Source organism: Copadichromis virginalis, linkage group LG7 (genome assembly GCF_057382275.1).
Source record: "Copadichromis virginalis isolate Kocher_CV1m ecotype Utaka linkage group LG7, C_Virginalis_male_GT1.1, whole genome shotgun sequence".
In the NCBI taxonomy this organism is placed as follows: domain Eukaryota; kingdom Metazoa; phylum Chordata; class Actinopteri; order Cichliformes; family Cichlidae; genus Copadichromis; species Copadichromis virginalis.
In genome coordinates, this window is record NC_140624.1 from 50,097,962 (window position 1) to 50,319,318 (window position 221,357).

A 221,357-nucleotide genomic window follows, 5' to 3' on the forward strand; every position below is an offset into this window, starting at 1 on the left:
AGATTGTAAAGTAGGTGCCACCGGCCACATTAAAATACAAGTTAAACATCTTGTGGATATCGCAGTTTTTAAGGTGTTGCAGAACTTGATCCAACATTTCCTGTAACTACCTGCTGCAGTTTGCTTTATTTAAAAACTTGACGTACAGGTTGCGTAGAAACCAGAGCTTTTATATGCTCCACAAAGAGATGATCTGCTCTATGTAGGAGAATTCTGTAGTGAATTAGGTAACGTCTGAATTAATGAGCGCATTCTGACATATTGTGCAAATTAAGGGATGACCAACTGTTCCACTCATGCTGTTTCCAAAAGGTGTTTTCTCTAATTATGCGAACCGTGGTTCGCTCTCCTAGAATTAGGTCTCTATCCAGAATAAATCTCAAGGATTGCAGGTAAAGATGGGATGAGGAATAGACAAGAAAGAAGATGGACCAAAGAAAGGATGTGAGTCTGAGTTCTGGAATTACATTGCAGTGGGAAAATAATAGAATAAAGTGCAGAAATAATTTTTGTGAAGGATTGTAAAGACTGGAGGCTGTAGCCAGTAGATGGAGCAATACAGAAACTACAGAAGCAGCCAACCAATTAAAAGGAATTCTGATCAGCTAATCGTACTCTAATCGGAATTAGGTTTTGTTTGTTTGTTTGTTTGTTTGTTTGTTTTTACATCCAAATTTATGATACATTTCTTTAGTATTTGCAAAGCAAGCTATCAAGTTTGGAAAATGTTCATGTTTTGTCACTTTTTCTGACATTGTTAAGACCGAATCATTAAATAATTGATCAAAAGAATATTTGGGTTATTCATTAATAAAAGGAAATAGTGAGTAGTTGTGGTTTTATAGGTTGCTCGCTTGGGAGTGTGGATGAAGAGAAGCAGAAAGAGTGAGAGAGCACAGGGAGTGGCTTCCCCCTTAATGGCATAATTGCAGGTCAGCCTGTCACACAAACCATCTGCCATGGAAACGCTATTTAGACATTACTGCTAAGAGTCAGGATATTTTGTGAAGGATGAAATTTTGCCTTATGCATGGGAAAATCTAGTGCTGTGATTTTCATGTCAGACTCACAGCATGAAATGAGATTTTCTTAATTTCCACACTATCAATAGGTCTAAGAATGAGAGATATTTCAGAATAAACACACACATACAGATGGGCAAACAAATACATCCATTTATTTTCATATTTATACTCAGGTACTGTGTACATATGTGTATGTGTGTGTGTGTCCATTTATGTACATTTTTGACCGGGTGCAGAACTGTTAGGAAAAAAAGGTACTCCTGTAAGTATAAGAATGACTGGTTATGAGACACTGGCCATTATACACTGGTCATGCTATAAATGCATTAAAGCTATTTTCACATGGCTCCAGTCCCCAATTGCATTGTTCACTATACCAGGATCATTAATTACCATGAACATAATATAAAACAGGCTTCTGATGGTATTAACTGGTAATACAGTTTTATTAGATTCATGAGAAATCATGGTTTAGGTTAAAGTTACTAAACTGCTACTGTTACTGTTCAGAAATGGTCACATTAGAAGGTTATCAAGGCAGCGTGCCTCTGTGTTGCATTCAGTGTACGTTCTCTTGTCTTTCTATTTTTTGGGGGATGTTTTTTGTTGGTATTTTCTGTTTTACTTTGAAATTTGTCTCCAGTATCTAACTTAAATATTGTTTGTTTGTTTTTTGGGGGGGTTTTTTGGCCTGTACCTGTGTCTCATATCCCCAAGTTGTCTCCACTTCCGTGATTATCCTGTGTGTACGAATAGTCCTTTCCATCTGTTTTAATCTCCTTGTGTTCTTTACTTTCTCTGATTCGCTTTTCGGCTTTTGATTTGTTCTTCCTACTCGGGATTCTCTCTTGGACTTGGCTTTAGATATAGTTTTCAACCTGCTGCTGCTCAGTCCTGCACTTGAGCATGTTAACCCAGTAGCCTAAACAAAGCCCCTGTTGACTACCCAAAAGAATATAAATCAATTAAAGTACCTCTAACTTTAAAAAACAAACTAGAAAAACTGGACTTATACATGAAGGTGCTTATATTAATAACCCAAAATACACACAGTGAGCACCTGTTCTCTGGGCAAACATGTCTTGTTGGAGCCAGAGGTCAGAGGAGAATGGTTGATTCAAGTCAATAAACAGGAAGGAGGAAGTCCGAGCTGCAGCCTGTCAGCATCAACGGGGAGTGCGTGGAAAGGGTCTCCAGTTTCAAGTTTCTGGGTGTGCACATAGACACAGACCTCCAATGGAGCTCTAACACCTCTGCGGTCTTAAAGAAGGCCCAACAGCGTCTCCACTTTCTGAGAATCCTCAGAAAAATGGACCTGAAGAAGGAGCTGCTGACCGTCTTCTACCGCTGCTCCATTGAAAGTGTGCTGACATATTGCATCGGTGTGTGGTTCTCCAGCTGCACCACAGCACACAGAAAGGCACTCCAGAGGGTCATCAACATGGCCCAAAAAATCATTGGACATCCTCTTCCCTCCCTGAAGGACCTGTACAGCACTCGCTGTCTCAAGAGGGCACGCAGCATCCTACGGGACTGCACACACCCAGGACACCAGGTGTTTAAGCTGCTGCCGTCTGGCAGGAGGTTCAGGCTGCTGAGGTCCCGAACAAATAGACTCAAGGACAGCTTTTACAACAGGGCAATAGCCCTGATCAATGCAAATAGCTGACCTGACTGGATACCTCCCTGGACTTTTTAGGGGGAGGTAACAATGTTTAAAACGATAACAATAATATTTATATTTATAACAAGGTGCAATAATAATTAATGTGCAATAATAACAGTGTGCAATACACATACACTTATTCTTCTTTTTTATACTAAGTTAATATACTGTGTTGTGTTGTTTGTTACGTTGTGATGTGTCATATCGTGTCGTGTTGTGTTATATGTAGTGCCGACGTAGGACAGTTTTTCCAATTTCATTGTACTACTGTACTATGTATGACTGTGCAATGACAATAAAGAGTTATCTTATCTTATCTTATCTTAGGAAGAGCAGCTCTCTAAGAACAACACATCAAATCTTGAAGCAGGTGGGCTACAGCAGCAGAACACCACTAAAGGGTCACCAATTCATACAAAAGAAGTTTGGAAAAATGTTACTTGATTTAAGCAGTCTAAATTTCTAATGACATTCAGATGGTAGAGTCAGAATTTGGTGTAAACAACATGAATCCGTGGATCCATCCAGGTTCAGGGTGCTCAAATTATGGTGCAGGCTATATTTTCTTGGCACTTTTTGGGTACCTTACCAAATGAGCATTCTTAAAACTCCTTTAGCCTACCTGAGTATTGTTGCTGACCATGTCCATCTCTTTATGAACACTGTGTACCCATCCTCTGTTACTTTTGATTTGATTGGGTGTAATTAAGATTTTGAATGCAAACATTTTCTGAACAGAATATACTCTAATGAAAAAATGTTTGTTTTGCTGAAGGAAAAATACATTTTTAACCTTTTTTTTAATTCTAAATAAACTTGCTTGATATTTTTAAAGAATTTATTGGACAGTTACTTAGATAGCACTCTAACTACGCTTTCTACAGGCACACAATACTTTGTGCTATGAGCCATTTTGGCACATAGACTAGAGGAGCCAGGGCTTGAACCAACAACCCTCCAAGTGACAGACCTCTTGCTCTACTGCCTGAGCCACTGCTGTCCAATTAAGCGTGGTTGTCAGAAGCATTTCGTATCACCTGAAACTGTACTTTTTTACACAACGTGGCATTGTATACCCAAGCTGAACCCACGCAGCCAGTCCTTTCCTGTCAATACAAAAAAACAAAACACTAAATCTCACAGCTGGCTGTGTATATCACTAGAGGACAATAGCTCAGATATTTTGCATGTTTGGTAGTGGATTATTATGCAATGATCCAAATGTTATCATAATTGAAACAGACATCCCTTAATTTTTTGTTCATTTTCTCTCTCAGCTGGGTTAGTGTTGGATTGGATTAGCTGGCATGCCAACTGTTTCTACTACACAACGCTTGTGTAACTACACAGTTAATGGGACAGGGAGGGGTACTGCTAGAGAAAAATGTTGCATAAGATTTATGGCTTAAAGTAATACTGATATTGAACAAGTGGAAATCACAGATGGCACATTCACATGTCAGAGAATAAATACAACACAAATAACTTTAGCGGGTGGAGACTGTGGATCATGGAGGAACACATTCATCTGGGAGTAAACCTTTGTTTGGGTTTGTCCAAACCTCATGATTAATTCACGGCATCATCCTGCCTCCAAATCTGTCCGATAATTCAGCCAGAGGAGAATTGGTGAGCGGGGTAAAAACGAATTATTCTGAGATTTTATTTGACTCTTCTTTACACATCTAATCATGTTTAGGTAAAAAAAAAAAAAAGTCACACATATTGAATATGAACAGATCAATAGTAAGATTTCCAGCCTCGTATGGAAATTTGTTTTAAACACTTTAACATACAGTATGTTGCAGTTTAAGCTGCGAGTTTAATCTGATCCTAGTGGGATCTAATCCAGCTTTATAATATTATGATGAATACCCAGAGAATTGTGTACTTAATATCCCACTTCCTACATTGTAAAATGTGTTTGTGATTCTTCTGATTGTCTCAGTGGCCTTTTTGAAATTGCATTGTGTGTCTAAGATTACATCCAGTTTTACACTGATAGATATGAAACCTTACATACCCCTGCACTGTCAGTCATTGCTTTTGCCAACAACAGCATCACCCCTCTGCAGGATAGTGAAACTGTGTTCCTCCTTGGACCTGTATTATATGTAAAACCAGATTTCCTACAAACAGGAATTGTTTCTGCTCAAATCATTTTGTTTTAAGGTTTAGCAGACACCTGTCACATAGGAATACATGAACTCTAGTCTTACCATTTCCATTGTATTCAAATTCTTGTCCACTGAATAATAACCTGTGGATGTAAATGCTGTAAATCACCTATTGTAGTCTCACTGAAACATCTGAGAGACCAAGCTTAATAACTAACACAAATTAAAAAAAACACAAATCTTCCACCTCTTGGGCCAGACGTGAGTACTAATTCACTTGTCCTCGTTGGACGCTTGTCCCATGGCTGACTACTTTAATTAAACCGTGATTGGGGCTGGGAAGATGGTAGTGTTGTAATAAGATTGAAAGCTTTGGTCTGTCTCCAGCTGAGACTATCAGGGTATCATGGACCTCCGGGATGAGACTGAGGCATTGGAAAGGGACCAGCCGAGGCCAAGGTTGACTTAATCAGCGAACTGACTTGTACAAACAAATGAGAGCATTAGGAAGCTCAATCAGCAAGATGAATGTGATAAAAAAAAAAGATCGGTTATTGGTTTACAATCATCAGAATGAGCTGGCCAATTTGTGGAATGTCAAAAAGCAATGGACAATTCTAATGTCCAAAAGAAGCTACACTTACTTACTTTTTAATTGTGAGCTATAAACCAACATGTCAACCACCATTTTTAAAATATTCTTACTATGAAAAAAATCTATAAATAATAAAATTGTAGAAAAGAATTAAAATTGAAATAATTGCAGGATCATTATTATCATTATGCATTAGCTTGATGTAGTGCAGCAGTATGCCATAGGTGGGGTGTGACTTCATCTTTCATAGTGGGATAAATGCTGTAATGCTGAAATGTCTGTTACTGCAGCTTAGTTACATTTACATCACTGAGCTCTTGACAATATGCAACCTTTAAACATACAACATGAATTAATAATCATTTAGTGCATATAAATGCAACAAAATTAGTTAATTATCAGCATTTTTACCTATTAATATTATTTTGTTATGTTTGCACCTTCTGCCACAATCACCTGTTGCAGTGAATATAATTTGTAAGTATGCAGGATTTCATTCAGAAACTGAATGCACAGTTATGTCTTTATAAGACATTCTTATTTCTATATATTTACTACTCTGGTCATTTCAGTTAATTACCTGAACTACTCTACCTTGGTTACTTGTTCCTACTCTCCTCATAAGGCCTACAGGTATGTGTACCAGCCATCCAGATCCACTCTGTGTCAGACTGCTGTAGTGCACTCAGCTCTAGCAATCCAGCATACTCAGATGGCTTCGATTTTATTTTTCCCTTTCTCTGTTATCTCTGCCTATACTTACAGTTTTAATTGCTTTGTGCATTTGGTCCAGTATGTTTTTACTTGTGATGCCTCTGTAGCATGAATATAATATATATTTATAATTGAAACTATATTGCATATCATATCAAATAAATATCTGTATTAGTCTGATGTCGAATATCCAGCAGAATATGGAAATGACATGCTTTATGCAACACACACTACTGTTTATCTGGCATAACTTAAACATCAAGAAAGCAGCTCCACATGTTCTGAACTAAAAACTTTATATGTTATAAGAATATAAATCGATCATGCAAAATCACTATGATAATTTAAAAAAAAATAAAATAATAATAATTTATTTCTTAATTTCTTCAAGAAATTTCTGTTTTATTTGGCATTTCATTTGGTGAGTGTAGTTACACCGACACTCTCACTTAAAATGTACCTCGTAAAAACAAAAGAATAAAACAAGCTGAAGCTTTTCAAAGGAGCTTGCAAAGAAAAGCGTCTGGACTTCTTTAAGTTACTTGAAGACGTTTCACCTCTCATCCGAGAAGCTTCTTCAGTTCTAAGGTCAAATGGTGGAGAGTCCCAGATATAAACCTAGTGGGAGTGACCCCCCACAGAGGGACAAAAGGACCCCCTGATGATCCTCTAATCCCCTGAGCCAAGGTGTGAAACTGGGTGTGGGTCCCAATCAGCCAGAGTTTCGGGTGAGTTCATTGTGAAACCTGGCCCCACCTTATCCTGAGGTCAGATGGCCCAGGATGTGAGTGGGCGTTAAGGCGTCTGGGGAGGGATCTCAAAACTGGATTATAGATGGCAGAGAGTTGGTGTCGTAAACCACTGCCTCTGTTCTTAGATGGTCGCTCACAGTGGACATAGATGGCTTCTTTCACTCCTCTTTCAAACCATCTGTCCTCTCTGTCCAAAATGTGAACATTGGCATCCTCGAAAGAGTGTCCTTTATCCTTTATCCTTGGAGGGTTGTGTCCAAAGCAACTGTTCTTTTCTTGCCTTCTTCCCAGCTTCCCAACACTACCAAAAGGAAGCCAAACACTGTCACCCTTTACAACAAAACAAAGTGTGGCGTGGATGTGATGGACCAGATGGTTCGGGAGTACACTGTCTGCAGAGGAACACGGCGCTGGCCAGTTGCCGTGTTTTACAACATGATTGACATGGCAGCACTGAATGCACATGTGCTGTATCAAGCATGCACCGGGACGAAGGAAAGACACTTTTTATTATTATTTGTAAATATGTGTACAAATGGTTGGTTTTTTGTACTGTTTTTATCAATAAATCTCAGCAACAAAGGACATACACCCATGTGTGTTGATTTCTCCCTAAGATGGCAAACTGAAACACTCCAAGTTGGTGACTTTTGGAGATTTATTTCCCTGGATGATTGAAAATGCATCAAGACGAACACAAAAGGAAGTTCACAGCTTTTAGCAGCTCCCCCACCCCCTCATTCACACACCCCCACTCCCCTCCAAAATTCCCAGATAACAACCTAATTTACATATGAATGACTAGACAATTTAGCTTCCACTTGGCTGAAGCTAAAGCCTAGCTAAAAGCCTACCAGCCATTTGGCTGGAAGGCGGGTTTTAAAGGTAGAAAGGTAGAAGGCTGGGCACTGCTGCTCTCGGGGGACTCTAAGTGTTAAAGAAGTCCAGACACTTTTCTTTGCAAGCTCCTTTGACTACGATGACCTGGATGACTGAGAACCTTCACAGACAAGCTGAAGCTTTAGCCTGCAACTCTTTTGTCAATAATTTATTCTTTCTGCTTAATTCAAATGATTAATTATCATTATCACATGACCACATTATTAAGCACTAGAAATTTCTGCCTGCCATGGATTGATTGTAGGTTCAAGTGGTTTTATTGTTTTTTCGTTCTTTACAACATTCAACTTCTAAGCAGGTTGTGCGTTTTCAGTAAAATAGAAAATAGAATGAATTCACTTTGTCAAGTTTAAATGGTGTAATACTGCAGTCGATTGGTGGTCATAGTCAAATGTCCTTTTTCTCCACATTTATTTCTTATTCCAAAATAGCATGAACATTTACAGCACGTGCTATTAAATAAGCAAGCACAGAATTAAGACACAGCAGACAACAGGCCACCCTGAGCTCGCTGCCTAACGTGCTTATCCAAGCTCTTATAGAAACCCAAGCTGATCCTCATTTTTTATCTACCTTATTTCAGTGGGAAACAACGCTCCCAAGAACAACTCAAACAGTAGTGACAGTATTCTTTCTGTTGTATTTCTGTTGCATGCATTCCATTTTTACAAAGCTTTATTTTCATACATGCCTATTTTGTTCAGTCATACTGTATTTGTAGCACATAACTGCAAAAGTCTTTTTAAAGCACACTTTTTTTTTAAAATCACAGCTTTTAAGTGGCATTCCCACTAGTTTAATTCTTGCCAACCTTTTTCAAGAAAGTGGACAAAGTCCAGCGTACCATATGGTGCAGGTCAGTTGAAGTGACACACTTAACGACACCTTTGCCCCGGACACGCATATGCCTAGACAGTGGATCAGGTGTTGATGCACCATTGACAGCCTTTCTCTGCCTAATTCCAGATTTGTGGCATGCACAGTGTCCACTTGCTAAGCGTAGTAATCCCAAGGATTGGCAAGTATTTTTAGTAATGGATTTACTGACGTCCGTTGATCCCTTGATGGGTGGCGTCTTTCACAACAGTTATGAAGTGAGCCACCAAGCCTTGCTGAGTAAAGTGTTTAACATTAACCACATCTGTGTGTGCTGTGTGAGTGTGTGTGTGTGTTTGGACTTTTTGTACAGCCAGCCAAAGTGCTTGAACAAGTGAGAAATTGAATCATTTTTTCCCTGTGAATTATAGAAAGTGACAATTTTTTTCTCTCTGCTAGCTTAATGTGATCTGATAGATATCTCATCACACTAACCAGTTTATTCCTTCACAACAGAAGTTGGTAATTACTACACTATTACAACAGGTTTGTTACATTTAAAAAATAATCCTCGAAAAATGTATACATTGACCTTCACGTATACATTTCAAGACAAAAGTGTCTGCAAAGTGCTTCTGCTAAACACACGTTTCTGTTCCAAGAAATAAAACAGAACAACTCAGGGTCTTCATCCCTCTGAATCTTTGGAGACAACTTTGTCTTAGAGAACAAAAAAATAAAACAAAAACTTTTATGTTGGCAGCATTTCGGATTGAAAGTGTCTTTACTGCTGTTTTATATGTTAATATAAGAAGCATCTTATCACTGTCTCTCTGCCTGTCTGCCTCAGAGCTTTTATTATCTGCTCCATTAGTGAGGGTGAATATGTGTTCTATATGTGCCTCTCGTTTCTCTCTGCAGCACCTGTCGGATGCATTGAGTTTACCACGCAGAGCAAATTCTGGAAATATTCAACAGAATTTAAAGTGTCTATTCGATTTATTTTTTTTCCTAACTGTCTCTGTCATTAGCTTTGATTTCATGCATTTTTCTTGTGCACCATGTGTAGACACTTGAAGACAAACATCCTTAACAGTAACAGATGGACTGTATATTAATAGAATGTTCTTTTCAGATGAATAAATAATCTTCTCCAGTTTTAGAACCTCGTATCATCAGAAATGTGTGTACACGTGTCAGTTGTGCAGAAACCACAGAGTAAAACAATGGATGAGTGCTAGCTGCCTGAGTATGAGAGGAATCTAAATGTTAATTATGGCTCCAAAAAGTCAAATCGCCTAAATGTTGAAAGCCAGAGATTTTAGAGGCTGTTGGGAAAAGCTCATAGTAATCCATGATGATCTGAAGTGCTCCAGCTACCAGACAGCGCAGACCATAGCCAGCTGCAGACAGACAAATGTGCGTCTGTGTGTGTGCACGCTTGTGTGTCTGTCTGCATTTAGGGCAGGAACAAGAGGAGGGAATTACTTTAGATGAATTCAGAACGTTTTAGGGTAAGAGGATACGATGTATTCCTGGTCCCGGGCTCGGGAAATGAAGTGAAGGGTTACCCTGCAGAGCATAGCAATACGTAACCTGTGACGTCATTACTTCCCTCATCCATCCTTCACCTTATCCCTCATTTTTCCTGTTTAAACACTGCGCCTCCCCACCTCCCTACAAGTGACGATAGCCCTCACTTATTTCTGCATTTTTGATCCTCCTATTTCCTCTTTATCAGACCGCCCCAAACCCCTATATATCTCACTCAGTTCTCTCAGTTTTCCCATTCTGAAATGGTTATGAGGCTTCCTGGTGTTTTGGCGTGCTGCTTCAGCAGAACAGCAAGGTTAAATCTCCCAGAAGAAAGAGGGTCCCCGCGGCTCTGCTCGTTACCACATACAGTGCGCTCACCTTGAGAGTTGCTGGGTTCAGGGTTGATTAAATGGTTCACATACAAAAAGGGTAAACAAAAAGCAATATAGCAAATGTCTTTGTGTGGTCAGAATTTCAGTGTAAAATCAACACACGAATGTGTCAGGAGTGCAAAAGCCCCTCACACTTGCTAACATGAAAGTATCATTTTTAGCGTGGAGAATCTTGCTGCAGATGGACAAAAAGAGTTGAACTCGTGTCACAGAGGCAAAAATCTCTTAATCTCTGAAATTTGATAATCTCAACGTGTCCCCAGCAAACTGTAAAAATCAAATGATCACATATCCAAATAACATTTATGTTTATCTAAGGTGTACCACCACTGTGACAGTTCCTGATCACAGTTTTGAGATATGTCACCAGCCCTATCGTCAGAGATTCTAAGTCGTCCACTCTATCTTGTACCTCCAAGATCATCAGTGCCTTTTTTCAGCTATTTTTCTGACTGTGGCACATTACAAAACAGTGACGTCAAACTCTTGATGCTGTAGCTTTTCCACACATGAGTCAAGCCTTTTTCTTCTACTCTGCTTCTGTTCAGACTCAGAGATAACAAAACAGTTACAATGCTAACCTAAGAAGGCCAACTTTTCTAAAGACATATAAATGGTAAATGGTAAATGGCCTGTATTTATATAGCGCCTTACTAGTCCCTAAGGACCCCAAAGCGCTTTACATATCCAGTCATCCACCCATTCACACACATTCACACACTGGTGATGGCAAGCTACATTGTAGCCACAGCCACCCTGGGGCGCACTGACAGAGGCGAGGCTGCCGGACACTGGCGCCACCGGGCCCTCTGACCACCACCAGTATAAGCCCAATAGATAATAGGATTCTTATCAATTTCTATCCTGCTGTATTATTTTTAAAATGAAAACGTACACAGCGCTTATTTAAAAAATCTGCTGATAAATTGCTAAGGAGTCTGAACATTACTGGGCTTTGGAGCCGGCGTTCCTGTCCTGGACTTCATTTTTGTCATTTTTCCTGGCTTTAGTAATAAACCACATGCTTGGAGGTTTCCACATCTTGCACTCCCTGTTAGTATTGATGTCGGCGCTAGTCTTAAATGGTTATTTCCTGTTTTGCTTGTTTGTTTGTTGTCTTCTTTACTTTTATATCTTGTGTTAGTTTTTTTTCCTGCTTCCAGCTGATTGTCCTGACTGTCTTCTCCTGTGTGTGGTTGCTGTCTGTTATGTTCCTCATGTGCTACCTTTGTGGTTTTTGAGATTATTGTTTGTTTTACTTTACAACAAAGAGAGTTCAGAATACCCAGGGTATCTTTCCATTATCTGGATTCATTTATCCTAATATTGGCAACTGGAATAAATGGTCACACAGAACTGGTTATCAACCATCACCAATGGGCACATGAGTATCAAAACTAGACCATGGAGCAATGGAAGAAGGTGGTATGGTCTGAGGAATCAAGTTTTCTTTAACATCACATGGACGACCCGGTGCGTCACTTACCTGTGCAACACCTGGCATCACAACAGACTGTAGCAAGAAGGCAAGCCAGCGGAAGCAGTGTGATGCTTTGGACAATGTTATGCTGGGAAACTTTGGGTGCTGCCATCCATGTGAATGTTCTATTAAAAAAGGCTACCAAGCATTGTTGCACCCTTTCATTAAAAAAGTATTACTTGATTGCTGTGGTATCTTTCAGCAGGATAACTCACCATGTGACAAAGCAAAACTGGTTCAGAAATGGCATAATGACAAGTTCAAGGTCTTGATTTGACCTCCAGATTCTCCAGATCTTATTCCAATTGAGTATCTGTGCGATGTGCTAGACAAAGAAATCGGATCCCAGGAGGCCCAAACTTGCAACTTCCGGGACTTAAAGGATCTGTTGCTAACATTTTGGCACCTGGTACCACGTGGACTCTAGTGTAGTCCATGCTTCAGTGGTTCAAGGCTGTTTTGGCTGTAAGAGGCAGAACAACACAATATTTAGCAGGTGGCTGTAATGTTAAGCCTAATCAGTGTATATTTATTACTGGTGCTCCTCAGGGAAACACAAAGGAGGGTCCATAACTCTTTAGACCTTCTTCCCTCTGCAGAAGTTCAAGGGATCTTCCAGGAGTGGTGACACTATTATCCAGAGAATTGATTGGTCAGTGCCCACGGTCATTGATTGGTTAGCAGGCGGTGATTTCATACCTGCAAATCTCTAATCTGCAACTTAATCTACTCTGGAGCAGGGTAAGTTCACAGCACAAGTTACCATGGTGATATGTCCCGGCAAGACATGAATCACCTTCTTAGTAAAAAAAAAAAAAAGATGTATGGGGAGCTGTTATTTACAGAGGACGAAAAAAAATACAGAAAAATATCAAGTGTGTAAACGCAGCCTGAAAGCAGAACACAGTCGCTCCAAATAAATCCGTTATGTGGGATGAAAATCGCTGTGTGATAGTTGAATATCAACGGCAATGAATAAATGTATACGCACTTCAAGCACTTGGATATTCATCAAATTTAGCCTACTTCTTATTAAACATCAGGCATACACAAAGACTTCAGATTCTGTTAGAAAAATTTAGACCTTCCTTTTTGGAGACTTGATTACTCCTGGGTGATGATTTCATAGCTGATGATCTCATGCATGACCACATGCAAATTGGATGTATGCTAAGCTTGTAAAGCAAATAGGCAATCATTTTGACTGGTGTTATCATTTTCTAGTACTTTGTTAAATCAAGACTAAATAGCTGGAGGTATTCTTAAAGTGCAATGTTTCCAAGTTTTAACATGCTTCTCTAATCTTGTGGAAATCCTACAGTTTACGTGTTTGTTTCAGTTTGCTTTTAAAATGCTTATCAGATTTGGTTAAAACCCGAGTAAACATTAATAACATCAGTTACTGTGGCTGAGCCAGTTCCAAGGCAGTGCTGCCGTGTGTGCAGGGCGCATCAGTTTGGTCATTACTGTTACCTGTGCTTCTTCCTGCTCTGACACGTCAAAAGGGCCATTGTAAGAAAGGTCTATTAAACATGAGAACACGTGCAGTATTAAGAGGTACTGACAGAAACAGAGACGGGAAATCCTCAAAGATAATTAAAAGTCACTTCAGAATTTTCGTGCTGAATTATGAGAGGGAAAAATTGATTTGAGTGTCTCATGTGGCTAGCTGACTGTGTACAGCATAATTGATTTCCAATGCCTTTCCTGTATCAGCACGCTGGAGCAGGCTCACTGATATGTTGTATTAGCAACAAATCAATAGCGCATACACCAAAAAGAGGTCTAGGTCAAGGCTTTAAATCCAGATTTAAGCACAGTTTGAATAAATAATCAGTTTAAATAGTGATTCATCAGCATTCGTGTAGCAACAGAGAAATGTGTTTGGGGGCTTTTTGTTTTTTTTTAACAAATATGCATCAGTACTACTCAATATAAATCAATGAAAACATTCTCACCTTTACAGATTGGGCTATTTTACTTCCATGAAACCAGATGATACTAAAAAATACTGTAAAAATATCATTTTTGATGTTTGTGTTTTGCTACATTTTGTTGAGTTATCATTCACTTTACTTCATACTTATTCAAATTCTACAAGCATGTTAAATATAGTTTCACAAACCTTGTAATTCAAAACAAAAAATGTTCTCTGTCAGTTTAATGGTGGTGTCTGTTTTTTAACACAAAAATTCTCCAATCATAAGGAATTTTACAATTAAACAACTGTTTTTTTAATTTTGTTTTTTCCACTTTAGTGGCATTTATACCCATCACTTTCCAGTTTATTTTTATGCAAGTATTTTTTTACAGTGTTCTGTTAATATATTAAACATCATTCTTCTTTTTCTGGATCTGTATGTTCTGATTTATTATTTAAGCATATATTCCTAAAATGAGCTCTAATAGTTCAAGAAGATAAAATATTTAATTCATCTAGTGTTTATATTTCAGGTCTGACCAAGAATGCAGACTGATATATACACTGAAAAAAAGGGACTGGCCATCTCTTGGATTTATGTAAGCATCTTGCATGTATTTAACACAATTGCCTCATGTTTTAAAGATAAATGTAACTATATAGTGTAAAAACTACATGATATGCAGAAAGGGTGTATTAAATTGTTCATATCATGTTCAGGTGAAGTAAGTCAATAAGATAGCAACGTTAAATCTCGTGAAACCACGCGTGATTTCATCTCGCGGGCTTTGGATCGTGGTTTAAAAAATGCATCCATCTCAGTCAAGTCGAGCAGCCAACTCTACGTTTTTGGTATGTCTTGATTTTTTGAATTAATGTTTACCATATTTCAGCCAAATGTAGTTAAACGTCTAGAGTGTCGCCATGTAACATGCTAAAAAAGAGCCGTTAGCTTATTTGCTGTTTTATCTGTTGTCAAAGAATTGGCGCTTTTTCATTTGAATTTGTCTTTGGCACAAGAGCCGTAATATCACATTAAACCTAATTACGAGGCACTCATAACATAATTTGGTTTTCTGTGTGAATAGATTTGCCAACTGACTCTTCAGTTACATTGTGTATTTACTGCACCGTGGTGTTAGTGAGATTTTGGACATTGAACAGCTTTAGCTAATATCATCAGTGGCATTATGCTAGCTTACATCCCTACCCCTCCTGCCCTCACCTGCTGTCCTTTTGTTTTTGTTTTTTTTGCTGCACATTGAGAGATGACCTCTATTCTGCATTTCACCAGGAGTCAGCTGATGGATTGTGGGTTCAAGGTGTTATGGTAAGAAAGTATATACTATTTTCGCTTAAGGTTTCTGTAACTTAATTATAATAGGTTTTTTATAATTATTAGGTGCATGCATACTCACCCTATTAATACAACTGAGAAATCCAAAATCTGCCATAGGTTTAACCTGTATGTATTGTCAGAAAGGTGATTACTGGACTCGCATTAATGCACACTTGAACTGAAATGAGGTTGTAACTTGTGGGTTGTTGGGTTGCAAATCAGAAACAAACATCTTTGGATTTTTTTAATCCCATAAGATCTGGAAACACAGTTTTTATTCAACAAAACATTACTGATTATTAACCAAGCACAGTGCCTGCTGTTATTTCAAAATAATTTTGTGTCATTTTAGATGAAATGCAGCATTCCAGTGCATCCCAACCATGCCTTTACAGTCAAGGTTTCTGACGGAGCTGAGTTTCTCTCTGACAGTCTGCTGAAAGTGTTTGCAAAGTGATCGGGGGAACAGGGCACAAAGCTAAAGGATGTAGCTGCCATGATGACAGTAAGAACTTTAAAATTCTTTAACTACAAAGTGTATATGTATTGCATTAGGTCAGTAAAAGATTTTTATGCTGCATCCATTGAAACAGTCAACTATTACCCGTGAGTACTGATTCCACCGAAAGGATGCCATAATTTTCGTTATGCATTTACTGGCCCACTGAGAAAAATTTATCTTTTTAAAAAAATAAATGTTCTGGAAACTATATATCCATAAAGTTGATGTCAAACAGGAACTTTTGATATTTCTTTGTAGATGCTGGTGTTGCATGTTGACTGGTTTAAGTTTTTGTCTGGGATCATTTTCTTCTGTGCTACTGAAAAGTTCACAAATCTCTGTTTTCTTTGTTATAATACTTTAGGATGACATTAATGCTCGAAGGGAGTCTCATCAAAGTGCTCCGCATCTGTGTGAAAGACAATTGCAACATCTTAGTGCAGGAGTTCATGGTGTTTTATGAGTAGATTGTGGCTTTGCAACATTTAAAAATGCATTTAGTTATCCACTTGATCCTCATTGGACTGGTTAGGACCAGTAGTCCTCTTTAATAATTTGAAGTTCACATGAGGCCTAGTAGTGAACTCGGCCGCCCCCCCTTGAGGCCCCACCCCCCTATATTAGGGGTCACATCAGTGTGAAAAAACTTTAAATTTGTCATTCTAGTGAACAAAGGAAAATCCCACCAGTATTTACATTAGCTTTTGTTTGAAAAAAAAAAAAAAAAAGACCAACTGACCAACAGCTAACCAAATTGTGGGGAAAGTCTAAATTCTAACATCTTCTGAGTGACATAACCTGGATTTCTGATGGGCCGGTGTCTTTCTAACAAAAACTAATGTAAAGCATTTGAAATTATTATGTTTTTCCACTCTGTCTTAGAAACTCTGTTAGACCATGAATGGCAGCATGGCAGGCCACTCTTTGGCTATAGCTATTTACTATGTTGCTTGCATTGGTTTAAATTACTCTAACATTAGAACTGGTAGATTCAAAAGAGATGAGTTTAAAAGGGAATCTTAAAGAAATGTTTTGTGTTTAACCAGGACTTGACTGAGGCCACTGCACGGATTGAGAAAACCACAATGAACATCTGTCTCCAGAGGATGCACCAGGCAATGACTTTTCTGATGTTGGCATCATCATCGAGGGTATAGTAGTTCTTCAAGATCTGGATAACGTGACCTTTGCAGTAGCCATGCTGTTTGGACCTTTTTTATTCCTTCAAGATGAGTTACCCATCACAACTCTGCTACACTTTTGAGGTGATTCAAAGGGTGGTAATGGAGTTGGATGCAACTCAGCTCTCAAGAATAGCTCACAACTAAGACAAAACTGCTCCTGCAACGAAGCTCACTGTTATGCATGTGAGGTGACCAGCTCTAGGTGAGAAGACATTTAAATCTCACACTTGTTCTGCTGCATTTTTGAAGCTCAATTCCAGGAACAGATCGCAGGGTTCATTTTTATATACTCTGCAACTGCCATGAGGACGAGCCGTTTTGTTGTTGTTTGTTTTTCCTTTTGCTCTGTACAGCATTTTGGCAGCATTTTTAAATTTCTCTTTGTATTTTTTCTTTCTTTTACTAGTGAAGAGATGTAGCATGAACAGTTATACAGTCTAAATATCCCATATGGGCCGTGTGAAATGGTATTTTCAGTTTCATTCAGTTGAAGTAAAGAACGTTGAATATTTCTAAGTGTGCTGTTTTGAACCAAGATGTCACAGTATGATCAGTGCTGTAATTTTTGACAGTCACTGTATCAATGTTATTTTTGCATCTCTTGAATAAAGGTTTTGACCTGCAGGTGCTAATTTCTTTAGTTATTGGGGTAAAATGGGTAATGTTAATAGGAAGGTGTTTGCCAATTCAGTAACCTAATTTAATGTTAATGGAAACTAACATTACCTCAAATTGTTTAGTTATAATTGTTGTTTAACTGAATCTTGATGTCAGAGGCCTTAAATAGAATGTTTTGATTTGTTCTTTCCCAACATTTTTCAAAAGAAACAGTCTAATTTCTTTGCTGTGATTGATTCCAGAGAACACGGAAGAACTGACATTATTTAACTGTTGATTTATGTAGATTCAGTAGAGGAGTAATGTCAGTTTAATTCTTTACCTACTGTCAATGCAGTGAAATTAGACATGTTGTTTTTAAAGGTTACTGGTGGATGCCAGCAACCATCTTGGAAGAGAACAATACAATCTGTTATAAGGCCTCCATTTGAAAATTGTGTATTTGATGCTAGAATATAATAGCAAAATGTAATTTGAAGATAACATGTAGTATTTAAGTGACCAAGTAGTATTGGGTAAAAGTTATTGAATCGTGTTGGGATAAAGTGAGAAAATTGTGAAGGATTAAAATATTTCAAGAGCTCAAATTACTTCATCAAAACATGTTTAAGTCACATTTTATCAACACAAATTGCACAGGTTTATTGAACATGAATAAATTGTGTTAATTTAACTCAATTGTTTAAGTTGCTGCCAAAGCAAAACATCTGTGTGCAACAAATGTCCACCATTGAATTAAGTAAATCCAACAACATATTTTTTTCAGTGTACTTAAAAAACACCGCATTTGCATATTTGAATATAAAATTTTAGAAAGTTCTCATACAAATCAGAATGTTAGTAATTTACCACAAATCACAGGTTATTATAATGTACAGGATAAAAGTTATGTTTTATTGTCACTGATTGGCCATCCTGCACAAAATCGTCAGAGACTTCAATGAGGCGTGCAAACAGTTACTCTATCTCCAAGACAAATCAGTGTTAGGATGCCTGGGTCGTTGACCCAGGGTATTTGAGTTTATTATATTATTTATACTTTCTAGTCTTTGGTTTCTTTGAGTTCTGTCTTATGGTTTATGTCTCTGTCTTCTTTAGTTGCTCTGTCTCCCCTATCACCTGTATCCCCTTGTCTAGTTCGCGTCTCTGTGTATCCTTAGTTCCTATATCCCCGTGTTCAGTCAGTGTTTGTGTCTGCCCTGGTCCCACGTCTCTGTTCCCTCTGTAGTGCCTGCATGTGAGTATGTGTTATGTGTTTCCTGTTTTACTTTGAAGGTCTCTGTCTTATCTCAGTGTGTTCAGTTTACGCTTCCTTTTGTCTCGTCAGTTCTGATTTGCCCCAGCTGTGTTTCCCTCCTGTTATTCATTCCCTGATTGCTCCTGTGTATTTAAGCCCTGTGTTTCTCTGTGTCCGTGTCGCGATCTACCGGTTTCCTAGCTGTTAAAGCCTTTTTGAGTTCTGTCATTCCTCCAGTTTAAGTTTGTTTTGAGTTTTTTCAGTTATGTTATATTTTGAGTACCAAATTAAAGCCTTTTTGAGTTCACGACTGTCCCCGGAGTCTGCACCTTGGGTCCTATTCCTATCTGCACACAGCCACACCTAACAATCAGTGTCTTTAATCTCAATTTGTAAATTGATCACTGTGTGCACTTTCCACTAAAATATGGCCAATATTGTAGGTTCAGTGATTTGTGTGGACATGGATGATTGACACTTCACCATCACATAAATTTATCAGTACCACACTAAAAACTGTCTTAATGTAAGTAATCGACAGGGAATGTTTCACTGTAAGAACAGTTTGTGACATGTTTGTGTTATTCACCTTCAGTGTCCCATCCCATTAATACAGAGACCATACTTTGCAGTAATTGACCTATATTTAAAACTTTAATGGAAAGTAAATTACAGATTTGATCGAGTCCACTTCAACAATTTGCCAAAATGTCTTTCCTCACCTTCTATTTCTCAGGAACTCCACCAGTAACCAAACAAGCAACATCTGGAGCCCTGTGTTCAGTTTCTTCTTGACCCAGCCGTATAAAAACAATAATACTGAAGGCAAAATTTCCCTGCCACTCATTTTATTTGTGGATTTTGTTTGCTGGGGAAAATAGTAATATTTAGGTCTGCAGAAGCACAAATTGATCCAGTGTGATGTGTAGTTTTTAAAGTATGCTTATGTTTTACCTACCATGGTATAACGTGTAATGCTGGTGCATTTAAATGCCTTGAATTACCACAGCTATCGAAACCAGTTAATTATTTACTCTGTTGTCTGTCTACCAGAAAGTGAGATAAGAGCCTCCTGGCCACAGCCTAGTGTATTAAAGCCCTGATGTTTAATTGACCATCAGGAATCAGGTTTTTAAACTGCGTGTAGTCCCTGTTCAAACAGCCACCCTGATTAAACCTTTGTTTTCTTTGAGACTCTTTTATCTGAGTTTTTTTGTGATGATCAATTTTCTGTAGCGTGCTGATGAATGACCACAGGGCTGTGATTCTGATTTGTAGGAGCAGCAAGACAAAGATTTTCCTGCTTGAGTACCCACTGTCATCATGGAAGACACTCATACACTTAAGGTACGTCCACGTTACGGAAGAAGAGATAAAAACATTTATATGCAGTAAAAACAAGGAAGGAGAATAACACGCATATTAAATATGTTCTTTTTTGTAAAGGTGCATAACAGCTGTGTTCTGTTTTTTCATTTATCATTAGGATCATTGGGACGAAAAAAGAGGCCCAGGTCAGAGCTTTAAATCTATGTTTAAGTCCTTTGAGCTCATCCTTATGAATAATTAAAAAGCCCACAATGGCAAGGTGCCCCAATTCGATCCCAAGCTAATGAATCTATCACTAATGACTCACTTAGCTCCCCAGACTTGACATGAGCAGACCTGACATCTACCCAGCAACACTTTAGCACGACTCTGTTGGATTGAAGTGTTAGTTTTAGGTGTCAAAACTCCTTTTTTTCTTGTCTCGTCTACTGCGACTCGCATTTCTCCAGAGCATGTGACAGGCAAAGCACAGTTATTAGTCTGTTGTTGTAACTGCTTGTGTTATTCAAGGAACTGACTAATAGCAGACCTAGGGTTAGATTGATATGTTTTTACTGCATTTTAATCCCCGCTCTCTTTGGGTGGATTTAACTGATTGTTGTATTTCTCACTCTTAGAGGAGTGTAATTTGACTGGTGGTAATTGCCGGTCTTATTTTAGTGGCTTTTTGTCTGTGTTTTTAAAGTATTTCTTATCAGTGTCTTTGTTTTACCCAGCACGTAATTCATGTGAGTATTGTGAGTCACTGAAATTACTGAAGCAGCAAGTAAGTCTTTTACTTTAAAAATCCCAATAATTTCCAAATTTAAGTGCAGTGTTAGGACATATGGTTATCTTAGGAACAATAGGTAGTTATGGGAAATATGTCTATTTTTAATGAACAAAGATTAATTTGCTTTAAAATGTCAAAGGTGAGGGTGGCACTATAGGGGACCTCATGTCAGACATGGTGGTATTGGAGCTTCGGTAATTGGTCACGCCAGAAGACACTTCCTGTAGTGAAATACAGAGTGAGGTTTCGAGATGGTGTAAAGATGAGTCACACACATGGTTTTTACTTATGTCCAGAAGTGTTTGAGTTTATTCATGCTTGGGGGTTAAAGTGGATACTCCAGAACCTTCATCAAATATGCCTTTAAATCTGATCTGTGGACGATTACATGAAACTGTTGGATGAGTTCATTTTTCATGTGCTGTCACCTAGCGTTGCTTCCAGCTGACAGCATGGAGTAAAAAGGAAATAATGACATCCCACGGTTCTGCTTACACCCTCACCACATATTTCCTTCTTATCCCTGTGATGCACTCATGGTGTAAATAAAACTGTGGTCGTGGAAATTCAGCATCCCGCCAGCGCTTCACAAGAGTAATGAGCAGTTACTCACAAACATCTGCTCAGATCTTGTCAAATTGAGTCGGTGAAATCCACAAAGAGCAGTGAATCTCACAGCAGAAGAAGCACAGATCAACTGATCGCATCCTCACATGAAGAAACATCAAAAACTGGACCTCACAACACAAATTATTCTGACTTATTTCTATGTTTTTTCCCAAGCTGCATTGCAACACTTTATCTCAGGGTTCCCTGACCTGCTAAATCCCAATTTAACCCTAGCTGAAGAAAGACACATTGGCTTCCAAAGTTAGATAGGTTTCAAAGTTCAATCTGTAAACTTATTTTAAGAGTCTACAGAAATTAAAAAAACAAAAACAAAGTTAAAAATCTCAAAAAACCAAGGAAAAATGCAAGTTCAGTAAAACCAATGTGTTCACTCCACTCCACATTGAATCGACCACTCTTACTGAAAATGCCAAGTGTCAGAGGTGTAAGTACCACTAGAGTAAGCTTAAACCATGCACAGAAAAGGGGGCATTAATATAAAATCCATTACTATAACATCCTCCTGTCAGATCTGGGATACAATGTTTAAATCTAAATAAAAACTAGGGGTGCAACGATACACAAAATTCACGGTTCGGTTCGGTTCGATACTTTGGTGTCACGGTTCGATATTTTTTCGATACAAAAAAAATGTTCATGCATTTTTAATTTGTCATTTATTAAAATTATAAATATATATTTTAACTCAAAAGTACAGTTTTTAAATTTAACCCTAACCCTTGTGCGTGTTTTTTATTTTGACAGCGAATGCGCACCTGCGGACCACTTATGTGCAGCCCTGGTTATTTAGCTCATCATATCGCAGCCACAGAAATTATTTTGTCCATGAAACCATAAAGCTGCACTTTCTTTTTGCCTTATAGTCTGATTTGTCATAACTTTTCCGTTTTGTGGTAAGCTTTTCTTTGGCTGTCACTTCTTCACCCTGACCTGTCTTATTTGGCTCAGCAGAACTGAAATGCTTTTACACACGCACTCACATAAGCTCAGCGATTCTCTGCGCGATCAACCTCTCACATGTTTAAGCTTGCTGCGGGAGATTTCACTTGTCATGTTTGCATAGTAAGCTAACGATTAATAATACAATGTCAGAGGAATTGGTGCACAAATTATCATCACTCACCAATCAGTGCTGTGGCTCTCTATACACAGTTCGCGCGATTGCAAAGTGAAAGCAAAAAACAAGTGCAAATTCAAACGCGATTTCAATATGTCACATATTGACAGTGGCTCACCGATGCCAATGACATAATTACCCAGCTACATTTCCGAAAGAATGCAAAAGCATTGACATATATTTTTCCTTCCTACAATAGCCCGACGGGCAGGGAAGAGATAGATTTTGGTAGCCCGACTGGAAAAATCTCTAGCCCCAGGACGTCGGGCTAGCGATTTTGCAAGCCCTGTATCTGATTGAGGAATCACTCATCTTTGGAAAAGAGAGTTTATTACAGAGAAATGTCTCTTTCCAAAATAAAAGCTATACTATCCGCTTCTTCTGGGGTATATTCTCAGCAGCATATTAAACATATCAGGTCCCCATAAGGCGAATCCTGTGCTAACAGCTGTCTAAATGACTCGGCTAAAGTTAGTAGCATGCTTGTTGTTTTTGTCTTTGCACTAGGATGATGTCGGCGTAAATGTGCAGTCATATTCGTTGTGTTCCCACTAGTGCTTTCAGGTTAATCTTGTTAAAATGACCTTAACGCCACAACACGGCAAATCTCCGTTAACGAGCTACCCCTGATAGCCCCGTGCATGGGGCTAGACAGCCAACACATTAACGAGCTAACTGCGCTAACACGCTAGCTCCCACCCATGTAATTGAGCATTGCGTGGTACATCCAACATACTGTTTTACTTTAGTCCATGAGCGCTTACCTTCAGGGTCATACGTCACATGAAAACCAAAATACCGTATTTCCCGGACTACAAAGCGCACCTGAATATTAGCCGCACAAGCTAAAATCAGGGGAAAATCCTGTTTTGTACATACATTAGCCGCACCTGACCAAAAGCCGCAGGTGTTTCAATGTTGACTTATCATATGTAAGAGAATATGCAGAAAGCGAATTGTCAGGAAAGAGATGGCTGTTTGGAGACATCCCTTTTATTAATATTTTGAAAAACAAGTTATGGGTACATATATATGCACATGTGCTGTGCTTCATAAATGAGTAACAAATGTAGTACATAACAGTAACCTACAGCACACCAGAAAAATAGATTCAGACTACCTTTTAGGCTCAGGTGCAGTGACACGGCTTTAACAAGAAGAAAAGTCAGTCATTCACCACCATCTTCCTGCACACTAAAACCACCAAAGTCCTCTTCTCCAGTGTCGGAAACGAACAGGCTCAGGATGGCTTCGTCATCCACTCTCAGCTTCTTTCCTTCGTTGTCACTTTCAAAACCAAAGAAATCCTCATTGTCATTGTCAGTGTCAGAGTCGAACACCCTCTGAAGGGCCGTGGCGGTGTCCTCCTCTCCATCATGCAGCAGTCCAGCCCTTCGAAATCCGTTGGTGATCGTGGATGTTTTCACACTTTTCCACGCTGTCAGAATCCACCGGTGGAGTTGAGCACAACTTGCTTTTCGCAAGTTTATCGCCGCTCGTCATCCACGACTCCCGCTGAACGCGTAGCGCTACTTTGAAGTTTGTTTTTCGCGCTACTTGTACGGCACTATGTTGCCTGGCGGATGGACATGTGACCAACATACCACTCTTGAACCCCGATCCTTCCGCCAGGCAACGTAGTGCCGTACAACAGCGGAACAAACAAAACAAATCGTCTTACGATATGACAAAAATCATGGACAATCTATAGAAAAGCCGCACCTGACTAAAAGCCGCAGGGTTCAAAGTTGGTGCAAAAAGTAGCGGCTTATGGCCCGACAATTACGGTAATTCCAAACGCCAGATCTGAATGAGGGTGGGGGAGGTTTAATTTGCCATGTTGCAAGGAGAGCTTAACTTCTGTCTCGCTAGCTTGCCCTGCGCTCTTCCTTCTGACTATGCTGTCTGTGTGGAGCGCTCAGTGGATCTGCGCTCGACAGTGCAGCCTAGGCGGAGTAGTCGAACGCAGATTCACTGAGCGCTCCACACAGACAGCATCGTCAGAAGGAAAGTTGATAAAATAAATTACAAATGTTGTATTGTTCGATACATATGCGTACCGAACCGAAAGCACTGTATCGAACGGTTCAATATCGGTACGAATATCGTTGCACCCCTAATAAAAACTAGAGATGGACCGATCCGATATTACGTATCGGTATCGGTCCGATACTGACCTAAATTACTGGATCGGATATCGGAGAAAAATAAAAAATGTAATCCGATCCATTAAATATCACGAAAGCACCTCACAAAACTTGCAACACGCCGTAACTCACCTCAGAACGTTAGCACGTCGGAGCAGTATGCATCACGTGATAGAGAGGCTGTGGCATGCGGGACCTGTCCTGGATAGCTTGTGGAGTTTTGCTAGCAACCCGGCATTTCATCTCCGACAAAGTTATCCCCGAGAGAAGTAAAGCAAGTGTGTAAGCCCATCTCTGAATGTTTGTAAAGCATTCCTGCGTTAAGCTTAACGAGCGACTGCCTCTCGCTCTCCGGCTGCTACTTCAATCATGAAACTGCTTAACGATCAGCTGATCGGCTTTTCAAATTCAAATTCAAATTCAAATTCAAATTTTATTTGTCACGTACACAGTCATACACAGTACGATATGCAGTGAAATGCTTGGACAACTGCTCGTGACCTAAAGAGAACAAAAAAAGGAAAAGGCTATGAATAAGATAGGAAATAAATATGAAAAATTAAAAAGGGTAAATTTAACTAAGAAGGAATAAAATATAAATTAAGGTTAAAAATGAAATAACTGTACAACACAAATTAGAATGAAGGGTAAATTTAACTGGGAAGAATAAGATAAAGATAAATATATAAATTAAAGTTGAAAATAAAATAACTGTACAACAAAATACAAAATACACAATATAGAACTATATAAGAATGTATGAAGAAATATAAATGTAAATAAATATATACACAATAACAGCAGCTGTACAAGTATTAACCGGAAATGAAGAATATAGTGACCAGTGTTGTGCAAAACCAAAGTCCAGAAAGTCCAGTGTGTGTGTAAGAACCATATGTGTGGGTCAGTACTGTGTGGTGGTGTGATTGAGAGACCGTATCGCCTGCGGGAAGAAGCTCCTCCTCAGTCTCTCTGTGTTGGTCTTCAGGGAGCGGAATCGCTTTCCTGACCTCAGCAGAGAGAACAGTCTGTTGTTGGGATGGCTGAGGTCCTTCACGATCTTCCTGGCCTTGGTCCAGCACCGCCTGCTGTAGATTGAGTGCAGGTCAGGGAGCTCGGAGCGGATGGTGCGCTCAGCTGACCGCACAACCCTCTGTAGAGCTCGTCTGTCCTGCATGGTGCTGTTCCCGAACCAGGTTAAGATGTTTCCCGCCAGGATGCTCTCTATGGTGCACGAGTAAAAGTTCCTGAGCACCTTGGAGGGCAGTTGGAAGTCTCTCAAGCGTCTGAGGTGGTAGAGACGCTGTCGGGCCTTTTTCACCACGGTGTTGATGTGACAGGACCATGACAGGTCCTGCGTGATGTGAACTCCGAGGTATTTGAAGCTGTCCACTCTCTCCACTGGGCACTCGTTGATGACGGGGGTCTGGTAGTTCCTCTCCTGCTTAGTGCTGAAGTCCACTATCAGCTCCTTTGTCTTACTGACGTTTAGAAGGAGGTTGTTCCTCTGGCACCAGTTCTCCAGATTCCTAATCTCCTTCAGGTAGGCCGTCTCGTTGTTATCAGAGATCAGGCCCACCACGACGGTGTCGTCAGCAAACTTGATGATGGTGGTGGAGCTGGTAGTGGCCACACAGTCATATGTGTACAAAGAGTACAGCAGGGGGCTCAGAACACACCCCTGGGGGGCTCCAGTGCTGAGAGTGGTGGAGGCTTTTCTGTCGCGAGTCCGTGTCTCTTGTTTGCTTTTGGCCCACTTTGCACCAGAAAGAGGAAACCAGCAGCTGAACAACAGCAGCACGTTTAAGCTTGATCAGCTGTTGTTAGAATGTATTTAATATTACTTTCTACTCCAGGATCTTTTTCTACGTAGCTGACGCATGGATCACATTTATTACTTGATAAAAAAGGCGTCATTATCTCTTCCAACTTTAGAATGACCTGAGCCTCTGCGCAAGATGACGTGGAGCAAAATGACCAAGGCGACCATATCCTAATGCCTTCAGTCAGTAGCTTTTAACCCAATGGAACATCTATGGAGATAGTGCTCTCCACCATCAGCACCAAAACACCAAACTGGGAGGTGGTGGGCCAGTACCTTGGTACCTCGGTTACTTGGAGTTTCTCGTTCTGCTCTTCAATCAGACTGGTTATTATTTCATTTTCCTTTCTGTTGCACTAATAACCACTAAAATACTACTTTTAACAGAAGAACTTCAAGAATGATAATTTTATACATTTTCAGTAGTTGAACTTGAACTAATATCATTTTATGTGATTATGAAAATTGCATTTCATAGGACGTCGCCAGTAATAATGAAATCAGCTGTAAGTATACCGCAGTAATCCAGAAAACCACATTACTTCCTGCTTCAGGCCTACAGAGATTGATTACTATGTGTGACAATATTATCAATAATTAACAAAGGCAGAAACCAAATGATACTATTCTAGATCTAGAGACACTCCACCCAGCAAATAACAGTTCTTGTATAAATGTTGGTTTTTAACTGTGGCCTCGAACTCTAGGCCCTCAAGTACATTCAAGATGATTTTCCACTACCTGAGCATAAAGTCGGCATAAATAAATGCTGGGTACAGACATCAGAGTGCCGGATCAGGCAAAACACTCGGATGCTGTTTTTCAGGAGTTGCTCACAAAACCGGAACTACTTGGTCCACAAATACTGACATTGCATTTGAAAGAAGAGCTCCATCTCCACTCCTCATTTGAGGCTGCGCAGTTTAAGTTGTTTTGCTCCACCCGCATTTTCTAAGATAATCTGCCATGTAAACATTTCGACGAAGACAATTATATCAGTAATTTGCTTCTAAAGTCTGAAACAGCCCATGTAAGTACAGTTTACACACTTCACCATGTAGATAATTTTATATTCATGGCAATAAGACTCAGGATTTCAGTGTGTGTAACTGTAATTTATGTTACTACATTTATTTGGCATCTTTAGTCACTACTTATTCCTCCATATTATGACTTTGACATGCAAAATGTATTTGGGATATGATGCAATCCTTCTATATATAAAACATTTTTTTAGAGGAGTGAAACTGTAATGCTTGCAAAAATACCAACGTTATGTAATTTCATTTTGTTTCTTTTAGTATTTTTAATAATTTGTATGTTTGGCCTGTTTGAAAGTTTGTGAAACCATTTGTGCTTTTAATCAAGTCTTGTAAAATCCCATTTCCTGGACTATCTGTGAGCTGCAAAACAGTTACACAAAATGTTAAACAAGCTACTTAGCCAAGGACAGAACTGACCCATTAAGCTGAAGCATGATCTTCCTGAAAGCCCAGAAGGTCACCAGTTGCTTGACAGAGAAATAACCAATCACAGCAGAATAGGGCATCCCTGCAGCTGATCCAATCTAGCACCAACCCTGTAATAAGCTGCTTGGACAAATGACCTATGGGGTCATTCTTTAGCATGGCAACAAAGCTGTCAGTCTACGTTTGCAACACTGGGTGGGTTATGAAAATTGCTTTAATCTTTTCACTGGTATAAAACTATTGCCATTTTGATAATTAATCTCCCTGGCTTTAGAGGGAAAGTCTACGCCTAAACTCACTAATGAATATCTGTCTCTGTTGCCCTCGTTAGGGCTGATCATACACAAGCCTGCAGGGTTTGGACCAAACCTTTAGTAAATATAATTACCTACTCTACAAATATGCAGACACTTGCATCACTGGGAAACTATTGTGGCTTCTATTCTAAAGAATCTGACCATTTAGTTCTTGCACTATCAAAACAGAGCTTAGTTGTCACCCTTTTGTGGCTGGTGGATCGTACGTAGGGTAGCAGATGTTCTTTTTTTTTATATTATTATCCATTGCTTTCATTTACAAGCTTGTAATAAATCTGCTTTGCAGGGTCAGACTTCTAAGCCAGTCCACCCACTATACCACATAGCCATGCATCACATGTGAAAGAGCTTTGACAAAAAGCTATCAGTTACTACATAAAGGCTCCAGCTGAGAGGACACAAACTGTCACTGTATATTACAGTAAGCAGTTACAGGAAGCTGGCAGCACCCAGGCCATAAGGGAGCTTTCAAGAAAATGAGGCTTTACAGCTAGAGCATACAGTCACTGAGCTGATCTCAGTGTTTTCCCTTTTATGGACATCAAACCATAAGGTGAAATGCTGAAAATCTCCTTTTTTCGCCCTTGGTACTCTCAACGGTTTCTTAGAAGGTAATTCTAAAGTGTCACTAATCGACAAAGGTACAAGAGACACGTGCCTCAGACTGTTTTCTGTGTGCTTTTCCAGCCATACGAAAGGACCCCAAGCAGAAACGCTGCGATGATCAAATCCGCCGAGTGCAGCAGCAACAGCAGTGCGGAACATGTGACTAAGAGTCCACCACACAGAGAGCGAGCTATATGGTGATTGATCTGCCCAAACATCGCCTTAATTGAAAACGCTATTCCAGCTAGGCACATTGGCTTGACACAAACATACGCACATGCACAGACTCATATGAATAAAAATAAACACTATACGCGACAAGTCTTACATGCACACAATTTCTTTTGTAATTTCTTTGTTTGTTTCACTGTTGGTCTGCTGTTTTGTTCTTTGGTTGGTTTTTTACATGTTGCCTTTTGAAAAAATCCTTTCTACAGCAACACTAAAAGCCTATCTACAGCATAATCTGACTATCATATTAACAACATAGGCAGCATAACACGTGGCAAACAGCTGGTACTGCTCCCGGTCCACCCCCGTTCTCCTGGCACCATCCTTCCTCCAGGAGGTCATCCCTGTGCATTTCCCTCGATTCATCTCATTACGCAATTCTGTCTTTTTTATTATTTTTTTTCATTGCTATAAATATACTTTACAGTGATTCTGGGTTTTTACCCAACACAGATGTCACATCTGACGCTTCCGTTTTTTAATGTCTGCCATCAATGCAGCGGGTGCCAAAGAACAAATCTTCTTCAAAAGCCTCTCCATGGATTTTATATGAAGCTGGAATTATATATTAAAATACAAAGGGTTACATTTATTAGTTAAAGATAAAAATATAAACTGATAAACAGACATATATGATGGTTCATGTATGGTCAGAATTATGAATCAGAACATGCACTGCATTCACAAAGAATCAGAAATCATGTAGGCATTTCATCTTTTTTGGAACTTATTGCCTCAGATGTGCAGAACTGTAAATCACTTTAATGATGAATGAGAGATCCTTTGCTGCTACCTATGGGCTCAGCTGTGTCCTCCTTATATGTTAAGGATGTTAATACATGAGGAAACCACATCACTCTTTAAATCCGCATTTTTGCTTTGTTATAACAGTGCTAACCCATGTCCCGTCAAACCAGCAGAGTGCAGTCTGGGTGTGAAGCGGAGTTGTTCGTGATTCTTCTGGAAAGGTAGTCAGAAGCGCTCGAGTTTACCAGCAACACCTCTTTCTGTCTGCAAACCGGGATGTGTTTACAAGTGCACGCACCGGGCATCTGACACTTTGTGTGTAACACAAGAGCAGTGTGTACAACACTCGCACCAGCACTGTAGGATAAGATTTGATCACAGACACCTCAAGTGCAAAGAGAGGACAATCCACCTGAGCTGAGACTAAATCTCTGGGATTATTTCCACTAACAAACCAGTGCTTTATGCATCATACTTGCATGACTCCCTTATTCACACGTGATTGGTAATGTGCCTTGAAAAATTTGATTCTCGCACACAGCAAACTAATAAAATCAGTATTTGTTTGTTCTTTATCTCTCTTTATAAAGAAGAATATCTCTGGCACAGAGAGACTTAGTTGTATTTGCAGTTTGTTGCATGATTAATATTGCAGTTTAACCAAGTAGCTGGAGATAAATCACAGGCCCTGCTTAAAATATAATCTTCATGCCTTTGATGTCAGCACAAATGTATACAAAGACTTTTATGTAGGTCAGGTTCATAAACTGTAGCTTCATGAATATGTAACGTACAGTATAAGATCAGAGGAAGGTGGATGATACCTGGAGTGACAACACTGAATTATTTAGCAGCGACTTTTTAAAAAAAAAAAGCTGTCAGCAATCGATCGGAAGGCCACACATGGATGTCATCGGGTCCGTCTAGCAACATCTAGCAATATTCACTGGAGAGCAACAAGTCTCAGCAACCTTCCTCAGCTTGTCATCACGATTAGACTAATAGAGCTTACGCTGGACATTAAGTCACATACGGGACAGTTTTAAAGTTTTATTTAGCTGTTTTCTGGTTAAAGATAGCAGAGATTCATATTTTGGGTGAAATTGGACCTTGTACATCATTGCTTTAGTTACACTTGCATATAAAGGGACAGGACCAACATGTCAAATCAGTGTTTCGTGTGTGTTTTTTGGAGCAGGCAGCATGTTTACAGTGACTGAAGAAGGAAAGCATCTCTGGTGGTGCAGATTTTAAAGGACTATGAATCACAAGAAAGGCTGTCACACAGCTATTTTTGTCTGCGTGATTACCCTGCAGACACTGTCTGGTGGCTGGTGTAGGCTGCCACACAGCCCAGTATATACGCGCACGAATGCATGCCTGTTAGTGTGTGGCATGCTGGCTGTGGGTCTGTGATAAATGTGCATTATAGCAGGTGCCACGTTTACACTGTATGATACAGACCTACTTTCTTTGGTATTTTGAGCTCACGGGGAACGTAACTTGGTCCTTTTTGTCCTGTGTCATCATTTTTCTGTCCCAATTCTACAGCATGCAAACATTGTATATACTCCTGTGTGGTTGTGGTGGAGATTTAATGAGGTTATGTTGTCCCAGAAACACATATATATGTGTAATGCCTGGTTTAAAAAATTACAATTGATTTGCAATTAAAACTTCAATTTTGTTAAAGTATCCAGATAACTAAACAAAAGCACAAAAATGGATTACTTGTATTTCATCCCACCGCTTGTACATGTGGAAGTATGTTTACATAAACTTTACAAAAATAGCCCAGCTTAAAGCAGCCTGTACATTTGTATATCTCTTTTTTTTTGTCTAATAATCATGGTCAAGCCCTTCCGATAGCAACTTAGCCAGATGGCAAACACCAGATGTTCATGATTACTGAGAATACAAAATGATTCCCGATTTCAACATCATTAGCAAATAAAAGGGAGGGCGAGGGGTTGAAAGAAATTTCTGTTCCTGCAAAGGTCTCTTGCCCAGATGTTGTTGCGTAATAACTCATTGAAAATGAAAGCTCTGTTGTTTAGTATTGGCTTCCAACCTCTGGAAGCAGCCAGCCAGCTTTGGCTGTATGAAGCCAGGCTGATGCCCACAGGAGGTAAAGCCCCAGCCATCGTTGATGAACTGTCTGTGAGCCAAAGGATGGATGGACTCTCCGCTGCGCAATGTTTGTAAGCCAGAGATATTAGACAACTAGCTGCAGCTACACAGACATTTAGCAGAGCTGACGTATCATAACATGGATTTAAATGAAAGAGGATACACTGAGCCTCAGAGGGTATTTTGTGTCAGTTACATGCAGGATCTCCCTTTTGTGATAGGGATAAGGATGTCAAACTGCAGTCACAATGAAATGAGTAAGTTGTGTGGGGGGAGTTTTTTAGGCACCTTTGTGAAAATAAAAAGGTAAATAACTTGATTATTTACACTGCTTAATTCATATAATTCATAGCACTTTATTCAGAAAGACACAACAGGAGGCACTATTCACAGTTTTATATCCTCTATCCTTTAGTTCTACATCCATAATTGCTCATGTCCTGGTGGTGTTTGGCTTCAGGCAACGCTGTCCTCTAAAATGTTATTTCTATATGAGAAAACTCCATTTTCAATAGGAGGTAAAATTATATTTTAAAAAAGATCAAGTCACTTTTAAAAGCCTGGAGGTAATACTTAATGTATTTGAAATGAGATCTGCTGTCACTGCAGCTGTTGGCCAAAGTGGTGGGGCAGTCTCATTTTCAGATGAGATTATTTGTCTGATGACGCTCATGGGGAAATTAGATTGAAGCCAGCGTAGTGGTACTGAGAAATGTTGAGAGGCTCGCAGTGTAAGAGCAGACGCACTCAAGGTTATTAGGGGAAAAAAATCAAAGGACCGATGGTGGTGAAGATGTGGCGTGCCAGAATCATCGTCTTAGTCGACTATTTCCTCTGTGTCACTAAAGGACGAGATGCAGAAAAGGCTGAAAAAGCCTGAGAACATAAAGTTTCATTGAATTTGCTTTTCAGCATCTGTTAGGCAAGACCAAAGTGCTGGACTGATAGAATGATACTGCTATTCACACCAAACCAGCACTTTAAAAATAGCCATTTAAAATCTACTTAACCCAATGAATTAAACAGCTACACTTGATACCTGTTTTAGAGTCGTATTTTGGTTCATTCCAGAAAGGTTCAGTAGTACGAGGAGATTGTGTTGCCCCTTCAGACACTGTTGAATTATTAATCGGAGCAGTCTCACCAGGTTCCCACCTTGTGTCACTTAAATCCTCCTTAAGTTCCCTGACACACCTTGGCTTGTCACTCCGCAGGCCATTCGAGGGAAACTGCCATAAAAAGGGCGTTTTCATGAGAGCACCAACTCCTCAGTCGACAGCAGTAAATATTAGCTAGTTGATTAGCTGAATTAAGCTAGCAGCCTAGTTGATTCCTACCTGTTAGCCAAAGTGGCTACACCTCAAATAATGTTTCACTCTACTCCTCTATTCCTTAAATTTAAAAGGGTTTTCTATAAAACAAACCCACCACCCTGGATAAATTATCTCTCGAGACCACATATATTTTGCTATCAGACTGTAAAGACTCTAAACCTTTGGTCCACAGTAAATTTGGCAGTTTAGCATGGATGCTGCCTCAATTGGCTAAATAACTGCAGTTTTTGGGACACAACAAGTTTGGGAAACATTGTTGAGCATGTTATCGCATTTAATGCAAACTTCATAACGTGTCCAATATGTTTACAGACAAATGTTAAAGATGACAAGCTGCAAATTAACCCATGCCGATTCAACGAATGCTACAATTTATCAGGATAAGTGGGTGGGCCCTTAGATCTGGTCTTGTGTCTCCTGCAGGTTCTCAACGGCACTGGGCTTTTGATAAAAGGTCAGCACTTTGGACTGTGTCATGTTGTTGAGTTGTTCTGTTTCTATAACTCAGAGTGTGTATTTGACTGACTTTACATCCCCTAAACTATTTACACACAAGCGCATATCTTTCCATGCTTTTGGTGAAGTTTGTTTCCCATCTTTAGGCTAAACTACACCAGCTCATGCTGGCTGTAACTTTATGACAAAGGTCAGGAACAGCATTATTTGTCTAACTAAGAATGGTCCAGGTAATGGGTGTATTTGCAAAATACACAGCTACTGCACAGATGCAGTATTTATCAAATCATGGGTCTGAAATGACAGATAACACCTTTGTGCATGTGTTCAGTTCCTTCCTGTCACCTATTTGGCACATATCACAACATCCCGACTGTAATTTGGCAACCAGACAAGTACACACACATGACATCACTGATTGAAACCGTACCAGAGTCTTAAGTATCTCAGAGGGACACGGGTCACACCTTGTCTGTCCTGTCCTGTAATGAGAGAAGAGAGGGTGTCAGCCTGTACACTCAAACAAGCCCAGGCACACGTCACATCAGCACATTAACTCAGCGATTCATTGACCCGCACCCAAGTGCCCTTGTTTTCAAAGCAGCCCTCCATTCATTCACTACCGAGATGAAATGGGCTTCTCTGATTTTGGAGGGGAACAGGAGGGGGTGTTAGTGGGTGGAGGATCAGATGACCAGTCACTCCTGTTTTGCTTCAGTGAGACTATATAGGTCACACCAGCCTTTGACTAATTAAAAATTCAGGATGGGTACCTGCTCTGTTCTCCAGAGGCATGATTTTTTTTATTATAAATGAAAATAAAATCTATTAAACATCCTTTGCCACCTCAGTCTAACAGAGCAGAAAATATGATGTGTACACATAACTTGGTTAAGCTTCAAAATTACTGTTAACGTGTCTCACACACTTGCACTAAAAACACTGTGAAAAGACACATAAAAAGGTAATGATAAAGTTACCTCCCAGTTTTGGTGGTCCTCTGATGTCTTTTGTACATCAACTATTTTGTAAAAAAGAAAACAAAGAAAAATAATGATTTTAGTATATTAATTTTGTCTTAAGCCACCCACCATGAACGCTGCTAGCTTCCTTGTAATTCCTTTGAGTAGACTTCAATAATACTTCTCCAGGCTTCCTGGAGGACATTCAAAGCTCTTCTTTTGATGTTGGCTGCCTCTTGTTCATTCCCTGTAAATATGAACTGCTTCAGTAATGTTGAGGTGCAGACTCTGTCTATCCAAGGTGTGCACACTGGTGAAGTGTTTGGGATCGTGCTGAAAAATGTAGTTGCCAGTTGCCAATCGGGTGCTTTCCAGGTGTTTCACAATGTAATGGTGCTTTTTTGCATTCATAAAATCCACCATATCCCAAACACTACTAGCTAAAATGCAGTCCCAAACCGTGACACAGTCTCTACCGGGTTTTACAGTTGGTTGTAAACACTCACTGTTGTACCTCTCTCTAGATTAGACTGAGAGTGAGTGAAAAAGCAGCCAAAGTCCAAAGAAAAATTCAAAAAGATCTTCAGAAACCCAGGAGAACTATTACTCAAGAACACTTTAAAAATTACAAGGTCTGGTTCCTGGGAAGCAAACAGATAGAAAAACCTCAGCACAGTCTGTAAAATTGCTGAACTGTTTGTTTAAAGTAGTTTAAAGGGTCAAATATCCACACAACAGCTAATCTGTGGTGGTGCACTGGTTTAAGCAAATGGCTTCTATTTTTAAGGCATATGAAGTGCATGGTTGGCGGCAGTGACAGTAAAGGGAGAAATGCAAGACAAATCTCTCTGTTTCCAAATTGCTATTTTCATAATGCAGTTTTTTAAACTGTAGTTTTGCCTCTGTGCACCACCAGTGTGGATTTGAAATCAAACAATCGATTTGTGGATGACAGAGTTGGCAGAGTAAAAGAAAAATAAAAAACAGTCTTGGCTTCCCTTTTGTGATTTGCGATGGATGAAAAATGTGGCTAAATTGGGAGATATCCAAGGGTTCCTTTTGAAACTCGGCGTACATGTTTTGTTTGCACCTGGGCGGAAACAAATGTAGGTGACCTAATTAGAGCGGTGACATGCAAGCGGTTCTTTCTTTTTAAATAATTTCATGATGCAGACTAAATCCATCTGCACTTATGGCTAGTAGGGAAAAAAAAGGTTTGACCATAACTAGAAGTGCATGAATCCACAGAGCTCTGTGTGCTACTGTTGCTCAGGTTTGAAAAGGTCTGTCACTGGAGTCATTTTAGCTCATCCAGGTTGTCATCTATTTGTACTGATCAAATTAGCAGAAACACAGTGACAGATATTAGCTAACAGTGATAATGCATCATCAGCTATGCAGGATCTGTGTTAGTGTGTGTGTGTTAATGATCTCCCCTGATTCGAATTGATTTCTTGAACTTGGTAGATGCAGTGGGAAGTGCAACAATCAGACTGCCCTCCAGTGGTGATAGGCAGTACTGCATGTCTACAATGTTTGATTAAGAACATTTAGAAAAAACACGACAACCACTAAAACCACCTTTCCAATCTTGTGTTGCTCCACCTTATCATACCTAAAAGATATCAGAAGCAATTTATATGAAGTGGATGGGGGAACACTGTCCTGCATTTGCAAAGTTTAGCCGGGTTATCTAAGCAAGGAACCAGTTTCCAATTATGTCACATCACCTGCCAGTAGTTCTCATGTTTTAGCTTTTTGGTTTATAACATATAGTAAGATAAATTGTTTCTTTCGGCACAGAGTTCAGAGTACCTTTCATATCCAGATAATCCCCTTTTGGCTAAGATTACATTGTTCCAGCTTGTAATTCCAGACAGGATATGTTCATTTGTGATTACTTGTCTAATGTCCTTTTGGGTTTCCCTAAATGACCCCGGCCTCTACAACCATCTGCAAAGAGAATTAAATACAAAATACCTGAAATGACATCTACCTCCACACAGGAATATCCATTAGAGTACTACAACTGCAGCAAATCTGTGAAACAAGTCCTTGGTGCTTTTTTGGTTTTTGTTTTTTTCCTGCCCTGCCTTCTCAAATTTGCGGACCTGTTATGTTGATAGATGGCGCTTTTATTTATATCTGGCGAGGCTTCTCATGAGAAACGCTCCCCCTCTCAGCTGCAGGGCTGCTGACTTGAATTGTGCCTTATTGGCCACACAGCACACAGGGAAAACAGATGGGTAATAAGGTCAGAGCAGACGTACCTCACACCAGCACAGACAGATTGCAGACGCACCAGCTGTGCTGACTCAGGACAACATTAGACCCAAGGGAACCGGATTAAGATCTCTTTTTTTTGTACAATCGGGAAGCTGTTGCTTTCTCTGTTATTTTTTTTTCTCAAGTAGAGGTTAATGCAAATGAAAATGAAAGAAATGACCATATTTTTTCAATCTGTTTTTTATTCTCGTATGCAGTCCCACATTAACGCATTATTTTCTGCAAAGGTGGAAGAATTCAGATCACGCACATCTGTCAGCTATTTTCTGCTTTTTTACTTTTGAATTCTGAGAGTCATGAAGTCTGCTTCCCCTTGAGTTATTCATCCATCTCCAATCTGACCTATAGTGACTTGTCTCTGTTATGTCTTGCAGTCTAATATCTATCCTGTCTACATCAATCTAATACCTACCTGTCCAAATTTTGGACTTGTTTCAGGGCACTGTGGCCAGTTTGCTTGAAGAAGCAGACTGACTCAGCCTAGTAAACATGCAACAAACAATACCTGGACCTACCATACCTGGGCTGTGGTGTGCTTTGTCCATAAACCTTGCCAACACTTTTAAAAGGAACCATTACACTTTCATTCCCAGCTGTTTGTTTGTTTTTAATTCTTGGACTTTTTAATGAAGCAGCTTTGGTGATGCTGCTCAATCAACCAACTGTCTGTGTTCACAGCCAAGGCTGTGTGCCTGTGATGACCAAATTAGGGATATCTACTCTCACTGACATCATACGGACCAAACATTTAAAAATTGAAAAATAAAGAGGTTTGGGCATGTTGAGCTCAATTGTTTGAAACTGTGGGCGGGTTTAATATGACCATCCGCTAGCGCACCAGTAAATGTGAGAGCAATCAGTAATTTTGTGTTTCTTTTGAGTTACTTGTGTTTTAGCTTGCAATAGAAATGACTGCAGGAAATAGCACACATTTTAGTATTCTAGCTCCCCCATTGGCATTTATTGTTTACTTCACATCATCTTTATCCCAGAGATTATTCTGTCCTAAGAAAAACTGGTTCATCACGCAGACACAGATGCACCATCCTCTATAGTGGCACTGTTTTTCTCACTATTTATTACAAATGGCCAGAGATCAGCGTGCTTACAGTTAGTATTGTGAGAATCTAGCTGAAAACACAGTTTAAGTCACTAACTTGTCTGGACTCTTGTCTTGTTGTAATGACCGAACCAGTTTGATGCCATTGATATTTGGGCCTTACACAGAAAAATTTTTTTCTGTGTGATAAACAGTTAAAGAAGATTTTTATAAAAATATTTTTAGGTGCATCATTTTCAGCAGAAACCCTCACTGGAACTACTTTTTGTTTCTTATTGTACTTTTTTAATGCCCCATAATTCTTCACAGGATTTGTTTGTTTTAGAGAAAGTTGACTGACTACACTTGAAACTGTGTTTTCAGCTAGATTCTGTTACAAATGTGTAGCTTTATTCAGAGCTTTGGAGTTCTTCTTGTAACGGGCGGTGGAAATTGTTTCTCAATTCTGTTTAAAAAATGAAGTTTGTTATCCTAATCTAATAATCTAATCTGATTAAACACATCGGTCTCAGTGCAGTTTAGCAGAGCTGTCAGTCAGTTACCTTGGAATAGGTTACATAACTCACAATCACAATCATGCATGTATGTATTTGTATCCATTTATTTATTTGTACTTGATTTATATTGCATTGGCATATGTAGATATTTACTGCTACCAAAGAGGTTTGGTTTTTGGTGGCATTCGCGTGCATGCGTAACACTCTACTTGTAAACAGCTCCAAAGGTTTTGGATGAATTGTGATAAAACGTAAACCTGTAGGGATTTAAAGCTATTAAAATTCGACTTGCATCCACAAACGTTCAATGTCAGTTAAATTATTTATTGATTAAAAATTTACCCAAAAAAGCCTTATAACTTAAAGTTTGGTGGGTATTGTCAACATATAGAAAGTACTGTTTAAAGATTTAAAATATCATCTCACATTTGACCTCTGACCTTTTCTTCAACGTCAATAAATTGATCTGAAGCTCAAAGTGATAATATTCCCATATAGAGCTTTTTACAGGGAATATATGGGGATTCTAAATACCACTTTACTCTGGACCTCTGATTTTCTCTTAAAGATCAAGCTTTCAGAAAATGTCTTTTTATCTTTAAAACTATTTTTAAAATTCTATCGCAAATGGTATATGTCAATTCTACACATCACATTATATTTTGCATCTACATTTAACATTTGTACTGATCTCCAAACTTTTTAAAGTGCATTTAAAGACAACAAAGATAAACAAACATAAGACACTAAACCAAACCAGTGGTAACCAGTGTAAACCAGTTTGTTTTCACTTAATTAATACATCATATGTGCATTTCAAAATCTGAATCTGTACATTTGATCTTTTGTTTTTTATTCCTACATTACTTCAACTTGAAAATGTTATTTAGACAACATATTCCTTATTTAAACACTCTTTATTTTACAGTTTTACTGATTACAGTATGTTTCAGAGGTCAATAAATTATTACACATTTTCGAACAACAGGCACCTTAACTCCTTAACTGTGGCTTATTCACGTAGATTTTTAAAAAAAATCTTACTGTTTTCCCTGTAGTAGTTTTGATTCAGAATAAGCACTGCAATAATTACAACATCTGTCACAGCTGGAAAAGAAACTCAAATCTACGCATATCTTTAAATTAACCAACATATAAACATCACAACCGTATAAGTCTGGTGAATAAAAATCTGTGTTCAGTGCATAATGTGCATGGCATCGGAGAAAAACATTCACCACCCCGTTGGAGTCTGGAGCTTTCTGCTTCAGTCCTCGGTGTCAGAGCTGTCTGCTGGGTCGGTGTTGTGAGTCAGCATGTAGTTGTCCATGTCAATGGAGGGGCAGTTGTGAAGGGAGTAACGCAGGCGCTCGGCGAGGATGGCCTGGCTCGTGTAAGGGGGCAGGCGAAGAAGGAAGAAACAGGTCTGAGCGGTTGGAAGTCCGTTGATGGGCTAAATATGAGCAGCAGAGAGAAAAAAAAAAACAAACCTTAATAATCTTACTCTTGGTATTTGTTCATGTAACCAGCTTCGTCACCTGGTTGTGATCTCCTTACCCTGTCCACCTTGATGATCTGGAACTTCTGCGGGATATCAGTCAGGTTGGAGGGCAGCCTGGACCTGCCAGAGACGAAGCGTAGGAAAAGCACCCGCTCCTCATTCGTGAACTCCTCCAAGCTCTGCCAGAGCCAGCAAATGAGCTGGTGGCTCTCGGTGATATCGCGGTAACGCACCAGCTTCTTTAGCATCTCGACGGAGACTTCTGGCAGGCCGCAGACCAGCTGCTCGAGCTGCTGTGCCGTCAGCAGGGAGACGAGGGGCAACGGGATGATGGTAGACATGCCCTCTCTCACTGCTGCCACCTGGACATAACAGAACAAGCTCAGCTTTGATACTTCTGAGGGACGAGAACAACAAGAACAACAAACAGGGTGAGCAGCGAGCACTAATGGAAGCTGGCGGGCAGACCGGGGCACAAAAAATGAAGCAGAATTAAACTAAAATGAAACAAGCAAACACAAATAAACTGAACTGAAACAAAAATGTACTAAATAAATGAAATACAAAACTCTACTCAAAAGTTTTTGTAACATGAAACATTTACTCTTAACTATAGGCATAAAATAAGCGACCTGATCAGTATGATTGCAGGCTGCATGCTCAGATACATTTTTTTCATGTTAACACTTGACTACATTTTTGCCAGTCACAGCCAAATCATCCCACAACACTTCAAACCTGGGAATCCATCTCATGCAGTCTGTATTCCAGAGCTCTCTCCACATATTCAGTCCGGTTGCCAAAGGTCAGAGAGATGTTTTGACCTCCGGGAACTACAGGTACCAGCCTTCCATCTGCACTGTGGGCCATGAATGAATCCAGTGGGATCATCTTCAGAGGGAGATAACACAGAGGAATAATAATGGGAATAAGGTGAAGGGTTGAGAAATAAAGGACTTGGAAAAAAAACACAAAGCTCAGGAGGAAGGCGTAAAGGAAACATTAATATTAATTCATTCTGCAATAACCCAGTTCACACAATATCTTACCACATGGAAATTGTCCTCAGTGATTTCACTGTTTTCGAGGTGAAGGATGCCTTGGAGGTTGCGGTAGGTGAGCAGGTCCACCTCCTCCAAGTCAGCTCCCCCGAGTGGCATCGAGCAAAGCTGCTTCCACACCCAAGGAGCCAGATGAAGGTCCAGAGGTTTCTTAGTGCGCATGGCCACTGCCATCAAGATACCCAAGAAGCGAAACTGGACCATGTGATCATCCGAGTGCGCCGCTGGATTAAGCAGGAACCTGTGAAGATACTCAGTTAGTACAAGAGGCTGTGTGTTCTGTTACACTTCTAAAACACTCAGAAATGTTTTTATTTTTTTATTTTAAATGTGCACCTGTCAGTGTTACTGCCCACATCTGCAAAGCTATTGGGAGTATGAATCAGAAGATCCACCACACCAGACTCCAGCTCCTGGTGTAAACACATTACCATTTATCAGTTAAAGTAAAGAACGTTCCAGCCTGCATTATTAGCAATCGCTGATGTTAATGTGCGGCTTTCATCCCCACCTGGCACATCTCGGTGATGGTATCATCAAACACTCCGCCAGCATCGTCAGCTCCCTCTCCTACCAGCTTGACCTTCCAGGCTCGTGACGGCAGCCGCAGCTCCAGAGGATTCAGGCTCACCACTTGTTTTGCGATCTGCACGAAGATGGGTTTGCTCGAACGCCCTCTGCAGAGGAGTAAGAGTGAGGGAATATGACGTTTTAATGGGCACACAGAACAAGTAACAGGTCAAAACAACAAAGGTGCCAAACAAAAGCCCTGAAATTCCATTATTAATCCTGGCCGGCCAATTGGAAACACAGCAAGCTGTTCTGGCCAAGTCCTGTTTTTCCACCAGCTGGCTCCTGAAGACATTCACATGCTGCCAACACGCTGAATGTCATGGTCATTCTTACCTTGTGGAAAGCCGTTTTACAGTGATCTGAGGCCCATATGTTTTGCCCTGGGTCATTGTTCTGCCAATCGAGCGCACAAGAGGCAGAGTGTTGACCTTGGGTGATAGAAGGCCTCTGAGCTCCCCTCGTATAATGGCTGTTGTTCCTGAATTATAGCGCGAAGTGGACACCTGCATATAAGGATGGAAGGGACAATAAAAAGGAACAGATGCACAATTATTGCCAGGAAGTATTTATTACTCTTTTAACACATTAAAAAAGAGCAAAAAAGGGGATTACAGGTACCGGATTTTTGGTGTCCAGGTTGAGCAGCCTCCAGGATTTGTACATGAGATCAGAAAAGTGGTAGAGTACCCTGAGGCGCATGCTGAGAACATCAGGGCTACAGTCTTTCAGAGTGGTGTACTGGGGAGGGACTGACTGTGGAAAGCCTAACTGGAAATTTCCAGAGCCACCTGGAGATAAAAGTAAAACATGCAGTACCAGGTGTGTTTCCATTCATCCATCATAGTGTGTGCAATGTAACGCCGTATGTGTCTGTACCTGAGTTCTTCATCGAGGTAGAGGGGGTGGTCCACGCCGAACTGTGGCAGCGGCCAGCAGAGATCTGCCTGATGTTTTTACCCTGGAGGGCTGCGACAAGCGTGGGCTCTTTCACTGAGTTGGTGTGCCCGAGGCCAAGCTGGAACACACGCATTAAAACACAACATGGCAAGATGTTAAAATCTGCAATGTTAGCACAGCCTGTCATTTTCAGAGCACGCCAATTACCTGTCCATTGCTGTTGCAGCCCCAGGCATAGACGTCTCCAGTGGAGGACATGGCGAGCACATGGTCAGAGCCCACAGCAATGTCTTCTAGAAACAGTCCTTCCAGGGACGGCACCACCTGGGGGCAGGATTTGTTCTTCAGCATGGAGTCCGGCAGGCCAATCGCACGCTCTGAAAAAAGTAATGCAATTTTTTTTTGTAAGTTTTAGTTTCCTTGGTAGCAGGAAGTTTAAATTTTTTTTGATGTACGCTCAATCATTCAGGTAAGGAAGCATTTTCAGTCTCCCACTGAAAACATCCAGATGCACAGAATCAACTTTTGGGGATTTAGGGAAGCTTGCAAAGAATATTTCAACCAATAATGCAAACACTGTTGGGTTTACATAACATGTTTGAATTTGACAGTAAAATGTACCTTGACCAAATGTGTAGACATGTCCATCACAGGCCAAGGCCACAGAGAACTGAGTTCCACAACAGACCTTCTTAATTCTCTTATTGCAAAGTTGCTCAACTTTCTACAAACAGGAAAAAAAATAACACAAACATAAACTTTTTGTCCTTCCAGGATTCCTAAAAGTGAATCTTTGGTAGCGCTGACCTACCTGAGGGTAGTATTTTGCTGTGGAAGAACCAGTTCCCAATTTACCATGATCTCCATCTCCAAATGCCCACACAACCATGCCATCAAGAGACACCACCAAAGTGTGACTGAGACCACATGACACCTGAGAAACGTAACCAAAGTTTGATTTTTTTCAGTATAAAAATTGACATTTAAAGTCTTTTACATTCAAAGCCAATGCTGTCCATGATTTACCTGTCCAACATGATATCCCTCTAGTGCAGCCACCCTTTCAGGTAGCATTTTGTTAGATGTCGACCTTTGACCCAGACGGCCAGATTCACCACTACCGAAGGTGAACAACTTCCCATCTGCTGTAACCACAGCAGAATGCTTGAAGCCACAAGCGAGCTAACAAAGCAAAGCTGTGTTTAATTCATCTATGACAACAAATATTTGTGTTTAAATTCACTCAGTCAGTGAACTTTGAAAATATTCATTTTTTTAAAGCTACAAAGTAAGAAGCACTGCAATCAAACAGTGGCTGCATTTAATAAAATACAATAAACTCATGATTAGCTTTATTGAAAAAAACATTAAAATATCACATGACAAGTTTGGTGCAAAGACTTCCTCGATACCTGAACGACCTCTTCTCCTTGCAACGCCTCTATCTGTTTGGGTCTCCTCTGTCTTTCACTGCTGCCATGACCCAGTTTTCCAAAATCTCCGTCTCCCCAGCTGAATACCTCCCCAGTCTCAGTCAGGGCCATCGAGTGTCCGTCTGACCCACAAGATGTCGCCAGCTGTGTCACCACGTACCCTGCCCACAGACAAGTGTAAATTAGACTGATACAAATTAGAGGAAATTAACAGTTAAGCCTAATTACAAGCGAATACATCCAACTGCAGTACTACAAGGAAACTAGTTTTCCTTCCAATCTCTTGAGGACAAAAAACCCCGAACAAAAAACCAAAACACTGAGAGATTCAAAAGCAGACCAGCGCCGACTGGTTCTTACCCCCTTTGGGAATACTTTACCTTGAAAAACAGAGATAATAGTTGGAACATAGAGATCATCAGAATTCCCTTGGCCCAGTCTGCCATATTGTCCTTCTCCTACAGCCAGTACAGTCCCATTGGACTGGAGCAGAAAGGTACAGTTCTGACCACACACAACCTGAAAGACAGTTGAATCGCCCAAAAAAGTGAAGTAGCATTATAAAAGAGCAGCAATCAGGAACAAAGACTGCACCCTGAGTGAAACAGTACCTGCTGTGTCTGTAACAGAGAGGGTGCCAGTGTAGGCATCATAAGATTGGTTCCCATTCCAGCCAGCTGCCCGAAACGTCCATTGCCCCACAGATACACCTCAGTCTTTCCCCCATGTTGCCAATCCTTAGAGACACAGGAGGGCACACAGCACTTTCAGTCAATCGAACAGCCTAATGTTTGTCTTTTTCGTTTCCTTCACACCTGAATTGTTTTTAAGAATGGCACAACTATTACCTCCGGTCTACTGGTGGCCCACGACATCAGCTGCTCATCCATCCTGAAACTCCACTTGCTATTGTCCTAAAGGACAAAGGAGAGCATAAAGTTGCAAGAAGTCAATACAAGAGAGACTATAATATAATAGAGACAAAGCAACAGCATCAAACAGAATGTCCCTGCTCACCAGTGCCTTGGCAATTTTATTGTCCTGCACATCCTGAAATGCTGAAACAATGAAGGCTTCAGGGAAGGCAGTGCCACTGGCTATAGCCTCAGCGCTGCGCACTGTGGTGGCGTAAGTGACTAGCCAGGTCCACTCTGGAGGGCAGGAGTGAGCATCGGGGTAAGTGTGGTGTGGCGGGTGTGGGTAACAGCACAGGTGTTTCTCCAAGTACAACCCAACTGTCAAGGAGGCCAGGCTCTGCAAGAAGGCACTGTGGACGAGCTGGTCGCCAGCTCCCACATGGGTCTGCAGAGAAGACATTCGAAGTCATGTCTCAGTTGCAGAACATGAAACAGCTCCAATATAGCTTCAACATGCAGTTTAAATAAATTACCCGCTCATAGTTGTACTGCTGCTGCAGCAGCAGGGGCAGCCTCTCCAGGAAGACAGCCAAACAAGGTGCCCGATTTAGACCCGAAACGTTTTGGCTTCTGAGGACCATACGACAGGAAGCTAGCACGTGATTTTGGTTGATCCAGTCAGGGGTGCAGCAGATCAACAAAACATCCTGGGAAATGACAGAACAGATATTTTTACCCAAGCAGTACTGAGGGAATTAAAATGATTATAGATGTTAACGTTATTATAAATATAGAAATAAATGAGATATACTAGCCACACATTAGGGCTTTGAGGGATTCATATTACCTTTGACCTTCCAAAACAGGCAGCAACCCCCATGTTTGGTATCCACGTAGTGCTGACAGCTGAACCCAAACCGGTAACAGTTTGTAGCACCGAACCATCCTGTAACAAGCAGAAAGAAACACATGGATTACAATTTTGCAGTGAATCACGGCAAGCAGTTCCTTCGTTACCACACAAAGCAGATGGACTTAATAATTAGGGATGTTGGCACTAATTTAAGGGGCAAACAGAAATAATCTTTTTTTCTGACCTGTAAGGACCAGATGTTGAGTAGACCCCCTATCCCGCCAGACACTAGAGCTAATCCACTGGAACAAAATGAAAGGGACTTCACAGCCATAATGTGGCCATGAAGTACAAATGCACACTTTGCACTATCCTGCTGTAAAGAGAAGAAGAAAGATGATTTCATAAGATAAAATTGATTACACAAACAGGTGACTTTATGAAAGCAACGAAATAAAATTAACAGCACCAAAGAGCTTTAGCAGCAGATCCAAACTCACCTTGGTCTCAGTGTCTCTCTCCTGGCTGTTCAACATGCTGGGCAACGATACAACAGTGCCCCCCTGTGGTAGTGTCCAGACATACACAGAGCCATTCTGACAACCTCTGTCGAACCACACAGAAGGAAGACAGAAATCAATGATCAGCATGAAACCTACATGAATTTTTCTTCTTCTTCTTCTCTAAAATGTTACAAAACTGTATTAAACATACGCGGCCAGCATTAGTCTGGGATCAGGTGCTCTTCCAGGGAGTGGACACCATTCGGCAATGTTAACAGTACTGGTGTGGAAGAGATTGTGGAGGGTCACCCAGGAGCTCCCAGAGCGTCCCAGTACCTTTACTACCTCTGACCTCCCCAAACAGAGCAGCAAGTGTCCTGTGGGGTCCCACTTTAAGGAGCACACGCTGTCCTATATCGTAAAGAGCAGGGCAGATGAGCAGTCAGTAAGCATCTCATGTTAGGAAAGTGAAATCATGTGGCACAGCAAAAGAGAAAAAACATGACAGATTATTTTATATTTTTTTAAAAGAGAACCCCCCCCCCATAAAACTGCCACAATATCGAGACCAAATTTTCTGCAGTGCTCACTAATACATCGCAGTTAGAGTGAGTGTGGATGGCAAACCTGGAAGAGAGACAGCACTACAGGCTGCTCGTTCTCATAAGTTTCTGTTGTGGACAACAGGATCTTCCCACTGGGATAGCCCGCTGCAAACGCTTTGTCCTCACTGTGCCAGGCTACACACTGGGGAGCTAGAAGACATATGAGGTTATTGCACGTCTCTGCATGATGAGAGTTTACTAAGAATATTTGATAGATATCACTCTTAAGTCTGTAAGTCTTCATAATTTATATTTGTGAATTTAGAGCAAGCAGGCAGTTAGCATAGCATTAAAGCAGGAACAGTTTAGCTGTGTCTCAGATTCAACACCTGTTAATATATTGATTCAATTTTGGTCACCAGCTTTGTTTTTAAGCAGCAACAGTTGCGTGTAAGACTCTCCTTACCCTCGTTCCTGTGGCAGGCAGTGAGTTCAGTGCTCCTCACAAGCAGGTCTGTTTCCTGCATTGTGACCTGCAGCCAGCACAGTGAGCCATCCAGCCGTCCCACCAACAGGCTCTCAGCGGGTCTATTCTTACAGGCTGCAGACTGGTCAAGCACCCACAAACTGAAGGCCTGAGCCCAGCAAAGAGCAGTGACCCGAGAACCCTGGTTCTCCACGTGACAGAGCGATCCTAAAAAGCAGCAGAAACACAGTCACATGGGCTAAAGTCTGTGTTTTTGTTTGACAGGTCACAGAATAATGTACCTTGATATTGTCAGTCGTGTCATATTCATCTGCAGAAAGTGAGAATTTTCTCTACATTTTCTCTATTAATTTAATTCTTAATTTTTTTTATTATTATGATATAGTTATTTTATCCTTTTAATTTTAATATAAAATGCAGAGTACTGAAAGAAAGAGTTCTTCATTAATCTGACATTATTACAGAACATAAATATAAATTTTACGTTTTTATTATTAGCTGCAAGTAACTGTAAAATCTGAAAAACAAAAGACTTGTAGGAACTACCTCTAATGTTCATGATGTTGATGTGTTTGTTCTCGGGGGCAGCCAAAAAGTTCCCCCCTGTACTCCAGTACACAGGAGACATGAGATGACATCTGCCAGCCCTCTCACTGCTTGATCGGTCTGTCTTACTGCAAGTATCAACGGGAAAAAGGACACGTTACAGCAACACCAGTCCATTCAGTATAATTAAAACTTTATGAGCAAGTATATTAGACTTTGAAATGTAAATTAAGGCTTTGTTAGATTTGGTAGTTAAAATGAGAAATCTGTGTATAAAATGCAAAACTACAAAAAAGTATAACCTGGTAATACAGGAGAAGGTGGTCTGTAGCTCCACGGTGTTGTGGCTAATGCTCCATAGCTGTACCACTTTGTCCTGAGAACATGTAGCCAACAAACTCTGCTCACTGCTCCAGGAACAGCTGGCCACCTAAACAGAAGAGAAACAGTGTAAATGTACTTTTAATTTACATCCACTCATCCATCTATCTTCTTAACTGCTTATCTAATTCAGGGCCACAAGAGGATCGACTCTATCCCTGCTATCACAGGGCGAGAGGCAGGTTCATCACAGGGTTAACACACAGAGACAGAATTACTAATCAACCACTGAGCATGTCTTTGATGTGGGTACCTGGAAGTGAACCCACACAGGCAGAGGGAGAACATGCAAACTCATTTTACTATATACTTCACATTTACCTGGGAAATGCAAGATCCCAAGCAGTGTAAGGTATTATAAAGTCATAGTTACAGCTGTGAGTGTAATCATTTATATTCTAAGTGGTGGTTTTTTTTTTTTAGCAACAGGCCTATGGTAATAGAGAAGATTAAAACTCAATCTTTCCAGCAAAACAAACCACAAAACACATCTTACACAACACACAAAAAACAACAACAACAAAAAAAGGATGCACATATGACTCACCTTGTTATAATGTCCTTCCAGTCTCTTAAGGGGGCATTTCCGCAGGTCACCAGCCAAGTCGCTGTATGTTTGAGGTCGATGAGAACTGTCCCTTCCTGTGGCAGCCAAAGCCTGCACCAGCTGTTGTGCTGCCCACTGGCGGTGTTTACTGGTTAGCCGAGCAGAGAGGACACATGCTGCCAATGCATTTGCCAGCTCCAGAGGGCCAACTTTGGCACTGAGGTGTGGCAAAGAGGAGGGAGTCAAAGAGGAAGAGCCCCCCTGGTTTCCTGCATCTGAGCCAGAGGAGAGCTATTTTAGTAACAGTGCATTAAATCATTACACGCAGTGCATCCAGTACAACAAACAGGCTCTCTCTCACCATTAGTCTCGTGTTCAGCTTTGTCTGGGGTGTAACAGTGATGGCTCTTTTCAGTGAGCAGGGACACCAGACTTTGTGTGACCAGGAACGTTGGCGGCGTCTGGTCATGATAGTCCCTCTGCTGCTGGGCTCCCGGGTTTGCAGCTGTTAAGCTGGCATTCAGGCATGCTCTTTGCTGTGGGTCACTGATGGCTCCAATATTAACCCCTGTAGCTGCTGCCATCAGGTCCTAACAGAAATAACGTTAAACATACGTTCACGTTTTTAGAATTACTTGAAGTTCAGGCAAACCATATTAATAAACAAATATTGTTTTGATGTTTGTGTTCAGTCAAACAAGAGCAAAGTGTTGTAGTTATGAAATAAAAAAATAGGATTAAGTTTATTAGCATTTGTATTTGTTTTCCGTTTTTTGGTGACTCATGCAAAATACTGGGACACTAATTTTTTACTTTTCTCGTATAACTTGAGTTATCTTTATCTATAGACAACACTCAGCTAGATCATCAATAAAGATTTAAAGAGGACATCCTTTACTGGATGTCCATGGAGGCTATAATTACTTAAACCTTCTACACACCAAAATTGCACATAAGACTCAACTGAACCTGATTTTAAACAAGATCACATGACTTTATCAAGCTTTTAGAACTCAGAAACCTGAATTATCTATAATCAGCAGACTGACAGGAGAAAACTAACCTGAGTGCATATCTCCACCAGCTCTCTGTAAGCAGTAGGACTGTGGGACACCACGCTGCCAATGGCTGAGGTAAGAAAAGTGAGGCAGGTGGAGTTGCTGCCATCTGTCGCCAGCCCTCTCATACTGGACCGACCGTCCACCCAGGTGTGAGTCCTGCCACCTGCCGCTAAAGTCATCAAACGCACCAGAATACGGATGTCTGCCAGACCCAAGGACTCAAGTCCATTAGACTGGCTACTCACTGATGCACTGAAGATGACAATAGGAAAGGACTCTTGAAACTACTCAGCAAAAGAATAAATTTAAAAAAAGAATACAGAAAATGTTGTTGATTTTATAATCATACTAACCTTGAGGCAGTCTGGGACAGCGCTCTCATCACGATGCTGTAAGCAAGCAGAATCTGGGCTGTGGATGTGACTCTCCTTAATGCTTTCAGTCTATCATGAGAGTCCCTCAGTGATACTGCCTGCTGTCCGAGGCTCAAAGAGGTCTTCTGCTCGACAAGGGCATTCCCTATTGGGAAGAAATACGTAAAAACATTTTAATTAAAAGGAAAAACATGATTTTGAATGGAACGGTAAAACCTAAGAACACTTATGTAGTGTGGGTGTGCAAGATATTCACAATCCTAGATCCAAACAGACAGCTGGAAGTACTGTTTGTGTTTCAGATGTCGCGCTATGATAAGTGAGCGATGAATCACCACCCAGCAGTGAATAAAACTAGGTTTTGATCCTGGGGTCTTGCTGCCAACATGCACAGAAGGAATGTGGGCGTGTGTTACAAGTCGAAAAACTTAGCAAACCATTCACCAAAATATAAAAAACAGTGGACAGTAAGCTTCTGAGTCTTTATGGCTTGATTCTTTGTGAATGCCTGGCAGTTTATGTACAAGTCTGCAGACACGTTTTTGTTTTTTATCATTTTGTTTTTCAGTTCTGTACCTGTTAAAAGACATCATTTTATGCATCAAGGTTCTGTAATTCTGTTTTAACTTAAAAAACTACAGCACTTGGTTCTTTGTATAACAAAACAAAATGAAATAATACCTTTGGGAACAGGTGCTCTTGAAGGACAAGCTGAACTGTAAACTAGCGCTCCAAGTGGATCTGGCTCTGTAAAGGCAATGGGGTCTGGTACCAACTTCTTCTCAGTCAAACCGAGTGGTCTGAGCAGGAGCCCAAAATCTTCCAGTCCTGTCAGTTTCTCTGTGTCATACTCATCTTGGTGGCTCATCTCCCAGTCATCTACACAAGCAGAAGGACCATTCATATTGTATATTCATTATAAAGTCAAAGATAATTGTTCTGTTGTACCTCACGCTAGATAAAAAATACCTTCCATACCATCAGATGTGCTGTCCATCTGGCCAATTAAATCTGATGTCAGGCCTTTAACCCTAAAGCAAAAAGTAGGACACAACAATGATGAAAAGTGAGAAAAAGAGTAAATCCAAAATACATGTGGAGCATGTTCCATGAGTCTACCATTTCCCATCTGTACATTATCTCCTGTACCTTTCATATTTGGAGTTTGGATTGCTTGGATTTGCAGCCAGGTACTTTTCCCTGCAGGTGCTGCAGAGGAGGTAGAAGGGGAAGTTGGAGCCACATTCCCCTTTGAACCAAACATCCACGTAGGCCCCAGTGCTGTCATAGCCCTTACGTGCAGCACTCTGCCCACAGCCTGGGTGTCGTCGCTTTATGTGATTGTTAAACTGCAAGGTGAGGGTGTTGCACAGCTCACATTTAACCATTTGACTGTGTTCCTCTCCAGCCTAAAAGGGGCATAGTAAAATGCATGTAAGGACAGTAAGAGAAGAGCCTAAAAAGTTATGCATGTGGACTTGGACTGTCAAAAAGCATTAAAGTCAAATCTTTGTTTAACTGGACTAACTGCATATCAATTCAGTCACTTATATTTATTAAAGTCTTTAAAGAGACTGAGATAGATTAAAATGATATTTTTTCATGCACATTAAGTGCTTATGTGTCACCTCCACTATCTGCAGTGTGTCTCTCTCCAAGCTGAAGAATGAAGGGGTGAGGAGGTCCTCGTAACTTTCTTCATGGTATGGATCATCCATGTAGCCAAGCTCTGACTCTTCCTCAGCAGAGTAAGGGTGAAACTCTACCTGCTCCGGCCAATCACTGACAGCTGTGTGCTGTTGATACAACTGGGGCAGGGGGCTGGGTGATGGCAAGTCTGAAAATAAAAGGTTTTGTTAGAATTGAAAATACAATATATTAAAAGGAACTGTTGTCCGCAGCTGATCTTTGAACATAGTTTAAATGTTTTGCATTTCATTTTGATTTTCCTCTGTGTCTGACCTGCCCTTCGGAACGAGGTCCTCTGAGTGGGGCCTGAGCGTTGCCGCCGGGCCGGAGGAGGTCTGTTCCTAGTGAGGTGGACATCCAAGAAGTTCTCCCTTTCAATCCAGTCGAGCCCGGGCAACAGGCTGTAAATGAAATAACTGAGGCTGTCAGTGTACTCATTAAATGTACTGAATGTACTGAGTGTATGTTCATTGGATCCCTCACCTTTCAGTGGTGTGACTGGTGGGGCGCTCGGGGCACTGAACTGTCTCTGGCCCATCTGGGGACGGAGTCTCAGGAGCCCCCTCTGGTCTTGGTGACTCAGCTACTTGCTGCTCCTCAGTCAGAGGGTGCTCTAGCATCCAGCTGGCCAACACCTCAATGGTTTGTGAGTCCAAGTCACCTGCTACATCTGGGGGAACCACAGGGAAGTTGAACTGTCAGTTCAAAAGGAAAAGATGCATCGCAGAGTGCTGCATTGCTAATTCATGTCAGATATCACCATGCGACCACTACTGTTTATAGTCTGAGATCACCAGGCACATCTGACACACGCAAGTGTGACAAGAGAGTGAAATCTGTGATATAAAGGGTGAAGGTCTAAAATTTAGATGAAAAAAAAGGTGGTGCCAAAAATGTGACAATATTCGTATACTTTAAGTTGCTTACATGCTCATAATGTATGTGTACCATATGAGAACAATATATTGTGAATTGGTCCATTTTTATGAAAGCAAATCTTCTGTGAAGATGAGATTTTTATGAAATACTGCAAATTAAAGAAAGTGAACTGTGCAAAAACTTTTCCACAAGTGGTGAAGAGAATCTTAAACCGATCAGTAAATTGTAATGCTAAGGTGGGGAGCCACTGAGGTGTGGATTGTTCACAAAAACCCAGTTGAAAAACTGGAAAGTCTCAGTTGATGTCCACCAATGAACAGCAACACGAAAATCCCAAAACTAGAAAACTGAACTTCTTATCAAAGAAAAAAGAATTTTCTCAATCAAAACGACACTTATCCTATTTTAGATACTACAGGAAGGTTGAAACATGCAGTAAAAGGACAGCTATTAAGAAGATAAAGCACATGAAGCAAAAATGTTGTGGCATCAGACACACTACACAAAGCAGTACCTGCTGCCTCCATGGCCCAGTAGATATGTCTCATAGAGAATCCCATTTCTAGCAACCGACTGGTGACAAACATTTGTGTCCGTTCTGGTGATTGAGGAGATAAGAAAAAGTGCACAAAAGAACAGAAAACAAAAACAAGCCCACAGCTCCATTTCAGGAAGTATATGTGTAATTTAGCAATTGTTTTTATTTGTTTATGCTGCCTCTTACAAGTTTAGATTATGAAAGGCCTCCTCATCTTATGTAAAGAACTCCACTTTCTTGCAGGCTTGTAAAAATAAATGATTAAAGTTGCAAGTCAACTAGCCCTTTAATCCAACTCTATCCCATGATATGAAACACAGAGGAGACCTTTAGTCTAAAGGACCTAGCTCAGAATGCCACCAACATAAATGACAATGAAAAACAAAGGTGCCATTCAAGCATGTGAGTGCATGCATTTGATAGTATTAATATCTGACTAACAGCAGAGCAAAACACATGCTGTTTTGAGCAGCAAGTCTGCTGTGACCAAAGGCTAAACATTTATAACCATGCATAAGACAGACGATTCCAACTCAGTTACTACTGATCTACTGTGTTCCTTTGAATAAACCTCTGAGACACTAAGACATTTTCTTTTACACACTCCATTATTGATCAGAATCCTTAAAATGGGATCTTTTTCTTAAATTAGATGACTTTTTTTCTCGTGGGTTTTTGTCTCTGTGCTCATTCTTACCCAGGCTGCTTCTGGCCTGTGTGCTGCAGGGACCGGGTTCCATGAAGCTAGTCTGCTGTTCTGTGAAGGCATCACAAGAAGCAGAGCTGGCAAGGCTGAAGCAAGGGTGCAACACAGGGGGAGTGCTAACCAGTCCCGTAAGCGTAGGGAACCGAGTTAGCACCATGTGCCTAGAGGAAGTGAGGATACAGCATGTAGAGTAATGACAAAGCAGAAGCAGCGCTGCACCAGTAGGGTTACATTTTCAATAGACATTTAACATATTAAGTAAATGAAAGGATCAGTTGAGCTTTATTCATTCTGATTCACTGCTATATATATGAAAGTCACAGTAAAACTAATTATGTATTCATCTATATTAACCTATATCATTCTGAAGTCTTTGGTCAAAATCTTCTCCTTCTTCTTGTTAAAACAAGCAGAAGTGAGGGCTTTAAATGTTATCTGCAGTTTTAACACATGTGACTAGAGCTGTGTTTCTGTTTGCTTCTTGAAAGCAGACGTAACACTGACACTACGGTCAGCTGGTTGAGTTAGAAGAAGAACAAGCAGGCAGAGCTGCAGCCTTGGTTAAAGAGAGTGCAGGCAAAATCTCTCACTCAGTTTTCCATACACATCCTAACTCACCCATTCCCTGGACTTCAGAATAGCTGTTGCTGCCAAAAGACACAGGTCTGCAGCAATCAGCAACAACATGAGGACTGACAATAAGACTAATTATTGTGATATTTGTCAGAGAAGTTACCAGACCTGGTGTTTCATGTGGATTACACAATCACTTTAAATCAAGTTAAAATTAGGGATGGGTACCGGTATCCGGTGCCATTATGGCACCAGTTCTGACATAAACGATAGTAACCAGACCGAAAAGCAGTGCACATTTCGGTGCTTTATTTCGGTGCTTTTTTTCCTGAGATGTCACACACTTTGGATTCTAGCCAATCATTTTACCTTTGCAAGCATAGTAGGCGGGCCCAGGTACGCATGTTCTTTTAGAGCAGAGCTACAGATTAAAAATGCCCAAGGCGAAGCGGTCAAAAGTCTGGCTGTACTTCACAGCAAAAGATGCAAACTCAGCAGCCTGCAACAAGTGCTTTAAGGTGATACTGTGCAAAGGAGGTAACACCTCGAATCTGATGAAACACCTGGCGACGTATAGCATTTTGTTAAAAGCCGAGAAATGCACCGTATTTGATAGCTTGCTGCGAGACCTCACACCGTGCACTACTACTGTGGGTGTGGTGCCTGTTATCGGACCTGGAGCAACATCCCCCAAAAACACGAAGAGGAGAGTCCTGGCCCCTAGCCCTGCCAGTGCAGCAGAAATGATGACAGATGATGATGGCAGCAGCAGCCATTCTTCTCTGCGTGAGTAGCTTAATGTTGTTCGTGTGTAATTTACGTTGAGTAGGCTAACCACGTTATTACATTAATGCATGTAAGGTGAACTAGCAAACACCTTCGTAGTTACACGCGGCTGTCTTCTTGTTTGATGGCAGATACTCCCTTCACCCTGGCCAAAAAGGCTAAAATGAAAAAGTGGAAAACAGCTAAACATGAGAAGTTTTTGGATAAAGTTTGTGTTTTTTCCATTGTTTAAGCACTGCTTCCAGCCAAGAGTGATGCCATATATGCTCCATAGCTGCAGAAAAGGCTAACATTGTTATCTTTTTACAAAAATACAGCTGAACATGGTAGGTTTTTGGACAAAGTTTGTGTTCTCCATTCTTTAAGCACCGGCACCGTTTCAAAAGTACCGGTTTGGTACTGGTATCGGATAAAACCTAAACGATACCCATCCCTAGTTAAAATAACATATTTGTCACAATTTATACTCACTGGAGGAGGCTGATGGGAAGGAAAGGGTTAAAATTATCAAGGCTGTCAGCCTGAAGATTTATTGGAAGAGAGGATGCCAAATCTGTGTTAGAGGATGAGGCAGAGGCTCTGTTTGACTGGCCAAAGACAGCAGTGCCTTCGGAGCCCACGCTGTACAAGGACACAGAGCTCGAGGACTTGGAGATGGGCTGAGAAGACAAGTGGTGGCCTGATTCTGCAGGAAAAGAAACCGTGAAGGTTTTTATGACTCCAAGTTTCTTACTATACAAATGTTTCTATTTATTTATTTTTTCAAATTAGTGGTGACAAGCACGGGTAAACTTCAAGTCTAACAGTAGAACCGGGTCAAGTTCATCATAAGAAAAATTCAAAGTTAAGATACAAATATATATTAGGTCTGAACAGTGATCATTAACATACTACAATAGTTTTTTACCTTCTAGCTATAGTCTGTTTAACATAGTAACTATGGTCTTTTATTAAGGCTTAATGATTAAATATTTATAGCATGTAGGTTTTGCATTATATATTTTCTATGAAGTGTTTTCTGTCTGGTGAATATAAACATTGACATACCCTTGTTGTCTTTGTCCTCCTGCAGTCCTTTAACAGCTCCCTTGTATATCATGACTTGAACTCTCTCCAAATCAGCAAGAGACACAGTCTGTTTGATGGGGCAGTGTCTGACTGCCCACTTCACCATGCTCTGCACCACATACTGCAGCACCGATCTCAGCTCAGCACTTTCATCCCACTGTTTACTGCCGGCTTTAGCTTGGTCACAGTTTGGACTGGACAGGGAACTCCCCGAGGAGTTGGGGGGCTCATGTTTTGGCACTAGAAGCAGATCTGACAGTTTCTCACAGCTAAAAATGACAGTCAGGGATTTCAAACCTCCAGTGAGAAGGTATGACACTCTGAGTGCCCTAAGTTCAAGTGCAAAGGCATCCATTCTGGAAGTCTGGAATGTCTGCAGAGGCTGAGCTTGAGAGGTCAACTCCTGCAGGTCAGTGATCTTTGCTGCATCTTTGGTTGAGGATGGTGACGAGACACTCTCATCTTTTTGCTCCTTTTTCCTTTCATTTTCTGTCAGCCACGTGACATCATCTTGTATGTCTTTATCCAGGTATTCTTTGATGTTCTCCCCAGAGTACTTCCTTCTCGGGGGCACGTGAGCACCTAGCCAACCCTGTTCCTCCAGCAGCCCCATCAAATAAATCAGATCTAACAACACTGTTGGTTTGAGGCCTCCCAGGCGGGTGACATCACAGCAGGATATGTCACAGGGATCCAGTGAGATGATCGGCGTGTCGCTGGGTGACCAAGAATTCATGGAGCTTAGTTATTGGGAAGGATGGGAAGAACCCACAGATACAGCATGGAGTGATACCAGGACGGATTCAACAGGGATTAATGGATTTAAGAATGAAGAGGAAGAAGCAAGAAAAAAAAAGTAAGATCAGCAGGCTAAATGATGAAAATAAAGTAAAAATGTTAGACTGTAGAGAGAGTGAAAAACAAACTAACAGAAAGGGAAAGAGTAGAATCATACACATGCTGAAAGGACCAAGACAAGAAAATATAAGAATCATTTCATGGAGGTTAATGAGAATCGTCATTTACGAAAAAGAGAAATAAATTCATCAGAAGTAAGTGGGAATATGATCTCATTTTGTAATACCTGACAGAGAGGTCTGCTTCTTCCCACTGTAGCTTGGCGAGAGAGCTTCCTTCCTTTAGAATGCCGAGAAGAATAGCTCGACGCCCGCTGGGTTTGTGCAGGCAGAGGCCTCCAGCACGGAGACCGCCATCGACTCCTCCAATCAGAGCAAATACCGGCCACACTTCAGTGCAAAGAGCAGCCAGCTTGGCCTCAGACAGACACCGACAGTGTGACAGCACGTCCTTTGTGTGATCACCAGTCAGGTCCTTGTCGTTCTCTTCCTTCTCATTGTGTGACGCACTGAGGCCTGCAGAGGAACATAAGACACTGACAGTAAAACAAAGCGTAACATCCATTTGGCAAACAAGTGCCACACACTCCTGGTATCCCACTGCAAGTTGATCATGAATCCTTAAACCTAAATAAAATCCTAAACAAGTGAAATGGACTTCAAGTGAATATTGATAATAAGGACAAAAAAGTTACAAATAAAGCATAAATATAAGGGGTTAGTATTATTTTGAAATAAATAAATAGACCAGTGTGGGGAAAGCAGCTTGTTTAAAGATTAATTAATACTGCAGTTGGTGTACATCACTACATTTGTATACAGATTCAGTGGTCCCTTGCTATAATGCGGTTCACCTTTTGCGGCCTCGCTGTTTCTCGGATTTTTTTGTATGGACTTTTCCATGGTTATTTTTTATTTTTTGGGGTTTTTCCAGCGCACTGTGTTCTGCGTCTTGATTGATTGACAATGGTCTACAGCCAATCTCGTGCTGTGTCTCTTGTACAGTACAGAATGCGTTCAACTTGTCAAATTTACAATCTTCGATTGCTAGCAGTGTGACTCTGAAGTGCTGTACTGTATGTTTGTAAGTTTTCTACCCAACAAACACAACAATGTCCACGAAATGTTTTGTCCCTGCGGGTTCCTTTGGTTTCATTCTATAATACTGGACTTATTTTTCTACGGTTTGAACTTTGAGACTGTTTGAACAAGAGAGAAAAGTGTGAACATATTCATGCCTGTCTGAGAAAAGTGTATAAAGTGTGTAGTGAGGGGTTTTACAGCCTTAAAACATCTATAATAATTGTAAAAAAATAAAGTTGGCTACTTCGTGGATTTCACCTATCGCGCATTATTTTTGGAACGTTACTCCCGCGATAAGGGACCACTGTAATATCTGAATTAATGCCCATCAGTCTTTCTCCTTACAGATAAATACAGACAGATGAATAGAGTTTTCTATACTAGCAAAGTGTTACTTAACTTTTTAAAGAAAACCTAAGTTAGGTGTGTTTAAAAGCGAGCAAGTTAAACATGTGACCGCTGGGCACGCTGTCTTCTCCCCACTGTCCTATCATAATAAAAGATTAAAAACCTAAAAGAAAACAGAGGCAGAATCACTATTTAAGGGGGTAAATGACCTGTACTGAAGTTTCCTGAGTTATCCTCTCTCAACAGGGGACCAATGAGCTCCAGGTGGGTATGAATATACTGGTTTATGTGCGGGGACCACTGGTCACACTGGTGGAGCCGACGCAGCAGATGCACTGTTGACTCGAGTAGCACAGTAGCCCGGGGGCTGCAGAGAGGGTCTCCAGGAAGCAGACTGCTGGGCATGCCTCTCATCTGGAGATCACTCAGAGCCACCTGTGACGAGTACAGAATTTCACGTGTTTGGGGGGTTTTGCAGTACAAAATATTTTTGAAACATATTGTGCAGTATGTGAAACAACACAAGTTTTTTCCATGTATAGCCCAGTGCAGCAATTATCCAGTAATATGATGTTAGGGCAAAGCCTGTATGCGTAGCTGCTTGTGTTTCCAGATATTTAACGTTGCCCATGCTTATTATAAATCTGATTCAAATATCTAATAAATCTGTGCAGTACACCGAGTACCTTCTCTCCAGGGTTACTGCTGTAGAATAACACACAAGGATATAGTTCATTAGCGACCACACTTTCAAATGCCAACTTTGGCTCCTAAAAGAAAAAGAAAACAGGCAGACAAAGATTAAACAAGAGCACAGGACTCAATCTGAGGAATACTGACAGTAAATATTTGACCAAACCTTGTCATTCTTAGCAAATGATACAGTATGAGCCTCCATGTCCAGGATGCAGGTGATGGTGTCACCCTGTGTAAAGGAGGGAAGTGTGCGCACCAGTTCCCCTCCATGGTAAAGGTTGCCACTATAAGCACGATACAGCCACATATCTGTAGTTGTATGGTGGTTGTGATCTCTAACTGGCCAGCGAGAAACACCAACACACGTTCCCTCGTTGCCTCTATTCTCTTTGGTAATGTAGAACTGTGGAGAGAAGCGGCATAGTGTGGTAAATTCTAATTTATAAACTACAATTAATATAACAAACTTTGAACTGTGTAATTGTGGTCCATGTACAGAGTAAACTAGTACTCACCTTCCATATAAAACAGCCAGAGTTAATGGCAGTGGTTGCCAAACCGTAGCCTTTCCCTCCAGAACCATGTGAGAGGATGTTCCCGCTCTCCAGAGAACAGCACATTAGTTTGTGTGGGTCAAAGGAAAAATCTCCAATGGGAATACATTCATCATTGCTGCCAGGATTCTACGAAACAATGGATTTGATACATAATTAAACATTTGATAAAATATTAAACATGTATGTTATGTATTAAACACTTAATTTATATATTAATGTTGTTTTCTTTGTTCTTCTTAATTGCACTTACAGAAGTTTGTTGTGGAGTAAAAAAAAATCATTTTGGGATCAACTTGAAATACAGGCAGATGTGAAATGTAAAAGTAAGATCAGAGGTCAAATCTTTTTGTTGTGGTGCAAACTACAATGTGGTATTTGGAAACCACATACTCCAGTATCATTTCCTAAACATTGCCAGTACAAAGAGAGGCAGTAAAATCTGACGGATAGTCTTAAAGATCCACAGACTTTAAAGACAGACCTTGAAGAAGAGGTCAGAGGTCCAAATTAATGTTTATATATAACGTTACATAGCATTATTATAACTTTGACCTTCGGATTAAGCCACTGACCTCAACAAGGAGAGCGCAGAAGTCAAATGCGACATGATATTTTAAATCTTTAAACAGTACTTTCTGTATGTTGACAATACACATCACACTTGGAAGAATGGAAGTTTTAAGGCTTTTTAAAAAACGTTTCTACCAAGAGGTGAAGTTTCAATGGACTGTTAACATGACCCCTCTACACCCCTGCAGCTTTATCAGAATGAATTCCAAAGTTTTCGAGCTATTGTGTTCATAGAGTGACACGCACAGGCGCAAACTCTACTAAAAACATAACCTCCTCTGCAAAAGTAATCTTAAGCAAATATTGCAAAATAATGTGTGTCAATGAAAAGATGTTAACGATGAAGTGTTTCTGCATACAGAGGGTGGTAACTGCTGTGGACAACACACTAAGACAAATCAGAAATCTCACATTAATTCTAAAAAAATTTAATAAAATAGAATTTTGAAAAAAAAAATAGAAGTACATGACTGAAAGTTAAACTGAAAATAAACAAAGACAGGAAAATCCCATTTTCATGAAATAATAAATACAATAATAAAACATTATAGAGTTTAGTTTTATTTGAATTATTAAAATTCATTTCACAATCCTGATGTAATAATTTTGATAATTAATCCTACTTGTACATTTCTATCCTCTGACACTTTTCATCTCAGCCTACCACAGAGAACAGGCCCATCTGTTCCATCGAGTGGCCCCACTGTTTTCAGTTTCATTGCTGCCAGGAAAGCATTTCATTTTGCCGTAAACAGCATTTCCTCGTGGATTACTGCTATCCTTGGCTATTTTCAACAGAGAAAAAGTGAAGGCACTTTTTGACATTTTTATGTGGCTTTTGTTTGGCTGGATGAAAAATTTAATAGACTGCAAAAATACTCAAATGTGATCTAATGTTTTAAATACAAAGATGAGGATTGTTTATGCAACAGACATGATTTCTTTTCTGCAAATCAAGACAGTATAAAACACGAGCAAATAAAAACACACAAGTTTAAGGGTGTGTAGTATTATTTTGTGTAACCGTTTCTCTCAAAAGGTTATCAGTCTACAGTGCAGGGAAAGGACAGTTAAAAAAAACAAAAAATGACTCCTATCACTTCAGATCACAGTAAAAACATACAGAGAAGTGCACATGCTTAAGATGAGCCGATAAGAAGCTGCTGCTTTATTAATATGTAATGCAGTACATGGTGTTCATAATGTCTTACCCCTTTGTCTTTTTCAGGCATTTCTTCATGGTTGCTCTGACTTAGAGGCTCCTCCCACATATAAACAGACAAGAGCTGAAAGAGTTGTTTAACAATCTACAAGAAAACAGGGAAAAATACAAGTGGGTAATCCTGCATTCATCACCTTTAACATGTCATGCCAACTTGGTACTGTTCAGAACACTCAAGTATTCTTGACCTATTTTGTTCAATTGTTGCATTTACTATATTTACATGTTTACATCATACCTGTTCAATGTGAACGGGCTCAGAACAAGCAGGTAACAGTCGTTCTAAAACGTGGAAGGTCAGAAGCTTAGTGCGGAGGTTCTGGAAGCGTGGAGATCCTGAAGAGTAGAGTTTTGTGATATTAATTTTAAAAGCAAAGTGCAGTCTTAACAGTATTAACACAGATTTTTTTGTTTGTTTTTTTAAATATGCCTTACCTAAAGAGCACTTGTGTGAAATAATGGCCATGAGTGGATCGATCCATCTTATAAATGTAGAAAGTCTTTTCATTACTCTTAATGACAGTACACGCCTCAGAAACACCAAGAAATCTGCAAGCTGGGATTCAACTACTTTGCTGTTTTCTGCTCCTAAAACAACATAAAGAGAAGGAAGAACATGCTCAGAGGGGTGACTTGATTTAATGGTTTTACAAATGCCATATCCACCCTTTATTATTTCTAAATTTGCCCCACCGACTAGATTTGTGTAGGACTCCACATCGGTTTTCTCGGCTGTTCCCATCTCTGCTATCTGTTGCTGGTGGAAATTGTACAAGATGTTCTGGAGCTGCTCACACATCACCTCCATAAGGGCCTGGGATACATCGATAGGCAGCAAATCCTCACACGAGCTATAAGCACAGGTTAAATTTTTATGAAAATTTTAGACAAGGGTAAAGAAAAGAAAATAATTAGTAATTTATATATACTTTGTTTATTTATTTATTTATGTTTTTATAACCTCTTCATTCTCACCTTGCAGCTACAGTCAATATCTGAAGCAGGCGGGCACAAGCGAGCCTCACGGCTCCACCCAATAGCATAGATCCAGACGCTGTAGCTGCAAACCAGCCCTGGTTGATCAGCACACAGCTGTTGTTGGTCAGCGTGGAAAGAATTTCCAGGATGCCACATTTGATGACTAGCACCAGATCCACAGGCTGGTAACGGAAATTCAGTGCAAACATTGTGGCAAGAAGAAGGTGCTGGCAAGAACCTGAGTGTGACAGAGACAATATGTTAAATATAAATATCAAATATATATTAAAACCTAAACACTGCAACACTGTGTAAGAAAAAACCTACCTGGATGTTTTCTTTCAAACAGGACTCTCTGTTTAAGAACACGCACCACCTGCTGGTAGAAGGTGTGGGCTGCAGACTGTAAGTCTCTCTGTGTATCCAAAGAAGCTGAATGTGTGCCACACTGCATTGAGAAAAGAGGGGGGAAAAAGACAGCCAAATGAAGCATGGTTACAATTTTCAGTGTCTTTCTCTTCTCCATCCAGATTAGAAAGCATATTCATTACTTCTAAACGTCTTTCCATATAGCTATAAGATGTACCATGTAGTGCTGAGTCTCATAATTAGCAGAGTGGGAGCCAATGATTTGTGTTCCTAAGGCAAAGCATCCAGACAGGAACTGCAGCTGCACAGACTGCAGCAAAGCAGGAAACTGGTTGGATGCTGTGGATTCACAGCTCTTTTCTTCCATCTTAGACAGAAAGGCTGACATCTGACACAAGGCCTCCAGCCGCATCTGATCAAAACAGACAGAGTTTGTAGATCATAAGAGACTTTCAAGTTCCTTACACAACAAACAGCATCAATTAATAATTTGTCATATAAAAGAAAGATTTGAATTACCTCAGCCCGCTGTTGCTGCTGCATAATGGCAAAAGTAATAGACTTTGGATCTGCCTGACTACAACTCTGACCAGGGGAAAACACCGTTGAGGAGGGCGATAAATGGGGCAGGCTTCCATAGACAAAATGAAACATCTGGTTAAGAATAGGCAAAGTGTTGTTGCTGTAGTGGGACATGGTGCTGGATGGGCTGATGCACTGTCGCAGGCGATCCCAAGCATCTTTCATTATCCCCAAAGAACACAGAGGTAAACCTAGAGCAAAGAGAGGCTCTTGTATGAAGGACTATAAAACATCTCATTCATTCTCTTAACATCTTTTTCTGGATATTATCTTGACTTGACAGGCAACAAGCTATTAAATTATTCAATATTATTAGATTATGCAGAACAGTTAAAACAGTCAGGCTGTCATATTGATCAAAATGTTTTGCCTAATGTGATCAGTCTTTATTTATTCTGCCTGCTACAAATTCTTATGTTATTTTTAAAGAAAATGATAAAATACAAATCTCCAAGTCCCATTTTGTGCAAAAGAGCACTTGGGTCTTCTTTCCTAAGGGTTACCTGACAATAATTTACCTGACAAACCCAGACTTGAGCTGTCTGGGTTTGTGTTTTTAGTAGAACAATCAGTGTCTATACAATCTCTTAACGACAGCGTACAAAAGAACTGCCTGAAAATGTAGGTTATAACATAATCAGTAGATGATCTGAACTTTCCACCTACCCATTTTATTCCTTGCAGATCCAGAGGTGTTTTTGGACTGATCAGACTAAATGAGACATAAGAGCAGTACATTAATACTGATGAAGAGCTGTAAAGCCAAATTCTGTTAGAAGATTTTGATAGTACAATATTGACCTGTTTTCTTCCACTGACAGTGACTGTAAGGGATTCTGCTGACAATTTCCTGAAAGATGTTGTGGACAGTTAGTGCAAAAACTGCTAACACAGAACACAAATACACTAAAACAAACACACACAGCATACCACAGTCTTTACCTCCCTCCAGTGTTCACAGCCTGAACGTTCTCCCTTTCGCTGGGTTCCACCCAAGCAGGCCTGACCCCCAGCAGAAGGAAGAGGCATCGGGACACCACCAGATGGCAGACAGCAGGGAAAGACAAGCTTTCCTCAGATTCCCCATTCTTCTCCCACTGCTGCTTGGAATCAGGCTCTCCCTCAGGGCTGACTGGGCTCTCCACGCTGCTCTGAAGGGTGGAAGTGCCGAATGACTCGTAGACTGTCACATTCTGCTGCACTTGCATGGCTTCCCGAGTGGCCATGAATGATTCTAGGACTTCTGCAGGGACATCGAAAGATGTGTGAAAATAAGATGTGTCATATTTCTTTCTGTGTGTGTGGCTGTGCTGTTTATTAGAATAAGAACAAATACAGTTTGCATTTCTAACCTGACAGGTAAACACGACTGCCAAATCTGTCATCGTCTGCAACCTCTTCCTGGTTGTGGTTTGCTGCGGGTGACGGGGGCACCTGCACCTCCCGGCTACAGTGTCCTACTGATTGCTGCTCATTATCCTTCCCCACCTGCTCCACTGAGGTACATGGCTCTTGCCTTTCCACATCAGGACTTTGAGGAGACTGAGAGATCTGCAGTTTAAGTAAATGCTTTAAATACATATCTGTAATTTTACCTGATAAAAATGATCAGATTACTATAAGTTAAAAATCAATTAATGGACAGAAATGAAGCTAATCACAATCATGCAGCAGTATTTACAAAAACATACATTTTAGATAAAGTGTTTACAAATTTGTTAAATGAAATCAGGATTACATATATTTAATTATACTGTAATGGTACCTGTTTAGTAGATGCTTCTACTTGTGTCATCCTTGAACTGCTTTTGAGGGTCATCAGAGCACTTCTGATTTTATAAACTGTTTCATAGATATACAACAGCATCTCACAGGGCTCATGGCTGTCTCAGCAGAGTAGATAAACACAGTGGAACAGGTTATACAATAATATACACTGAGGCAGGAAGAAAAAGTTTGACATACTAGAAACTGCTTCAGTAAACTGACCTGTCCTGCCAACAGGCCTCACTCTGCAGGCCCGTGTGTTTCAGGAGAGCAGCCAGACAGCAGCGGCACACAATTTGCAGCAAACAATCACCTGAAGAGCCTCCATTCTCCCATTCTGCTATCAAAGCAATCAATACAGATCAATTTTAAAAAGACACAAAGAAAAACTTTCCACATTTAACCAAAATTTAAATACATCTTAAAAACAAGATTCTCAAAATAGGAAGTTAGTTCAATATAAGCTGTATTATTAACAATATACACTTTCAAAATTATAGACATAAACAAGCACCAGTACCTTTGCCGTGAGCATAATCCTCCATCTTCTGCCATATGCCACCTGCAAGTCCTCTGGATGAGCCCAGTGCCAGTTCCAGTAAAGTCCGGGTTTCTTCAGTCAAGCTCAGCTCAGTGAGTCTGGCATCAGTACTGCCCAGCAGCACTACCTCGGTCAGCCATGTCATGCTTGAGTCTACAGATTAAAGCAACATGTAGAATGTTAATGAAAACTGCTCAGGATTAACTCAGACTATTTTCTTTGTTCTTTAAGAATAACGATAATGATACCTTTCATTTAAAAAGGTCAGGCTTCTGTGTGGCACAGTATCTTAAATGTATATATTTTTATCGTGAATAAGGCTACGTTCACACTGCAGGCGGAAGCGCATCAAATCCGATTTTTTTGACCCTATGCGACCCATATCCGATCATGGTATGACAGTTTGAACGGCACAAATCCGATATTTTCAAATCCGATCTGGGTCACTTTCGTATGTGGTACTGAATCCGATACATATCCAATGTTTTAGAAAGCGACTGCTGTTTGAACGGTCATGTCGCATTAAATCCGTCTTTTACGTCACCGACACAAGACAGACGCCAATTATCAGCGCCCGAGAAGACATCACGAACGCTTCCTGGCCATCCAGTGTAGATGTTAGTGAAACTGTTGGGAAGACAACGTGAACATTTTATTTGTACTGTATAATCTGCAGATTCTGACAGAAATCTGCAGCTATCCTTTGAAGCACCGCTCCTCTAAAACAGCAATAAGGATCATTATTAGGTTATTTACATTATTATGTAAATAACAAAATAACTTAAAGCAAAAATTGGGAAACGTAAAATCCGAAGTCTTTATATTAAGGGCCGTCAGTCAAACAATATTGTTTGCTCTGGGTCTAAACAGAGCGCGTTGTGTGTGACGTCTTCTTTTGCGCATGCGGGCCGCTTTGAGCGTTCACACTAGAGCGCGTTCTGCTGTCGCATTTTAATTGTAGTGTGAACGAGCAGACAAAAAAATCGGATTTGATCAAAAAATCGGAATTGAGCATTAAGACCTGCAGTGTGAACGTAGCCTAAAACTAAAACAATTGCCGTGACTGTAATATCCTCTTGGCCTGGAGCTATTAAAAATAACTAATGCCATTTGGCACAGCTAAATGAAGGCTTTTATTATTACCAAACCGATCATGGTAATATGGTGCAAAATAAATCTTGCATTAAGGATTTACGAAGCATTTGCACATGTGAAAACCTGAAGAGCCAGCAGCATGTTTTCCTACCCAGCTGTTCAAAGTCCATCTCCAGGCCATTCCTGAAGAGGACATTTGATAGCCAGACCTCTGACACTTTCTCCTGGAGGGACAGCGGCGAGCCTTGCAGCATACCACCGAGGCAGCGGCCAACTGCCAGCGCTACAGACCTTTCCAGGTCCAACAGCCAGGCCCATCTGCACTCCTCCTCCTCCTGCGGCCCAATGCTTGTGTTTTCTTCACTTTTATCTATAAGAAATATCACTTGAGATTGTTAGATTGGTCTAGTGTAACAATGCAGCAAACAATGCTAAAGAAATAAATGTCCAGCATAAATCTAAGGGGCATTGAGCTTACCTGAGCAGGTTTTCTGATCTTTCACTCCTAGTTCTTGTTCCTCCAGCAAGACAGTCTCTGGCAGCAACCTGTTGAAGTCATTGAGCTGCTCCAGCAAGCCCAGTAGATGGCTCAGCAAAGGTTGAACTGTGCCCAGGGGCAGCAGGAGCAAGGAGTACATTACTTGGCACAGCAGGCTGCCAGACACTGAATTGTATAACACCACTGGGACAAGAGGTGAGAGGAGTAAAGGGATTAAACTAACTGAAGTGATGATAAATATAAACAATAAATATAGCAGCCAAGTAGAGATTAAAAATTACTTTTCAGATATATAAATGATTAGAAGGGAAGTGATTTTGTGTTTTTTGTAAATAAAAGAGCAGCAGAAAATCCCTTTTTAAGTGGTGTAGCTAGGTGAAAATAGCGCACACTTGCCAAACACTAAAGCCATTTTTCTTACCTTGCAGCTTTTTGATGATTTGTTTGTCTGGGGCAATCTCCTTTAACAATTTGGTTGATCTCCTGAGGGTCTCAGTAGCGCAGGGAAGCAGCAGGTAAAGATGCTCACGAAGCAGTGCTACACTGCTGTCATCCTACAGAGCCAAAAATGCAAACTTAAATGCAACTGCAATACTAAGGTTTGGTATGCCAGCACATTGTACCCTGAAACATTTAGAAATGTGTCATTCGCTTTCTATTGAAGTGCTCATTTCTGATGAGGTACCACTCATTTTCCTTCACATTTGGCAGAGTTCCTTGTTTACCTCGGGGCTGGAACTGATGTAGCAATGAGCAAGCAGGTGTTTGTGAAGTCCAGAAAGCAGCTGGTGAAAGTGAGAAGGAGGATCCATTTGTCCCTGACTATCGCCAACAAGCTGCTTGTCGCTGTTTTTTTCCAGTTCCCCAAATTGCTGCTCCTGTATGAAGATAAAGACCAACAGAAAGCATTAGGAAGAACGGGAACAAAGGATCAGTGTGTGAGATAGCTAAATACAAAAATAGATGATTTGAAATGAAATGTAAACATAGAAAAATATATATATGAGTCGGGCGGCGGCCAGGAGCGGAGGTCCTGGCGGACCGATTCCTGGCTACAACGACTGGCAATTGGGACATGGAATGTCACCTCTCTGGTGGGGAAGGAGCCTGAGCTAGTGTGTGAGGTTGAGAGGTACCGGCTAGATATAGTCGGGCTCACCTCAACGCATGGCCTGGGCTCTGGAACCAGTCTCCTGGAGAGGGGCTGGACTCTGTCTCAGTCTGGAGTTGCCCCCGTGAGATCTTCAACGCACACCTCTGGCAGAGCTTCAATAGCATTCCAAGAGAGACTGGGGACATTGAGTCCGAATGGACCATGTTCAGCACCTCCATTGCCGAAGCCGCTGCACTGAGCTGCGGCCGCAAGGTAGTTGGTGCCTGTCGTGGTGGTAATCCCCGAACCAAATTGTGGACACCAGAGGTGAGGGGAGCTACCAAGCTGAAGAAAGAGTCCTACCGGGCTTGGTTAGCCTGTGGGACTCCGGAGGCAGCTGATAGGTACCGACAGGCCAAGCGGTCCGCCCAGAGTTCCTGAAGGCTCTGGATGTTGTAGGGCTATCTGGGTTGACATGTCTCTGCAATGGTGCGTGGAGATCAGAGTATGGGAGTATGAGGTGACTGGCCCATTGCTACGGGCCATTCAGTCCTTATACAACCGTTGCAAGAGTTTGGTCTGCATAGCCGGCAATAAGTCGGACTTGTTCCTGGTGGGTGATGGGCTCCGCCAGGGCTGCCCTTTGTCACCGATTCTGTTCATAATTTTTATGGACAGAATTTCTAGGTGTGAAGTCGACTAGTCACGATTACGTCGACTATTAAAATCGTCAACGACTAATTTAATAGTCGGCGCGTCGTTTGAAGCTTTGTTAGATCCCAAAAGACGCAGGAATAAGTAGTAGGATTTAAGAGTGTAATAACGGACTGAAACAGAAGATGGCAGCACTGCATGTACAAGGATGCCAGCTGCCGTTAAACCCCGAAGAAGAAGAAGCTGTGTCCCAGAATTCATAGCGCAGCCCTGCTCAGTTTCCAACGGCAGCTACTTCGTTTTAATATTACTCTTATTATTCTTTCTGGGTCACAAAATAAACGTTTGACATATTTTCAGGTGAGAATGTAGCTGTGTAAACCTCAAATATCTGCTCAGTTTATCAAGACACCACATATTTTCAAAATCGCTCAGATGATTTCGGAGACGTCTGTTACCCACTAGCTCGATAGTTAGCCGGGGGCAAGGCTCACTGGAGCCCGTGAGAACACCGGACTCCCAGCAAATCGTTTTCAAACCCACCACCGTCTTTCGCTACTCAGGTTAAACATACATAAGTCACTTAGATAACTTAAAAATGATATTATTTGGCTTTTTTTTTGTATTTTATTTGTTCCTGAGTAAATTGGTTTGGCTGAGATCAAAGTTATAGTTTTTACACAGCTGAATAAACGTCAAGCAGACAACTGATTATCAGAAGTGTGAGATGCTCACAATATACTCCGGTGTCCTGTTATATTTTAGATAGCAAGGAGTTTATTAAACTTCACCGAAACAATCTGCAAATTTCATTAAAATTTAATAAACTATCATCTTGTCTTTATTTTTAGTTACCACATACCTTAAACACTTAAAGCTGTAAGCTAATGATAGTTATATAAGAGCAGATGTTGCTGGTGCAATAAGCTGTATGCTGTAAGTCCAATGGATGCATGATCTGATTAGTCGACTAATTGCAAAAATAATCAGTGACTAGTCGGCTATCAAAATAATCATTTGTGGCAGCCCTAGTGTGAAGCGGTGGGAATGAGAATCAGCACCTCCAAATCTGAGGCGATGGTCCTCAGCCGGAAAAGGGTGGAGTGCCTACTCCGAGTCAGGGATGAGACCCTGCCCCAAGTGGAGGAGTTTAAGTATCTCGGGGTCTTGTTCACAAGTGATGGGAGAAGGGAGCAGGAGATCGACAGACGGATTGGTGAAGAGAGAGCTGAGTATAAAAGCGAAGCTCTCAATCTACCGGTCGATCTACACCCCTACCCTCACCTATGGTCACGAGCTGTGGGTAGTGACCTAAAGAACGAGATCACGAATACAAGCGCCAGAAAATGGGGTTCCTCAGAAGGGTGGCTGGCGTCTCTTTTACAGATAGGGTGAGAAGTTTGGCCATTCGGAAGGGGCTTAGAGTAGAGCCGCTGCTCCTCCACATCGAAAGGAGCCAGTTGAGGTGGTTCGGGCATCTGACAAGGATGCCCCTGGGCGCCTCCTGGGCGAGGTTTTCCGGGCATGTCCCACCAGGAGGAGGCCCCGGGGCAGATCCAGGACACGCTGGAGAGATTATATCTGTCGGCTGGCCTGGGAACGTCTTGGTGTTCCCCCGGATAAGCTGGAGGAGGTGGCTGGGGAGAGGGAGGTCTGGGCTTCTCTGCTTGGGCTGCTGCCCCCTAAACCCAGCCCCGGAAAAGCGGAAGAAAATGGATGGATGGAACAGTCTGACTGAACAGTAAAAATGTGCACAATATTCAGAAAACCTGCTAAAACTTTAAACAAAACTACTTATCAAACCCCACTGACACACTATTGATTAAAGTCTTTATTTATTAAAACATCCATCCATAATCTGGGTCTACCCAGGGGTCTCTTCCTGATTGAGTGTGCCTGGAACACCTCCAAAGGGAGGCACCCAGGACTAATCCTAAACCTAAGATTCTTAAACCATCTGTGTCCTTTTGACATACGGGCGCAGGGGCAGTACTCCAAGATCTCTGTGGATGCTTCTTACAGTACCTTCCTCTCTATGGCTGAGCCCAGCCACCTTACAGAGGGCACTCATTTCAAACGCTTGTATTTGTGATCCTACTCTTTTGATCTTTACCAGGATTTCATGACCATAGGTGAGGGTTGGGATGTAGGTGGCCTAGTAAATTCAAAGCTTTCAGCTATGCTCCCTTTACCTCAACAGTTCAGTACAAACATCCGTAACAGAGTTAAAAAACATAAATACAAAATTTAGGAAAACAAAATTTGACATGGGAAAGAAAAGTTCAAAATTAACCCTGAAAGCACTAATTCAACTTAAAGTGAAATCTTTCCCCATTTAACTCACAGACAAGTCACACACACACAAATGCCTCTATTTCCTACCGTGTAAAATCCTATGCTAAGCAGCAGGGTTCTCAGCAGCACCTCTGCTAAGTGCAGAGGGTCACAGGCGTCAACAGAGCTGGATGAAGAGGGTTGTCGGACTGACAAAGGAGTCACTGGAGGCCCCAGGGCTGTCACTTCTCCAAAATTGCTGTAACCTAGAAGAGAGGCTACGTGGCTCTGGTCCTGAAGGCTGCTGAGGACCATGTCTAACTGAAGACGCTTTAAAAGACACAGAGTGAAGAAGAACAGATGGTCTAGCTCTTCATAATTTAAATGTGAATTTATCAGAAACATTGCTGCAGAGAAGTCTTAACAATTTCACTATCACTTGTTTTCACAGCGTTCCAGCAGTCTTCAACACATTGCCAAGCAACACTCCAACTAAGCACATCAATTTAGCAGACACTGTTATCTGGCTCCAAATATCCATCCATTTGTTAGCTATCCAGTTCACTGTCATTACTAAAACCAGGAAAAACTAGCAGTGATGGATGAATTCTTATTTAAAACAGTTTAAATACACAAAATAAACAGTGGTTAAAAATTCAAAGCAGACTATTTCTAATGAGCTAAGACACAAATGTGGAAAATACACATCCTGTCACTGCAGCGCTGCTAAAACAGAACCTTCATACCTGTCCTTTGGAAAGAACATTCAAACTCTGAGGGCCCTGAGGAAGGAGTGAGAGGAGCAGCTCCGTTCTCTCCCGAAGTGGAGGCAACAGCAGGGCCGCACCAATAGACAGCGTGTTCAAAACTGCCTGAGGATTGATAGGAAGGGTAACAATCATCATCATCATCAAAATACATGAGATCAACAGTTAGTGCTTCTTTCAATAAATAAACACGTTGGCCACATGTCTGATTACACAGAATGGAAGCTTGTAAAACTTTTTCTCCAATGAAGTTTATATACATGTATACTGGAATTTATATAGTGCCCTAACCACTGATGTCAATTTAACAGCCATATACAATCATCTGCAAACCTGCAATAACACATATAACACAGACACACAGAACAAGACAAAATATATAATAAGGTCCTTAATACCCCTTGAAGAGTTAGAAAAAAAATAATGGTAACAGAGTTTTCTCTCTATGTTTTAGGTCTTTACCTTACAATATAAAGCACTATGAATGGACTGTTGCTGTGATTTGGTGCTAGAGAAATAAAACTGAAATGAATTGTTTAGTAAAAGTACTTGACTGAATGGAAATATGTACCGGTGTGTTTCTTTTTTTAATGCAGGTTAACAAAAATAAAGTAAAATATATATAAGAACTGAATTACTTGAAAAAGGAACTGGTAAGAATATAAGCCTGGTCTTGGAGTGCAGCCCCTGCTCCTGGCACGGAATAAATATCCATGCCAAAATATTTCATGAAACGGACTTGTGGTTAAATTCAACCAGGAAGCTTGAAAATCTCAGATTAATAGGGTTCTTGGTGAGCTCCATAATGTTCTGGTTTATAAACCAGCACCAGCACAACCCTACTGCTGTATTAAACCTGCTGTCACTGTAGGAATACTTCAAAAAATAGTCCGCTTACTTGTTGTATGGAGTCTGGCATGTCAGTGTCTATTAGCCTGAAGAGTAGGTTTCTCAGGGGCCTGCCCTGAGCACCCAGAACCATAGCACCAGTGCCTCCAGCGTGGGCCAGGGACAAGTGGATGGACAGCAGCTTCATGCACAGCAAAATAAAATGATGGTGGTCCCTGAGGCACAGAGAAATTCATATAATTTTAGTTTGAATGAAATTTCCTTGAGGTAGATGAGTATGTTTTTGCCAACTGAATGTAAATATCACACCTTTTACAAACGAAGGGAGCTGGTGGGGTGTCGTTACTAATTCCATCACAATAGCTTTCCAGGAAGTTGCGTAAATAAGTGAACGTACTCTCCTCCAAGTCCACACAGAAGGGCCTGTGCCACGCCACAAGCTGCCTGAAAGCAGAAGCACAAATATTTAATAACTAATATGAAACACGGTTCTGTTTAAAAGTGTTGGTTCTCCACTAATTTCTTTACATTCTGCTTCAAACTGTATTAAAATCATACGGGTGGACAGCACAGAGCAACAGAGGTACACTGTACTTTGGTTTAATGATTAGCTAAGGGATTACCTGTCAGTTGGAACTGCGGTCCAAGCCAGACTGTGAGAAGTGCCAGCTGTAATTTGCTGTATCGAAATGCCCTCTAAACCAAGCACTTTCTTGGGTTTGGAAATAGGTGTAGAAGTGTGACCCTGCCCACACTGGCCCATGGTGTTATTTCCCCATGCATACACTTCGTTCTCTGATGAAAAGAAAACCAGGTACGTTGCAGCTGGAGCACATTTCTTTTATTGTAAGTGTAATAATCATCTGTTAAGGGAATGTGAGCTGCTGACGATGTCTTACCGTGGGACAGGGCCAAACAGTGGCTGTCTCCACATGAGATATCAATAATCTTGGTGATGCTCAGGTCTTCTATCAACCGGGGCCTCAGAGCTGTTGTTTCAGAGGACCCGCATCCTAAACATGAGCCACAGCCCCACGCAAACACCTAAAGAAAGAAAATGTTTTGTTTTTAAATCTATGAATTACTGACGGATTCATCTACAGAATATTTGTCTGTAGTAATTATGTGGTAAACACTAATGAATTAATGGTCAGAACTACAACTTTATACTAAAGAAGTGCTAATAGAGAATGAAAGCAACATTTGTTAATAAGACTTTGGTGTATCCCTTTAAAATAAAAGCCTTCACCAAATAGTTTTTTTCTTTTTTGTCTACAAATTAGTTTTAGATCATGTGTTTTTTCAAAGACTTCACACACAATAGGTGGTTTAATTAATTAAAATCTAACCAAAAACACTTCATCTCACCTGTCCTGCAGAGGTTAGGGCCAGAGATGACTGGCTACCAGCACACACTTTCCTGATGATGAATCCATGCAGGGATTCTACGACCTTGGGCCGATACACACGATTGGTGTCTCCGTGACCCAGTTTACCTGCAAGGATGAGTCATATCTGAGCATGATAGGGCACAACATATACTGCTGTGGCACTGTCACACACATGAAATCTTGCTTTGAAAGTACTTAAATTACACTAACTGTGTTAAAATCGAACAGTATACCATCCACTCACCGTTATCCCCTCCTCCAAAGGACCACACAGTACGCCCATCCTGAGCCACAGCGATGGTGTGGGAGCTGCCACAGGCCACCTGCCCGACACCACTGATATCCTTCACTAGTGTGGGCATGTTCCGACTTTGGCTGTCACTTTGACCTGGACACAGGACATCAGAGGTTGTTGCTATGCTACCAGAGGAATGACATCACTTTGAAGTGGCTGAGACAAGATCGAGCAATTTGAAAAATAAGCTGTGTACCAAGTCTGCCAAAGTCCCCTTCGCCCCATGTATAAAGCTCTCCATCATTAGTCACAGCAGCACTGTGTCTGTAGCCAGCAGACACACAAACAACAACCTGTGTAAAAAATAAAATAAAATAAAAACAACAACAACAACAAAAAACACCACTATTTATTTATAATTATGCTAAAATCAATTGGCTTATAACATTTTACCAACATTTTTTTTCCCTACAAGCTGCCATTTCCTGCTTACTTTGCCCAGCAGCGGTCCTTGTATGATTTTGGGATACTTTTGTGTAGCACTGTTGCCATGGCCCAGTTTCCCATATTCTCCATCACCCCAGCTGAAGACCTGAAAGAAATATTTGACAATTTACACCTTATTAATCGGTTTAATTAAAATGCAGTGGTAGTGGAAGACAGTGAATTACAACAAGTATAAATCATCACCCACACATGCGGATGTTTGAGTGGGTGTGAAATGTGTGAAGTTTAAAATATTACCAAACTGGCCTTTGAAAAGCGGGAAAGCTCCATCACTTTTTCACAATGTTATCAGGTATACCTGTTCAACTGCTCATTAATGCATGTGTGATGCTATGGTGGTAATATGGACAATATTTCTGATAAATATTTCCAGCACCTTGCTGAATCTGTGCCATGAAGAGTTAAAGCAAGTTTCTAGACAAAAGTCCAACCTGGTACCAGAAAGATGTACCTAATAAAATCTCCAGTGAGTGTATACATATTATATGGCAGTTGTAGTGTCACAAATCCCGCATGCAAACCTTTAAAATATTTACTAATAGTCATTCTAACTTCTTACCTCTCCCTCGACAGTGATGGCCAAAGTGTGACCATCGGAGCCCTTGGAGGAGGACACTTTCTTAATGTTCCTGTGTGGTTCAAGTACAAGCTTCTTGGGCATAGACTGGTTGTTGGAGTCCCCCAAGCCCAGACGGCCATAGCTGCCCTTCCCACATGCTTTCACTGAGCCATCCGCAGACACAGAGAAGGTGCAGTACTGGCCTGCTTCAATCTAACAGAAGATTAAAGTGGACAGCATAGGAAATGTAAACTGGCACGCTAAGATAATTCTAATGATTTATTAATGTAGTTCTGGTGTGCTTTCAATTTTATAAACTCACAACAACACATTCAATACAGCACTCAAATCAAAGACCGCATTTTCACCTGTTTTATTTGGAATTTTTGGTTTGTTAGCACAGTTGGGATTTTTAACATCTGTAACCATTTTTTAAAAAGACAAAACCCACCTCAAGTGTGAGGCATGTGGAAAATCTATTAATACCACCACAAAATTAGAGATTATCAAGTGTAAAAACTTCAATAAATAATAGGAACATTAATCATTTCATTGAATTAGTTTAAGCCCTACCCTTGTGGCTTGTCATACCATTTGGGCATCACTGAAGCCCTGTGTCAGTTTTGGCAGCAGGATTTTCTCCAGTGTCCCCTCTGCCAGCTGATGGCTGCTGTTGCTGCCCCACACATACACCATGACTGTATTGCTCTCAGTGCCGGGAGCAGCTGCATCCGTGCTACACGAGCACAGGCAGTAGGACGCTAGGTTACAAATCTGTCGGCGTAGAGAGAAGCCTTTCAGGTCAGTTACTGTAAACGGCCATGAATTCTTAATAGTGTCGATATGCATGTCAATAAGACTTCACTCACCTCTTCAAATAAGCAGAGAGCTGCCTGGGAGAGTCGACAATGTCCATCTGCATCCTTCTTAAGCACCTGAGTATTGACGGGATCGCCACGAAAACCCTAGAAATAAATAGTTGTTGTTGATCCTTCAGCATAGTACGTTTTCACTTTGACCTGACATTCAGTGTATGTAAATGTTGCATGCAGATTTGGATTTATAACAAAATGAACTTGTATTTGCAGTCTGTTGTTTTCGGTACCAAATATTTCAAAACCTGATGTATCAGAAGGAAAAACATTTCTCTCCTTAAGAACAGCGACATGCCACAGCATGATCAAACAGAGACAGAAGACAAGCAGGCAACAACATAGCTCTTTGTAGGCACACTAGTGAGTGGAGAAAGCAGCAGGCTGTATTCAACTTGTATTTGTCTCACTAGAAACAAATGAGCAATCTTCATCTTTTACACTCACCAGCCACTTTGTTAGATAAGGCCAATTAAATGTAATTCAGCCTAGCTGCACCAGCTATGACTCCAATACTTAGACTGAATTTGACCACCTCTACGTGATAAATAATGTGCAATATAATGAAGTCATTGGCAACGGCCATCTCTGGTTGCCATTTGTACAGAAATATTACAAAGCTGATTAACCTGCTAAAGGATGACTCAATGTGCATATCTATAGAGGACAGCAAGGCTGACTCAATCCTAATCCTTATCTGCACATTAACCCATCTACAAGCTTCAATGACACACTTCATTTCTGAAAAGGACAGCCTACAGAAGCATGAACGTGAAAAGCCATTTTCCTACTTTAGAGACAATGGGGCTTTTATCAGTATGTTCATGAAAGGCTGTGAAAGTTACCAAAAATAAACGCATGAAGCAACCGTGGCTCTAATTCAAATCACTCTGAAAGTGGAACAGAGCCACAGCATGTGAACTGATTGTACTTAAACTTCTGTAAACTAATATGTCCAATATATCACATGATTGCAGGACAAATCTATCTCAGGCAATTAAAGAAATACCATCAGTGACCGAGTGTAACATTAAAAAAGTACGATTACTCCAAAGACTGATATGAAAACAAGTCGCATACCGAATATTGCCTCATTTGGAGAAGAGTTTGATGGATGACATCAAAGCCCACACCGGCTGACTGCTGGGAGCTCAGTGAGGAGGAGGAGGAGGAAGAGGAAGACAGTGTAGGGGTGGAAGAGGACATGGAAGCAGCCAAGGCTACCTCCACCCACTCTAGCAGAAACTTCAGGGAGCCTCTCTGCATGGCCAGGCCGAGCAGCAGCTCCAGCGCCAGCCTCCGACCAATCGGGTCTGCGCCACCGTTCCCGCTGCTGACCGATGTCTTCTTCAGGAAGTCAGCCACCTGTGCCAGACAGTCCAGACCCACTGACGGGATCTTATTCTCATTAGCCAGAGAGAGTGGTGGCAGCGAAGTCAGGACAGAGGACGCTGTGTTGAGCACATCGTTGCAAAGCACAGACTCTGGATGAATAGAAGCTGCGTATCTCCAGTTCTGCTGCAGTAGCGAGAAGAGCAGACTCAAGCCAGTCCTGACACCCATTTCTATTAGAACATCTGTACCCGACTTGATTTTGGATGCTCCCCCTGGTAGGAAAGGCTCTGAGGCCGGCTCAATTTGCCCACATTCAGTTCCGCTGTCTTTGGAGTGGGAGGGCAGCTGCACACGGAATTTGTCATGGTATTTGCTGTGAAGTGCATAGTAGATCCTCTGTAGAACTACCAGCCTGTGGTGGAGATCCACGGTGTAGGAGGTTTGCGTCAGCACGCGGTGAGCCAGCCATCGCTGGCTACGAAGCAGGGAGGACAGGTACTCTTCCTTCTCCGCAGATGCACTGGACTCACATTCGAAGTCCGGAAGGCGTGGGCCTGCGAGTTCTTGAACAGGTTGGGCGAGGGTCACCACTTCCTTGTTGTGAAGGAGCTTATCGTAGAGCGCGGCAGCACCATGCCTCCTGGCTGTCTGCAGGCTGTCCTCCGCCGCCCAGGAGCTATTGAAGTGCTCCTGCCACTTCAGCAACACATGGGTCTGACAAGGCACCATGTCTGAGCATTATCTATACTCTGATGTATACCTAAAAAAAAAAACATATCAAAAGAGAGGATGAGGCTTAAAGAAAGTCTAATATAGAAAATTCACACATATCCACTCCAGTACAGATTAACACAAAGAATTGCACATCTCTCTTCATCACAAATTTACAGGCAACATTTGCTGCAGAAAGCCAGTGTTCTGATGCGTTTTCCTGCCAAGTGCATTCAGTGTGAAGGTGTCGGGTTTCTCCTTAGCGTCGGCACTTGTCCAACATACACTACATCCAGGATATTGCCATAGGCCCGGTGGGTATCACTGAAATAGGTCAGCGCACCCTATGATGGCAGCTAACTAGCACACCCACACTAATGAGGAGGGTGTGTTTGTCTTACAAGTTATTACGCCACAAAGCACAAAGGGATGCAATACAAAATAGCACATGTCAAATTTAAATTCATAATTCATTCATTTAAAGTTGGTTCCCTAACCCCACATCCTCACCTAGTGATCTGCTGCATTTTTGTTGGCTTTCCAACCAAAATAAGAGCGTGTCTGTTTCTGTCGCCTGGAAATGATGCATCTCCAGCCAAGCAGCTTTCCAGCTAGTGGGGAAAATAATGATTTTACTCATAATATTTTGCAGATAATCAGACACCAGCTGGTTAACTGCATCCACCCCCTTGAAAGTCATTACATTCATAACAGAAGCTAAGCCACAACAGTCCTTGTAACGGTCACAATACGAAGGTCATATTCATAGCACTAGTAGGCATGACATTCCCCTGAAACACTGCTTATGCACACTCATCTTAAATATTCTAAAGCAGGTTAACCAGTAGACCTGATACCCACTCGTACATTTACTGTATTATTTTTTAATCATTTTAAACATACATGAACTAATACTTCTAGTTAATGGTGAACAAAACAGTGATATTAGCCATCTTGATTACCATTATGTTGATTATCGGATGACCCTACAGGTTCTAACTGTACCAAACTAACGGTTGCTCAACATGTGAGCCCACAAATTTATCCATAGTCCTGTCACAGACTCTCATTTCTCTTGCTGTCCCTGAGGCCCATGGGGCTATATAGTTTCCACTTTGGCCAAAAATAACAGCAGGCATTGATATAGTAGTGAGCTCCATGGTCAGACGACAACAAGAAACTGCCAGCAGTGTAAGACGCAACCATCACACACTGCAGACCGTCTGGTATTTAAGGATATCAACATTCAGGACACGTTGTGAATTTAGTTCTCTGTTCTCATTTCAAGCAGCTCATTTCAGACTTCAGTCAGCAAATGTCAATCTACATTATCTAGAGTATCTAGAGTATACACACAAAACACTTCTTCCATTCCTGATTGTTTAGAACAGATACTAGTTTGGGCCAAAGGTCCCAACTGGTTAAAATGAAAACAAAGGCTCAATAAACCTACATAGTTTGTTGGCTTTGTTTTATATCAGTAACTCCCATGCATGGCAGTGATATTTTCCAAAAAAAACCAAAATCTTTGGACCAGGATGATAAAAATCTGACAATTTCAATTTCACTAAATGTGTTTTCTATGGAACAAACAAATGCTTTTCACATAAAACAATACAACTTTCCCGACATAAAAATCTTTTTTAATGTAATCTGTACATTTTTCTTAATTATTATTATTATTATTTTATTCTTTAATTTTTACTTTAAGACTACATTTTTGTGCACGGTAGCTGAGCATAAATCCACAAGAAAATAATCAAGACTTTAAACGCAACCTCCTTCATACTGACTGCTGGATGAGGTGAGCTGACACTAGGACGCCCTTTCGGCACGATGGGGTTTGGAAGTTTTCGAGAATGAGCTGGAGGAAGTTGCCGACCCAATTAAGGAACGTTTGGGCTGCTGTTGCCAGGACAACCCCATCACTAAAAGCATAATGAATACTTGAATGACAGTTAACCAAAACCAGGACTGGATAACAAAGAGAATTTGTTCACCATAATACAAGCTACCGGTTAAAAATACATTAAATTTATTAACAACAACAACAACAATAATAATAATAATAATAATAATAATAATAATGATGATGATGATGATGATGATGATGATGATGAAGAATACAATTTAATAATAATAATTCTAGCATAAATGACTTGGGCACCCACGCTTATGACAACCCGGTAGGACATTTAGTATTTAAATTAACAGCATGACACAGTCCTGGCTTCTCACTTTAAAGCTTATATCAACATTTAGTACCGTTACTGCTACGTGGCTCTCTGGTTTATTGTTACATAGTAGCTACCGACCTGCACCAATAAAAACACCGACAAACGTGAAGCGCAGATTCCGCCGTGTCATTCACAAACACCGGTAACATTATTCTGCGTCTGCGGTGACAGCTGAGCTAACGCTGGCTGCAGTGCAGTTGCTAGTCTGCTCCATGGCTGTCAAAACCCGACCAAGCCCCTCCACTTGGTGCCTGTCAGCTCCCGGTAAAATAAACCCCCGCGTGGGTCGCTAACGTCGTAAAGGTAATTTTAAAATGAAAAGACATATAAGACACATTGACAGTAAAAACACCGCCAGTGAATGTTTTGCGTTACCTGCTGTGTCCCAGTGAGGTCTCCCTTGGACGCAAATATCATCATCACCCTTCTCCTCGCTCCCCCTCTTCTTCTTCGGACGACTTTTAATCCCCGATGGCAGTCGGTGTTTGGTCGACGCGTTACCGCCACCGTGTGTCTCGGAGCGAAGCTCGTTAACGTCACTAACACCTTTGAGTTTTTGTTAAAAAAAAATAAAATAAAAAAATCTGCATGGCCAGAGAAAAAGTCAAAGTGAATAAACTGTAGCCACATTGAATTCCCTAAACCACAGTTGTAGAAAAAATGATTATACCCCATTAAACCGCTCTTAAAAAAATCTTATTATAAATTATAGAAGTTTTATAAAGATACAATACTGACGGGAAATATGCACTTAATAGTATTAATTAGGCAAAATGAAAATTAACAAGAAACACAGACGAATGATCCTCTGAAACTTTGTTGCATTATGGGAAATGTAGGATCTGTATAGACCCTGGGGCTAGGAACCAGGTTAATTCCTTCTCACGTTTCATTTCTGTTCTCCTGAGTCGCTTATGTCTAGTATCTTGTAATGATTGCTACTCTTGATGTCCAATAATAGTATTTTTCCAGCCTTACTTTTTAGGTTAAACGAAAATAGAAACGTAAGGAGCTCTTTTTAACTTAAAAAAATAACAAGGGAGCAAAGATTTGTCATCAGAATCGTTTCAATTTCCCCTTTTCTTACTATAAAACTCAACAATATTAATGCAGTAAATTTAACAAGGAGCTAAACATTATAGTAAATTTATATGAATTTATTTTTGAAAGCATTTCCTCTGTGATTTCAGGTGCACATAAAATTCATTGCAATCTGAATTCAAGGAACTAATTTGCGTGTGTTGTGGGGGCTAAAAAGACGTATCTCCAATTGTGTAACATGTTAACGAATGAGAGTTCTCACACAGCTACAGGCCCAGTAACTAGCACAAAACTAAAGTTGAATCAGTGGCGACAAACCTAATGCAATCGGACCTCTGGGGGTTCCCACTCAGACAAAAACAAACCAAACTAAACTTGTGACATCAGTTCACACGAATTTCAATTCCTGGATGGCGGTCCAGAGTTAATCCCACTTCCAAGCCGGATTTCTAAAAAAAGGGACTGACAAAACTGACTGACAAAAAAGGGGGGGACAACAACACCGGAATGAGGAAATTGACGAGAGCAAGCCATGTGCAAAACAAAGTTGTTCATTGCAGATAACCATGCAACCTGATGAACCACAGGTCACTCCGCTTAAGTCTCGCAGGGGTGCTCAGCTTCTCTAGTCTCACCAGGACACTCATCCAAAAGACAGCATCACCCCTTTCAAGCTTTCTGCTCATTCCGCTTCTTCCCGTGCAGTGATGTTTTTTCTGCTTATCACAGTGTCGTGTTCACTCGTGGTGCATGATGCTGAGGCATGGAGCGCCAGTGTGAAGTACGCGGTGAACTGCCCCGACAGATGCACGGCGGAGCGGTGTGGCGGGACGCAGCGGTGCTCTCGGACGGTCCTGGATGACTGCGGCTGTTGCCAGGTCTGTGCAGCCGGCAGAGGGGAGCACTGCTACCGCACAGTGTCGGGGATGCACGGAGTGAAGTGCGGACCGGGATTATTCTGCGAGTTCTACAAGGATGAAGACGACTATGGAGACGAATATGGAATTTGCAAAGGTATTTTCTCATTAAATAACCTTACAAAATCTGGGAGCTGTTTGTGCATGCTGCAGTTTGGTAACACTGATGTTACTGCACCAAACCCAGTATCCATTTATGTTATTACAGCCTTTACCCAAGGTTTTAGAAATTCTCCCAAATAACGGCACACATCTGTGAGCATGTGCAGATGCGGACATCCTTGCTGAATATTTAACTTGATGATCATACCTTGTATAATCGGAGACTTGCAGTTTATGATGTAGCAATATCCACTAAATAATAAATGTTTTCTTTCTTTACAGACTGTCTCTATGGAACCTATGGGGTTGAGTGCCGTAAGACCTGCAACTGCAAGGGAGGCATATGTGACAGAGAAACCGGAGCTTGTCTCACCCTCACCTTCTTTGCCAAAATCGCCCGCAAGCTTAAGAATGAACCACAAGCAGGTAAAGGAGAAATATTATTTTCATTTAAAGTTGAAGGTTTGAAGCCTTTGTGTAATTAGTAATAACTTCTCTATGGGCTAGTAGAAGCTGAATGTCTTGCCAAGTGGACTAAATTAAAATTCTGAATATGATGTATCATTTGCATGAACTGAAAGGCTAATGGTCTCCTTTACTTGTATTCTCAGGGACTGAGGTGGGCTCGGGAGAAGTGAACGCTGTGCAGAACACAGATCAGAACACAAACAGATCCACTGCTCCAAAGCGGCTCAACCCTCGCTGACAAGTGCTGACAAGACTGAATCTATTCAGTGTAAATGTAGCATTAACTTATAAATTAACTGAAAGATATATTTTATTAGAATACGCCAGATAACAAATTAAAAAAAAAAAAGAAAGAAAGAAAGAAAAAAACACTTTGTTACAGCTTTTGGAGTTTTTAGTTGGTTTGCTTGGTTTTTGTTTGACACCATTATCTTTTCTAATGAAATATGCAGACTATGTTATTCTTTCCAGATCTTTCTTTGTTCCTCAATAAATTAATGAAAATGACCCTGCAGTCTCTTCCCATTAGCTTCAGTGTCACTTAGAGTGCCTTTGTTTGTCAAAGTTGACCTGTACAATGATCCAAAATGGGCATTATCATATACAACACTGGGTGTGGTAGAGAATGCATTTGCAATTAAACCAAAGTTGTCACTTAAGGTTATCATTTAATTGCCTAATTTAGCAATACATATTTTGCCTTGGTTGTTAAATCGAGCCAGACATGAAACACTGAGTGGGTATGTTGTAAAAGCATTAATTATTGCATGGTAATTAACATATTGTGCAGTTGTAGATTAAACTAATTAAATATAAAGGACAAATAAGCCCATAAATAAGTGGAATCCATTCATGTTGTTAACTGTAAGTACATTGTGCAAGGCGACAGAGTTGTTTGGACACAGCAGATTAATCACTGTAAGCCAGGAGCCTCTCCAGGCTTTGCTTGGCTGTGTGCTTTATCGCCACATTACTGCAGCAGGGAGCTCTGCCATTTCTTCATATACCTCTGGGTTTTTCTCTTTTTGCAGTAGGCTGGGTTCCACCAGAAAAAAAAAACTCCACAAACCAAGACATCATTTTTTTTAATCTCAGATGAGCATTCTCCTTATTCCCAGAGTATGTTTGTGTGTAGAAAATTTACTGTCCAGATATGGTTGTAAATTTGGACCAAAGTGTCACACATATAGAAACCTTGGCATTTATTTAAGGGAGGGAAAGGGGTCTTGCAAACTATCAAGAAGTCTGATGAGAAGTGCATATTTTGAGCAGAAGTAATTCCTGCCAGTGTGGTTTCCCATGATGATGTGACATGATGTATCCAAACACAGGAGCAAAAATGGATTTTATTGCTGAGACTTTTTACAGACATCTTTGACTTCACATTTTTTGGGTGCCCTAGTTTCTTAGCTCTCAAAAATGGGAAAATATGCTTTTTTCCCATGCAGAACACAACTCTCAATCAGTGAAAAACGTTTTAATCCAAAAACGCAAAAGAAAAACTGGAGGAGGAAAGAGAGAGGATTCAAAGAAGGAAGGTTTCTCAGTCTATGTAATGAAGGACACAGACTTTTAGTTTTGTAACAAAAACAAGAAAAGCAAACATTATAATATTGTTTATTTACTGGATTTTCTTCTCCACTTCACCCATCGGTTTCTTTAAACACCAGAGAAGATAGACACAAATTTTAATTCAGCGAGCGTCATTAAGAATACACCCTTTTCAGAAAATGGTATCTAACTTTAGATTTAACAATTTTATTTAAATCCTAAAATTATACAGAAAAACAGTGGAACAAATTCTGTGCAGATTATACAAAGCACTTCAAACAGTGTTGTGTAAAAGTACTAGCCACCCCTCATTTCTTTATTTTTTGCTCCCAAGTGGAGACAGGCTGCTTTTATTAGCAGCCTATCACAAAACATTTCATTTGTTTCCATTTTTTAGCTGAATCCATAATGAATGTTAAAAATAACCCAATTTGACAGGCATAAAATAGTGATGTTTGCATAAATAATATGATTCCCACTGAGGTATTAGCAACAAACTTAGCATATGTCTCCAGTGTGGGCAGTCTGTCCTTAAAAAAAGAAAAGAAAAAAAGAAGAAAGAACCTGAGAGATGCATTTAGCCCTTTATTTGATCATCTACTGTTCATTAGAAATAGTCTCAGTGGAAGGGTGGATGTCAAGAAAACAAAGGAAAAAAGCTGTGGTATGCCAAATTATACTGACAAATCACTGGCAACAAGTCTGAAATTTTGAATTCAAATCATTATCATTATGTACAGAGGGGATCAGGACAGAGGGACAAAATTTGTGAAACCAACACGGTGGAGGCCTTGTCACGGTTTGGGGCTGTATTTCAGCCAGAGGTTTAGCGATCTCATCAGAATTCATGGAACTGAGAACAGAAAAATGGATTTTGATCCATCATACAATACCATCTGGAAAGCATCAGATTGGCAACATCTTCTTTTTCCACCACAATAATGTTTCCAAACACGCTGCCAGTGCAGTACAAACTTACCTGGATAGAAAAACATACAACTGAACACTATGAGGTGTGGATTGTCCTCCCCAGAGCCCCGACCTCAACATTACTGAAGCGGTGGTCATACCAAATATTGATTTTCAAGACTTGTTCAAACCCTGTTTTAGCCTTATATACTGTCTTCCTGTGCATGTTTACATGTGTTCTATTATATTGCTGCACCTTTGTCTATAGCAAAATATTTAGAAATGAGGGGTGGCTCAACATTTGTGTACATTTTTTAACTATATGAGTTCACGATAGCATTTGAAAACAATAATGTAATACTCGGAGATAAATGTCAAAGTAGTCATATATATATATATATATATATATATATATATATATATATATATATATATATATATATATATATATATATATATACATGTTTTTAATAACACTTATGACAGTTCAATGAAAATTTAAATTAATTCTCTTTAAAATCGTAAGGAATCCTCATGGCATTAATGATCATTCATTATATGTGGCACTTGATTAGATACTTATCATATGTAATCCTCCATAAAGCAGCATTAACTCTGCTGGAGATTTAAAAAAAATAACTACACGACATCCAGGACAATAAAAAGATTTCAAGAAAATACTGGCCGAGCTAAAAATAACTCTTATTAGCCTCACCTCTGACTCTTACTGGTACAAAAATGTTTTCCAGTATTCAGCTTGTTTATTTCCTGTGCTTCCTGACACCTGTGAAAATGGTCCTTCTTCCTGTTGTTGTTGTGTCTGCCCAAGACAGGAATTTAAAAGCATGGGGTTTTTCAAGTGACACTCCGCAAGCTCTGGAATTTATACGTGACACACAACTGCACATGCCCTGTCCTTGTTTTGGGAGCTAGTTAGAGAATGCTTCGTATCGTTTCAATCAACACTTCACCTCTAAACACTACGACAGAATTAAAATGTGGCCAGTCTGAATTTGTTTCTAAATCATAAATATGATGAACAGGGGTGTATCAGCATATCTGTATTATTATTATTTACAGGAACATTCATGATTTCCCAATCCTCACATTTCCTTGACCAATAGCCATATAAAGCAGAAAGGATGAAGTTTCCTGAAAAAGACACAAATTACACTGCATGTGTGTTGGTTGTCAGTCCAAGGACAAGGTGACACACACAAACACACACATACATATAGGTATGGGACAGTCTGTGTGTGAAGGCAGTGAGCATTCACACATTCAAGTGCTTAGGCTCAAATGTTCCTGTCATTCCCCTGAGAACCAACCGGCTGAGGTCCCGCAACCAAACAAAGGACCCTGGAAAATAACAGGAAAGAGTTGGTGAGAAATACCCTTTATCTGACTCCCTGAACACGTCACTGCCGCCTCTGCAGAAACAAAGGTGCGTGAATGGAGTAGTAAATAACACTGATTTACTGCAAATAGATGTTCTGGTATTTATACTTTGGCTCTGCCTCAACAGGTTGTTTATTGTAGCAGTGGACTGACAAACACTGCAAACAAGGAAATTAAGTGATGAGTTTGATTACACTGATTGCAGGTAATCAAAACTAAGCAACAACAAGCGCGTCGTGACCATCCTGGTCTGTTCAAATGACGTAAATTCGGTCGGATTAATCAACTCTTTTGGTTCTTTTAATCAATGGTTTCACTCGCTTTTTCTTTTTTTAACGGTTCTCAGAAACCTCACGTAGTAAACTGATAGCAGCAAAACAACAGGTCAGATCCTTGACCTTAGCGACCTGACAGATTTCTGACCCCTGGAGGGATTGTCTTTTCCATCATGACGTGACGTGAGGAGGAACATTCCCAAGCAGCGTTATCATCACACCTCCAGAATATGGAGACTTACTTTTAGTAGCCAACAAACAACACAAAGAAATAAATGACCTTTTTTTCATAATTGCTTGATATATTTATTCATGTAACTCTTTGCTTTAAGGACCTATTCTGTTACCTAAAGAATGGGGATACATTTTTTTTATTATTATTAATTTGGAAACAGTAAGGAATTTTCTGGCATTAGAAAAATGTTCTCCTGGCGAACGTCCTTTTTTTTTGCAGAAGTCAGAAATATTTACCATCAGTACATTTTGGTTCTTTTAATCAAAGTTTAATTCTATTGTATTCTATTGTATTCTATTCTATTTCCTTTACTCTCAGTTATGTGCACTAAACACTATCAGAACAAATGAGTCACAAATGTATCTTTCACAAGAAATGTTGACCACTAAAGTTGACAAGATACATTTTCCGTTAACTGGTTTTTAACAGCATGGCTGTAGATCGGGACCTCCCTCCTTGCATGTGCTTTTGTAAAGGATGTAGTGAGAGCAGCAGCAAGACACTGAGCAGAACACATATCAGGGACACTGATTAGGGTTAGGGGTTTGTAAACGTAAAAGGAAGTGGGTTGCTAAGCGGCTCGCAGATATTTAATGGTTGCAGGCAGAATAGAAGTTGAATTTGACTTAATCGCCTTTCTAATCTACTGCTAAGGTATTTACTCTATATCAAGGATTTTAAACTCATTTTACATTGTGGGCCACATGCAGTCCAGTTTGAGCTTAAGTGGACTGGACAAGTGAAACTCCCCTTTTTTCAGTGAAAATAAGTTGAATGACACATTTAATCCTTGACATACTGTAGCTTGATATAAGACAAAGAAGTGAAATTTCAACAGTACGCCTCAGTTGTTTTCTTCATAATGAAGAAATGTTGCTGTAGTAAATGAAAGAAATTTGTGAGCACCACTCTTTGGGCCGAAATTGTAAGGCTTAAATATGTTAAATCACAGACACAAGTTCTTGTAACTCATTGCCAAGACTGTCTTTTAATTATAAAACATAAGGTTTTTCTTAATTCAAAGCAAATATCCTATGTATTTATTTTTTACAGTGGATCCAAAAACAGACAAAGTTCACTTTGAGAGTTCACTTGTTCTCCCTGTTTTTATGTGGGTTCTCACCAGGTACTCCCACTTCCTCCCACAGTCCCCATTATGATAAAAAAATGTAATTACATTTTTTAAAAAGCTACAAATGAGAATTTTTTTAAATGCCCATTAAAAAGCTTTTAATTTTAGTGAACGTGAACAGAGTTTTGAAATACATAGATTCGTGATTATCCATTTTTGGAGAGACACATGGACCTCTGGTGGCTTCTTTTTGCACTGTCGGACCAAAATAAAAAGAGAAACATAAACACGCTTGCTGAAGTTCCTATTTCAAATGTTTTAGAGACCGCCAGCAGAGAGCACTATTGTATACAAAGAGAATGGTAACCTTACACCACTGATTTCGGATACATAATCATTACTTTTACCCAGGTGCTATTAGATATTTCAGGTACCTTAGCATATGTAGACATGTGCACTTCATGGAACTTAAGGTCAACTGGATTTTTGTAGTTCAAGAGAAAGAAGGAAAAGAAATGTTTCCTGTAGTTAGATAAATACGCTGCAAGAAGCGTGTGAGCAAACTCTTGCAGTGGAATGAACATGTCTTTTTGTGAGTGGGTGTGTTTGTGTGTCCATTTTTTTTTTAAACTTCCTTTCAAAACACCAGCACTCAGTATATTACAGAATGTGCCAAATGACTTTATAAGGAATGAATGCACCTCGAATTAAGGCTTCTGAATGGCACCACTTGTTTACTGTGCATGTTTAACTGGGGGGTTTAAATTAGCTGGCAATAGAGGAAGGTTGGAGGAAGATGAATTTTATCTTAACTGAAGGTGGTATCCGTATGAAGGTGATGTAAATTTAAAACACAAGTGTGTGGGGGGGAAAAATGAGTGAAAATGTCAAAATTCAGATCAAAATTTTCATACACATTTTAACATCTTATCTGTCCACCCATCTGCTTGTTAAGTTCAACGGACACATTTCTGACATCTCAATGACATCACTGAATAGTAGCATCACAATCTCACATATTCACAGTAAAATACACAAAATATGGACCAAAAACTGCTGAGTGAAGGAGATGAAGTGAAAGGAAGCAGCAGCAATCCCAAGCTTATGTCATAAATAACCAACAACACCCAAATAATCACTGGCACAAACATAAAAAATGCAGTTACCTAAATATTAGAATATTATTTCCAATACTTGAATTTAAACACTTTCACTTTATTTTTGTCCAAAGCTCAACCCTGCCAGCACAAGCATGTGTGCATTCTTTTGTAGCCAGTCATACCTGCGGGCTAAAATGTGTTTTTTGTTTTTGCAAAATTCATTGGTAAGTTTGTTGCACTCAGATCTTCACATCGTGTTCCATTTTCATTTTCTTCTATAAATATGTCTCCTTCTCAAATGTTTTTGTCCTTGATAGAGCTTTGTGCATTCAGCTCCCTGTCATCAGAGACAGTGCTCAGGCACAGCTGTGCAGATACAGCACGTAAACTAAGCTATTTTTTCTCATACATTTAAGTTAACTAGGCAAAAAACAAGGTAGTAAACTGAAAAAACAGTTAATTTGGCTTGTTTGAACATAACCTCAGCAATGGCATCAGTCAGATATGTAGCCATTAACCTGGTTTCACAAGGATGAATGAGTGACACAGATCAAACAGACTAACAGATGAGCAGATATAATTTATCATGTCATACTTTGGTTTCTATATGCCATACAAATACAAACAGGGAGGTAACTTTGCTATGGTTTAATACTATGCTGTACAGCTGTTCTGACAAAGACATCTCATTATAGTATTTTTCCCTTCTTGTTCTAATCGACACTGTCATTGATTGTGTGATTTTTGGATAGAAATCAAGCAATAACTGATCTTTACCATTGGGGGGCAGTGTGAACAAGCTGTAAACACAGACATCCTTCAAAAGTGGCTCAAAGAGTTTCACTCAGAGTCAAAAAAGCACCAACATTATTCAACACTTGCCATTTATTTAAGTCATTTTTGCATCTGCCTTGTGTATTTTTGTTTTTTCCTCTCTGTCAGGACCGTTTGCCAACCAGTTACAACCTCTGTGTGTCTGCTTTGTGGCTTTGTGGGGTACTGATTATAGCCACTGAAGCTATATGGAGCATCTTGCATCCTTAGTTAGTGAGCTGGCATTTATTTCTGTAAAATGAGACGGTTTACTGGCTGCTTATCTGCTTTTGAGTCTAACACGTAAGCCTTTCTACCTTTCTGTAGAGGCTCTCTAGATTTTGCCAAACTAAACCTCATTATGATGCTAAAAGGGAAGTGCTCCCAGACACCTGCCCACTGTGGTCATCTACCCACTTACTGTCGCGACACACTGACTGGCAGAAGTTGAAGATCACTCAGCTACTGCTTTCATTCTTTGGGAATTTACACAAGGGGACATAAGTGAATAAGAAACTTACAAATGGAGAAATGAAGCTGAAAAGCTGAAAAACAAATAACAAAAGCATTATTCCCATTCACAGCGAGTAGGTTCTTCTCAACAGAGATTCCTGCTGTCTGTCCAGAAGCCACCAGTCCAAAACCTCTGACTGCAAGGCCATGAGAACACACTGAGAAAAACTCATTCCCAGAGGCTTCCTCTGTGAAGATTCATCCATACTAATCTCATAAGTTGTCTATCAGATGAGGTCTCCCAGAATATCTCATGGGAGTAGATGCAGCTCCAGCTTGTTTACAGATGGCCACTTCCTACGTCACAAGGTCACACTGTTTCATGTTCAGCATTCCTCGTCCTGCAAATATAATTAAACACGCCGAGGGATGGCCGAGGACAGATGGCTCCGAGCCTGCTGTTGTTTGTTCCATTTTATTTAGTGAGATTTCTCATAAGGATGCTTAATTTTTGTAAAGTGATTAGATTTTATTACAAAGCAGGAATTCTGTTTATTTTTGATTGCCAGATATTAAAAAGCTTTGTTTTTTTATTATTACTGAATTAGATGGACAAGAGCTTTAAAAATAAAGCTAAATGATTGCTGTGCCAACAGTCTTTAGTCATCTGATTAGCAATTTGTGAGAAAATGCTTCTTAAAAATGGTGCTCTAGTGTCAACACTGATGTCAGCATTTTAACACGCTGCTGTTTATCAGTAAGAGTGGGTGCCCCCAACCTTGGTGTGTGCAGAAGCCCCACCCACCTGCTGTTCACACCTTGTGTTTTGTGAGGGATGGCCACTTCGAAGAAAGAGAGGGTGAGGGTAGTTAAAAGGGCTTCTTTCAGATAGCAACTGATAAATAAGACTTATTTTCACAACCGTGAGCCATGCAAAGCTACTCTAGCAGAATACAAAACTATAGATGTGAAGTTTAAAATGAGCAAAGTCGCCTTGACTTAGAAGTTTGACTAAAACCATCAGTAACAGTGATGATCACAACATGAACATCTGTAGAAAAAAATCACAGCGATGCAATTTACTTGACTTTAACTGGCTCTAAAAGTGTCAACTTCATTACAACCCAGAAAGGAAATATAAGTGAATTTCAACCTCTGGGGACTGAAATTTTATTACAAAGCATTTGCAGTTCTGTTGAGATATTTCACTCCAAAGTGAAGCAGAGGACAAGCTAATGTTCCCATAAGTGGAGCCTTGCGGCCCGGATGGCTAATGACCAGAGAATTATGATCACAATTTAATGATTGGTGCTAAACAGGTCGTGGATCTCTCTCTCTCTCTTGCCCACAGCCAGCTAATAGATAATAAAGAAAGGCCTGAGCCTTCACTTGACCCTCTACTATGTCAGGAACCCAGCTGGGACCTTGCTTGTTGATATTATCTCCTCCACAGTTGTCAGCACTTCATTTAAAGTTCTCCGTCACCTCACTCAACCAGCTCCTCCGCAGGACTGCACCACCACAACAGGTCAAATTTGCCCGCATCTTATTACCTGTGAGTTTGCAAACAAACTCATCATCATGCAGATGATTTGATTTTGAGGATGTAATTATTGTGGGCACACCAGCTACCTCCTACACAGACTGGAATTTGCGTCTCTCCGTTGGTAATGAGCACCTTTTGCAGGCTCAGGGGATAAATTGGGAATTCATAAATGCTGGTCCTGTGGTGATAACAAATAATGTAGTTTGCATGACCAGTTCTGTAAATTATGCATTTGAGCTTGAAATTTTTTTTTTCTTTCAAATGCAAAAAATTAATCTATTCCTTTACTGACATTGTGCTATTATGCTATGGGGTATGAAATAGCCAGTGCATATTTTTTTTTATCACCAATTTTAAATTAAATGTTTGATATTTATTGATTCATTCAGTCATCACATATTGCACAGACCATGCAAACAAATCATTTAAGTACGGAAGCTATTTTACAAATAGTGATACAAATGGTAAGCTCATTGAAGATAGCCTTCCCTCCAAGTAGAAAAAAGTAAATAACATAAACAAACAGATGAGCAGCAATATTTGTTCATGTAACCTAAAAAAGTGGCTTAGTGTGATCATAACCAGCCTTGTTAGCAAGCCGTGTTGCTCTTTATTGTAAAATATGCTGAATAAGAAGCATAATGATGGGAAATTACCACACAACTCAGACGTTCTGCCTGCAGGAGCACAGATACAGTGATTCAGACTGTGACAGCTCATGCGATCTCATCCCAGGCACTACTTTATTTGTAAATTACAGAATGAAAAACGCCTCCTCACCAGAATTAGCTAATGCAGCACTATGAATTTAGGAAAAAAAAAAACATCAACTTTTTGACCACCCCCCAAAAAAGCAACACTTTCCAGGGGCTATGTATACAGCTGGGCTGGGACCAAAGTGAGGACAGAGTGACTGAATAAATGTTTGCTGAGCTGCCTGCACGCAGTCGTTTGTACATGTCATGTTGAAGACCCCGTAAAACTCTGGGTGTGTATGCACGCTGGATTAGTCACAGATGGTGTGTGGAAAAGTCGAGATTTTTTCTGTTTATTCTGCATTATAAGCCTGCTGTGGGAAATTTCCTGGCTGTTGAAATTTTAAGATGAGCAGCACAAGTTTCAAAACTGCTGGTTACTTTGCTCTGTATGCTGAAATAAAAGAGAAAGTCAACTGAGGCACTGCTCAGTCGGAGCTCTCCCTCGTTCTTTGAGACTTCCTCAAACATGATTTCTCTCTCTGTATCACACACACACACACACACACACACACACACACACACACACACACACACACACACACACACACACACACACACACACACACACACACTCCTCCCCTCCCTGCCTCCTCCTCCTCCACCTCTCTGTACCAACACACACTGCTGTCTTACACCGAGCGTGAGCGCCTCAGCAGCCGGGATGACTGGAGGAGCTGGGACTGCAGATACTGCGGTGCTGAGAAAGACGGCGTGAGCGCGTTTGTGTGCGTGTGCACGTGCCTGGGCGGACTCCAGCTGTAATGGTGCCCCGTGTGTGTGTGACTGTGCTGACCGCAACAGTCATCCTGTCCAACAGCGGAGACTTTCTCAGCGTGCAGATGGTGTGAGCAGTCAGGGGAAAAGTTTCTAACAGCTCGACTGAGTCTCGGCTAACTCAATCCACACTGCACACACACTCATACATTGTGCCAGTCCAGGAGGGGAGCAACAACAACAGCAGCAGCAGCTGAGCATGAGGACAACTTGAGCTTGTGTGTGAGCGGGATTTGTCTTGTAGTTGATTGATTGACCTGTCGCTGAAGAGGATACGGTGTCTGGGCATCACCACACATCCGAGCTGTGAGATTCAACAGGGCTGCTCGTTTGAAAGGTGAGTCCGTTCAGTAAATCTGTTGACTCTTTGTTATGATTATGAAAATGCTGTAAGCAAAACGGACACTTTGTTACTATGTATTTATATTTCAGTCATAACAGGCATTCTTCACCTTAGACTACAGCACAGTAAATATGGCATGTGGTTTTGCTTTGGCACATTTTTAAAGCGGCATCGCTGGGTTAATGGCTCATTAAAGTGATTTATTGTGTGAAGTAGTTACACCTGCGGTGACTGCCATGTTGAGCAACGGAAACGTCAAATGCACGACTTCTGAGCTGCTGTGAATCTGTGCATTAACGCGCAAAACTGTCTTTAAGCTGTAGTCTTTTTCCATTAGCTCCGTTATTGTCTAAAAGCTACACATGTGTGGCTGAAATATGAAATTAGGAGCATGTGTGGCAATTGTTGTTGGAAGGCCGGGAAGCATTAAACTTTCGGGAAAAATTAGTAAGTGTCAGGTTTTGTTATGCCGTACAGTTAAACCAATAGAATAATCTTTAAAATGGTAAGACTGTTGCTTATGACCTCAGTTCTGAGTACTTTTGACTGTAGCACGTAGAAGTTTGTCTATCTGTGGATGGATTTGATTTATGGTAAAAACACATCTTACATGTTTGCCTGATTTCAAAGATTGATGTGGTTTTACATTATTGAGTGAAGTGTGCCAGGAGTACAGGGACAAAGGGGAGTAGGGTCTGCATTCCCATACACATTTTAAGCCCTTGTCCCACATTAGTTTTCATTTTTGTATAATTAACTTCTCATATGAAAATAACCAATTGTTATATTTCTTTTTATCCTAAATCCTATATTCTTTTCAAATATTCTGGACCAAGAACACCTTGGCATCTTGGCTGGTACGATTTGATCACAAGATAGTCAGTACTGTTTGGAAACATTTTTGAACTGGTGTGTGTGTGTGTGTGTGTGTGTGTGTGTGTGTGTGTGTGTGTGTGTGTGTGTGTGTGTGTGTGTGAGAGAGAGAGTGAGAGAGAATGTCACTCATTCCAGCTTACTAAAATGGAAAAAGTAGTCAACAAAGAGAGGAACGTGGTGGAGAAAAGAAAGAGTTAAAGGGATCATGGCAGAACATCGGTAAAACAGAAGTGTGAATGGAAAAGAAATACATGAGAGCAAACCAGTAGAAGGAAGGATGATGACTCCCGTGTGTCAGGAATGGCTACAGCTCACAAGCTGTGCTGCTGGAAAGCTCAGGGATCAGGTTCCCCGTGTCAGCTGCTGTGCGGGACTGTTCCCAGGTCTAGCCATGTAATGTCTGTTTACTGAAGAGGGTGTGGGGACCAGAAGGACTGAACTGCAGCAAATCTAGAGTTCAGATTGGAAGTCCTATAGCTAAAGGTGTTTTTTTGTTTGTTTGTTTTTGTTTAATTTTCTTCATGTTTTGGAAAAAAAAGATTAAATCAAGTAGACACGGCTAATCTTTATATTCAAACTGACAATTTGCTATTTTTGTTTTGTTGCCAGGCACAGCATCTTGTGTGACATTTATGGAGGTTATAATGCAGAGTCAGCATAAACTCCTTCCAGCAAACATCACTAGTGAAAATGACTGTGGTCACTGGGCGCTGTTTTCACTTTGCCCCTCTCACCTGGCAGCGTATGATCTTGCATGGCGTCCTTTTTTTCCCCATCAGGAAAATATCCTCTTCATATACTGTAGAGACAGCCAAATTAACAGTATTGTCATTCAGTTGTCACAGTGTCAAAAACGTGTGAGATGAGTCAGGGGTCAATGTGAAGTCTTCACCTTCATCTCTCCACATGGTTGCTGCTCTGTTCCCAGACATACTGTGACACATGGCATGGAGGGAAACGAGTGTGTGTGTATGTATGTGTGTGGGTGGGTGGGGGGTATGCTAATGAAATGAGTGTATCATACCACAAAGCCAGCATAGTGGAGAACGAGGGGCACACATCGTGTCTAAATTGTTGTGTAGACAAAACAGATGCTGACTCGTCACACTGATTCATAAAATAAAGCCAGTTTATTGGGAACTCCAAGAAATTCCTCTTCAAGAACTGACCCTTAGTGTTTGTGATATATTACACTGCTCACCTCGCCTCCTTGCTTCTCGTCTCGCTTCCTTCCATCCATCCATCTTTCTGCATGACTCACAATGACTTGTGTGGGTAGTAAGCAATCATTGATGTTTCTTACCCTATAATGAAAGACAGCTCCTCAGATCCTGAACTCCCTGTAACCCCGTCCCACGTTAAATCACCGTAGGCCTAAATTGTGTGAGTGTTGGATGGAGCAATTGATTATTATCCTTATTTATTTTTTTCACATGTGTGCGAGTACTTCCATCTGTGACTGCTCTGAAGCCCTTCCTCTTTCACATCCTTTCCGGTGATTAGCACAGCAACAGCGCAGCAAGCAGCATGCCGTCCTCTCACCTCTGTGACTTTATAACAGAAGTCTAATAGAAACAGACTGCTCTCGAGGTAGCAGCTTTGGCAGCCGAGGGTTATATTTGTCTTTAACACATGCTGGTCACAGAGGCCCTCTGCATTTCGAGAGAGGGGGTGAGGGTGGTTAGAGATATTTAAAGAGTTGATGGCACTGACTGGTAATGCAAGTTCATGTTTCATCTTGCGTGTTTTGTGGTCTTTTGTGCTGTTAGCACAGTTAGTACATATTCATGTGAACAAAAAAATCTAAATGTAGCTTCATGACACACAGTCTGTCAGTTCAGGGTGGAGTCGCTCACCTGTCAATCATGGTGAAGACAGAGAAAGGGAGATGAGCCATTGCTGCTTTATATTTTTGTTCTTGGACTACTGATTTACATGACCCAAGGAAAGTTGGCTCTGGTTTTACTGGCAAGCACCAGGTTCAAAGTAGGTTACAGCTGCTGAAAATGCAGAACTGAGGACTGGTGACAGACTGATGGTAATGGCAGTGCTTGCTGCAATGTGCAATGACACCAATGAAGAATTTATCTCTTCTGTTTATCAGTGAATCATTAATACTTCAAGCTGGGGAATATTTACTTAGCTGAGACTGTCAGTGACCTTTTATATCATAGGTGTCAAACTCTGGCCCGCGGGCCAAATTTGGCCCGCAGCGTAATTACATTTGGCCATACCAAATTACTATTAGAGCTGGCCTACTGGTATTATACAGCTAATATATATATTGTTTAGTATTAAGCTTTGCTTGTTCCATATTCAGTCCATAAGAAAAGATTCATTCTTATATCTGGAGGAAGGTTTTTTTTTCCAATAAATATCAATGTTAGCCCACGATTTTGTTCCAGTTTTCAATTTTGGCCCACTTTGTATTTGAGTCTGTTTTATATGAACAAATAAGTCACAACAGGTTTTGAAAGGTTTTGAAAAATGTGATTTTCTTAGAAACCTGAGGAGCTTATTATTTCTATTATTATTTGTCTTGTCATTTAATTCATAGAAAATGTCTTTTTTTTGTGAAATGTCTATAGGTGACAGTGAAAAACAGGACCCTTGATATGTTTGTACTAGTTTATCTTTTTCTTAATACTTTGTAGTATCAATGGCAGTGGGGGAAATCTTCATCAATAGTTCAGATCTATGCACATTTTCCAAAACCTTCCGGTGGACCGGTTTGTAGTCTGTGCTGGGCCGCTTCTGGGCCCTGGGCATTATGCTTGAGACGCCTATTTTAAAAACTAAGCACATGACGAGCACAAGTACAGAAGCAGGACGAGTTCTAGATGTAGGGTTAGCTGGGTTTGGATGCTTGACTACACAGGAACTGTCCCTTATGTGTCCTGCAACAACTAAAGCTTGACTGCAAAAGTACATGGTTGGTAATTTGCCTGATATCACTGCACAGATTTCAGTGTTAGTAGATGTGCTTAAACATTAACATTTCATCCTCATGCTTTGTGGCAGCCGCAGAGTGGGAAAGTCAGTAGTTCTAACTTTGTTGAATCCAATTACCTCTCAGCAGTGCTCTGGGCTGCTGTTGTGACCAGTCACTTCCTGTGGTGGCCCATGTGGCAGAATTTTCTGCCAAGACCAAAAAGTTCAACCATTTATGCAATTATCTCTATAGTTCCAATAAGCAGAGGGTGGAATATCCTTGTTTTCTACAGCCCAAATATATCTTTTTCTAGCTCTTTTGTAGTCTTTATCTGCAAGAAAAGCAGAACTTTAATTTCCCAAAGGAAGAGCCACACAGTGCAGCAAGGCCTCAATCTTCCTTTCTTCCAAACTAGTTCAGTTCAAATAAAGACATGTCAAACAGCAGCTAAGGCTTTTTTGTGTGCTCTTAGCTTCAGTAGTTTCCCATATGGGGAACAAACAGTGTGTGTAAGCAGTGAAAACTAGCAACCTCCTGATGCTGTGAGACCAGTCCTGTGTAGACAGGAAGGTCTCTGGTGTCACATTTCAGAGACTTTACAGCCTTGGTCACCTTCCTTTCGACCTCTTAGATATCTTTATTTCATAGCGCATGGCTATACTGTTATCCAACATATGGTACATATGACATCACTTAAAACTTGGCCAGCTAATGTGTAAAAGTTGCCATAACTTTATTTATGGCTGTATATGTTGAAGCCTTAGCGGCAAGCTAAACATAGAGCCCCTTTTTGTTTTTATCACATGGTTATGTACTATGAAACAATGCTTTATTGTACCACTTGGTACCTTTCTGCCTGCTTCAGAAAATAGCTGTCATCACTTATGATACATCTGCTGCCTGTATTTTTATTATTTCATTGACAGATGTATATTTTTAAATCAACAAAGTCCATGAAGCTGATGCAACCTGGCTCAGTTTCCCATGGACAAAGACTGCCTATTAATACGTCTGTGCTCAATAAGGGACCAGCACTGATGGTGTTTTGAAAGACTTCTTCTCACTTCAACACAGAGAAATCAGTCTCTGCTTTTTTTTCTGCTTGAGTTGTGTGCTCTCAGTTCATTCATTTTTATCGGACTGCCTGAGAACCACAGATATGTTGCACCCTGCTAAGAAATTATAGTGCATGCTGCACAACCTTAGAAGGACAGCACGAAGATATCTACAACTCAGCACTCTGAGTGTGCGGGTGTGTCTGTGTGTGTGTGTGCATGCGTGTGAAATATATACAAAGCTGATGTTTACAGTGAAGGTCAGGGTGTTTTTTCTTCATCATGGGCAAAGTTCTCAGGCATGTTATGAGAAAATTCTAGCATCGTGTTAAGTACAAGGCACCTTGAATGTTCCCTGTTGGATGAAACAGAAGTAATGTTAGCAATGAAATACAATCTAGTAGGCATGACAGATGGTAGTTTGGATTAAAGCCTCACTGATATATTGTTTGACCATAATTAGCTGTTGAAACTGAAAAATTGACATACATCTAGTAGATACTAGAATGAATATATATATATATATATACAGGGAGTGCAGAATTATTAGGCAAGTTGTATTTTTGAGGAATAATTTTAATATTGAACAACAACCATGTTCTCAATGAACCCAAAAAACTCATTAATATCAAAGCTGAATGTTTTTGGAAGTAGTTTTTAGTTTGTTTTTAGTTTTAGCTATTTTAGGGGGATATCTGTGTGTGCAGGTGACTATTACTGTGCATAATTATTAGGCAACTTAACAAAAAACAAATATATACCCATTTCAATTATTTATTTTTACCAGTGAAACCAATATAACATCTCCACATTCACAAATATACATTTCTGACATTCAAAAACAAAACAAAAACAAATCAGCGACCAATATAGCCACCTTTCTTTGCAAGGACACTCAAAAGCCTGCCATCCATGGATTCTGTCAGTGTTTTGATCTGTTCACCATCAACATTGCGTGCAGCAGCAACCACAGCCTCCCAGACACTGTTCAGAGAGGTGTACTGTTTTCCCTCCTTGTAAATCTCACATTTGATGATGGACCACAGGTTCTCAATGGGGTTCAGATCAGGTGAACAAGGAGGCCATGTCATTAGTTTTTCTTCTTTTATACCCTTTCTTGCCAGCCACGCTGTGGAGTACTTGGACACGTGTGATGGAGCATTGTTCTGCATGGAAATCATGTTTTTCTTGAAGGATGCAGACTTCTTCCTGTACCACTGCTTGAAGAAGGTGTCTTCCAGAAACTGGCAGTAGGACTGGGAGTTGAGCTTGACTCCATCCTCAACCCAAAAAGGCCCCACAAGCTCATCTTTGATGATACCAGCCCAAACCAGTACTCCACCTCCACCTTGCTGGCGTCTGAGTCAGACTGGAGCTCTCTGCCCTTTACCAATCCAGCCACGGGCCCATCCATCTGGCCCATCAAGACTCACTCTCATTTCATCAGTCCATAAAACCTTAGAAAAACCAGTCTTGAGATATTTCTTGGCCCAGTCTTGACGTTTCAGCTTGTGTGTCTTGTTCAGTGGTGGTCGTCTTTCAGCCTTTCTTACCTTGGCCATGTCTCTGAGTATTGCACACCTTGTGCTTTTGGGCACGCTTGATTGTTCGATGATCACGCTTCAGAAGCTTTGCAATTTTGAGACTGCTGCATCCCTCTGCAAGATATCTCACTATTTTTGACTTTTCTGAGCCTGTCAAGTCCTTCTTTTGACCCATTTTGCCAAAGGAAAGGACGTTGCCTAATAATTATGCACACCTGATATAGGGTGTTGATGTCATTAGACCACACCCCTTCTCATTACAGAGATGCACATCACCTATTATGCTTAATTGGTAGTAGGCTTTCGAGCCTATACAGCTTGGAGTAAGACAACATGCATGAAGAGGATGATGTGGACAAAATACTCATTTGCCTAATAATTCTGCACTCCCTATATATATATATATATATATATATATATATATACAGTGGGGCAAAAAAGTATTTAGTCAGCCACCGATTGTGCAAGTTCCCCCACCTAAAATGATGACAGAGGTCAGTAATTTGCACCAGAGGTACACTTCAACTGTGAGAGACAGAATGTGAAAAAAAAAAATCCATGAATCCACATGGTAGGATTTGTAAAGAATTTATTCGTAAATCAGGGTGGAAAATAAGTATTTGGTCAATAACAAAAATACAACTCAATACTTTGTAACATAACCTTTGTTTGCAATAACAGAGGTCAAACGTTTACTATAGGTCTTTACCAGGTTTGCACACACAGTAGCTGGTATTTTGGCCCATTCCTCCATGCAGATCTTCTCGAGAGCAGTGATGTTTTGGGGCTGTCGCCAAGCAACACGGACTTTCAACTCCCGCCACAGATTTTCTATGGGGTTGAGGTCTGGAGACTGGCTAGGCCACTCCAGGACTTTCAAATGCTTCTTACGGAGCCACTCCTTTGTTGCCTGGGCGGTGTGTTGTGGATCATTGTCATGTTGGAAGACCCAGCCTCGTTTCATCTTCAAAGTTCTCACTGATGGAAGGAGGTTTTGGCTCAAACTCTCACGATACATGGCCCCATTCATTCTGTCCTTAACACGGATCAGTCGTCCTGTCCCCTTGGCAGAAAAACAGCCCCATAGCATGATGTTCCCACCCCCATGCTTCACAGTAGGTATGGTGTTCTTGGGATGCAACTCAGTATTCTTCTTCCTCCAAACACCACGAGTTGAGTTTATACCAAAAAGTTCTACTTTGGTTTCATCTGACCACATGACATTCTCCCAATCCTCTGCTGTATCATCCATGTGCTCTCTGGCAAACTTCAGACGGGCCTGGACATGCACTGGCTTCAGCAGCGGAACACGTCTGGCACTGCGGGATTTGATTCCCTGCCGTTGTAGTGTGTTACTGATGGTGACCTTTGTTACTTTGGTCCCAGCTCTCTGCAGGTCATTCACCAGGTCCCCCCGTGTGGTTCTGGGATCTTTGCTCACCGTTCTCATGATCATTTTGACCCCACGGGATGAGATCTTGCGTGGAGCCCCAGATCGAGGGAGATTATCAGTGGTCTTGTACGTCTTCCATTTTCTGATGATTGCTCCCACAGTTGATTTTTTCACACCAAGCTGCTTGCCTATTGTAGATTCACTCTTCCCAGTCTGGTGCAGGTCTACAATACTTTTCCTGGTGTCCTTCGAAAGCTCTTTGGTCTTGGCCATGGCGGAGTTTGGAGTCTGACTGTTTGAGGCTGTGGACAGATGTCTTTTATACAGATGATGAGTTCAAACAGGTGCCATTCATACAGGTAACGAGTGGGGGACAGAAAAGCTTCTTACAGAAGACGTTACAGGTCTGTGAGAGCCAGAGATTTTCCTTGTTTGAGGTGACCAAATACTTATTTTCCACCCTATTTTACGAATAAATTCTTTACAAATCCTACCATGTGAATTCATGGATTTTTTTTTCACATTCTGTCTCTCACAGTTGAAGTGTACCTCTGGTGCAAATTACTGACCTCTGTCATCATTTTAAGTGGGGGAACTTGCACAATCGGTGGCTGACTAAATACTTTTTTGCCCCACTGTATATATATATATACACTGAACAAAAATATAAACGCAACACCTTTGTTACTGCTCCCATTCCCCATGGGATGGACGTAGAGACCTAAAATTCATTCCAGATACACAATATAACCATCCCTCCCAAACAGTGGTCACAAATCAGTCCAAATGTGTGGTAGTGGGCACATCTGCTATATTGAGATAATCCATCCCACCTCACAGGTGTGCCACATCAGGATGCTGATCTGACATCATGAGTAGTGCACAGGTGTACCTCAGACTGCCCACAACAAAAGGCCACCCTGGAATGTGCAGTTTTGTCTCACAGCAAAATGCCACAGATGCCACAAGCAATGAGGGAGCGTGCAATTGGCATGCTGACAGCAGGAATGTCAACCAGATCTGTCGCCCGTGCATTGAATGTTCATTTCTCAACCATAAGCCGTCTCCACAGGCGTTTCAGAGAATATGGCAGCACATCCAACCGGCCTCACAACCGCAGACCTCGTGTAACCACACCAGCCCAGGACCTCGACATCCAGGTTCACCTCCAAGATCGTCTGAGACCAGCCACCCAGACAGCTGCTGGAACAATTGGTTTGCACAACCAAACAATTTCCGCACAAACTGTCAGAAACCATCTCAGGGACGCTCAACTGCATGCCCGTCGTCCTCATCGGGGTCTTGACCTGACTCCAGCTCGTTGCCGTAACAGACTTGTGTGGGCAAATGCTCACATTCGATGGCGTCTGGCACGTTGGAGAGGTGTGCGCTTCACGGATGAATCATGGTTCACATTGTTCAGGGCAGATGGCAGCTGAGAATGTCCCAGTTCTTGCATGGCCAGCATACTCACCGGACATGTCACCCATTGAGCATGTTCGGGATGTGCTTGACCGGCGTATACGACAGCGTGTACCAGTTCCCACGAATATCCAACAACCTCGCACAGCCATTGAAGTGGAGTGGACCAACATTCCACAGGCCACAATTGACAATCTGATAGACTCCATGCAACGATGTGTTGCACTGCATGAGGCAAATGGTGGTCACACCAGATACTGACCGGTTCTGGGTCCCCAGACCCCCAATAGCGCAAAAACTGCACATTCCAGGGTGGCCTTTTGTTGTGGGCAGTCTGAGGTACACCTGTGCACTACTCATGATGTCAGATCAGCATCCTGATGTGGCACACCTGTGAGGTGGGATGGATTATCTCAATATGGCAGATGTCCCCACTACCATACATTTGGACTGATTTGTGACCACTGTTTGGGAGGGATGGTTATATTGTGTATCTGGAATGAATTTTAGGTCTCTATGTCCATCCCATGGGGAATGGGAGCAGTAACAAAGGTGTTGCGTTTATATTTTTGTTGAGTGTATGTATATATATATATATATATATATATATATATATATATATATATATATATATATATATAAAAACACCCAGCACGCCCCTGCGGGCGGTTTATCCTTCAAGCTCGGGTCCTCTACCAGAGGCCTGGGAGCTTGAGGGTCCTGCGCAGTATCTTAGCTGTTCCCAGGACTGCGCTCTTCTGGACAGAGATCTCCGATGTTGTTCCCGGGATCTGCTGGAGCCACTCGCCTAGCTTGGGAGTCACCGCACCTAGTGCTCCGATTACCACGGGGACCACCGTTACCTTCACTCTCCACATCCTCTCGAGCTCTTCTCTGAGCCCTTGGTATTTCTCCAGCTTCTCGTGTTCCTTCTTCCTGATATTGCTGTCATTCGGAACCGCTACATCGATCACTACGGCCGTCTTCTTCTGTTTGTCTACCACCACTATGTCCGGTTGGTTAGCCACCACCATTTTGTCCGTCTGTATCTGGAAGTCCCACAGGATCTTAGCTCGGTCATTCTCCACCACCCTTGGGGGCATCTCCCATTTTGACCTCGGGACTTCCAGGTTATACTCGGCACAGATGTTCCTGTACACTATGCCGGCCACTTGGTTATGGCGTTCCATGTATGCCTTGCCTGCTAGCATCTTGCACCCTGCTGTTATGTGCTGGATTGTCTCTGGGGCATCTTTACACAGCCTGCACCTGGGGTCTTGCCTGGTGTGATAGACCCCAGCCTCTATGGATCTTGTGCTCAGAGCTTGTTCTTGTGCTGCCATGATTAGTGCCTCTGTGCTGTCTTTCAGTCCAGCTTTGTCCAGCCACTGGTAGGATTTCTGGATATCAGCCACCTCCTCTATCTGCCGGTGGTACATACCGTGCAGGGGCCTGTCCTTCCATGATGGTTCCTCGTCTCCCTCCTCTTTCTTGGGTTTCTGCTGCCTGAGGTATTCACTGAGCACTCGGTCAGTTGGGGCCATCTTCCCAATGTATTCTTGGATGTTCCTTGTCTCATCCTGGACTGTGGTGCTGACACTCACCAGTCCCCGGCCCCCTTCCTTCCGCTTAGCGTACAGCCTCAGGGTGCTGGACTTGGGGTGAAACCCTCCATGCATGGTAAGGAGCTTTCTTGTCTTTATGTCAGTGGCTTCTATCTCCTCCTTTGGCCAGCCTATTACCCCAGCAGGGTACCTGATCACGGGCAGGGCGTACGTGTTGATGGCCCGGATCTTGTTCTTACCATTCAGCTGACTCCTCAGGACTTGCCTGACCCTCTGCAGGTACTTGGTGGTTGCAGCTTTTCTAGCGGCCTCTTCATGGTTCCCATTCGCCTGCGGGATCCCCAAGTACTTGTAACTGTTCTCTATGTCTGCAATGTTGCCTTCTGGTAGTTCAATCCCCTCAGTTCTGACTACCTTCCCTCTCTTTGTTACCATCCGACTACACTTCTCCAGTCCGAACGACATTCCAATGTCATTGCTGTATAGCCTGGTCTATATATATATATATATATATATTGTTATATATATAACAACTACCTTCATTCTTCATGCCGTAGCTCCAACTAGGTGCTGCAGCTGTTCCAGGTTTGTCAGCTGCACAGCCATGATGATCCACCACATCCCAAAGGTGCTCTGTTGGATTGAGATCTGGTGATTTGGAGGTCATTTGACTGCAGTAGACTTATTTTCATGTTCAAGAAACCTGTTTGTGATGTTTTGAGCTTTGTGGTGTGCTATCGTGCTGGAAGCAATCATCACTGTGGTCATAAAAGGGACCGATATAGTCAGCAACAATACCCAGCTAGACTGTGGCGGCTGGATATCGTCTCTTTTTCAGAACGTTCTCTGTAAACCTTAAAGATGGTTGTGTGGGAAAATCCCAGTAGATCAGCAGTTTCAGAAATACTCCCAGCCCATCTCACAACAACAACCGTGCAGCATTCATAAAATTGCCTTTCTCTCCCATATGAAAGTTTGAACTTCAGCTATTTTTGACCTTCAGCTGATTTGACCATATGTACATGCCTAAATGCATTGACTTACTGCCACGTGATTGGCTGATGAGATAATTACATTAATAAGCAGCTGAACAGGTGAATCTGAGAAAGCAGCCAGTGAGTGCATGTGGCTTCTTTGTATTGTTTAGAATGATCTCAGCTCAGTCTGCAGCACATGCATAAGAGCAGCATCACAGCCGAGCAGATGGTGGTACACAGTCAAGAATGTGTCTTTGCACAGTGTTGCCAACTAGATCAGAAATACACATTGCTGAAAAGCTCATAAACAATTGCTTTTTCTGGTTTTAAATGATAAATATTGCTTTGAAAATTAAATGCCAAATTCTATATCATGCTTGATCTGATCACCTTACTAAAAAACAAGGGTTCATGTCAACCTCTAACTTAAACAACATTGATTACATTACTGTCTTCATTTGAAATGTACTCTACCTGTACGGTTGTATGTAAAAGAAAGCACCTTAAAGTTTAAAGCAGACTGAATCTGAAAGCTTTCTTGTCTTCGTGTGTCACTAGTTTCCTCCCTTTCCTAACAGTGGGGTTATGCTGGGAGACCAAAAAGTCATTAATATTACTGTTCCAGTGTGCCGCTGTTTATTTTGAGACTGTGGCTCAAGGGACTGATACGCTGCTGCACACATGCATCTGTACACACAGGTGTTTTACTGGGACACAGTATACAGCTCTTGGAGGTGGTTTTCAAAATGCTGAATCGATATAACAGTGATGTGCTCTGAAGAGACTTTGCTGGTGCTTCATAAATATGCTTACAGCCACAACTATAAGCACGTACTGGGGAGGTGTCTTCCACAACGAATGGCTGGTTTGGAAAACGGGTCATTGAGCTTACCTTAGCACTTGTTTGGGTTGTTGTTGCTTGATGGCCACATAAACCATCCGCTGCTGTTATGATTTCTTATTTGTGATATGTATGCAAGCTTTTGAGGAAATGGTTGTCTGCTTCATTGGGTTTCTATCAATTAAAACTCAGGAATGTGATGTGCATAAGTGATAAAGCATCATGTGTTTCACTGCTTTTGAAAACTGCTAAATGAAGAACCTGATGATCATATACATATACTGTACTTTGTTCATCAGTTTATTGCTGTTCTTTTCTATTGAGTCTATTAGACTTGTTTATGTCACCCACAAATATGAATGTGCTTTTAGTGAGACCACAACAATTAAAATGAGTAACTTTGCAAAGGTCACCATTCATCATGCAGTTCCTGCATGGGCCGATAAAAACACTAACTTTTCTTCTGCTTCTATTCCATTTGTCAGGTAATTTATAGATTTAGTAATGGCTATGCATTTGTACGGCAATTTATTACCCCTGGACTGGGCCACAGTGTAATGTAAATCTAAATGGTATTTCTACTGTCAGCCAGATCCAAGATATTCACATTAAGAAAGGGCTGAGTTATTTACAGTTTCAATTCAAAGTTTTACCATTGGTTGGTCCCAGCAGTGCTGTTAGCTGTGCCCCATGCAGGAGGCATAAAAATGTGGGGCTATGGCTTCATACTCCTAATACAGCAGGTGACTCTATGAGCATATCAGTGAATCTGGAGTGACTTTTGATATTACTGGTTTTTCTGTTTATTTGTGTGCTTGCAGACTGGCCAACATGATGACGAATAAATGCATGCAGGGAAACAGAGATTATTCCCACCAATATTAGTGTTAGATGAGCCCACACCATCATTTTTCTCTGAATGAACTGATCTCTTTGTTGACAGAAAAGCCCTACTCATGCTTTCCATGTATTCATCTAGCATGAAAGTGGAACAAAGACGAACTTGAGATGGATAAAAGATAATAAGTAGGTTGTAGTCACCGCACTGCAATGGGAAAACAGCTATTTTCTTCGAGGAGTGCAAAGGCGCGAGTATGCTCGTGCATGAACGTGCACTGGTGACATTCTTACCTGGACCGAACCAGAGAGAGTTTTGAATTCGCCAGCAGCCTGGCTGCACTTGCTCCACTGCTGCCTGGAAAACTGCAGAGCTGCTTCTGGTCCACATCTGGTCCACATCTGGTCCATGTGGGATGGTTGGACATTCACCAAGCCAAGCACAACCAGAGCCACTGATAACATGGCAGTGCTTATAGCTGACAGCAGCAGTCTTAGCATATGTCAATGATGATGCAGGTGTGTATATTTATAGTAGTTATAGGGTACATTAATATGCAGACTGCACTGACCTGTATTACACAGATGTACAAATCAATATATTTTGATAAATAAAATTTGCTTCTGAGGACTTCAGGTGGGCTATTTATCTTTTTGTTTCCCAACTGATTGCAAACATGAAATCTGATTTAAGCTTGCACGTAACATTTTTGAGGTACACATCATTGATGTTTGACGTGAATGATGTGTATCTCAATATAATGTATCAACACTATGGCTAGAAGTTTCCAAAAATTGTTTTAATGTGTTTATTCTGGACAAAAACAAGAGAAGACGATCTCAGGATCTCTCCAAAGCATATTTCTGTCAATTTAGCTCAAAATAAATCCACAAACATGTTTGAGGCACTTGCTTTTGCGCATGCACTGCACACCCGTCTCTCTTTGCAAGAACAAACAGTAGCGGGTCATCATCCTCTGATTCAATTTTTCCTGGTGTCGGTTTTCCAATACTTTTATACCTTGGTGACATCACTCAGATTTGGTGGGAAAATGTCAAGATGAGAATGTAAAAAGTGCAATTTCAGTGACATTCTGGCACTCATTAGTTGATGTGCTTTCAGCATGTTATCCACAAGCTCAGCAAGATTCTCTGCTCTGATATTGCCAAGACAATTCTGTGCACAAATGTTTCCCATTGCTGCTGATTCAGATGGCTTTAGCATTAGTTCACAGATTTCAGGACCAACAAAAACACCTTCTTTCACTTTGGCTGCATTTTGTGGACAGTAAACTTATTTCTTAAAGGCTAAAATGCATCACTGTTTCTGCCCAGTCATTCTAGCCGTCCAATTCTGGGAAAATCATAACTTTTAAAAAAATGGGATGAAAGAGATGAAAATGGTTTGTTAACGCACAGGTGAAAGTATACCAGCAGCAAAATGCTTGTGACCAGTTTGATCTTTTAGGTACCGCTAACTACATTTTTTCATTTGCCTATCTTTTAACATATTGTAATCTTGTTGACTTGTTGTTGTCTAAATAAATCACAAAAATGAGAATTGTACACAAACCTTTGACTTTGTACAAAGTGATTTTAATTGCCTAGCTGCACCTTAATAAAAAGTCTAAAGCCATGTCAGCAGGTCTGTAAGCCTTCAGTTTTTGAACACCAACAGCGACATGCTAATGCGGTTATTATGACAAACCATTTACCGTTTTTTTTTTTTTTATCATCTTAGTTTAGCTTGCTACCAATGCTAGTCAATAAGCACTAAATGGCCGAAAGTATTCTCTATTTAAACCTACTTAAAGTGAAGTGCTTCACATTATAAATAAGGTTCAACAACTCAAATTGTACAAATGGATCAAACTAAAATAAAAGCAAGCCTCCACATGTAGGTCTGTGGTCAGGTCAGTTCACTGTTATAGAGAGGCATCTGGCTATGAAGACCTTTAAAAGGCATCAGCAAAATGGCAATGCATCTTGCCAATTGCAACTTCAAGAGATTGAGGCACTAAACGTAGGAGAGATAAAATATAAAACTGGGACAAGATCAGACCTAGCAGGCCAACATGTGTAGGTGGGTGACACACTGAATAAGATAAAAGAGATTTGAGGTTTGGTCTGTGGACACTCAACTCTGTCTGAGTGCCTTAAGCTTCACATCCAGCAATGCAGAGGCCTGTACGATAAGCTTATAGGTTAATATAAATCACAACACCCCCCCCCCCCCCCCCCCCCCGACAAAATATATTAAAACTTCCATATCCTTCTAATGATGATTGACATCTTGCAAAAATACTGGTGCTGTTTGGTTTGTGTCGAACTTGCAGCTTCTGTGAGTTTAATCAATCTGGAACTCTTTTGCTTGTTTGCAGGTTGGAGTAGCTGTGATGGATGACCAGTGTGTGTCTCATGGCAGTCCTCATCGCAGCGGAGGTCATGTCAGTACTGAGGGTCAAAAGTTGAATGTCATCAGGTGTGGGTGGCTCCGGAAGCAAGGAGGTTTTGTCAAAACGTGGCACAGTCGCTGGTTTGTGCTGAAAGGGGATCAGCTCTACTATTACAAAGATGAGGAGGAGACTAAAGCTCTGGTAAGACTGTGAATGTACTAGAAGATGAACTAACATAAAAATTGTGGCATGCACCCACACATATGCAGATGATAGTTCTCACTGTATGATGATTGAGTTTTTTTTTGGATCAGACAGCTCTTTGGCTTATGACCAGACTGTATGTAAAAGATGGGTGTAGCATCTGTGAAGTTTGTTTTATGGGCTCTGAAACCTTAACCTATGCACCTAGGGTCATAAGTCATTAGCTACTGTAAGCATGGTTTGTTAGCAAGGTGCGTTCCTACAGTCATATGAAAAATGTGAGTTTTTCACAAGACTCTATGCAGTCCTGTGAAAAACTAAAAAGTAATACTTTTCTATATGACTATCAGTCTCCCACATCATTGTGGAGGAATTTTCGCCCACTCTTATTTACTCTAATTTACAGCATCGCTTCAGTTCTTTGAAGTTTGCAGACATTTGTTTATACACAACACTCTTATGGTTCCACCACAGCATTTCAATCAGGTTGAGCTCTGGACTTTGACTGTGTCATTGCAGCACTTTAATTCTTTTATTTTTCAGCCATTCTATTGCAGACTTGATGCTGTGCTTGCATGTGCTCGATCCAGTTTTAGCAAAGCTTTAGCTATCAGACAGATGGCCTCACATGTGACTCTGGTACACAGAGGATGGTCAATTCAGTGACTGCAAGGTACCCAGGTCCTGTGGCTGCATGCCCAAATCATCACCAATCTACCGCCACGCTTGATAGTTAGTTGAGGTGTTTGTGCTAATATGCTGTTTGGTTTTCACTAAACGTGGCACTGAGTTATATGACCAGACATCTTTGGTTTGTTCCGTCCACAGAGGTTGTTGCAGAGGTTTTGTGATTTGTTCAGATCCAACTTTGCAAACATAAGCTACAGTATACTCCCATGTTCTTTTTACAGAAGAAAAAGCTTTCTCTTAGCAGCACTTCCAAACAAGGCCTACTTGGTCAGTTTTCTTCTAATTGTACTATTATGGTGTTTAACATTTAACACACTAACTGAGGCCTATAGTCTGAGATGTAGCTATTGGGTTTTCTCTCAGCTTTGCAAGGGTTTGACCTTGGAGTGAATGTTCAGGGACAATCCACATCCAAGATTGGCAGCTGTCTTGAATGTTTTCTACTTGTGATGAGTCTTTGGATGGACTTTAAATTATTTGGAAATGGTCGTATAGTCCTTCCCAGATTGATGGGCAGCAACAGTTGTTTCTCTAAGATTACTGCCGATGCCTTTTCTCCTTGCCACAACTTAAAGCTCCAGACCAGCAAACTGTCAAACATTCTGTTTTATAGCAGTGGTTACATTTCATGATCAAAAGATCAAGTGCATTTGATTAGCAGCACCTGGCTGTTACTTACCTTCTTGACACCAATAGAAGCAGTTTTGTTTTTTGTTTAACAGGACTGCATAAAGTCTTGTGAAAAAGGAAGCGTATGGGTGTTTCACACAGATGGATACATGCTGATAGTTCCTAAGTAAGATACAAATACAATAAAAGCATTTACTCAAAGCAGCTTGCAACTGCCACTAATGATAATTCTAAGCCTCGGTGAAATTGAAGCCAACCCTCTAGAGCCGTCACAAGTGGTGATATTACTTTTCTTACTCAATCTAATGGGCCAGCCTCAATATAAAATGATGGCTGGCATACAGTGCGTCGCTATGAAGTCAGCCATTCAACAGTGGGAAATGTGCTGGAGATGTTTTGCTCACTTTAACATTACGATCAGATATGAATCTAAATATGTACTCTAAGCCCTGCTGTGGTGAAGTGTCTGTTTGTGCTTTCTGTATTTGCTGTATTTACTCACAGCACCACCATATTTCTTGTAGATACATGCTACAGTATAGCCAGGTGGGATGATAACATCGAGCTATGGTTCAAATGAGGTTGTTTTGACTCTCAAACCAAACTGTTTTCAGTTTGTCTTTATGGAAACACACACACACACACACACACACACACACACACACACACACACACACACACACACACACACACACACACACACACACACACACACACACACAAATGGCTATCCTGAAATGAGAAGAGACAATGAGTAACACGAGTTTTATGGCTATCTCTAACATTACTGTAACAAGGAACTCCCTCTCACTTAGCATGTGCAGACTGGAAAAAGAAGCTGCCAAAATACAGTGAAAGAGAGCGAACATTGATTCCACAAGTTGAGTTCATTAAGAAACTTGTTTAATTTCTTGAATTTGATGAAAGAGTCAATAGTCTTTTCTTGGTTGTCAAATACAATGATGCTGGATAGCAACTTGTTATTAAATACTAGTTCATAAATACTCTAAGAGTGTGTTTTATGAGTAGCTTGTCACGTCATATTCCTATCATGCCTTTAATCTTTATATCAGTTAGCAGATGTTTCGTGTTTTGTTTTTTTCCTCTTTGCAGTTATTTTACACCAGAGCTTACTCCTATTTGGCAAATACACAAAAGACCACATCCTTTTGTAATATTTATTCCTACCAAACAATATCTCCTTTTTTTCCTGTGGAAACTTGATCACTTGTGCACAATTGAAATCTTTATTCTGCTCATCTACCCACACTTCTTTGCCTGGCCAATTTTCCAGGAAACTGAGCCTCAGCCAAACCCAAGAAACAGCAGCAGCAGAAGTCTCTAAAGGTTAAAGCTCCAGACCTGAAGGTGGGCCACAGGCCAGATACAGGGGGAGGAGAGATTTTCTTTCTTTTTTTCTGGGAAGGCCAGGTTTTGAAGCTGTGTCAAAAAAAAGAGAGAAAACAGTTTTCCTGAAACAACTTGATAATTATATTTATCATCATGTTCTCAGAGAACTTATTTGTAATGTCCCTACAACTCCATCTACCTGTGGAATACTCTTCTTTGGTTAGCAACTTTCCATTCTTGCCCTACTTCTAAAGCTGTAATAAATTTCAGCTACTTTTTTTTTTTTTTGCAGAGAATGGGAAATTTCTAGTGAAACTAGGTCAGGTACAGAGGAGTGTGCTCAAAGTCCTCAAATCTCCATGACCTCCAAAGCAGAGAAGCATGTAAGAGCACAAACAGAACACTCCAAAAAGACAGCGTACCGAACAGAATACAAGATAACCAGTGTAGCGTTTCCAACATCCCAAAAAGGAGGAATACCAGCGGGACAGAGAGGAGACAGAAAACTGTCAGAAACAGGTTTGGTTTTGCTTTTTGTGCCTCGAACGCTGATGTTTAAGATCAGGGCAAAAACACAAACACACAAGGTGCACTAAGATCCTCCACTTTACTTAGACTATATGTGGTGGAGTAATATCTACCCACGCTAACCTATTAGCCACATCCAACAGAGACGCAACTGATTAATTCTCTGACATGCTGTGATCTCTCCATTACCCATCACATTAGCCTAATTGCTGCTACCTCAGAGGACACATGAACATGTGCTACTTTCTGTTGGCTAACAATTTGTTGAACGATTAGACAGGAAAATATTACATACAAATTACATATTTAACTAGCTTCTCGCACAAACTGAATCTACATTTTATGAAAACAAAAAGCATTCATTATGCTATTCACATATAAATATAAAGTCTCACAATAAATGAATTTAAAGTACACACAGTTTAAAAAAAAGGCGGGGGGACAAGTTTGGAAAATAGCAGCATTTAGACACAATGGACTGACTGCTTTATCTTTACTTACAGTGGACACAATGCGCTAGCACTGCACTCTTAAGCAGTAAATATTAGTTGCTAATATTATGAAGAATTATGGGGAGGTTTTAACACGGAGACTTACCAGAAAAGTTGGCAAGTGATTGCTTGTAATTATGTAACTAATCACAGTATGACTTTTCTGTCTATCTTAGGCAGAGTGCTAGGTTTCAGTGTCTGTTTTTGATACTGAAAGCCTAACAGTATTTATGATTAGTGCCTCTAATCCTGTTGTTACTCTAACCAAACAGCTCGAGTTGTCATATCAGTCCTTAATCCTGCAAGAACATTGGGGGGGTTTGGCTCTTGGGACCACTAGAGTCAAGTTAGAACCATAATGCCACCAGTTAAACTAGCATTACCTGACTGGTTGTAAGTCGTAGCTGGCTGTTGCTGGCAGTAACCATGAAAATGACTGCTAAACTCCTAGTCACACTGTCGAGCGGTCAGTGACGCTGGGGGGAAAAAATGTGTAATACCCAACCGGTTGGCAAGCGGTTGCTGGAGGTTGTTTGCTGTTGCTACGTGAAACTGGTAGCAAAGAGGTAAACTATGCTGCACCAAAAACCTCCTTGAGATGGCTTTGGCGGCTAGCAGATTGCCATGGTAACCCTTACTTTGCTGACTTGTCTCCAAATACTCACTAGCTACTCACTAAGTGGTAGTGAAACTGTGAGAACAATTTGCCTTCAAAGTAAAAATCTGTACTCTTTGAAACAGGTTGGTTTCAGTGGTAAAGCACAACTTTTACTTTGGAAGTGAAGATTCCCCGATTCGGGTTTAAGTCGCTCTCTTCATAGCTTCTCTGCTGCTCTGCAAGCACCTGTCTTTGCAGCCAACTCGGTGTCCGCCATGCAACCTGTTTTTGCAGATCTCGATGGAGTAGTTGGGTCTTTTGAGATTCAATTCTGAAAGTCAAAGCTTAAATAGCTAAACTTGGAATAATCTTTTCAATTATGAAGTCAGAAAGCTGTAGAAAAAACATCAAGTAATAAATAAAAAAAACAAAAAAATGGGATTTCCTCAGAATGGCTGTAACATGTCGTCATGTGTGATGCACTAGGACTTTATACCTGACATACCATTGTTTTGTTTTCATGCAGTGAACATTTTATAACATTTGTTTGATTTCCAATACTGCAACTCATAAGAATTCTGATGTTTTTAGATACTGTAACATTATCTGAAAAATTACTGCTGATGTAGGCAAACATGTTGATGCTATACAGTTAGGCCGAACCTCTCTGAGTAACAGGAGGAATCCGAAGAATGGGTGTCAGATGGAGGTGAAGGGTCACGGAAAAGCATGGGTACAGGGTACAGCACGTGTAGGATTAGTGTCGATATGCCATCTGCCTGCACTTACTCGTCTATGAAGGAATACACACGCACAAGCCCGCATGTACACACTCGCATTCTTAGATGCACACATACATTACTCGGATTTCATCTGGCTGAGCCATAAACAAAGACGCTATTCATGCGGTGGGTGAGATTGTATGGTTATTGTAATTCAAACCACTCAGCCTTGTATCTATATGCCAGGGATGTAAGGAAAGTAGCATTGTGAATGAATGAGAGAATTGTGAATTAATACGTTGAAATGATTTAATGTTTTAAGAAATGAAAGACATTAAAATTTCATAAGTTTATTATGATTTTAGCTGCTGCACGTCTTACAAGTTAGTTAATATTCATAGCATGTAGGGGGCACTTCTGGAGGCAGACGAAATGAGAAGTAGCTGGATTTAATAAGAAATTGCATCATATCAATAATGCAGCAGTGCAGTTGTGTACTAAAAGTCCTTTTGTTTTCCCTGCTTAAGCTGAAAACCATTTGACCTTTGCATTTAACTGGAGTAAATAAAACGCCACTGCAGTTCAGTAATTTTTCATTCTGCAACACTGTGTTACTGCTGATTTGATGACAATAGTAACTCTGTAGCCCTCGTTTGACATTGACAAAGATGTTTTTGAGGCATCACAAAGTAATAAAAGCTTTTTATAGCAGGCAGGGTTCCAGCCAGTCACGTCAGAACCAGAGCAGATCTGATTTGCATTATATTTGAATGTATGAGGCATGTGAACCAAGAAGTGGACATTATCAAGACACCCTTGTGTGAACAAATTGAAAAGCATTGCTGACATCATCCTCTGGTAATAGACAAAAAATTTCCATTAAAGTGGTTCAATAAGTTTGCATGCATGGGCGTCTCTTTAAAATTACAGATGGGCAATAATATTAAGGCAAAGACATTTCCTTTAGCCTAAATATATTAAAGCATGAAAAAAGTTTATCATTAATAGAAGGCAGCCCCGTCCATTAGTATTCCTAGGCTGCATATACTGCATAGAAGTTATTTCCTTTAACTCCTGAAGGGTGACTGCATGTCTAATAAGCTCTGCAGTGATGGATGAAGAAGTCAATTAAGTCTCACTGGACTTGCAACAAGTTCCTGTAAGTTTTGTAGCCTAAGGACTTTTTCTATTTCTAATACCTGATGGTGCAAGAGGGTAAAACAGCGAATTTAAGGTGTGTGCAGATGTAGTGGTATTTGTATTGCTGGAGCAAAGCAGCTGTATGGAATATTTACTCACGTCGAATCCCAACTCACTAAAAAACTGAACTGCAGAGCTTCTTGTTCTGTCTGTCTTAGAATGCTTCACTTTTCATTGGTCATAACACAGTACAGTAAGCACTGGCTCACATCTGTTGACTCATTATATTTCATTTATAGCTGTATCTTAACAATGAATTTGTAGATAAAAGGTGTGATTCACATTGATACTCCTAGTGATACATTGTTATTTTGTCCAAAATAAGGAGTCGATGGTTTACATTCAGTTCTAGACTGCAGCAGTATTCTGTAGTTTGCATGATGACTTGTCTGCGAACATTTGCCGTTTTAATGAATGAGGTGCAGTGAAACTTGAGGAAGGTCAATGCAAACCACTAACGGAAAAATTGGTCTTCCAAATAAAAGTTGAGCATTAGCACCACAATCAATCAACATTTCAAAATGAGCAAACTACGAGCAACTGTAGCAACCTGCTAGCAATCAAAGTAACCACAAGGAAAGGGGAACTACTAGCAACCACCTGCCAACCAGCTGGGGAACACAAACTTTCCCTAATGGCTGGTGGTTTAGAAATGGATTTCATAACAACAGAAACTACTACTTGGGAAATAAGATTTGCCTGTGTGACTGAGACATAACTTAATGGGGCGAGATACACAAATATTCCCCCTCAGTAAATTATTAAAATAAATGTGCAAAAACTGATTTTATAAAGTTTTTAACTGTTTTAGCACCTGTTTACATTAATGAATGTTGATTAGCTGATGTTCTGTATAATTTAGAGAACTCTCATTGATCTGGTTTCCCATGAATGAATAATAATGAATGGGTAAGCAAACATGTGGACAAGCTAACACACATTTTACATATGCTAACCACACGCGCTTTGTGTGAAGGTCATTGTTCAGTCAGAGCAAGGACCTGCTGGACAAAAATCCATATCAACAATATCAGGTTATAACATATTCCTCCCACCTGTCTCCTCTAAGACCCCCAAAGGAGATTTGAGGGCAGAATCGGATATCAGATATACTGAAAACTAGTCTTCACCTGTGGATGGTTTAAAGACTTTCTTTCTGCCTTTCACCTTAATAGGTTTAATTGGTATTTGCTCATTTTAACTTTGCTTTGCTGGGAGATTTTAAATCAAAATACTTGTAACCAATATCGAAACTCTTGCTTCTTTCTGCTTCCTCTGCCGTTCTCCTTTATTAAGCAGAAATGCCATCCCATTTTCTCTGCATTCTTTTGCAATTTATACATCGAGTTCATCATCTTCACATCTGCCTAGTGAAGCTTGCAGTGTCAAATAAATCAAAACCATGCTTTGGTGGCTTTGGCCTAAAAACCGAATCAAGTTTCAGTCAGATAATTAATGCCATCAACTTTAGAGCTTAACAGTCAGCCGCTTGAATTGCTTTAACTTTAAATCTGACCTTGCTGACACAACTTTGAAGTCAAGCCGACTCCTGTCACGCATGTCACTTTTTCAGGGGCTGTTCTCTCTGCCTTCATTGTTACTTTCTTCTGTTTTTGAGAGCTGAAATATATGAAGTCACACTCATGAACATTTTACATACAGCTCAGCTCACAGCACTGCCAATCTGTATTACATTTGCATTGAGAAATAATACTAAAAAGTGCTAACTTCTTCTTTAAAAAAAAAAAAAATGAAGCTATCTCAGTGGTGTTTAAAATTATGCACAGCTATGTCATTTTTAGTCTTGAGCATGTTCGTACTTGTACATATATCATTCACATATCTCTGGAACCGTATGTTACTCTGTTTTCTCAGTATGCCATGTTATGTCTTTCAGTTGTCATAGTTTGACTTTTTTATCTATTGATCTGACAAATATGATCTGTATAGAGGATCAGTATGGGCAACGTGCCGCTGACCTCATTTCCATCTGCCTCATTCATTTCCTGTGGTACTCCAAACCACATATGTTATCAGTTTATCTTCTATGATACACTCTAAAGGCTTTATAGGTCCTTCATAGTATCCACTTATCTTCAAGTCCTGGGAAAGGCCATCTTGTAAGAATTCTGGTAGTCTGCTTTGAGCTGTCTGAAACCTTTACGCATCTGCTTGTCTCATTTGTTTAATAGAACAAAGCTGTGATAGTGAAGCTTGATTTGTGGGCTGTAGACAGCTTTTGATTTTCCTGCTGTCGGGGCATCCAGAGAAGGATATTGGTAACAGATCACACGTAGGAGACATCCAAACTGTAGTACAAGCATAGCTGATGAGCAGGGATATGTCTTCTCTGTGGTTGGTGCAGCTGTATTCTGTTTTTTTCTTTCTCTCTACTTAACAGTGGAATATATAATGCGCTGCAGTACAAGGACTATATTGAGGGCTATAGCTGCAAAGTAATTTCACAGGAAAATGGTTGAACAGGAAAATACCTTCTGCCTTTGTGGTTTGTAGACTTTGCAAGCCAAATATCTCCTGCACCTGTGTTCTAGTGTTAAAGGTATAGATACAGGATGTTAAGGCAGACCTGAATGGACTGAAATAGACTTCAGTGGCAACATGTAAATGAAATATAAGATACAATCTTTGTCCTATTATTCGCTGGTATTATTGTGCATTATCTCATTCTAATGCCTTGGCTTGTTTTAGCAACATGATGCAAAGACAGGTGTATGACTAATTACCTTAAATTAGACCCTGTAACTTAATACAAGGTAGCTGTCATAAATGTTGTTAATGCTTGCTCTTTTTGTATATGAACTGCAATTAACGATACAAAGAGGCTCCTTTGATAGAATCTCCTTTGCCAACTTCTTGTGATTTTTCTTCAGCTTATGAAGATGGAGGACAAGTTTGACTTCAGCAGCATGTTCTTGCAATGTGGGCGTATTTTTAGGTCTTTGCAAAAGATAAACGCATAAACTAATGCTGTTGTCTGACTTTAATAGGGTTACATAATGAAATTGCTGCTTTAATGAGGTTAAGTAATGTCACTGACAGACAGCCTACACTGTGGAGGAAAACAGTTGTTAGAGTTGTTTTGTGGATCCTGGAAATGATTTTGTGATGCAAATAGTTATTAGATATGATCTTGTGCAAAGAGAACTGTGTATGTAGCCTATAAAAAGTATTTTTTTACTTTACTTTATTTTACCATAGTTTTACCATAGTTGATGGAGTACACCCGTAAAATGTAACTTGTGTGTACTGTTTGCTTTTCAGTATTTCCTTATGTTCCCTGGAAGTGATGATAATGTAATTTGCAGTTACTGCTTTTCCTAAAAGTATTGTTACTTTAGGCAGAAAATACTTTACTCTATATAACTTTGGTTATGTGTTGTAAGCTCTATGGATATGATAAAAGGTATTCAGCAGCAACAGCAGTGACAGGTATTCTTAAAATTAAATGGCAGGGCGTAGTGTATGCCTTTGTGGGAATTTACTGTTAGTGGCATGACATGTTTTTAAATGGCCCTGAGCTTGTGGTAAGCAGACATGCTACTGTCCCTGCTCGTCCATATTTTCCACCCCTAACAAAAACTACAGTGTTTATACATTTTCAGACTAATTTTATACTATTATTAAAGATAATAGCTTAAAATCCGTAGGTAACTTTTCCAGCAATCGGATGCATTGCATCTAACATACGGTTGTTTTTTAACCATTAAATCGCCCTTGCTTTGTAATTCACCAATTTAGGTTCCTTGTGGTAATTTCAGTCTATCATTTATCCTGTCTAATTTCTCATATTACTCACCCAATGTTAATTTGACAAGTAAATAAAAATTAATGAAGAAGTTTCCCATTTCCCTCTAGTTAACTGGCATATTAATATTTATGAGGGTTATGCAGTCACAGTTGGTGGTTTTTATTATATAGTTGCTTTTGAATGTGGGACAGTGCAAGAAATACCTGTTGTGTAACAGTGGAATAGTGACATTTATTGCATTATTGAACCTTGCAGCAGGAAAAACATTAGTAACTCTTTGCCCCTTAAAAAAACTAGAACCAGAAATGGTGAAGAATAAATACATAAGGTCAAATTAATGGATACATATGGTACTCTAGAAAGGCAGACCCGTTGTAGGTCTCCAGCTAAGCTCCAGCTGAGTTTGATTTGCTGTAAAAGGTTAGCCAGGCTGGAGAACACTAATTATTGTCTACAAAGTCAGTTGAACAACAAGACAAATAATGAATTACCTGTTGCACCAAAAACAGATGGCAGCTTGACTTCACTCTTAAGCTTTTATCTGAAGCAGTTGATTCTTCTCACCAGCTTTGAATGATTCCTTCGTGTTATGCAGTGATTCTGAGAAAGTATTTCAATATTTTATTACCGTAGTAGTGGTATTGATATTATTATCAGTAGTAGTATTTAGATTTTAAATATTTTGTTTATATTAAGTTTGAAATATTATTTTTTTCCTATTTTATTTCATCCTCAAAGCTTTTATATCATACCCTCATCTGACACTTAATTATAACAAATTCAACTATGTCATTGCATTTAGCTATGTAGATGTGGTCAAGACGACCTGGTGAAGTTCAAACTGGGCATTAGGATGGGTAATTTAAGTGACTCTGAACATGGTGGTGTTGTTGGTGATGTGAGCAGGTTATATGTACAGAAGGCTCTGCATATTTCAGAAACTGGTGATCTACTGGGATTTTCCAGCACAACAATCTTTAGGATTTACAGAGAATGGTTCAAAACAGAGAAAATATCCAGTAAGCAGCAGTTCTCTGGGTGAAAATGCCTTGCTGGTGCTAGAGGTTGGAGGAGAATGGCCCGACTACTGAAGAGGTATGCAGGAGAGCATCTCTGAGAAGGCACTGAATCGGGAAGCAGAAGACCACATTGTTGCACCTTGTTGAATCCATGCCATTAAAAATTGAGACAATGTAGCTGTTTTCAGAAAAAGAAATCTCACTGCACCTTACCTAGTACGAATCCTAAAAGACTGGTACTATGATAGCACTTGTGTGGTGATTATTAGGCTGGTAAAGTCACAGATATTTGCTCGCTCCTTTTAATTTACTGAAGAAGCCAGAGGTAATTAATGAGACAGCCAATGGTAAGGGGCACAGAGAGGACATTCACCCTATAACCTCAATAAAAACAAACATGGCACATCAGCAGGAGTAAGCTGTTGGGTTTATGACCAACAAATCAATGTCACATGTGGAAGGTAATAGCTGCAGTTTTTACAGGCTGATCTGACCAGCAGGACCAACTGAAATTTCTGTACTCTCTTCCATTAAATGGAAAAAAGGCCGCAGTCAGTGTTCTTGTATTTGCTTGCAGTCTCAGAAAACACATGAAATTAGATTTCAGTTGGAGGACACTGTTGGACGCAGCCTCAGAAAAAGCCTGAGCTGCTGCTTACAAGCCTGAGCCTCCTGCTGTTGCTTTGCTCATATGGATTTCTCGGAGTCACTTTTGTCCCATATGTGTGTGCGTGGCTTTTTGTTTGGGAATAAAAGATAATTGGTTTTGTGTCATTGCACCGATTCCAAAAGTGACCTCATTCCACTTAACAACAATGTAAAAATGCACAAAACACCCCGAAATAGGTTGGGTTTTTGTCTCGCGCTGGGTTGGGCCTGGCAAACGTGCTCTTTGCTGGGTAAATATTACTCTGCCTGCGGTTGGGTTTGTCTGCAGCAAACAACAGGCCACCAGGGAGGATGCATGGAAAGTGTGGCTGCGGCTTAAAATGGAGGAGAGGAGTATGTGGTGTTGTGGTTTTACGTTATAGAAAGGCTTAACAGGCCCTTGTCTTTTTTTCTGGGTTTTTTAAAATGTGACACGCATTTTTTTTTAAAAATCTCTCCTCAAATGCACACTGTTTATCTAAATCGTCTCTCATTTCCCTCAAACTAAAACAATGTTTACGAAAGGAACCTCTTGAAAAACCTTTTAATCCTGATATATTGAAGCTAGTCATATTGTCTTGCTGACAGCCACATCAGTCGAGTCCATTCCTTTATTTCCCTCTCTTTTGAACATCTTTATAGCCTCCTTCAAAGCGCTTCATCTGGGGCCTCAGGTAGGGTTTCAACTTCCTGATTGTCACAGTTATGGCTCATTAAAAAGTCCCCTTTTCTCTCTGCGAGCAGGAAGGAAACTGACTCTCTCTCTGATCATGTTAATGTGCACAAGTCCTGAGTACTGACGTTGTCACTTCTGCACATCTTGTCTGCGTTAGCATTAACCCACAAAGGGGTCACTTTAATGACTGTCAGATGCTGCACTGTGCCATTGATGTCCAACTTGTTAATGAACACAAGAAGTCACTGAATCAGTTGGAAAGGACGAGGTAATCTGAAAAGAATATTCAACCACATAATAATTACTGGCACTAGTCTGTCATTCTGTAAGAAATACCTTATTTAAGCACCTGGATGCTAGTTGGTAAGTTTACTAAACTGCATGAATTTATGGTGCAGTATCATTTGTGAAGCCAGTGTCATGGTCCTGGGGCTTGGATCCAGAGTTTTGAGTTTTTGGATTTCTTTACTACTTAGTGTGTTCTGTTGGTTTTCATTGTTCTTAGGTTTTCTGATTGAGTTATATATTTATTTATTTGCCTCTTCTCAAGTCTCTTACTGCTGGTGTTTGTTATTTGTTGAGTTCTGATATAGTACTCTGCAAAGGTCTTGAGCCACGCCTTGTTTCTTTACATTTCGCTGCCAGGAAATCAGACTTTTTTTTCTTTTCTTTCTTTTTTTTAAGCGGTCTTGAGCAATAGTTCACCAAATGTTCTCTTGTTGAAATATTTAACACTGACCTATGAATCATACAAGCATAAAACTGCCACCTAATTCAAGAGATTCACCAGTGTTGTGTCTACACATAACAGTCAACGTGACAAAGAAGCAAAGTAAATTCTGCCTTCTGTTGCAAAAACACATACTTTGTTTCAATTTCTTTAGGTGAATCTACAAAAAAATGCCAAATATAACACAATTTGACAGGCATGAAACTGTTTATCTGCACCGAGAAAGTGATTTTTAAAACACTATTATCTGAAAACCTGTAATATATCAGCATGGTGTCATTATAAATTTTAGGAAATTGAACAAGTAGAGGAAAAACGAAGTGTTAGGCTTTAAAAACTATCTGCAGCAGATGAACAGTATCTGAAAGTCATGTCCTTAAGAAATAAGAAAGCAAAATCAGCAAAGACCTGACACAGGACCTGAGAGATGCATTATGTGTCTTGTTACACTGATCAGGCATACCATTCTGACAACTGACAGATGAATTGAAGAACACTGATTATCTCTTTGTCATAGGACATGTTAGCAGATGGTATATATTAAGGACCGAGTGAACATTTTGTCCTTAGAATTGATGTGTTAGAAGCAGGGAAAAGGGCAAGGATAAGGATTTGAGTGTCTGACAAGGGCCAAATCATGATAGCTAGAGAACTGGGTCAGAGCATCACCAAATCTGAGCTTTCGCAGGGTGTTCCCAATCTGTAGTGGATCAAAAGTTGTCCAAGGAAGGAACAGTCGCGAACCAGCGATACAGTCATAGGTGGTCAAGGCTCAGTGATCCACAGCGGGAGCAGAGGCTAGCATGTGTGGTCTGATCCAGAAGATGAGTTACTGTAGCTCAAATTGCTGAAACAGGTCGTGCTGGTTCTGATGGAAAGGCGTCAGAATACACAAAGCCAAAGACCTGTCAGGGTGCTCATGCTGACTTCTGTTTACTGCCATATGCACTAACAATGGGCACCAAAGAGCAATGGAAGAAGATGGCCTGGTCTGATGACTCACGTTTGTTTCACATCATGTGGACGGTCAGGTGCCTCTTTTAGCCGGGGAACACCTAGCACCAGGATGTGCTATGGGAAGAAAGCCGATGGAGGCAGTGTGATGCTTTGGGGACTGTTATGCTGGGATCCTGTCATCCATGTGGATGTCACTTTGACACGTACCACCTACCTAATCATGGTTTCACACCATGGGCACCATTTCATTGGAGACTGTATTCTTTGATGGCTGTGGCCTCTTTCAGCAGGATAGCGTGCCCTGCCAAAAAGTTAAAACTTGCAGGACAAAGGATCTGTCTGAAACATCGTGGTGCCAGATACTGGAGTTGATTCCTCGATGGGTCAGGGCTGTTTTGGCAGCAAAAGGGGGACCAACACATATTAGCCAGGTGGTGTAATTTAAGTTAGTTTACCCATGTTAGTATTTTCACATTCAGTTTCCTCTTTGCAGTTCAAGTCATGTTTCTTCCCTGTTTTATATTGATATACTTTTTCCCTTCTAGTCTTAGTTTTAATACTTCTGTCCCAATTTAGCTTCAACTTCCACTTTGTTAAAGCTATCTGTGCTAAGTTGCTTCAGTGTTTCCTTCTCAGTTCCTCCCTCTGGCTTGTTCGGAGTTTATGCCTTGTTCCGTTGTGTTTCCTAATTATGGTAAATGGAACAGTTCTTATAAAGTGTTTTTCTACTCCACTGAAACACTCATAGTGCTTTATACAACATTACTTTATTGCCTCACACATTCACACAAGTACTTTTTTTTTCTATGCTTAACATTCACACACAGAGCAACTTAGGGTTAGTATCTTCCCCAAGGATATTTGGCATGCAGAGTGTCAGGGATCAAACCATCAACCTTCCAATTAGCAGATGACCTGCTCTACCACTCCAAAGTTCTGTGTTGTCAGATGCAGATGATTGGGTTAGGATTAGTCTCCTTTTGTTACTTCCTGTTAGACTTTGAAGTCTGGTTTTCCATTATGGTTTGCGTTAGTTCTACCTTGTGATAGTCCTTGTTTTGTTTTTTTTAAGTGTGCTCACCTGTGTTCCTCTCTCCTGTTTCCCATCTGTAATCAGTCTATGATTAAACAGCTCAGTCTTCAGCTGTGCTCTGCCATGGTGTTTATGGTAAGCACTTTGTGTCTGCTTTCATGTCTCCGAGTAACCTTTTCTTATGGGAGCTTGCTTCCTGCCTCCGTCCATTTGGGCCGTCTCACAACATAACCTATGACACTAAAAATGAGAAGAAATGATATATAAATGGTAAAACTACAAGAGTCTAATAACCAAAGCCCTTTATAGTTTACAGTGGAAATCTGTTTTTTGCTGGTATTTTAATTGAATAATAAATGTATTATTAGTCATTTCTGCTAGTTCAGAAAAAAGTCAAGGAGCCCTTAAATGCCCAGCAGAGCTGAAGAGAACATTAAAACCTATCTGAAATGTGCTGTAGACATGAAATTGAATATTGTCAGATTGTTTACACTGAAGTTTAGATGATATTAAATGCAATTTTCATCTGCAAACTAAAATCTGTAACTCTGGAATAATTACTGTAAATGTGTTGGATTTTCACCTTTTCAATAAGTGAATGGGTATATTAAAGTACCACACAGGTACTTATATACTATAAAACATTACATTTGTAATCTGGTCAAATGAAATTTAATTGATTGGTATACATTTAGTTTACACCAAGCATATTTTATGATTAATTATTTGAGTGAATAAACTTGAAATTTTTCAGCGGCATTTTACTCAAAATGATTGTTTCATGTTTAGGAGGGCAAATAACCCTTTGTTGTTGTTGTTGTTGTTTTGGGGTTTTTTAGTGGGATAATTCAACTCATTCTCAAAGGAAGAAAGACACATACAGATCCTCTAATGGCCAGCCTGTGTGTCATAGTGACTACATCCATCCTTTATATACAGTCTATGACTAGAACAGCTGACTAATTTGTGTAGTCTGGGCAGGGAAGTGAACTGATATCATCATTAAGCACTAATACTGATCAACAGATTTCACAAAAAAAGCTTTGAGCATTCATCTGGACTGTGTCAAAAAACATTACCTGCTAAAAAATAACTAACATTTATAAACCAAAAGCAGTAAATGTTGTTTTGTGTGGTCTAAAAATTGCTTCTGTTCTTTATTTTCCACAGGGAGCCATTTTTTTACGTGGAAACAAAGTTACAGAGCATCCAAGCAGCGGCGACGAAGGGGGAAAATTTCTTTTCGAGGTCATTCCAGGTAGGATGAGATTACAGCAATTTAATCACTGCTGTTTTTACTGAGGACAGAATGGTGAAAGCAATCTTTACTTGGCAGCAGAAGGAACAAAACCATGAGGTTAACTGTTTGCTTGCCTTCTACTGGGGATTTGTTAAGGGATCACAGTGAGGTCTGTACCTCGTCTGTCTGTTTTTACATAACATTATGGGCTTTACTTCATGATCCGTTTTTACTGTTAAGCTTTTTTAATATACAGATTTCCATTTTATTTTTTTTCTTTATTTTGGCTTGAATGCAACAAAAGAGAGCATTTAAAAAAAAGGCAACAACCATGGATTATTAGACTGTTAATGCTGTATGTGCCGAGGATGCCCCGTAGAACAATAACAGGAATAAATGTGACGTTTTGTATGTTTTCCTATATAACTATTTTTTTTTCTTATCTAGATGACAGTCATTTACACATATCGTTACAATTCAAACTCGTACAACATGTGAAAACGTGGTTAAGCACAGCATGAAGGAAATGTGGGATATTTTCCCAGGCTGGAATGTGAGCTTATGGAATAGATATTTAAAAGGCACGTTCACAGGGGGAAAACAGACGCAGCTGTTAAAAGATACGCAGAGTGCATCAACAGCCCCAGTTGATCTTAAAAACCCAGTAGAAAACACCGGATGTATGCTATAAGCACTCATACTTTATTTGTGTTAGTCTTTTCCCTGGTGTGTATCCAGTTGAGTGTCCCTCAGAGGAAACCAAAGTATAATTGCCAAGACTTTTTTTCTCACTGAACACACACGCAAACCAAGCAGATAGTGGTACAAGTATTGGGGTAATAGGGGTCAATATGTGTGTGTTACAGGGTGTTTGAAAAAATCTCGATGGTGTTCTTGTCGTTTCATTGCTGGCTGTCTAACACTTTCAACGTCAGACGAGGATTAAGCGCTCCCTGCAGAGATCAGCTCATTTGCTACTCTTTCATTCAGTATTCACATTTCAGTTGGAGAAGTGAACTTTTGAATAATACTACTGCAACCGTGCAACAATTTCATTTGATTCTGCGTTTCACGTTGTATTTGCTGTTTCTTGAATAGTATGATGCAACAGGAGTGAAACAAAAAGGATTTCTCAATATAAAGCCACAGTGAGCATCTAAAAGTTTGCTCACAATGTAATTTGATGCTATTTGCATTCAGCGAGAACGCAGATATAAGCTGGGAGACTTGTTGAGGCACACTGAGAGTGGACTTAAGCCGGTAATTCACACAGCAGCTAGCGTGAGACTTTTCAAACTTCTGCAAAAGGCTAACTGAAACTGGGCTTGGAGGAGGGCACAGTGACTCAGTGAGACATGTAAGGGAAGTCTTACGAGAGGCAAACAAGCAGAGGTCGTCTTAAGTGTGGGTGACTTCAGCAGCATGGTGTCAAACAGATGAAGAACTGAAAGTGTGCATAAAGGGCTGGTGCAAGATTCATTTTCTTTTTTTCTTTTTTTTTGATAATGCTACAATTATCAAAAAAATTATTATCTTTCTTTTCTTCTGGACACACAAGTTCAAGTCTCTTAAAAACAGCTTTAGCATCGGCTTCAGTTAAAAACATAAACCTGTCTTTCTAAATCCGGGGTGCATTTCAGCTGTGAAAAAATGTGAAATGAAAGTTTTGTGTATCACACTTCACTATTGCTGGTTCGACACCGGTTTTCAGCATTAGACAAATTAGCTTATTGTCACTTCTAGCCGAGAACTGCTAAAAATCAGAAACCAATTCGATTGCTTCGACAACTTTTAAGTCCACGCGGGCCAAAGCTGCCGTATTTTATTGTTTTCATTTTAGGCACCGTTAAGAAGAAGAACAGTTACTGGTTATGCGTTTAAACATATAATTTTCTTTTTAGAAAATATGTGGTACATTTCTTCCAGTCTTTACCTCTACGGTTATTTTTTCCAATGGGAGTACACCTTAATACAATCTTTACAACTTCTGGAAGAAGGAAAAGGATTTTTTTTAATTCCAGTGTGTATTCTCTCTACTTGTACAGCTGCCATGTAATACTAAATCATCATAAGCGACATATCGTTTACTTCTGTTGGGAAGTGAGGCTTTTATAAAGCTGTTTGTTTCATTTGTGGTGCTAAGTGATGAGAAATGCGTTTCGATATCTTTCAGGGCTCGCCGAGTTTCAGTCTTGATACGATGTTGATTGTTTCAGTACTGCTGGAATGACTTAAAGACTGCAGGGAAAAGGTTCCAGTGTTTACAGTACGTATTAAAGGTTTTACAGCCAACTACATCAGTGAAAAGGTAGCAGTGAGCTCAAGTGTATTTGTGATAGATTAAAGTGTGAGAGGCAAGATAAACTTAAATTGTGTTCAACTGTAAATTCAGGGGTTGTTAATTTAAGTACTAACTTCATTGTGCTGTATCTCTAAAGTGTGCTGCCAGCACAAATACAAAAGTGGGAAGTGAAAAGACTAAGTAATGTCACCTAGTGGTGTGCAATACTGCAAATTTTGCTATTGATCTGATACCTAGTAAATACAGGGACAGTGTTGCTGAAATCTCTGACTATGACTTTCAACTTCTGTTTTTTAAATGTGCTCACCTCTCACTCACCTCTGTTACTCATACAGCAGTATCTCCTGTTGTAGCTAACATTTCCATCAGTAGCTAAAAAGCCTGCTAGGTTTTCTGGACAGCTGTGAAATTGAGATATTTATAGCAATGTATGTAGGAATTCAACCTTTTACAAAACAATGAACAACCCTTTTTCCAGGATAAGCTAAAGTAGCCACCATATAGATAAATAAGAGTCGCATAAATCTTTTTACCTAAATCTCCTCAACAAACAAGCATATTTCTCAAAATGTCAGACTCTTATTGTGAATTCTGTTCTTAATGTAATCTGTATAATTAGGCTTAAGCCTCCATCGCACAGGCCTGAGACCCACACTAGGAACCTTTGGTAGCTCGGGAAAAATGTGCATTTCCCAACCTGCTGGTTAGTCGCTGGATTTTACTGGCTGTTGTTGGGTCAAATAGTTGCAAGAGGTGAACGCTTTCAAAGACGCAACTTTTACTTTGATTGACCACAGAAATTTCCTAGCGATCAAAGCAATCACAGTTTTTCTGTTTGTTTGTTTTTTATTTGTTCTTTGACACCAATTTTACCCAGTGACTCCTGAAACCTACTGAAACCACTGTGTTTGACCACTGTTTGACCACTGTTGGTCAAACACATTCTTCCCCAGTGATTGGTGGTTAGCGCTGACCAGTCGCTTGGCCTGCATGACTGGGGCTTTAGCTGTCAATTTCATAGTGACTAATACAAATTTTGTCCCTAGCTGCTGTATTTGTCAGGTAGTTGCCAACTGGTCTCCAGGTCAGTGTGACTGGGGCCTCTGATTTATACATGGAGCCTTACTTCACTGCTGTGACATCAGTGTCCCTGTCGTCTTTAAACTATTAAAGTCAGATTTGCTGTGGACCAGCACCAGACCAGAACATGCGGATTAAATTGTGACTTTACTTGCTCACAATAAGGGTCTTTCAATTTGGATGCAACCGCCTGGCAGAGGGTTTTCGGCATTCTACTACAAAACAGTTTTTCCCATCCGGCGTCATCCACTGCAGCCTCGTACTGATGGAAAACAAGAACATGGCTTGTTATGAGGAAGCCAATAAAGAAGTCTCAGAGAAGCAGAAAGAGCAAATGAAAGGGGAAAAACAACACATTTATTCCACTGGTCTAAATGCGGCCCTGCAGTTTGAACACAGCATACAGACAGAATTTGGCAGACAGACAGGAAGTGATGAGAGGGGTGTATTCAAAATGAGGTGAAAGTCAGAGCTCTACAGAGATGCTTGTTGTCTGTAAGCGTGGTGATGAGGTTTAAATTTGAGCAGTGTGACAACAAGGGGCTTGAACAGAAGCATCCCACATCAATACAGGGAGGGGAGGCTCTCTGTATTTTTAGCTTTTCTGGAAAGTTTTACTTAGTTACTCTGTCTCGGAGGAACTGGGAAAAAAGTTGCAAAACAGTTCAGGAAAAAAAAATCTCAGACTTTTATTCACCTGTGCTGAGCACTCTGTGATGTTTTTCAGCTCTTAGCTTTCCCTCCACATCTGGCTGATGTGTGTGTGTGTGCTAAACTTGAAGAGGTGAGAAAGAAAGGAGAAGGGGAGGGGGCTTACGAGGTGAGTGCACCAAATTGAAAATAATATTTAGACTGTCTTCATTTTCAGCTGTTTGACAGGGAAACGCAGGTACAGACACAGCGGACCTTTTGTTTTCCAAACTTTAAACACCAGCCACGGCGCTGACACGTCACAACATGTGCAAACTCTCACGGGCCCAAGCTAGGGAGAAGAAGAGTAACAACAAAGTGAATGTGCTGGACACTTTTAAACTGTATGAATAATGTTGTGACAGATGTGTGCCTGTGGATCCTCCTCCCAACTGGAGCATCTTGGAGGTGCTATAGCTCTCATAGACAGAAAGTGTTGTCTAGATATGTAGGCCATACATCGGAAACGCATATCAGAACGTCCCGGTGACAAGGATCGCTCTGCAGTTCTATTTCCCGCAGTGCTCTTAAATCCTCTCAAGAATGTCAGATATCATCATCATAATATTTCTGCATGGCATGACAGAGCTCAGAACAATGCAGTGAGCAAGCAGAGCAGCAAATTACGACTATCTTAACAAAAAAGGCATCCGCTGCTCGTTCATTCTACACATCTAAGCTGCTGCTAAATGTCACTTCCCTGTCACCCAACTGTGATTAATTATCTGAGCAGGAAAGACTGCCTGCTGTGGTTTTGATGGAGAAAACGCATGCAGCTTCCAAAATGCACAAAGCTCCAGCAAGAGTTCAGAGTGTGTCACTTTGTCTGCGTTTGCCCCCAGGCTCAGTCTTCGGCTCTGTCACCGAGCAAACCGCTGCTTTTTAATTAAGGGAACAGTGCCCTGCTCGTTTACAGAGACTGCCACTCCTTCATTCATGAGAGAAACTCCTCACGTTGTTGTGGACAGCCTCGAGCTTAAATGCTACTGACTGAGTCAACTGAAAAGCTGACAAACTGTTGCATAAGTTAATAAGCAATTAATCTCTCAGCATTTTCTCACAGTGAATGTGTTTTAATGTTTTTCTGGGTTTGAGTCAATCTACAGCTTTGGGGCCTTTTTGTTTTTAAAGAAAGGGTATAGCGCCCTCGTGTGGTTTTCTTAGACATTGCAATGCCAGTAAAATGTCAAATGAACTTTTAAAATCTGTGAAACTATAAAAATTAGACTTTTTGGTTTCATTATAACACAGAAAATTTGCAAATATAAAAAAAAAAAAAAAAATCAGCTCCAGACGTTTTTAGCCTTTGTGCTGCGAGTTAAGATGACCGCTTGTCCTTTTCAAATATTGTTTGAAATAATGTGCAAGTTTAGTGCAAATATGACTTTTATTTAACCTTTGCCTTAGTTTTACATATCTTCTTTTAGTGGGAAGCATATTTTAATGTACTTTTTTCGTATAGTATTTGCCAACACTCTGCAACTAAAAGTAACTTGGTAGAGAAGAGCTTCTAAAAAAAAAGTCCAGATGCTTGCGTTAAATTATCCTCAGTGATAATTATTTAATATATTTCATGTAAATAATTAATTTTCATTTTAGAGCTAGTGGGGATTATAATTGAATCCTGCTCTTGTGATTGCTTCCCATCTGTGTCTGATCAACAGCTCTGGGGAGGGCACCTTGAAGACCCGTGGGTATCATCTGTCACTGAGGTGGACGCTTGCTCCGATAATCATGCTGATGTAATTGTATTCACATGCGTTAGGAAGCTAAGAGTCCCAGAGAGCTCGAAACTTGAAACTGAGACTATTCGTATCATTGTTTTTGTTTGAGTGAATGACGTGCAAACTGGCCATGCTGCATAATACTAAAGGAATCCCTAATACTTTGCGTCGGCCTTCTTATTAAATAACTTGAACTAGTAATGACTGAATGTCGGGCTAATAGTACTGATAACTATTGGAGGCTGAAGACAGACATGCAATTTCAAGACCATGGACCACTGTGCCGTCTTTCATGAGAAAGTGTGGGCTAAATTAAAAGCACTCAAAGCTGATGAGTGAGTGATGGATGGAAGTTTTCAAATAAAAAAACGTGGCTAAGAAATATGACAGAGTGATAATATAAGCCCACAGGCAGCAGTGTTTAAGGTTGAAGAAGCCCCTGTAGAGTCATTAAGAACACTTATGAATCTGCTGTGCTGACATTTCAGTGTCAGGACACACGGAGGTGGTTTTCATAAAGGCTCTCATGTCCTATTAGTCACAGATAGCTTCTTCTATACTGGCACAGACTGAAGGTAGTCGATGCAGCTTTAAACTTTAGCCCACTGTCTTTTTACTGTAGTTGTGATTATTTCACAGGGCTGACAGACCCAATCAGTTCCTCATGATATCATGTGCGTATGCATCCATCTGTAGTGCTACCGTGGCCTCGTGTTTATGAAGTCTCTAAATACCAGGTGCTATTTTAACCCCATAATATGGTCACGACTTCCATCCGCACTTCTATTTCAAGCCGCTATCCAAAGAGAAGCAAATGTTCCGAGCGCACATTTCCTCCTTATTCCTTTGCATTAATTTGCAATGCAAAAGGGAAAAAAACACACAATTTTATACCTTGTTGGTAATATTTTAAGCTTGTATGTATTTTTATTTTTGTTATTTAATCCCATGCCAAGCCTTAAACCTCTGCTACTCCAACATGCAATTTATTTCTATTTTTTTAGCTTTTGAAAGGGGGCAAATCAATAAATATCATAACTTACACACATCAAAAACTATTTGATTTTCCTAACCGTTACCTGAAGGTTCAGATTGAGAAAACTTTTGTTCATTTAAGTAAAATGCAACTATGTGGGACTCCTGGTCATAGCTTATTTACACACATTATCTCTTTTTAGGCTGTAAAAGGTAAAACAGAGGTGCTTGTCTGCATCTCCATTAATGTGCAGCAAACCCAGCTACCAAACAGCATACACAGTGAGGGAGCTCCCTGCTACATAAATGGAAAAAGCTTGTGAAAATCAAATAATTTCCCCACCTGACACCACCTCCTACACCCACTTCACTGAATATGAGTCAATCCGCACATACATTAGGTCAAATTAAACAGACAGAGATGAGCATGCTTTCTGTGTTTCAGACTCCATGTTCTGATATGATGATTTAATCGTCATTCGGACGCGTAGTGCCCACACAGCATCTAATGCTCCAGAAATCTAGGAGCAATGTGAGCAACTTTATCGGTACGTGCATTATAAGTGTAATGGATTTTATTGATATTTTTGTGGCAAAATGATGTTGCCTGTAGAACTAAGGGTTTGATTTTTGCATATGAAGCTGTCAACTATCCCTCACTGTACATCTCCCATTAGCTTGTCTTGTCAGAGCCTGTGGGATGTTTTTCAGTGCACTTTTTTTCCTCTTAAGAATTTGTTTCGATGACATTTTGAAAAAGGTCACAAACTGAACTCATTCCTCTTGCTCTTGTGCTTGTCTATCAGCGTGTTGGTGTGCATGTATCTACTGTATCTTCCCAGTGTGCACATGAATTCAATAACCTGGTGTCTGTTCCACACCAGCATATGGCCTTGGAGCTTCTGTGGGTCACATCTCTCGTTGTTGTTGCTCTCTTTACATCTTGAATTTATGCTCGCGATCACACCGAGACAGAAGGCCACCTTCAGACACACATCGTGGATCAATGCTCAGCTTTAAGTGGGTGTGTCTGATGATGATTTAATATTATTAAAAAAGTAATAGCCACTAGATTGGTTTGTTTTGTGTGTGTGTGTGTGTAAAAAACAAACGTGGCAATAGTCACGATGGCAGTTTCTTCCCATAACCTTTTTGTATTGACCTATTCATGGCATCTGTAAACTAAATGCTCCTTAATGTTCTAGATCCACAATTCAATTACGGAGTAGTTCCCTCTAATGTAACATCCAACATCAAGAATGGTGTTTTCCAAAACCCCACAGTGCCTCATTAGTGACATTTTTCCCCAGGAAGGACTTCGGGGGAGGATGTTTGTTTTTCAGACGGTGTTTAGAACTGAGCGCTGAGGCACAAAGTCTGAAAAGATGAAGCATCTGATATGAGGGTTATTGAAATAACAGACCAAATACATCGTATTAACACTGGGATGCTTTGTTTTTTCTTTTTATACAGTTATCCCAGTAGTTATCTGTTAGATCAGTCCGTCGTTTTGGCCTAATCTAAAATATCCAACACAAGCTGAAATGATTGCTATGAAATGCTATACAAAGTAAACTATAAAAAGCTACTGAAATTGGTGCTTGTTGTATTTTCTGCTCTGAACAATTTAAGTAAGTTTGATGGTGTTTTTAACTTTTCATTTTCAAGGAAACAGCTTTCTATACAGTTATGAGTAAGCATTTCTGTATGCAACACTTTTACATTTTTCTTCACAGTCACTTTATCACTTAGCCAAAATGTGTAATTTAAGGCTCAGTTGTTATAGACGACTAACCTGTCCAGATTGTGCCCTGCCTCTTTTTGACCACTTGAGGGCAGCAGAAATAAGTTGTGACAATGTTGACATTGGTCAGTAGGCCTAATCACCTCATAAATTATAGTTTATGCTTGCCTATTTAAATATCAAGAAGTAATAGTAATACAGCCACATTACCATTAATTTTGGGATCTGTCTGCCCAAAATATAAATATAAATCTGATATTATCTGGCCTTTTTTTTTGTTTTGTTTTGTTTTTACGATTTATTTAGCAGCTAAATGCTACCCTGTGTTCACCAGCTGTTTGAGTGCTTTAACCTGAAACAGCTGTCTGCTTTGGCAGAAACCAATGTTATGAGAGCACTGAGTGTGCCAAAGCAATAAGACTGCAGGCTGGACAACCATATAGTGCTAACTGGAAGTCATTAACTGAACGGCATTCCTAAACACAGGTCATTGCTCTGGTTTTGTCACTTCATCACTGCAATATTCAAATTCTTATTAAAATTTGATAATATATCATTAAAATATAGATAAATTAAATCAAATATACATTTAAAATATTGATAATAAAAGAATTAAGTGTATGAATTATTAACAAAATAACAGCATTGATATTTTTTGACATGCGTTTGTTAGCATACTGACGTTAGCATTTAGCTCAAGGTTCACTAGCACCATGACAAAGTCAAGCATTATCTTAAATTTTGCGTTAGAAGAGAACAAAGTTGTTATGGCAGTGGCCAGTAGAATAAATGCACATTTGTCCAAATCATTCATCTTTAACCAGAAGTGGGCGTCCAACTAAAATCTGTCTTCACTATCCTTCTTCTAGCTGTGGAAATGGCTAACTGAAGGCTGGCAATAGTAGGTAAAGTCTTGCTGCCAGTGAGAAAGTGTGTTTAGAGGAGGGGATCTAATTTATCCTATGTTTTTGGCTACTACTATATTATGTATGTATGTGGCACCATCGCATTAGCTCAAATCACGTTTTTAGTTCAAAAGATTTTCAACACCGTCTGTAAACTTCCTCTGCAGTTTGCTGAAATAGCTAGAAAACGCATTACTATCAGTGAAAAAAATGTTTGGATAACGTTGGCTTGCTGTGATTTAAAAGACTCTTCGGTGTCAGCCATGTTTAGGATCACTTCCCCTGTATGGGTGAATGGTGGTAGTATAGCATTATGAAGTCTGAAGGGTTTGTTCAAACCGATTACAGCTCCCTTTCCCTGAAAGCATCTGACAGGGTGCTGGAAAAGAAACTCTGACTGACTGGCAAATTGATTTGAAGAGTAGAAATTTTTGCTGGCTCTCAAAGCACAAGGATAATCTTTTTTTCCTCCTCAAAGGTAGCTGTAAGGGTAGCAGGAATTGCTCTTGATTTCATGTGGCTTTGTAGAAAAATGTCACTAAGTTCCCCCAAGGTGTCCCACACTCACAGGAGTTTGGGCTGTCGGAGCTGGAGCCCAAGCTGCTTAATCATCCATAGAATGAAAAAAGTGCTTGCCTGCTATTATTTGGTTTATTAAAGAGAAAAACTGAGCTACATGTCTCTTTGACAAGGATTAAGGAGGTATCTGAAATTTGTGAAATATATTCCTGTGCTAACAATGCAGATCCACTTTGCAGTGACATCTTTCTTAAGTGTGCCGTGGATGGATTTATTCAGAGCAGAGACAGAAGACTGCTATGTGACCTGTCTTCTTGTGCTAGCAAACAATGCTAAAAAAAAATAGCCAGAGCCAAAACTGCATCTGGCAACTGTAAAACCAGAGCATGTGCACTATTCTGGTTTTTTACCCCAAATGAAGGATACAGGAGTCATACGCCTGCCAAAAAAAGTAAATGATTGAGTTTTTTGTTGTTGTTGTCATTTTGTGCTGCAGTTTCACATAAATGACAGAGAGCTGCTTCTGTGACTCTTAGTGGACTGTGAAACACAAGAAGCTGCACATTTTGAAAGGAACTCAAACTACCAGCTGAAATGTGCGACTCATCCTCCTCCACATGACAGCGCACATCTGTCTGTCAACTATAATTCAGAGAGCAGAGAATCTCACACGCACACACGCACACACACATTGCACTCTTAGAGACTTGTTACTTTCACTAATGTTTTTCATTGTAATTGGAAAAAAAAGGGTATAAATTGTGTTGCAACCATTAAATTGGGAACTGTTCACAGCCTACAGACTGTCATTTTAACAATTATTGCAAACCAAACTGTGCAGATAAAACAAATCTGGGTATGACATAAAGTGTGATGTACCTAGACAGAGCGATGATGCCCATTCCTGATTGGTAGGCTTTTCTGTTTATTTCTATGCGCTTCTTCTTTGGCGTAATCTTGATTATAGCTCAAGGAAATTTTATACAAACGAGGCTTTGCAGACACAACTTTATTTTTTTTTTCGGTGTGGAATCCAAAACATTACATTTTGAATATTTTATCTCCAGCTATTGTGTGGGTTTATTCTGTTTTTTTGTTGTTGTTTTTTTCTTATCAGTCTACATTGATTTTCTCTCTGTTTTACCCTCCCGTCCACACTGAGACGGCGCTTTCCCCAAGGAAAAACGCAGCCTTTTGGAAACGCTCTCGAAAACGCATACATTTCAAAACAGAGCTGTCCCATCGCAGTGTGGACACTCGAAAACGCAGACTTTCTAAAACGATGACGCATTTTAGTCATGTGATGCAGTCATGTGCCCAATTAAACAAAGATAGCGGAGGGCATTATACAGCAGTTGTTTTGACTGCTCTCAATTTTGACAGCCCTAAAAAAGATTAATATTAGTTTGTACACGCTCCAGATAGCTTTTCTTTAAATTCTTTAATTCTCACTCGCTTTTGCGTATGCGCGGAACTGCAGCGTCAGCGTTTTCTGCCGTTTTAGTGTGGACACGCAACTCTTTGAAAACAACTGAAAGCGCCGTTTTCAAATCTATCCGGGCTAGTGTGGACGTAGTCTAACTAACTTCATTAGCTACCGGTAGTTGCAGGGGTTTAGGAGCTAATCTCTAGGCCTGTGTGACTGAGGCTTAACAAAATCCAACCAACAACAGCCATTTGAGCCTCTCACTGTAGAAATAAGAGCCTGATGTTTTGCCACACTTACTTCATTTTGGTCATCTTTGGTTTGGAAGAGTCTGTCATACACATTGTTTCCTTTGTTACGCTAGAGTATGCTAACTGACTGAGGATTGAAACTAATATCTAAGGAGCATAAAAATGATTTGATTCAACAAATTTAAGTTAAATGATTGTTAGGAGGGATTGTAATATCAACAGCAAACCACTGCACATTGAATTTGATGGTTTGACAGTTAACAAAATACTTTTTTTTCCCGCGCAGGAAGGCAACTTCCTACGCAAAACGCAACATAAATATAGTTTTTGGTTTTATATGTTAGCAGCAGTTTGATTAGTGGCTTCAGCCCACTTGCATTTCTCTATAACAACACAATGTGTAGTTTGTGTGTTTTAGTGGTGGAACTAAAACCCATGAGAATCCACATAATAGCTCAGACTGTACCCTGTGTTGACTAGGGCCATTTTTCATGAAGTCATGATTGATCAGCTGGTAAATGGGAAAAGGCATTTGCAAAAACAGCCCTAGAGGATAAAATACTGGATGAATGGATATGAAATGTCGCCTGCTACATTTTCATACTTTACAAAAGAGGCGTTTCACTTAATGATGTCCTCCATTAGCTGTCATTCAGTCAAAAGATGATAAATCACAAGCTTATGCAAGCAAACTACTTTGCATTCGATCTGTGAAGGACAATAAGTGGTACATGCGTTGTTTAGCATAAAGCTAAACACGCCATAATTGTAATGTTACATCTGGATCGAACAGACTTGACAAAAAGCAGGAAAAGGGAGGCCGGCATTTCCAGACAATATGCTGCATGCCTTTTGTATGTAGTAGATGTTTGAGATGTCCTCCTCACTCTCATTTAGGCTCCAGGATTCCAGACTTCCTCCTTTCTTGTATCCATGCATCACAACATCCCCGTTTGTGAGGATCCATGCCTCTCGATCCTCTCGAGAAAATGCAAAAAACAGTTTAAGCCAGAGAGAGAAGCAGGACAGGAAGCACAGATGCTTACATAACAGCCTTATTCTGGGAGGGGGGCTTGGTATTTGAAACTTGCATACCAATGTCCATTATCAGACTCCCACTCCAATGTCTTTCCACAACCCCTGCCCCCCACCGTGTATCTGATAGGCCAGGTTTCAGTGAGTACACATTTGGGCCTCCACTGAAGTAAGTTTCAGCTGGACTGTTATACTGTGTTTGTCTGTCGGGGCCAGTTCATATGAATGTCCAGACCAATGGTATGTAAACTGATTTTTCCTCTGGGTAAATATTTAGATCTCTTCCCACGTCTTTTTTTTTTTTCATGTTTTCCTGTGTTTGACTCCCAACAGGTAGTGTTGGTGTTAAATGTTAAATACCTTTTCTGCCAGCTTCTCTCCCACTTAAAGGAAGCAAGTAATGTGTAGTTCACCTACAAGTCTGGCTTGGACTGAAAAAGATAAGAGGGTTATTAAAGACCTTCCGTTCAGAGGGAGAAACCCCAGTGTCTCTGGGTTTCTTGGCCACCAGTAGCAACAGCCTTGCCGACCCTGTACAGCAGTATTTATAGAGCACTGTGGATGACTCATTCGGCTGAGTGCCCATTCTTCGTTCACCAGATTTACAGGTCCCACTCCAGGGAGGGACGCCTGATTTATGATGCAACCCACCTCCCTCCACCACTAGCTCCCACCCCACCCCACTCACTTCCTTCAGGGGCTCTTCAGAGAAGAGCAGACACACCATCTTGCCTCCGGTTTGCCGTTTCACTCATCGCTTTCTGTCCTGCAGTCGTTTCGCGTGTGTCTCAAAAATGTGCTTCCTCCGCTCTTTCAGCTCCTTTGACAGAAGTATACTGTATATTGAGAAAAAGGCTTCCTGAGAGGTATGCAGACACGCTAGCCTTGGCCTGACCTCGCCTAACTGCCACTGATCGATGTGTCACATTGACCTGCGTTTGACTTAGCAAAATGAAGTTGTAGAAGACTTATATGACGTGGAGGATAAGCAAAGAAAGGTGGGGGAGAATATGAAGTGCAGCGGACTGTGTTTCAGCAGAAAAATAGGGTGATAGAGCTGCTAGTGGTGCACAACAAGAACAGATGAAGAAGTGGCACGTGGGGGTCAGCAGTAAGCAGCAAGAGCGTGGCTTTCGCTACCTCAGCCTTCACCTGAGAGGGGGCACGTCTTCATCTGCATCCCATGGATCTAAACTATAACCCAGGTGTGTCTTTTTGCATACCAATAATGAAAACCAATATGTCTGTATTTGATTTGACAGTGTCATTATGAGATGCTTTTTGGACTTAATTCAAAGTGAAGGATCTGACGTCAGGCACAAAGCTGCTTGTAGTTCAGTTGCAAATTTCTGTTTTTCTGGGATATATATATATATATATATATATATATATATATATATATATATATATATATAGCAGAATGTGAGCAGATGGGTGTTTTATAAGTTCCACTTTATGGTTTACAGTTTTTGCAGCTGTGATTGATTTTGAGAAGAAAGAAGTTATTAATTTTCCTTCCATTGGTATCATTTTTGTAAATATGCTTTGTGATCATTGAACTATTTCTGACAAAATAATTAATAACATATATAGTAAACTAGGCATTAATATTTCATACAGAATGTGTTTGACCAGATGGAAACCTGTAAATATTCATGGCTAATGGTACACTAACTGTTAGGGATGTCATACAAACAATACTTCCAACACCATTTGATACCAGAATTCTTAAAACACATCAGTACTGGGGGGGCACTTAGGTACCATTGGCGGTATATGTACCAAGGCTGCAATTCTTTCAAAACTGATGGGGGCAGCATACGCCTACAGATGCTGTTTGTGTAATATATGTGCAGCGTTAGCTGCAACCTGACTTGTCAGGCAGTAAGACTTGAGGTTATCCCAAATTACCTTTTTCTTTGAGACAGTTGGTATAGCCTGTGGTGTTTCATAGGCTAAAATGTTTGCAGTAGCTAACATTATATGAACGCTGAAGCTAACATAAAGTAATATACGTTAGCTTTAGCTAACTAAAACATTATACCTTGTGTCCTTTTGACAAAATATTATGTTTTAAATAATTTAAAAGAAGCTTTTAATAATGGAGGTTGTGACTAAGTACATGAAATAACCTTTTTTTCTTTTCTTTTTTTGAGAATTATGTGCTTCTACTGGTGGTTTTACCAGCTACTCATTGTATTGTGTCGTCCCTGCTATAGGAGGACTACAACTGATAGCTCAAAACAAGTAACTGTGGCATATTTTTACAAAGTACAGCTAATTTCCGTGATTTTACTTAGTTTTCTCTAAGCCCTAGCCTTGTTTCCCTGTCTTTCTCTAGTTGAACCAAACAGCTCAACCTGTCCTCACACGATTTCAGTTAACTTGCCACCCATTTCTGATTGCTGCTCACATCAGGTGAGAATCTACAGTCTGATGCTCGTGGTTTTTGATGTCAGGGTTTGATGCCATTTTTCTTTTTCATTGAATTAGAAATATTTTAGGAGTCAAAACTAGCTTGTTTGGTCTTATTACATAGACTTTGAGCCACAAAAAAAAAGCTTGTTTGGGTTGATTTCACAATTAGAAATAACTTTGATCATCCAGAATATTTGAGTTCAGTTAATTTTTAAACTATTATTTCATCTTTGTCTAAGCTAGATCTTTGTAAGGCATTATTAGTGTGGGGGTTTCTTTCTTTGTTTTGTTTTTTATTTTTTACACCTACAGGAGCTGCTCAATCATGGATAACAGGCTGTGAAGCTTTAGTGCAGTTTATACTGATGTTAATGCCAGAGTAGGTTCGGAGGTCTGCAGTTATTAAGTCAGCATTTGGCAACCCTACTAGTGATGTGTCGGTCGTGAACGAATTGGCTCTTAGAGCCGGGTCTTTGACATGAAAGACGCGATCCGGCTCCTTATCGAAAGCTGTGGGGGTTTTTCCCCCCTTTCTCTCACCCTCTCTCTCACACTTTTTTTCCGCTTCACTCTGCATGCGAGCCTTGTGCTTTGCACTGGGAAGAGGGAGGAGGGGTGGTAGTTACACTTGCAGTTGCACAGGAAGAGAGAGAGAAAGAGAGCCAGGGACAACAACATCACATTAGAAAGGTATAGTACTCATCCACAACTATTTTCAGTTGCGGATGATAAAGGATTCAGAAAGTTTATTCATGCAGGCCCATATGACAGAGAATGTGCATCTTCTTTTTGTTTTCATATTTTAATTTATATTTAATTGTGTTGTGGTTTGCAGAGTTTTGTGTTGTTTCACTTAAAATTTGTTTAAAAGGAAAAAGCTGAAAATTTAAATAGTTAAAAGTTGAACTGTGACCAGTTGGTTTTTGTATTATATGATTTATTTATTACATTTTATGTGGAGTGAATAAATAAAAGTATATTTACGGTGGCCCCTACAGACAAAGCACGTGCAAACTCCAAAACACGTGCAAACTCCAAAACACGTAAAAACTCCAAAACACGTACAAAACACAACAGAAGTGCTCCAGGATGCTAGGGCACAGTGTTGAGCTTTTGTTACCTAGTGGCTACACAAGTTAGCAAGTACCAACGACCGGATTTGGTGTGTGGTAGTAACAGGTAAATGAACTTTTTTTTTTTAATTATTTGAATATATATGAGTGCTTGTGTATAAATACACAAATAATACACACATGCTTTCAATTGTGTTATTTAAGTGATCTAGGTAGCTCTGTTTTGGAAGTTCAGTTAACTCTAGGAATATGTTTTGGAGTTTGTACGTGCTTTGTCTCTAGGGGCCACCACATATATTTATATATAAACATATATAAATAAAACCACCTTTTTTTTTACATTAGTAGTTCATTTTGTGCATAATTTTATATTCTAGGTAATAATAAATTAATTAAAGCAACAAAACAACCTGAAGAGCCGGTTCGGAGCCGAAAGAGCCGGCTCTTTTTAGTGAGCCGAGCCGAAAGAGCCGGTTCTCTAAAAAGAGCCGGAAATCCCATCACTAAACCCTACTCTCTATCTTTACCATGTCATTTCAAAATTACAATTTAAAGTCTTTCAAAGGAATAACATCCATAAACCATACGCAATATATGTAAGTGTGACTCAATTTGGTTGCACTATGCATATATGTAGCTTTAAAATAAATCTTGCCAGAGGAAGAAAAATCATGCTTGGTGGAGAACATTCTCCTAGCCGGTTCAAATTTCACTTTGCTTGGCTGCTTGGGGGAGATAACAGAACAGAGTCCTGAACTCACAGCTCCCCGCCTGCTTGTAAATCCATCCTAGTTAAGACATTCTCATGTGAAAATCCAAGGCAACAAATGAGGAGAGAAACTAGACAAAAGAAATACTGTATTGTACATAATGTTTGGCTACACATGAGAAAAAGCTGAATGATGGCAGTGAGGAGAGCAAAGGTGGGAACAGTGAATTAAAGCAGTCTGGGAAGTTGTAATGAGTATTTCAATAAAAGTGATGTGTTAGAAGCCAAGAGTGCAAACTGACTCTCCTGACTTTAGCTGAGACATCCTGAAACCTGTCACATTTAAACCAAAAAGGTGAAAAGTGTTGAATGAAACCAACATGTCTCTTTGATTACTTAACTGGTGGGGAGGTGGCAAGTAATGATGCTAGACCAACTAATAATATCAGCTTTGTAGAGTCTGCATATTCTCCACAGGCGTGTGTGGGTTCTCTCCAGCTACGCTGGCTTCCTTCCACAGTACAAAGACGTCCGTGTTTTTAAATTAACTGGGGATTCTAAATTGGCGCGGAGTGTGGATAGCTGTCCATCTGCAACATTGCAACATATTGGCAACCTATCACTGCAGTCATAGCCTCTCACCTTATGATAAGTCTTTGCTGTACTAGTGGAAAAACCTCAGCAGAAGGTCAACACTGAGAGTCTTCATCATCATCTGCATTTCTTTGTCTCTCCAATGCATCACTTTCTAGCAGACAGTGCAGTGTTTTAGCCAACTTTGTCAGGGGGGAAAAAAATAGTGCTAGCAATGCTGCAGTGATCAATATGTAGACTCACTTGTTCGTCCATCTTACTGAAGCTCACACTAAGCACTGAATGTCCAGATTGCAGATATTTTCATACCTGAGTGTTTTATGGTGCACAAAGGGGTTTTTGAGAAAGATGACAATCAGTGTATTTGAGGAGGTCTTTGTGCAGCATGGGTAAGGGTTGCAGAGATCTCCACAAGCAATTTCAGCAACATCTTAAAAAATGAATACAAAGCCATCCTTCAGATGTGTGAATATAGAACTAAAACTCAATAAACTGGTAAAAAATCTCCTCAAAATTGTGAAACTTTGACCTTAGAGCCAGTATATTCACCCAGTCACCTGACCCTATTAAGCAGATTATTATAGAAGTGCACAGTGTAACTTGGAAACACATTTCCTAATAGTTATCCATATTCATGTTTCTTGTTTTATAGCCATAGCCACCAAGTAGAAAATGCATTGGTGGGAATCTCACGTCCAGCATGATAAATGATGACTGCCAGTGAGATTTATCTCTATCAAAATAACGTTGCCCCGACAAGCTCCTCAATCTCTCTACATCGCTACAGCAATCTAGGAAATGAAAATACTGATTTATACTTCTCATGGAAGTGTCCAAAACGACTTCATTTTACAAGGTGAATGAAATTAAAGGAAAAGATAATTTGTGTTTTCAGAATTTCTATTCTTCACAAGAGCTGAGCTAGGGAAAAGCTTGCATGCATATATATTTTTAAGTCTATGGGTTCTCGTGGGGAAAATAGATTCAACCGTCTATTCTGCCTCCATTATTCAAAATATACCAGAAGTCACGTCTCCACAGCCCTGTGTGAAAGGTTCAAAGGGCTTCCCAAAGGCCAGGCTGACTCAGACTACTTATTTTGACTGCAGGGACTGCAGGTGTGCATCTACCCTGAGGCCCTCATCAGTGCTGAAAGCTGATATTAGAAGGTATTACTGAGTGGGGCAACGGGTACTTTGTCAAGTCCACTCCTTGTTCTTTTCTCTGGTGAGGATAAAGGAAAAGCTCACTGCAATCTTCAAGCGCCAGGAAGTTTGTCTCCCAGTGGCTCCATCAACAATATTGTAATTGATTTTAGTAATCAAGTAGCAAACTGCATCATCTAAAAATATCCTTGTTAACAATGAGGATATTTGAGGCTGATGACATGTCTTTATTTTTCTTTTTCCTCTTTTTTTTGTTTTTGCTTTTTTACCACAAAAGTCCTTTGATGGGTGGAATCCGATATTACACTGTTTGTGTGGGAATTACCCCTGACAGCTTCCTGTATGTAAATGAAAAACGTTTTAGATGTCGGACAAACATTTTGGTAGTGCAGAGTTCACATCACTGAATTCTTTGGCAATGACTCCCACACAGATTTACAGTCTCCCAAGCCAGGGGTGCACGACACGTTTGTCAAATCGGTTATAGTGTGATCCAGTGTGTTTACATAACCGTGACAACGTATTCCTTCCACACAGACTGAATGCATTCACTTAAAAAATACAGTATACCACTCATCCTGTCAGATACAATCCAGCCCCACAGAGAGCTTAGCTGTTCAAAGTGTCTCTGGCTATACACAAAACAAATTCTCAGACAGTGTGGTGATGACGATACCAGACTAAAAGCACGCTGTATCTGTGGGAGGGTTGACTTCTGTGAGGCCATTTGAGGTTTTTCTCTTGGATCTGCGTGTTCTGCACCTTTCCAGAAGTTTCCCTCCAGCATCATTATGCCTGTATCGCTAATGTAATGTTTTAACCTCACAGCGTTGTGTGCAAGTGTTCAAGTGACAACAGCTGCTAGCCCTCACCAAAACTCAGTGCTCCCTAACATTTAAATGAGATATCAATCCAGCAGCTAGTAGCCACTAAAGCTGTCAGTGCTCCAAAAGGTTCACTCGTAACGATTTTGGTATTTTAACAAACTTAAATTGTTATCATGAACAACTTAAATGTGTTCGAAGTCTGCTTTATGCTGCCACGGCAATAAATAGGTTGAACAGAATGATTGTGGTTTCTTAACGACACCGGAGAACCTACATGAATATCATTTGGGAATGTTTACAGTTTTCTTTTGTGGCTTTGGACCCTTCTTTTAAAAAAACAAGTCGCATATTAAAGGATTCTTCTGGTCTTTTCCCATCCATTAGCACGTTCACTGCGTATCGCCTATGCTTTACACCCCTGCAGCAGCTTTTCAAAGCAAAACATAGCTTATTTTAGACTGTTTGATTCAAATTTCCCCACCCCGAGGGCAGCCAACAGTTTCCATTGGAGGAAGGCGTGGATATACCAGTGTTATCCTTTTGTTCTTTTTCTAGAAGAAGAATATTAATACATTCTTTGAAAAAAGCTTATATTACATTAAATCACACACTAATAATAAAACCTAAAAAAATAAAATGCTGGTATGTTTAAATCTGACTGTGTGACACCCCCCCCTTACTGCACCTCTGCTTTAGTGTCTAGCCTTTATGATTATCATGCCAGCTTACGTTACAAGCTCTGGGCTTCAAGGCCTGCTTGAGCCGCACTTCCTTCCTTCAGAAGTTGAAATTGATTCCCCTTACATAATGGTATATTTACAGCAGCCTTGGCAGAACACACAGACATAGCTCTTTATTTAGTTGGCATGAAATCAGAACAGAGACACTTGGCTCTTTGACAGTCCTGTGACCTCCCTGAACGGACTGACCCATTGCTTCCCTGCTTGTGCTCATGACAGCTCATTGAAACTCAACTCACTTTTTCTACCCAACAGCTGCAATTTCACTTGATTTCTTTTCATATCCTGTGACGACAGAGGTGAATGTGTATTCGCAGAATAACTTGATAATAACTTGTTTGATTTTTTTTTTTTTTTTTTTTAATGCAACTACACCTTAAAACATGACAACCTTGACTTCGACTATGCATATTCTTGTGGGTTCAACTAGACACGGTATCATGTTAGCCTTTGAAAAGTAAATAATACAGCGATTTTTGAGATGTGGCTGTTAGTCTCCTTTCTTTTTTCCTTCTTTTTGATGCCAGGGTTATCCACTTTCCTACAGGCGCCTGTAAAAGAGACAGTAGAGCCAAACAATCCTTGTCCCCTTTGACCTCCCCACTCCTATTCACTATGTTACTCATTCGGCATCAGATGGTAATGGATAGCCATAGAAACATCTATGGAGTCTGTGTTCTCTGCTAGACAAGGTCTTTAGGGATTCAGGCTAATGTTGTGATGTCTGTCTTCAGACTACATCTATTGACAGGCAAGGACCACCATGTCACCAGGGTGAGAATTAGCCGTCGATACCTTGCTGTGGTGGTGATGGGGGTGGGGGGTGGTGAAACGGGACACCCATTAGAAATACGTGGGAAGATATAACTGCAGAGAGGGGAGCTGTATCACCAGCAGCGTGGCAGACTTGTAATGAGAGTATAGCTGTTTTGAAAATACTTTGAAGGACGATTTAACATTTTAAAAACACAGACAGAAAATATATAACCTTATTATAATGTAAGTTTAGGAATTATTTTTGATTGTATAAAATGTCACAAGAAATGAAAAAGGTTAGCCTAAGCTCCTCAGGTGACCTTTTTGAGTCGATGATCTATATGTTCAGAAAAAAGTAGCAAATCCTCACATTTGAGAAGATTTAAGCATGCGCTGACCTTTGCCATTTTTGCTGATGATGACTCATTTTGCAAATACATTTATGTTGTTATCTTAAAAGAGGATGACTCTTAGTTTAAGCATAAAACCAAGATAGAGAGACAGCCAAAAGCTAGTGTATATTTTTTTCTCATTTAGTAAATCAGCCATGCAAACTAAGGCAAATTAAACAGCTTAATCTCCAGCATACTTTGTAGCCGAGTGTTCATTCAACCTTCTGCTGATGTTTTTCCACTAGTACACCAAAGATTTAAGGTTTTTAGTTTTGATAAATCAATTGCATCGACTGATATAAAGTGGAGTAAAAAAGCAGAAGTTTTAGTCTCGTACACAAACTCTAAATGTTGTTTATTTTGTCATTAATGCCTGATTGCACATTTGAAAGGTCAATATGATTACATCATTATAGTCTTAATGTTAAAAAAGCATTGTGGTGGGAATGGGAGATTCCATGTTTGCACATGGGGGTCATGCCCTCTGGAGAACCCTGGCCTCTGTTAAGCCTAAGCCTTCAGAGAGCTCTACCTATTGTTCCCATTACAGTGCTCTGCAGAAGTTTGTGGATGTGTGTGTGTGTGTGTGCTCACCAACCTCCCCCTGCTTTTCCAAATCCCCCCTTCCCACCCCCTCCCTCCCATTTCTCTTTCACACCCTCTCAGCTGTGCTCACTCACTCATTCTGAGCCGGGCCAAAAACTGGCAGAGCAGCTCCTCCAGTCAGAAACTCCCGTCCTCACATTGACTCAGACAGCCAGGACTTTGTAACTCATTCAGGACGCCTCTTTATTCCCCCCCTCCTCCAACCCTGGGTTTGCTGGAGATAACGAACGAGGGATGGAGGTGGTTCATCAGTCGATTCATAGCTTACCCCTGTATGGATTAACTAATTTATTGTCATCCCATCAAGGTAACAGTAATGAGTTTATTATTTGAGCCTTTTGAAAGCTTTTCTATGCACAGCCTCTGTCCTGCTACTGCTTAAGTATTTCCTTAACTTGTTTACTACAGACTTCTTTGTTACAGCTGCATGTTTAGACCATCTGGAGATGATATTACTCATGAGTGAAATGGACCCTGTAGATAAGGGTACCAACAGTCATAAACAAAAGATGAAAAAGAAAATGGGAGCAGTGGTTTTTTTTCTTTTTGTTTCCGCTCTTAATACTCATCATTCCGTATGAATGGACAATTCGCTTTGCCGTGTAGCGTAGCTCGCCAGCCAGTGACCGACTTCCTGTGATGTTAGAGTCATTTATGATGCGCGGACCTCGGAGAAGACTATCATTAGACCTATTATTGAATCTCAACTTGCCCCTGCTTGCACACAAACAAGACGACTGCAGAAGACAAAAGAGAGGAGACGCTGATGTGCTCCTTTTAATCTCAACATGGACACACACAGGCTGGGAGAACTATGACACATATTTTTGTCATTTATCACTAAACAAGGTAGTTACAGTGTCTGCATTGTTTTCTCTGCCAGCAGCAGCTGCTTCCTCCACTTGGCAAGATGTGCAGTCAGGGTCTGGAAGAGCTTAACATTTCACAACAAGTCTGCAGACAAAAATCTATCCCATGTTTGTGTGTACGGAATATTTAGCTCATTTTGGCCCCTTTTTTAACACCTACTGTGCTCCCTTTGCCTTAATTTTTTTTTTCTATGTGGTTATACCGCAGGACTGAGGTTTGCAATTATCAATTCAATGGACTAAAACTGCTTTGAAGATATGGAAATGTCATACTGTTAAGGTTTGCGTTCTATACTTTAGAACCACATTACATTAATATTTTAGCATTTTTAATAATAAGTATCTTATTTTTCGACATATGTGCAAGAAAACCGATATGCTGTTTTCAGATCTTTTCTCCACATGTGAGGCTACAACTGCTAGGTAGCTTTTTAGCTTTGCACAAAGCCTGGAGGCGGGGAAACAGATGGGCTGTCTGAAGGTATTTAGGGGGGAAAAAACTCATTTTGACAAATCTGCCTGCCAACAACTCAAAAGCATATAAACTTTAAATCAAGTTGTGTTTTTACATGAGTTTATGTGCCAGACAAAATCATTCTGCTAAGCTAGCGGTCATCATATTTGATGTAAAATATATTTATATGAGAAAGATGTCAATCTTATAGTAACTGGAACTTTCCGAAATATATAACTGAAGCCAAAAGACAGGCTCTTCACATCCACTTATATTATATGTTTACTATTCATGTAACCTATCATAATACTTGATGTAACTACAGGGTGTGAGTATCCTGGGCCATTCATGCCTGGTAACATATTACTGTTTATCGGCACAAAACATAACCATATATTGTATGGTCTTTATCCACACTGTGGCGCTCTACATAGATGCACTCCACTGTGGCTCCTAGAGGGCTCAGTGAAGACATGCAAGTCAAAGTGAAGTGCACGGGGGATCCAGGTATTTGTGAGCAATTACAGCACAGTGGGATCCTTTGTTGTCTCCCACCTGTTTTGAGCCATTAGTTAAAGACTATGTGCAGCTGGTTTGGCCACTTATTAAAGCCAGTGGTTACAGCTGGAATGAACAGTTGTTAGCCGTTTGCACTGAGCCCATCTAAGATGGCCTGCCATTCACATGTAAAGGTAACTGAACCTGATCCCAGGTTGTCAGTGAGAGGCTATAGTTTTGTTTGCAGATGTGCTCTCAAGTTGTTAATGTAGTTTATGCACAGCTGCAAGAAAAATTTGTGATCCGTTTGGATTTTTTTTGTCCAACTCATATGGACGAACAGTCTGACTGAACTGAAAATCCACTGAAAGTTGTCTATGTTATTGCAGAACAGTGTGTGAAGTTTAAAGGAGCTGCAGCGCTCCCTACCAGAGTTGTGTGCTGGAGCTGACTGTGTTATTATCCCATCTCTGTGACATTATACAGATCCTAGAGGAGGAAAAAAAACATCTGAAACTGAATGTTTAAAGTAGTCTGAAGCTTTACCATTGTCCTCACAGAGGGCACATGTATACAGTCTGCATATATTCTCACCAGTATTATAGGTCAAGATGTTGAACATGAAGACAAAACTTGCTCCACCAGGCTTTATATTTGAGGTTTTGGTGTGTGTGCAATACCATACTTATTTAAACACAGTGTTTCACATTCTGTCAGAAAGTTGAACATTTGCCTCATCTGTTCACAGAACGCTGTTCTCAAAAGAAAAGGAGTTTATTGCAAAGCTGTCTGGTTGCCAATTCTCCTTGCAGCTGCATGCAGTTCAGTTTAGCTGTGTCTTTCCTGTGTTTGTTGCTGTATCAGGTTTTGGGGTTGATTGTATTAATCCTCTGTCTGGTAATGCTGATCTTGAAGTAGCAGATGAAAGCCTAAACTAACTTTTGGTACGTGCTCCACTGCAGAGAATATCACCAGTAGAGTTACTGCTAAAACATGAAAAATATGGTGTTTTCCCTTCTCCTTAACGTTTCTTCTATGAAGTCTCAGTGTGAACAGGGAATCTTAATGTCTATGTCTCACTGAATGGAAGCTGCTTCTGAAGTAAAGGTCTGAAAGCTGAGGTTTTCTTTCTTTTTTCTTTTTTTTTGTAAAACTTTGGAGCAGTTTGCCAAAGCATGGCAAATCAGGCAAATTGTGAAAGCTGCCACGGTTGTCTCTTCAGGTAAAGTCGTGTTATACATGAAGACCGTCTCTGCATATGAACACCTACTGAGGTTGATCTCATTTATAAAGTCATAAAAGTGTTTCTGTTTTTTTAACATAGTATCAGCCCAAGAATTGTATGAGAGAAATACTTTGTCCGTAAAAGAATCAGTCAAAAATTATCTTAATTTATTATAGTCAGAATTTAACCGGTGGCTCATGATTTGTGAGCTAAATGTTAATTTCTTTCTGAAGTTAATATTATTAATTATTTACCACCATTTCCATGCCACTGAAAGTAGATAAGAATAGTTTTAGGGCATAAATCAGTGATTGACCTTTGCATGCTGGGAGACGATGGGATTATCTGAATGCTCTGTGCTTCTAAATAGTAAGATTCTCCAAACACTTACCACTTGAGCCCTAAATAGTTTATATTCTCCATGTGCTAAGTGAGTGTGACATCTCACCCAACCTTATAAACTGAGGCCAACTTAGGCCGCTATGGAAGAAAGCGGATCATCAACAGGAAATGACAGGAGGAAGAGCAGTGTGCTGTAATGCCCATGGTATGCGGTTTAATCCTGTTGCACGCTTGTTTAACGGCTTCACAACTGTTGTTTCCGAGAGGAAATGCTCTGTCTGTCCATGCAAGTAATGGAAGGCTGATTGATTTTAAATGTGGACAGAGGAACTCAAAGGGACACCAGGGAATTGCAGTTACTTTGCATGACAATTAACGCAAACAATGCTGGCAGGGTGGAGATGCCTCTGAGTCAGAAACCTTTCTGGCCAGTGGGAGTGATTGGTGTAACTGTGGGTAATGACTCAAAGCAGTGGTTAAGAATAATCACATGCTCAGGTTGAGAAATATGTCAGGTTGACCTTGTTGAGGCAGTTTGTATAAAGCGTTACGCATGCGTCATTTCCTTGATGCTACAGCCTAATTAATTATTGCTGTTACACTGGACCTGCTGCTGCATAGTAAACCGATTCATCATTTGTGCTTTAATGTGCATATATGGATTCATTTTAGTTTCTTAAGATTGGGTTCTCTTTTTGAAATATGCAGTGTAAACTTATACGAATCAAATCAGCTTGTAATACAAGGCAAAAAAACCCAACTTTTTTTTTCTTTGCCTTGTTCAAAGGTCGTGTACCACATGAAAAGACCAAAATTAAGAAGATTTAATTGTTAACTAGTATGCATTATAGGCAGCTTATAAAAGAAATACATCAGTGAACTACACTCATAGACTGGATGTCTAGTCATCTTAGGTATCACAAGCAAGGGGTTGAAGTGCCTGCTCATACAGTAGTCACTTCTTTAGTATTGATTTTACTCCATAGTGAACTAAATTTACAAAATGTACCTGATGCTAAACGCTAAAACTAGCGATTCAGATCAAAACTTCATCAGCTCATTACCAGTTGGGTGATTTTCTTATTCGCCTTTATATAATCCTACTTGTTTTTGGATCCATTGCCCCCTGCAGGCCATTAGAAAGAATGCATCTGTAGGCACTGTGGCTTAGTGTTTCACAAATAACTCTGCACAGTAAGTCGTCTTGATGCATGCTCAATCATACAGGTCTTCTGTTCATCTGGATGTAGCGTTTTCACTGGGAGAAATGTTTCGTCACTCATCCAAGTGACTTGTTCAGTCTCAGCTGACTGCAGGTTTCCCCAAACAGTACATTTGCACAGTGACTGAAACTAGCCCGCTGAATGAACACTGGGCTTTGAGGTGAGTTCCTTGATCATTAATATGCAAATTGTCATAACTATTGATCACCAACCACTGATCAAAGCCCATTGATCAATGGCCATGAGAACCATTCACAGAGAGTTGGGGAATGGCTGCAGTATTCGCATCTGTATTGTCTGCTTTAAGTTTAAAATGATATCATTCAAATCAAATCAATTCAATTCAATTTTATTTATACACTACCAATTCACAACAGTCGTCTCAAGGTGTTTGAGGTGACTGTGATACAAGAGTAAAAACGAATGTAAGGCTGTTACACAGTTACAAAATATCCCATTTGTTTCTTTAGTGTTATATTTGAGGGTATAATATATTAACAATGCTTTGACCTTGATATGTCACCACATAATTACACAAATAAAATGCATTCCATTTACAATGTTCTTCAATTTGCTGCTTAGGTCTGCTTTACATTTTAAATTATATCATATTAATGTCAAAATGTAACACTGATAGTCAACTGCAACAAAAATTTGAATAATGTGCATTTATTTCTAAAAATGTTTGATTTTATAGCATAATTTATTAACAATCCTTCAACTTTGATATGTTACCTCATAGTTGCAAAAATAAAATACATTATATTTGTGTTGTTGTTTAATTGGTTGCTTATGTCTGCTTTACATCTAATATTATACAAACTAGCCTCTGCCACTTTTTCAAATTCTTCATTTCATATTTACACGGTGACAAGATTCCACGGCATATACAGAAAACATTTGGTGAGCGTTAAGTTACTATGTTGAATGTGACACGTGAAATAAATGTAAATGGAGAATGTAACATTGGATATATGACGTTAAAAATGAATTGAAATTGTAGTGAGCCATTTGGAATGACCTATGCCTTCAGCAGGAACAAGTGAGTTCAGTACTGACAACAGGGGAAGTTGGACCTTAAGGAGTAAATCATTCGCCCTGGAACCCGAAACGGCTTTGCACGGCCCTGGTCGCCACAGTCTCACACGGTGTGTCGGAAACAGTAGGCACACTCAAACCCATCGATGTGGCGCTCTCACCCGCTCTTTGAATTAAAGCTAATATTTATCCCCCGCTTTCTCGAGTTTGCTACACGGAGGACTCCGTGCTGGATTAAAAGCGGAGGCGCGGTCTCGCAAGCGAGAAGTGTTTTGGAGCGACGGAGCTTTTACGCCGGTGGCCAAAGAAACACTCCCATGTGCGAGCACGAGTGAGCGCCTCGGTTACCGGTTAGTCACCGTTTTGGTTCTGTTTTCGTTGACAAACAGCCTCACTGAATGACTGACCGACTGCGTGTCGCAGGTCGAGGGAAGGTAAAATGACGCTGCGGTTGTGATTTGTGCGGTTGGGAGGTGAGCTAAAGCTGCCGCTTTGTTTTTGTTTTCCTCGTGAATGGCCACGTTCAAACATTTACTGGAACGACCGAATAAGTTTTCTGCACGCATAAACACAAACGTCAAGTGTCTTCAAAGGTAAATATGTGGGCGTGGCAAGGTTAATGAATCGTATCCGCTTCGCGCAAAGTGTAATTAATTAATGGGAACTCTGCGAACGATCAATAGCGGGTCGTGACTAATCACTGGATTAGGAAAGCGAGAGAGCGCATTAGACTACTGTGAGAATGACTCTTAGTTTCTGGATACCGATCGAAAAATGGATCAAAACTTAAACGACTTTAATGTGAGAGCCGAATTGCAAACCTTTGCAAGCATTGATCAGGAACTTTTACTCTAACGGTGATTAACGGATGCTTAGATTGATTATCAATAGGTTAAACAGCTACACGTACTGCTGTAATGATATTTAGGAACCATATGAACATTAGCAACCCGCCAGATCTTTTATTTTATTAATAAAATGGTTTAAAGAGTGGCTTCAAACATAACTACTTTTATGATTTTTATATAGAATCTAATAGTTGCTAACTAAAGGTAGCCCCCTATTGGATTAGTTTGTGTTTTATGGAACATGTAACCTTAATTGTCATCCTTGACTGTTAATGATGAGGTAAATTTAATTTAACTTAATGATTGAGGTGTCTTCAAAGTCTGAATACTGTCAAATTTGGCAAAATGTATTTGCTGTATTGTATTTTTTGCTTGTAAAACATTGCTGGGTATTTTAGTTAGATTTTTGTGTAATCTTTACTGTATAAAAAGGTCAAAATTGTAGCAACTTGGTGAAGTCTACCAGCCAAAACACATACGTTTCAAGTGTTCCTGGAGTTTGGGCCTCTTCCAATTTTTTTCCTCTTCTCCATGCAAATTGGAAGTGATGAAGTTGTGCCAGGAACCTCTACTCTGCTTATTTCAACTGTATCAAACTGATTAGCACAGTTGGGGAGTGCTGGTAATGTACCCGTAACCTTGAGGTCATGCAAAAGTACAGCAAATGTATTGTCCTTAGCTAGGAAGACAAATTTCCTTTTTTTTACCTATTCTTCAGGACACAGAGAACCCCACCCCACTAAATTGATACATGCTGACACATGCTGTGATGTCTGTGCTGTTAGTCATGGGATTTTGAGAAGCCTACAGGTAACAGAAGGCGCTTTTAAATTTACACACTTCGTAACGCGATACTAGCCTTGCATTTTTAACTATTGCACCAAACTGACAGCTCCGGTGTTGAAAGCACTATTTATGCAACATTCACATTAAACACATGCATGACTCTCTGTGTGAGCCAGCAAACAGTTTAGGCATCTCTTTTTATCTCTTTCTTTGTATCACTTCATTAGGAGTAAACCTTGCCCCCCCCCCCCCCCCCTGCTGACCTGTCATGTTGTGTTCTAGTCTATTAATAGTTTTCATATGCAACATGCAGATTTCATCCATCTGATGCGATCACTGTGGCAGGATCCCTGGTGGTCAGAGTCATAAATAATTAAACTGCTAGTCTGACGCCTCATTTGTCTTCTTAAGAGCTCGTCTCTTCTGCAGCAGGCCCGCTGCATCCCTGTGAAATGCAGCAAGTTGTTTTGTTTATCTCGATGAAGCTGATGTAAAGGCTCTGTTGTCATAGTGATCACTGCAGCCAGATTGGTTATGTGAAACAGGTACAGTCTCCACTTCAGTCTGTCTGGTATGACATGACAGGAGAGTGCTTGTGGCCATTATCCACAGGTTAAATCAAGATACAGAGCCTGCCTCTAATGGAACATGCTGAGAGACAAGCATTTGCCTTTGACTGTGTGGTGCGCGTGTTTCAGAAGACGTATAGTTGTGAAATGGAGTTCAAGTAATTTATGTCAAACAAAGACATTTAATGGCAACCTTGGTTACCAGAAGGTCTTATCTTGTCATTAGTCTCTGTCCGTTCAGAAATGTGTTTTGCAGCCAGCTGGTGATTTCTTGTCGTGCTGAAAAACGTTATTCTCGATTCATGTTATTTTAGTTCTTGCTGGAGAGCGTGCAGTTTTGGATCTTGCATCATTTAAATTTTTCCTCCCATTTATTTATACAGGTGGAGAAAGAGAGCGGATGACAGCCAACCATGAGACCTACCTTCTTATGGCCAGCACCCAGAATGACATGGAAGACTGGGTGAAGACAATCCGAAGAGTCATCTGGGCGCCTTTTGGTGGAGGTTAGTACATACTATTTTGGTTTCCAACAGTTGTGAAACGAAGACGTTGAAGATGTTTTGTCTCCAGTAAATCCAGCCCACATCTTCTCTTCACAGCATTGTGCTCTAGCCCCTACCTGAACGTATAAACTCACTCTGTGTTTGGTCAGCAAAACCCATTTTGGACAAGTAAAAGTCTTAATATATGAATATATTTATACAATGTGCATACCTGTGGAACGTGCATTCAAAGTTTACCTGCTTTATTGTCATTTGAATTATATCAGAAGTAACAAACGATTGTGATGCAAAAACACAGATGAATATATTTATACAATGTAGATATAGTTGAGATGACCTGCTGAATCTCGCACTGAAGATCAGAATGGAGGAGAAAAGAGATTTAAGTGACTTTGAAAGTGGAATGGTTATTAATGCCAGACAGACTGGTCTCAGTATTTCAGAAACCATTGATTTACTGGGATTTTCCCACATAGTTGTCTCTAGGGTTTACAGAGAATGGTCTGAAAAACTGAAACTACCCCAGATTCTCTGGGTAAAAATGAATTGTTGATACCGCAGAAGACAATACCAGACTACTTCAAGTTCATAGGAAAGCAAAGTAATTAAAATAACTACTAGTTGCATATTTTGGATATGCTCTTCTGCATGTCCAAGATATGTACATCTGAACACACAGCGTATTAGTGGTAACATTTATTTGAATTATTCTGTTTTTAACTGTTTGAATGTGTAGACATCAGCAAGACAACCTGCAGAAGTTCAAACACAGCTGTAGAAGGGGGACGAAAGGTGATTTAAGCGACGTTGAATGTGCCATGGTCAGTGTTGGTCAAGTTACTTGAAAAAAGTAATCAGTAACTAATTACTGATTACTTCCCCCCAAAAGTAATCCCGTTACTTTACTGATTACTTATTTTCAAAAGTAATTAATTAGTTACTTAGTTACTTTTTAAAAACACGATTTACAACCTGAAGAGGTGATAAAGCGATAGATCTTTCAGCCCAATTCTACTTTTTCTGCATAATCCATCATACAAAATGTAATCAAATGGAAAAGTCTCTTTTTTTTTAACTTGTTTTATCAGTTTTAATCTTTTAACTTTATGCATCAAGCAAAAAAATGTAATTATATGCAACATTCTCTGACTTGAATAAATTAGTTTAAGATTTAAACCTATTTTCTGCACATTCCAGCACATAAAATAAAATATTTTTAGTGTTTACACTCACTCTGTTTTACTTGCATCAAATAGATGCAAGTAAAACACAGCAGAAAATAAATAAAGTCAAAGACTAGCGGTCCTGTTGCTCTATTTTCACCGTAAAGCAGGACTGTGGGTAGGCGGAAGTTTACCCTGGTGCAGGTGTGCCGCGGTCAGTTGAAGAATCCACGAGTTTCTCTGTGAGTTTCCCATTATGTCGTTGCGCTCTCGGTGCTTGCTTGGAAGTTTAGGGATTTTTTTCGCTGTAAAAATAAGTTTTCTTCCCACGCACGATGGACGCTAATGTTTTTGTCACTTTTTACGGAATCAAACTCAAAGTAAGGTCAGTACTTCCACGCTTTAAACGCTGCACGCTCATACTCTCTCCCACAATCGATATGTGGTCCATTGTTGATCTGCACACAGCTGTTGTCACTAACGGCGCACTCGCTTACGTCACTGTCATGAGACATTCTCGCAAAAAATCACGGTTTTAGTAACGCAGTAACGCAGCGTTCCTACGGGAAAGTAACGGTAATCTAATTACCGTTTTTGCAATAGTAATCCCTTACTTTACTCGTTACTTGAAAAAAGTAATCAGATTGCAGTAACGCGCCCATCTCTGGCCATGGTTGTTGTCCAACACAACCGTCCTTATGGTTTACAGAGAAAAAGAGTAAACCTCAAGTGAGCGACAGTTCTCTGGCAGGAAGTGTCATGTTTGTTCTAGAGGTCAGAGGAGAACGACCAGTCTGCTGAACAGTGATGCAAAGGAGCATTTCTAAATGGACAACACATTGAACTTGAAGCACATGAACTGTAGCAGCAAAAGACCACACTGACTGCCACTCCTTCCAGCTGAGAACAGGAAACTGAGGCTGCAATTCACACCTACTCTTTAAAATAGGAAAACAGAAGATTTAAAAAAACAATAAAGCATTTCTTCATCAGATGAGTCTTGATTTCTGCAACATGCAGAATTTGGTGTAAACAGCATGAAAGCATAGATTACTTGTATCAAATGATCAGGCTGCTGGTGGTGATGCAATGGTGTCGGGTATTTTCTGGGACACTTGGACACCATGTCCATCCCTTCATCATCACTGTGTACCCTACTGATGGAAGCTTCCATTAGAAAGACATGCTATTTTACAAAGCTCAAATAATCTCAAAGTGGCTTCTTGAACTCGGAGTGAGTTCACTGTAACGAAATAGCCTCCACAGTCAGCAGATCTTAAATCCATCACCTCTGGCATGTGGTGGAACGGGACAAATCTGCAGCAACTGTGTAATGTGGATGTTTCAAGCAGCAGTCTATGGCACAAAGAGCTGGTAAAGTCCACTGAGTATAAAATAAGAGTGTGCTGGCATTTAAAACCTTTTTTTCCCCTTGTGGCATCATGGCATGTGTTCCGGGTGGCATTATCACAGTACTTGGCCATTACTTGACATAATAATGTTTTCAGTGTCTTTTGAAGTATCAAATCCAAGTCTGTGCTTCTTGAATCTCCACATAGCATTTTTGTTTTTCATTTCTACCCAGCCTGGTCATGTCATGTAATAAAGGAACACAAATGCATTCTATAGCGGTTACATGTGTCAAGTGAGCTGAAATCTAATCATAAAATAAGCTGTGAGTCATCGCTCAAGTGCATGATGCTGTAATTGTTCTCATGAAGTTGTTCCTGACTTTGGAATTAGCGTGCTGATTACCGAGCCTCCCGCTGCGCCGCCGTGGTTTCGTTATCCACCGCCTTGGCAGACACCGGCCTACTTTGTGTAAGAACAGGGCACAAGTGCAGCATTTGTAACTGGACAGCCAGTTCAGGCAGCTCTCAGTAACAAAATGAATAGAGGAGGCAGAGCTGGCCCCTCTGTTTTCAGTGCAGGCAGCTTGATGTCTATTGCAGCTGACTGCTCTTCAAAAGGATGAGCCATTCGTCAAAGATACCACACGAAAGGTGGCTCCATGCTGGACCAGAGCCAGGCTGTCTTTGTCTCTGTCATGCACACATATACAGAGCCCAGACACATGCGCGCACACACCACACACACATATTCCAGCTTTTCACATTTTGCAGTAGCAGCAGAAGCTAGCTGAGCACGGATTGGCTGACGAGTGATCCTGAAGTGTGGTGAAACTCTGTTCAGTAAGTGACAGGAAGGCGGCTGCCAGAATGAATGAGCCCCCCTTGAAACCTTTACCGTCATGCTGTGATGCCACTCGCTGCGATGTGGCATTAACCGCAACAAACACTTAAGCAGGAAAGAGTGTGAGATGTGCAGCTGCGGCTTTTCCGTCTGGATCTTTGGAGATCTGTGTCATGGTAAATGTCAGTTGTCTTTTCGTAGTTTGGGGAAGTGTTTGAATTTGAAAAGAGCTTCTTTTAATATTTTCAAAATGCCTCATTTCCAAGCCATGTTCCCTGTGGTAAATGTCAGCTATTCCAGACTGCTGTGCCATTTCTGTCCAGTTTTGTCTGATCCCTGTGCCGCACTGACTTTCAGTAATAGTGGTGGTCATAACAATTTTCATCTATTAATTCAGCTCCTCACCTCCTGCGCACTTGTGCACTTTCAGCTTCAATGTGGCTTCCAAAACTGTCATAACTTACAGTAAAAAAAATTGCTTTTAAATGTGACCCCACAGATAAGCAGCACACAGTTAAGTACATTTATCTGTCTTCTGGCTTTGGATTGCAGTGTCCTCTTCTAAACTTCCTTTGATCTCAACTCCATAAAAGCTGGAGAAAGTTTGTTTTTAAATGTCAGTCGGGATGTGAGATCAGCCATCATTTGCCTTTATATTATGCTTCTGAGCTTTAAGTAGTATTTATAGACTATCAGTAGGAGGGAACAAATGTTTTTAACCATATTGTGTCTAATTAAGTGGCAAATTTTAAATTATGTTCATTCTTCTAATCATAAATACAGATCACACTCCGAGAGTAGTTGTCCTAACTGTTAATTTCATCCATACCAAATCTCTGAATCATCGTTACGTTTTAAACCATCTTAATAACGAAAGCATTACCTAAGTCCTGCCACGGCACACCGAGCGATGGTAAAACAAACAGAGCTGCATCAGCATGTTTCTGTCTGGAGGCGTATTGTTGAATCTAAACTTTATTTCCTTAACGACAATCCAGACCGGCCTCGTCAGTTTTGTAAATTGGCAGTTCATTAAATGCAAATGTTTTACACGTTTGCATGTTTTACCTTTACACTAAAGGTCAGAGAAGCAATTCGAGGTTTTTTATGTGGATTATCATGAAATGTCTTATTGGTTTGTATTTGATAAAACAGGTTGTATGTTGTCCATGAACTAAAATCACTTTTATACTTGTGTGTGTGAGTGAGAGAGAGAGAGAGATTCTGTGCAACTGGCAGATACTAAGATTTTTTGCAGAGATGTCACTCATGTGCACGCTTTGGTCTTGTGGTTTGTCCCGTATCCAGCACTATTGGGAGCGCCAAATATTCATATAACACTTGCTCACACTCTGCATAAGCTGGTGCACACACACACACAAACACACACACACACACACACACACACACACATTTACATGTGACCCAGGAAAACATTCCTAGACTCATGACCAAAACGTCTGGAGGAATGACCTCATTTTCACTCATTTTTTTTCCCTTTCTTCTCTTTTCGATACACGCGGATATTAATCATTCTTTACTAAAGTGAAGCTGAGCTCTTCTGTATTTTACTCTGGTCTGTCTAATATTTGGAAAAGTGGACCCACAGCTTCAGATATTTCACTGTTTTGTCATATTGGGGTTGCTGTGAAGATCGAAGTGGCAAAATCCCAGAGCGACTCCAGACTTCTGAGGAGCTTCTTCTCATCAAGCAAAGACAGCTTTCTGAGAGATGGAAATGAGAACAGTTTGGCCGACCCGCTGTCAAACTGATGCATCCAGTCTATTCCACTGCTTTTGTTTTGTTCTCTGTCATTTCTGCAAAGATTAGGGCTGGTTTTGGGAAAATGCTTGTGTGCACGCACTTGAAAATTTGCACCTCTGGTATGTTTTCTTATCACAAATTTATTAATAGGCCTTTTTTCTGGAAACTTAAAAGTTGCGTCATTTTTAAGAGGGGTGAGTAATCACATTCGCTTCTAATGAGAAATGTTTTGAAGCCTTTGCAGCAGTTTGTGGGAAAAGTCTCAATACACCTGTTGAAAATCTTAAGCTTCTAGTTTTTTAGTGTCTATTTCAGACCCTGGCTATTTGAAGCCGTTTCTTGCTGTGTTAAGGAGGATGCTGGTAGGCTGAATCTGTTTCCGGCGTCTGATTGTACCATGTTGTACCACGTGTGTGTATGTGTGTGAGTAGCCTCTCTCTGTATCTGGAGACTGGAAAAGTATGCAGATCCAAATCTCTCAGGAAGGCAGCTTTAATCCCCTCTTGTGTTGCATCCACATGAGACGGCTGGTTTTTTTTCTACAGCGTCTGCCTCGGACAAAAGGCGAGAGGTGCTCAGGAAGTTAGAGATTTGATCATCAGACTAAGTGTGTGTGTGTGTGTGCGTGCGTGCGTGTGTGTGCGCGTGCGTGAGTGCGTGCGTGTGTGTGTGTGTGTGTGTGTGTGTGTGTGTGCAAGAGAGAATATTTTACATTTTATTTGCTTGGATTGTCAGGAAAACCTTATCATAAATTCCTTTCAATTGATTTAACTGCTCTCTTTGATGTTACTTGAGCTGTAGATGGTATGCTAATGGCCTCTGCAATTCTTTGAGAAATGTCAGGGAGTTCAACATATTAAACAGCATTGATTTCTCTAGATAAAAAAATATATATATATGAATAAATATCTTGTACACACTGTTAGGGCTGCTCGATTATGGCAAAAATGATAATCACGATTATTTTCACTGAAATTGAGATCACGATTATTTGACGATATTTATTTAACCCTTTAAGACCTACTATAGAACCAAGTCCACCAGAGCTTATATTATTTTTTTACATGCTGTAGTGCCATTTGTGGGAGCATTTCAAGTTGCTATACATCAATACAACTGTTATAGCCCATATTTTAATAATATGTATGCATTAAGTCCATAGTAATTACATAAATTGCAAAAAAGTGCAATAAACTACAAAAAAAATGGAAAATCGCTTTTGTTTTGTTTACATATATTTCTACTTGGAGAAATTTAAGAGGTTTATCCCTCAAAACTTTAAATACAATAAAGTTGCAAAAAATAGTTTACAACAACAGGAAATTTATTTTGAGTGTCTTCATAGTTTTATTTTGGAGATACAGCAATTTTTATATACTGCAGGAAAAACAAAAAACAATCCTATGATGCAAATTTGCAAAGAAAACAGCATGTGCATCATTTCACTGTGGGAAGTGTTACGAACAGCTGATAGGAACGGCAAAGCGTGTTTCTGGAATATTATGTTTTTGTTCCTGCAAGCGCTTTTTATGCAATTTTTGCAAAGCTATATGTGGAACGAAACCGTGACCGAGGACAAGCTGATGGCATCAGATGTAAGTACAACTCCTCCGGTTTCATATGCAAAACAAATTATTGCGCTAGCTTACACGGTTCAGGTTCTACAGGGATTTAAAAATAGTTACGCAAAACGGAGCTTACTGCTCTGACCGGCTTTAAAGGGTTAACAATGACTTTAAAAAAATAATATAAAATAGTGTGCAACACCACTGAAGTTTTTTTTTTTTTTTTTAACTCTCTTTTCAACCAACGGCAGTCACTCTCCAAATAACTTCTGCTTAGCTTTCCGAGCTTCCCTCGGGTCCTCTTAATCAGCGGTCTCCAACCTTTTTTGCGCCACGGACCGGTTTATGCCCGACAATATTTTCATGGACCGGCCTTTAAGGTGTCGCGGATAAATGAGGGAGGGGCTAATAATCGGCTCAGTCATTTTTAATGATCGTTGAAAGCCCAGATCGTAATCGTGATTAAAATTCGATTAATTGAGCAGCCCTACACACTGTATTAAATTATAAGCTTGGCTGCATAACAAAATGTAAACAGCATAAATAGAGTATAAGTGTATACTTCTGCCTACTCCTTTTCAAACAAAAAAATGGAATGATATTTTGTAATGATTGTGAATGTACATGTTTGAAATAAAAAGGAACTGAACTGAAGAGTTGACATTTATCACCTTTATAGCATTAGCAAACTTTTTGTGTGTGTCTGTTTCAGGGATCTTTGGTCAGAAGCTGGAAGAGACCGTGCGGTATGAACGCCGGTTTGGGAACAAGCTCGCCCCTATGCTGGTAGAGCAGTGCGTGGATTTCATTCGGCAGAGGGGTCTTCAGGAAGAGGGCCTTTTCAGGCTGCCAGGACAGGCCAACCTGGTCAAAGAGCTGCAGGATGCCTTTGACTGTGGAGAGAAGCCCTCTTTTGATTGGTAAGCAGAAATGTGCCCGTACAGGCTGGTTTAGATTTCCTCAGTGCGTTTTAATGTCGACTTGATACGTTCGGCTCGGGGAGTTGAAATGCAAAAAAAGTGGGCGGGTTAGTACAGGGTTCAGTTGTATCTGCTTAGAGAAACTTGAGTGATACAGCTGCTCGAAACCTGTATCAATTATGAAAGACATAATTATTTAATTTAGGAATATTTAATATGTATCTTAAGTCTAAGCAATGTGATAATTGAAGCTTGGCAAAAACATTATTGTTATGATTTATTAAACTGAGGATAAGTACCTGAATAAGTATCAAGCTGCTTGAACAGCGCTATCACAAAGACCGATGTGGTAAATCCATGATAGTTAAAATGTATGATAACTCCCCTCCATGCAGGGAGAGGTCATCCTCATATTTGCACACTATCTGTCCACTATCTGTTGCAGGCACCATATTCATACCTGACCTGGTGAGATGTCTCTTGCACACGATGATGTATCAGAACAAATTTCCTCAGCTCTTTTCATGTCTTATATTTAAAACACAGCCTCATTGTTCAACCATCTTTACTGTGGGAGTTCTGCAGGTCTCCCAAATTCTGTCATAATTCATATTAGCACTTGGCCTCCTTTGGCTGTCTTCTTCTGCATGGCTAATGTCCAATTTGTCAGTTTTATGGTTACCACTTGGAGGTCAGTCTCAGGTCATTCTGGTGGAATGTTAGCTTGTGAGATGACGCTGTCATCGTTATCAAACATGGGTGTTTAACTTGCCAGTTTTCATTTTGTCCCTCTGAACACAACAGCTTGAATATCGCCTCATTACATTAGAGAAAACACAACTCTGTTGTTGGTTATTTGTGTGTTGCATTTTGCCACACATTATTCGGATTTCAAATAATCAAAACTGAACCGGTTTTGCATTTTTGAGCACAACCACACAGATAATAAACAAATGCAGGCAGTTACCTTATTATATAATAAGTTTTAAGGACCCATATGCCCCTTGACCTCCTTAACAGGTATTTTCTGTTGCTGAATTAGACCTCTGGACTGAGTGGGTGTGTGGAGAGCACAGAAAGCGGCACAGCTCAGTTCATTGACGTGTCTGCTCAGAGGAACATTTTTGTGCACAAATGAGTTTTTCTGTGTCCCATCAGACCAAAGTCATCATCTTGATTGGAGCTTACTGAATTCCACCAAATTTCTGCTAAATCTAAATCAAAGACAAATTATTCTGTCCAGTATGATGAAAACAAGAATGCAACAGTTTGCTCCTAACCATCATTACGGAGCAATAATAGACAAAAATAAGAGTCTGAGCAGTACAGTGGTGATGACATTAGCACTGCCGCCTCACAGAAAAAAAGATTTCGACTCAACCCTGCCTCTCACCCAGTGACAGCTGGTACAGGTGCCAACCTCCCATTATCCTGCATTGGATAAGCACTTAACAGGACATATAGGTGGATGGAAACTTTCATGATATGTTAGTTTGTGAGATAGCACCACTTTGTCAGGGAAAAAAGGGGTGTGCCCTGGACAAGATTGACAGTCCAGCACAGTGTTAACACAGAAAGGCAGACAACCAGTCGCAATATTCATTCCCAGTTTACAATCACCAGTTAAAGGTTTGAGCCCCTTGAAAAATCCCAAGTAGGGCAGGAAAACTTAACATAGAAGTAGGGATGTCACAATATCAGAAATGTGTTTGCTAAAGAAGTGTTTGCAGAGTAGCCAAGTGACAGTACGAGGTATAATATGAGCTTATTTTAAAGCATTTCATGTTAACCGATGGAGTCATGAACGGATGGATGGAAGTTAGCCAATGCCGTCCATTTAGCGTATTGAAAATAGTTGATTGTACAACAGCAAAACTGTCTCCAACTTAATGGCAATCTGTATCTTAAACTTGTGTAAATGTAAACTGCCCCCATCTGGTTCCAGAGTAACAGCAGCCTCAGTACGTATGCTGCACAGGGTATCTAAAACAAAACAAGAACCGCCACTTTGTCCAAATTTTTGTATTTAAATGTAGATCGGTTCTACAGATCTCGGAAGGGCTCTAACCAGAAAAAAAAAGTGCTGTAGACACCAGTTTCACAACACAAGGTACAAATATCCAAGATAATCAACTTATTTCCTATTTGTACAACTGAAAGTATGTGTGGACTTGAACTCAGATTTTGGGAAGTTAAAACAATGTTGCAAAATGGACAAATGCGTGCTCTAACATTTGAGGATATATAAAAACAACAGAAATATGGAAGTTGGAATTGCAGGTTGTGTTTGTTATTGTAAAATGTTAAATATCAGTCTAAAAGTAATTAATTACTTGAAAAGTAACTATTGCGTTACTTTTTTTAAAAATGTAACCCTCTGGGGTCCAGGGTATAATTGGCCATTTTTCACTACTTTTGATTAAACCTCTACATTTCACCTTTAAAAACTATTTACTTTGCCTTGTTTGGTGTCATTCTTTTCAGCACAACCTCACGTGTCTGAATTTACAGTTATGTTTTCATTTTGACATACTGTATTAACACAATTGATCATAAATCAGACAAAAAACATAAATTCCAAGTAGAAAAGTTTTTTTACTGTAACATCCACAAACATGTTTAATGAATCATATTTCATAACTTTAAATGCAACTATAAATTGTCAATTTAAAATCCTATGCACAGGTTTTGCAAACAAAGTTGTTTGCAGTCATTTACCTTTTACCCTTTTTTAAATAACCATTTCAAACTATTTACATAACCATCAGCTGTTCTCCATTAAATAAGATGCCGCACAAACTATTTGTGCCACTCCAAAAAAATAATTTCTGTCCATTATAAAGGAGAACATCACAGCCTGATACCTGCAGGTCTGACAGCAGCAGGTGTATCACTCCTCCTGTTTTTTACCTGGAGACAGCAGTCGCCTCATTGTTCTGACACACAACACAAAACTATCCACAACACTACACACTAACTACACAAGACAACACATTAACTACACACTCCAAACACGCTAAACGTCACAAATCTCTCACATCTCAAAACTCGCTCTCTCTCTCGCTCTCTCTCTCTTGCCATCACTCCTAAAACGTCCCCCTCTTTCTAAACAACCAAATGTCTTGGTGCCATATCATTATTGATTGGTCGACATGGTGCATTTTTCCACCAACACGAAAGGGGTGGGGGGGGGTTTTGTCCTTTTTTTTTTTTTTTTTTTTTTTTTTTGCTCATAAGCAGAGGGTGCTTGCTAGCGCTGTCCTTAGACAACGTGACGAAAGTATTCAGGAAAAAACACGCATATATTGTTTATCATGACTCTGGTTTTACGTGGCCTATTAACACAATTTAAAAACTGGTATATATCACCTTGTTGCTGCTTGTTGCTTGTTGTTGTTGTCATGTGATTGGCTTACCACGACCACGGTACTTTATTCTTCCTCAGTCAAACAGCAGCACTCATGTGATTGTTTTACCCCCTTAGCAGCTTCAGGTGTTGTGCCAAAAAGTGTTCGTCTGCCAGAAAGCGATTGCCGTCCGCGGGAGTGCACAGTTGCTTAAAGCTGTAGCGACCAGATTACTTACAGCTACTTCCGTGCAACTGATATAAACTGGACACAGGTTCAACCATCTGTTTTTTGAAAAATAGTAACGGACCACATTTTCTTGTTAGTAACGGTAACGGCGTTGTAACGATAGAAATAGTAATTAGTTAGATTACTCGTTACTGAAAAAAGTAACGCCGTAAGTAACGCCGTTAGTCCCATCACTGGTTTGCTCTGGTCTTTTTCAAAAGCACTTGAAGCCCGTCCATCCATTTTCTTAACTACTTATCCACTTGATAAGCCTTGTAAGGCAGCCAAGCTCTCATTTTTATCCGTTATCTCCACAGGTAATATTTTAGACCAATAAAGATCAGTAAACTGTGAGAATCACCCTCTTCACGGTAAATTCAGCTCAGTGATGTCCAGGATTAATGGACTGGGAGAAAAAAAACCCTTATTTCGTGCTTTTCTTTCCTTTGGCAGGGACGTGGTAGCCAGCCACACAAACTTTCCGAGGCATCTCTTTGTTCAGTATTTTGCCAACAGTAAAAAGGAACAATCATACTTCCCAATTATACACCTGCTGTTATATTATGCTGTGTGTAGGTGGCTGTAGGAGACTAAGCACTGATTGTTTAATGCAGCAGCCTTCATCTAGAGCATACTTGAGTAATGAAACATACTGAGCCAAGCTATGGATCGCTTTTTTCACAGCATTGTGCCACTCCAACCAATAACATAAATAAAACCTGGATGAAACTGTCAGGATCGACTCTATAAATCAACATCTCACCACTTCCCGAAATTCAAATTCACACTGACGAGTGCGTCCATCACGTCCTCTGCACAGTAACACATTTCTGCCCTCCTGTTTGTGCTTTGCTGTGGTAGAAACTACAGCCTCCCGTGTACCTGCCTGTGTCTGATTTTGATGTCCCTCATCTTGCGAATTCCCTCATTAGTGACCTCCTGCCTTGCGACCTCCTGCCTGCCTCGCCAGCTGCTCCAGAGGCTGCAGTGGCCTCTTGGCAGACGTTTAGGCTGGTGCTGGCATATTAAATAAATCAGAAAGTGCCGATTGGAAACAGAGAAAATAAAAACTGGAAAATGATGGTACCACCTGCATTAGCAGTCAGTAGTTGGTCAGTAATGTCAGTTGTATGCATACACTACAGCTACACTATTACAGCTTGACATTTTTCTCCAACAGTGTGAAACCTAAAGTTGGAGTTGGCCTCATGGTGATTGCTGTTTGTCTCCATGCGGTTCAGGATAAATGATGGCCCTAACTTTTTACCGGTGTCTTGTCTCTCAACAGTAACACAGATGTGCACACAGTAGCTTCTCTGCTGAAACTGTATCTCAGAGAGCTGCCCGAGCCCGTCATCCCCTTCCAGAAGTACGATGAGTTCCTGTCCTGCGCCAAGCTCCTGGGCAAAGATGATGAAATGGTAAGAAACATGCGATGATTGCTTTCTTTGTAACCACATCTACTGGCAAATTAGCTTTCGCACACATACGGATTTTTTTTTTTTTAAAGTTTCAACCTTTATAACAATAAACGTTGGTACTGAAAAGCCCTCACAGAAGTCTTATTCTTTGGCTTTTAATCTGCTCTTTTGCCGCCCAGTCATCCACGCTCAGCCCTGTGTTTCACACACAATGACTTTGTTGAGTCCGTTTTGACTTTTAACATCTAAATAGGATTTCGCTCACACCATGAGGCACGGTCGGCAGCATGGCTGGGGTTAGCCTTTTGCTCCCTCAGTGTCTTTCCCCTCTTCAGCATTCCTGAACCTAAGTTTGTGGTTTTTGTGTGTGTGTGTGTGTGTGTGTGTGTATATGCTACAGATGGGTATGAGAAGACATATGGTAAAGTGTGGATGAGTTTCCTCACTTTTTAACCCTCCTGGGACTTTGAAGTTGAAAGGAGATGGATGGAAAAGAGTTCACTATTTTTTTTTTTTTTTTTTATGTGAAAAGGCCTCAGAGCGTTTCCACATATCCTTTATTCTCAGTAACCTAACTGAGACTACTTCTGATTCAGTGGCACATCCATATAGATAGTTTATAAATGGGTATAATGATAAATCCTCTTATATCTGGTTTGCTTTTTCTAGTCACAGTTTTGTATCGAGAGCAAAAAGGATTTTCATTAAATATAAAGCTGGAATACTTGGGTTTTTCTAAGGGTGATACAAAATGTGTCAAGAAAATATTCCCTATGCCATTAAACTACCAGCAGCAACATGAACAGCTGATACAAGGCAGCATGGATCCATGCTTTCATCCTGCCAAATTCAGACCTTTTCATGTGAGAGTTGCTGCAGAAAACAAGATTCAGCAAACTAGGCAAGATTTTTCCAATATCTTATTGTCTAATTTTGGCGAGTTCATGCAAATTGTAGCCCCAGTTTCCTTTTCTCAGTTAAGGAGGGGCACACAGTGACTTCTGCTGCTGTTGCCCATCTGCTTCAGCGTTCACTGTACTGTGCATTCAGAGATGCTCGTCTGCATTCCTCGTTTGTAAAAAGTTGTCATTTGAGTTACCGTTGCTTTCCCGTCAGCTCAAAACAGTCTTGACAGTATCTAAACACCTGAATGCTTCGAGTTTCTTCCCACAGAATTGATTGTTCAGATGTTTGTTAAATAAGTGTACCTAATGAAGTGACCAGTGAGCATATATTTACATAAACCCCCCTCTTTTCCACTGATTCATTTCCCACTGGATCCTGGGTGTGATTGTTTCATTATACACACTGTGATCAATCACGGGCTTTACAGACAATCTGTTGCAAAAGTTTCTATGAATGATTATTTTGCTGAGTTACTGTTACTTTAAAACTGTTTATTATCTGCAGGGTATGAAGGAATTGAGAAGGCTCGTGGAAAGTCTACCTCCAGTGAACTACAACCTCCTAAAATACATCTGCAGGTACTGATAATTAACTTTGGATACAGTTTTACATTGTTGAACCATGAGAAGCTGATATTTTCCATTTCCCTAGGTTTCTTGATGAAGTCCAGTCATATTCAGGGGTGAATAAAATGAGTGTCCAAAACTTGGCCACAGTCTTTGGGCCAAATATCTTGAGGCCAAAAATTGAGGATCCAGTAGCAATTATGGAAGGTGAGTGTTGAAGAATGTCAGGTATACGTGTCTTACTTTCTTAATATTTAGTTTTAAATCTTAAATAAGATGAATGTTGGTTTTAAAAGAAAGATGATGATGATGTTCGGTTTCTTTTTAGGTACTGTTCTGGTCCAGCAGCTCATGGCTGTTTTGATTGGTCACCACGACGTGCTTTTCCCCCGAGATGAAGACAGCCCTACTGCCCTCGAGCTCGTCAACAACAATATTGAACAGCCACGGCGACAAACCACTACATCTACCTCAGCCATCACTACAGTGTCTCAGAATGCTGAGAACAACAACACACATGTTGTGCGGCAGTGTGTTTGGGAAGCCAACGAGTCTCCTTCACACCGTCAGCACGCAGACAACAGTGGCTCCCCACGATCGGCAAGTCCCCGCAATGGAGTCATGGGACGCTTCGACGTCACCCGCAGTCCACCGCTGACCGTTAAAAAGAATCCAGCTTTTAGTAAAGGCAGTGGCATTGTTACCAATGGGTCCTTCAGCTCCTCACCCTCTTCAGATCCCACTGTGGAAAAGAGCCAGAGTGGAGGTGGCAGCTTACCGGTGCGTCGCAGTGGCACACTCAAAGGCTCGGGGACAAAAATGGGCACCAGCGGCGTCACGAGTGGAAACAGCGCTACAGGGAATGGGACTGGAGTTGTACGCATGGGCGTTCATGGGACTGACGCTGTCACAGGGAGTCCGAACAGCCGCAACAGCCTCTGGCAGCCGAATGGCTGTGTAATGTTACGGGAGAACAGCAAAGCTCGTGACTGCCACGGCGGAGATCAGACAACCAATCAGAATCGTCTGTCCACATACGATAACGTGCAGCTAAACCATCACAACCTGCAGCAGCAGAACCAGATCGCCAACACGTGTCTGAATACCAGCTGCGAGGACAAGCAGAGTGTGGACAGTGCCACCTGGTCCACTTCTTCCTGTGAAATCTCCCTCCCTGACAACTCCACTTCCTGTCGCTCCTCCACAACCACCTGCCCAGAGCAGGACTTCTATGGAGGGCACTACGAAGACTTGGATGGACCAGCACAAGACTGCGTGCATCCCCAGTCTGGCGAAGGAGGAGAGGGCAGAAATGGCGACAGAGAAGGAAGTGGAGAGGTTGGGAGGAGCAGTCGGGGCACGAGCAGCAGTGATAACAGCGACGGTTTTCCTGTTGGTAACGGACCCGGCAACCACAGCGCTCTGCACAGTCTAGTGGCCAGTCTTAAGCAGGAAATGCACAAGCAGAAGGCCGAGTATGAGGCCAGGATAAAAAGGTACGGCTCCATGTGTGAAGGGCTTGAATCAATACAAGCGCTTAATCTTTACTTTGGCCTTTTTTGCAAACTATCCATCTTTTTTCTCAGGTGATCAGGCATGTAAACCAGTGAGGTTTTCTTGTGTACCTTACTGTCATCTTCAAAGGTTTAGACCAGTAGAGATCAGTCACATCAAAAGAGAAAAAAGGAAATTTCAAATCTTAAAATGAGGTTAGGTGCAGGCTACCTCTCTTAATCTAGCACTTAAAAAAAACCAAGTCCCTATTTTGAATTTTTCCTTCCTGTGGATATGAAAAGCTGGCACACGTTAGTCAGATGCTACAGCTCTTCAAAGCCTTACTTTGTTCTGTATTATGCCAGCAGTGAACAGGAAAAAAATGTGTCCCAACTATAAACCTGCTGTAAAATGTTGTTTTGCATGGGTGGCTCTAAGAGACCACTGTTTTCTTTTAGTGCAGCAGGCTTCATGCGTTAGTCAGGTTGACAGAAACATACCGGTACATGAGTGATAAAACACAACATCCTCCACCCAGCTCTGTGTCTTCTTTCCTTTTTTACTACGTCCACCATTCCCTCCATTTCACAAGAAGCCAGTGAATAAACTTTTCTAGAGCATCAGGATCCACTCTATAAATCAACATCTCACCACTTCATTAAAACGCAGAGTTCAAGTTCACTGGCAGTGACTGCACCCTCCTCTGTGTCTGCCCACATCTTTTCTTTTTTTATGCCCCTCACCTGATTCCATCATTATCTCATTAGCCCTTGTAACCTCCTGCCAGCTTCACCAGCTGCCCTTTGTTGGCTCATTACTATCCAAAGGTCACCGTGGCCTTTTGGCAGATCATCTAAGTTGATGGCTGCAGATGAAATAAAACTGAAACCACCAATCAAAATCTTATTAATGGGCATTCCCATTAATGAGCAGGAGTGTACACAAGTCTGAACAGCTGCCTTAGTCTTTGGCAACCACATGGCTTTGTCGTATAATGGGAAAGCAACAAAACGGGCAAACTCTCCAGTGAGGATCAAATAGCCAATCAGAAGCTGTCTTTTTCACTCTGTTCCTTTAGCTACAAGCTTGTAAAGTTGTCAAGCATGAGGCTCGGGTTCCAGTGGGGGACAAGTGACTCCAATTCAGCCCACTGCATGGCTTTGGAAAATGTCAAAGTGGGCATAAATTGTGTTTTGTTAAGTTTTACAGCTTTTGCTACATTCATCCTGTACCAAAGTAATAAAAGAAAAAAGTAGTAAGTAGTTTTGTACAATTATTTCTTTCTACTTACGAGTCAAGCTGACAGATGTTTTTCATTTGCTGCTGCAAATGCAAAACAAAACTGAGACATATGGTTGAAACTACACCTCTTTTTTATGTAACAATGTAGCAGGCATTAAATGTGTAGTTGTTTATACTGACAAAAAGAAGAGTTTCACTGGTGGCACTTCACATAGGCGAAAGTTTGATATCTCCAATCTAACCTGAACACTGAACAGGACGAAAAGGTACCTAGAAGTCACTCAAAATAGCCCTTTCCTGAATAATCCGTAACTTATTTAAGCTTTCAGACTGTTTGAACATCAAGTTTGAGAAAAATGCCCCCATACAGCCGTCAAGGAAGAGGAAATTTGCCAAAGAATTATTTTGGGGTTTTTTTCTTTGAGCTATAGTTCATCTTAAAGTTGGCTATATTAACATGGAAAACTATGGAGCTGTATCAGTTTGCCATTTGCCTTTTTTATTTTATTTTTGGGCCTCTAAGACTTCCACAGCCCCAGAGATTGTGGTTGCATGTAATTCATTAGGTCATTAAGAAAATTAAAAAGATCTGCAGCTGCCCTTGTGCTCTGAGATGAGCAAATCCTCTGTTCACTACGGCACTGCTAATCTTTTCCTAATCCCGTGTATGCCTCATTTGCAGTTTGGAGCAGCGTAATTTGGAGCTGGAGACTGAAATGGTGAACCTACACGAGGAGCTGGACCAGGAGAGGAAGAAGTACACCATGGCGGAGATCAAGCTGCGCAACGCTGAGCGCGCCAAGGATGACGCCGAGCGGCGAAACCAGATGCTACAGAAAGAGATGGAACAGTTTTTCTCCACATTTAGTGACCTCACCGCAACTGGCAACGCCGCAGCCACCGATCCCCGCCGACCAGAGCGAAACAACACCATCTGGATACAGTGAAGGAAGGCTGAAAAAAGATGGCAGCCAAGACAGGAACTGGGTTATTATAATGACGTGAACTTTAGAGAGACTCTAAACAAGATTTGGCTGCTGATCGAAGGAGGGAAAACACACTGCAAAGGGTAACGGCACGTTTTAATTTAAGAAATAGGAGATATAGGGCTGATGTAAGCCGCCTTTATAAATGTAAACATCACCTGGAGTGATGCCAGAGTGACATTATCTGTATATAGCCTTATTTAAACAGACGCTCATGGACACACTCCAGTCTCCCAGAAGTGGTTGGGGTTTGTTCAGTTGTCTGGCTGGGAAATGGAGCAAAGGGACAGTACACAACAGCCTATGAGGACATATGGTACTACCATTTTATGTTAGCTCCGAGATAGAAGGGAAGACAAAATGTTAAAAAAAATTTAAAAAAAAAGAACAATACCAACACCAACCTTGGACCTGAAAATGCAGAAAAGACCACACCGAACTCCTCCTTTTTATTCATTTTTACCATCTAACCAAAACACACCTTAGTGTTCAATATATTTCTGCATCTGCTCATGTCAAAGATGTCATATGTTGTAAAGAGAAGTAAAACTGACACTTCATTGTTTTTGTGATATTTAAGCAAAGCTATAAACGTGTGCTATTTTCTATCAGTTTTTTTTTTCTTTTTCTTTTGCACTTAAATGTTTGTTTAGTCTCTGCAAGTTGGTACTGGATGTTCTGTCGGTCTATGTGTCGATGCGTGTGCCTGTGCTTCTGTGCTGTTATATTTACCCATGACCAAAAGAAAAAGAGCCTGTACTGTAAATATTGTATAGATAAATGCAGACGTGACTAGATTAGATAGTTTGCATTGTGGTTTACTGATATTCAGATGGATATGGCATGAATTGAGTTGATACTGAAGAATGATTTATAGTTTGTTAGAGTACAGTTCAAGGTGTTGCACAGTGGGTTATTGGCATAAATCTTTTAAGTCTTGAATTCAGAATTTCAGATAAGAAACTGTATGGCATGCCGCTTTTAAAGATACAATTTACTGATTTTTCGAGGCCAGCACACGTTTGTGGGTCATAACTGTGAAATAGTTGGGATTTTAAAGCCTCTAATTTGATGACATTATCAGCCTGGCAGCAAAATTCAGTAATAAGTGGTATGTGCATGATGGTTGCATGAGTCTACGAGGGTCGGCATACACTAACTGAATATTTGTAAAGTGACTGTATATGGATGAAGTGTATTTATGTAGCCCGAAACCAAATGTCTGCACATGATGTGGATTTGCGAATGATTACAAAACGGGACACCTCTGATAGATCAGACCAGGAATGGACCTGCGTCAGAGAGGAGTTGGTGCGTACACGTGTGCGCGGACCTGGTGCTCGGCTTCTTTTTAAACCTGCTGCTGGTCATTGCAGGACATCTGGAATGTGCATATGGAGTCAAAAAGAAGAAGAAAAAAGTGCCTGAACAAGTGAAGGAGGGAGAGGGGAGCCTGCGCTTCTCATTTCACAGCCTTCACCGGGAAATAATGGGCTTAAGCCAAGCTGACAGTGTCACCTCGTTCTGTGAATTCCACACAAAAGGGCGGATTATGGATGGAGGGCCAGACGGAGTGGACGGGGATAGTGGAATGTTTTCATGACAATACTTGATACACAAAGGAACTTTAAAAATGACTTAATATGAATAAAGATGGATTTTAATGCAAGTCTCTGTTGTCATTTTTCCTTTTCAAATGTCCAACTAATGTTTGAAGACGAGGCAGAACATCTGATTGGCCTCACGTTAACACAATTAGTGGGCGGACAGTCAGGGCTGTTTTTATTTGTTGTTATTTTTGTTTAGAGGGAAAAACATTTTTGAGTCATTTAACTTGGAGAAAAGTGGAAAATATTCACTTTTAAAAAACTAGAATTGTAAAGATTTATAAGACTTATTACTAAAATAAAAAAACCACATCCTCGAGGCCTCCTGTGCTGCTAATTTCAAGTGTCTGATCTCTTCTGCTGCTAACAAAGTACATGAGAAATCAGTATTAGTATTAGCTGATGCAAAAAATTAAATTGCCAAAAGTAGTCATGCCCAGCGATGCTGCCTACTGTCTTACCACAAAAGGCACGGCTAGGTTAGAAATTATATCTGCACTCACTACACACCTTTTACTTTTTTTGATTTCAGAACTGCTTTAATTCTTTGTGGCATCGAATAATTTCTAGAAACATTTCTGAGATTTTGGTCCATGTTGACATGATAACATCACACAGTTGTTGCATATTTGTTGGCTCCTCGTTCTGATTGAGATCTGGCCATTTGTACAGTGCACTCTTTTTCAAGAAACACGCACTTTGGTCCAAGGAATGGACAGGGTCAGCAACAATAGTCAGGTGGTGTTTAAACAACGCTCAGGTCCTTTACACCACCAGCAGCAGCCTGAACCGTCAACACAAGGCAGGATGCATCTATGCTTTCATGCTGCTTATCCTAAATTGTGACCCTATAATCTGCATATCGCAGCAAAAAGCAAGATTCATTAGAGGAGGCAACATTTTCCAGTGTCCCCTTGTTCAATTTTGGCCTCTGTTTCCCGTTTAAGGTTTAAAGGTGTGTCAACAGGTGTAGCTCATCTGCTTCAAGGTTTAATATGTTGTGCATTCAGAGATGTTCTTCTGCATCCCTTAGTTGTAATGAATGTTTTTCTTTAGTTGCGCTTGCCTGCATGTTAAGGAGTGTGACTATATTCCTCCGACCTCTGGTATCAAAAAGGCATTTTTGCTCAGGGAACTGCCACTCGCTCGATATTTTCTCTTTTTTGCACCATTCTCTGTAAACTCTAAAAATGGTTTTGCAACGTGGTTTGGCACCAACAACAAAGCCACATTTTCAATCACTTTAAATGAACCTTCACCCCCATTCTGATGCATAGTTTAAATTTAAGGTAGTAATGTAAAACATATCTACATGCCTAAATGCACTGACATCCTGCCCCACTGACTGGCTGATCAGTGATTTGCGTTATTAAACAGGTAGACCTAATAAAGTGGCCATCGAGTGCGTTTCATTTCATTGGTATACTCTGAGAAAGGTCAGTGCGCTTGTTCTCATGCTGCACTCTCATGCTACATTATTTTTCTCTGTCAGAGAACTAGTTAATGGCTCTGCTTTAAGATTGTGTATCCACCTGAAAGTGCCTGAAAGCACATTAGATTCTGTGTAGGAGTCACAGTGACAGATTGGATAAATGGTTCCTATCGACAGCAAGGCCTGAAACAAATCTGCAGTGCATTTAAATTAGTCTCCAGGTAAAAAGAAAAGGTCCACGAACGCCCAAGGTCAAAGGTTTTGTTTATTTTCAACCACATACATAATACATAATATTTTTTACATACACAGTTCCTTTAAAATGTGTTTACAGTAACAGCTTTCAGTAAGTTTTTTCTTTTTCTTTTGCATTTGTTTTTGACTTTACTTGAAACGCTATAGCCTGAAGCTTCGAGATCAGCCTGAAACAATACCATTTCTTTTTTTTGTTTGTTTGTTTCTTTTTGAATTTTTTTTGTTTTAAACCTGACAATGTCAAAGGAATGATTCATTAAAACAGCACGGAGTAAAAGAAACAAGAGAGAAGGAATCAGAAAAGAACTGAATAACAACATCACCTGACTCAGATGAGCTATACAGGGTTTCGTCATTGTAGAGTTCCACATTTAAGACTCTAAACATTTTAGCATCCGACCCCTTGCAGTAGCTTGCCTCCCTGTCTGAGTGCAATAAAGTGTTTATTGCATTGTTGAACTGTTATTATTTACAATAGAAGTTAAAAGAAAAAGGTGAAAATTGCCAAGCTGGAGATCCAAAGATTGTTTTTTTTAAGTTGGCACAGCTGTGTGACAACGTGTGACATGTAATCATTTTTCATAGTGTATGAATCCATAAGAGGTCATTTTAAGACCCCCTCCCAAAAATTAGAAGCTGGAATGACAGTGGTTTTCTAATTCAATTCAAAGTGACAGAACATGAATACACACATGAACTACTACTAAACACACAACTGTGCTTACTCGCCATTGACATTCTTCAAAATAATTGCACAAAAGTCATGATCTCGTATTAAAATTCTAAAAAAAAATGAAGACGTGTGTTGCAAAATCATTTCTCCAAACGTCACATCACACCTTTCAACTCAGACTCGCAGCTTGTGTTGAATGCTGGTTGATTTAATCTCTCTCTCTCACACACACACACACTGATGAGCAGAGCATCAATGATGTGCGTGATTGTTAAACCGTTCATTTTTACATTCACTGCTGACAATCCAGCTCAATCTCCTTCTTTATTTACCCGAACTAAAGCTCCTTTTATCACAACAGAATTGTCTGGAGGGATGTCTTATAAAAAGATCAAACAGTTCACATTCAGAAAAACTGGGGGGGGAAAAAACACATTAGCAATGTTAGTGTTTGTTCTCCGTGACCAGAACGTATAAAGATACAGAAAGAAGAGTGTGTTCGGATGGTTAGAAATGCCCTGTAGAAAAAACTGCAACAGTACCTTGTGTGTTTGTGGTGTAGAGGTCGACTCTGCGCCCCTTTTGTGAGAAATTCATCAAAACATTTTTTTTAAACACAAAAGATTTCATCAAAGTTGCACCCTGTTTTAAAAGATTGCCCTGGCCAGACCCTGAACAAAAAGCCAAGCTAGCCATAGCTTATTCTGGAGACGCCAACCTCAGTTACCCTCTGAGCTCTGCGAAGGTTAGTCTGTTAGTCTGTGTGTGGTTCACTATACACAAGCCACAGGGAGTAAGAGTGTTAACAAAGTAGCTTTTTGAAGTTATCTCCATAACGTGGAGGACTGTGAGCGATTGTACACAAAACAACTCCAAAAAAGAGTCATTGTACAGCAGCAGCTGAACTGAAAGTTACAGACTTGTACTGTCACTGAAATAAATATGTGGCAACGATGTCTCCACATCTCCTTAAAGTCATGGCAGCGACTGAATCTATTTCATACATGCGGAGGCTCCAATAAGTTAGTGTGAGCATTCGTGTTCTTCATCTGACCTAATTGCTGTCATTTACCGGATCATCGCAAAACACCTTTTGAAACAAAATATGCCTGAAGTAGAGAATTATGTATGTTTTGTCCATATAAATCCAGCTCCAAGGTCTTACTACGCCAAATTACCCTAACTTGCCCATGCAGGTTCACAGTGGGTGAAATAAACTCTGCCATAGTGGAGCTCAGTTTATTTCAGTCTGCCAAAAACTGTTTTATATTCTTGTTTCATTTAAGAACACTGAGTTTGCACAGATAAATGTGAGATGTGACTTGAGATTAGAGCAGTACAGCTGCCAAGCCTTTGCAAAGTGCAAATGCATTTTGCATGTGAATATTTGAGCGTTGCACCCCAGCTAGAGAAGATATAGCTAATTTGTAGGAGAAATTTAAAAAAACAAAACAAAGAGGTCAAATTAAAATGTAAAAAGAAAAATTTGTGGGATGTTTTTTTTTAATGGAAACACCGAGGAAAACAGTTAAGCTTTGGGGCTCAGACAGTTTTAAGGCAGAACCAGAAAAAACAGAGGGAAACAAAAATATATCATTTCTGCACCTGCAATGCTTCATTCCAAAAGGCACTTGCCATGTTCAGATTCCATCTATCAAAAATATATAAATCAATAAATTAAAGAATCTTTCGCCTATGAAATCGTTTAATGGGTGCTTTCTCGTGTCGCGACATTTTTGTGTGGTGTGCGGTGATATAAAGCAGATGAGAAGACGAGCCATAGCTACAAGGTTAACACTCATCACCTGTCTTAAAAACTCAGCACTGTATCACTTCTGCTATGTTTTAAAGAGTCAAACAAAAAGGGGAAAAGGTTCTTTGTGGTTATTCCACAGTGAAACCGATCCAACTCCTGTGCCTGTGAGGGGTTAATGATAAACAATGACATGCAGGGCTGTGGTTAAAGGACCGATCATACACTGCCAGGGGAAATAAAAAGGGACATTACACACAAATTAGACTTCTTGAAGGCTGTCTCGTGAAGTCTGAGCACAATCAGAATAACTTATTTCTGTGTGTACTGGCCCTTTACGTCCTAAACAGCCCCCACTTTTATCAGTGTCTTATTGGCTTGCCTGTGGTCCACCAACACACACACACTCACACGTCCTACTGTGCCCAGTTAGTTTACATTGTATATAAACAAAAGTCTCTATATAGACTCGTTAGCATACAGTGAGATTAGCATTGTTTAAATCTAATCATGCAGGACTACAGCAATAGGCAGGGGCAACTGAGGTGGAAAGCGGTGATGTGGCAAGGTGTGCTAGTCGGAAAAATAGAAGGAAAAAAATCCCAGTTTACTGGCCGTCAGTCCCACTCTGTGTGCCCTTCAGCTGTACAGAATTACAATATTTACAAATTACCACGGTAGGGGGGAGGGGGGGGTCACTCCTGGTAACAGCAGGAACGTGTCCCTGCAGAGTTATCACATGAAAACACATCAGGAAGCCTTTTTTTTTGGGGGGGGGGGGGTCAGGTGGCGGTGTCTCACACAATGTTAAAATACAGCAGTGTAATTAAATAAGAGCTGAATAGGGGAGAGGGGCTGGGGGAGGAAAGAGAGGAAAGTCCCCATTTAACAGTAGTGATGAGCAAAAATGGCAGCCCACCTTGCCACAATGATCGGAGCATAAATGCTTTTCTTTTGGTTGCTTTTTTTTTGTCTGTAAGGAATTGGGAGACCAGCTGCCAGCCAATATGCACTTTACAGGAGATGCAAGTCTAAGCGCTTGGTCATTTTGATCTGATGCCATATACAAGAATATGAGGGGTAATATAAGCAAAGCAACTAGAGGATCATTAACATATATCTGAGCTCATTTACTTGAATACCGCTGCTGTTTTTCAGTGACAATGCACAGGCTTTAGATTTCATAAATTCAGATTCCTATATCTCATATTTTTGTTCTTAATATATTAATTTTGATCTTTACTCTTTTTTTTTTTTTGTCTTTTTCTTTTGCCTTTGTATTTTCCGGCGGTCGTTTTTGTTGGGTTCTTCACCTTCGGAAGAACATGGGGTTGCGTAGGCAGGCGGCTAGTCACCTGCAACACCCCAAGGGTCCTGCAGAGGTCTCCAGGCTGCTGTCAGTGTCTGAGGCCAGGGTCTGGTCGGTGGACATGGAGGAGATGTCGTTGATTGAGGAGGAGGGAGGGAGGCTCTCGCTGCTGTTCACGGCTGCACCTGTGCTAAGGGAATCAACAGCAGCGGGGGGTTACAACGTAAAAGAGTCCTGGCCAAGACGCGAGCAGAGAAACAGTCGCAGGAGATATACAAGTGCACACACAGGTTAGAGTGAGATAAATGCTGATTCATGATTAGCTGTTCCATGAGATAGAGATGTCAACAACATTTACAACATCTGTGGGGCATCACAATCACAGTGCATCTGTAATGAGACAAAGATAATTAAGCTTTGGGTCCGGGAGGCTCCACGGGAAATATCATTAAAGGCTTTCAGTGTTTCAGCAGTTCATAAGCGTGGCTTGTTGTTGTCATTTATATGCCAACAAGCTGCTATTTAATGATTTCCTTTTAATTATATACCTTAAAATGATTTATGTCTTCATACAGGTCTGTGTGTCTGTGTGTGTAACAAATGGCAACCTCTGGAGCTGAAAATAAAGCCAACACAAAAGTGCCAATTCCTTTAACCTGGCTCCCAAAGTGAGTTAGTCCCCATAGATGCCCAATGTTATAAAGCATATTTACAGCCCATTACAAAAGAGATTTTTCCCTCTATGGATAGATTCTAGGGGTATGAGGTGGGGTATCCATCCATAACTAGAGTATTCATCTGGACACAGTAATGCTGAAACTTCAAGACCCATGGTCCAAAACCTGGTGGGTGAAGAGATGGTGGCCAGATCCTTGTTTTATATAGCTGGTTACAGGGTAGACTAATAATCTAATATTAATAATCTTATAATCACCTTGTTTTAAAGTCAGAGGTATGCATATTAGGGAACTTGGGGTACTTCCCCAAAAGCAATCTGCTGCTTTTGAACATTAATGATCTAATAAATAATATACATAATGATATTATGCATAAAAAAAATTACATTGTTTCCAACATCCTCAGAAGCCTAATTGGAACTGTGTGTGTGACTACATGCTCTGTCTATTAGCACGCAGTGACCAATTTATACCTCTGTGAAGTTGGTTCCTGCTTTGTCAGCCTTTAAAAAAAGACTTTAAAGCAGATGCAGGAAACAGACCAAATGCAGTAATTTGTGCAGAGGACTTGCACGCTGTGAGTCTGCTGTTTTTGTCTGTTTCCTGTTGGGAGTAACTGTTTAAATAAAGCAAGATTAATAGCGCGCATCGGTTTTATAGGGTAACTAATCAGAAGTGACAGTTAAAGCTTCATGTGTGAGAGGAGCACAGCATAAAGTACTGTACCGTGCAATAATCCACACTAGTTACACGGCGATATATAAGATGGGAGTTTAAGTCATTACCTCATATTATTAACCTTTACAGAAACTGTGGCAAAAGCAGTAATATGTGATTAAAGTCTGAATCACATCACAGCGTCACGCCCACACGCATATCTTCCACACTCACTAAACTGTTGCTCATTTCTTCATATTCTTGGAGATAATGAGATAATGCACGGTGTCGTGCAAATAAATACTGCAGCACTGGGCTGAAAAATCTTCTGTTAACATCATTAAAAATATCATAATCTAAACACACAAAGTGGGTCTGACTGTGTGTTATTGCAGGTCTTCTCTTCATGCTGCAATGAGACACTGTCGTCTGCAGCTCCTGCACTGCGTCAGATGCTATACAGCGGCCCATCTGCTTAATTACAAGTAGATAGAAAGAAGAAGAAAGATGAAGCTCGTGGATTTTCTAGAGACGGGCCGAGAGAGACAGAGCAAAAACGAGCACCATGTTATTTAACTATATTTGGCACTAAGGATATTTGTTGCCCGGCTTATGGTGAGAGATGATTTATAAGTTTTCTAAGAGGGAAAATCCCACTCGCTTTTGTACAATAAACTGAAAGAGGACACCCAGAAAGGTGTTCTCTGATCTGAGCCGTCTGTTTCCGTTTAATTTCTTCTCCTTGTGTTTTCAGTCTTCTTACTGTTTTCATGCAGTGTGGTTGTGGTTTCAAACAAGCAGTGCAGCTTTCTTTTTTTTTTTTCAGATGGATCTCGGCAAATGCTGACTGGGCTGGTTAGTATGCTCAAAGTAACTATATACTGCCATCCTGTGGCACATCATAAGAATAGCAGTTTTTGTCCTCTGAGGGCATTTATAGCCAAGTCTAAGACTGACATTTCCTGAGACAGACCCCTCAAAACCCAAAGCTTAAGACACAGCAATGTAATACATATAAACATACAATCATAAAGGCATTTGAATTAACCTGTACTACGAAGCAATTTTAGCAATCACAGAATAGCAATCTTTACAAATCATCAGGCACAAAGTGACATCACTGAACTGAACAACATTTAACTTGAGATGTAAGGGACAGAGACATGTGGTCAACAGCACAATGGGTTTTTCTAATTACAAGGGATAACTCCAGTAAGGTTATATTAAATTCACTTACAGAGCGGTTAGGCTTATGCACTGAGAGTACCTGAAGGTGAAGGTTGTCCCTTCACAACGCCATTCTTCGTTCTCTCCTCAAAGTTCATCACCTCTTTGTAGATAAGTTCTGCAAGGGGTGCGAAAAAAGGTAGTAGAACACACTAAGTGACAAAAATATGTGCAATCTGCACCCATCTATGCAGACAGTGTTCATATTACCATTAACTACTAAAAAACAAGATCATTCGAATGCATGGTAACACTAAAAAATTACAGCAATCGAGTGCATTACTGCACATATAATATACAGCTTTTTATCGTTCTACCATATGTGTGCTTTGTTGAGTTTTTATTTTTAGCCCGGATGAGCAGCACTCACCTTTCCATTCATCAATGGAGTGTTCTCTTTCATCCAGCTGCTTGTCGTAGATCTGAGGTGGAGGCTAAAGAAGAGAGAGAGAGAGAGAGAGAGAACACAATTCCAGTTTAGTAACATTTCAGCTAACGGCCTAGCATTACTCCCAAGTGCAATACCTACAGAAAGCAGCTCAAGATTTTACAAGATCACGTTATAAATATGCATCTTTCAAATGTGCAAATGGAAGGAAAAAAACAAACAGCATGCCGGGTCTAAAAGTTCGGCACATGTTGATTATGAATTAAATTTAAATAAAAATTAAGCAGTAGTGTATTACTTCCATAAAATGCATTATAAGTTCATTGTCTGCCATTTATAAACAAAAAATGTCTCAAAATAGGTCATTCTTTATAATCAGGACTAAATACCTGACAGGATAGTGAGATAAGAAAACATCTGGCAGCAGTGCTCTCCCCCCACACCCTCCCTCACGGGACTTGTCATCTCGTCTACTAGGTCAAGAATACGCTGACTGGCATCGAGTCAGCCCATCTAACTACCCATTCACTCATTCCCCAGACTCCGACATCGTAATCCTGCCCATCTTTGTCAGTGTGGGTGACACGACCACCAAGGAACCTCTCTGGTGTAACCCTGAGGGGACTGTTATGGGTCAGCACTGAGCGGCCACAGCAGGACAAACCAACTGTTTGTAGATGTTAACGCTGTGGAGCTGTGGAAGTAGCTAAGGAGCTCTCTTCAAAACAAATTCTTACAGTAAATATTAAAACCTTGTATTCTATTACGATTTTTTTTTTTAATGAATAGATTAGGTTTCCTGTGACATACGAGTTTTGGTCTATGTGCAGAGTGAAGCATGTGCAGTTTGACAATGACTGCTTATATGTGACAGTTACTTTGAGCTCCACTGAAAACAGCACACGGTCTGTATACAAAAGATGGACATAACCACCCTGATGTGACCCATTAGTTGGTGGATATCTGTTTTGAAGTCTGCTGCATTTTGATTTACAAAATGAAAAGCATGGAGTGAAAATGACTAATAAACCAGGACACTGTGTACTCTTATAGTACCAACGAGTTAGTCACTAGGTAATTGCACAATAAAGCACTCACTTTATCATCTATTTTACTTTAATTTCAACCATCATTTACAAAAATAACATGTTGATGTACTAAAAAGACTTTAAACTCCTGACAGTTACCATAAAGTCAGTACAGTATTTACTGAATAGCACTGTGCTACTTTTAGTTAAGAATAATATTAGTTTTATATTATATATTAGATTGGTGTTTTATTTTACATGTTTTTGTGTCTGTTTAATTATGCTCACAATCATTGTTTTGTTGATTCATTCAACCTGGCACGAGCCACACATAAAAATTAGCCCATGTGGCTAAATCTGGCATATTAACATGATGAATTTAATGTGGTAATTTATATGCATTATCTCTTTTAAATAAACATATACATCATAGATCAAGAGAACAGTAGGGTCATTTCTGCACTGGCTTCACTTCTCAGACCCAGAAGTTACTTCCATCTTTTATATACAGTCTGTGATTACTGCAATATCCACATATTCTGGATGTTTCATTTGATTGGCATTTTCTGCTCCTCTCTTTGCATTACACAGTCTCTTTTCTCTTGATTTTAAATATCTTCAAATATGGCAGAAGCACTGAACCACATGTGTCCAAAAAATCTTCTTTCATTTACACTCTTTAGTCGAAGAAGTCCAATTGCAGTGCATTCTTTGATGTAGGGAGTTTGTTATTTACCATGGATATTTGGATGTTATCTCTGGCCTTCATCAGGATGAGGTGACATTAGAGAAGGGGGGGAAAACAGCAGAAAACGTGTTGAAATGCCATTCACAGCCATGTTATACATCAACAGAAGCAACAAAGTCATCTTTAAAAACCATCAGACACCAGATGACAAGACAAGGCCATAGTCATGAAATCTTCTATAAAGGAGGAAAAACTACTATACAGTGAGTGTGTTAGGCAACAGGATATTTCACGTAGTAGAACAGCAGCACTGACATTCATCAGCTGGTCATGCTCTCATTACTTGTACTGCTGTAAAAAATTTTCGGGTTGCAGATGGCTTTTTACCCAATCTCACTGTCACCTCATACTAATGAGGCGCTGATGAAGACGCCAGATTTCACCAAATCAACCAGCAACACCACCCCTCTCATGTTACAAGACCCAACAACCCACTATATAAATCTTTCAGTGTAGCATGAAAATTTACCAGCAAAGACTTTGGGTTATTTTACAGAAATCTACAAAAACGTTTGGTTCTGCACTAAAGACTAAAAATATAAGTGAGGGAGAAAAAAAATGCAAATTAGATGTGAACAAAAGTTGTCAAAATAGCAAGCGGTTAAAACAATGCAGTTTAGTCATGCTATAAATCACTATCAGTGCGTACAAATTAAAACATGGGAGGGGCGGGTGAGGAGGATTTAGCTTGGGATGGTAATCGATACGCAGCTCTGCTGAAGTCCTACTCACCGCCTCCACCTCAGCCGGATCATACCACACGTTGATGTAGGGGTGCTGTAAGGCCTCATCCACTGACATCCGCTTAGCAGGGTCGATAATCAGCATCTTAGACAGCAGGTCTCTAGCCTGGCTTGCTGTAGTTTGAAAATTTTTTTTAAAAAGAAACCCCCCCCCCCGATATTTAGATGTTTTGATGAAACAAGAAAATATTACATGTCAAACAGCACAGGTAATGGAAGAGGGAGGAGAGAGAGAGAGACCGGGAAATGTCAGGGATTAAAGAGAATAATTAACAGGAGCTTGTGATATGTGTAACATCTAAAATATATACAAGCATGCAGTGTGGTTATTAGAGGTAATCAATGGTCAAAAAATTAAATAAAGATCCAAGATTCAATTAATTAGCATTGTAATAACAATAATAATAATAATAATAATAATATTAATACTACTACTACTACTAATAATAATAATAATAGTCTTTAATAGTCAAAGATGCATTAATGGTGACCTCTGGAGGATGAGTACAGTAATCTCACAACCTGAGAATAGAAAGGTCTGTTTATTTCTTATTTTTGTTTATTTTCCAGTTTATTTCTTTTGTTTTCCTTAACCAATTTTCCTCCAGCTCAATAGTGACAAAACTGAGGTTCTCATGTTTGGCCCTGACAGCTTCTCTAAGGAGGACATATGTCAAACTAGTCCTCTAAAACAGCAGTATCAGACCATCTGCTATACAGTCGGCCAATAATCTCAAACTTTTATTGCACGCTATAGTTTTTCTTGTATCTTGATTATTGTAATTCACTCTGAATGTGCATAGGGCTTATTGGGTTTTAAGTATTTAATCTACAGACTAGTTGAAATCTGAATTATTGCTAGATAATTCTTTAATAATCAACCATCCAGATATCTCCTCAGTTTGTCCCATATGTATTTTTTAATGAAGCATTAGGCCTGTTTGTTGCAGATGTTGCCAGTCAACTTGTTCGTTTGCAGTTTGCAGTAAATTGGACATCTATCAGCAAAAATTTCAATAAGCATTACCAGTACACAGACTCTCTACCCTCTGGCCATTTTGAACTGATCTGAAATTGAAACCCTAAAACCACACGACACTTCCTCTCCTACACACTTGACCTTCACTATAAATAAATCTCCAGGAGCAGAGGAACGAAGAAGCTGAAGCAAGTACGGACAGATGAGCTGGGCGTACCCTTTGAGCATCACCACAGCATCAAAAAGATGATAAACGTGAAAAAATAGCTCCTCTATCTCTCTCCTTTCACCTTTCCTTATTCCTTACCTACCTCTCTTTCATTCCCTCTGTCCTACAGTACTGTGACTTGTCTTCCCCCTAAGGTTTAAAATAAATAAAACCCAAAGGATGTTTCTCTCATGTCTGACTCACTTCCTACCTGTCACAAAACAAAACACACAAAACACTTCATCTTGGTCTCACACCCTCTCACTCTGTCTGTCTCTTTCGGTGTATTCCTTTAACAGTGTCACTCCAGCGGGGAGCAGCTTGAATACAAAAGCGATTCATTAGAATTTCAACATTCGAGAGCTTTGATGTGGGAGCGGGAGAGCAAAATGTTTTTTTAAAAGCATATTTTTTTTATAGCTCACTGGAAATGTTTTTGATGCCTTCAATTCTCAGCTGAGACAGAAGAAACAACATCTCAGTTAACACTCTGCATAAGAAGTCGATTGAAATCGGCTCACACGGTACAGGATTAACATACTGCAGTTTACTGATGCTCGGAGGATGACCAAAGATAAAATGTAAAAGTACAGTCCTGTTAAAAAACTAAATACACCTGACGATTCAGTAGCTTGTGCATCCACCTTTAGCAGCAATAACTTAATTGAATTGAATTTGAGACTTTTGGGGCGTAGAGTGTAGATTTGCTGCTGTGCTTGGGATTGTTGTCTGTTGCATCACCCAAAGCTTTAGCTGTCAGACAGATGGCCTTGCATGTGATTCTAAAATACTTTGGTACACAGTTCATGGTCACTGTTTAACATTGGGGTTAATTTGCTGAGATGCCCAGTCCCAGCAAGATCAACAAACTGTTAAAATCTTCGGTTTCTATAGGGGTTCTCACACTTGCTGATGACAAATTAATCAAGTACATTTAATTTGCAGCACCTGGCTACTACTTACCCTCTCATATTCTATAGAAGCAGGCTATACTTAGTTTTTGACATACTACAGCATACATGAAATGAACAAAATGTATAGCCATCTTAGCTGCTAGGTGATATGTACTCACAGAGCAGCTAAGATGCTGAGAATAAGAATAGCATATTTACAGAGTTAACATGCAAATAACATTTAAATGTCATAAATTGTGGAAGTTATAAACAAAGATATAAACCTAATGAACTAAATGGAAAGTCAGAAGCAAAGTCACCTGTAATGTCAGATTTAGATTCAGAAATACTTTATTAATCCCTGAGAAAATTATATAGTCGCAGTTGCTCCAAAACAGCTATATTAAATAAGACAATATACTACAAAGATACAAAATAAAGCAAAATACATACAAATAGCTCTAATTATTAATATCCTAGTATATTACACAAATTAAAAACACATGCAGAATGACTGCCTGTCAGAGTGATAAGTGCTATGATGTCCTAAAGAAGACTCTCTGTTTAATCGACACACATCATACACCTTAAGGTTCAATAAAAGACCTTCAAAGACTCATACTGGAAGCTAATGAAATGGCTAAAGTGCAATAGCCTAAGTTCACAGGTTCCCTGTGTATAATTACAGGTTCTCACCTTTGAGTTTGTTGTGCTCAGAGTCAGCAGGGAAAAGGCAGTCGGGGAAGAGTTTGGGGAAGGTGAGGCCTGCGTACTTTGGCCGGTTCTCGACATAGTTCCTCACTGTGGGTTGAAGTTTCTTCATGAATTCTGGCGAGGGCGTGCCCAGCTGCTCGATCACTTTGTTCCACTGATCAATATCTGGTGTGGAAGGCCAAGATTAAGGGAAACACACATGGAATACAGAGCATCCTGTCACCCTGCAAAGCTCAGTGTACCCTCAGGTATCACACTACAATACAATTCTGGCTTCATTTTCCATTTAAAAGCACAAAAAGGAGTGCTACAAAGTGCTGTGACCAAGATAAATTAATAATTTTTAATCTCAAATCAGCTGTTTCCCACTTAACCACCAAAAGAAGTATTCATTAGGATTAGGGAAAAAACCCCAGCTGACTTCTAAATGGTGAAAAACACAAGATTTCTATTTTAAAAAAATCCTTTTATTCTTTTTGTTTTTCTTTGTCTCCAGCCATTGTTAAGTGTTTCTAAAAATAAAAAAATAATAATAAACCTTTTGATGAAAACATGACTGATTGGATTAAAAGACACGTGTACGGTATAAATGTAGCCGTGTGTCCAGTTGTATCAGCTTCTCTTTCACTTCCTTCCTTACAACAAATATTTCCTCTCTTAGCCTTCGACACACTCCAAACCTTCTCCTCCTAATGTTCTCACACCGAGTGCCAGTTAGGGCAGAGAGCTGCCAGAGGCCACTATAGATCCCTATTACTTCATTTTGCTGGAACGTCTCACGCTTCCATCTCCGTTTTGTCTCTATTGCACACTGGCCATGATCCACCCAGTGCCTAGTAAAGCGGGGTTTTTTAATCCACTAAGACTCTTATCCACGGCTCTTCAGCAAGCAGTTGGATTCGCTCTGACACCTCGAGGTGATTTTTTTTGTTTTTTCTCAGCATGTCAGTGCCAAAACGCATGACACTCGATAGACTCAGAGTCATTCGCAACTGCCCTCGAAAAAACGCTGCAGGGTTCCTGCTGCCTTCAGGTTTACATTTCTAACAGAGGGAGGAAGGATACGGTCCGTCCCAGGGAACAGCACTGTCCCTCTTATCAACTCTCCAAAGATGCAGCCGACTGACCACATGTCCACTAAGGTCACACGCACCCACATAAACACACAAACACAAACATTTGCTGAGAGGAATATGTGACTCTTTAGCGACCAGATGTTCACCAGCTATCTGCTAACTGCATCTGTCCTTAGGGCAGGTTGCTTACAGTGAGTCATCACAGCTGTTTTTTGTTCTTTTTTTGTAGAAAACAGGCCCCCGGCTAACAGCTAAAGCAATGCACTGGGGCTAGACAGCTCAACCGTGTTTAAAAAAACACTATGAAGCTCTGTAAAGCTGCAGAGAGGGTGTACACCCCAACAACAATTCTCTAGGAGCCAACCCAGTCACTTTGTAATTTGATCCATTTAATACAATTAAATACAGAACACACTGGTAATTGTTAAACTGTGTCTCCTTACTTGGCACAAATGTGTTGCGTGTTTCTTTAAATGAAAATTTCTCCTTCTCCGTTTTTTCAAATAGCAAAGTGTTTACATTTTTTAAAAATGGTCAGGGAGGGTTTTTTTGTCAGGGTGAAGATACTCTAAGGCACATTATAAGCAGACCAGTGACACAAACACATTGGCCTCCAATTTAAAGTCCCCATTTAGAAATACTGAGAATTTCAACCAGAAATAGAGTACCTGCAAACGTACCATTATTACTTCAGAAGAAAATCAAATAACACACTAATGCTGTGTAATATATTTAACTTATTTTTTAGGAAAATAGAAAAGGAAAAGAAACAAATGCTGTTTATTAGGTGTGACAAAAGAGTTAGCACATAATGCTTAAACACCCTGGAACAGTTTGAGCTATACTACAACCTTAAGCCCTGTTTGGACAACAAGCTATTTTGGGTTGTTCGAGCCTAATTTGCTATAGTATATCATAACATATACATTAATGAAATACCAATATGTGCTGTATACACAAAGGTTTTAGGCTACCTATTTGACTACACCCACGGGAGATTTTCTGACATCCCATTCTAAAGCCATGGAGTTGGTCCCTCCTTTGCAGCTGTAACAGGTTCCACTCTTCTGGGAAGTCTTTTTACAAGATTTTTAAGTGTGCCTGTGGGAATTTTGCCCATTCATCCAGAAGACCTTTTGTGAAGGTCACAGAGTGCTGTTGGACAAAAGGGCCTGGCTCACAGACTCTGTTGTAGTTCATCCCTCCTCCATCAAACTCTACAGTTGGCATAATGCAATGCACTCATGCTTCAGATTGCCAGATAGAAAACCATGATTCGCCCATCCACAGAACAAGTTTCTTCCAGAACCCAGTGATTTACTCACTTCATCCGATACTTGGATTTGCACTTAGTGATATAGTGCTTGCATGCAGCTGCTTGGCCTTGGAAACCAATGCCTCCCCAACCTCCAAACACACAGTTTTTGTGCTGATGTTAATGCCAAAGGAGGTCTGGAGTGCCAAACTATGTGCCTCAGCACTTGGCAACCATGGTCTGCCACTTCATGGGGGAGTGGAAGATTGTGGAAGCTGATTGTGGAATATCTGGGAGGGAACAAATTGACTTATTGCAACGCTGGCATCCTATTACAGTACCACACTCAAATTCAGTGAGCTCTTCAGAACCACCCATTCTTTCTTGGTTTTATACCCCTGTGGCAACAAAGTTGGCAACAAAACAAAAACAAAATTCCACCCAAGTTCAAAGATTAAGCAGCGTGACCCAATACTTGTGTCCATACAGTGCATCTGTAATAGGCCAACACCAGTCAGCAATGCTATCCGAACTATCAGTGCTTAATCATTTCTGCAGAGAGGTACTTTAAAACAAAAGTCAGCCACATTTTAAAACTTGAAGAGCAAAGGAGGTAATGGTGGCTGTATGATTACTAAGTAGAAAAAAGACCTCTGTACAGAAGGAAATGTTAAAATCATTTCACCTTCTCTAGAGAGAATATATTTTCAAGCTTATTGACCACAGTAAAATCCACCTTTGGTTCCTCCAAGACCTCCAATATAACTTATTAATAAACACACTGCTCCACTCATCCATCACAGAACAACCAGTAACCCTGTAGCCCACTGGGCTTTTACCGGTAGTCTCTTACCTACTCTGTATCATTTGACAGACACTCTGGGACGTGTAGAAGTTGAAAAATCAATGAAATACATTAAGATTTGCGACAACAGGGTACCAGTCCAGAACTGATCTATAAGCAGAAGATTAACAAAAGTGTGCATGACTCTACTTTATTGATCTAAAGCAAAAGGTATGGAGTGATGAAATGATACGAATTTTTAGGTCATTTTGGGAGCAGAGACAGCGGAGAAAGATATTGCTTGACTCATTGCTGGGTTTCTCTAGCTTTCCAGAACATTAATCTTTCAGGGACCCAGTGCTCAGGGCTGCAGACAGCAGAGTATTACCTTTACCATTGCCATGTGTGGCTGTGATCAATCTCAGTTCACTGTCAAAAACGCTAGCAGCTACATGAAAAGAGAGCACAGTTAGTGGTACTACCACTGTATGATATATGTGCTACTTTTTGTTTGTTTTCTGGTCCTAATAAATGTGTTAATTATCTGAATATTGACCCTCAAACAGAATTTGCTCGAGGTTCCTAAACAACAAAAAGTGAATCAATTACAAGAATCTGCAAACAGTCCTGAGAGCTTCATGTTTCATATTTGAACAGGTAGGCACTGGATCTGCATGCAAAGTGCAAAGAAATCCCTTCAAGCGCCTAAGTGCTGTCAGACATTAAATGGTCTTTACCTCACGGGGAATAGCACAGATAACTGTTTAATGGATTCACAACAAACAATAGGGCATTGCGTCTCCTGCACCCAGTACTCTGTATTCAGGCAGCACCCCCGCCTAAATCAATTGAGTATTTATACTGGTGAGAACAACTTTGACGCAATCTTCTGTTGTGTGCGACACGTGAAAACACAACAGGAGATGGTTTGCTTCAGACTTGTGACAACGACAAAACGTATGAAAATGGCTTCGCTTTCACTGCCATTTGTTCCCCCTGAATTCAGGCAAAGGGTTGGAATCTTTTACCTCTAATTCCAAATTAAATTGTGTATTTGTTAGAAACTGTTTTCAACTGGGGATGAGACACAAGCCTTACAGCAGTAGGTTGTAGCCAATCTGCGTGTCTGAATTTATGGTGCTCTTTGGGTTCAGTCTTTAAAAGGCATGTGTGATTTGATACTGGTAAAATATAGGTTATCCCACCTATAGCACTTTATTCTTCATCTTAATTACTTGCTAAGGTAACAGATTATAATATGGCTCTTTACTAATTCCCCTGTAAATAAATGGCATTTCATTGTATTTCTTTGAAATTACAGTGTCATTATATTTACTTAAAAATACGTAAAGGTAGGTACACTAAAATAAGGAATGACAAGTCAGGATTTTACACAAAACATAGAAAAGAATATACTGTAAGTGAATTCAAGTAGTCTGTAAGTAATTTTAATTACAGCATGAGTTACTTTACGTAGTGCCAGAATTCTGAGGATTTTTTTAGACATGAAACACAAATTGTACTGCAAGCACTAACTACTAACTTCTACATAATTTTGTAGAAAAGTAAACAAAATGTGCCAATCTTACATTGTAAGCATGTTGTGCTTTTGTATTTTGGAGTAGCCTTAACTTTAAAATTTAAAATTGAAAGTTATTTTTGAATAGTGACTGTGAAAGAAAATGAATCAAGTTCGACTTGGCTCCATCAATATAAGGTCACACACCTACAAGTTTTGATGGTATTTATGTTTTCTCATAAGTTGGTGAGTGGGAACAGTCCTTATCACATATATATTGGTAGAATAAAAGGACAGTTGAATAATAGAACATCCATCATGCACATCAACTTTATAAATATTAAATAAAGATATCAAAAGGCAACATTAATCCAATCCATAATAAGACCTCTGGCCTGAAAAGTACAGTGTGTTTACGATGTAAGATGGGAAAATGTTTGATGTCTGCACTTAAAATTAATTTTTACTTAAGCATTTTAGCATTTGTTTGACACCCCTAATTGCGTATCTGTCTTTAAGTATTTGTGGGTGAATATAATTACATTGTAATTTCAAATAACTTCATTTAATTACAGGGGAATTACTATGTGCTAATCGACTACACTTTCAACCTTTGAACTTTCTACTGCTAATTGAGTTCAACCAGGCTGCTATTTACACATGCTCAAAGGGAATACTCAATATTATTCACTCATTACTGAATATTTAATTAGCATTCCTGACTCATACATGTAGATGTGCTCATCCCATATGTCCTCAACTCCAGCACAGGGACTATTTTTACAAATCCTCCCTACTAAAGGAAGTCTTCTCAGGGATGCAGCACACCCCGATCACTGCAAGAGAAAACACCAGGTAGCACTCTAAGAGCACACATTTAAATATTCAGAAATAAGGTAAGAAAGAATTTCCTCTTCCCATTGAAAAAAAGCATTGAAAAGAGCATTTTATGATGTTACTAGGTTAAGTGAAAAGCGTTAAAGAAGATAAGTTGTTGTTGCTATAAATCTGTGTTACAAGCCAGCCAGATGTGAGTGTGGTTTAGTTCACCTCAGTAACATACAGCAAACATCAGGCTCAGTATCTGCTTGACCAAAACACCATTTAAAAGTTATATTTCTAAGATCTTTACCTGCTTGCATGGCGGCAGCTTCTTTTTCCTTAGCTGGCATAGCACTTCCAGATACTCTCAGGTGCTTTCAGAGAGCATCACAATCAATCAAAACTGAACATGGTTGCTTATACTTTAAACTAAAAAAAACTATTTTCAGTGTGAGTGTCACTTGACTTTTATGAGCAAAACTACAACATGTAAAAAGCCACAGTCAAAGAATTGATCTGTTTTTATTAACAAGGATACAGTCCCGGCCAGGGAAAAGGATTTTGTGGCGCACCATTTCTCCCATAATGCACCCCACCGACCAAATATCCACTGCACGCATAGAGGTGAGGATGAGACACAGAGGGAGCAAAACACAAGGAGGGAAAGCAAAGGTTAGTGTTGTCCACAGACAGCTCATAGACTGGCATTAGTGATCAGATGCTAACTGGTTTTAATTGAGAGAGGAATAATTAGTGAGAGGCATGTTTCAGGATTCAAATCAGAATGGAATACAGAGATAGACAGAGCAGAGTGAAGTACAGTGAAGCAGCGCCTTAGATAGACTAACTAGTGGCAGGAAATTCAAAGCCCTGGAGCTTTCAGGCTTCCCTTCTTCAGAGATATATGGCTAATGAGTCACTGAGGCTGGCACTCAGTCACGTGTTCTGGGGGCTTTTAATCAGTGACTCATAACTCCAGCACTTTAAGTCACTTGACCAGAATTGTTGATAAGGTTTTAAAGTTAATGATATGACACTTTAATTTGGAATCATCATCACACGATCATCTGCACATGTGAGCAGTTTGATTATTCAGATCGTAGATGGTTTAAAAACACATAGAACCGTAATTAGCTTCTTAAAATGTAAACATTTCAAAGGCTTCTTTCCCCCACATCAGTTTTATGTTGGCTCACTGCCACAGCAAGAACATAACCAAGTGCAAAAAAGTGCCAATAAACTACAAAGTGTAATTGATGATATAATCATATTAGAAAATTTTTTATTACCACTTTATTACCATTTTTTGTACCACTTTTCCTGCCATTTGTTTAGCTTGAGCGTTTTTGATTTTTTTTGATAGCACATTTTCACAGTGTAAACATTTGATATGTTTTCTGTGTACTACTGTGAATAAAATATGGATTAATGAGATTTGCAAATCATCACATTCTGTTTTTATTTACAATTTGCAGTGTACAGTTACAGTTGTACTTGGATCTAAAAACAAATACTAATACTAATAAAAATTAAATACCATGACTCTATTTAATCTCACCATTCTCCTTGTATCCCATTCCTAGTATGACCTCTGGGGCTCTGTAGTATCGGGTCACCACATACGGGGTCATCATGAAACTGGTGCCTGCAGTCCTAGCCAGACCGAAATCCAGGATTTTCAGGGTACAGTCTGATTTCACCACTATATTGCTTGGTTTGAGATCCTGGCAAAAGCAATAGGAAATGAGAAAAAATGTATATTAATGATTATTTCCTGCTGTTATTCACAGAAAGTCTATTAACAATTATTGTTTGTTAATGATTCATGTAAGAGACTCTTTAGTATAATACTTCAGTTTTTCATTTAAGGGAATAGAACAAAAACGTGGAAAATAAGGGAAATGAAAGAACGAGGATGAACTAGACTGCCTCGCTCTGATGATAACAAACCTTCCAGCAACTCTAAAATTCTATCAACACATATTTTCTTTGTTTGATCCTCACACAACTCGGGGTGTTAGAACAACAATTTGCTATTTTACAGGAGGTAATTCTGAACTGCAGCAATGTCGGGACTAAATTATTGTTGACATAGGGAAGGCGCTTTCTACAAATGCAAATGCTGTCTGCCTTCATGCATGTGGCACGCAAAACCTGCAGAGTCCAGTGCGCACTTGTTCCCGCTTCTCAGCCCTGGTCTCTGTAGCGTTTTCTCACTAAAGCGATTGAGGTGATGGCACAAAACGTGTGCAATATATTGACATTGCTGAAGATTTAAAAGCACACGACACAAACCAAATCCAGCAGTGGAAGAAGAAGACAGAGCAGGCTTGCTCTCCTACCCTGTGAATAATGCCGGCTGAGTGCAGATGTTTGATACCACACAGCATCTGGTAGAGCAGGTAGGACATTCTCTCATGGTCAAGCTCCATCTGAATCACCTGGCACAAGTTGGCATCCATTAGTTCCATCACTAGATACCTAAAAAACAAAAACAAAAAAAGTTTAATTTATGCATGAATGGTTGACACACGTGTGAGATGTGTGGCCCACGAGTTACTGCTGAGAAACTGAAAGCCTCCACGTGGGCCGATAACTCTCACTCTGGTACTATTTACACAGATATTGTTCTAAAAGTGAATTCACTCTCATTTATCATTCATTATGGAAACAGGACACCTCCGGCTGCCTCACATTACACCTACAGTACGTTCACTGATTCCACTCGAATAGTTGTCAAAAACGAATGAGGTGCAAAGGAGTAATAAGCACCTAATGTAGTGTAAATAGACTCCCTGTATTTTGTCTGGCATTTTAAATGAACACATGTTTCGTTTTCTTGCTAATTTTTTTCCTGAGTATACTTACACATCCTGGAATTCCTCTAATGATTTCTGTGGTGTGAAGACATTTAATAAACTGATAATCTGAAAAAGAGAACAGCATGAACAGGGTCAACAATGAGCAGTAAAAATACAAGAAAAGACATTAAAGCAAGGGACTGTGGGCACAAGTTAGTAATGACCCTCTTGAAGGACACCGCTGAGTGAGAGACAGAGTAAACCAGAGAGGCGAAACGAAACAAAGTGGGGATAAATGTGGAGGATGGAAAAAAGAGGCAGAAGAGCACAAACTGCGGCACTGGTGATTACATCCATGCCTTGAAGCACTCTGTTTCAGTCTCTTGCCAGTTTAGTACATTTCTGGAGGCATGGAATTTAGCACGGTCATAACGTCGCTGCGACTTGTCTGCTTTTGTAGCAAAGGGATTTAGCAGGAGCCAGAAATAGACTCAGACTGGGGTGCAGTTTTAAACTGCATCTCATTCAAGTCGGGATACATTTTCCTTTGGTCCTTTGTTACCTCTCGTTTGAATCGCTTACATTTTTGTGATTGACGCATTTCATGAGCACCAACTCCCGGTATGCCCTCTTGGCATGGGTCTGGTTCTGGAAGGGTCTGCTCAGCTTCTTGATGGCTACATTTCTGTCCAGGACAGCGTCATAGCCCGCACTGCAGAAAACAAACCACAGAGATCAGTATTCCTCTTGCAACAATCCATGGCTTAATGTCAATAGTCACTGACACAAAAGGATAAAATAGATGAAAGGCTCTCTGTAAAAATAATATAAATCAGAACTTATTAATACATGAAGATTATAGGGCTCAATTATAACTTGCTAGCTGTGTGAAAACTGTGTATTACAGTAATAGTAAGTTATATACTTAATAAAACTAAAATCAATAAGTAGCCCATTAAATCCATGACACACTGTGATTAAACATAAATGTATACATTATTTTTTAATTTAATGAGTTTACTCTCATATCGTATTATTATTATTACTATTATTTGAATTTTTTATCTAATCTTATATTCAATTAATTAATTTTTTTATTAATAATTATTATTGTATTTATTTCTGCATTTTGTATTCACAGTCATGGTAAAAAGAAATTATTTATTTAACATAAATTAAGGCAACATGCAGCTTGTTGTACTACTTTTAACAGCAACAGAGTCAAGTAAGTGTTTTCTCTGTGACTTTTACCAGTCTCTCACATCATCATGGAGCAAATTTGGACCAGTCTCCTTTACAGTGAGGTTTGCTGGCATTCATTTATTCACAGCTCTGTTAGAGTCCCGCTGCAGCATTTCAGTCAGGTTGAAGTCAGGACTTTGATTGGCCCAGTGCAACACCCCGATTCCTTTCTTTCTCAGTTTGAGAAAAGATCATTGATGATGTCTTTCTTTCTTAGTGTTGTGTTAATACGCACCTGAATACCAAACAAAAACAATAAACTGCTAAAACTGCTAAGTGGTTGCAACTTACCCTCTTAATTAGTGTGGGGAAAGTAAGAGTATTTAGTTTCATCTATCTATCTATCTATCTATCTATCTATCTATCTATCTATCTATCTATCTATCTATCTATCTATCTATCTATCTATCTATCTATCTATCTATCTATCTATCTATCTATCTATCTATCTATCTATCTATCTATCTATCTATCTATCTATCTATCTAATTAAAGTGTTACCAATGAAACTAAACCACACAGCAGAATGTGTGTTATATGTAGATGCCCTTTCCTTCCACCAGTTTGATGACCATTACAGCAGAGTGGGTGCTTTGCTGGCTCAACACAATCCCAATTTCTGAAAGCCTCGGGTATTTTAGCTGTTTGTGGCAGTTTATGTTGGCCTTCGCTGAACGGTAATACAGAAAAAGCTGCCATAAAAATGTCATCTCACTGTCTCGGCTCAACTTCAAAATGTGCCTTTTCTGACAAGATGCTATAAAATTGAGTTTCCAAGCATCTGACTGTGTACGGCTGGGTGGGATATGCTGTGGTTTGCCATGACTGTGTGGAGACTGCAGGCCAGAGATGATGTGTGGCCATGGAAACAGTGGAGCCTTCATAAAAGCATTGATCCAGTAGGGATTTGGAGTCAGTCATCACATTTGTAGCTGAGTGAAAGATGATGTCATAACCAGCTAAACTACTTAAAGCCTTCATCCCTCCCTCCTAAGATGCTTGGGAAAGCTCATTCTGACCAACTCATAAGGTCAGAGATGTGCACACATTGGGATTTTTGTGGGCGACCACATTAGCAGAGTGACTCTTAACTGTGGCAAAGACAAGCAAGAACAAGTTTTACCTCATTAGCATGTTCTCAGGCTTTACTGGGACAAGACTCTACTGATTGCATAAGAGAAGCAGAATGTGTACTTAGTCACTGCTGATTTTTTCCAGACAAGCTTCTGGATCTCTGTCTGCTCGTATGCATATTATTTGCTTGCAGTGAAAGCCCATGTATGTTATAAAATGTGTAAGCATTTAACCATCTGTGCAAACCATCAGACAGATGTTTATGTAAATATGATTATGTCACCCAGTCAGGGATTATGCTGAAGTTAAGACACAGCAAGTCACCTGTTTTATCTTTATAAAAACACATGCCAAAGTCATTTATTATGTTTTTATGTATTTGTGAACATCTAAACCAGGCCTTATAGTTTAACCAATTTCATCTCTATGATCAGGATATGGTCAAGGATATTTATATCATTCTCTGTGGTTTTATGTGGTTTGGTTGCTTTAATGCTAGCACCATATGACACCAGATGACAGCTGTGGACACAGCCAAGCAGCACACAGCAGAGCAGGTTCAATTAGATTTGCACTCCCTGCCATCCATCTCTACAATATCCTTAAAATGGGCACAATCCCAGCATTAGCAGTTACAGCCTGCCCAAGCTCTTTTGCAAATGCACGAAATTGCTTTGGAGCGGAAGGAGAGTGGGACTGAGGACATGGGAAGCAAAGGAAGGACAATGAGAGAGGTCAAGTGAAGGGCAGGAGAGTTGAGAGCTAGTGAATCTTCAAAATGACACAATATACACTGTAGTAAAACATGTCTGCTCAAGTCATCTCTGGGAGAGTTTGTGGCATGAGAATATCACCCTCAGTGACACAACATTAACATAAATATAACTTATAGTTCTGTCTGGTCATTTCACAAAGACTGTAAGATGCATTCCTTTAAGTGGAGGCTTGGCAGACATTCCTCTGCATTCTGACAGGGCGTGCGTGAGTTGACTTGTAATGAATACAAGCTTCCTCTGCAATCTGGATTAAGGGTCCACTTAATGCCCACCCTGTAAGGCTCTTATGGCTCATACATCCATATTCAAAATAAACGATATGTCACCAGCTCACTGGAGCACACCGGGAAGGATATAAGACTACACCCTTCACATCTGTGGAAAACATTAAGAGAAAAAAAATTCTGATATTTGATGAGTGTAATTTTTTCAGGAAAGTCTATTCAGAAACACCACAACTACAATTCATACTATTATCACAAGGTATTATTACTGTTGCTACTCTTTTAAAGTAGCAACAATTTAACAGTCTTTTTGGCTTTTTTAGGTATTTGCTATCAATTCTAGTCCAAATGTGGCTTAAAACAAGCAATTAAGATTGGAAACTCATCAGGAAAGTGTTTATTGAGGTAACAGATCAACTGAGAAGAAGGGTTGTTTTCCCACAGACTTCTGCACCAGTGCATCTTTCTTACAGGCAGCTAATAAGGAAGCCCCCCTGCTGGTTGCCTGAATTAGGTTTAGGGCACTTTGGCTTTATTTTTCAGCCTCTCAAGCTACACGGATTTTAGTAGGTATGCCTGCTTAACTCCCTGTCAATGCAAACATCTAATTGACCAATCAGTAACTCAGTGTATTTTAGCATGCTGACAGGATCAGGGCTAGCATGGTGGCACAGTGGTTAGCATTGTCACAGCAAAAAAGTCTGCATGTGTTCTCTCTGATTTCCTCGCACACTCCAAAGACATGCGTGGGGTTACATTATCTGATGATTCCAAATTGGCTGTAGGTGTGAATGCAAATGGCTGTTCACCTCTCCAAGTTGTAACATATTTCTTGCCTTTAGAAACAACACCATCATGACCTTGAATTTTATAAGTGGAAAAGGATGGATGGACATGGTCAAGACAACCTGCTGAAGTTCACACCGGACATAAGAATGAAGGTGACTTAAGTATCGTGGCAGCAGTTGTTTGGCTGGTCTGAGTATTTTAGAAATTGCTGATCTACTAGGATTTTCCTGCACAACCATCCCCAAATAACCACTTGTTAAAAACAAAGCACGCAGAAGAGCATTTCTGAACACATGCTGAAACTTAAAACAGATGGGCTACAACAGCATAAGACCACACTGGGTGCCACTCCTGTCAACTAAGAAGAGCAAACTATAGTTCACACAGCCTTACTAAAATTGTATAGAAGATTGGAAAAATGTTGGCTGGTCCAATTAGTCTGGGATTTCTGCTGAAATATTCAGATGCCATTGAGCTGAATTCGCTGCATACAACATGAAACAATGTTGCATTCAAGTCCTGCTTTATATCAACAGCTCAGGCTGTTGGTGGTGTAGCGGTGTGGGAAAATCCTTTAGCACACTTTGGACAACTTGGTACTAACTTAGCATCATTTAGCCACCACAGCCTTACTGATTATTGTTGCTGACCATGTCCATCCCTTTATGATCACAGTGAGCCCATCCTCCGATGGCTGCCTCCAGCAGGATCATTTCAAATGTGACTCAGTCTAGTAGAACACCTTTGGAATGCTCTATTGGATTGGAATGGAAGATTCCCATAATGTATGTGCCGCTGAAAAATCCCTAGCAACTGTGTGGCTATCAGGTCACCATGGACCAAAATGTCTGTTTTCAACACATTACTGAACCTATGCCATGACGAATTAAATCAGTTCTACAAGCAAAAAAGTTAAATTCCATCTTTTATATACAGCCTATGTTCCCAATGTCAACATAAAACATCATTTAATGATTATTTTTTTCCCTAACATTAAAGATATTAACATTTATCAGCAGACACAGATAATTCAAACAATTAAAATCACTGCACCTGCTTGCCTCGATTAAGTTTAAACCAAACATTTGTGCAAATGAACAAAGAAGAAGAAATCTCTCCAGGCTTTTCAGAAGAATAAAAAATATGACTTTAATATATATTAATTAGCAAAATTATTCAGAAAACCTCACAAATTCACTCCAACATTAAAAACAAACGTTAGAAAATCAGCTAGCAATGAGTTAACTGAGCATTAAAGATTACACCAAAGCCCATCAAACAACTTGATATGATATAAAATAAGACATTAGAGAAATGTACCATTGAGCACTTACCAGACAATTCCCTGAGCTCCAGAACCAATGGGCTTTAAATTCTGGTAGCGTTTTAAAACTGTGAAGGTAGAGTCTCCCACTTCCACACTGTAGAACTGGTTGTCCACTTTGCTTTTGCTCATGTTGTAATGCTTGGCAATATATGACACATCCACTTGTTTTCCAAAACCCTGCAAAGGGATGACATAAAATGCATATGTAACACATCTAGGCTGCACATTTGTTTTTATCAGGCTACTCATTTTAAAATCAATATCGAATCATTGTTATACGTTATATGATATATAGCCATAATAACCATCATTAATATCTAAGAAGAGCATCACATCATAACATGCATTTAACTGCTGTAAAGGCAAAAAAAAGCATACATTAAGGTATATTTGGTAAAAATGGTAAAGTAGAATAAACAAGACAGGACATAAGGTTTAGCCGAGTTTACAGCTGAACGAATTCAATGCAGAAATATAATCTCTGTAAAAGCCCCTCTAACGACATTAGCTTTAGTCCTTACTTGACTACATTTCACCCGGCAATCAGGCTGTAATTACTTGGGCAAAGCAGGCAACCAAATGGTGCCACAACAAAGCATATCAGGTAATTAGAGACTTGGTAATTATAACACAGCTCACAAAACAAGCAAAGTTACTGCATATGCACTGCTATGGTTGAACCATCTTCTTTGTGCACAATGGAAGATTGATAAATCTGCTTTAAGGCGCTGAAGGTCGATGTCCTCCAAACTTATGATCAGATTATTCCTATATATCTGGTATCTTTAGCAGCTATTAAACATTCAGCTAGAATCTCGTGTGCAGTGCAAACATCCCAATCTATCTGAGCTCCAACTGAATTGTCTGTGTTTTTTTCCTTATAACAAGCAACACAACGTATGTAAAAAGAGTCAAAATAAAGACTTTTTATCTTATGGAATCACAACCCCAGCTGAGTTCTGTATTTACACTGTGGAGACAACAATTAAGCTTCAGTAATGAGCAGATTATACTGCATTCTTTTTGGTATAGACCTCAGTTAAAGAGGAATAGTGGAGGTGTTGAACAAAAGTAGAAAATCAAGGCTAGCTGAATTGTTTTGATATACATAATGAATTATCAACAAAAGGCTGAAAACACGTCAACTTCTGATAAAGGCTCCTCAAGGACATTTGCGTCAAACCTCTTAATCAAACCATTTTGCACACATTGTGTTGTTTTTCTTAATTAAACATTTCAAATTATTTTTTGAGCACACAACTGCTTAAGAGCTCATTTTGCATACACAGGGGGGAAAAAAACCCATACAGAGTAAGAATAGAGGGAATGGAAGTGAATGAATACTGTACCTTTTTTACCTGTAAGGAACACACACCTGACAAAAGGCTATCTTTACATCCAGGACTGGTTGGCTGCAGTTATATAAGAAATGTCTACTCATAAATACCTGAAAGACACAAACAGAGGAGAAGCAGAGAGTGAGCACATGTAGGTGTGGGTGTGGGTAGTGGCAATTTGTCACATATACAATGGCAAAACAAAGATTTATTATTGTATTTCTGCAAAACAACACTCACACCTCTCCCCGTGTGGGGACTGAAACCCACCAGGAAAATTCACTTGTGTCCTCTCTACTCTGTTCCCATCATTCTCAATAAAAATGAGAAAAACAACAATTCGTCACCTCCCAGTCCTCGATAAATATGAACTGACCAGTTATCGATTCTTCATCAGAGCACATTGCAGTGTGGTTGCAGTGATCAATGCGTGTTGAAAATAAGACATGAGGAGGTGGTCCCATTGATGAGTGAAAGACGATGAGAAGATATTTGCTGATGAATTCCAAAACAGCTGAAAGCAAGTTTTCCCTTTTAAAATGGATTAAAACAGGTTTTGTGTGAATGTAAATTTAAAGCTAACAGTATAATCTATATTTTTTTTTTTAAACGTGCTTTCTTTTGCCCTTTGTGTGAGATCTGGTTCGTTAAATTTTAGATAGCTTAGCTTGAAGACAGGCGAGACAAAGAAATAGCTGCCCAAAGTTTAAAAAATAATTACTGATCAGCACCCTTAAAAACTAGTACCCCCATTCATTAGCTTCTAAAACCACTTCAACTTTTTTCTGTGTGACTTTTTCAGTCTTTTATATCATTGTGGAAGAATTTTGGCCCACTCTTGTTTACATATCTTCTCTTCACTGGGGTTTACATACAAACATTTATGCACTGCTGAGGTCTGGACTTGGACCGGACAACTGCAACACCTCAATTCTTTTCTTTTTCACTCATCCAGTTGTAGATTTGCTGCTTGGGATCATTGTTCTGTTGCATTACCCAATTCTTGCCAAGCTTTAGCTGTTGGACAGATGGCCTCACGTTTGAAATTGAAATACTTTGGTATGTAAAAGGAGTTTATGGTCCATCCAATGACTGTAAGCCATCTAAGTCCTGCAGTTGCAAAACAAGCCCAAATCACTCCACTGCCATGCTTGACAGCTGGTATGAGGTATTTGTGCTGATATGCTGTGTTTGTTTTTTGCCAAATGTAAGGTTTTATCTATCCATCCATCCATCCATCCATTTTCTTCTGCTTGTCCGGCCAGGTCGTGGGGGCAGCAGCCCAAGCAGAGAAGCCCAGACCTCCCTCTCCCCAGCCACCTCCTCCAGCTTATCTGGGGGAACACCAAGGCGTTCCCAGGCCAGCCGAGAAATATAATCTCCCCAGCAAGTCCTGGGTCTGCCCCGGGGCCTCCTCCCGGTGGGACATGCCCAGAAAACCTTGCTCAGGAGGCGCACAGGGGGCATCCTTGTCAGATGAATTTCTCCGTGAATCGCTACCTTATCGTGGTGGAGGAGTTTGTGTGTCCCAGGGATCCCAGGGGCTATGTTGTCAGGGGGCTTTTGCCCCCTGGTAGGGTGTGACCAGACAAAGAGCGATTCAGCAGACCCCTATGAAAAGACCATCGAGGCAACAATTCACCCTGCCGGGATAGGGTTACCGGGGCCACGCCCTGGAGCCAGGCCCGGGGAGGGTGCCTGGGGGCGAGCGTCTGGTGGCCGGGCCTTAGTCCATGGGGCCCGGCTGGGCACAGCCCAAAAAAGGGACATGGGCCCATCTCCCTGCAGGCCCACCACCCGCAGGAGGCACCGTAGGGATCGGGTGCAATGTGAGTTGGGCGGCAGCCGGGAGCGGAGGACCTGGCGGACCGATCCCCAGCTACCAAGACTGTAAGGTTTTATATTAAGGCTAAACATCTCCGTGTGCATCTCCGCATTGATAGTTGATCTCAATATACAATGACATGTCACAGAAATCAATCCGTGACATATATGTTGTGCAACTACATGTTTTGCTGATTTTTCAATCTTAGTGCCACAAATGCAAATAAAAAAAGTGATGTCAACCGTTTTCCTGTTGACACTGTATGCATTTATCCAACCTCCTATTTTAACACTAGAACACTAAACTTGTTAACCTTTTCAACCTACAGGAACATATCAGTTTGGAAACTAAGAGGATTACACAAGCGGAATATATTTAACACTACCATCACAGGTGAAAAAGCTTTTTCAAAAGCCAGTACCATCAAAGACTGCATTTGCATAAAAGCAGTGCAGTGAATTTTGGTAAAGCTTCGAGGCTTTCACTGTGAAACAGCAGCTAATGGGTAAATTTGGTTTAACTGGAGATTTGCCAATTTTCTTTAGCTTTTTTTTTTTTTCATTGCCAGAGTGAAGCAAAGAGGAAAGAAAGCTCTGAATGACAGTAGCTCCCACAGTAAGCTGGAGGGAGAGCTCGCCCACAATCACTCTATCTTTGAGGGGTTTTCAGGTAATGAAAGTCCCAGAGGGCTAAAGACCACGTCTTTCGAATAAGTTCATACATGATGTTAATGATGCTACTAAAAATAGAGAAGGAGGGGGGGTAAAAAGACCTTTTTCGGTAGTTCGGGAGTTCACATGTGGTTGTAAAACTACACAAATGTCACCAAACAGTTTGGAGGACATCCTCGTCTCTCGCAAAGCATTGAAAGGATCCGACTCTGCAATTTTCTCCGAGGAGCAAATGGACATAAATGTCTCTTTTAACTCTAGCTGTCCTCTAATACTGTCACAGTTCCCACTTTAATATGTGTGCTGAATCCAAAGGGAGCAAAGCAGCTTTTAGAAAAGAGATAAGGGACTCGAAGGTGGGAGATTTCTGGTTCAGCTTATTTCACTTGAAAAAGTGTTCAAGTAAATGGGTGAATTTCACTGTTGGGTGTGTTAGGAATTTGTGCTATTAAATTAGGAGAAATTAATTAATAATCATTCATAAACTGATTTTTTCAAATCTGTTTTGAAACAAAGAAAAGGGAAGGGCAATGAGACGAGAAAGATGTGCGATTTTTGAGCCCACAGTCTCCAACACGTCAAACCACTATAGTAATGTCATTCCACATGTGCGTGTTTGACTAGCATCCCGGTCACCACATTAAGTAGCATAATATTTGCTGTTACTCTAACAGGTCAACACTGAATCAGCCCTGGCGTGGGGCTAGCTGTATCTGTGCTGCTCTAATCTTTACCTGTCTGAGTACATAAGCTATTAATAATAATAATAATAATAATGGATTGCATTTATATAGCGCTTTTCGAGAACCTCAAAGCGCTTTACAATTCCACTATTCATTCACTCTCACATTCACACACTGGTGGAGGCAAGCTACAATTGTAGCCACAGCTGCCCTGGGGCAGACTGACAGAAGCGAGGCTGCCATATCGCGCCATCGGCCCCTCACAGGCCAAACTGTTTGTCTTCCAGCAGTATACGCTGGTAAACAACACCTAGATGGTGGCGGGATCCTGCACACTACAGTCCTGTCAAACCTGGCAGCATATTTACATGCAGATGTTCATTTAAAAATATTGCAGCCTTAGAAAAAAACTAGTAAAACATGTTTTAATTATGCTTTCTTTGCTTTAAAAAAAATATAAATAAACAGTTCACTTTCATTTCTAATGCAACACGTTTCCATAAGACTTTTAACAGCAGATGGTGAATACACTTTCATCAGAACGAATGAAAGATGAAGGAGAGACTGAGTACAGACCATAAACAATTTACCTGGGAGCCAACATTTTTTGGAGATTACAGTTTTAAAATGATGGCTGTCTGGCGCGTCGTTAAAAACAAGAAAGATTGGGTAATTATCAGGAAAAGTTATTCACGAAAAAGCAATGAAAACGACAGACCAAAACAAATCGCACCACAACAGTTTCTTCCCTCCCACGTTAGCCCACAGCTAAAAACACACACACACAAAACAAACACAAAAAACCCACCAGATTTTGTGCTTTGTTTGTTTAACCCTGTAACTACATTCTGTTGATTGTCCTTATGGCCGAAATGCTGCTTGCACCTACAATTATGCTCAGCACCACTCCTTAAACTGCCCATTTATCATCCTGACTGCAATACATCTCCTCAGTACAAGCCGGCATCAGCTGATTGAGAGGTTGAATAAGCAAAAAGTAAGGATAAGGATGATTTTCAGCTCATTCAAAGATTGTGAAGAGTTTTCAGACCTGCCTACATTATTTTGAATGGACCTTAAATTCCAGTGAGGATTTTATAACACTACAGCAGTTACAAGCATGACTTACTCTGCTTTAAAATGCCTTTCACCTTCAGCCTTGCTCTGCAGAAGACTGTGATGTATAGGGCATGTTTAATATGGTTGCAGGGGTTTCTATCAGGAGTGTGGAAAGCGCAGCATCAGACAAAACTGTGTAGAAAACAGCTTAGAGTGAGCAGTGCAGATACCGTTTCCAACAGTACAATGTCTCATGTCAGATTCATTGCCTTTATAAGAAAGCTAACTTTGCTAATGGCAGCATAAATGCCTTGATAAATGGCCTGTATTTGTATAGCGCTTTTCTAGTCCCTAAGGACCCCAAAGTGCTTTACACAACCTGTCATCCACACACACATTCACACACTGGTGATGGCAAGCTACATTGTAGCCACAGCCACCCTGGGGTGCACTGACAGAGGCGAGGCTGCCGGACACTGGCGCCACCGGGCCCTATGACCACCACCAGTAGGCAACGGGTGAAGTGTCTTGCCCAAGGACACAACGACCGAGACTGTCTGAGCCGGTGCTCGAACCGGCAACCTTCCAATTACAAGGTGAACTCCCAACTCTTGAGCCACAATCGCCTTGCATGGTGCTAATATCTTGCTTCAGGAGCTCAGAGAACAAAGTTTTCATTTTCAGGAAGTTCACTTTCCAGCTCTGTGCTTTTTAAAACTGGATTGACTCTATGAAGGTGAGAACTGTCTCCGAAGTATTACTCTACATTGCATCACACTTAAGAAAGCAACAGCCTTATAGGATGTTGAGGAGTCTTTGCATTGTAAACTATAAACCGCAGCAGTCGGTAGGACTTTAGTAGCACTGACACATGCCTGACATTTTTGTTTTGTTTTGTTTTCCTAGTTTGAAAATGACAACTGTGAGCCTGTGTCAAAGTTATTAAATGCAGGACCAGTTAAGCCAAGTGAGCGAACTTCCATCAGTCCCAGTTCCAGACCATGTAATTGCTTTAACATATTTGAATAACTGTTATGGACGTGTGGGTGATGTGCAATTTTACAGCAAACTAGTGAACGACAAAGCGCACAGACAAACAAAGTCACTTTACTGTTCCCAAAAAAGGATCATTACTAATGCAGATTTTTTTTAACACAAAAGCAGCAACACATTGATTTAGCTCTGATTCTTTCTTTTTTCTTAAACTAAACAAGAGACATAGATAACTGAAACAATAACTTTATATTTTATGCATGTCCAAAGTCCCAAATTATTAGATGGGGAAGCAGGCTGTAGAAATGGAATCATTAACAAATAAAAGAAAGAAAGAAAACAGATTAAAAATGTTTCTAAATACATTTTAAAAAGTAAAATAAAGAGTTTTACAAGTATTGGCTCTGGTTTTTATGTAAGCGTCACCTTCAGTCATCTTTTTTTTAAATTGCTAACAGTCATCCACAAAAAAATAGGAGACATATAAAAAGAGGAGAAATCACGCAGTGCAAACAAATTCAGGCTATTTCACATAGGCCGTAAATAAACTGTCTCAGATGCAGCATTGCATTTACAGAAATGAATCTATTGTATGATTACAAAAAAGGTGACCAACTGCCATTAAGAGACAACTAGAGAAACTCAAGAACGGCACAATGAAAAAGACAGCATGGAAATCCAGAAAGGTTTTAATTATCTAAAATGGGCTAATGTAGATGATGTATGGTACATCTCAGGATTAATTGGAGTGGCTGTTTACATGCATTTGCCTGCATTTGTAGCTGATCCTTGTTATTTGGATCCTGGGCATTGTGTTACATCCACCCCTGTGGGTACAACTGTACCTCAGGCAACTAGTGATCACTTTAGTTAGGAGGCATGATCCTAAAATACAGCATTAGTTCCTAATTCTTGTCCAATCAACTGTAGGAGGTTTAAGATTTTCTGATGCTTCTTTTTTGCACATACCTGGCAGAAAGGTTTATATTATATAGTGTTCATTCAAATAGTCTTTTACATAGAACTATTCCAAAGAGAGTATTGGTGTATTTATCTGTGTGTATAACACATAAAACACTAAATGTATGACAGTGATTTTCAGCTATAATATATACAAAGATTTAAATGTAAATGGTGAAGGCTTTTTCTTGATAAACCAAACCAGTCACATTATCACTATAGGTGAGGCAAACTACAGTAGCTCTACAGTAAAATGCAGATCATATTTTACCACGCCAGGTTATCAAAATTGTGCATGATCAGCAGAAACACTAGAGCAACTGATTAAAAGAGAAAACTGACCACCACGCTCTGTAAGTTAGTTTTGAGCGCGGCCTGCAGTAACTTTCGTGGTAAATCCCTTCTACCCTGTATGAACACTTAGTGTATTGATCCAGGCCATTTAAAAAAAAGTATCTGCAGATGCTACAGAAAGGAGAGCTTGGATGCTCTACAGTGTATCTGGTGCTCAGTGCTCATGTTGTGAGGCTGCTAGCTGGGGCAACAGATGCACCTGCTCTGCATGGCTAAGACAGGTGAAGCTGTGACCGAATATGGTTATTATTCCATCTTTGACTCCTCCTACCGTGTCTTTCCTCTCTTTTAAGTTTAACATGCTAGTGTTTAGTTACAAACTCAACAAAGGAGTTCAGTGCAAAGCCCAGCCAGCTGAACAAGTAGACAGTTTTGCACCCATTCATTTTTAACAAGTGCTAGCAAGGCTGCACTCACCTAATCACAGATACAGTGTATGGATACAGTGAAATAGTTATTCCTTTTAATATGGTCTGAACTGGAGGTGGTCTACTGTAATACACGGTCCTGATACAGTGTTAGTTGTCTCCCAGGTCAAAGGAAAGGCAAACCTTAGTTTGAGGTAACACAAAAGTAATCTTCAAAAACTGATTTTGCTGGTGTTTTTTTTTTGTGGGCTGTGTGTATTAATAAAGTGGTCAACACCAATACTAAAATTAGTTATCCAAACTAATAACCAGTACAAAACCTTTGCAGTAAAGCTAAGAGGCTTTGGGGTACCGTCAAGTTCTTCTGACTCTGACCTTTCAAGTGTGGTAAGTTTAAAAGCCCACAGACTATTATTAAAGGATCTGTTATGAGATATTTTTTGTGTGTCACGGAGGTCCATTTCATTACTAGCTGCAGAATTGCAGCCAAGGGGCGCCATGCCAATATCTACCAAGAGTCTCTCAGGATCGAAAGGTGTGTTTGACTATGTCTGCCATTTCTACTTTTGAAAATATTCATAGACACAAATGATAGACATAGCGGCCTCAGAGACAGAGAAAAAAAGTATTTTAGCCAATGGTACAGTGTAATAATAAGCACCGGAGGGAACAGTGTTAAAGGTGCAGGTGTTGGAAACAGGTAATAATGATGCTCGTCTTTGTGTGGTAGCTATGTCTCACCTGCTTTCAGCAGGCATTTTATGCCTGTTTTTGGGTTGAACTCAGGCACATTGCTACAGGATGGCATTATTGTGCTTCTATGGTTCTCCCCACCGCATCCTTTGTTCAGCACAGGCACTGTCTGTGCTGTCAGGCTGATTGACTACTAAAAAGTAATGATAAAGCACAATAAAGCCAGTCATGTGCCAGTCAAAATGTCCACAGATACCAATGTTTGCTCTCATATCCATCTTTTCTTTCTTCCCACTCCGCTCCTTTTGTTGATGTCACCCAGTTCGCACCACAACATTGCCCATATCCCCCTTGTTTCTTTATTCCTCCCTCCATCGTCCGCACTGATGAGAGCCTGCATTTTTCCCTACCCTTCCTGTCTTTTGTCCCTCCCTCGCTCCCACCATTCCCACTCCCAGGCTCCCAGCCTGCCTGTAATTGTCTCCCCTCCCCCTCCCTCGGAGCTCCATTGTGAGTGCTTGGTTCAGCAGCCTCAGCCTCTCCTGCAGTATGCAGCGAATGCCTCGTCTTTTCCTTGTGCGGCCTGAGCTAAACGCAGCACAGCCTCCCCCTTTTGGGCTCGGGGAAAACAGAGAAGTAACTGCAGGGCCCAGGCAGGAGAACAAGACTTGGACTGACCCATCTAAGGGGTGTCAGAATCCGAACGCTCGCTGACACCCATCGATTTGTTTCTTCGCAGCTGAAAATCTGCTCACCTCCTCTGTCTCTGCTCTCGTACGTAGTCTTGCTCGCATCCTCTGATTTGCTTTAGGTAAACAGCAGGCACGCTGGCCGAAAAACCACGCTGACGCTGCAGTTTTCTGATAGGCTGCATAGTAACGACATGTACACCTTTGGCAAGTGCTGAGTGCGGTCATCTGATTTACAGCTTTTCTTGCAAGACCTGACACACATTCAGTAGAAGGAGAAGAAGAGCCACAGCTGGACCACACCGCGCATCCTGCAAAAATGGCATCCTGAACACTTTTAACTTTTATTTTGCCATAATGACAGAGACGTTTTCAGCACTGTCATGTGAACTGTGAACATTTCTATTGCTCTGTTTCAACTGTGGCATACTTTCTGAACTTTTATACTTGTAAACGCCTCAGTTTGAGCAAAACAACAAAAATCGACCTCCCTGTGTTGATGAATTTATGTAAAACCTCCACCCTCAGGTCCAACAAAGGTTTCCACGGTGACCTTTGTTGTCTCCTAATTATCTTCATATGCAGTGTGAGAAGATTGAGATCAAATCTAAAACAGCTCAAAGTCTTGCACGCAGCTATCTGTAAAGGCAAATAAAAGCTGCATATTTGTCAGATCAAATCCAATTACATAACTGCATTTCCCATGCTGCAGGCATATTGTCACTGTTTGTCTGTAGTTGTAAGCAATACTGCAACTCAGGGGGGGAATAAACTGGCGCACAGCGAGAATTTCATTTTTTAAAACTAAAATAAATAAGAGCATGCTATGAAAGATGTCCATGGAGCACATTTGTCAGCTTTCTAAGCAGTTATATCTAGTACATTACTAATAGTTATGTGATTTTAAGTGTGACCACTTACCAAGCACTTCTTAATCTACTTCAGGCTGGCTAAATAAATCTTCTCTCCCTTACTTGCTTACATTTTTTCACAGCCAGCGTTTTCCATATTTTTTTCCTTTCTTGTTTAATTATCCATCGTGAGACAACTGTTGAATTGAATTCATCCAAGTTAATAACTGAGCTGGCATTGTAATATGGATTATTAGCACCAATCCACAGCTAGGAACAATGCTCAGCTGGGGTCAATGGGTGATGGCAGACTAAATCAGCGTTCCTTAGTAACCCATCCTCATCTAATGATAAGTTTGACCTTCCATAAAAGAGAGCAATGACAGACAGGCCCTCAGATGACTGATGTGGATATTTAAGTAACTGATTATCAGGAGGAAGATGGGGGTTTTTTTTCAGCTTCAGACTAGCTACCTTGAACTGGACAGTAATTTCAATGATTATTTTTTGTTGTTTATTCATTCCTCTCCTCCCTGTGGTTTCATTTGTAATGACTTTGCTGTTATATAGCATTGCTAGCTGAATATATTTAAGACTAGGAGCGCTATTTGGGTAAAACGGGACATTTGAAGACATTACCACAGACTGTGTGAAACTGACTGGAGTGACCAATCAAATAATAGCTAGAAGATAACATTCCCTACTTTGCTGATTAATAAAGCCTGAAATCCCTCCATTATCTCAACTTAATGCATTGCCTTATTTTATTACATAACAAAGGATTATTGCACTGATGCTCCAGACTCAGCAAAACAAAAACAGAATGGTGGAAAAAAATGAGTGCAGTGGTGCAGCATAATATTAGTCTACTGGTGACCATTTCTATTGATGATGCTCCGTTATATAAACAAGCTGCTTCACTGCCAGTCAATATCACATCAAATCAAACAGACTGTTGTTGTTTTTTTAAAATATAAATGTATATAATGCTAGAGCTACTTTTGAAATTCACCTGAGGTGTTTTGGGGAAAAAAAGTTCCTTTTTGGCAGCTAAAGATGACAAGGAGGAGAAAGGGTAGAACCTTTAGCCTATTTATCCAATAAAAAAGAGATAAAAAAGCAACTCTTCAGCTGCTGCAGAGACACCCATAAAAAAAGCTTTGTTTAACTGTTAAGCCTGTTCCCTGCAGCACTTTCACAAACATGGAAGCCTGCTCCTGAATAATTCAGCACCCAAGGTCACGGCACAAAAAAAAGAAAAAAGAAAACTCTATTTTCCTCCTGTCGTGAACATGAAGAGTTTGTTGTGATCCCTTCAAACATCTATTGACTCCACTGCACAGCATAAAGCCAGGAATTAGTCCATGACTATGGGCCTGCACAAAAACAAGAAATAGTAATAGAACAGAGAGCCCTGCTCACGCCTGCATACCTGAGCAATAAGTGCAGTGGGTCAGGTGGGTTTACCATGCCTTCCCAATGATCGAGCACTCAGGACAAAGCTGATTTAGAGAAATTACCTTCCTCTGCAGCTTCATCTCATTTAATCCACTACACAGCATGCAGCCCACATTAGGGCTGAACAGCACCTCTCTCTCTCTCTCTCTCTCTGTCTGCAGGATTAGGATTATTTGAAGTTCATCTTTCATGACAAACAGCCCAGAAATTACTTCAACTGTTTCTCTTCATATACACTATAAACAATCACAGCAGCAAAACCGTGACTCTTAGAAACACCCATATGGGCCAATAAATCACCACTATAGCACAGGCTGTTTGCACGAGGACACAGTTTTGCAGCATTTATGAAAGATATGAGGCAAGCCCCCCCACCCATCATCTCTGTGAAGTACTGATGGTCTGCATAATGCACAAGGTGCGCAGTTGACTTGTGAGGGGGAGGAGGAGGGACAAGCCCTGCATGTAGGCCTCCAATATGTATCCTGTGTAAGGCTATGAAGAGATATGAAGAGCATCACTCAGCCAACATCCAGTTTCAGCCGCCAATCAAACATACATAAAGCGCTCTAACACCGACTAATCAGACTGTATGGATGTATGGAAAGGGAGGTAGCCTGGATACCCCCCCCCCCACACACACACACACACACACACACACGCACCCCTTCTCTCTCACCCGATTTGGATGATGTTATTACCGATGATGTGCGTTCAAGGCAATGCAAGATGCGAGATATTTTGTCAGGCCAGGGCTCGCGTCGTTATGAAATCCCTCACAGCGCTGCTAGTGAGTTATAGAACAACACACGCGGCTGTGAATGACACAAGATGGGGTTGATTATTTATTTATTTATTTATCAATCGCTGTCCCTTTCCCCCCCTCACTGAGGCATCACTAGTGTACTTCATTAACCTTCCCTTTCGATCAATATTCATCACTCCACCCTCCGGCCAGGCACGAGATCCAAGCATCGCGTCCACACTGAAATAAAACAAATCCGTCCGGCCTTACCATTCCGTGCCAGTTGATGACGATCCCAGTCCAGTGCCTGTCCTTTTCAAAACATCCCGACGGGAAACACTGCGGAGACCATTGCTGAAGGCTTCATGAAAAAAATCATTGATGTGACGAAGGAGTGAGAGGGAAAAAGGGGTCCGAAAAAGAAGACGAGAGAGAAAGGGGAAAAAGAAGCAGAGGTGGACCGAACCGAGGTTTGCTGATGCTGAATCACTCTCCCTCAGCTCACCACCTTGCAACCATTGTGCTGCAAGATGCTGGCTGTACCATTGTGGACCTCACCAGAGCAGAGAGAGAGAGAGGAGAGGGAGGGAAGAGGAGGGGCGATGGGGGGCGATGTTGCCATGGCAATCGAACAGGAGCACGTCTGACGTCAAAGCCAGGACAGAGAGGGGAGAGGGAGAGATCACATGGAAGCTGTCCCCCCGGATGGGAGGGGCGTGTTAGAGCATCTTCTCATCCCATCCTGTACCGTCCCGCTGGTGCGGTCACGCAGAACATTGAGGATATGAGGCTCTGTTATTTCTCAGGTTTCCAGGGGCGTGTCTATGCAAATAATGTTTTTGCATTTATTGTTGTTGTTGTTTTGGGTTTTTTATTTGTTTTTTGTTCTCGACTTTATTTACGTCTTACTTTGAAGATAAAAAATTATTTTGCCGATATTGTGTTGGTCTCATAGATAACCCAGCAGAAGAGACATAATTAAAATCACGTACACATTATTACACGCTTCTACTTCTTCCTTCAGCTGTTCCCTTTCATTATGTTTGGTCGTCTGCATCCATCTCACATCAGCATCCTCCTTGGCCACATCAGCCCTTTGCATCTTTCCCTTCGCATGATTCTCCTCTGAGGCCTTTGTCTTCTCATTTTGCCTGGCAGCTCCATATTCAGCATCTTCTGTAAACCTATCGCTCCTCTTCTGCACATATCCAAACCATCTCAGCCTTGTCTTGCTAACTTTGTCTCCAGATTGCTTAATGTGAGGTGTCTCTCTGAGATACTCATTTTTAATTTTTCCAATCTTGTCTGTTTTCACTCCTTATAAAAACCTTAGCATCTTCAAATCTGCTGCCTCCAGCTTTTTGCTAGTGCCAACCTCTTCAAACCATACTTCATAACAGGTCTCCCTGCCGTCTTGTAAATTATCCCTTTCACTCTTGCTGCTACCCTTCTATCATCCTTGACACTTCACCTTCACCTCCTCCACCCTGTCCGCACTCTCTTTGTCACCTCTCTTGTGCACTGTGTTCATCACCTACTACTTTGTCTTCCGTCTTCACTGTTACACTATTCCTCTTCTCCCCAGTGCATACCTCCACCTCTCCAGGCTCTCATCCACCTGCTCCCTACTCTCACTACAGGTCATAGTCCATGGAGACTCCTGCCTGACCTCATCTGTTAGTTTGTCCATCAGCACTGCAAACAAGAAAGCGCTCAGCGCCAATCCCTGATATAATATCACCCCCACCTTGAATCCATTGTCACTCCTTGCCCTCACCACTATCCTACGGTCCTTATACATGTCCTGCATCACCCTCACAAACTTCTTCACACTTCTGACTTCCTCATACTGTACAACAGTTCTTCTCTTGGCACCTATCCTATCCTTTCTCTAGATCCACAAAAATATGGTGGTGTCCTTCTCTATACTTCTCCATCAGTATTTGAAATAAACATCGTAGCACCCTTTCTTGGCAATCGGTGGCTGCTGCCAGCCCCGACTACTCCACTCATCTGACCACTTCAAACAAACTACAGCCAGTTCTAAGAGTATATGCAAGGTACTACAGATACTACCAGTACAGTGTTATTTTTTTAAAGGGATAGTTTTACACACCCAAACACATCTGGTGTCCTGGTGCAGCCACAACAACCTGGTGCTGAATGCCCAGAAGACAGTGGAGATTATTGTGGACTTCAGGAAGCACACAGCCCCACTCCCCCCCATCATCCTGACTGACACCCCCATCACCTCTGTGGACTCATTCCGCTTCCTGGGTACCACCATCACCCAGGACCTGAAGTGGGAGCCCACCATCACCTCCGTCATCAAGAAAGCCCAGCAGAGGATGTACTTCCTGAGGCAGCTGAAGAAATTCAACCTGCCAACACGGACGATGATGCAATTCTACACTGCAATCATCGAGTCCATCCTCACCTCCTCCATCACCGTGTGGTACGCTGGAGCCACTATCAGGGACAAACAGAGACTGCAGCGTGTTGTGCGCTCTGCTGAGAAGGTGATTGGCTGCAGACTCCCATCTCTGCAGGACCTGTACACCTCCAGGACATTGCGGCGTGCAGCTCGGATCTCAGCTGACCCTTCTCACCCTGGACACAGTCTGTTTGACCTGCTCCCCTCAGGCAGGAGGCTCCGGTCCATTCGCACCAGAACCTCTCGCCATAAGAACAGTTTCTTCCCCTCTGCTGTTGGACACATGAACAATAACCATATGACTGTTCCCACCACTAACACATGACCCTACGCTGTGTCACTGCATCATTCCATGTTTGGCACTGATCACCACCTGCACTCATGTATATATCTTTCTACGTAGCACTCTTAATTCTTATTCTCATGTATATATCTCATGTATAGCTCATGCACATATCTTTCTACGTAGCACTTTTAATTCTTATCCCTACTTTTATTTTTTCATGTCTATTTAAGTGCTATTTATGACACTATGTTTGCACTGAAGCACCGCAGCAATTTCCTAATGTTGTAAACCTGCTCAACATTTGGCAATAAAACCCTTTCTGATTCTGATTCTGATTCTGATTAAACAAAGCAGCCATTTAAACTGTTTTGAGCGCTTTGTCAGCAGGTTTCCACACAGAGACTTCTGCATGGAAACCTGCATATGTAAATCAAATGGGAGAGGGACCAAAACATTGAATATTTAGCCTAAGTGAGATTTACCAGCCAAGAAGTAAAAAAAAAAAGAAGATAAGGAGATAATCACATCAATGTAATAGTCTCAGCCAGACCAACCTTGGAAAAATAGTCTGCCTCTGACACTGGTTTGCTTTCTTAAACGCTGATAGAATGTCTTTTCTTGTAAAAACCAACCAAGCAACCAAAAAGAAAAAGAAAAAATCTCTTTCTGTCATAATTTGTCACAAATCCCCCCTGAACCAAGCTGATAAATGCACCAGCTTCACGGAAACTCAGAGGCAGTGGTTGCTGTTTTGTTTTGTTCCCAGGCTTGTGAAACCACTGAATTAACTTACTGTAATCACAAACTAGAAAAATATCAGCATAATCTGCTCTGATGCCTCTTAGTGAATTTCAGTGAGTGAGAATTCATCACTGTCAAGTACCGAGGCCAGGTTCCATAAGTTAAAAGGGATTTGACACAATATTGGGGACAATAGGGGGATTTACATGCAGAGCTTCAAAACACCAGTCTGTATACATTGACTTCTGAAGTGTCTGAGACAATTTATTGCCAAGGTTTTATTTTAACTTGACACAGATAGAGGACCCAATTTCAAAGTAAGTGCAAAGGAGGGTCAGATTTTTTAATGCTTTCCAGCTGGAACCAAAGGCTAAACTTACTGGAAAACCACCACCCTAACACACACACACACACACACACACACACACACACACACACACACACACACACACACACACACACACACACACAGCCAACAGTTCCAGGTGCCCCACATTCAAGATTGTCATGACAGGCATATCCAGTCTTTCAGGGTTTTACTGCAAATTGCCTCGAGGGCTCAGGCCAGTACCAATAAGGAGGTATTAAGGACAGTACAGATAGAAATAGCAGGAAGAAGAAATCTAAAATTCAGAACTCCTTACTAAGGCTTAGCAAGGACTTGCTAAGACTCTGTCCCCAGATGAGGCCTCTCTGCTCCAGGTAATGTAGAGTGATTAAAGGCTAGTCAGTCAAAGGAGACAACAGGTACACAACAGGACATTCCAACAGCTGTAACGGTTTATCATAACAATGTAACAAAAGTGGAAAATATTACATGTTTTAGAAGGAAAGCTATAACTAACTAGCTAACA

General features: G+C 40.4%; 4 protein-coding genes and 1 long non-coding RNA gene across 16 annotated transcripts; 3 read left to right on the forward strand and 2 right to left on the reverse strand.

Moving 5' to 3' along the window:
- Nucleotides 1-14,485: 14,485 nt before the first annotated feature.
- Nucleotides 14,486-18,271, forward strand: LOC146705999 (uncharacterized). The gene is made up of 4 exons (XR_014921438.1): nucleotides 14,486-15,244; nucleotides 15,606-15,758; nucleotides 16,120-16,207; nucleotides 16,802-18,271. It is a non-coding gene; the product is annotated as an uncharacterized LOC146705999 (long non-coding RNA).
- Nucleotides 18,272-39,604: 21,333 nt separating this feature from the next.
- LOC146706000 (putative E3 ubiquitin-protein ligase HERC1) lies at nucleotides 39,605-81,652 on the reverse strand. Its single transcript, XM_085463956.1, has 80 exons — nucleotides 81,588-81,652; nucleotides 78,010-79,024; nucleotides 76,927-77,022; nucleotides 76,649-76,831; nucleotides 76,058-76,270; nucleotides 75,485-75,583; nucleotides 75,248-75,344; nucleotides 75,001-75,144; nucleotides 74,734-74,861; nucleotides 74,265-74,409; nucleotides 73,989-74,160; nucleotides 73,675-73,809; nucleotides 73,415-73,580; nucleotides 72,496-72,621; nucleotides 71,858-72,079; nucleotides 68,454-68,606; nucleotides 68,150-68,282; nucleotides 67,708-67,911; nucleotides 67,381-67,599; nucleotides 66,114-66,287; nucleotides 65,816-65,930; nucleotides 65,592-65,709; nucleotides 65,179-65,377; nucleotides 64,769-65,069; nucleotides 64,628-64,676; nucleotides 64,493-64,538; nucleotides 63,764-64,017; nucleotides 63,462-63,656; nucleotides 63,203-63,323; nucleotides 62,873-63,113; nucleotides 62,591-62,748; nucleotides 62,333-62,485; nucleotides 62,136-62,233; nucleotides 61,887-61,982; nucleotides 60,064-60,231; nucleotides 59,712-59,951; nucleotides 59,539-59,622; nucleotides 59,062-59,287; nucleotides 57,649-57,937; nucleotides 56,544-57,280; nucleotides 55,968-56,181; nucleotides 54,129-54,298; nucleotides 53,408-53,491; nucleotides 52,498-52,684; nucleotides 52,288-52,415; nucleotides 51,954-52,162; nucleotides 51,475-51,734; nucleotides 51,304-51,356; nucleotides 51,007-51,204; nucleotides 50,305-50,470; nucleotides 49,954-50,203; nucleotides 49,252-49,480; nucleotides 48,891-49,165; nucleotides 48,265-48,392; nucleotides 47,963-48,090; nucleotides 47,396-47,623; nucleotides 47,012-47,139; nucleotides 46,596-46,795; nucleotides 46,382-46,487; nucleotides 46,126-46,257; nucleotides 45,876-45,974; nucleotides 45,562-45,735; nucleotides 45,189-45,473; nucleotides 45,020-45,085; nucleotides 44,783-44,908; nucleotides 44,552-44,690; nucleotides 44,151-44,332; nucleotides 43,765-43,920; nucleotides 43,550-43,672; nucleotides 43,360-43,462; nucleotides 42,946-43,115; nucleotides 42,718-42,856; nucleotides 42,460-42,629; nucleotides 42,175-42,344; nucleotides 41,780-41,945; nucleotides 41,605-41,681; nucleotides 41,257-41,509; nucleotides 40,946-41,098; nucleotides 40,264-40,569; nucleotides 39,605-40,159 (listed from the first exon to the last, which is right to left on the reverse strand). The coding sequence occupies exons 2-80, from the start codon at nucleotides 78,991-78,993 to the stop codon at nucleotides 39,974-39,976; spliced, it is 14,397 nt and encodes a 4,798-aa protein (XP_085320082.1). The 5' UTR covers nucleotides 78,994-79,024; nucleotides 81,588-81,652; the 3' UTR covers nucleotides 39,605-39,973.
- A 1,143-nt stretch (nucleotides 81,653-82,795) lies between these two features.
- On the forward strand, nucleotides 82,796-84,367 carry esm1 (endothelial cell-specific molecule 1). Its single transcript, XM_085465237.1, has 3 exons — nucleotides 82,796-83,267; nucleotides 83,555-83,698; nucleotides 83,884-84,367. Exons 1-3 carry the CDS (start codon nucleotides 82,961-82,963, stop codon nucleotides 83,976-83,978), a joined length of 546 nt encoding a protein of 181 aa, XP_085321363.1. The 5' UTR covers nucleotides 82,796-82,960; the 3' UTR covers nucleotides 83,979-84,367.
- Nucleotides 84,368-94,491: 10,124 nt separating this feature from the next.
- arhgap24 (Rho GTPase activating protein 24) lies at nucleotides 94,492-177,182 on the forward strand. 6 transcript variants are annotated; one of them, XM_085463957.1, is made up of 10 exons: nucleotides 94,492-94,961; nucleotides 110,791-111,006; nucleotides 127,221-127,308; nucleotides 157,458-157,580; nucleotides 164,979-165,186; nucleotides 170,050-170,182; nucleotides 171,593-171,666; nucleotides 171,740-171,861; nucleotides 171,983-173,150; nucleotides 175,073-177,182. In XM_085463957.1, the coding sequence occupies exons 2-10, from the start codon at nucleotides 110,806-110,808 to the stop codon at nucleotides 175,335-175,337; spliced, it is 2,382 nt and encodes a 793-aa protein (XP_085320083.1). In that variant the 5' UTR covers nucleotides 94,492-94,961; nucleotides 110,791-110,805; the 3' UTR covers nucleotides 175,338-177,182. The 6 variants fall into 6 exon arrangements, with proteins under 6 accessions (XP_085320083.1, XP_085320086.1, XP_085320085.1 ...); XM_085463960.1 differs by lacking the exons at nucleotides 94,492-94,961; nucleotides 110,791-111,006; nucleotides 127,221-127,308 and adding an exon at nucleotides 140,316-141,146; XM_085463959.1 differs by lacking the exons at nucleotides 94,492-94,961; nucleotides 110,791-111,006; nucleotides 127,221-127,308 and adding an exon at nucleotides 149,282-149,529.
- Nucleotides 177,183-178,662: 1,480 nt separating this feature from the next.
- Nucleotides 178,663-217,548, reverse strand: mapk10 (mitogen-activated protein kinase 10). 7 transcript variants are annotated; one of them, XM_085463964.1, is made up of 14 exons: nucleotides 217,313-217,548; nucleotides 205,732-205,803; nucleotides 204,364-204,533; nucleotides 199,507-199,636; nucleotides 198,992-199,050; nucleotides 198,466-198,604; nucleotides 197,682-197,847; nucleotides 196,662-196,733; nucleotides 190,650-190,832; nucleotides 187,863-187,987; nucleotides 187,119-187,145; nucleotides 185,337-185,400; nucleotides 185,007-185,084; nucleotides 178,663-182,590 (listed from the first exon to the last, which is right to left on the reverse strand). In XM_085463964.1, exons 1-14 carry the CDS (start codon nucleotides 217,313-217,315, stop codon nucleotides 182,448-182,450), a joined length of 1,431 nt encoding a protein of 476 aa, XP_085320090.1. In that variant the 5' UTR covers nucleotides 217,316-217,548; the 3' UTR covers nucleotides 178,663-182,447. The 7 variants fall into 7 exon arrangements, with proteins under 7 accessions (XP_085320090.1, XP_085320091.1, XP_085320093.1 ...); XM_085463970.1 differs by having other exon boundaries at nucleotides 182,514-182,595; XM_085463971.1 differs by having other exon boundaries at nucleotides 182,525-182,590; nucleotides 184,977-185,084.
- Between the last annotated feature and the right edge of the window lie 3,809 nt (nucleotides 217,549-221,357).

Bases quoted from the DNA above. Each gene is read 5' to 3' on its own strand.
- LOC146706000 (XM_085463956.1), bottom strand. From the start codon at position 78,993: ATGGTGCCTTGTCAGACCCATGTGTTGCTGAAGTGGCAGGAGCACTTC. The intron at 61,983-62,135 runs GTATGATGTAAA...GTTTTCTTGTAG, and splicing joins AGCCCGTTCACATTGAACAG to ATTGTTAAACAACTCTTTCA. The intron at 43,463-43,549 runs GTAGGTCAGCGC...TCCTGTTTGTAG, and splicing joins CAGCAAAATACTACCCTCAG to AAAGTTGAGCAACTTTGCAA.
- esm1 (XM_085465237.1), top strand. From the start codon at position 82,961: ATGTTTTTTCTGCTTATCACAGTGTCGTGTTCACTCGTGGTGCATGAT. The intron at 83,268-83,554 runs GTATTTTCTCAT...CTTTCTTTACAG, and splicing joins CGAATATGGAATTTGCAAAG to ACTGTCTCTATGGAACCTAT. The intron at 83,699-83,883 runs GTAAAGGAGAAA...TTGTATTCTCAG, and splicing joins TAAGAATGAACCACAAGCAG to GGACTGAGGTGGGCTCGGGA.
- arhgap24 (XM_085463957.1), top strand. From the start codon at position 110,806: ATGGATGACCAGTGTGTGTCTCATGGCAGTCCTCATCGCAGCGGAGGT. The intron at 111,007-127,220 runs GTAAGACTGTGA...TATTTTCCACAG, and splicing joins AGGAGGAGACTAAAGCTCTG to GGAGCCATTTTTTTACGTGG. The intron at 173,151-175,072 runs GTACGGCTCCAT...CCTCATTTGCAG, and splicing joins TATGAGGCCAGGATAAAAAG to TTTGGAGCAGCGTAATTTGG.
- mapk10 (XM_085463964.1), bottom strand. The intron at 204,534-205,731 runs GTGTGTGTTCCT...ATCCCTTTGCAG, and splicing joins TAAAGATAGCCTTTTGTCAG to GGTTTTGGAAAACAAGTGGA. The intron at 187,146-187,862 runs GTGAGTAGGACT...ATCCTGATGAAG, and splicing joins ATCCGGCTGAGGTGGAGGCG to GCCAGAGATAACATCCAAAT.